The sequence below is a fragment of the Muntiacus reevesi genome, chromosome 10, assembly GCF_963930625.1.
Source record: "Muntiacus reevesi chromosome 10, mMunRee1.1, whole genome shotgun sequence".
In the NCBI taxonomy this organism is placed as follows: domain Eukaryota; kingdom Metazoa; phylum Chordata; class Mammalia; order Artiodactyla; family Cervidae; genus Muntiacus; species Muntiacus reevesi.
Window position 1 is genome coordinate 27,647,386 of NC_089258.1, and position 288,358 is coordinate 27,935,743.

General features: G+C 42.6%; 1 protein-coding gene across 7 annotated transcripts; it reads left to right on the top strand.

Annotated features, from left to right (window-relative positions):
* The first annotated feature begins 70,350 nt into the window (after positions 1-70,350).
* Positions 70,351-221,408, top strand: ZNF462 (zinc finger protein 462). Of its 7 annotated transcripts, none has more exons than XM_065946671.1 (13): positions 70,351-70,801; positions 125,483-125,732; positions 126,929-132,540; positions 133,299-133,463; positions 135,048-135,334; positions 139,023-139,141; positions 144,353-144,544; positions 178,849-179,116; positions 180,990-181,126; positions 190,777-191,000; positions 212,662-212,794; positions 217,046-217,169; positions 218,583-221,408. In XM_065946671.1, exons 2-13 carry the CDS (start codon positions 125,510-125,512, stop codon positions 218,788-218,790), a joined length of 7,692 nt encoding a protein of 2,563 aa, XP_065802743.1. In that variant the 5' UTR covers positions 70,351-70,801; positions 125,483-125,509; the 3' UTR covers positions 218,791-221,408. The 7 variants fall into 7 exon arrangements, with proteins under 7 accessions (XP_065802743.1, XP_065802749.1, XP_065802750.1 ...); XM_065946677.1 differs by having other exon boundaries at positions 135,051-135,334; XM_065946678.1 differs by having other exon boundaries at positions 135,231-135,334.
* Positions 221,409-288,358: the final 66,950 nt, after the last annotated feature.

Below are 288,358 nucleotides of genomic sequence, written 5' to 3' on the forward strand. Positions count from 1 at the left end.
CACTTCCCAGGTGAAAAGGGATGATGCGGCATCTCATGGTTATGTCATGAAATTAAAAGAACTACCACAGTGACAAAACTTCTCACCAAAACCAAGACCTTCAGACGTCTCCCCCCACCAAGCCCTAGACAAGAGGACAGGGGATAATGTTGACACCGTTTATTTTTGACTCTTGGGAATAAATATTCAACTGCTATAAACTTCTCTCTTAAAAACAAAACCCCGCCTTCTACTATTCGGTCCATGTAAGGCTACAACACAGACCTTTCAAAGGGACCCGGGCTTTGTTGGACAGCGCTTCTAACTGCATTTACATGAACTTAAAGCTCACAATCACCCTGTCTCATAGCTGTTATCACTCCCATTGTGTTAGCAAGAAAACAAGCCTCAGAAAGGTTTGTTTTTCCAAACCACTCAGCTTATAAGTAGCGGCATCATAACTTCCATCCAAATGTCCCACCCATTCTGTGTCTAGAGTCATTTGTGCCATTCTGTCCTACCTGCTTGCAAACAAGAGAAGAACAGCAGAAGGTTCCTGGTGTCCATTTGTATGTGACTGTACTCCCTGGGTTATCCCAAACCTCCGCTGAAGTCTTATTTGTGAATCATCCTCCTCTCAGCTGGTTGAATCACCACGACAACAAATTTAAGTTACATTTGTTGAGTCCCCCCCTGTTCTCCACAAGAGCTTTATGAAGTACTGTTTGTATTAGTCTGCTTGAGCTACCGTCACAAAATACCACAGACTGGGTGGCTTCAACAACAGACACTTATTGGTCCACACTTCTAGAGACCAGAAGTCCATGATCAAGGCTTAGGTAGATTCAGTTTCTGATGAAGGTTCTCTTCCTGACTTACAGACCACTGCCTTTTCACATGTCCTCACGTGGTCCCCCCTCTGTGCCTATGCAGAGGGGGACCTTTAATTCCTATTAAATTAAGGCCCTGTACTTATGACTTCATTTAACCCTAATTACATCCCTAAAGTGGGGCTTCCCAGGTGGCTCAGTGGGAAAGAATCTGCCTGCCAACGCAGGAGACACAGGTTCAGTCCCTGGGTTGGGGAGATCCCCTGGTGAAGGAAGTGGCAACCCACTCCAGTATTCTTGCCGATAGAATCCCCACGGACAGAAGAGCCTGACGGGCTATAGTCCACGGGGACACAAAAGAGTCGGACATAACTTAGCAACTGAACAGCAACATCCCTAAAGGCTTCTCCAAATATAGTTAGGGTGAGAACTTCAACATAGGAATTTAGGAGAGACACAATTCAGTTCATCACACTATTATTTTCCCTATTTTGCACTGGAGAACGTTGAGGCTTACAGGAAGAAAGTAGCTCTGTCAGAGTCAAAAAGCCAAGTCCTGAACCCAAGATATTCAATGGAAGAAACACACCTTTACCCCCTTCATCTATCCCACTGTAGTGAATTAATGTGTGTGGACACTTAATTAATTAGTGTGTGGACACTTTGGCCAGCATATGTCTGTGGGAGCAGGCTGGGTGGTGGCAGAAAAATTTACAGGAGAAGGGAAATCTTATGGAGAATGGACGAATTTATGGCAAGCAGGTTCTGACCACTCTCCCCAGCAGGGCTTCACCCTCCATTGCCAAACGTGGAGGTTCTAGGTCTGAGTTTTAATACAAGATGACAATTTCACCTACATACTTCCAGTAAAGAAGAAATATTATAGTCTAGACTCTGGAGTCACTAAGTTTGGCATTTCTAGTGGCAAAGCGGGGAGCCTGTGGTCCAAAATCATCGTTTCTTTCAACACAGAGAAATATCAAATAAGCTATGGAATCACAAAGAGACCCAGCCATCCTGGGTGACCCCGTGCTCCCAACCTTTCCTTTTTTCTCCTGACATCTCAATGTATTTGTCTGGCATCCACTTCCCTCTACCTGGTATGCTATGGGGAAATAATTTTTTAAATGCCCAGTGGTCATAATGGCTAAAATGTCTTCTATTTGTGTTTCACTGATTCATTCAACAGATGTTTGTTGCCTCCCTATCACAGATCAGATAATACCCTAGGCATCAGAATTATAAGATAGAATAAGACAGAAAAGATCCTTGTCCTCAAAGCACACACGTTCTAGTAGGGAACTTATCCTATGATGAGGTTCTTAACCTTTATCTTAAGGAGCACTGCTAAGCCAGTCACGATCAGTGTGAAAAAAATCAAACATGATTTGCAGTCATGATTAGAAGACCTGGTTTCAAGCCCTAGCTTCATGTCTTTTATTTATTCATGTAACATCCACTATGTACCAGGAATTATGCTTGGTGCTAACGATATAGAAATGACCAGGGGGGAGAGACAGACCATTACAATGCAATGTGCTAAGTGCTATAAAAGAATCACCGTCAAAGTGCTTTGGAATTATAGAGGCGGGAGCAGTGTGATCTCAGAGTAAAATATAGACCACTTCACAGAAGAAATTAAATATTTGAGCTAAGTAATTAAGGAGCAAGAATCTTCTAGGTAAAGAAAGTGAGGTGGGTCTATTTTTCAAGGTGCATAAAAGTACACAGCACTTGGGGGAAATTGGGCAAAAAATCAGCATAGCTGACGATGATTTTACGCAGGTGGGACAAAGTATCAAGAACACAAATTAGCCAGAGATTTGTCTCCATTTCTGTGATTATTTTAGAAACCCAACTCTAACAGTTCCCACATCCTCATATTTTAGTGGCACAATAGGAGAACACCACATAAAATCTACCTCTATAAATGCTTCTATTCTCAGAGTGTATGTGCAGGCAGACATATATACTGATAAATATTATATTCATATATTTATATATATATTTATTTATATATTAATATATATTTATATATGTTTTTAAGTATATAATATAGTTAATATTATATATATAATGTATATATTTATATATACATTTATATATATATAAGCCAGAGAAGGCAATGGCATCCCACTCCAGTACTCTTACCTGCAAAATCCCATGGATGGAGGAGCCTGGTAGGCTGCGGTCCATGGGGTCGCTAAGACTCAGACACGACTGAGCGACTTCACTTTCACTTTTCACTTTCACACATTGGAGAAGGAAATGGCAACCCACTCCAGTGTTCTTGCCCAGAGAATCCCAGGGACGGGGGAGCCTGGTGGGCTGCCATCTATGGGATCACACAGAATCGGACACGACTGAAATGACTTAGTATATATTAGCCTGTAAATATGTCACAATGAGATATAACAGTACTGAGATGCCTCATACTCAACATTTGGATGATATGATGTTACCAATAACTATTCAAACTTGACTTGGAATATAAAGTATCTTTACCACCTATCGAGGCAGAAGAATTAGCCTCCAATGCCATAAAATTGGGGATATCAGAACTTACATCAGGAAATCCTGTATGTGCACTGTCAAAATCTTTGACTCAACTAAGTGATGTTTAAAATCTACTGCTTCAAAATCATTACGATAGATTAAAAGCAATCCTCTGCCATTAGCCAGAGGGTAATGGACTCTGAGAGGGAACAGTTCTGTAAGGAAACTTCCTGCCACTCACTCAGAAAACTGCTGCCCAACAGCACTATGACCCAGCCTTCATGAAGATATTGTAGAAACAGTAAAGCATAAACATATTGTTGTGTCAGCCTTAAGGCTATTTGTTACATAATTTAAACTTTCTACTTTCCAGGCATGGGAATGTTACATTTTCTTCATGAGTTTACTGTATTCCTTAAAAAACTAAAAACAGAGCTACCTTATGACACTGCAATCCCATTCCTGGGCGTCTATCTGGAGAGGACCATACTTTGAAAAGATACGTGTACCCCACTGTTCACTGTAGCACTGTTTCAGCTCAGTTCAGTTGCTCAGTCATGTCCGACTCTTTGCGACCCCATGAACCGCAGCACGCCAGGCCTCCCGGTCCGTCACCAACTCCCAGAGTTCACCCAAACCCATGTCCATTGAGTCGGTGATGCCATCCAACCATCTCATCCTCTGTCATCTCCTTCTCCTCCTGCCTTCAATCTTCCCTAGTATCAGGGTCTTTTCAAATGAGTCAGCTCTTCGCATCAGGTGGCCAAAATATTGGAGTTTCAGCTTCTACATCAGTCCTTCCAATGAACACCCAGGACTGATCACCTTTAGGATGGACTGGCTAGATCTCCATGCAGTCCAAGGGACTCTCAAGAGTCCTCTCCAATACCACAGTTCAAAAGCATCAATTCTTCGGTGCTCAGCTTTCTTTATAGTCCAACTCTCACATCCATACATGACCATTGGAAAAACCATAGCCTTGACTAGACAGACCTTCACTGACAAAGTAATGTCTTTGTTTTTTGATATGCTGTCTAGGTTGGTCATAACTTTCCTTCCAAGGAGTAAGCATCTTTAATTTCATGGCTGCAATCACCATCTGCAGTGATTTTGGAGTCTAGAAAAATAAAGTCAGCCACTGTTTCCACTGTTTTCCCATCTGTTTGCCATGAAATAATGGGACCAGATGCCATGATCTCAGTTTTCTGAATGTTGAGCTTTAAGCCAACTTTTTCACTCTCCTCTTTCACTTTCATCAAGAGGTTCTTCAGTTCTTCTTCACTTTCTGCCATAAGGGTGGTGTCATCTGCACATCTAAGGTTATTGATATTTCTCCCGGCAATCTTGATTCCAGCTTGTGTTTCTTCCAGCCCAGCATTTCTCATGATGTACTCTGTATATAAGTAAATAAGCAGGGTGACAGTATACAGCCTTGACGTACTCCTTTTCCTATTTGTAACCAGTCCATTGTTCCATGTCCAGTTCTAACTGTTGCTTCCTGACCTGCATACAGGTTTCTCAAGAGGCAGGTCATTTGCTCTGGTATTCCCATCTCTTTCAGAATTTTCCACAGTTTATTGTTTACAATAGTCAAAACATGGAAGCAAATTAAATATCCATGAACAGAAGAATAGATTAAAAAAAAGATATAGTACATGTATAGACAATGGAATATTACTCAGCCATAAAAAAGAATGAAATAATACCACTTAGAGCATCATGGATAGAACTAGAGATTATCATACTTAGTGAGGTAAATCAGAAAGAGAAAAGCAAATATTATGTCATCACATTTTGTTTATACATGGAATATTAAAAAAAAAAAAAAAAAGATCCAAGTGAACTTATTTACAAAACAGAAACAGACTCATAGACTTAGAGAGTGAATTTAAGGTTACCAGAGGAGAGAGGTTGGGAAGAAGGATATATCACAAGTTTGGGATTAACATACACACGGTGTTGTTGTTGTTGCTCAGTAGCTAAGTCACGTCTGATTCTTTTGGCACCCCGTGAACTGAAGCTCACAAGGCTTCTCTGTCCATGGAATTTCCCAGGGAAGAATTCTGGAGTCGATTGCCATTTCCTTCTCCAGTGGATGTTCCCAACCCAGGGATCGAACCCACGTCTCCTACACAAGAGGCATCTCCTGCATTGCAAGCGTGTTCTTATTGCTGAGAAACTGGGGAAGCCTGACATATATACACTACTATATATATATAAATAGATAACCAACAAGGACTCACTGCATAGCACAGAGAACTCTACTCAACACGCTATAACAACCTAAATGTGAAAAGAATCTGAAGACAATAGATACAAGTATAACTGAATCACTGTGTTGTACACCTGAACTAACACAACATTGTAAATCAACTATTCTCCAACATAAAATTTAATTTTTTTTCCAAAAAAGAGCTTATTGTAGATTTTCCAAATCTTTTTTTCCTTTCTCATGATGGCCAATGATCATAACTGTTTCATCAGCCTGGTTCTGGAATGGAATATCCAGAAGCAGATCTTGAACCACTTTGTGACATATGTACACAGCAAGTGAGAAATAAACTTCACGGTTCAAAACCAATAAAAATTGGGGACTGTTTGTTACTAGGTATAATCTAGCCTTGTCTATCTTTAACCTAGGTGGATGTCTTTTGTAAATGATGAAATTGAGGCTCCAAACAGTAAGTCACAGAGTCACAATACAAACTCTGTCCTCCTATTCCAAGTTTGACCTCCCTTTCACTATACTTCAGGCTTCCCTGGTGGCTCAGACGGTAATGACCAGGGATCAGGAAGATCCCAAGAGAAGGGACCCAAGACTCCAGGTATCAGGAAGATGCCCTAGAGAAGGGAATGGCTACCCACTCTAGTATTCTTGCTTGGAGAACCCCATGGACAGAGGGGCCTGATGGTCTCCTCTGGCGTCGAAAAGAGTTGGACACAACTGAACAACTAACACTTTCACTATCACCTCTATTATTTATTTCTAGGGCAAGATGTTTTCCTGCCAAGTGTAACTCAACCTGAGGCTTGGACCTCAAGATCTAGATGCTTGACTTGAATCCCATTTCAATGCTTTATAGAAAGTCAAATCCTTCTCTGAGAGTTTTACAAATTCTCAGAGGTACTCTGAGCCCAAACCTGGCTCAGCTTCCTACAATCCTGACTCCTTATTCCACACTTACAAAATGTGAAACCAAGCCCCTTTGCCAATTTCTAAAAAGAAAAAATCTACCAACAACACACACATTCTCACACACACACACACACACACACACAGACTGGGTAAAGAGGCCTGACAGCATACTCAGATCAGACAATTGAATATCTCATATTAGATGCTTCTGGTCTTTAAGAGTCCTTTCAAGCCACCACACCTCCAGGAGAGTTCCTTTTGTGGCCTGTAGCCCCACCTGCTCCTGGCTCCTTTTTCCTCCCCCTCCTCCCACCTTCCCCTCCCTCTGCCCTTCAGAAGAAGTCAGCTTCCCCTTGTTTTCATTTCCCAACTTGGATGGTCAAAATCAGCAAGACTTTCAAGATTCCATTTGACAGAAGCTCCCCTCTCCAACAGTCCACTGTGGCTATTTTTAAAAGTACTTTTTCTATTATACAAACTTTAAAAGTCCTTGTTTTCTGTCTTTCTTGATGTTATGGATAGCCCTTTCAGATACCAATGTAGAACAGCTTTAAGGCAATGCTATTCAATTCCCTCACTCAACACCATCCACCAGCAGACATGTCTTGAGATCTATCCCAGGGAAGGTAAGACGTGAAAAACACCCAGCCCCTGACTTCAAGATGTGTACTTTCAAGTTGAAGATCTATGGTAATTATCACACAGAACATCTTAAAAACCTCCCATGTTGTTACTGGAAAGGTAGCATTTCTGAAGGTCAGGCGAGTTCAATGAGGAGCTGATATGATTGGGACTTGAGGAAGGACTCAGTGGATGTACAAGGGTTGAAAGATACACAAGATGGAAGCTTCCATCAGGCAGTGGGGAGCATGTAGGTGACAGAGCATCTAAGTCAAGACAAGCTGCTGGAAGAAATATTGCTTCACACTGGTGACACTTCACCTCATTCTCCAACGTCTTTCTGGTGCCCCATGCTGAGAACCCTAGAAAATCTCAGAAAACATGGATCGGACCCCATGTTTCTATCTCAAGCTCAAGAGTCTTTATCATGCCTCAGTAATTCTCGAATGGTGATCCCACAAAATGATATTCTATCATGAGTGGAACTAATGAGTTCTGCATCTAAAGCCTGGTCTTTTTCTAATTGTTGAGGAAAAATATTAATGAATAAACTTTCTTTCCATTTTGAGTTTTTCTTCTCTACGTTTTAGTCCTTTTACTCAAGTATCCACTCAAATATTAACAACAAAATTATAAGTTGCAGGTAAATGTTAATAGAGAAAGTAAGCAATAGCCTGCACTTAGCTTTTCTTTGTTTGCATTTGTTCTTTCATGAACAAGTAGTCATGGAGGTAGGAATTCAGGCTTTGGAGCCATTTTGCTTGGGTTCACACTTCTGCTTCACCACTCATAAACTGTGTTCTTCCTTGGGAAAGTTATTTAACCTCTCAGCACCTGAGTTTTCCCACCTGTAAAACTGGGATGCTTATAACACGATTTCACAGGGTTGGATTTGAGAATTAAATGAATACATATACACACACAAATAAATGTATTATAGAAGTATTAGGAATAGCTCTACCATCAGGAACATTTATGACAATGAAATAATACTAATACTAATAATAGCTAACATGCTTCCCTAGTAGCTCAGACAGTAAAAGAATCTGCCTGCAGTGCAGGAGACCCAGGTTCAATCCCTTGGTTGGGAAGATCCCTTGGAGAAGGGAATGGCTACCCACTGCAGTATTCATGCCTGGAGAATTCCACTGACAGAGGAGCTTGGCGGGCTACAGTCCATGGGGGTCAAAGAGCTGGACACGATTGAGCGACTAACGCTTTCCTTCACTTCTACTTTTAGTATATATCAGGCATTGTTGTTGTTGTTGCTTAGTCACGACATCTCATCCAACTCTTGTAACTCCATGGACGATAGCCCACCAGAATCCTCTGTCCACAGGATTTCCCAGGCAGGAGGACAAGAGTAGGTTGCCATTTTCTTCTCCAGGGCATCCTCCCAACCCAGGGATCAAATCCACGTCTCCAGCAGTTTCTTTATCACTGAGCCATGAGGGAAGTCCACATCAGGCATTGTCAGGCACTAACTAATTTATTAATAAATGTTAGCTATTATTATTATTGGGCTTCCCTGGTAACTCAGTGAAAAAGAATCCACTCACAATGCAGAAGACTTGGGTTCAATCCCTGGGTCGCAAAGATCTCCTGGAGCAGGAAATGGCAACCCACTCCAATATTCTTGCCTGAAAAAAATTCCATGGATAGAAGAACCTGGCTGGCTACAGTCCATAGGTTTGCAAAGAGCTGGACACAAATTAGCGACTAAACAACAATAACAATGACTATTATCATCATCATTAGTGGTGTTGTTGTTTTATTATAGAGTTGTTCCTAATGCGTATAATGGAAAGAAAGGCAGCATTATTCTATAGTGTTCTGAAACAATCTCCATAACTGTCATGTTCTCTGCCACCTTAGAAACATTCAGAAGCCTTGCATTGCTCATCAAGGAGGCTGATGTCATTCTTCCTTTCCGTACACTTCTTTCATACCAGCAACTTCTCATCCACATTTCAAAATAGAACATTTGCTTCTAGTTGGATGAAAATCCCTGTTTTGAAGCCAGCAAGGCATCCAGAACTCATGGACTGTTCCAGTGTATGCTAGATAAGGAGGAGAAACCTTAGAGGAAAATGCTGAAGATTTTCTACTATTGCTGCTATTTGGGGGCCCTTTATGCATTTGTTTCAGACAAGGGTGCAATTATGTATAGTTATGTAGTTCTCCAAAGTAATATATTTTAATGTTGGAATCATGGTCAGAGCTTCTTTCTATGGCTTTGAATCTTGTCACTCCTCATGAGTTCTTATTAAAATGGAGAAAATGGAACAAGATGCATTGCAATTCCATTTAAAGATTCTCTCAGTAAGCAAATTAATCCTGACATCACTCTGAAACTGAGTACATTCTGTGCTTAAATGATTACTCTGGACGATACTTAAAAATCCTTAACCATCATGCTTCTTTGGAGAACTCATGTGCTAGGAGGTTTTCAGTCAATCCCCCACCAACCAGATGGTAAGGATTCTCACAGATTCTCTTTTACCTAAGGCAAGGTTATGAAATTAAATGGCCAAATTATTAAAGCAGCACTTACCTTCGGATTTTGAGTCCTTGTTTAGAGACTGACATATTGCAAATCCAGTCAATACCCTGCTGAGGGCATAGCTATTTGCATTGCAGAGGTGTATCTCTTTTGCCTCATGACTGCAGATTTGGGGATTTACTGATGTATATATTTTGGGCTTCTGTGGTGGCACTAGTGGTAAAGAACCTGCCTATCAATGCAAGAGACACAAGAGACATTGGTTTGATCCCTGGGTCAGGAAGATCCTCTGGAAGAGGGAATGGCAACCCACTCCAGTATTCTTGCCTGGAGAATCCCATGGACAGAGGAGCCTGGCAGGCTAAGGTCTATAGGGTCTCAAAGAGTCGGACACGAATGAAGCAACTTAGCACACACATGATGTTTACATTTCAAGATTCTCCTGTTGCAAAAGATTGCAGTGAATCAACTTCTGTAAGGTCTCACTGAATTGAAACAGTGGGGTCATTTTTGATGGCCCAAGGAAAAAAATCTCTACATCATCAATATGGCTGCATAATTAAGTATCCCAGAAAACAAGGGCATAGCCTTCACAAGCAGTACTTCCTACAATGCACAGACAAAAACTTTTAAATAACTGACTTACCAGATTAAGAAAAGTACTGGGATGAGGATCTCCATAATTAATTTCAGATATAGCAAACCCAAGCAAACTGCAGAGACTCACATTAAAACTGTGCTCACAAATCTAGCAACGTGAAGTGCAAGTTCTCCAAAAGAAAGGACATTATTAGCCAAGTATGCTTTTCAGAATCCATTAGACTGGAATCCAGTGCCCATAACCTGTCATCAAGAGTTCTTGATTATCAGAAACAGTGAATGTGTGAGGTTGGAAGATACTCAGGGAATATAGGTCAAGTTGCTTTCGATAAATACTTTAAAATAGTGGTTACTAATTCTAAAGGCTTCATATCAGGCATTTTTAAAAACAGATATTATATCCAACCTCATGATAACTTTGCAAAGTGAGTGCTATTATCCCCAAGTGGAACAAGTAAAGGTTAGGGGTATTGGGTCATTCTCTGAAGGTCTAAGATATAGCAACTGGCAGAACCAGGAAAACTCAGGTGAGTTCCATGCCAAACTGGGCTTACTTTTCAACCTATTGAACTGCTTCCCCAATGCTTGCATGGTGTTTGTCTGCATAGTAATCGCCTCCTTGACTTCAGTCAACAGTTCTTTGATATAAATACTAATGTCTTTGCTTCAAAGAGAAGGAAGCTAAGATTCAAGAAGATGAAGGACAGCTAAATGTCACACAGATAGTAAGTGGCAATTCTCTTGCAATGGTACCACAGTGTTCCTGTGCTAGAACTACCATCAAAACTCCATCACCAACCAGGAGAGTAAGATTCAAATAGAACTGAGTTGTGGTAGATCCTTAATCAGACACATTCCATTTAACTTTTTTCAAAGTCTGTTGCCATGGTTGTTAAGACCAGCATGCATTCCTTGAGATTACAACAATCTCACAGCTGACGATGCTAGAAATTGCATTGTGAGGTGTCATTACACGGGGAGTGAAACCAAAAAAAAAAAAGAAAAAGAAAATTTAGTTTACAGCAATAAGCTTTAGCACCCAAGGCCACTGTTCCATTTGGAATTGTATTTAAATGTTTTTACCTTTTATAATAACCTATATGGGAAAAGAATTTGAAAAAGATGATATAAATAAAGACAGATACACATATATATATATGCATAACTGAATCACTTTACTATACACCTTAAACTAACACAGCATTGTATTATATTATAATAAATAAGCTGTACATCAATAAAAATAAATTTAAAAAACAAATATTTTTACCAACCTTTACTATTATTATTTTAAAAGTACATGGTCTTTATACAAATATTAAATATAAAAGAGTAGAAAAAATGCAGGAAGCTCATAGTTCCAGCATCCCAAGTCAACTATAATATCACTTTAGGGTTGGGTTTCCTTTTTTCATGCTCTTTTTAATATGTATATATAGTTTTATATATCTTATAAACTTGTGATTATACTGGACTTATAACTTGACATCTTACATTATAACATGGGCATAAATAATGCCAGGTTAATGGGTGCTTAATTATCCATTGACCATGGTTACCATGATTTGTGTAATATTTTTCAACAGAATAGTCTTTCAGCTTTTACCAACTGATCTCTGTTATAAAGAACATTTTGGACAACTCCTATTGCTGCCATTAGCTATGACTCTGGAGTGGTTTTAAAATATATCACAGCTTAATCAAACTTACAAGTTTTGCACAGCAAAGGAAACCATAATCAAAATGAAATGACAACCTCTAGAACAGGAGAAAATTTTTGCAAGCAATTCCACTGACAAGGGCTTAATCTCCAAAATATACAAATAGCTTATACAAACTCAACAACAAAAAACAAAGCACTCAGTCAAACACTAGGCAGAAGACCTAAGTAGACGTTTCTCCAAAGAAGAAATACAAATGGCCAATAGGCACATGAAAAGATGCTCAACAGTGCTAATTTTTAGAGAAATGCAAATCAAAACTACACGGAGGTACCACCTCACACTGGTCAGAATGTCCATCATTAAAAACTACAAATAACAAATGCTGTAGCGAGTATGGAGAAAAGGGAACCCTCCTGTCCTGTTTATGGGAATTTAAGTAGGTGCAATCACTGTGGAAAGCTACATGGAGTTTCCTCAGAAAACTAAAAACAGAATTACCATATGATATGGCAAGCCCGCTCCTGGACATGTATCCAGACAAATGTGTGTGTGTGTGTGTGTGTGTGTGTGTGTGTGTGTGTGTTAGTCGCTCAGTCATGTCCAACTTTTTACAACCCCACGGACTGTAGCCCACCAGGCTTCTTTGTCCATGGAATTCTCCAGGCAAAAATACTGGAGTGGATTGCCATTCCCTTCTCTAATCCAGATAAAACTGTAATTCAAAAAGATACATGTATCCCTCTGTTCTAGCAGTACTACCCAAAATAACAAAGACATGGAAATAACATAAATGTCCATCAACAGATGAATGGATAAGAAAGATGTGGTACACATATACAATGAAATTCTACTCAGCCATAAAAAAGAACAGAACAATGCCATTGGCAGCAAAATGGATGCAGCTAGAGATTATCATACTAAGGGAAGTAAGTCCGAAAAATAAATACTATATATAAGTTATATGTGGAATCTAAAAAGTGACACAAATGAATCTATGAAACGGAAACAAAATCATGAACTCAGAGGACAAGTGACTGGTGCCTGCCAAAGGGAAGGAGCTTGGCGGGGGGGACATTAAGTGGAAGGCTGAGGTTAACAGGTGTAAGCTTTTATATACAGAATGAATAAACTACAAGGTTCCACTGTAAAGCACAGAGAACTATATTCAATATCCTGTGATAAAACTTAATAGAAAAGAATATTTAAAAGAATGCAGATAAGTACATATATGTATAAATGAATCACTTTGCTGTACAGTATAAATTAACAAAACATTGTAAATCAACTATTCTTCAATAAAAATATTAAAACTGAAAAATAAAAAAAGGACATTGCAATGGGCATCTTTATGCACAGAGTTTTATTTTTTCAATATTTAGGCGTATTTCATTGCAAACTCAGAAAAATGGAATTAACGATCAGTTTTAAGACTCTTAGTAGACACTGTCAAATCATTTCTCTAAATGAACACTTTGTATGATTTCAGAACCTTTAGACCAGGAAATGTTTACACCTGGTCTTATGCCCGTGGATATGTTTCCTAGTTTATAGTTTATGGGAACTTGAATAGAATTTGTATCCTACTGGTGTGTGAAAATTGCATAAATCTTAATTATGTTGAATCAGTTCATAGAACTTTTCAAGTCTACCATATCCTTCTACTTCTCTGTGTATTCATTCTATTAATTTTCGAGGGTTTGATGTTGAAACTCCAACTAAAAATCTTAATTTATCTACTTAGAAAATAAGTATAATATATAATAGAACAATATGTAACTTTGTTCTGTATTTTCCAAGCCTCCCATTAATGTATTATCATATTTTTATAATTTAAAAAAGAAAAAAGAAAAAAAAATTATTTCTCTAAATGTATTTCCCATTTGCAATATACCAATTTAAACAGGTTGGCAGAAAATTTCCCAATATATTCTCTGCAAAACTATGAGCTTATCTCACTCATTATGAATTTAGCCATTGTACCAATTAATTCTTATACTAGAAATCATCTATGGCCCCAAAGAAAAAAACTGAAGACTTTCCAACAGATAATGTGTCCTCAAATCAGTGCTACCCTTTTGACCATGCCCTTCCCTTCATTATTGCCCAAGAGTTGGGCACTGTGGAGAATGCAGCTATATCCACAAACTCTTAAGCAGAAACCCAGATATAATATTTTTTGACACTCTGGTTCTGGATGTTCTTGCTGGTGGTGGGGACATTGCAAAGCCTTGCCTTGTCCAAGTGGGTCAACACATGATCTTCCATGAAGCACCTGTCGCTCAGGAAAGGTCATTTCAGGTTACAAGCCTTCACTTTGGAAATTCTTTTTCCCATAAAATTTTCCAATGTCAGGATATCTTGGAAGAATTAAACCTTAAAAGAAATAAGTCAGGGCTTCAGTGAGTCTTCAAAAAGGAGGACTGATCTCTAAAAGGATAGAGAACTTTATTCGCCAGAATCCTGCTCTGGGCTGGGGAGTTGGAGGAATAACCCCAGGACAGAGAAAGAGGAATGGAAAAATGAAGGGGTAAGGAATATAGAGTGAGGGTCAGAGACTGAGAATCATAGATTGAATTGGAAATGGAAAGAAGGGAAACTTTTTATATTATTGGATGATGAATGAAGAAAAAAATAACATATTTTGCTAAATGATACATAGTGCAAACCCCTGGGGTAGTCCTTCAAGAAAAGATATTAAAGATCCACATCACTTTCCAGTCTTTAGAGTTAAATTGATAGTGGTTTGGGGTGGTGAAAAAGAAATGCAAAAAGACAAAATGGTTGTCTGAGGAGGCCTTACAAATAGCTGTGAAAAGAAGAGACGGGAAAGGCAAAGGAGAAAAGGAAAGATATACCCATTTGAAAGCAGAGTTCCAAAGAATAGCAAGGAGAGATAAGAAAGCATTCCTCAGTGATCAGTGCAAAGAAATAGAGGAAAACAACAGAAGGGAAAAGACTAGAGATCTCTTCAAGAAAATTAGAGATAACAGAACTTCTCATGCAAAGATGGGCACAATAAAGTACAGAAATGGTATGGGCTTAACAGAAGCAGAAGATATTAAGAAGAGGTGGCAAGAATACACAGGAGAACTATACAAAGAAGATCTTCACGACCCAGATAATCATGATGGTGTGATCCCTAGAGTGAGTGATCACACCCTGGAATGCGAAGTCAAGTGGTCCTTAGGAAGCATCACTACAAACAAAGCTAGTGGAGGTGATAGAATTCCAGTTGAGCTGTTCCAAATCCTAAAAGATGATGCTATGAAACTGCTGCACTCCATATGCCATCAAATTTGGAAAACTCAGCAGTGGCCACAGGACTGGAAAAGGTCAGTTTTCATTCCAATCCCTAAGAAAGGCAATTCCAAAGAATGCTCAAACTATTGCAAATTGTACACATCTCACATACTAGCAAAGTAATGCTCAAAATTCTGCAAGCCAGGCTTCAACAGTACATGAACCGTGAACTAAAGATTTAGAAAAGGCAGAGGAGCCAGAGATCAAATTACCAACATCCACTAGATCATCGAAAAAGCAAGAGAGTTCCAGAAAAACATCTACTTCTGCTTTATTGACTATGCCAAAGCCTTTGACTGTGTGAATCACAATAAACTGTGGAAAATTCTGAAAGAGATGGGAATACCAGAGCACCTGACCTGCCTCTTGAGAAACCTGTATGCAGGTCAGGAAGCAACAGTTAGAACTGGACACGGAACAACAGACTAGTTCCAAATAGGGAAAGGAGTATGTCAAGGCTGTATGTTGTCACCCTGCTTATCTAACTTATATGCAGAGTAGTACATCATGAGAAATGCTGGACTGGATGAAGCATAGACTAGAATCAAGATTGCTGGCAGATGACACCACCCTTATGGCAGAAAGTGAAGAACTAAAGAGTCTCTTGATGAAAGTGAAAGAGAAGAGTGAAAAAGTTGACTTAAAACTCAACATTCAGAAAACTGAGATCATAGCAACTGGTCCCATTACTTCATGGCAAATAGATGGGGAAACAGTGGAAACAGTGACAATTTATTTTGGGGGGCTCCAAAATCACTGCAGATGGTGACTGCAGCCATGAAATTAAAAGATGCTTGCTCCTTGGAAGGAAAGTTATGACCAACCTAGACAGCATATTAAAAAGCAGAGACATTACTCTGCCAACAAAGGTCTGTCTAGTCAAGATTATGGTTTTTCCAGTAGTCAGGCATGGATGTTAGAGTTGGACTATAAAGAAAGCTGAGCACAGAAGAATTGATGCTTTTGAACTGTGGTGTTGGAGAAGACTCTTGAGAGTCCCTTGGACTGCAGGGAGATTCAACCAGTCCATCCTAAAGGAGATCAGTCCTGGGTGTTCATTGGGAGGACTGATGTTGAAGCTGAAACTCCAATACTTTGGTCACCTGATGCGAAAAACTGACTTTTCTGAAAAGACCCTGAAGCTTGGAAAGACTGAAGTTGGGAGAAAGGGGCAACAAAGGATGAGATGGTTGGATGGCATTACTGACTCAATGGACATGAGTTTGAGTAAACTCCGGGAGTTGGTGATGGACAGGAGGCCTGGAGTGCTGCAGTCCATGGGGTCACAAAGAGTCAAACATGACTGAGTGACTGAACTGAACTGAACTTGGGTTTTGGCAGTGAGTTGAATTTATTGGGCTGTTTTTATGTGTTACCTGGCAAGAGCAGGTCTCCTGGTGACTCACCTGTATTTAAGTTAAATGGCTGTTTCTCAAGAAAACCACTCTGTATGAGCTAGGCCTTCACCAAAGTTCACATGTTAATACTTTATAAGCTGATTTACTCCTGTCAACACACACCTCTCTCTTCCCATCATTAACCCCAAGGTTATGAATTTCACTTGTGAAACTTATCATCTCTCTTTCACTCTCCTGCTGTTGATTTCAGCCTTGACCACAGCTCCCAACTTTCACTCCCATTTTCATGTTTCTTCCTAGTATGAGCTTTACTATCCTATCTACCCTACACGCATTCCCATGGCATTTCCCCCCTAGCCTGATTGCTAGTATTTAACTCCATAGTTTCCCTTGACCTAGGCAGCTATCAATAGCCTACACAGCAAGAATAGCTGACCAACCAAACAAACAAGGGAAGATAAATTCATGAAAAGACTTCTGGTTGTCATATATCATTTTGACAAATTACACATCAGAGGCAGAAATCTAGAAGTCAAGTTGGAACCTCAATATCATCTTAAGTTTTACATTAATATTATACCTACCACTCAATAGGAGTAAAGTCACATCTTATTTGAGGGTTAGGTTCTAATGTTCATTTTAGGTAAAAATTCAATATAGAAAAAAGTAAATACTACTCTTGAAAATTCCTTAAATCATCTGTTAAGGTTTTTTTTTCCATTGTTTCATATAATTCTTCCTAGTATGGGCTTTATTGTAGAAGCCAATTGTAGAAGCCAAAAATATTCACTTTTTGTTCTAGGATAAGAATGGATCACGGATGTTTCAGTTGAGCCCCAAAGAAAATTGTTAGCATGTGTTTAGAGGCCAGCTTACAGAAAAACCATAAACTATGTCTTAAATTCTAGACATACAATCAGCACGGCAAGATGCTCGCACCAGAAGAAGCACATGACAACTTAGAGAGACACTTAGGAACACCAGAATTATAGCTTCCAATTCACAGTCATTCTGAGATATAAGATCACTGAGTGGAAATATAAACAGAAATGTCTATGCATCAGAGTGGTTATATCTACTCCTAGACTTAGGTATAAGTCTTCAGTGTTAAGTCCTAAAATATTCATTCATTCATTTATTCCTGAAACATACCATATGCCTACTCTGTACCAATTATCATGTTGGGTACCAAAGCAGTTAACAGAGGAAAGACACATTTTTTTTCTTGATTCTCTAGGAGCTCATTGTCTGTTGAGAGACAGACACTTGAGCTGATATTGATAACTGATCAGTTTTTATCAAAACTGACCATTTACCACTTCTGATAATAAAACAGCAGTATGAATTTATGGGAGTGTAGTGGGAAGCCTTAGGAACTTTGCCTGGAATGAGTTATGATATCATAGGAGCTTCAGAAAAGAGGTTCATTGATGATAAATTAACAATTCTCAATGCAAAAAGTGGGGTTTGTAACTCCTACTCTAAAGATAAAAGAATATATTACTAATGCCATGTTTTCTCCCAAAACAAAGTTTGCAATCTCCCTACTATTAGTTCATCCGTTCATATATTTAATCACTTAAATTTTCAAGCACATTGCTGCAGAAATTAGAAGGCCGGTTTTGAAGTCTCTCAGCCTGGATATTATGTACAGATTTGGCAATTACCCAAGTTCTCTAAGTCTCATTACCTCCTCTTTAAAATGTGAATAGTCCCCACATCTTGGGATCTTTTCTTAAAAGTTAATTGAGATGATACATGAAAAGTCCTTAACATAGGCCCTAGATCAGAATATATGGTCCATAAATATGCCTGTTATCAGTGACTGTGCTGTTTTTAAAGATGACTAGGGGCTCTCTGGGAAAAAGTAGAGGGGATTTGAAGCCAAAGGAAAAACTTATGCAAACAAACACAATGAAGAAAGCATACCATGTGTTAAGGGAACAAGACAGTTCAGTTTGGTGATTATGAAGCGGGTGTGATTGAGGGGAGTGTCAAGTGATGAGATTGGAAAGATAAGTTGGGTCCAGATTGTGAAAGACCTTGTAAACCATATGAACGAGTTTGAACTTTATCCTGCTGCCAAGGAGAAGACAGTGGAGAGCTTTAAGCAAGGAAGCAACATGATGGCATTTTTTTTTTTTTTAAGGATGAAAACTGGCAGCAAAGCATGTAAGAGATTGGAAAGAGGAGAGATGGAGGCAGGGATATGGGTAGGAAATGTCTGTAATAATCCTGGCAAGAAAAATTCAGGATGGTGGGATTGAATGGTAAATGAAGTAGAATTGAATTTGAGGGCTATTATTAATGTAGGATTAACATAACATAGTGATTCATCAAATGTGGGGAACAAGAGAAAGGAAAAAGTCTATGATGACTCTTGCTAGAATTAAGAAAGACAAGAAGACAGAGGCACAGTGATTGTGTTGGTCAGAGAAATTAATATGTGTATGCAAGATGTGCTAGTAGAGTGCTGAACAGGCAGCTGAAAACTGGATCTGGAGTTCATTGCAGAGACTTGAGCTAAAGATATAAATTTGGGAATCATCAGAAAATAGTAAGCAGTGAAAGCTCTGGGAATGATTCCAGGAAGAGGAGTTCAACATGCTATCTTCTTAGTCTATTGTGTTACCTTCCCTGGTATTCACTCTTCTGAAATGAAGTGAAGCATAATCTAGGCCACATGGTCTCCAAAAGCAAGGTCTTCAAGCCATCCTAGAGCTATTCAACTTTTACCACATTTTTATTCCCAAAATGCAACCATGGTAAGAACACCTCCTTTCTAATGCAGAGGACGTGTCGGATGACACTGAATTAACCAAAAAATCACACATCTTGGATTTTTGAGGCTTTCTTACCTCTTGATGATGGACAGAAACTGGCTTCTCACCATGAATAATTCACCTCAACTTTGTTCAGCTATAAAATGTCAGGAAAAGTAAACTGCTCATTTTTTTTTAACAAGGCAAGAAAAAACTAATCTTCAGAAATTAACAGAATACACATTGACCAGAAAGCTCATCTTTTTATTACAGAAATCAAGGTTACCACCCCTTTACCTTCGTCTTCTTCTAAAGGCTTTGGGGGAGATTCTTCTCTAAGGATAAGTCTAAATTCTTTGTTGTGTTCTAGTCCCATATGACTTTGTATGACTCCTCTAAGACAAGAAATTTTGATTATAGATGTCTCTAAATGGCTTACGAACTGGAGTGGTGCCTAGTTCCACCTCAGGCAACAGCCCCAGGCCAGTTATTTGAAGCAAATCAATGACCAAACACTATCATTTTGTAAAATAGTTCACCATTAACCTTGGTTGAGGGTAGAGAATTTATGGGTAGGAGAATTATTAGAGAACCATCATGCCTCATCACCCTCAAGCTAAATGTTGGGCAAAAAACAGGGTGCAGACTGCCAAGGATACCTGCAAGCTGACTGATGGGTAAGATCAACCAGAATGGCTTGGTGGTTTCCTCATTGCTCAATAGACCATATCTTGTAAGCAATAAGAGGCTGTTATACCAAATCGCCAATAAAGAACATAGAATTAAAATTTAGAAATGATGGATTCACATCCCAACTCCCATCTCAAACAAATCAATTAAATTTTCTAGCAGGTCAGTGTTGCTATTTGGAAAACAAATGAACCATCTTTGGAGTATTTTTTAAGCATAATAATAAGTATTTTTAAAAAACCAGGGACTTCCCTGGTGGTGGACCAGTGATTAAGAATTCACCTTCAATGTGGGGATGATAGAGATTTGATCCCCAGTCAGGAAACTGAAGGTCCCACATGCTATGGAGCAACTAAGCTTGCATGCCACAGCTAAGACCTGATTCAGCCAAAAAATAAATAAATATTAAAAAAAAAAAAAAAACCAGCATGGTGTCAAACTTGCCCCAAATATCAATACTGGATCTAGATAAGAGGCTTGGGGTCTAAATAAGATTATGGTCTGCTTCTATCAAGCATTGAATCTCTGCTTCAGTGACTCAGTGGGGTGGAACTATTGAAGTCACAGATCTTGGATAACATTAGATGGAGGGTGTAGATGACCCATCTTTATATTAACCATCAGCAAATTTATACCGATCAAATTTATGACAAAAAGATTTAAGACTCTCAAGTAGTTTCTCTGACTGATCTTTCGGGTACTCCACAAGAAAACCTATCTTTCTCACAACACACACACACACAGAAGCTATAATCAACTGGTCACACAACTACTGAAGTGGAGAAAAACTTTTTTCTCTGCTTATAGAGCTTGAAACAGAAAAGGCAGAGCATACCCCAGATTCAGTAAAGTTTCAGATAGCTAGCTGCCTCTGAGACTCCAAAGTAGAGTTGTCTTAATATGTTTTAAAATATGGCATGCATAACTAGTATCTTGCATAAGTTGAAAATTTGTGTCTGTTCCCTAGGGAAGTAGACTATCTGTATTTCCCTCTCTTATGTAAATTTTTGTTGGAGGAAAATTCCAAAGAAGTTCTACTGACTCCAAAGAAATGAAGACAGCAAACTTGACAAATAAACCAGCTTGTAAAAGGTGAAAGGACATTTAAGGAAAGTTGCCAAGATAAACAACATGGGCTCAAAGAAAACAAAGCACTTAAAATGAATTAGTATTTTAGAGCTCAATCTCAAAGCCCAGTATTTGTCACTCTCCTTATATATTATAATGAAAATCAGCATATATTTAGCAGATACTCATCAACAGGAAATTGACTTCTGGAACCCACCTGCCATTCACCCCATAGCTTGCTGCTGATACAAAGGAAGATTTATGTTTTTGTTCATACAGGGCCAGTGGAGGAGGTTTGAAGTTGCATCTTATTCATGACCAAATTCTCTCCAGCCAACCATGCAACTTCCTGGAACTATCTTTGAGAAGCTGTGGACTTTGTCATCCTGGGCCATTTATCCAGGCATGATGTTTAATTAAAGCACTCAAAGTTGATGTAAAAGGCTTGGCAGCTCATCCCCTCACCCCTGTTGCCTTCATTGCCTCATTAGAAAAGCCCTAGATGGCTGACCAGTCAGACAAAACTAACAAGCACATTTTGCTAACCATCCACAGTAGCAGTAACTAGCATTTCCATAAAGATTCATGGTTTACAAAATGCTTTTATGTATGCAGTGTTCTCTGTGGCAATAGAGCTGACAGAGCACCAGGCCTTGGATTTGGAAGCCCAAAGTCTAAACTACAATTCGACCACGAGGTGACATTGGGAGAAGCTTTCTGTCTTCTCTGTGTTTGTTTCCTCTACTATGAAATGCCTCGTGGTGGGAAGTTGTTTGCATTAACATGTGAAAGTAAATATGCCTTTGCAGGTCCTCAGTGATTATCATTTTAACCCAATCTACTGCCTTCCAGCTCTCCATCCATTTAGCTTAAATGGTCCACAGTGCCTCTGAAGAGATGGACCCCAGACAGACATCTGTGTAGATTTGACAGCCAATGACTATAGACGTTAACTGAAAAGTCTGTAGTAGGAGATTCAGGCGGGGAAAGTGGAGTGAAAGAGTGTTAGGTAGCTTTGAGTGTCTTCAGATACGATCTCATTGGCAACTGAGACCTCCGAGAAATTATTTTCTAGCTAAACAAGATTCTGGTTGGTTGGAAAACAACATGGTTAGGCTTTGTCCATGTGGCCAAAAGAAACACTCAGGACAAAACACAGAAGACTGTTCAAGCCTGACTCTGGAGAACTTTCCTTGAGCCATGTTCTGTTTCCAGACTCCACCACTGAGTTCTGAGCCCCCTCAAGAAAAGGGGGACGGCACTCCTCCAGGAATGGCATTTGAAGGAAAGCAGTGATTACCTCTCCTATCTTTCACAGCCAAATAAATATTTACTAAGTAAGGACACACAGCATACATTAAAATTAATGCTTCGCACAGCTTTGGAAATGTCTGTCATATCTGTCAATGTTTCAATAGCGCCATGGCTGTGGATGGCTCTGCTGTCTCTCCGTGGGAGCTGCCGTTTTACTGACGATGCTCAGCAGGAAAACGGGGCTGATGACACAATTGGAGCCGGAGGACGAGCAGCTAAGCAGGGAAAATCTCAAGAGAGAGAGGACGAGCTTATAAAGTTTATGTTCAGTGAGGTCTGTGGCTGTGCTACAGTATTTTTGGAGAGTAATTTAACGGCGATTTCAAATAAAGAAAAGGAGCTGTACCTAATAGGAGCATCCCTGTTTACAGACTATTAACAAAAGAAGGCTGGAGAAAACTGACAGTCATCTTTCCCTGGGTAAATAGCCTATGCAGAGTGACACATCCTGTATGTCAAGTTGTCACCAGCCCAAGGGTTTAAGGAGGGCAGTTTGCACTTAAAAGATACTGATGCGCATGTTTCTCCAAGTGTCATTCACCCAACGCCCGTGCAGTGCGGAGGCATTTGGACTCGGGGAATTTCATTTTAGCGCTTTCCCCTCCTAGGAACAGTGTCAACTCCTGACACCAATCTGCCTGCTGAAGTGATGGCTTCCAGTTTCATTAATGGTATATTTATGATCCCTTTAAAATCCCAGTGATCTACTCTTCTTGGAAATATACACACAAGCACTAAGACAGCCAGAGTTTTCAGCCACATTATTCTTTCCATAGGCACCTGGGGTCCTACGGTGGCAACTCACCAGATGATGGAAGGAAAACTGACCAGCTATGTGGGCACAGTGAGTGAAACAGACCTGGGAAGCTGTAGAAAAGGAGACACGAAGAGGTGCAGTGGGGAACAGCAAACAGAAAGGTATGTGTTACACAGCAGACTACATTTCTCACCGCCCCCTCACCACTCTCCCCCCACAACATTCAGCAATGAATTAGTGACATTTTTGAATGTGCTGGTAGCCTTGCTTCATTCCAGCTGTGTTTTCTCTGTGACTCATACAATAGGGTCTCATCTCTCCCTCTCTAATACGTGAGTGGTCCAATTAACGTCAGTGCTGGCTTCCTGGTTATTTTTTCTTCTTAGAAACGCATTATCTATGAGGAAGAAAGTCAATCCTCTTTAGCAATAAGTTTATCAATGGCCCTGCTTCCCTGTGAAAGGTATTTTACATCATAAAAATTATATTGGAAATTATTACATGGAGTCTATCTCAAATATTCCTTGAAGTTACTGGAGTGTTTGAAATGTGTTTAGCATTTTGGGATCAGTTGCAGAGAAACTTGCATGCAGAATCCCAACATTCAAAAATCAGCATAGGTCTTAGTTTGAGGTTCTCCAAAGCGAAAACCTGAGACGAGGATTCTTGCAAGGGAGGCTTATTAAAGACGTGAGCTCAGGGGAAACTGGGAAGGACAGGGAAATCAGGACAATACAGGGAAAGAAGCCAGGCGTGGTGTGGGCTCCAGTGAAGTTCCAGCGTTGATCTGAACCTACAGGGAGCTCTGGAGGATAAGTAATGCTACAGAGGTTTTTCCACTTTGAAGCAAGGCAACTGGAATTTCAGACTCCTGAGCCAGTAAACCATTAGCTCCAGGATGCCCCTGAGGAATGTAAACTGCCAAGCACTTATGGATTTCAGGAGGTCAGAGCACACAGTGTCCAATGGCCCAAGGCTAGTCTGCTCAAGGAGGTTGATGGTGTGGAACTGGAAGGAGCAAAACATACAGTAGCTCAAGGATGGTATCCAAGGGCACCATTTATTTATTCTCAAAGCAATCACTGAGTGCCCTCAGCGTGCTAGGTACTAGACTTAGAAACATAAAGAAGAAGTGATCTCCTGAGAAAGTTCAACAGCTAGAGGAATGGGCAGAGGAAGAGGTCACAAAGTATCATGTACTTGGGGCTTTCAAGGATAAAAGTGCTATGAGATCACAATCAGTGACTAACAGCCAAGGGGGATCTCACTGCAAAAGTTCAGGGAGGATGTAATTTTAAACATTTCAAACAAGTAGAAGACCTTGAGGACCTCCCTGGTGACCCAGTGGATAAGAATCCACCTGCCACCACAGGAGATATGGGTTCAATTCCTGGTCTGGGAAGATCTCACACGCCAAGAAGCAACTAAGCCCATGAACCACAACTACTGAACCCGCGCTCTTGGGTCTACGTGTCGCAACTAATGAGGCCATGTGCTGCAACCGCTGAAGCCCTCTAGGGCCTGTGAGCCGCAGCTGCTGAGCCTGGGCGCCACATACCTAGAACCTGTGCTCTGCGACAAGAGAAGGCTCTGCAACGAGAAGGCCACGGCCCACAGCAAAGAGCAGCTCCTACTCGCCGCAACTTGAAAAAGCCCACACAGAGCAACAAAGACCCAGGGCGGCCAAAAATAAAGAAATAAAACGGAAAAACACAAACAAGAGAAAATTTTTAAAAAGTAAAAGAGCTTGAAATCATTGCAAAAGGATGAAGTTCTGCACACTCAGCTTAGCTGTGCTCTGCTCACACCCTGCATTATTGTTGTTGATTTTTTTTTTTTTGAGACATTCATTAAATATTCACTCAGAAAACACTTACTGAGAACTTGATATGTTCCAGAAACAACAGGCACTGGAGACTCAAAAGGAACAGCCCAAACCCCTAAAGGAGCTCACACCTTGAGTTCATCATTTCCTATCATGGTTATTCAGATTTCCCATCTGAAAAAGAAGGTTTATAAACCCTTGATACCTACCTATGCCCAAAAAGATGCATGAAAGTATGAGTTCAGTAGAAGGGCTTCAAATAGTTAAGATCTCCAAAACCCCCAGAAAAGAAAAAAAAAAAAAACAACCAATTTTTCTTTTTCTCATCTTGGTGGAAGATGGAGGCACAGTCACCACAGACTAACTCTTAGCTGTTAAATGAGTGACTATTATCCCCTGTGAAATATCTAAACTGTCTTAATACATGGCCCACAAGTAAGAATGAAAAGTAAATGAATTTTAAGCTCCCTGGGATAGTCGCTCCCACAGGCCGTCAGAGGAAGCCACATAAAAGAAAGCATCAGAACGAAGGATGGTGACACCAAGTGCCCAGATGTGGACATGGATGTCAACAGAAAATGAAGAAGGAAAGCAAATGAGGTAGAGGACATTGAAGTCCTTAGTGATTCTCACCCCACGTCATCTGCCCTAGTCCACCAACTGTGATGTCATCCTTTGGCCAATCCAAATCTTGCCCAGACTTCCTTGGACAGCTAGGTTCTACCTCTTTAATAAAATGATCTAAGCTTAATTAATAAAATGATCTAAGCTTAATTCTAACAGCTCTTGGGTCTACACCATTCATGAGCTCTGCTAGTCATCTGCTCTAATTCCTTGTCTCATTCTCAGCAAGCATGTGCACTCCTTGAAGCTAAACAATTCTTACTCTTCTTTTCAGTATCTCCAAGCTGAGTGCAAGGCAAATAGAAGTCAAAACTCATGCTTGTTAGTGAAGAACTACGTAGAGTGTCCTCAGGCTTCAAGTGTGCCCTCAAATTTTAAAGGGCAAGGCAAAATCTGGGTGCAGGGAGATTACATATGGGCAACAGTGCAGATGGGTCATCAAACTTAGCAAGATTAGCAAAAAAAAAAAAAAGAAAGAAAGAAAGAGAATAGGCTGAGATCAGAATCTGACTCCAGTGAAAAAGATAACCCTAATCAAAAGACTGATAAAAAGCAAAGGGCAAGGGGCTTCCCTGGTGGTCCAGTGATCAAGAATTTGTCTTCTAATGTAAGGGATGCAAGTTTGATAGCTAGTGGAGGAACTAAGATCCCACATGTCTCATGGCAAAAAGAAAAAAAAAAAAAAAAGTATTTCTTTTGCTTCAAATGAGTGTCTTTGACTGTTTTGTAGGAATTAGGGTACAAATTGGTAGAAATTAGCCAAAAGTAGGGGGGAAGAGCACTAAAGGAAGTAGAAAGATTGAAAGCCTAGATCAGTACTATCTACAGATCTTCCATGAGGATGGAAATCTTCTGTATCCGCACTGTCCAATTAAAATGGTGGCCACAAGTCACACCTGGTTACTATGGACTTGCAATGTGGCTAATGTAACTGAAGAGAAACTGAATTTTTAAAATTTTCTTTAACTCTAACTAACTTAAATTAAAATAGATACATGTGACTAAAGGCTCCCACAGTGGACAGCGTTAATCTAGATCATCATCTTAGAAGGATTAAGAGAAAGCAATAAAAGAATGAGGTGGGAAAAAAAGAAGAGAAAGATAATGATGAAGGTTGAGAAAGTGATGTGAATGAATAACAACATTGGTCAACAGAAAGAAAGAGTGAATGAGACCATCTGGGAGATCTGTTTTTATTTAGGAGAAGATGTGTTGCTAGGAGATATATCGGCCTAAGACCAGAGTTAAAATAGCTTAGCTAGGAGAGGTTAGATTGGCAAAAGGCCTTGTCAGGAAATATCAACTAGTTTCTACAATCTGGAAGAGTGTTGAGCTAAGATCTTCTTCCATGTCCAACTTCCAGGCTCCTAAATAAAGCCATGTGCCGTGTCTGCTTCAGTTTAGATTAGGCCAAGGAATATCCCTAAAAGTCACTTTATTTGATACTACTTCCCAAGAAATGATAGCTTTCATTATCTGAAGGAAAACTCTGATGAATTCAATCTTAAACACTAGAAAAGAACACGTCAGAAGATGACACTTATCCTTAGTGTATTTCACTGATTTACCAAATACATAAATGTTTGTAGCACTTTGTCCATCAATCTAGAAAAGCAGATGACTTTGCTTCTCATTGGTGAGATGAGGAACTCCCCATCTAGACTATAGGTTCAAACTGAGAGGAAACAAACCAGCCCACCTTGTTCCGGTTCTGTCATAGACATTTTCTGAACACTGGGAGAGTCTCCCCATAGATTCTATGGAGGTCACTAAAAATATCAAGGGTGGGGAAGTTCCTGCAGAAGAACAAGAAGAAACATGTTTTCTTTTTTTCTTTAAACATAGGAAGCTGCTCCCAGATCAAGTCATTTGCATTGTTTGCTTTCTACCTTCCCCTTGAGGAGGCTATCCCCATTGACTATTACAGTTATGTTTTCCACAAAAAAGTTACCAAGTGGAGGAAAAATAACTAATATCTTCATAGAGTAAATTTATTTAGGAAAGCTTTCTAAACCTCTATTTCCTTAATCACTGCTGCTGCTGCTAAGTTGCTTCAGTCGTGTCTGACTCTGTGCAACCCCATAGACGGCAGCCCACCAGGCTCCCCCTTCCCCGGGACTCTCTAGGCAAGAACACTGGAGTGGGTTGCCATTTCCTTCTCCAGTGCATGAAAGTGAAAAGTGAAAGTGAAGTCGCTCAGTCCTGTCCGACTGTTAGCCACTCCATGGACTGCAGCCTACCAGACTCCTCTGTCCATGGGATTTTCCAGGCAACAGTACTGGAGTGAGTTGCCATTGCCTTCTCTGCCTTAATCACTAGATCATCCTCATTTTGCAGATGAGACAACTGAGATTCACAACAGAGGGTGGTCTGCACAAGGTTATTCAGCTTGTGAGTAGAAGAGAAAGAGTAGCCCAGGTTTCCTTCAGCCATATCCTATATGAAAGCACCTACCCCAGGGTCTGACTCTTGGTCTCAGGAACTGCATCCTGCCTTCCTTGAAAACACATACACACAAGAAAATCCAAACTCATCAAGCCAAAAGAGAATTTTCAGATTCCAATATCTAACTGGCAGGTGAGCAAAGAAGCACCAAGATATTAAGATACTCACTGTTGAGTCCATTGTATGTGGGACACATCCCTGGCAAATTTTGATGAGTGTTAAGGAGAGAGATTTAGGCAAAAAAAAAAAAAAGACTTTTAAGTAATAGGAAGAATAAAAGGGCAAGAAATGTTGTTACAAATCTAAAATTTGAGTGAATCATTTTAGGTCTGAATTTGTGGCTGGTTGGTAAGTAGTGCTACCCTATTACCATAATCCAAACAATGAGCTAAGAATTTTGCAAACAGCTTGCTTTTTTAAAAAAAGTCCATTTTGTAGTGACTGCAATTGACTCTCCAGTAATATTTGTCCTGAGATGATTGGTCTGTGCCAGTCATGATAATTCCATCCTTGCTACCAGTCATTACTTTGGGAATAAATTGCTAACACAGTCATCTTCAGATAAAATTCCCCTTGCTCTTAAGCCACAGACATTGGAATATGTAGCCTCTAGTTCTTCTCAGAAGGCAGTGCACTTGAAAATGATGATGTTGAAAGATGGAAGAACGTTACTGAGTCACTGAACCTCACAATGGAATCCACTGTGCCTTTGAACTTCTGGAAAAGTGAAATAGTCAATTATCATACTATTAAAATGTCTATTACTTGTAGCCAAAATTATCCCAACTAATGTAATCTATTAGCCTCGTTTAAAAGCAAGAAGACTGGGGCTTGGAGATGTTAAGCAATGAAATCACACAGATAATAAGTAGCAAACTTGGTCTGATGTCAAAGCTCAAGACCTTAACCACAAAACAAACTGGACTCATTTGCTGAAGTGACTTGGGCACTGACAATCACTTTACCAAAAATCTCTTTACTTCACATTAGAAAAGTGACTTACCTAAGAGTTATCAGTAAATTACTCGACCAAGTTCTTTTTTAGAACTTCCGGTTCTGTTTCTTATTATTACTCTTATTTTTTTTTTCATTCAAATACAGATTCACATCCTCAAGGAACTCAATATTGAGTTGAATGGTGCCCGAGTCTTTTTGTATTTGTAAGCCACATTGCATGGCTTATGGGATCTTAGTTCCCCAGCCAGTGATTGAACCTGGAGCCCGTAGCACTGGAACCATGAGGTCCTAACCACTAGCCCACCAGGGAATTCTCTGTAATACACTTTTAAATACTAGAATTTGGGTGTGAATTTGAAGGGTTTAACTTTCCCTCATCAATTACAAAGCACTGTTTCATGGTTGGAGTAGAACTATGGACTGGCTTCATATAAATCTGTGATCTCTATTCATTCCTGGCCTTCCATGGACAATTCTTACCTTTCCCTGCAGCAAACAACACCCTGTTTTATACCACACTGCACAGCTTGCTCAGCTCATCCTACTTTCTGACAAAAGTTGCTATAATAAATGTGTGTACTCAGTTGTAGCAAAATTAGCCTCACGCTTGTACCCAATGTTAGTAGCACATCAGGGGAAGATTCAGGATCTAGCTGTCAATCTTAACACAACAGCCAAGAATCACTGACCTGTTTCAAGAGACAGATTTGTAAACAACTAATTACAACATAGTCTAAGGAATTCCAGAAAGAGAGGTCAATGCAGAGGATGGAACAATTCAGTCTTCTTAAGGGGTTACCAGAGAAGGCTTCACAGAGATGTGAAATTTTCAGCTGGACCTTGAAAGATGGGTAGAGTTATGCCTACCTGAGAAGGCGAGTTTGGAGGAATGTGGAGCAGAAGGGAAGGGAAGGGAATGAACTGGGCAGTCGTGGTGGCATGACATTTCCTCTTGCAGTCATAGAAGCGGGTACAGACCTGTGAACGTGAGCACTGCTTGTACTAAGAGGTAGTGTCAGCCAGACCATGCCCAACAAGGGGAAGAGAGCCTTGCAAGATTATCTGTGAACTTTAAGATAGAAATAATAATAATTATCCTGAGATACATAATACATGCCATACTTCAAAAGAAACTTTGCATATATTATCTAAGTTGGCATTTACAATGACTCATTATTTATTCTATACTTCAGAAAGGTTGGATGTCTTGCTGATAACCACACAGCAAATACTCAGCTTAAACTTTACACAATATGCTCTTTCCATCTCTCCTTTAGCAAAAGCAGAACATCTCCCCTTGCTGCTGCTGCAGCTAAGTCACTTCAGTCGTGTCCAACTGTGCGACCCCATACACGGGGGCCCACCAGGCTCCCCCGTCCCTGGGATTCTCCAGGCAAGAGCACTGGAGTGGGTTGCCATTTCCTTCTCCAGTGCGTGGAAGTGAAAAGTGAAAGTGAAGTCGCTCAGTCATGTCTGACTCTTAGCGACCCCATGGACTGCAGCCTACCAGGTTCCTTCATTCATGGGATTTTTCAGGCAAGAATACTGGAGTGGGGTGCCATTGCCTTCTCCGATGACCCCTTGAGCATCTCATAAACTAACCATCATGGGGAAATTAACATGCATGTTTATGCTGATGCCAATGAAAAAAAGACAATTACTGAGTAAATCAAGAAATTGGGACAATATAATTTTTTCTTTTTTCTAGCTTATATTCTCCAAAATTACACTTTTCCAAGAAAAAAAATAGAAACATTGTGAGTACACCTTAAATGGAAATGATAACATTTCTCTAAATTTCAAATTGCTCATTTTATATTTAGGAGTATTGTTTTCTTGACTACAAAGTAATTTATATTCATTTTATAAAATCTGAGGAAGAATATCTCACTTTAATCAAATCATCTGTTAATATTTTGAAGCATTTTTTGTTTCTATGTATTGATGTTTGCTCATGGGCCACCAGTTTATTTCTCAGATTGCTCATCCATAGAGGTGGAAGAGAAGACAAGCAGACTATCTGAATTATGTAAAACACTTCTTGCTGAACAAGTCCCAAAATAGGATTGCCAGGATTTCTCTCTAAGTCTCACTATTGGAGCAAATACAAGAATATAGCAAGAAAGTATTGACCTAGTTCAACAGAAGATATCTGAACCTTGAGAACATAATTATACTGTTCAAACCCAGAAATCCCAATTGGACATACTAGAGTGAATAGAAAGGATGTCACTTTGAGATATGTTCTAATAGGAAATCACAGCTCTGTGGGTCCAGAAAGGATGGACTTACTTCATGAATCTAAGACTCAAAAGGCATTGCTACTACTTGCTGGTCCCCATGTCCTAATCTGAATGCTAACCTACACTGCCAAAAACATAGGGTCAAAACATGTTAAGGTACAAACGTGAACAATGAGCTCTAGAACTGTGAAGCTGGTTCACAGCCCTAAGATAGTGGCAAATAGGGAAGTCAGAAACCAGAAGAACATTCTTAGGATCAGAAAAGAGAAAAGCTAACTTGCCTCCTCATCCATGCTTCCTGTAAAAGACAAAACTTTAAGCAAGGATCACCCAAAATAACGTTCTGAAAAGAACATGATTACCACTTGAAATAAACAAGTTAACCATGAATCATCTCAGCCACCCCAGCTGGAAATACAATGCCCCCCATTATGCCAGGATGGAAAGGATTATTACACATGCCCCATCTCTGTACTTTCGCTACCACTAGGCATCACTTTTGCAGTTAATGAAGCTTTCAGCTCCAGGATCTTGTTCCCATTCATAATGAGTAAAGGATTCAATCTCTACACTTCACCGCTAAACTTCTCTCTCACCAGTGGTTATAAAATCAAAAAACTATTTTTCATGGGATTTTTCTGTGTTGGGAAGTGTTCATCTTTTGTAGATGTCAGCTTTGGAAACCTCTGAGGATTGTCATTTATCCCTGCGTGGTATTTTCAATTACTTAAGGAATATGCAGAAATGTACCAATCCCATAGATCATGTGAAGTGCTAGGAGGAACAACAAACTTAAAGTTTATTCTTTCTGCTCTCGACAAGCTTGCAGCCTGTTAAGACAGATATAAATAACACAAGAGCCAGATATATGTCAGAGGAATATACAACTAAACACTGTGTGGTGAGGTGGTTGCATTGATGTACTAGAGGAAGATAAGGCCCTGAGGGCTATAGGCAGAGCCATCTAATGGAAAACATACTGAAGTCAGAACCTAAGTTCAAGTCCTGGCAGCTCTTCTTTCTAGTTGAGTGACCTTGGGCAACCTGGCTGAGCTTTTGAACTAGATGGCTTTGTCCTTTTCCTGCCATAAAACTCTATAACTCTCCATGACTCATCTTGAGTTACAATGAAGGTGAAATAAACATTGTATAAGTAGAGAGGAACAAAAGGGCATTCAGGATGGGAACAATGTAATCCAAGGGACGGATGGATTCTGTACAGCAGGGAAGATCCTACGGCAATGACAGTGGTGCCTTCTGAATTGAGAGCAAACAAAAATAGACTATTGTCAGGCCAGGCCTCCCGTTTGCTCTCCTCTCCCAAGCCAGTGTGTTAGCCTCTCAGGCAGGTCCAACTCTTTGTGACCCTGTGGACTGTAGCCCGCCAGGCTCCTCTGTCCATGGGATTCTCCAGGCAAGGATACTGGAGTGGGTAACCATTCCCTCCTCCTGGGGTTTCTTCCTGAGCCAGGGATCGAACCTAAGTCTCCTGCACTGCACGCAGATTCTTTACCGTCTGAGCCACCGGGAAGCCCCTTAATACTAGCAGACCTAGAAATAAGAACCCAGCCTTACCTAGACAGCCATCTAGACAGGCAAAAGGTAGAGTTCAGAAGGGCTCTGTTCTGAGGACTTTAGCTTTGCTGGAACCATTCTGTTGCTTATGATAGAAACTAGTTCAAACTAGTTTAAGTAGAGAAGGATTTATTGAAATAATAGAGAACAATGCTATGGGATCTAACTGTCTTAATAATCAGGTGTTACATGATCTAGAATGTCGTCAGGCATCTGCTTATTCCTTCTCACTCTCTGAGACATATGGTTTCCTTCTCTGCTGTGCATCAACTTCACTCTCCTCTTTCTGCACACCACCTTGGTCATTCTTGTCCCATTCACCCCAGGACTGTAGCATGGGCTGTCTCTAACTGATCAGTGTAGCGTCTCAGTGTCCAACACTTAGGATACAGCTTTGAAGACTCATTTCAAATTTTAAGGAGAGCCTCTGATTGACCACTAGCCAGCTGATCAATTCGTAAGTTCTCCTCTAATTATCGGAGGTCAATAAAACATGGAATATCCAATTCTGGCTCTTCCATGGCTATGAGTGGGATAAGTTAAGCCAGAAGAAAAATTTAGCTATGACAAGAAAATCAATTACTATCTTTGCTACCAGCTCTTACTATAACTTAGACATCTTATGGGCTAAAGAAGATTATGTGGACTAACCTAATTACTTATCATCTATAACATAAAGTTTTAAAGAAAATATGCTCAAGTTCCAAATTGCAACAGTGTTTTGGGGAAATATATTTTTAATTTGGGGGCCATTTCTATACAATGTCATGGCATATGAAATGAAGGCATTGGTCAGACTGTGCTTCAACTTGATTCAACAAAGACATTCCTTCATACCACAAAATCTTTAACACTCTGGAGCAGAAACCTCTGCCTTTATGTGGAGAACGAAAACTAATCACTTAGAAAAGAATTTACTTAAAAAAAAAGAAAGAAATTACTTTTGGATAGTAGATGAGTGCTGAGAAGGTAAGATGGCCATGCTTCCTCCAAGACATTAGTGAGAACTTTAAAAGAAGGAAACTAACCTTTGTTTGCTGTTAATCATATGCCAGGAACTGTACCAAGGGCTGGACAGGCATTTTCTTATTTAATCACAAAAAATCCTAAGAGGAGGGTATTATTAACCCCACTATCCAGACAAAGGAACTGAGACTCAGAGAGGACAACCAAATCACAGGAAGTCCAAAAGCTTTGGAGAGCCAATACTCAAATCGGGATCCATCTGACTTCAAAGGACATGCTCATTCATTTCCCTCCCTCACTTGAATCATCATAGTGGTAATGGACATGAACTCTGAAACTAAACTGCTGAATTCCTACCCACCTCCATCCATCCTTGGTGGGTCCCATGATGGAGGCAAGTGAACCTGTGCTTCAGATTCCTCAGTAAAATGAGTTATTTAGAACCTATTCCAAAGGCTGTTAAAAGGATTCTGTCATTGTTGTTCAGTGGCTAAGTCATGCCCAAATCTTTGAGACCCCATGGACTGCAGCATGCCAGGCTTCCCCATCCTTTACTATCTCCCAGCATTTGCTCAAATTCATCCACTGAGACAGTGATGCTATCTAACTATCTCTAAAGAGTTAGAAGGATTAAGTGAGTTTAAATATGTAAAGTGCTTAGAAAAATCCATAATACAACTTAAATGCTGCACCATTGTCTTGGTATATTCCATTGGGATTCCTAGGTTTGAGAAGTACTAGCAACTTAGAAAGCTCTCAAGGTCCAGATATCTTCAGTTGAACTGAATCAAGGACTCCTTGCAAACCCTATTTGCTCCAAAAATGAGATTTGGAGTGATTCTATTTTGTGGTTCATTCAGCCTGCAGAGTTTTACATAACTCAGATGATCTGCTTGTCTTTTCTTCAGCCTCTATTGATAAGCAATCTGAGAAAGAAATTGGTAACCAATGAGGTACATACACACATATATGCATAGAAGTAAAAAATGCATCACAACTATTATTATTATTATCGCCACATGGCTTTGGAGGCTATGATCCGTGAGCAGATGATTGATGCTCTGAAAAGGGAAAAAGCATTTGCTTAGATCCGGTTATCAGCACACAAGAGTATTTGCAAACTAGAAAATGTGTTCTAAATGTTGAAGAAATGTAAGGGAAGCCAAGAGAATATACTTACCCAAGGAAACAAACTGAATGTCTCTTAATACAGACATTAGAGAAAGAGAATGGACCAAACACTAAAGAAGGAGAAGCAAAAATAAAATATGCAATCAAAGTCATCTTTGGCACTGGCCCTGGGAGGATAAACTAAGTAACCTATTAGGAGTTTTCCATCTTTGAATTCAGTGACTAGAATAGCAATGAAGGTGTTAGCACAAAATTGGAATGCTATAGCCAACTCAGGTCTGCAGAAAGAAACTTTTATATTACCAACCCACACCATGTCTGGCTTTAACTAGTGCTGACTGATAGCTATTTTCATAAGTGCTCACCCACCATAACCATGTTTTCACACGCTGTGTGCAATCCTCATGCACACATGCATACAATTATAGCTTTGGACACATGAGCATTTGTGTACAGATAGATTTTGAAAGGTAATGTTCATCCCTGATGCCTTGCTTCTCTGTTTTTATATTCAATATATACAGAATGAAAGCATATTTCTTTTAGAACGGAAATAAAAAAAAAGGTAGCTGATGTAGTTCAGAATTTATGGGTCAAATATTAATTCCCTGAATATTTCAGTAAATGAGTATTATACTTGTAATGTGCAATGTTTATTAGTGTCTGTTGGGGAAAAGAGGCCAGCAGGAAGAGAAAGTCGTAACTTTCTTGAGATTTTATTATCAACATCACTTGGCCTACCTATTAAAATTATGATGATTATGTCTTTTAAAGGTAAAAGTAGGCTTATACTGATCACATTAATTTTCTTATGGTGGTAATCAGTTTGAATGACAAGGTAAAAATACTGAAACTAAATAACCACTAATACTCTTGCAAGGTTATTAAGAATAGAAGATTTCTCCAGATGGTCTAGAAATTATGCCTGTTAAATCAAAGTTAAATAACATATGGGTCAAATTCCATGATCTTAAATTCAGTAAAAGTGTATTTTTTGTTATGCCATTTATTTTATTACATGAATAGATTAAATATACTATTAAATGAACAGATTTTATGATATAAAATGAATAGATTATTACCTGAGGCTTTATCTTCTGCAAACAGGTATTTGTTGAAATGGAATGTGACCCACATGAACAAACTTATCTTTATGGATGTGAATCTGATATGGCAGAAACCTTTTCAGAGTTCCATGTCACATGTTCTTTCCATTGTTAGGGACTTTTAAGGATATATTCTAAGTGCATGTAAAAGTTATTTCCATTAAATAAAGCATTAAATACTATATGGATCTCAAAAGGTGATAAATCATAAAATACTAACTCAAACTATTATGCTTATAGACTGTCATTATGAAATACATGGGTGCGTGGAAAAATCCCTGAATGACTATTTCTGCATTTCACGCAAATTAAGCTTAGAATCCTTCAGTTGTATTGCCTATTTGGTTGTTTTGTTTTTCCTTCTCCCTTTGTAGTCCAGGGACATAAAAAATAGTTTTCTTGCTTAAAGTCTCCCACCTTGGATTTTTCCCCCTAGGTTCTTGCATTTACAAAGAGAAAGTCCTAGGGTCCTATGACATAGAGACTCTCATCGTACAGTTTATAAACAGAGAGCATCCTTTTCTGTAAGGTACCAGTCAGATGCCGTGTTCAGAGCTTGTGCAACCCTCATTCATTCACATATTCTCTTTTCAGCTAATAGGTATTCATTGTGCCAGACACTGTTCTGAGTGTTTCATGTGGCTAAAGAGAGAATAACAGTCAAGTAAGGAACACAGAAGAAATCCTTCATTCTCGAAGCAAGGCACTGATTATACAGTACCTCCTTTGTTAACAATAATTGCTTGTTACCTTACAACGCTATCCTTTAATTAGAAATGCCAATACAGGAAAATGTTAACTAGGTCTCGCACCTATTATCAAATGTAAGATATGTCAAAATCACAAGTAGTTGTAGAAATGCACACTCCTAATAATAATGATAGGAATAATATGATAATAAAAGTAACATCTACCACTTATTAGTGCTTCACACGTGCTTGACACCATGACAAACACTTTACGTTTAACCACTAGACAGTCAGTTCTCTCAGGGCAGGAAATATGTGTTTTGTTCATGGCTACATCTCCACTGTCAGGCAAATTGTAAATATTCAAAAAGTACTTTTGTCAAAAGAGTGAATAGATGAATGAATGAATCTATTACTTCATCAAACGCCTGAGCGATAGGTATTATTACCTATCTTTACAGATGAGTAAACTTAGGTACACATGACAGAGATGAAGTATGCATGGCAAAATTAGAATTTAACTCCAGTTGCTCGGGTGTTTTGTTTTGGCAGTGACATGCAGCATGTGGGATCTTGGTTCCCTGCCCAGGGATCGAACCCGTGCCCCCTGAATTGAAAGCCCAGAGTCTTAACCACTGGACTGTCAGGGAAATCCCTTAAGTCCACTTCTGAGGGACTCCAAGGTCTATGATCATAACTACTATGCAGAATGTCTCCTGGTATTATGGATCCTAACTCTCACTTTTTCATTGAATTAAACATTTTGTTATTGTTCAGTCACTAAGTTCTGTATGACTCTTTGTGACCCTATGGACTATAAAACTCCAGGTTTTCCTGTCCTTACTATCTCCCAGAGTTTGCTCAAATTCTTGTCCATTGAGTCTGTGGTGCTGTCTAACCACCTCATCCCCTGTCACCCCCTTCTCCTTTTGCCTTCAGTCTTTCCCAGCATCAGGGTCTTTTCCAATGAGCTGGCCTTTTGCATCAATTGGCCAAAGTACTGGAGCTTCAGCATTAGTGCTTCCAGTGAATATTCAGGATTGATTTCCTTTAGGATTAACTGGTTTGATCTCCTTGCAGTTCAAGGGACTCTCAAGAGTCTTCTCCAGCACCACAATTCTGAAGCATCAATTCTTCAATGTTCAACCTTATTTATGGTCCAACTCTCACATCCATACATGACTACTAGAAAAAACCATAGTTTTGACTATGTGGACCTTTGTCAGCAAAGTGATGTCTCTGCTTTTTAATATGCTGTCTAGGTTTGTCATAGTTTTCCTTCCAAGGAAATTTAAACATACTCTTGATTAAAATAAGCATACAATTCTCTTTCATTTGATAAATCGATTTGATTACCTACTATGGTTCTCACTTTTTTCATCCCATCCCTCTATAAACACTAATTCAGACTTTATTCAGAGCACCTATAATTTCAAAACAAATGTGTCTTAAAACAAGTCTTCTCCCTTCCACCCCCAAATTCAACATTTGCATCCCCCAAAAGCAGAGAGCCCCACAGGGATGCACATATGTTTTCAGTAACTCAAATCACTCCTCTGTGTATTGAAATCTGATGTAGTAAAAGTAACTCAAGCACCCAGTAAGACCAATCTGGGCTCAAGTCCTCCTCACCCCTTTACTTTACCAGCTGCGTGACCTTCTTAGTTTGACTTTGCAAGGCTCAACTCTTCAAACCTAAAATGGGAACAATTAGAGGAAATAGTGATAGAGTATCTGCCAAGTTCCTAGTACAGTATGACATATGAGACACTCAATAAATATCAGATTCCTTCAGGGAACACGTTAAAAGGATACAAACTACTGGAACAACCAGGAGCAGACAGAAAACACTGGTGTGTAGTGGTTACGCCCCTTCTGGAGAACAACACCGAGGAGGCAGGCAGGAGAGTTAGCCTGGGCAACTCTGTTGCAGGCCCTGGTTTACTGAGAGTCAAATGAAAAGACCCTGATGCTGGGAAAGACTGAGGGCAGGAGGAGAAGGGGGTGACAGAGGATGAGATGGTTGGATGGCGCCACTTACTCAATGGACATGAGTCTGAGCAAACTCCAGGAGATAGTGAAGGACAGGGAAGCCTGGCGTGCTGCAGCCCATGGGGTCTCAGAGTCAGACATGACTGAATGACTGAACAATAACCACGAATGTATACTCTTCTCCAGGAAAGATGCTCAGAGGGATGGTCCTTCAGTATAAAGTGTGGAAAGGGAGAATTGCCCCCTGACACAGAGCCTGAGGCCTGTGGTCAGTGGTCAGTGTCATCTCTGGTAGGGGAAGTCCTTGGAGCAGAAGCTGGTAGAGGGTACCATGGGACTGGTCAGCTTTGAGGTTCAATCCCGTAGTTACATATTCTAACTTCTGACCAATTTGCAAAAGTAATTTAAGTGATCTCAAATGGAATAAGTGTATCAAGGCAGAACACCCTGGTGTTGAGGGAATAAGACAGAAAGAGAAAATTTACATCACCCAGAATGCAGAAGCTCTAAAGCTGATTAAGTTCTTTTAAATGGAACTAGGAAACACAGCCAAACCAACTTCAGAAAGGGCACTGTGCTCTCCCTCTCCCCAGCACCCCAAGAAGGCTTTCTGGGCTCACTGAGTGTCCCTAAATACATGTGAGTACAGCCTCAGATAGACTAAAAGCATACAGGAAAAATAATCTATCAAATTTCACATCGAAAAGAGAAAACTCTGCTCTCTAGCCTGGCAAAGAACATTAGCAGCGTACTGAATATGTGATCTGTGTCTTTTACTAGAGAGATACGAAAACAAATAAGAAAAGGTTTCTACCCCCAAATATTTTGTAACCAAGTGGAGGAAGATAGCAACCAACATGGCAGAGTAAACTGATCACTAAACAGAGGTACAAATAGCGTGCTGTGGGAAAACGAATATCCAAACTAAGAAACTAGAAGACAGTTCCATGGAGAAAGTGAGTTTTAAGTTTTGAAGAATAAGCAGGATTTATAATAAGGAAGAAAAACACAAAAATAACCTCGCTAATTAAAAAAAAAAAAAGGACAAAGGCCAGGGACAATCAATTTTCTACAAAATGCAATGTAAATGACCAATAGACATGAAAAAAAAAAAAAACTAATCTCACTTATGCTCAAAAATGCACAGGAAAATAATGCCAAATTATTTTTCATCTATCAAATTGGTAAACATTTCATAAATGATAATAGTATTGGCACAAATAGGGATATGATGTGTGTAATTTTTATGAGACATCAAGCAATATATATCAAAGTCTTAAATGTATAAATACAATTTAACCCAGTAAATCCAAATCTAATATTCAGAGGGGCAAAAGAAATCAGTGAGACACGTAAAGACATGTATCAAGGCATTATTTATAAAAAGGAAATATTAGAAAACACTTAAATGTTCAATAACATTTGTATAATATGATGCATCCATTAAGTATATTTTAGAAGTACATTTAATGACATTAGAAACTTTTCCATATACAGTAAGTTAAAAAGACGAGTTCTAAATAAATATGTATATATAAATAAAATATATGTATGCTTTTAACTAAAGACTAGAAGGTATATACAAAGATATAATTCTACCTCTGGATTATGAAATTATGTGATTTGATTTTATACTTAGTAACTTCCATAATAATCCAAAGTTTTAATCAGAAAAATAACGCTATTTAAAAATAGACCAAAAAGGAATATAGCAGTAAAGTGACACTGGAAAAACAGTCGGAATTGGATTCCTAAGACCTTGACTGCTGTGCTCATGACTTAGGCCTATATGTAGTGAAGATACTTAAACAGAGCGATTGTGTGATCATGTTAGTTTGTAGGGAGGTTATTTAAGTGATAAATTGGGGGATACAGGATGGATCAATGGGGGAAAACTAGAGTCAGGGAGATTGTTTCTATTCTAACCTAGCAGTGGCTTCCACACTTTTTAGACCATAACCCACACAGTAAGCATTATATTTCATCCTGAGACCAGTACATTCATACACACACACACACAAAATTATCCTTAAATATGACTAAAACAGAAATTTCATGAAAAAGTCATACCCTTATCTTGTGAAATCTATTCTACTGCTTTCTCTTCTGTTGTGCATTATTCCTTTCTACTCTATACCACTGCATTTTATTTTTTTTTAAATGCTGGTCGTAACACCCAAAAATGATTTCATGACTTATAGTGTGACAATGCTACTCTGGGAGAAATCCAAGTCCCCCTTCCTTCTCCCCAGTTCCACTGCTGGGGAGCAGAGCAAGCTCCAATCATGGGTTAAGACCAAGAACCCACTGTCGGGCCGTGATACAGGAGCTGGATCTTTCCCGAGAAAGATCCAAGGAAGAAACAGTTTTTGACCCCATGTTGAGAAATACTCAAAGGGATCTTGCTCTTTGGCCTCCCCTTCTTCTTTGAAATGCTGCTCTGGTCTATAAATCATTTCCCCTATAGCCAGTGAGATTAAGAAGACTTGGTCGTTGTCTTCACCCTCTGCCAACCTACTCCAACCACAGAAGTCCATCAGCAAACTCAGCTTAGCCCAGAAGAAAGGAGCCTGGCAAATGAGCATCGAACACAGACACAAGCAAGCCTTCCAGCTGGCCTGTCATCCAACCCAATTTCTAACATAGGAATTTGGAACAAAAGCCCAAGCCGCCAGAAAAATACGGCAAAGCCGGTAGGCTGCTGTTGGTATCACTTTCCTTTGGACGCAAGTTCATAGGCAGTGACTATGGATAGAAGTTGTGTGTTCATCTGTCCTCACAGAGGATTCAATTGTCTTAGTGGAAGGTGATTCAGGCCTTACCCAGGAACAGAGTTTGTGGGAATGGCAAGTAGAAGGAAAATCAAAACTCTGTAAAAGAATCGGCTAGATTGCAAGGCCAGTTGGATCGAGGGAGGGGAAATGACAGAAGAGAGGGAAGAGAAAGTGGTGGTGAGGGGATAGACTTGGCAGGGATTAGCTCCAAGGTTTTCAGTTTGGGAGACTGGGATGGAAACTGGGTGTATTCTAACATTAACAAGGATAGAAATATGGGAAGAGGAGGAGGATTTATGGAGAAAGTAATAAGTTGTTTTTGGTAGAGTTTCATGTCAAGGAAAATTCAAAGCAAAGGGACAAAGGTATTATGTTCTCTCTTGAAGTATCCCTATTTTTTATGGAAGGAGGCAGATAACAAATCAATTTATTATTATTACACATTTCTGGACTTAGAGTAAGCTAAGCTATCACCTACTGCACATGTCAGATGCAAACAGCAATACTTTGACACTTAACCAAGTTTTCTTCTTATCTGTTCACTTACAAAGCTCCCAACACTGGGAAATTCAGGGGTTATTACTTGCAATTTGTAGATGAAAAGCCTAGACACAAAGATTTTAAGAGGCTTGCCTGAAATCACCTTTAGTTCTGGCACTTTTTACCACTGCCTGTTCTATCCTGCAGTCCCCTCTTATTAAACAGGGAGTATGTAAATTTGACCATGAGAAGAGAGGGAGAGTACCAGCTGAAGAGGTCCAAGTGCAAAAGTCATCTCTAAAAGGAATTTGGAATATTCCAGAAGTCAGGATTAAAAGACACGCCTTACTCAGATTGAAAGATAGAATAAAATTGTTGAACATAAAATTTAGGCCATTAGAAAACATCTTCATAATTTGATGCTAGTTATGTTATGAAATTCAGACCCAATGAAATCCACCTTACAGCTTTACAATCACTCAGAAAAATCATTTCATAAAGAGACTAGAAAGGGAATTTTTTTTTTTTTTTTTTTTTTTTGCCTTGAATACTCTTGTATTTTCTTAGGCAGAAAAAAGTTTTCAACAATTTTGGAAGCATGCTAATTGATCTAAGCCATATATGTTTTAGCCATTTCAGAAAGGTTAATATGTATGAATGATGTTTTTATTAACTATTTGCTTAATCCTTTTGATGTAAAAACAGCTGAGTCAGACTTTCCTGGTAACCAGTGCTGTGGAGAAAGAAGAACTTTGGATTCAGGGAAGCTAGGATTTTAATTCTGGTTCTACCACCTACTAGCTTGCTGACTGCAGTTGGACAAGTTGTAGCAGAATTTATCTGGGCCTCAGTTTCATCATCTGGTAAATAAAAATAACAATACCCACTTAACATATGGATGTAAGGATTAAGAGTGATATACATGTATATAAAGCCCTGAGTCCAATGCCTGACATACCAGAAGCTCAAGGAACAGTTACTATGATGATGAAAAAGAATGAAGAAAAAAACAACCATATACACCAGCTTTAAAAAAAAAAAGTAGTAATTTTTAGGTCACTACAACAAAATTCTTGCTAGAAGTTTCGATCTTTTAATAAAACACAGCCAATACTTGTGAATATATGTTTGGTTCTAACACTCATATTTTGGGTAAGCACGAAAAAGACACCTTGTCTTCTTTGGCTGATTTTGCAAAACACCAGGATAAAACCACTTACTTCTGACCTTTCCAGAAACATAGTGAATATTTGCTTTTGAAAGATCAGACAGGGTTAGAAGTTCCCTCTAGCAGGAGTCAGTCCAGCTCTTGTGTTCAGAGAAACACATTCGCATTCATCATCAGGTATACAAAACGAAACCATTACAGACAGATAAGCCTTGTCTAGGTTTTCAGAAGGGAAACATGGCTATTATTTCCTTCCTAGGGAACCCATTAAGATATTTATCAATTTACACTATTGGGAAATTTTTCCTTGAAAATGAACAAAACGTCTATGTCTCAAATGTATTTCATAAGGTTCAAGCCTTAGCAGACTTCATGTACAGTTGGTTGCCACCTTCTCAAGAATCTCTCTTTAAATATTGGAGGATTTATAATAGCTTCCTCTCACTCTTCTCCAGGACGAGTCATCTGAGTGTGTTTAACCTCTGCAGTGCTTGCTGGAATGCCCTGTTTCTATTCAAGTGCGTGGCACCCCATGAACCTTAATAAAATCACTCTGGACAAACTGGCTAACAGGTTGACTTTTGCCATAGATCTTATTTCCCAAACTTCTAAACATGCCTGTAGCTTTCCTGTCCAAGTTCAAATATAGTATAACACATCACAAGTGCTGAGAAGCAGGAAGCCCATCACTGGATCTGGCACTGTAGTCCTGAGTGGAAAATACCATTTGTTTCCTTGAAAATCTATCCTTGGTAACTGGCCAATTGGGGACCAAAGGGTTAACGCTGCCATTGGAAGAGTCTCTCCAGCCTACTGGCTCTCAGAGGGCAGGGAAGGGTGGTAGGGACTGGAATTCCTGGGGCTATTGAACAGGAAGTTGGAGAAAAGGTCTAAGGGTCTAATGGCCTCCTAATTAAGGACTTCTAGTCCACAACAAGTTTATAATCAGGAATTGTCCCACAGGAAGAAAAGGAAAGGACAACAGCACAGGGGAAAGTCACTTTTGCATTGAGAACTGGCCAGCCTGGAGGATGGAAGGCAGAAGACCTTTCCAACATGTGAAGAGCCAAAAGAGTACCTTTTAGTGTTTGTTTTGATTATATTTGCCTGTAACCCGGCAACTGGACCCAGATGCCAGGAGCCCAAAGAGAACACTGCTGGTGACTGGTGTATGGAAAGAAAAAGAATTACTTTTGTTTCCTTACTTTTATGGTTCTTCTCAAGGTGAGTGAAAAGGGCTACCCAGGACCTTTTGAAACTGTTGAGAACCCTTACTCATTTTTCTAACAACAGCCAGGATGATTTATAACACCACATGTTCTCATTGGTGGTTTCCTCTTTTTTATTTTTGAAGACAAGACACAAGTGGGAAATGTGAATCTTGAGCCAGAGTAAAGCTGATCTTTTAAAGCAACCGAGTGAATTTTCCAGTTACTATCTGCCCCACCTCCCAATCTGGAGGCTTTCTTCCCTGAATTAGAGTTCTCCCCCTTACAAGGGTGATCATGGCTCAGAATCACTGGAAACTTTTGGATTTCTTGAGCTCCATGTTGCTCAAGATTCTAAGTTGCTTCTGCTTAATATTTTCCCTTTATCTTACTAAAAAAACAAAAGTAGTATAATCAGTGTAGAAAACTCATTAGAGCGTTTCTAAAATCACACTAAAATGATTTGAGAGACAAAAAAAAACACATTATTTCAATGATATATAGAAAAAAAGAATACAAAACTAGGTCATTCTTGATAATCTTTGCAACGAGGTAAGTCTTCTTTCCTGAAGCTAAATCCTTCTTCTTTGGGACTTTAAATTCTCTTGTTCTTAACTCAGTGGAAATAGGGAAGAGAGAGAGAGAAAGGACATGTGTGCACATGTGCAGAGGTGTGTGTGTGTGTGTGGCAGTTTTATTTTAACCATCACCACTCAGGCATTTGAAGACAACTATTCATACAACCCTTAACCTCTTCTTTTCTGCATAGGGGTGTGTGTGTGGGGGGGGGGGCGGTTTTATTTTAGCCATCATCATTCAGGCATTTGAAGACACCTATTCATACAATCTTTAACTTCTTCTTTTCTAGATGATTTACTCCAAATTCTGATAACTTCACCCTCCCCCCTATCTTGCTTGATATGTTAGGAAATAACTTTGAACTAAAATATTTTATTACTTCTTAGTTAATTCAAAGACTCCCAGAATTTCCCATGATATGCTGGTTTAAATAGAAAAATGACAAGTAAATTTAATTTGGTGGACTAATTTTGTGAATGGGTTTTTTTGATTAATCAAATATTCTCCATATATCAATATTCAAAAATGTTGAAATATACCTAATATTAAAATTATGTGCAACAGAATTTAACCACTTTGATGATTCAGTTGGCACTTACAAATTCTAAATTACTTCAAAAACAGTTTTTGAGAGCCCATTATGTAACTTTATGTTTGTAACCTGAAATCAATCTTGATGGGAGTATTTACATCACAGTAAGCAGTAAATTCTATAGAAAGACCCAGTTGTTAAATATTTAGTAGTGTACCATTTGGCTTCTCAGTCACTGTAACAAATATAATGACCACATACTTATAAAACTCTAATTCAAAAATCTATACCTTCAACTGTGCTGCAAAAAATCAGAATAAATAGAGACTAAATAAATAACCAAAGTCTGCAAGTTTTGCTCATGCTGAAAGTTGCAAAAAGGTAGCTTGATTTTAATTATCATTGCATGCTCATTCAGTCTTGTCTGACTCTGCAGCCCCCCTGGACAACAATCTGCCAAGCTCCCCTGTCCATGAAATTTTCCAGGCAACAGTACTGGAGTAGGTTGCCATTTCCTTCTCCACGGGATCTTCCTGACCTAGGGATCAAACCTGAGTCTCCTTCTTTTCCTGCATCAGCAGGTGGATTCTTTACCACTGAGCCGCCTGGGTAGCCCCATTAATTATCATTAATAACCATTTTCTAAAATTTGAAAACAAAAAAGTTTTCTCACTAAATGTGAGCAAAACAATTCTGCATGCTGAAAGGACAATGTTTAAATGCTATTGAAAAGATTAAAGTTGGTACTTGGCTGCTGGTCCAATGGCTAAAACTCCACACTCCCAGTGCAGGGGCCTGGGTTCCACCTCTTGTGAGGAAACAGAGATCTCCCATGACTCAGCTCTAAGAGTTCCCATGCTGCAGCTAAAGATCCCACGTGCAGCAACAAAGACCTCTCATGTTGCAAACTAAGACCAAGTGCAACCAACCAAGTAAATTGTTTTTAAATTCTAATTTTAAAAGTTTAAAGGAGATTTACAATGTAAAGAATCCTTGAAAATCAGTAAGAAAACTTCACAAAGTAATACAAACAGATACTAATTTTGAAAAAAAATGTACATATCATGATAGGCAAATATTTTAAAAACTAAGATTTCTTTTATCTATAAGATTGGCAAAGCTTAACTGCTTAATAAAAACATCCAATGTTGGTGCAAGTACAGAGAAACAAACATTCCCACACTGCTAGTGAGAACTTAAAATTTTCTGGAGAAATTAGCAGTGTATCGAAACCCTCAGAAATTGTCTCTCCAGTACTTTATCCTAAGAGAATAACCAGAGTTTTGAAAAAAACTAATTATTCAACAGTATTAGATTGCTAAAGTAAATTAGATGATTAATTTTCTGTTAAAGCAGCTACGTTGCATTGGGCGTTTCATACAGCATTTCACATTTAACCAAGCAAGGTAAAGGTCAAGTAATAAGTCTGATGGCAAGACTTTTAGGGAGCAAAGTTAGGGGCACGGCTGAAATCCTCATACAGCTAAAAATTAATATTATGCATCTTAACTGTCATTGGGCTGCACCCCGAAAGCCTACAAGGCCTGTTCTTGCCCAGTTTGAAAACCAAAGAAAGAGCTCAGAGTCAGCAAAAGAGACATCAGGGGTTTGGGGGTGCTTACAGGTCTGAAGCAATGTCCTAGAGCAACACTCCAGGGTCAGCGGCAGGCAGGGCAGAATATGGCGCCGGCTATTCTTCCCTGGGGGGTGTGGGGGGAGGGGTCGCCAGTTGTAGGGTAATTAATATTAGGTGGACTCAGTTACCAGGGAAACCAGCTGAGGGGCATGCCCCTCACAGCCCCACTTGAAAAGGACAATCATTGACAGGTCTGTGAAGTGAGTAGGATGTAGGTGGAGCAGACACTGGTCTGGCAGGGGATGTTGTTGTTGTTGGTTTTAAGTATTTATTTATTTGGCTGCGTTGGATCTTAGTTGCCATTGGAGAGCTCTTTCCTTGCAGCGCAGGGCTCTGGGGCTCGGGATCAGTCACTCCCGTTCAGTCGTAGCGGTGCTCTGGCTTAGTTGCTCTGTGGCAGGTGGGATCTTGGTTTCCCAACGAAGGATCAAACCTGCATCCCCTGCATTGCAAGGCAGATTCTTAACCATTGGACCGCCACGGAAGTCCCCAAGAACAATTGTCTTGAGTGGCATGACCATAGAACTAACAGCCTTCATTATCAAAACCAAAGCAAGTTATAATAATGTTGCTCTGTTTACTAAGGCCCCAAATCATGCTCTTTGGTTCTGAATTCTATTTCTTCACACCATATATACAGTCTTTCCTTCTACATTTCCAATAAAAAGTTCATCACCCTTTTAATGTTTTTTTTGTTGGAAGTTTCTATAGATATTGCTATAACTCCAGATTGTGCTATTTTATCTCTTGTTCATCACTTCAGTAGCCTTCTACTTGTTCTGTTTCCCTTGCCCCTCCACGGTGCAGCACCGGACACTCAGCACTCTTAAATACTCAGCCCTTAATACAACTTCCATGTTCAAGTGTACAAGGTTGGTTGCTCAACACCTCTGTGAGTTTGCCCATCTCTAGCTCCAGTCTGGCAGCTTCTCCAGCTCACGTGGCACATGCTGTTTCCAGAAGCTGCTCCCAGCACAGTGAATGGACTTCTCACTGTTCTCCCCACCCACCATCATCTCCCTCCTCCTTACATTTTTTTTAATCTTTCATTTCAAATCTCACTTCGCTGTTGTTTTCTCCTCAAAGAAACCTTCCATGACAGCTCCAAATATTTCAGGCTCTCCTAAGCTTTCTGTCAGGGCCCCTGCTGTCCCACCTTTGTGGGAATTCAGAAATTTGTTCCTCTTCCAGATGACAGCTGGAAATAGCAGAGAGCTCTGGCTGACATTCAGGCATCACCCACCCATTGGTCTGCAGCTTCCAGGTGAGGCCCAACCTGAACAGCTGTGGCAGTTCTGTCCTCCTTTAACAAGTATCACAGTTTTCATTTTTACTAGCCCAGTAAAAGTCACTCTTCCTTGTACTGGCCCAGCCTCTCCTAGTCTACTCACTAGAATCTGTAAGTTCCAGAAAGTCAGTGACCTTGTCTGGATTTGCTTACCATTGTATTCCCACTGTCTCACACAGTGCATAGCCCAGAACAACCACTCAATAGGTATTTACAAATCAATGAAGGAATCTAATCTTCCTTTTTGTCATTGTTATTATTCTCTCACCCTTCCCACTGGGGATAGTCCACACACAAAGATCACTTAAACCTACCAAGAAGGCTCCAAAAGTGACTTTTTACACCAAAATTACACTGGGAATAGAAATCACTTAAGATCCTCAACACACACACACACACACACACACACACACAACGAAGGAAACCACCATTTCCACAAGAGATTCAGCACATGCATTATCATTATTCAGCGTTTCATCACTTTTAACACATATTTAATTTGCATTGTTGTTTTTGTTCAGTTGCTCAGTAGGGTCCAACTCTCTGTGACCCCATGGACTGCATCATGCCAGGCTTACCTGTCCTTCACCTATCTGCATTTTAAATGGTCAACAGAGGGAGAAATATTTAGAAAATGTAAGGATGAATTTCCCTGGTGGTCCAGTGGTTAGGATTCCACACTTCCACTACAGGGGCATGGGTTCAACCCCTGGGTGGGGAACTAAGATCCCTCATGCCCCGATGCATGGCCAAAAAAAAAAAAAGATGAAGTTTTCAGTCTAGTTTGGCAAATAATTTTAAAGCATTTCTGAACTAACAAAAAAGGGATGAGGAAGATTTACAAGAGAAATGACTAGGTCAAAATCACACTGAGGGAGGGAAGAACCTAAAAAGTAAGATTTACCAGTCACCAGTTTGTACTCAAGATTGACTAGGGTTTGTAGAAGGCTCAAATCCAGTCCCCCTACCCCCTTTTTTTTGGCCTCAAAACATGCAGGATCTTAGTTCCCTGACCAGGGATCAAACCCGTGTCCCCTGCACAAACTCCTAAAACTGGACTGCTAGGAAATTCCCTGAAATCCAGTCTTAATCCTGGCAGATTGAGAAGAAATATCAGATTTCACTGATTTGATAAATATGCAAAAAACAACAACTGGATTTCAGCTTTAGGCAAAGAATTAAAAGACGACAACTACATGTCTATAATCTTTAGATAGATGTTCTGTAATTTTCTAAACAGTTTCTCAGAAATTATGCAATTATTAGTTAAAATAGGTGGTGAAAATACAAGGCAATGAACACATATCAATTTAGATAGAAAAAAAGATTCCATGTCTTGGACTAATTGTATAAATGCAAAATTTGGTATTATTGTCCTTTCTTCTTTTTCTCTTGATTTTCTAAACATAGCATATGGGTGAGTGAATGTGTTTAGGAAGAGGGCCAGTTCACGATTGGAAGGAGAATTCTTAGTCCTTTTTGCTTTGAGATCCAAATCCTATTGGAAATACAATACTCCTGGGGGAAATTGGGATGCTTATAGAAAATATAATAAAAGTGGGAAGGAAAAAACCCCACTGTGTTGGCCTAAAGTCCTTTTAGATAGGTATATATTGGGACTTCCCTGGTGGTCCAGTGGCTAAGAATCCAAGTTCCCAACGCATGGGGCCCAGGTTTAATCCCTGGTCAGTGAACTAGATCCCATAAGCCAAAACTAAGACTGAGAAGCGCCAAATAAATAAATATTTTTTTGAAAAGATACATATATAAACTTATAAAATCAACTTCATTTAAATATTCTACATTCCCCAATGAATGGAAAAATGTAACAGGCAACTTTTAGAGATTAATAATGAGAATGAAAACCAAGTCTTTTGACTGATTAAATAAGTTATAGCACATATTCTATACTTCATCGTCAGCTAAGATCATGCAGTATTTGACTGACAGGGAGACAGGAGATCTTGTAGATTAAATTCCCTGATTTCTAGCTGGTCTGTTAAATCATTCACAGTGCATGGTTTGGGTGCCTAGTTTGTGCCCCCAAAACTGTGGTGGGTGCTGGGGATTCAACAGGGAGCAAATCGGAATCCCTGATCTCAAAGAACTCATGTTCTAGTTGGGAGAGGAGGGTAATGTACAAATAAAGAGATGTGTAATAGGTCAGACAGCACCAATGGAGGTGGACAGTGTGTGTGTGTGTGTGTGTGTGTGTGTGTGTGTGTGTGTGTGTGTGATTGAGGTGTGTATTTGTGTGTGACGTAGATGTGATAGTGAGGTAACAGAAAGCATCTCAATAAGGGGACATTTCACTAGAGGTTCTGGTGAAGAGAGTGTCCCTGAGGATACATGATTGCAGAAAATTCCAGGGAGAGGCAATAGCAAGTACCAAGAATCAAGTAAGAGAAAGTAGGCCAGTGTGGCTGAAGCAGCCTGAGCAAGAAAGAGGGTAGTAAAAATACAGCTGAGAGGGTAGTGGAGACAGGGTCGGGTCAGACCCTAGAGTCCAAGATAATCCAATGCACTTTGGATTTTATTTTGTATGAGCTGGGATTCCTTAGCTTATCAGTCACTAGATCTGACAATGTTTTAAAAGAGCCACTCAAGGGAATTCTCTGGTCGTCCTGTGACTCCATGCTTTCACTGCAGGGAGCAGAGATTCCAGCCCTTGTCACTGAGTTAAGATCCCACAAATATACACTGAGTGGGAAATTATTCTTCAACAAAATGTAACACATCTTTTGAGTAATAAAATATGGCTTGATTAATATGAGAAGGTATAACACTCTGCTCACATTTTTGTATATAGAAATATCTGGAAAATCTTCAGGTTTCTGCTGTGTAGAAAATGACAGAAAATTGCTAAAATATAAATACTATAAATAGCATTCTTTTCTTCTTTTCATTTTAAAATTTATTATTTCATTCCACCTAGTACCAAAAAAGATTTCATCCAGCTAAAATAAATGTTGTTGTTCAGTCGCTCAGTTGTGTCCAACTCTTTGCAACCCCATGGACTACAGTATGCCAGACTTCCCTGGGCTTCACCATCTCCCTGAGTTTGCTCAAATTCATGTGCATTGAGTTGGTGATGCTATCTAACCATCTCATTCTCTGCTGTCCCCTTCTCCTTTCGCCTTCAGTCTTTCCTAGCATCAGGGTCTTTTTCAATGAATTGGCTCTTTGCATGAGGTGGCCAAACCATTGGCGCTTCAGCTTCAGCATCAGTCCTTCCAATGACTATTCAGGGTTGATTTCCTTTAGGGTTGACTGGTTTGATCTTCTTGCATTCCAAGGGACTCTCAAGAGTCTTCTCCACCACCACAATTTGAAAGCATCAGTTCTTCGGTGCTCAGCCTTCTCTATGGTCCAATTAAAAAATATTAATACTTTTTAATGTTTTTATGGTGCACATGTCTATGTGAGTGTCACTAAAGTGAAATTATTCATATGTTTGTCCAGTGAATTACTACCATTATCTCAAGGAGCTATCTTTCCCCCCTGATAACCAATGTGTCTTTATTAAATATGTGCTAGATACAAGTCTTAGTAATGTTTCTTTACTTTCTACAGGGAGCTGATCCCCACAGATATTCCTGTAGTTGGCAACACAGACCATCTAAAGTTCAGGTTCTCATTCAAGAGCTCAGCTATTCCAGACAAACAAAAAGCATGGTGGCAGAATTCCCTGCCAGTCCAGTGATTAGGACTTGGAGTCCTCAGTACTGTAGCCCCGGGTTCAATCCTTGGTTGGGGAACTAAGAGCCCACAAACCGAAAGGCACAGCCAAAAAAAAAAAAAAAAAAAAATCCCATAGTGGCAAGCAATGATATTAGTAAGGGATTAACTGAAACACAAGCAGTATATCCTGTTCTCTGGGTCGTCCTGAAGGAGGTCAAATAGTGAGAAACGTATCCACATAGGGGACATTACTTTTGCTTTTCTAGAACTACTGTCAACTAATCTAGATTTGGCATTGTCCCACCAGCCTATTCAGAGGCTGCAGATGAATCCACAGATGTAATGGTTCACTTAAGTGGTTGAAAATAAAAACAAACAAAAGCTTGTTTTACCTTTATCTGCTGAACACCATGTCACTAATCATGTATCTTACCAGTATGGACCTTTCCCCAACGTAGGAGCCTATACCAGGCATGTCTGTATGCTATCTGAGCATATATAACCGTCTGTTTTTCCTACTATGTAGGTCAAATACTAACTTAGCTACGTGACTGCATCTCTGATTGAAAATAGTAACAAAGGAGGATTGATTAATGAATCTATTCCAATGTGGAACAGGTCACTGATAGCACAGTTCAAAACTCCTTTGCCTTGGTCTTTTGAAGAGTCACAAAAGCATTGGGCTTTGTGGATTGAGGACTCTGTAAAGCTGGAAGAGATACTTAATAAAATGGGAAACAATATCAAGACTGATAAAATGATGGGCAGTCTGAAATGCTAAGCCAATTTCAAAGATTGTATTTAATAAAGATAATAATATAGCCTCAATTTAAGAGTTAAAAACTTGGTCTCCCAAGTAAAGTGAAGGAGAAAATCAAGACATATGAAATAGACTAATATTTGTTAAAAAAAAAAAAGAAAGAAAGAAAGATAAAGCAAGGGGGGACTCCCTGATGGTCCAGTGGTTAGGACACCATGCTTCAACTGCAGGGGGTATGGGATGGATTCCTGGTTGGGGAACTGAAAAAAAAATGAGGCGGCTCTGAGTGGTATTATGTTGGCTTAATATAAGTAAATAACATGACTGCAATCAAAAGCTAGAGCCACTAATGCAAACATTAATTGAAACTGACATTTAAATGAAAGTCAGTTAAACCTCTCCTGTACTACTATATCATTAACTTCATTGTTTTAGTTCAAAACCCTGTCTTTTAAGGACAGTATCAGGTACACATCTGGAAAAAGAAAACTGAGGTTGTGGACCTCTGGAAATATAGCACTAGACGAAAGAACTGAGGATAGCCAATGTGAAACAACAAAAATTTCAGCCAGAGTTGGAGGGTTTTTTGAAAAGAGTGGAGGATAGGTTTTTTTTTTTTTCTCTTCAGATTATTGGAGAGATCTCTGGTAGAAAAGCAGGTGACATTCCTCACCCCTCCAAAGAGAAAAAGCAAGAGTATAAACTATTTGAGAGTAGAAACCATGTCTTCAACATTGTTGTATTCGTGGTAAGAACAGTTACCTTGGAGGTGTTTTCTGATGCTCACTGAGGTGTGGAACTGGTGCTCCAAAAAGACAGATGCCTGCACTGTATAGGAAACACCCGTGTAAGACGTGAAGCAACAGTCTTTCAATATATTGATTTTCACATCGTCAGAAAGGTGAGTTCAAGTTAAGAACATAGGCTCTGGGATGAGGCCGAAGTGAGTTTGAATTTTAGCCCTGTGAATTAGTTGTGTGACCTCAGACAAATTACTTAACCTCTCAGAGTCTTGGTTTCTGCCCATAAATCATAAATAGGGGTAACTAGCTTTCAGTTTTGTGGTGATGCTTAAGTTGAGAAAATCTATGTGAAAAGTCAGGCAGTGTCAGCAACAGTAGTAAACATTTAATAAATCATAATTATTATGCTGGCAGAAACTATTTTATAGTCTTCCAAGAATGTTGTGGAAGGGATTCTTGCATTGGATGGGAAGTTGAATAAATAACGTCTTGATCTTGCTCAATTCAGAGATTTTCTAGTTCTGTAATTTCTCAGCACTATTCTTCTTCTTTTAATATTTATTTATTTGGCTGTTCCAGGTCTTAGTTACAGCACTCAGGATGTGGGATTTTTAGTTGCAGCATGTGAACACTTAGCTGTGGCATATGGGAACTAGTTCTCTGACCAAGGATCGATCTTGAGCCCCCTGCTTTGGGAGCGCAGAGTCTTAGCGACTGAACTGCCAGGGAAATCCCACTATTCTTTATTACATCCTTAGCATTTTACAAATGTCTCTAGACTTGCACTCATCTCACTAAACTGAAAGCACTAAATTAAAGCTAACCTCAAGCTCCTCAATAGAAAAGGCTCTCTCTTGTTCATCTTCATCCAACCATCTTATCCTCTGTCATCCCCTTCTCCTGCCTTCAATCTTTCTCAGCATCAGGGACTTTTCCAACTCTAACCTCAGCCATTTAAGAAACCAACACATACTTGTTGAGCACCCACTACGAACCAGATGTTTTTCATATGTAGTCTCATTTGATCTGTTCATGCAGTTATGAAGGGAATATTATTTTACCTAATTTGTAGATAAAGAAGGTGAGTCTCTGAGAACTTAAAAATATTCAAGTCACACAACTATGAGTGAAAAATATGGGATTTGAACCGCAGTCTGTTTAATCCAAATAATTAGCTGTCCCTTTTTAAATACTTTTAATTGCAAAGGCAACATGATACATGCTTATTTTGAAAAATTGGAGCAGTTAGAAATACACAGACTACAATATTAAAGCCCCCTTATAGATAATTTTCCCCAACCCTATGCATTAGTATTAATATCCTCCAATCTATAAGAAATCATTTGTGAAGTCATCCTATTAGATGATATTGTATGCATTTGAATACTTATATGATATAATACATAAACATAAAATTTGTAAGATAAACCTAATATTAAATTTATAATATAATAATAAGTATAGTATAATATAATATTAAAATGTAGCTTTAAAAAATATATGGCAATTTTTTTCATTTCATGCTATATCTTGAAGATCTTGCCATGTCAATACAAATAGATCCATCTAAATTGTAATGGAAACATAAAAATTTGTTAATAGCATAAATTTACCTGCTATAATTTATGAAATAGTTCTACTATTGTTGGGTATTTAAGTTGCTTCAGATTTTCTTCTACTAGAAACAATACTACAATAAATAATTTTGTGCACAAATGTAAATATTTCTATAAGTTGGATTCTGAGAAGTATAGTTTTTGGGTCAGAAAGCAATGATTATTTTAAATTTTTAAAAGTATTTTTTAACTTGCTTATTAGTCATGCAACAAGCACGATTCTAGTTCCCTAACCAAAGATCATAACCCTGTGGAGTCCCGACCACCAGACCATCAGGGAAGTCCCTGAATATTTTTAATTTTGATAGATGCCATCCTATCGTCCACCAAACCACTACACAGGTTTACATTTCCACAAACCTAAAACTCGTATATCCGCATCAACACTAAATAGTATCAATTCTCAAAAAATATTGATGATCTGATGAATGATTTTATTCACTTTATATTATTTCATTATATTTTATTTATATTATTTTATCATCATATTTTACCATTATTATAACTTTCACTTCCACAATTATTATAGATAAGATTTCTTCCTAATACATATTTTGCCCTCCTGGGCATAGGAAGGCCTCCTGGGCTTGATGATACCCTATGTTCATTTAAAAATTGTAGATTGTCTTTTTCTTATTGAATAAGAATAATAATATTTACCCTTTGTTATATGTGTGGTAAATATCTTCTCCAGGTCTATCATCTGGCTTTTAACTTTCTTCACCTATAAAATTTATTATGTAGATTAATCTATGTCATTTTCGAAAATCTTTTCACACCCATTATAAAAATATTTCTCAATGACTCCAGTATGCTACAGTTTTGTTTTTCTGTTCTTATAATTTTAATCCATCTGGAATTTATTTTTGTACATGGTGTGAGAAAGGAATATAATTATTTCTTCCCAAGTGGAGACATTTTTCCAAAATTAAATCTAAAATAATCAATTATTTCCAACTGATTTGAAATACTAAATTCATTACACACTAATCCTCGTATGTACATAGGTGGTTTTGAGTTTGCATTCTTCATTGTGCTCCATTCTTACTCTGCTATTTATATTCTATTCTTGTGCCAGGACCACACTGTATTTGTCACTGTATCTGTATAATTGTTTTGATATATGATGAGGAGTTAGGCTTCATGCTATTCTTATTTTGAAAAAGTTTCCTCCTATAAATAAACTGTAGAATCAGTTATCCAGTTAAAAAAGAAAAGGCCATTTTGATTTGGACCACTATTAATTTGTATATTATTATATAGAGAATAAAATTTTACCATATTGAGGATTTTCGTATGAAAATGAGATGTGTCTCCATTTTTTCCAAGTCTTATAAAGTATTTCAGTAAAATTTCTTTATATCATCACATAGGCTTTACATATTTCATTGCTTATTTATTCTACAAATGTTATGAATTTTAAAACTTTATTGAAGTACTGTTGCTTTATAATTTTTGTGTTAATTTCTACTATGCAGCAAAATGAGTCAGTTATACATATATATATATGTTCTTTTCTCATACTCTTTTTTATTATGCTCTATCACAGGATATTGAATATTTTCCCCTATGCTATACAGTAGGACCCATACCCTTGTCTGGAAAATCCCATGGACAGAGGAGCCTGGTGGGCTGCAGTCCACGGGGTCGCTAAGATTCCGACAAGACTGAGTGACTTCATTTTCACTTTTCACTTCCATGCATTGGAGAAGGAAATGGCAACCCCCTCCAGTGTTCTTGCCTGGAGAATCCCAGGGACGGGGGAGCCTGGTGGGCTGCCGTCTATGGGGTCGCACAGGGTCAGACACAGCTGAAGCGACTTAGCAGCAGCAGCAGCTCTGGTGTGGGGTTTGGGGATTTATTTATGTTTTCTCTTTTCCTTTAGTAATTGATTCATTTTTCTTCTTCCTCTTGAGTCAATTTTCATTATTTTGTAAGTATTTGGGAAATTATCCTTTCACTTGAGAATTCTAATTTTATTGATACAATATTCTTATAGCTTTAAAATCTCCTCTATATCAGAAGTTATGTCTGCTTACTTCTCTTAATATTATATATTTGTGTTTTCTTTTTTTGACTTATCTGATTTTTGTTGATAGTTTAATTGAGGGTTACTTGTTAATTTTCATAGAATTCTGCTTTAACATCAAAGTTTTCTACTTATCAAAATTATTTTTAACTCCTTCACTTGAAAGGGGTATATTTTAAATATTTTGCTTTCCAACTAACACAGTTAATGATGTTAACTTTTATTTGACTACAACTAGGTAGTATCACTGGAGAAGGAAATGGCAACCCCGCTCCAGCGTTCTTGCCTGGAGAATCCCAGGGACGGCGGAGCCTGATGGGCTGCCGTCTATGGGGTCGCACAGAGTCAGACACGACTGATGCGACTTAGCAGCAGCAGGTGGTATCACATAAGCTTCAATATTTAGTATTCTCTCTATTTTTCATATTCAAATAGTTTATGTTTCAGTTTGGTTTTCTCTTTGACTCAAGGTTATTATGAAAGTTTCCTACTATATAGTTTGTGTATGTTATGTTTCCAACCTTTGGCAGTTGTTTATAGTTTTATTGCACTCTGATGTGTATTCTTCTTTCAATAGTTTTTTTTTGGCTACACCACTCAGCTTGTGAGATTTTAGTTCCCCAACCAAGGATGGAACCCAGGCCTCTGGCACTAGAAATGTAGAGTCCTAACCACTGGGAAACCAGGCAATTCCTGATTTCAATATTTATTGAGTTTTTAGAGCTTTTATTTTTGTGGCTGAATGAATAGCCAATTTTTGTAAAGGTTCCATGAGTATTAGAAAAAGTATCAGGCACATTGTTCTATACATATATCTGTAATGAATTTTAATGATTTTGTTATTCAATTCTTCTATATCTTTTCATATTTGGGAGCTACTTGTTGAGGCATGTCAAAGATCCACAATTATTGTTATAGTTTTGTAAACTTTTTGGTGGACATAACAGACTGCAAATATTTTAAAGTTATATTATTAGATACAAAAATGGTAATTATTCCTTTTATCAACTAAAATGTTTTTTTAGTCTGATGTTTTTGGTTTTGAATTTTGTCTGTTATCATATTTTCTCCTGCTTTCTTTATGGTAATACTTACCTGATTTCTCATTACTACCTTTTATCTTCAAAAATTTCTGGTTATTTACTTTTATTTATGACCTATTTAAATAGCTGTTTACCCTTTCTATTTCTAGGACTATCATGTTGTTTAACATCTTCTAGAAACTGACAGATTATGTGAACTTCAGATTTAAAAAAGGATATAGAAAAATTATACAACCCATTTAATAAATTAGATTAAAGTTCATGGCTATTTTGATTTATTGGTATGAGAGTTTCTATATCTTAATATAGAAATTTCATCCATTAAGATTTATTCTGAAAATTGACATGAGCATATTAACCAATCAGTCTTATTTCTGACATCTTATTCTTATTCTGACATTGTATTTGTGTTTTCTCTTTTAATTTCCTCGTTTGTTTACATATTTTTTCTTTTACTGCTTTGATTGAATTTTCTTATTCCTTTTTCCTTTATGAATTTTTATTCTCTATTACTTTAACTGACTTAGTATTGAGATGAAATAAAGTTGAACAGTGAAGGGCAGTGTAAGGTATTAGATTCAGAATCCTGAACCTAACTATATTAAGAAAAAAGCTGAAAATTCTCTGGTGGTCCAGTAGTTGGGACTCTGCGATTTTTAACTGCAACAAGCACAGGTTCGATTCCTGGTTGGGAAACTAAGATTCCACATGCTTCGGGACACAGCCAAAAAAAAGAAAAAGAAAGAAAAAAATACTGATGTAAAGTTTGAAAGAATTTTTAATCCACTAATGTGCTTATAATTTTGTGAAATGATAAAGCCACCATTTAGGGGCATGAGCTAAACAATAACCTATGTTCTTCTTGAGGGAATTCGGACTGAGTTATACAGAGGGAAATTTTGCTCAAAGAATTAATAATATTTAAAGAATACTGTGATCTTTTTCAGCTTAAAGGGATAAATCTGATAATAAAAGAGTAAATAAAAGCCAAGAGTAAAACTGACACACATCTCCTAAAATAGATGGATAAATGGAAACAGATGCATAATCTAAAACCTAATGTCACTACCTACAAAATTATAGTGTGCATGCAACAAAGGTGACCTTCCAATTAATTGGGTAAAGAAAGAATGTTTTTTGAAATAATTCTGAGACAATTTAGTTAATGACTTGTAAAACAATTATATTTAATATCTACCTCATATAACATAATAAAAATTAAATTCTATATCAATTGTAGAATTAAATGGGAAAATTAAAATCTTGGAATTAATGAAAACACAACAAATCATGTAAATGAATTGTTGTCCTATTATGGGGAGTGAAAGCCTTTCTTATACTATACCAACAAGAAACAGCATAAAGAAAGTGATCAATAAATTTAAACACACAGTTTTAAACTTTTAGGTATCTAAAAGCATCATTAAAGTTAAAAGTAAATAAAAACTAAGAAAAATATTTTACTACATATTAGAACAAGTTAGCATTCTTAATCTATAAAGTGAACATCACAAGTCAATGAAAGATACATACACAAAATATATGTAAACAAAAAAAATACACATTAAAAAAAACCAAGAACAGAAACTACCTAATAGCAATGGGAGAAATATAGATGAGAAATATTATAATATTTCATATCAGAAAATAATAATAATTCTCTCTAGATTTTGGAACTAGATTTTAAATTTTTTTCTGCTTCCTACATTTGCTAAAATACATGTTACTTTTATAGTCAGGAAATACATTTATAAATAGATAGAAAAAAATATTACTATGTCAAGTTGGGAGTTTAACACTTGACAGTGTGGAAAGATGATGCTATCTGGAATCAGAAGTTCTGAGTTCAAGTCCAAGAGTTCGTTGAATGAGCTTGGGCAAAGTCACTGGACTGATTTGAGCCTTGGTTTCTGCAAACAGAAAATAGAAGAAATAATCTTCATGTCATGAATTGTTGTGAAGAATAGATTTTTAAAATGTATGTGGGGAATGCTTTGTGAGATCATTTAGAGATGTCAGTGATTTCTATTTCTGATCTAGTGCATTGGGGCTTTTCCCAGCTTTGGGCAAAATCTGTGCATCTTCTCACAAATACCATGTCCCTTTGCTGGATGAGGGTTTATGTTCCTGAGTTGTTCAGGTAACAGTTCACCTGAGATGTCTTGGATTCTGTGGTCATCTCAGTGGATGGGACAGGAGCATCCCCTAGATCTTCACTACAGTCAAATGAAGCTGCAATAACAATCACTGTTGCTTTTCTTCTTCCATGTTATATGCTTTACCATTCAGTTCTAGTTTCCACAGAATTAATCTGACAACCAAGCTGATACTATAATTCCAAGTTCATGACCTTTAAAAAGTCCATACTAATTTCAAATTCAGGGCACTGTTGTAAGTCAAATGAGACCACCGGCCGATCTCCTTTTCCAATGGTAGAAATAATTCCTTTGTGAATGCTGCATGATATCGAGTGAGCACAAAACGGCCAGAACAATCAACTTTTCTTCTTTCACATGATCCCCGATAAGCAGAATAGCGCTATGTTTCTACGTTTATACCTCTACGAGAAATAAAAGCAGAATTATAACTGTCCTGGTGAAAAACCTTACACCCCCTTTGTCTTTTTTTTTCCCTCTTGGTCCGAAGCTTATTAAGCACCCTTTTAGAGTGAAAGATGAAAAGAAAAAGGTGAAGGGAAATCCCTAAACATCCCCAAGGAACAGCAGACGTGGATCTATGGAGAACACAATGAGCTGTTCTGCTAATCCTGTGAGGTTAGAAAAAAAGGATGAAATGAATTGAAAGTCATCAAAATAATTTAGAGAAAGTATAACAATTATTTATTGGTTGACTAAGCTGTTAATTACTGCTGGTTATGTAAAGTACAGTTTCTCATGTCTTGGAAACCCTAGAAAGAAAGAGAAAGAAGGAGGAGGGTGAGAAGGAGGGATGGAAAAGTTCAATACCAACTCAAGGAAGTCTCTTTTGCTAGAAGAGATAAATTAGATGTGATGGAAATTGCCATAAAGAGGATCTGGGTAGGTCTGGATCTTTAATAACTTGGTCTGTAATCATGGGCAAATCACTTTTCCTTGAGACCATTTTCTCATCTGCAATAGATCAGTGGTTTTCAAATTGTGCTCCCACAGAACAGTGCTGATCCAGAAGCTAGACTAATGAACGATGATGATCTCTATACAACTTACAGAAAAATGAAGTAAAAGAACATACTCCCCATCTGCTATAGTTTACTTATTTACATTTATTATAACAATTCCTGCATTGTGTGGACTTTTCTGAGCATACACAACCATTTCTTGGATTTGAGATATCAATAAAAAATATTTTTCTTGATTTTAAGATTTTTCTTTTTCACTTTCAGAAAACCTGTGGTCCTACTGCCACATGTCTGGTGGCTGAGCTTTAGCAAATGACAAAGTAACAAAGAGAAATAAATAGTAATAGAAGAACTTAGATACAATGAATCATACTTAAGCTTTTTATTTCAAATGATTGCTGTTGATTTTTAAGATTTATTTACATAGTAATGAATTGCTTTTATTATGTGTGCATATTCTGCTTTTGATTTCCTGGGCTAGATACCTAACTCTTGACTCCAAATTTAAGGCTCTTTACCTATGCCATCTCTCATTAAAACTTTGAGAACACAGTTCCTATTAGCTTGCAGTTACAGATAGATCTTCATATTCTTTACATGCATTAAAAAAAAATCCTCATAACTACGACATTGTAAATCAACTACACGCCAATGAAAATTAATTTTAAAAAATCCTCATAGCAATTCTATAAGTATTTAATTAGACTTCTTTTACAGATGTGGAAACTGACACACAGAGCCCAGGGTTATTGCTTGTAAGAGCAGAAATTGGAAACTAGTGAGTAGATATTCATTGTTAGAGCTGGATCTGTCTTTAGTATAAACATTAAATCAATAAACACTCACTTAAAATCTGCACCTTGAAAAATGTCAGAAAGATACTAAAAAATAAAGTTGTTCTGCATTCCAGACACTTAAAAGAACATATATCCAATGACTAACTTTTGTGAAATACTGATTTTAGTGCTTGCTGGGAAATTAAACCTCAACATAGTAGACAGGAGAGAATATGTGTAGATTCCATTTTATGCTGAAACAGCAACACGTATGAAATCGACAAGGGTCAGTCACCAGGTGGTGGGTGGTCGATGCAAGGTCAAGTTACCTTGGTGCTGACAGTTATTACCCAAAATCTGTTCTAAAGCATCGAACTCTGGGTAAAGGCTGTTTGGGAAGCTAAATAAATGGATGCAAAATTTTCTAGGTGTGTGCATTTTAATTACTGATTAATAAAATAATATATATGCATATTTACGAATTAGACAAACATTTGGTTTTATCAGTCTTTATGATAGAAGAGAAATCTTGTGGGACTTCCCTGGTGATCCAGTAGCTAAGACTGCGCTCCCAGTGCAGATTCTGCGCTCCCAGTGCAGGGGGCTCAGGTATAATCCCTGGTTGGGGAATTAGATCTCACATATGAAAACTAGAGATACCAAGTGCTGCAACTAAGACCTGACTCAGCCAAATAAATAAATATTTTAAAAAAAGAGAGAGAGGGAGAGAAATCTTGTGCTAGCAAACTTTATCTGGAAGTTCTAAAGTTTTATCTTTCTAATTGAAAAGAGATTCATTGTACAAATGTTTAAAAATCTAAGAAACCACAGCAGAAAATGATATATAATGTACCCATAATTATATCACCTGGAAAAAATTACATCACCTAGAAACAATTACATCACCTGGAAAAAGCTAGTTAGCATTTTGGTTACACTTTTCTAATAATTCTTCAATGCCTAGATTTACACACATATTTACAAATATGGGACAGTGTTATTATATTATTTCAAAATCTATTTTTCTCCTTATCAAAAATCATGTAACTATTTCACTATCATTTAATTTTTCTTACAGAATTTATAGATATATAACTTCTTACTGGGACTTCCCTGGCAGTCCAGTGGTTGGGACTCAGCACTTCTGATGCAGGGGTCACAGGTTAGATCCCTAAACAGGGAACTAAGATCCCACATGCTTTGGGGTACAGCCAATAAATAAATAAATAGTCCTGTTACATAGATGAACAGAATTTAACAATCACTTGTCATTGGGTATTAATGCCATAATTAACTCCTTTGTATAAAAAATTTTGACGATAGTTATGAGTTTTCCTAGGTCAATTTTTAAAAGTTAAATTCCTGGGTTAAAGACCTCTAATACATTGAGAAAGATTGAAATTTTTCATATTCCCACTAACAGAGAACTAGAGGATCTATTTTTCCATATCTTCAAGAACTGGGAATTATATATATGCTTAACAAATGGAAAATGTAAATATACATATATATATATATACACACATATATATTTATACAGTATATATTCTAATTTTAGGTATAAAGGAGCATCAGAGCTTTCATTCACACAACTGATAAAAGTAACCTTTTTTCATATAGGTCGTTAGAAAATTTCCTTTGATAATATTTGGTAATGTTTTTGAGATTATATGGAAGTCTAGATTTCAAAATATAAGAGTAGAAATTGGGAGAACTGGATTTTAGTCTTCTTTACATTATTAGGGTTGGAAGATCTTAAGTTAAATCACTGGTCCTAAATTTCCTTTTATATATAAAATGTATTCATAATACTCACTCAAATATTCCTATTGTCCCTGTAAAAAGCAAATTAAATTATCTCTGTGAAAACCAGATATGGTGACACTGTTCTATTAGCAGTATTAATAAGACACATTAATAATTACTAGATACAAGAAACTGGGTTCCACCACTTAACTTTAAAATGTTTTGAAATACTTGAACAGATAATTGACAATTCAGTTTGAACAAAGCAGTTAATACCATAGTATGTACATGTATATATACACATACATATGTATATATGGTTTGTATATTTATAGAACTTATAGAGATAATTTAGAAGTTCTACATTTTCTAAAATTTTTAAAAGTCAATTTACTATTGACATCATTTCAAGGTGATTTCTGAGTGTATGCCTTATGAAAAAATATTCAGTGATCTTAATTTTATATCTAGGTTTTTAACATAGTATGAGGCCATTTTTCTGTTTAATTACAAAATCTTCATAAGTAATTTTAAGCCGCTTAATATGTCATAGTGAGGATTTATTGACTAACGATTCCTCTTCTCTTAATCACAAGTTATTCTCAATTGTTTATTTTATCTCTATCTTTTTTTAATATAAATCTTCTCTACATTTTTGACTGTTTCCTTAGGGTAGATTCTAAGAGGTGGAATTAAGGGAACAAAAAGTGTGAACATTTTAAGACTTTAAATATGTATTGTTAAATTGCAGTAAAAAGCCTTGTGCTAATGTTTAACTCCTCTGAGAATGTATAATGTAAAGGCTTACTTTGGGGTTATACTAGCGACCACTAGACCATACAACATTTTTCTTATTTTTTAAATTATAAAAATGATTCCTGTTTGTACACCAAAAAGTAATTCAAACACTTTTTTTTTACACCTTTCTCACTCCTCATCATTAACAGTTTGGCAGGTATACTTTCAGACTAATTTTTTAATCCAAAATCTTTTTTTCTTTAGTTTTAATAATAAATTTCTTTTGGTGTGTGTTGAAAATTTATATATAAATAGCCCACCATATCTGTGATTTCATGAGTATTATTATTTTTGATGGAGATACATTTTTTTTTAAGTTTATTTAAAAATAATATATGTTAAGTAAATAAAAGTACAAGTAGTATGGAAGCATGTCAAACCAAAAGAAAGAAAGAAATCAGAATAACTTTTAGGAAGCTGTGTTCCTGACCAGGTTACATCCCTTCTCTGAGCTTCAGTTTGAGTGTGAGTGGTAGGAATCTGGAAATACTGGTGTGTCTGTTGAATGGGATGCCTCAAAAAATGTCCAGTCTTTCAACTGTGTCTTTTTCTTATGAATTTTGGTTAACATAGATGGTCTAACACAGCTCCTTCTTCCTAAAAAGATCTTCTCTAGTTAGAATTTCATGTTAAACTATAAGTTAAGGCAAGACATTGGCTTTAAAATAAAATCCCAGAATTTTAACAGAATATTACTGCCTAATAACTCTATAGTATAAACAAAAATGTTTAAATTAATATTTCCTTATTGGCTGATGTCCTGTATTGTTTTCGAGTGAGTAAAAAATCTAAAGTTCTATATAAGTCCATATAATGGGATTTTAAAGCCAATGGTTTCTGAAGAGCATCATGCATTTAGACTTTGACTTATTGTCTCTTATTCATCTTTGTACCACTAGTATTCAGCTGAGTATGGCATATCATAGATGCTTCACAAATATTTAATTGTTGATGGGTATTCCACTGAACGTTCCATACTACAGAACCTAGTTTGGTAGAACCGTAAATTTAACTTCTACCATTTGGGGAAAAGACTTAAAGAAAAAAGAAAAATTAGAACATTGGTATTGAAACATCTTTTTTATTCACAGGTATATATGCAAAGATTCATGTAGGGTAAGTTTAATATTAGTTATTGCAATTTCTCTTCCTTTGAGAGATATTCAGAATCATGAATTATCTGTGTTTGTCTTCTTCCAGTCACTTCTTGCTGGGCATGGACACCAGTCAACTAGTTACATGTGTTTAGATTTGGGTTTATGAGAAAATACTGATTCTTCTGTAAGGGATCAGAAAAATGTGTTAGTGACTTCACTTATTTGATATCTGAAGTCCATAGTTATCCAATCTGACGTCTTAAAAAAAACTTTTTAAAGACTAATTTTCAACAAGAGTAAAAAGATCTTGAAAATTCAAAATAAATAGCCCATTGAAAATAATAAATGCAAATAGTAAAATGACTATATTGAATTGAATGGAAAAGTAGTTTTATATAGGGCAGGAAGGAAAATACCTCCAAGTTCAAGAGGTGTGTGGTCAAACGTTTAAAGATGAAATATTGTTTTGCTAAAATCATCAGCTTGAACTGTTTTCCAGCTGAAATTTAGAAAGTGGGATTTATAAACTGGAATTTTTTTTTGCATAGTTTTCAGGAAGCAGGACTTTTTTTTTTTACATGATATAATGTCAGTATTGAACCAATGACATTAAAACATTTATTCACTCTTGTTTCGGTGGAAATTCTATCTTTTTAATGGAGCTTCTGGACCAACTCTTCCTTCTTTCCATGATTCCCTTCTACAGGGGATAGACATCCTTTTCCCTTCATAAACACTTTTCTTTGATAGGTTTGGGTGCTTTCCTTTTCTAACCTTTAAAAACCAAAATGATTTATAGATTATCCCTATCCTGCTAGGGTTGGGCAAGTAAGTGGATCATATTTGCATGGGTCACTCTGATTATAGGACTCCACTATTTTCTGAACTAAAATTGCAAGATTTATTATTCTATTAATGCTCATAAAGGCACTCTTCTGATGAGCCATAATTTCCCTTTATGAGGAGTGTGTATGCTAGTCACCCACGATAAGGGAGAAGAAGGTCCGGGCTTCCCACATATTCCTATTTCCTGGAACATAAACAGAGTCCTGAAGTACCATATGACTCCAGGGGAATAATGGCATAGGGTACATTAACAAAAGGCAAATTTCACGGAGTCAACATGTCCTCAGGAGACTTGCTTCACATTGTTGCCTGTGTACAAAATCTAAGCTTTTCCATTTTAATTAAGAATTTTAGAAATTAACCCTCCTGGTGGAGGAGAGAACCCACCAATGAGGCTTGTATTATCTTTGTGAATATTCTTAGGGAATGAAATAGCAGGAGGTGTGAACTTTCTCCTGTTTATCTTAATGGTCCGCTAATGGCAAAGCATAATTACAGTTACTTAAGCGCCAAGTCTGTCAAGGTTTTCACTAAAACCTTCAGCTTCAACACTTTACTTGAGTGACCTAGCTTTTATTTATCCAAATAACTTTCTTATCATTTGAAAGAAAACCATCCCCAATAAAAGCAAGCAAGCAACAAAAAGCACATTCCCCCACCATGTTTATTTCTTTCATGTTAATTTCTGTCGATTATTTTTAGATGGATAGTTCAGGCACTCGTGACTTCAAAAAATGTCGAAAAATTTGTGTATGGTGTCATGAATTGAATTTTTAGCCTTCTCACATTCAAAACCCAGGGCTATGCGGGACTTTTCCAGTAGCTTGCTTCACGGCTTTGGGAAGTCAATTTGCTTCTAAACCAGAAGATGGTCTTCTCAAGAGGATCCTGTATTTGGAATGGAAACTGAGCCATTGTCCCTTCCGCCCAAAGCGCCCATTTGAGAAGCCCGAAAGCCACCTATCTCCCCATCGGTCTCTGGATCTCCTCGCTGCCTTTGTCCCTTCTAGACGTGGAGGCTTGGAGAGGAGGTTTAGTTTCCAAGGATTGGAGCGTTTGAAGGGCGGGGCCATCTCCAAGTCCATCTCCCCTTTTTGTCCTCTTCTCCTGGGACGGGAGGGAGGAGCCAGGTCCCCCCGCGGCCGGTTCGGGAGCTATCTCGGTCGCTCGAGGTGAGTCTGAAAGGGCGGCAGCCCGTTTAATTGCAGCGCAGGTTAATTTCTTGAGTTCACCGCAGTCGGTCCGCCAGCCGCTTGCCCGGTCTTTGCCAAGTGGGTTTATGAGGTCTGAGGCGTGTTGGGGCGCGCTCACGTTCTCGCGAAAGGCTCCTCCCCAGGGCTCATTCCCCGACTGCGGGAAGCCCTTTGGTGCCCCGGGAGCCCTGCGTTTCCTCTGACCTCGGCGCTTCCTCCGCTCTCCGCACCGCCGGGCTCCCCGCGCCCCTGCCCCCTGCCCCCAGGGAAGGGCGGTCCCCATCTTAGGACTTCCGACCCAAGCCATCCCAGAAGGTACCTTCACGTCGATGAAGATTTTATCACAGCCTCCAAAACCCGACAGTGATAGGAGCTTTCAACCTGCAATACGAGTGTTATTTTCCCGGTGCAGAGCTTGACAGAAAAAGTCAGCTTTTTATTAAAGACAAAGAGGTAAATTAGCAGCCGGGGCAGTGGAGGGACGATGGAGACCTGGCGCGCTTCCTCTCGGTGCCACGAGGAATTTATGGGGGAGCGGCGGCCAGCGCTCAGACATCCCTGGGGTCCTGTGGGGGAGGAGCTCGGGGCAGAAGGACTTTCCCAGGTCCCTCCAGGCAGCTGGAAGGGGGAGTCCTCCCAAGTCTGTACAAAGCCAGGGTCATTTCAGTCCTGCCGAGTCTTACCGTCCTCCTCTCTCCTTTCTTCTTTCTCGGATTCCCGTTTCCCCTTCGCCTGAGAGCTTTCTCCTCCAGGTTTTCCTCTGCCTACTTTTTCTCTCCCCTCTCCCTCCCACCTCCTTTCTTCTCCACCGCACGCGTAGAGTGTCATTTATTTATTTATTTATCACCCCCGCCATCAACACCCTTTTAGGGCTCCCAAGCTTTTCAATGTGAGTGGGAGGAGAAAAGGGCAGGAAGTGTTGACTGGAAGGGGTTGAAGTCGTGCCTCTGGGTGAGACATTCTGCCCCGGAATAAACGATTGGGGAAAAGCTGGGAAAAAGGAGTCCGATCTGTTTATAAAACCCCGCTATCTGGTGGGAACCAACTCCGCGCGCGTCTCCTCCTCCCCTTTATTGTATGGGCTTATGGGGATGTCTGCCCGGACTGTTGTTGGGGGTGGGTGGGGTGGGGGGAGGCAGTGAATATTAGAGGACAATCTTGCCTTGCATCCTCTACACCGCGCCTTCTCCGCCGGATGCGCGCTCCCCAATGCAAAGGAATCCAGCAACATCCCCCAATTCAGACGCGGACAAAAGAAACTTTAATTAAGGTCTCTGCCCCGCGCGCTGCGTGTTTCTCTCTCTCTCTCGAGACTGTTGATGTCCAACTCGAGGATGCGAGAAATAGAAATGGTCCAAGCAGCCCATGCCCTTGAACTTCAATTGCTTCTGACTTGCTGTATTGATTTTTTTATACTGTAGGCACCACCTCTCGCCCCCTCCCCCATCAAATTAAAGCCTTAGGAGACATTGGACTTAGAGAGGAGGGTAAACGCACTCCTTTGCAAAATAAGTAGTTCAGAGCGATTTGTGGGAAATTACACCAAATAAAAATTCAAGGTGTGAAAGCTTCATCTTGGTTCTCTTGTCTTCAACACCATGACACCTTATCATTAGGAGCTCTGATTGTTACTTTCTGAGCCTTTAGATGATCAGCCAGAAAGTGCAAACAACGCCGGGCTGGAGGGTGTAAAGTTATTTAAGTAGGCTTTTTCCCCCCTTTTGGTGCGCCGTCAAAACACTTCACAAGTTAGGAAAAGAAAGTGGTGGTTCCGAGGCTCAGAATGATGGGTTCTTTCGCTCCCCCAGCCCCCCCTCCCATATCAGAAAAGAAATAAAATGCACAATGAGCCTTTATTTCGGAGGAGAAGACTTCAAAATACGTGCCAGTAATGGACAATTTGAGCTTTTCGCTGGAGATACTCACACCGCAAGCTGGAAAGGGATTAAAAAGCCCCACGTGGTTGATCTGGGTTTAGACTTGCAACCGCTAGTTCCCCATGTATGTTCTTTTGCAAAGATTGGCCTCTAGATGGATGCGTGTGAGGGACTCTGGGGCCAAGGCTCGGCGCCTCGGGCAGGGCTGATGGTGGGAGCGCTATGAGCGGCCGGGCAGGGTTCTCACTGGGGGCTTCCTCTGCCGGCCGGGGCGGCCGGGTGCCTCCGGGACGCGAGCGCGCACGCCTCAGTCCGGCCGCCGCGCTCTCGCACAGCCTTCTCCGCAGGTCTTTATTCATCTCATCTGCCTCTTCCCCTTCTCCTCCTCCTCTGCCTCCTTCTCCTCCTCTTCCTCCTCCTCCTCCACCACCTCCTCCTCCGCCGCCGCCACCGCCTCCTCTTACATCTCACTGGCCTGGCTCTGTGTTGCTCGGAGTGACAAAGACAATGTCCCAGCCTTAACTTTGCAACCACCTTGCCTCCTTCTGGGGTTCAGCGAGGGGGAGGGGGGACAGCAGCCGCAGCCTCAGCATCTCCTCCACCTTCTCCTGCTCTTCTCCAGCTCTTGGATAATTCTTCCCGTCCCCCCCCACCTCCAGCCCTTTCCTCATTTCTTTCTTTCTTTCTTTTTTTTTTTTTCTTCTTCTCTCCCGCACGTTGTTGTTGTTATTAGAAAGGCTTCGCGCACCCCCTGGTGCTCCGGCGTTTTGTGTGGCAGAAGATTGTCTGCCTTCTCTCTTTCTGTCTTGCTTTCTCTCTCCCTCTGGTTGCTCATTATTCAGAGAGAGACACAGAGGGAGGGAGAGAGAGAGAGAGAGCGCGCGAGGGAAAGGGAGAGGAGAGAGAGAGAGGGAGAGAGTGAGAGGGAGAGGGAGGGAGGGAGAGAGAGGGAGAGAGAGAGACGGATATCTCAGGTCATCTGCAGCTGCAGCGAGTCTGAGGAGCCGAGGAAGGCAGGGAAGATGGCGATCCTCCATTGCTGAGACCCGGCAGAAGCACATGAGACTCCCAAACAACTTCCACAACAATAACCCGAGCAGGAAGAGGAGAAAGAGAAAGAGGATAAGGAGGCGGTGGGGCTGGAGAACCCGAAACACCTCCCGGCGCCGGGACGCTTCTTCTGTAAGTTACTGCAATTAACCAGCACCTCGGGGTGGTCCGAGTGCTGCGGGGAGGAGAGCGCGGGGTGGTGGAGGCACAAACGCGCTCATTCATTCGGCCGAGGAGGGTTGGTGGAGCCGGGAGGAGAGGAAGTCCCCTGCATGGACTGGCTGTTGGAAGAGGAGAAGAAGCGAGAGAGAAGGGGGGGGGGGGGGGGAGGAGGAGGAGGGAGAGCGAGCTGGAGGGGGAGGAGGAAGAGGAGGAGGAGGAGAAGCGAGGGAGGAAGAGGAGGAGAAGGTGGTGGAGGTGGCTGTGCTTTTCCTGCTGGCTGCTCCTTCTGCTGGGGGGCGGGGGGAGCGGAGCGCTGTGGCTTAATTAATTTCGTGTAGTTCTAGGGAGAGAAGAGAAAATGAAAGATGAGTGAGAAGAGAGCCGGAGGCTTAGGACGGATGCTCCGGGTGTGGGGACAGGAGTAGGGACATAGAGGGGGGCGGAGGGCGGGAGTCGAGGAGACCTGAGCCGAGAGAGAGCCGGAGGGAGCAAGCGAGGGGCAGAGGAGGGAGCGCTCCCGGCCGCCTCGACCTGAGCGGGTTGACCTCTTTCTTTCTGTCCCTCTCCTTCTTTCCCCTTCTCTGTCTGCCTGTCCCCAGCCCGATGGCAAAGCCGTGCGGATTGGCACCCCCCTCTTCCTCAGGTATTTGGCTCTCTCTCTCCCTCTCTCTCTCTCTCTCTCTCTCTCTCTCCCCGAAGTTGGGATGCGGGGTCGGGATGTGTCGGGGGGTGGCGGCGGCGGCGGTGAGCAGAGAGGCGAGGAGCGGGGGGCGCCGGCCGGGTGGCGGGGCGGTGGGAGTTGGCGGGGGGGCGCAGGTTCAGGAGCCGCTGAGGAGCTGTCTCCAGGCTGGGGGTTCAGAAGCGTCTGGTGGAGGAGACAACGGTTTCTGGAGAGGAGAAGCCATTACACACGCTTGGCTGTCCTCTGAGGAAGGGAGAAAGGACCCCCAGGCAGAGGCCCGGGGGTCGCCTGAGTCCTGGTGGAGTTCCTAGGGGTCTGCCCTCCTAACAGGCGCGAGGGGAAGCCGCAGCCGCCCCCCATTGGAGCAGCCCCTCTCTTTCCCTTTATCTCCCTGTCCTCCATTTGCAAGCTGTCTGCTTTGGTTCCAGTCCAGACTCCAAAACACAAAGCTTCTTCTCACGTTCATTCTCCAGGCTTTTCACCATTCCTGGAGGAACCCTCATTTTCTTTTCATTGTAGCTTCTAACCTACAGAGAGGGAGGGAGGTTGCCTGGAGTTCCTTTTATATTCCTCCCCTACTTAAAAAAAAAAAAAAGTTTCATTTTTAAGCACGCGTCTGGGATGGGAAAAGACCAACCAGTTGGGGCTTTCTCCCAGGGCTCCCGGGAGCTGTGTCTGAGTCTCTGTGTTGGCTGTTTGGTTTGCTTTGGTTTTGTTTCTGGAGGTGGCTGGCAGGATTTTTGAGGAAGTAACTAGTTTGGTTGAGAGCTGGGAACTGAGTCAGGTAAGCCCATGTCATGTTGTAACTCCACCAGAAAATGGAGGAGAGCGGGTTTCCAGGAGACAAAGCTGAGAAGTGTTTATAAAATTATGGATGTCTCCATTTTGAAGCTCTGTTGGTGATGGCTGGAAGAGGAGGCTTGCCTGCCTTCTCCTTCTCCCTTTCTAGGGGGCGAATCTTGTGGTGGTTCCTCACTATCTGTTCATTATGCAAAGAAATGAGGGGCTTGGAAGGGCTTCTCAGATATTTCTCCCACCCAAGGAGTACTTTCACAAGTTATGGAGGCATTTGTTCCATTTTAAAGTAAACTTTTGGAATTTTTTTCTCTCCTTTTGAGTGGACCTGTAGGGTTTTGACCTCCTTTGGGAAAGGCAAGGCAAAACCTTAAACATTTTTCCACTGAGGTCCTTCACAGAACTTTTAAGCTGCTCCAGGTCTCCTGCAAGTCACCAGGAAATGTGATTTCCTCATTGTGAAGATGGTGGTGGCCCTGAGCTGAGATTTTTGGAGTTCTGGGGCTTGGTTATCATCATGTTTTGATGCACTGCAAGACTTTATTGTCTGGTTGTGGTTGATTTCTGCAAAACAGCAGCAACATAAATCTGGCAAGATCTCAGAGGAACTCTTTAAGACTGGCTGACACCAGTTTCTGGAAGGTCTACATTTCTTTTCAGGATGCTTCATTTGTGTATTAGGCCTTCTTTTAGTTCCTTTGTTTTCCCTTTTCCCTTCCATTCTGCTGTGTTTTTTTTTTTTTTTCCTTTTCTGTGTTCTCAAGTACTGTAAGTCTTCAGGAATATCAGATGTCTTCTTAACAATGTCACTATGGAAACAAAATTTTAAAATATTATGTCAGTTGAGAAAACCTTCTGTCCAGGTAGCTTCACCTTTCTAATTGGGAGGAATTTATTAGTCTTAGAGGAAGACATTTTGTGAGGATGATTTGAAGAAAGGACCCAAATCTACCCAGTCCACACACATACTGATTGGAGTTCTTCACGGATTAGTTCTAGAGAATGTATGTAATCAATCCCAGTAAAGAACTAAAGCCTGAAATGCTTGAGGAATTTATAAAAGCCAACCATGAAGATGTTGCTTTTCCATTAGATAAGGTAGCCATCTTGAGGATGAGGGAAGATGTTGGAAGAATATTAGATGGACTCTTGAAGATAGGTGAGGAATGCTCCACAGTGGAATGGAGGAGATTCAGAACCAGTTAATTTATTGTAAGGAGGCTGATTGGACCTTGTTTTCAACTAAGGAGGGATATAGAAAGGTACCAGCTTCAACAGAAATAAGGAAAACATTGGTGAGCGACTTATACCAGCTTTTTTCTGGCTTTGCTTTCTCATTATATGTCAGATTTGTGTGTGTATAAAGTTCTTTATGTCTACAGTATTTTTGCACAGATCGAGGTGGTTTTAGATTCCAGATGTAATTATATTCTGTTGAGTAACTGGGAGCAGTGTCATTCAGTAAATGCACCGTGCTGTATATGACAACATCACATTTTTCGAACCAAACTGTTGTGTCATTAATTGAGGGTTATTGTTCTTCTGAGAGGTGTGAAAGGAGAGGAGAAATACATGGTTCTTTAGCTGATAATTGTCCATGGTCAATGAAGTAAAACCCTGCTTTTGTAGACATAGATGTATGGTTTTCAGAATTCTCAGTTGATGTGTATACTCATTTAAAAATACTTCTCTTCAGAGCTCTGCTTCTTTATTAATAACCTAGGGCTCTCCAAGAGCACTTAAAAAAAATCTTACTTGCAATCATACCTCTAATTACTCATTTTTGAATGTTATTTTTGATATCATAACTTTTGCTCTTAAGTAGAATGTCATCAATGTTATATTTAAATTTGCTAATGTATATATGTATATATATGCATGCTACATGTTCAAACTCAGAAGTTCAAATGCAATAGGATAAAAAGAGTTATTTGGGGAAGTAATTACCAGATAATTTTGCACCTAATTAACCATATATGTTTATGTAAACATAAATAAATTATTTGTTGATCTTAAAGCAAACTTCTATGATATCTTTGTTGTCATTGTTGATACCAGGACAACTGGTTAATTACTTCTCTCAGTGGGGGGAAGAATCTGCCAAACTGGTTGCCAGTCTAGCAGTTTGACTCATATTTTTTTACTTTTGGTGTTTTTGTATGTAGACAGCCTCAGAGCTGAGCTTTTCTGGAGGGAAAAAATTTAGGTATCTAACAGGCATTTTGGAGTTTGCGAATGTGTTCCAACCTGAGACTCATCCATCTCGGGTGTTCATCACCAAGAGAAGCATCATTATATTCAAGACATAGTTTCTTGCTTTTTTCTAGATATGTGCATTTGAAATGGGACAGTTACTTTGGATAAACCACCATGAGAGAAATTAAAAAAGTGTCTAATGGAATCTTCTTATTTGATTTCAAAACTCAGAGATCCTTTTTGTTTTTGAGACACCAAGTTGATGAGGCTTGGTAGGCAAGCTTTTACCTAATTTGCTCTGATATAATCACAGAGAGAAATCATTCTGGAGACTATGTGAATTTTGATGTACCCTGCCATAAAAAATATTCTTGCTGGGTCTTCGATTTCCATAATCTTTCCCATATTCAATTTATGTCCACCTAATTCATTGATCACATTCTCCGAGGACTTGGTTTATAACTTTTAGATGAAAATATTATATACATATATATGTGTATATATATTCTTTTTTTCTAGTGAGTCTTCTGGAAGACAATAGGGGAAAAAGAAATCCAACTCTACTAGTGGACTTTAAAGTACTTGTGGTAGTTTTCCTGAAAGGAAAGAATGGTAAAGTTGCCTTGGGAAAGAATCCCCTTTTCTGTGTGATGGAGTTTAATAAGGTCTAGTCTGTCTTGGATTCCTTCCTAGTGTTGAGATTTCTTGGTTAAGGTAACCTTACTTATCTTCTTTGGTATGTTCCTTTATCAGTCTTCTAGTTCACTGCCTCTTGGGACAGAACATTGACAAAGCCGCATTGAGTGTTTCGAGTTAATGACTAGGAAACAAGCTATTTCTCAATGCCATACTCATAAGTTAGGAAATAATAATAAACTCAGATTGCAAAGGATCTGACATGGGTGGATGATTGGATGGTTGGTATATGGAAACTAAGGAAATCCAGAGGAAGTAGGGGGAAATATTTCCAGTGTCTATTACTAAAATCTAGTCAACTGAAAAAAAAAGTCATTATCCATGAGTGTGTGAGTGTGAAAGCAAGTATCTTGTGAAGGTCACATACTTAGGAAGTTGGTGGCTTTGAGAGAAACATTAGGTGGGTGTTGGTGACCTGTTAATTGATTATGAGAAAACAGAGAGGAAAGTAGATAATGTTAGAAGAAAATTCCTCTTTTTGTGTGATATGCCAAGACATCTGGCAGATGTTATGTTGGACCCTAAGGAACGGACAGTTTAATTTTAGCGCTAGCAAGGAAATGGGAAGTTCTAAGCTCTTTTAATAGCACAAGTCTTAGTTTGGGGAAGGTTGCTTAAAAAAAGAAAGGAAAAGAGGCATTTATTGTAAGATAAAAGAAGGCTGGGGAACATGGGGATTAAACTGAGATTTTGGGGGTGGTGGACAAATGCATTATTTCCCAAGTAGTTTTAACACTTATTTCCCAAGTAGTTTTTAACACTAAAAATCATGTCAAAGCTGACTGCTTGATAACACCCTAAACAATGAATATGAAGTCAGAACGTCTCATTGAGTTGCTTTGTGCCTTAAAGAGATCTTCTTCTTCACCTCTGCCCCTCCCCCTGCATTGCAAGTAGGAGGAAACTGGAGCAGAGGCCTTGCACAGGTCAGAAAGTTCATCTGTAACAAAGCCAGGCCTAGAACTCAGGTCTGCTGACTCCCACCCCAGTGCCCTTTCTACTGCCTGTGAGTGTAGCAGTTTGTGAAACACCAGCTCTCCTCTCCAGAGTGCAAGGCTGTCTCCGAAACCCTGAAACCATACGCTAGTGGGCATGAGTATTGATTTTTTTTTTTTAAGTTGCTCTAGCATGTTGGGGAGCCTGGGGCCAAGTGTGGTCATTCACAGAAGTAACAGGCTCCAGAGGCCTGTTTTGTTCGTGGGACTTGTAGCTCTTGGGTTTGAAGCTGTGCTTTTCTTCTGATTGTCCTCCCCCCAGCACTTCTGTCATCCAGGGATGGGGAGTCCTTTCAAATGCCCTTCTTTGGAAGTTTGTCTGGGTCTATTGCAGCTTCCCGAAGCGCCCACAATTAGACTCTGAGGATCTGTTTTGCAACCTGGTAGAGATTTCAACTGGCTTCTGGCAGAGATGCCATTTTGTAATATTGATGAATGGCCAAGAGAGTGAAATCCGGTCTTTAGCGATGACTGGTGGCTTCCCAGTGTTCCAGGCTCATCTAAAAATGTGTCCTCCATGTATCTTGTTGAGACCCAGTTATCTCCTGCAGACCTGTGACTAGCTATTTCCCGTGCCCCAGTAGACACGCTGTCTTCCTTAAAATGCTATTTGAAAGGCACGTGCCACATTTAACCACGAGAGAGGGATGGGATAGTACTTGAAGGGTGACCCTGGGTTTCCATTCCCCATTCCACTTGGACAAGTGAGAGTAACTTTGTAAAGAAGAAGAGGGATGTTTGGAAGTTTCCACGTTTTCTAAGCTTCTTCCAAACGAAAGCATAAATTCTTAATCCAGGAGGCAGTCTGGAGAAGGTAGGGCTGTATGTGGACTTCTGGCAGAAACACAGTTAACGCTATAAACAGTTGGACCTCACTGTGGCACTCCTCCAGATGAGTTGACTGTCGAAAATAAAATGTTCCAGAAGAACTGGGAGAACAGGAAAGAAGTTAAAACAGCATGGTTTGCATGCCAGTACTGAAGGAAGAAAAAAAGTGTGGGGTTGGGTTGGGGAGGGGGTGGATTGGAGAGTAGATAATTCTAAGTGGAACTGTCTCTGGGATTTATAAAAGGATGAGAAGTTTCCAAGTGAGGGGAAAAGGCATTTTTATGAATTTAGGTTGCATTGACAGTTTATTAGGAAGCTCTTTGGAATCTTTTGTCCCCTTGAACTTTGTATCAGGAGAACTGCACACACTGGGAATCTGGATTTACGTTTTCTGCTCTGAAATGCTGTTGTCAAATGTATCTGCTTTCTATCCTTATCAATTGACCCACGCCTAGGATTTGTAGCCTTGGGATGTGTGGCTCCAACACCAGGTTGGATTTTTCAGGGCTTGGAAGGATAAGAGGTAGAGTAGTTTGGGGTGAGAGGTTCCCCGTATGGTTCACCTGCAAAAAGCATTGTGTTTTTTAATTCTGGTGAGCAGATGACTTGATGTCTTCAAAGCATTCTTGCCTAATTCCTAGCTGGAGACAGTTCTTTTCTTCTTGGGTTATTCTTGGAGGGAAGGTTTCTTTTTGTGCCAGGTCATGGGTATTTTGGTATTGATTTCCTTGCTTTCATGTATTTGCTTGTGTGGTTCACTGCATGTTGCTTCTGAATATTAACAAAGCACTTCTGTCGGGTCTGACCACAACTTAACCCCCCAACTTAACCCCCCAACTTCATTCAGAGAGCAGAGCCTGCTCCAGAGGGTAACAGGAAGATGGGGGGAGGGAGGGTACTTATTTGTCAAAAAAAAAAAAAAAAAAAAAAAAAAAAATCCTTGAAGGCTTCTTAGGTAGGTTTTTCACCAAGACCGTGCAAGGAAAGATGAGGAACATTCCACTAGCAAACCCATGGGTCCTGATGAAAATGTTGTAGGATCACTTAGTGGGAAATGAAGCATTTGTCTAAGATGAGGAGGCCAAGACTTAACTTTGGATTGAGATTGGTTTGAACACAAAAGGAGCTGGAAGCCCAGGCGAGACAACTGTGTCAGAAGTAATTAAGCCCAGGATCTGTGGAGAGGCTTAGCTGCCACAGAGCCCCGCTGGGGAAGGCCAAACTCGCTCCCTAAGCCCTCGTCTGGCCAGTTGAACCAGAACACGAGCTAAAGCCTTCGTATTTTGGAATTCTTCTCTTCCCCGTTCAGATTTAAGACTGGGAAAGTCTTCAGTTTTGCTCCCCGTCAGCTGAGTGCTTTTCTCTTGAACGGGGAAATACCAGAGGCTGGGAGGGGGAAGGGGTGGTGGCGATCTTCTCTGAGGGAACATTCTCCCTTTTTAACGTGACAAATGTGCCTCTAACGTTGTACTTATTAGTCAGACGATAATTGTGCGGTGGCACAATGTGGGATACTTGAAAGATGTTTGCTGCACAAAGGTTCCCATACTCACCTGCAGATTAAGAAACCATCTCATTTCTCTTGCTAATGAAAAGCTTTGGAAAGCACCTGTGAATCAGAACTCCAGCTGCTTTCATGGTAGGGGAAGTTAGGCCTTGAAAGGATACACGGATTAGCCCGTCAGAAAAGCAAACAGTGGCATCAGCACAAGTAGAAAATAGACAGGGTTGTTAAGCTAACAGAAAAGTAGGCTAAAGCATTGCCATAATTACTGGTGGAAATTTGCTGGGGAGGAGAGACTGCTTGGATGAGAGGAGGGGAAGAAGGAGAAGAGGGGTGGGAGAATGATTGACAAGTCAGAGGAGAGAGGGCTGTCCACGGGGAAGAGCTTCCAGGAAGAAAGGCATTGCTTTTAAGAACACAATAAAGCAAGTGGAAAAAGACCTTGTAATTTGGTACTTACTGCACGTGAAATATGAAGACCAGGGCTCAGATCCACATTCTTTGGTCAGTCCTTATTGTTAAGTAGAATTGGTCTTGGGAGACAATTTATGTGACTTCTGGGTTAAAAATACGGTGTTTGCTGGTAAAGGACAGATAGAAGGTTGATGAAGCTGATTAAGTAGATCTTGGTGGAGATTTTCCTGGAAAAGGAGCGAAGTAAAGAATAGAGCTCAGCAGAAAGTAGCTGCATTATTAATGGGCAGAACATGTGATAGTCCTCGCTAAGGTTATCCATAGAGCTTCTCTACCTGCATTCTGGGTGTTAGAAGAAGTGAGGAACAAAGAAGTGCTTATTTCAGAGGGGAAAGGCATGGAGCATGATGACTACCTGTGTCCAGCTTGGGATTAAGCTGTTTGCTGGAGCCAGGCATCACAGGCTGGTCTGTCAATCCAATCCTGGTATTTTAACGTCCAAAATAAGGCCACCATGGTCCAGAATGTTCAGCTATTCTAATCCTTAATTACATCATCCTCTGTGTCGTGACCAGTAAGTCTGCAGCCAAGCATCAGATCACCCAACCCAGGCTGTACCCTATCTGGGGGTCCTACCTGGGGGGTAAAAATTGAACACTGAGTTATAGGCTGAAGATGGCCAAAATGTAGATACCAGCTAGAGATTATGTAAAGATTTCTATAATAAAGTACTTATCACTCAGAAATTTTGCTCTTCAATGGTTTCTATCTTAAATGGTCTTCTTTGAAGACTATTTAGTATTACATAATGATAACTGGGGAAGGAGTCTGGATGGAAGAGACCATTTTTATTTTAATGTCAGAGTTCAGCTACAAGAACTTCTGGGGCGGCCGGTGGGCAGAGGTGGACAGGCAGTCGGGTTAGCAGATGCAAACTATTCTATTTAGAATGGATAAACAACAAGGTCCTACTGTATAGCATGGGGAACTATACCCAATCTCCTGGGATAAACCATAATGGGAAAGAATATAAAAAAAGAAAGCAAATGTGTGTATACCTGAGTCACTTTGCTCTAAAGCAGAAATTAATACAATACTATACTTCCATTGGGGGGGAAAAAATTTCTCCCCTTCTGCTGTCGACTGAGTATTGTTCCTTCTGATGTTGGGCAAGAAGACCTTCCAAAAGGAGATTAAATATGATTGCTTCATCAAAAATTTCTGCCAACTTCTCTGTAGAGTGGGAATATCACATACACCGTTAACAAAATGCTCACAGTTAATATTTAATACGAGGTAACATTTGTGTAACATTGAATATGAACCAGGGGCTGTTTGAATGTTAGAGAAGGCTGAGATTGGGGGAAGTAAAGTAATTTACGCAAGTTTCATGGAGATGTTTGATGGGGAGCCAGGATGCACACTTAGGGGGACCACCTCCTGACTCTCAGCTGCTGGGAACTGGCCTTGGTTATTACTTAGCATGCTAATAGCTTATGTTCCTGATGGTTTATCTCTTCCAGTTGCTTATGCCAGGAGTATATCCTGGTGTTCTGGAAGGAAATCTGAGCTTAATGGAAAATTAATTGTAATATATTAGTTGATATGAGAGATATAACTTATTGTAATAGTTTGACAAAGTGTGTTTAACTGGAGTGCCCTCTCTTTGTTCTTCTGAGTTACAGAGGAGATGGTGAAAAAAAACCCAAGAGACCATGTGGGTGGAAATTTAGAGAATAAATATTTTAAAATTGTACTGTATTGAACTCAGTATTATAACATAATTATACACCTGGCTGTTTAAAAGGTGTCCCTCCCTGTTATAAGCAGAAAGATAATGCTGTGTGACTTTTTTTTTGTTTTTTTTTTTTAGGAAGAGATGATGGTTATTTTCCTTGTGAGGGCCCCTTTTGACAGTCTCAGTGCCCTATGTTGGCTCTGGTTACTGGAAGCACAAGAAATGTTTTTCAAAAGCCACACAGACATATTTGAAAATTAGTTCCACTGTCTAAGAGTGATTTTTTTGAAAATAGTGCCAATACTCTTCAAAGCATGGGTGCTAGTATCCTCCAAGCCTTTAGTGATCACCATGTGCTCTATTTAGATCCGGGAGACATGATGGATGTTTTGGTTTTATTTGCCTCTCCCTGAAACATCACAGTACAGTAAGGAAGCTGTTGTTCAGGGATGACCACAAACGCCCTTAATAGAGTAACAAGCTGTACCAAGGGGCATGGAGCAGGTCCAAAAATCCCTGAGATATCTAGGACAGTAGCTTTTCTGTAGGACAGACAGTTGGGCGTTAATTGCTGAGTAGACTCTTTAACCTCCAGGCAACTCGTGGTGGTTTTCTAAAACCTTTTTAACTTTGCCATGGATCTTTTCAGGTGATCGTCTGTCCTTAGACAGACTCCGACGCAAAACCTGGCTAAGAGGATAAGTATGTGTCCTGTTTATAAAGTGTCCTAGAGGAGTCACAGAGCCACTCCGGGACTGTAACCTGTCATCTCTACCATTATCTACCAAACTTATCAGTACCACTGTTTTCTTAGATGAAAGCTTGCAATGGGAAAAAGGCTCAAAAACAACAACAACATAAAACCCCAAACAAAAACCCAACAGATTACATAGTTGAGGAGAGTAAAATTGACCTGTACCAAAGCATGGGGTTCTTTGGGTGGAATTTCTAACGTTAAGAACCACAGACTCTCCAGCCTTCACCATAGTGCCTAGACATCTAAGATGCTCCCTCACACCAGCCTGTCTCAAGGACCAGACCTTCAAATATTTCTTCAATCTTCTTCTTAATTCTTTGAAGAGTCATCTCCCTAGGCTACCCTCAGGAGCATTGCAGAAAGTATAGGTAAATTGAGTCAAGGTCTCTTTATGGGTGCAGTGACATCTACTTGGGAACAGGACATTGAATTTGAGAATACCCAAGAGCTAGGGAGGAGAGGGAGCTTTAGAGTGTGTTTGAGGAGGTAAATGTATAAAGTATATATGTATCTAGGGCTGGTGGAGAAATCTTCCATTATCCTGAAAAAAAAAAGACAAAAATCACTCATCTCAAGACAGATTGCATTATAACGTGAAAACCACGTTGTATAGATCACATAAAATAGCACGTGCTTAAGAGAACAGACCTGTATCCTTCCACTGGTGTGAAGTTCCCGTCATTTTTTCCATCTTCTCCCGTGGTCTTGCCTCTCATTGGTAATTTTGGGTGTGCTGAGCAGCGAGGTGGAATTGAAGAACAGATTTCAGCTGTCCCTGAATTTCGCCCCCACCTCTTGGTAGCGTCTCATGTTTGAATCCCTCATCCAGTCTCTCTGACCAGTGGCTGTTGCTTGTTAATAGTGAATGAACATAACCCATAGGTCCTAAAATGAGCAAGTGTTAAATGTTATGTGATTATTAGGGGAAAAACAAGATAATCTAGTCGTGGGCTTAATTAGGTTGTGATTGCCCAATTGCTGCTTCACGTTAATTATATTCATAACCCTGTTTCTAGACGTCAATTACAATTATCAAAATTGACCCCAGCTCAGGTAAGTGTTAGCAGTCTTCTCTGAAGCAGCCTCTGAAGGGTGAATTTCAGATGTTTCCAGTATTTTCCTCCTGGTCCTTTTCTCCTTCTTGCCAACTTCCCATCATCTTTTCCTCTACTTTAGTAAAGAAGTTGGTGGCAACATCATCTTGTCTGTGTGCCCACGCATATATTATATGGCTTGAACTGATGTCTACAGAAAAATACATTCTTCAGTTTTTAAGAGTCAAATATGGCTGAGAAACATTAATAAATCAGCGCATGGGAATCTTGAAGCATAAAAAAAATAAAAAACTGGCTAGATTTTTCCCTCAGGCCATGATACCTTTACAGTAGATTTAAAGTGATTCATTTGAATAGATCTTTTATTTAATAGGGCATAGTCTTAAAGTGAAAAAGAGAGTTATCTGTGTTTAAGTTGCTGCCTTATCCACATGATCATGAAGGTCTGAGGAGTATAGAGCAAGGGCTTTTAACTTTACAGGATCCTCCGCCTCCTTTTTTGCAAATTCATGCCATTCGCTGCCAGTATATTCCAGGAGAAAAAGAATATGTCATTGCTAGGGGACATTCTTTACTGTTACCTCTTATATGAGGTCAATGATTTCTAGGAAATACAAACAACAACCTGTATCTGAAGTGGGTATGTCAGTGTGACACTCTGAATCACTGGGCCAGATTGTCACTTGGCAGCCTTCACTTTCTGACATGCAGTTTTATGGGGAAGTCATGCAATTAAAATTTGCACACTATGGCTGAACTTCATTGCATTGAACTGTGTGAAGAACAACTAGGAACTTGGCTACCATGTCTATGGGTATATGGGGTGTGTGTGTATTAATATATAAATATGTGTAAGTATGTAAATATATTTTACATAGATAGGATATTCTTTTTGGGATAAAGTGCTTATTTTTTGCTGAAGCATCAGGAATGCAAATTTCTCAGGTTTTCTGTGTGAACATGCAGTTCTTGGTGCTGGCATCTTTCGTTATGAAAAGTGGTGTGTAGCGGGTGGAGCATACTCATTGAATCTTGCACAATCGCAGGATAAAATTTGTCTATGTTCCTTCCTAGCTGTGTGACCTTGAATAATCAGTTAACCTCTCTGTTCCCACGATTGCCTGTCCAATAAAATGGAGATAATATTATGAATCTGTAGAACTGACATAAGGGCTAAAAAGTATTCTGTGTGTAAGGATTTGGGTTTATAACGGGCCCTAGGAAAATGATAGTGTCTTCCTCATGGATAGAGAAACTGAGGTAGAGGTTTGCTCTCAGGGATTTTTCAGGTGTGAATTGTTTTGTCCTCAGTCTTAGACTCCATGTTTGGATTAATTTTGCACCATTTCTGTCTTATGTGATGAGTGCTCCTTGTTGCCATGGTCCATTCGCAGGTAGACTTTTCCAGATTGTGAACCTCTGGTCTGACTGGCTGTGGACCCCGCCACACGCCATATGTACCCGTGTACTCAGTAGGAATTTTGTAAACCACCCGAGGATGATGCCACATCCTCTTGGAAAAGTGTACTTACTGTCTCACCTTACAGAAATATTCCCTGCAGTGTTGTGGGAACAATTTTTAATCAATGTGGACTTCGAGCCTTTTAGGAGAAAGGTGTCATTATTGTTGCTCTTGTTGGGCATCATTCTGGCAAAAATGATATAAGAATACCATATTTGTTCAGTGAGAATACTGGGCTGTGCCTTCTGTTCAGAGTTGTGGGAACAATTTTTAATCAGTGTGAACTTCTTCGAGCTTTTTAGGAGAAAGGTGTCATTATTGTTGTTCTTGCTTGGCATCATTCTGGCAAAAATGATCTAAGAATACTGTATGTGTTCAGTGAGAATACTGGGCTGTGCCGTCTTTTATAAATGTTGATTGCTTCTATATGGCTTCACTCAGGTTGGTAGCTCTGAGCCCGCTGGAGGGCTGTCCTGTGGCCTTGCTTTGAATTGCTTTGATCCTGTCTGTGCAAATGTTTATTTTAGTAGTCCATGTCCACTTACTTATGTCCTGTAATATCAGATGCTTAGAGATCTCAGGGGTAAGGAGGCTAATTTTAGAATGCCTTCAGGGTAGATGATATTTCAAAATGTGGAAGGGTGTTGGTAGGGCCTAACAAGAGTTGCCTAACCTGGTCCGCTCCAAGTCACAAGAACATTCAATGGTGGCTCCTTGGTGGCAGCGTGGTGGTGATGGTGGCAGAGATGGAGAACATGTGAGTGCTTCTTGGGTAGGTCAGTTGTGATTCTTCACCTTTCAAAGTGGACATTTGAACAAATTTGAATAAATTTGAACATTTACAGAGACATAAAGAAATGTTTAATTCTTTAAAAAAAATGACAGTTGCTGCTTTAAAATTGTGTGCAGAGACTTTTGAGGAGGAGGGAAAAAAAAGTAACCATTCATTACTTTATTTACTAGTGTTCAGATCTTTAGGATGATCTCAAATGAGAACTTTTTGGTCTCAAAGGGTGGACCCCAAATTAAAGAAGTAGCGGTGACTCTCTGGGTGTAATCTTTGGTTGTAATAATGTGGAATGCCCTCAGGAAAGTAAGAAATGTGGGGAGACACAGGAGGGGTTGTAACTAGGCCTTCCTGGGCTGGCAGAAAAGTTCTGGGACTGGAAAGATCTTTCCATTTTCCTGGAGACTTCAGGCAGGGATAGTTTGGAGGGGTGATGGGGGCGGGGGGGGGGGGTTGCGGTTTGCCACCATCATCTGTGTCCAGTTCTTTCCAAGTTGTAAGATCCTTACTCATCTGTGACAACCAAGTTGTAGAAAAGTGATTGACTTCACTTGGGTCAGATTCCTCATTCGCTCCCAGCCTCTAGTTTATCTTTAGAGTGGAATTCCCTCTCTGGTGAAGGCTCAGAGGCATTATGTATGTAAAATACCCAGCACCCTGCCAGGTACTCAACGGACGGCCAGCCACCTCTGCAGTTCATTTGCAGTGATCAATTACTGGCCATCTACTGCCTCTGGCACAGATGGCTTGCTTCTTGCCATTTATCCGCTGCCTGGCTTTGCACTCCTAGTTAGTAGTTGTGGGATGATGATAGAGCTGGAAAGAATTTAGTGTCTTCACTCTCATAAAATGTGTTTTATTGATGCTGTTATATTTAAGAACTATGTGCCCATTCATCTCTATTCATTCATCAACCATTTACTGAGGGCCCTGGGAGTAGCTGGCTCGCCTGCAAGAGTGCCTAGGTGGTCAAACCCAGGGGAGGTGGGATCTCTTTACCAGTTGTGTTAGCTTCTTTGTTTTGGTAATTGGAGTGATTATGGTGGAGATGGCTGTCCTTAACCACATTTAACTGCGCCAGAGGGTGGTGAACCTTGGGCTGGAAGCTGGATTCCTATTTAGATGTGTGTATTTCTAAATCTTTGTGTGTATGTATTTACAATATAATTTGCTAACCTTGTCATTAATGCTGCTGGGGTGCGGAATCTGGCAGATCATTTAAATATTTACTCCAAAATATCTTGTTCTCTGTTGGTGTGAAGTCGAGTTTCCAGTTATTTTTAGGTCATTTTCATCTTAGCAACCCTGTTGGAGATGAACCAGACACACTGCTGTAAACTGTCCCCACATTTTGGTCGAATTTAATAAAGTAAAGTTGAATGGTTTGGTCCCAAGAGGCAAACAGACCATCTGGTTAGCAGAAGGGTTAGGTTGAGTATTGCATGGCTGCTGAGAGGACCACAAAGCAGCCCTGACTGACGCTCTGGTAATATGTCCAGTTGCTGAACGCATAAAGCATTGAAATGGCGCTTTCAAGTCTGCCGAGCCAGCAGTTCTGTTACCACCGCTGTGACGCAGGAGATAATTCAGCTGGGCAAGCGGCAGCATGGGGGTGGATCTACAGTACAGGATGTGTAATGTCAACATGAAGGATTGGAGCTGGCAGAAGGAAGGGAAGCACTCATTTCATGCCAGTGCAGGAAGCCTAGAGAGATGCTTCCCCCCCGCCACCTCCCCTTTGCATCTTGTCCTCTTCTGGAGCTTTCCTATGATGTGTTAAATGACTACCTTGTGTATGGTCCATGGCACAAGTTCAGCTGATTTTCTGCCTCTTTTGGAATCTGTCAGCATAAATGGAGTGAAGCACATTCCACACACATGTAGGGCGGGCAGAGGCAGGAGTTCACCACACAGCCCGGGAGAAGGAGAAAGGACTTCATGAGGCCGGAGCATCTTTGCGCTTGAGATGGAATCCCATTGTACATTCCTTTGTGTTCAGCTTTGAGACCTGCCATCCATTCAAAGGCTGCAGTCATCTCGGAGCATCGTGCTGCAGCTGTAGTCAGAAGAAGGCTGCAGAATGGTTCCAGAATGATTCTGCAGAAGCTCGGCAATTACATAATTGCTATGTAACTGGAGAGAGCCATCAGGGTTGTCTAGTTCTTCTGGAAAAGAAAGCTTCTACAGTTCAAGGGGGAGATTGTTTTCCCTTGTGAAACCTGAAAGCTGATGAGCAAGTTCAGCAAGCCACCAGGCTGGAATGGGGTCCTCTCATGGGCATGAGAGGGCACGGAATGCACAAGTACACTTGGCTGCACACTCGGTGGACTTCGCAGCTGTGTTAAGGGGGAGCGAGAGGGGGTGAAGTCACTGACGCTTCGAAAAGTGGATTCTTGTATCAGCTGAACTCGCTTCTCATACCTGGGACTCCCTTCTGTATGCATTTGAAGTATAGAGTATTCCAAGCTCCCGTTCCTAGGAATGGGACCAGCGGGGTTGCACTTGATCACCAAGAGCCCTCTCAATTTCTGCTGCCTGCTCTTTGGAAGGATCTCACAGCCTCTCTTGAATGAATATTCCCAGATGCAGATCAGCAGAAGCCCTGTGAGACCTGCCTCTCATCAGCTGTTCCTAAATACTGCAGCCCTCTTGGGTGTCAACTCCTGGGACAGCGCTCAGCAGCCCCGGGGGCTGGAGCAGACCCGACAGTTTGCCTGGGAAGACCTCACAGTCAGAAATGAATTCCTTCTTTCAGCCACCTTACCACTTGTTTTCCCCTGTGGAGAAAATACTGAGGTGGAGTTGCTTAGATGTAGGCTTGAGGGTTGCATTAAACCAGTCAGAAGCTCAGGCTCCAGATTTCATCAGATACATGGAGCAGTCACCTAAAATTAGCCACACCTCCTAACCCAAGTGTGGGTTTCATGTTTATTTATGTTAAGTAGCTCTAAATTTCACCAAACCCGCCTTTCTGGGGTCGGTTTTGTGGGGCTGGTAGAGTAGAAAGAGTGGTTGTTGGGGCACATTTTTATTAATGGCAGAAGCTAGGCCTTTCATAACTATGATACTCATATATAGTGTTCTATTTCAGTGTGTTTATAGTTAGAACTTCAGTGTAAGGGAAAATTGTACATTGCGACTCCTTTGTGAATTAAGGAAGAATAGCCAGCAAGCACTATAAGGACTTGGACTTCCAACATGGTTTAGGTCCATAGATTCCTAGACCTTTTACCTTTAGACTGCTGCTTGACTCTGTACCCCCTGGGTTGAATGCTGAGGTTGACGGATGCAAAGAGTTTCTCTCAGAGGTTTGAACCCTGTGAAACGGTGCTGGTGGGTTTTCAAGGAGCCAGCACTGAGCTTTTATTTTGTAGCAGTCTGGAAGGGTATAGGATCACCCATGGTGACCCTCGTCTGCGTCATTCCAGGCAGGCCTTGGCATGCTCCGGCAGATGAGTAAGGACGAGGGCAATTGGCAAGAGGACCTGCTGAGTTCATCTTGCTTCATATCTCAGGAACTGGCCTGACCTTGCTCCATCATCAGTGTTTGGGCACTTTGAGAAACACTGGAGCCTCTTTGAAGGGTTCTGAAGATTGTGTTGGGAGCAGTGTGCCCTCATGCTGGGAAGGAACATCTGACTCTAATGCAGAGATCCAGCAGAAGGGAAGCCTTTGCTATCAGTGTTTGGAGGCCCCTGAAGACCTTGGCAGTGAGGGCCAAGATATGTAGTGGGAAGAACTTAGGCCACAGAGCCAGTGAGTAGCTCTGTGACCTTGAGTGAGTGATTTAATCTCTGATCCTCAGCTTCCTGATCTGGAAAGAAAAACTCACTTTGTAAGCTTTTTGTGGGGAATAAATAAGATCGTAAATGTCAGCCTCTGGTGCACAGCCTGATACATTGTGGGCACATGAAAAATACGAATTCCCTCTTCTCTTACCCTTAAGTTTTTATAGAACACTCATCGTAGGTAGGGCACTGTTAAACAGTGACTATTTGATTAGGAGTCAGAACACACTTGAATCCACATGAGATTCCTGTGAAGGGGCTCCTTGAAGCTTGTCCTGGTGGGACTGATACACATTTAGCTTCTTGGCTTTAGGAGCTGAGCAGTATCTTTTATGACATCGTGACTTTTAAGAGCCAGTGTGCTCCTCAGTGAAACAGGACTCCAAAATCTGGTAAAAGGCAAGAAAAGTAGCCTTAACCTCTGTTTGCACTTGAGCATTCTATGTAATAGATTATTTATTAAATTCCTTCGATGAGGTTCTGGTGTTTTCGTTTTGACTAACTTCCTGAAAAGAGAAACCTGATGTTTTCTAAGAAGAGCACTGATGGAAGGGATTTGGGTATCCAGAATTCAAAAGATGGCCCAACACGGGTGACTCTTACGGGCTTCTTTTCTTTGATCTGCAGCCTAGAGTGTCATTCCTTAGGTTGGTGCTCAAGGAAGCCTTGTTGACTGTTTCCCAGGGAAAAGACCTTACTTAGTTAAAATTTAGCCGTATCAACTCAGAAGGCCAACCACTGGTTTGTCTCATGGTCAGTTACTGAATGGAACCAGCTAGAAGCTGCAGAAGGGCAGGTGCAGGCCTTTCAGAGTGCCTGGGCAGATGTATGTAATCAGTAAGTATGGGTTGAGTTTGTTAACCAAGTCTAGCACTTTTCAAAAGGTTGTATTGCTCCTAAATATCTTGTTCCCCAAACACATCTAGCTTTCTGAAAATAATCATTTTCTCTTAGTTGCTTTTAAGCTGTGGTGGCTACTGAAAATCTCCTAGACATCCAGCATTCAATTTTAGTAAGTGGAGTTTTTTTAAATGGAGATTTGGCACTGACATTTTAATTGAAAAGTGAGAATTAATATAAATGCTTAATCAAGGGAAACTGCCCAACTGCTATGATCTATATTAAATATGTTTTGGAAGTAAGAATGTGTAGATTGCAGTCTAGGTCAAAGAAGCCAAAGAGAGTTTGATTGTTGGTAGTTTCTGAAGGCTATTAATTCGAGCATGACGGTTTACTGGTAGGATCCTAAATGACTCTTCAGGCCGTTGTAAAGTTAGATTTCATAGAATTGAGTCTGACATTGGAGAGGAACCGTTCAAACTTGGGAGTACTCAACGATTCAAGGCCGATGGTTCTAGAGGAAATTCATTTGTAGTTTCATGTGCAAAAAGAAGACAGATATTTTCCCAAGACTTTATTTGGCTTATCAAGCCTAAGTGGATCGCAGCATGTATTTCATGGAAGCTCAGGGAATATAGAAAAGTTATAGAGAGAAAAGATGAGTATGCAGTGTTTCCTATTGTTTAACAGAATTGGAAGAATGAAGCAGGGGAACCAGGATAGTAGTCATGCCCTTTGAAGATGGTCAAGTAGCTTCAGAAAACATGTTTCCTCACCTTGGTCTTTGGTCCCTGAATATTTAAACCACTGAAAGTCTAGGGTGTGCAGAAGCCTTCTAGGTATGAGGTGACCTTGCACCATTAGAGAAACCCATGAATCCTGTTAGTTCCAACCTCACTGAAGGACATATTCTGAAGAGCCAGCTCATTAAGCAAGCTTTTGAAGGGTGTGCGCTGCAGAGCAGTTTCCTGTTATTTGGTTAATGGTTGACCTAGTTCTATTGCCATATGCTTCCTGGAACGCATTCTAATATAAAGTATGTGTTAAAGCAAGACTAGGATAATAGCAGGAAAGTCAAAGCCTTTCTGAAGCAGATACCATGTGAATGTTGGCCCAGTGAAGGCAGAAGAGTGTATGAACAGAAAATGAAAAGACTTCTCTTCATGGTCTTATTTTCTGGTTCTGATTTCAATCCTCCTATTGCATCCCGGTCTATTCTCAGGAGTTGCATTTTCCCAGGGTACCTCATACAGAAGCCCTGCATCTGTGTCCTTAGTTATTTCCCATGCACGCGAGGCTAAGTTTGACATTGAAGTACCCTGAGAAAAGTTGTTACTTCAAGGGAAGATGTGATTTGATGTGGCTAAGGACAGTTGATTTTATTCTTGTATTCTTATTTCTGTTTCTGTATGGCCAGCAAGGGATTAATCCATCTTTTGGTCTGAAATTTGGTTGAAATCCAGTCTAACTCTGAGACTCCTTTGATTTTTTTTTTTCATTTTACCTGGACTCAGCAGCCTTAGTTGGTTCATTTAGATGGATAAGGGAGCCCACACAACCCCCGGGGGCTGCTGAGCAAACTTTGCACCAGACACAGTGTTTGTTTTAACAGCTTCAGAATGTGAAGAATCTGTGGGTCTCATGTGCTGAGTGCTGGATATTTGGGTGGTGGTGGAGGCGACTGCTGTTCTTCGTTGCTCAGAAAGCAAATGTTTGAGGAACCACAAACGTGGGGAATCAGGTGGGAGGGGGTGCACAGGTCCTTTTAAATTTGTTTTTTGGTTTTTGAATCACCATTAATTGTATAGAGCGGTGATTCCTAAAAACTGGGCTGATCTTCAGAATCATTTGGAGAACTTGGAAACAAAAAAGAAGATTATTAAAAATAGGTTTTCAGTTTCTACCATCGGAGAGGGATTTAGTAGGTCCGGGGTGGGACCCCAGAATGTGTGATCTTTGAAGTCAGGTTTAGGAACCACTGGTGTCGGAAATTCAGTATCATTAGGTTGGCACAGAGGAGAAGCAGCCGCTGGTGCTTTACTGTCTCACATGCAGGAGGTAGGAAAAGGAAAAGAGATGCTGTCAGAACTTGGTATTTGTAGCTGCTGGTAATTTGAGCTATGGAATAGGCTTTCGTCTTTCCTTCCCCAGGATTTCAGTACCTCCAGGGCACCTTAAGGGTACAGTATACCAAGTGCTTTAAGTTTGGGGAAATGTCATCTTAGTGGCAGGCTACTTACTATGCTTCACCACCACTATATCCCCCATCCCCCTTCCCCTCCCTCCTGCCATGGAGGCCATGTTAGCAGAGTATCTGTCATTCATCAGTTAAATTGGATGCAGTTTTTTTTTCATATCAGTGCCTTTAGCAGAAACAAATGGAAGTTACATTGTGCTGATTTCTGTATACAAAGAGATTGCTGCTGAGCCATCTAATTAGCTATGTGTGCATGTTTTCTCTTAACAATGAAGAGATGCACCTGTTGGCCAGGGATTTGCTCCATATGACTGTCTGCCTGTCCTGTTCCCTCTGATATTGGGCCACAGCTCACTGACCCATTTGTGAATCAGAATGACCTTGACTACAGGATCACCCTGATCTGGGGTCTAGTAATGTGCCTGATAAGTGATAGATCTTCAGTGCTTGGTTGGTGGATGAATGAATGAATGAACCAGTTAAGTAAACATTGTCCCAGACAGAGAAGAGGTAGGTTGGAGAGAAGATTCTGCTTCAAAGCAATGTGTTTGGTCAACATAACCTTTTCAGACTGTTTCTGCATTAATCTCAACAAAAAGGAAGATGCTCCTGTTGCAGAATTTGACCAATCGGACACTTTGGCTTCCTGAGAAAAAGCAAGGCAATTATTTTTCTTTCTCAAAATTTTATTGGAGAGTAGTTGATTTACAATGTTGTCTTAATTTCTGCTGTACAGCAAAGTGATTAAATTATACATATATGCATATTCTTTTTCATCATGGTTTAGAACAAGCTATTGAATATAGTTCACTGTGCTAAATAGTAGGACCTTTATTGTTCAGGAAAATTATTTGTTTTCTTTATGGTGTTTGTCTCCAAAATAACCATCACCACTATGGCAGAAAAGCCCCTCACACATAGAAGAGTGACTACAGAACAAATATTTTAAAGATGTTTGATGTTCTTCATTCTTCCTCTGCACTTTGAAGGTCTTCTCATGGGGAGTGAGAAGCAGGTTGTTTTATTTTATTTCTTCCCCAATTATTTGTATTAGCTGGAGGCTAATTACTTTACAATACTGTAGTGGTTTTTGCCATACATTGACATGAATCAGCCATGGATTTACGTGTTTTCCCCATCCTGAACCCCCCTCCCACCTCCCTCTCCATCCCATCCCTCTGGGTCTTCCCAGTGCACCAGCCCCGAGCACTTGTCTCATGCATCCAACCTGGACTGGCGATCTGTTTCACACTTGAAGCAGGTTGTTTTAGAAGTAGCAGAGAAGAAACAGTTGAGTAGAAAGAAGAAAGTTGAATGTCTCTTCTTGACGGTCATTTGTTAGGAACCGAGAACAGTGGTCATGGCCTCAGAACTCATGGTCATGTCCTTGGCATGCTTAGAAGCTCCAAGAATGGAAGAGAGTCTCTTCAAAGTTATTTTGAGGAGTTGGACACTACCTACCCGGCTTCTAACGCTTACCCAAGTTAAGAGGTTGAAGTGCCTCCAAGGCTTTAAGTAGCAGCTGAACATGTGATCTTGTTAACCCCGAGATGTTGCTGAGCAGTGACTCAGATCACTGTGGCAAGCGATCCTGGCCCATTCCAGCTGCTCCAGCAGAACTCAGCATGAGGTCACCCTTCAGGCATATGGTACAGAGCTCATGCCCCCATCAGGACTTTAGAACCAGGACAACCTGATTTGGCTCTTCTGCATGAGGGACTGCTATTGAGGACCGCTTCGTGCTTGGGACCCATCTGATTCCTCGGTGGTTCCAGTTCCTTCCTGCATCCTTGGCCCCCTCTGAAGACACACCTGAAGACACAGAGAAGATGCCAGACAGAGTCAGGAGTCCTCACAGCGCTTTGCTTTTTGGATGTCTTCTCATCTAGATAGATGGAAGCTTGTGTTTGCCCCTGGAGAAGGTAAAGTATGTTCAAGGTCGCCTGACAAATGTGCAATGCCTGTTTGGAATCAGATAACAGCCTTGAACCATTTGGCTTTTACTAAATACTAATCAACTCATACCCAAGGCGCTGGCGTGTTGGTCTTCTCAGGAGAGATGACTCATGGAACATCTTCGATTTTGTACAAAAGACAGAATGGGGGGTGGGGTGGCAAGAAGGTAGCTGAGTTGGTTTTCTCACCAGACCACCCTTGAAACTTTCTCTGCCTTTTCATGACTCCAGTATGTTTGTGTAAATCTGAAATTATTTTGAAGCTTGAAACATCTTTCTGTTGAGCCGAGTAAATGTGTGCCTGTTTCGAAAGTTGATAATGACTCAAGGGTTTCCAGCTCTCAGGATTCAAGCCACTGCATGTTGGCAGTGACACTGGATCCCAGTTTTATAAATAAAATGCTGGGGTGCCGCCTGCAGGATCCAGACATAGTCTGTGAGCACATTCTAAATCTTGACCCATGGGTACACAGCAGGTGTCAACTACAAAAAACAGGAGATGATAGGGTCCAAAAGGAAAAAGGAGTTCCTGTCTTTCTGCCTTGAATGTCAAGTCACTGGTTATATTCAAAGGGACAACATCTCAGGCTAGAAGGGGCCTATGAAATCATCGTGGCCAACCCCTTTATTGTGCATTTCTGGAAAGGCTATGGTGATTTGTCCAAAGTCCATGATGTAAGGAGTTAGCTAAGAAGCCTGAGATGGAACTTCAGTTTGCTGTCTAGATCATCTATGCATATTCCCCTACCATAGTGCTGGCAAAGAGCGTCTAGTTCTTGTGCCAATTTTGATTGATTGGTGGAGACTGCCTGGAGCCCCACTTGGAGGAGTCTGTGCCTTGTCTGGGCTTGTTGGGAAAGAGTGTGGAGATGAAGCCAAGAAGGAGAAGCCTGCAGGAGAGGGGAACTCCTTGATGGGGCACTTCGTCATAGTTGCAAGTATGTGTTTTAAAGTCACAGACTCACTCCCTCCCAAACGCCTACTATCTCAATTCATCCTACCCTCCCCTTTCCCCACTGTGTCCACAAGTCCTTTCTCTGTGTCTGCATCCCTGGTCCTGCCCCAGCAAATAGGTTCATCAGTCCCATTTTTCTAGATTCCATATCATACTTGTGTTCAGTCTTGTCCGAGTCTTTGTGACCCCATGAACTGTAGCCCGCCAGGCTCCTCTGTCCATGGAATTTTCCAGGCAGGAATATTAGAATGGGTTGCCATTTCCTACTGCAGGGGATCTTCCAACCCAGGGGTGAAACTTGAGTCTCTTGTATCTGTTGAATTGGCGGGTGAATTCTTTACCATCACGCCACCAGAAAAGCCCCAGATTCCATATATCTGTGCATCAATGCTGTCTTCTTCTTTTTTCTTACATGTTGTCCACAGTTTACCTTTCATTGCCAACCTGCTGGAAGGGACCCCCCAGAATATCTACATTAAATCCCCTTCCCTCTGTAGATGGTTCAGAAAGGTTGTTAACTTGTCCAGGGTCAAACAGTTAAGTTGCAGAAGACAGCCAAGCTAAGATCCCTGGGTCCTGACCATTATGGTTCCAAGATATTACCTGATAGTCTTCCTACCTGTTACTTGAGATTTTGAAAGTAGATGGAACCATAGAGATAATTTATTTAATCTCATTTTATGCCAGAGAAATGGAATCCAAGATCGAGCACTTGTCCAATGTAACTAAGTTGTTAAGAAGCACAAAAACCCTCTAGATCTTGAGGAACAAAGACAAATCCACAGTGTACATTCTGTTTCTCTCTCTTTCCTTTATTTTAATGAGAAAAATTAACTGTTTATCACAGAATCCACCGGGGGCGTGATTGCCTTGCCTCATATTGGAACCTGTAGATGTTATACTGTTAGAATGACCAAACTGTGGTTAAAGAGGACTTTGGAAGTTATTCTTTAGTAGTTGACGTAGTAAATTTGGAAGGAAATCTTTGGTCATAAATCTTGTGATGTGACCGACCCCTCACGAGGTTTTAAATATAAGTTTAGAACCCCTTCTGCTGCCAAAGATTAGCTGTCATTAGGACCAGTGGTAGGTATAAATGTGCCTAGGAATTTCAAGAGCATTGTGAGTTTGTGGCTTTCAAGCACAACTCTAGGCAGGCAGGGGAGTGGTGGTGTATAGATGCAGCTTTGTTTATCTGCAGGGTGTGGATCATCGACCACCAGAACTCTGCCATCGTTTTCCTGTGTATGAACAAAGTGTGATAATACTTTGCCCAGAACCAGGTCAGCATTTGGCGGGGAGGGAGCTCTGTTTCACAGGCAGTGCAATCTGTTAACATGTAATTTGAGATCACCGCTATTGATAACAGAATAGCAAGGGCTCTGTGATTTCTCATGCAGGTGCCTCCATTGGCCCCTCTTGGCTGGTCTGGAAAACAGCATCCAGGCTTTCCTATATTTTAGCATCTTCAGCGGCCGGTAGCTCCTCTTAAGCAATGCTGCAGCCGGCTGTTCCCACTGGCCATCTCACATCTATCCCTGTTCCTACTGTGTTAGCCAGTGAATAGGGAAAGTCATCCAGATCTTGGTATTCAAAAGAATGTTGACTCTCAGACCTCTTGGCAAGTAGGTGAGGTGGCCCACCTTGGTGCTTTTGCCCTCTGCTAGAACATTTCCTTTAGAAGCATTGCCGCTTTTAGAATCATCAATAAAAAAACGTTTCTTTAGCTCCTTCTGGAACAGCCATCTAACCTTGAGTCTTTGTTTTGGAAGATAATGGTCTAATTTCTGCACAAACCCGGGAAACAAACCACTCTTAATTTCTTTCCCTCCCAGTCAGTTGTTTCAGCAAAATGATCCCCTTTCACTTTAACAAAAAGATTCCCTTTCTAGCTTAAAATATTCCGGATATGCTTTAACTTGCCTTGGGGTCATAGCACATGTCTTCCAGGACTGATGAGTCTTGTCAGTTGCCCCAGGGTGAGAACTTTAATAAGCAAATTGCACACACCTGGTTTTGCAAAATATTGGCCTAATGGGGCACCTAGGTGGAAGTCAGTTCTTCCTCTCCCTCCACACACACCCTTCCTCTGCACCCCCTTTAAAAGAGAGGGCTCAGAAATTGAGCCTCCCTGCCATTTGTCTTTTAAAACTTGCCTGTCTCTTTGCTCCCCTGTTCGGATTGTTAACAGGCTCAGGTTGTTGCTATCTCTGCTGCTGTCTTTTGGATTTGAAAGCCATGCCCATGATGGGATATGGTATATGGAGCGGACAGTCTGGTTAAAAGGGAACAGGGCTGGCGAGCTCTTCTTTGTCAGGCTGTCAGCCCCTGCTCCGCTCTTTGGTTTGGGGTTGGCCCTTGGTGCTAGCATAGTATTTCCTGGCTCAGACTCTTGGTTCGTTGAAGAAAGAGAGCCTGGTAACCCGACTTTGAAGGCTAGACACCAGACTGACTTGTATGTTACTCATTCATTTTGTCATTGTTTCAAGCGTTTACTGAACGTTTGTGCTAAATGCTGGAGATGGACAGAAAGACCAGCTCCTGTCTCCCAGAAGCTCATAATCTAGTGCTTCTATCTCCCATAGTCAGCAGATGTAACGCATCGCCACACCTCGTAGGGTGCGCTGTCATGAATTTTCTTTGACTTCTGTGCTCTCTCTCCTTGCTGAAGATAAGCCCCTTCAATAAAGAGATTGGATGTCTTTCTTGTGATCTATTCTTTCAGACATGTCAGGATAGCCAGGTGATCATAATGCAGGATCACTTTCTTAAGAAGCTGCATGTGGCATTGATGTAGAGGTATATTCATACCAGTGAATGGACATCACCCTCTCCTTGAATGCTTTATGCTCTAGACTGGCTTCTGCATTGACTGTGTTCCTTCTGCCCTCCTTCTAATATGCCTATAGCATTCTTTGCTGTTGTTAAGTTGCTGAGTCGTGTCTGAATCTTTTGCCACCCATGGATTTGTAGCCCACCAGTAATCTTAGGCTAGGCTAGGGCAATCTATGTACATGTCATTGCTTGACATTCTGCTAAAAGTTGATAAAAATCTGGTGACGGCATGCAGTTCTTTGGGCAATTAAAACCATATATAAGGCTTCCCTGGCTCTGAGTTGGCTGTGGATGACCTACTTCAAGTTTGTTGTCAGTCTGTATTCCACCCTTATTTGCACATATGTACCTCAGAAATTCCAGTCATCACCCCAGCAACCCCTGAAGTACCTCTTTCAAGAACAGTGGAGATCTGGTTTCTTGGTTTGGAAGAGTTTCCCAAACATCTTTAGGAAAATTTGTTCATCTACTTCTAGAGTCCCTTTTCAGGCATGTAAAAAGCTGCTGCTGCTAAGTCACGTCAGTCGTGTCCGACTCTGTGCGACCCCATGGATGCCAGCCCGCCAGGCTCCCGTCCCTGGGATTCTCCAGGCAAGAACACTGGAGTGGGTTGCCATTTCCTTCTGCAACGCGTGAAAGTGAAAGTGAAGTCGCTCAGTTGTGTCTGACTCTTAGCGACCCCATGGACTGCAGCCTACCAGGCTCCTCCGTCCATGGGATTTTCCAGGCAAGAGCACTGGAGTGGGTGCCATTGCCTTCTCCGATATAAAAGCTAGCACACTAGCACATGAAACAGTTCAGTTAAATATCGTATCTATATTCCACAGTTGTCTGTGTCCACAACCACAGTGGGTATGCATTGTTTTATTATGTGATGAGGCTAAATGCTGTTTGTGATGAGAAATAGTCAAGACTTGGGGCTACATTTTGGCTTACCGTCATTGTATGGGTGAGTGTCTCAGGCTGGCCCAATGTGTCCAGGTCAGAGGGCATGTGCTTTGCTATGGAATTCCAGAGGTCACTCTGCCTTTGTCCTCGACACCAAAGCTCATGTCACTTGCATCATGCTGTGACATGAAACAATATTGCGTCGTAGGGAGTGCATAATGGGGCTGTGTTGTCCAATTATCATGAGATTACCAAATACTTTTGCCTGGAAACTTGCCAGCAAGAGTGAACAGAGAGATGCCCCAAGCCACTTTCTCATCTTTATTCCTGAAGACTAAATGGCATTCCTAATATCCTCTGTACCTTTCTAGTTAAGTAAAAGGATGAGGCCTTTTTTTGTTTTGGACAAAGAATGTGGCTAGTGCAGGAAATCCAGAATTTTTTTAAGCTAATTTGATGAGAATTAGTTTAAAAAGTAAAAAAGGTGGGACAGAGAATAAACTGGCTCGAAAAGGAGATGATGGATTTCTAGGAAATGGGAGATGGAGATAATTATCGTATTGAAGAAAAGTTCTTGCTGGAATAAGAGTACTGAAGTAACAAAAAGAGGCAAAAGAAAGCATGTTTTTTCTAGCACACAAACTATGAAGCCCATCCTTTTTGGTACTGGAAATTCTGACATTTCTTGACTTCTCTCACTTTCTTGATTTTTTAATTCCAACATTGAATTCCCAAATCATCTTTCTTCATCTCTGTGTTTTCATTCTCCCTGAGTTATCTGTGTCCTTGGAAAGTTTAAAAACAAGTGGTATTTTTTTTTTTTTCTTTCTCTTCTCTCTTGGCGGAGACACACAATGGGCTGCCTTTCCCCTTCTCTGTGGAAAGAATGGAAACAGAGTCAGCCGCCAGCGGAGCTCCATACGGATTGACATTCCTTGCTTCTGCTTTTGAAGTTAAGATGGTCACGAGAGAGAAAAATATTTTCGGTTCCAAGCCTAAGAAAAGGACATTCCTTTCCATCTTGGCACTCTTGTTTTCATGGTGTTGATTTCTCTGCGAATCATCTTTGGTCCCGTTAATACATCACATCTGAAAATGAAATCACTTGTGTAAGTTCTTTTCCTCACCACACCCTTGATTATAGACAAGGTGATGTTTTCTTAGATTTATCTGAAGTTGCTTAAGATATATTTTCCTGGCTTTTTTTTTTTTAAACCCTGGATCAGTTCCCATTGTTGATCAAGCACATTCAGAGTTTTCCAGAGCCCTGTGAGACCCATCCGTGAATTTTGTTCTGTTAAACAAGGAAGAAAAAGGGGGGAAAAAGTTTCATTTTCACCTTGCTGTAGAGAAGGGAATCTCAGAGGAATCATTTTCCTTTCAGGAAGATTGGGGTTTGTAGGTTAAATTCCACATTACACAAATTCCCTGATGACAAAGAAGCCATGGGATCAACAGTCTTTCTTCAAAATGCATTTCTCTGTTGAAAGAGGAGGGGATTCCATTTGAGGCTGTTGATTAAGACATGAAGATAAGGTCTGAAATTGGTGGTGGCCCAAGGTCATTGGTAGAACGAATGGGCCATTTGAAAATTATTAGCAGCTGGTTTGATAGAGTTGTAATAACTACAGCTGTGTGAGAAAATCCACGCACAAGATATTTGGAATGTCCCCTTTGAGGTCCTTTCCTATTGTTCTAGAATGATCCTGGCATCCATTTAACAAAAGCGCAGCTTCAATAGAAGATTAAGTAGCTTTATGCATGAGCATGTAATACAGGCTTTATTTGCTTTGGATTTTGGACCATCTTTGTATTTTTAAAATTTTAACTTAAAAAAAAAAATTTCTGGCATTATTAAGCCTCTCACACAACCCCATATATCCCTGTGTCCCACACATGAAACCATGACTTCAGAGGCTCACAACATTTAAGAATTTTAATGGCTTGCTAAAGGAGTTCTCTTTCTACCTAACATTTTTTATTAAGAATATTTAATTTGTATCAAAGAATTTATGGCGTTTAATTTGCCAAGCTCCGAGGCAGTGAAGAAGACACCTGAAGAGATGATGCTATACTTTCTACAACCCTTTTCTTAAAACACAGTGTTGATTTCTGGTTTTATACAACCTGATAGATCTTGACCTTCGTAGCTGGATGCAGGTGCACACACATGCATTCATGTATGTGTGCCTATATAAAAATTTTGGTCTGCAGAGAAATAACGCCTGTTTCCTCCCTGTGTCATCTGTACCTTGCTAACCCAGAGACTTGACAGGGAAGAGAAATACAGAGCATTCCACCCGCTTAGGAATTCCACAGCCGTGAGTCACCCTGGCCCTAGGGTTCTTGCCTCTTTGCCTCATCCTATTCCTGCTTTCAGAGTCAGAGGTCTGGATCTCCAGTTCTTAACTCTGGAACTGGGAAAAGAGGCAGAAGGTGATACAGCTGACATAGTCTATTCCTTATCTTAGAACAAATTTCCAAAATACGCTACCAAGGCAGTAAAGTATGGAAGTCAAGTACATGTTGCCTTGTGTGTTGATTTGCTGAACTCTTCATAAGTGAGACTGAGGGCTTTCAGCACACACTATGTAGCATTTGTTCTCCACCACAACGCTATGAAGCATATGTGCTCTCTTACCCACAAAGGTCAAGTGACTTCCCCAAAGTCACAGTTGGTGGAAAGCCAGGACAAAGTCCTAAACCTTGCCTTCTGACCAGTCCTTTCCAGGACACCATGGATGACTCAGCCTTGAATGACAAATGCTTTGTAGGCTTTTAAAGGAAGTTGAGGATATTCAGGAGACATCCTCTAACCTTGTGAGAATGTATCATTGTGGAAGGAAATTGCCATGTTCTTCATAGAATAGTCCACCTTGGAGACAGTGACCCTGATGGCTTGCTGTGGCTTATATGGAATGGATTTTGGTGATGATTAAAGACACGGTAAAGATTTGATAAGACAGCAGATGCCTACTGAAATAGTAAACAGTCCTGTCATAATGGTTTCTCTTTGCCTTCACTCAGAAGAGATGCACCCCAATTCATTCCCAAACTAATGTGTTTTGTTAGTTAGGCTCTGATGGAGAAGTGGAAGGGAAATGTATGTGGTACTCAAGAGAGGGCAGGCCCTATAGTTTCTAAGGGCCAGATGACCCACCCTGTTGTCTAATCTTCACCATTATTATTCAGTGGATCCTATTTAGCAGATGAGAAAACGGAGGCTCAGACAGGTTAAGTAATTGTCACGTGGTCACATCTGTGTTAGGTGTCAATGCAGGGATGTGAACGCAGGTCAACTTTGCTCTTTCCCTTGGGCAGTGCTGGTTCAGACTTCTCTGAGATGGTTGAAAAACATGGTTCTGGTGTTTCTGGAGGACCAAGAAGTCCTTGAAAACAATGGCTAAGAATTACTGGTGACAGACCACATGTCCAAGTAGTTTTTATGTATTACTTCACTGATCCTCATTTAATATTATAATTCTACAAATAGTACTATCTTTTTTCTTTTTTTTTTTATTTTTTTTTCTTTTTTATTTTTCAGTGGGTTTTGTCATACATTGATATGAATCAGCCATAGAGTTACACGTATTCCCCATCCCGGTCGGAGGCATAGAGAGGTTATACAATTTACATTAAGACCAAACAATAACTAAGTGGGTACAAACTCAGGCAAGTGTGCTCTGAGCCCATGCTGGATGCTGCTAGACAGACCAATTGCCAGGTTCAAAATAGCCCTTGTTGGCCCAAGGTATTCTAGCTCTGGGGTTGGTGCATTACAAGGCCAGCTTGACAATATATAGGTAGGGAGAGTGTGCTTTAAGGCATATCTTTGTATCTCTATTCTTATAGACGATATCAAGATGTTATTTCGGTAATCCATAAAACTTCATGTGACAGACTCTCCTTGAATGGAAGAGATCCCTAACTGGTTAGTCTTAAGGAGAATGTAAAGATATGTAGAGCTGTAAGTCAAGGAAGTGATGTGATTAGATTAGCATTTAAAAATCTTTTAGTCCAGATGTTCAGCTGCAGTAGAGGCTTCCTCAAGGTGAGTTACAGTGAAAACTCAATTGAATAAGTGCTTTGTGTTCAGACCCTCCTTGAAGGTTGTCTAAGTTTACATTGTCCAATACAGTAGCCCTGAGCTATTCTGAGCATTTGAAATGTGCCTCGTCTGAATGGAGATGTTGCTGTAAGTCTCAAATAGACTAAATTTTTGAGACTTAATGGAAAAAAAATGTAAAATACCTCATGAAAGTGTTTTTGTTATATGTTGAAATAATACTTTTGGATATATTAGGCTAAATAGACTATATTACTGAAACTAATGACACCTGTTCCTGGCTGCCAAAAAATTTAAAATTTCTATATTCGTGGCTTGCATTTCTTTCTTTTTGACAGTGCTAGTCTAGGTAATTTCCTTGCTATCTTGGAAAATACATGAAAATGCCATTATCCTATGTTGATGGAAGTATTATAGCTTGATGGAGTATCTCTGAGTACCATCCAGTTAAGTGTTCCACCATAAAGACTGTTGCTTCTTAAAGTTCTTGGGTGATAGTCTACACCTTCATTGGCACTGTTCTTTTTAAAAATGCAATTAAAAAATACAAATTTTCTTCAATCATTGAAGAACTAACTCTTCTTGACAGTGTTCAATAAAAATAAACTTGGACCACACCTCGATAGTTACTCCAGCTGGGTCAGAAAGTGTTGACCAGGTGGTTAGATCAGCCCTCGGAGCGTTAGCTTTTGTCATCTCTTCCTTCTAAATACTGTGTAGGTTTGACCACCTTCTCCTCACCTCCAGTACATCTTCCTGGCCAGTCCTATTTTGTCTCATCCCTGGACCATCTCAGCAGCTGTCTTAGCAGCGTGTGTCTCACCATCCTCTCTTCCTCCCCTCCTCCCTCCCCCAGAAGTCCTTCCTAGTGCTGCCAAAATAATCTTGAGAGGATGTAGCTTTCATTATATCACATTTCCCTGATTAAGGATGGTAAGAGTTCCCTGATGCTCTCTCACTGAAGGGAGGGAGAGAGGAAGGGGCCTGACATTTGAGACTCCATCGATATTCTCTTATTTGATCCCTATGAGATGGATATTTTTAGTCCCATTATACAGGCGAGGAAGCAGTTGACTATCTTGCCTGAGGTCAGGTGGTAGGCGATAAAGCTAGATCCTAACTTCTAGGGTGAGATCCTTTTATCTCTCTTTGCTCATACCTGGGTGAGTTCTACTGACCCAGCTGGCTGCTTAGCTTTCAAGAACATTCATTATCAAACCCGTGGGCCCACTGTGTCCTTTGCTTTCCCAGCTGTTCTCATCATCTTTGTACTTGGAAACTGTACCATATCAGTCCACGCTTCATTATCAAGTGTTTAGAATTCTGTATTCTCTAATTTCTTTTCTGTTAGTCTTGTCCCAACTATATTTTAACTTCCACGAGGGGCATGGCTTACACCTACCTTTTGTCTCCCCATATACCACCTTTTGTACACACCCTGCCCATGTTTCTTTCTTTTTTTTCCCCCAGGTCTAGAACCATACTAGCTATCTAGTAGGCACTCAAGTGTTCAATAAACGCTTGGTGTTGACCAGGCACATGGTCGCTGGTCAATAAATGTGTTTTGGACTCAGTTGAAAATGATTTTTCTTTTAAATGAGGGCAGAGAGCTCCAGGTCAATGATTCCCTTTTCACCCGCCTAGAGGTGTGATGTAATGGTCTTGGCAATGAGAAGATACTTCGAAGCCAGACTTTACCTCATTGAGTTCAGATTTCTCACCTTATCTCAGTTGTGGGATAAAGTGGTCATGACTGGTGTCCCATGTGTCTCCAGGGGGCTAATGGATTATGTTGCCTCTGATATTTCCTGGAGGGATATTTAAGATGTACCTGTTTTGAGGTATAAGATAAAGGGTGCAGTCCCTGGTGAACAGTCTTTGTCTTTCTTGGGCCTCATGGAACAAAACTGAACATTAGATGGAACGGTTTGTTAACTGGGTTCGCTGACTGACTGATTAAAGTTTGTGTTCCAGCTGAACCTTACTTTCTCAATTATTATGGGATGCACCTGCTCCTGTGTGAAGTTCCTGTAGAGAGCTAGCAAAGCATTGCCATTGGGCCTATTTGCTAATAGGCAGTTAGTGTTCTGTGGTCAGTCTTGGCTCTGCTGCTTTTGTTAACGTGCCCACATTATTATGTGGACACATATTAAGTATTTACACACTAAAGTGATCACACACCCACATGTTCCCTAATATGTGGGCTGACTTGTTGGACCTGGGGATTTTTTTCTTTTTTTTTTAAGGGGGACTGTTTTGCTTGTTTATTTCTCTGAAAACACTCAGACTTTTAAAAATCATCTGCAGCTTGTAAAACCGACATACTAATAACAAATATACAAACATTCTAGAAGCTGGAATTCAGGGAAAGTGAAAGTCCTTTTTAACTCCACTCCCAGAGAGAACTTCACTGTGGAGTGTTTGGGGAATATATTTTCTCATTGTTTTCCTGTGTTTATATACTAACATCATTGTTATTACCGTCATTACTTAACTAGCAGGAGACAATGCATTATGTTGTGCAGCTAATTTTTTCACTGATTTATACCTGTGAAAATTCCTTAGAATTTTCCCCTAAGAATTCCTTAAGGAGAAGCACAGGCTTTGTAATGCAGGCCAAGGAGCTGGATGCCTGGGGTGCTTAGCTTTGGAGACAAGAGAGCTTTGCCTAGCTGTACTGAACCTTGACCATCAGTGACCTCATTTCTGTTTAATATGTGGGTCTTCAAAGACATTTTTTTTTTTTTTTTTCAGAAATTCCATAGAAATAAACTGTTTGGAGACCAGTTCGTTCTTTTCAATCCTGACATTTCCCATCCCTCCAATACATCAGCTTCCTGGAATACAGCAGTGTTTCATGAGTGAAAACGGTATTTTGTAAGGACACTCTTCTTTGTCTGAAATTTCATTGCCAGAGGCAGGGACAGTTTAAGGAACGTAATGAGCACAAGGATGTGAAGGGAGGAGGATGAAGGTAGAAACATATCATTAAGTTTCAAAATTTCCAAATCAGCCAGGAAGTCATAAGACAAGGACAGCGTTAAGGTTAGGAAGGAGATGACTTAAACTTGAGAATCCAGAGGGAAACCAGCAGAAGGGTCCTGCTGATCTCCTGGTAGAACAGGCCCCTAATTCCTGTCCATGGAGGACTGGGGCTAAAGCCCATCTCTCACTCGGATGCTCAGCTCATGCATTAACATTCCCCCTGCCCCCGCCGGACACATGCCGTTCTGCAGTCCAGCCTAATTCCTTATTTTTCTAGCTACTGAGACACTTGCTGCCACATTTTGTACAAAAAGGATGCGTGTTATAATCCAAGCTTACATTTTGTGCATGGGGTTTTCTAACCTTGAAAATCTGTATTAAAGTGTTGGGGTGTTGTTTAGTCACTAAGTCATGTCCAGTTCTTTTGTGACCCCAGGGGCTGTAGCCTGCCAGGCTCCTCTGTCCATGGAATTCTCCAGGCAAAAACACTGGAGTGGGTTGCTGTTTCCTTCTCCAGGGGATCTTTCCAACCCAGGGTTCAAACCCATGTCTTCTGTGTTAATAGGCAGATTCTTCACCACTGAGCCACCAGGGAAGCCTATTAGAGTGTGTCTTATAATAAATTTGTTTTCAGCGAGAGGAAGAAGAGTATGTGGGTTCCAGAAACTGGCACGGGCTGAGGTTGAACCAAACAGTCCCGGTTGCCAAAGAATTTACACTGCAGTGTGAGGAGACAGGCAAGTAGGCAGACATGCTGTGTGGGAAATGCTTGGGAGGGTTAGGAACACCTAGGAGGGGTCTCAGCTCAGCCCTGCAGTGCTGGACAGGGCTTTCTGGAGAGAGTGGTTCTCGTTGGGGATGATTTCCCCCAAGTGTCTCCAGTGAGACCAGCAGAAACACTTTGGTTGTCAGTACTGGGGTGAGTGGGGCAAGGGAGGGAGATGCTACTGGAATCTATTGGGTGCAGACCAGGGGTGATGCCAGGCATCCTTCAGTGCCCAGGACAGCCCTCCAACAACAAAATCTGGCCCCCGATGTCAGTGATGCTGAGGTTGAGAGACCCTGGTCCCAAGTGAGACTGAAAGATGAATGCAGTTCTGCGGGAGACAGGTAGTTCTGAGGGAGACGGTTCTTCTGTATCCAGGGGAAAGAGTTATTTTAAAGGAGAAAGCGGGTTATGGTGGAGAATGGTGCAGAAGTCGTGGTTAAGTTACATAAGGAGTAGAAGTATTCTTTCATTGGTCCGAAGAAGGTCATTCCTGACCATGGTGCGTTTGTTTCTGCAGAATGGTAGTTACAAATGCCAGATGGAGAGGACCGAGGGAGAAGTAAGGAGCATGAAAGCAGCTTGTCTGTGAAAAGGGGGAATTCTTGGTAATTACGGCAATTATAGTTACATCTTCCTATATGCCAGCTACTATGCCAAATTCTTTGCAGTCATTATCCAGATTAGTCCCCATGAAATGTGGATTTCTGTGTGTGGCTGAGGAAATAAAGGTTTGTAGAATTTATACATTTGTCAAGAATTCATATAACTTATAAGGCATAGAGTTGAGATTCAACTCTAGGTGGTTTTGACTGTACTTGTATTGTTTTCCCAGGGGAGAATATAGGTCAGAGGGATGTGGGGTGAGTGTGAGTGTGTTTGTGTGTGTTTTGAGGAGGGGTGAGTTCCTCCTGGATAGGAGACTTTAAGATGGGAATGACTTAGCTGTAGTCAGAGAGAAATTGAAATTGCAGACCAGGTGGGCTTCCAGGTGAGGCAGGAAAGGGCTGGTCAGAGCCCAGGTCTTAGAAAGGAGTGGAGCCTGCCTTCCACTGGGGCAAGAGAGGAGGGAGAGGATAGGTACCCATGGACGAGAGAAAGGGAAACAGAGACAGAAGCTGGAAACCTCTTCCACTTCTCAGACTGCAGACTATGGGTAAGTTTGAAACCATGAATTTGCAGGGATACCACTGCAGAGTAGGGAGACAACAGTGATTAAGACATATCCAAGGCTGGGATTCTTCTAGATGGTTATGAGGGAGGGACGTTGGTTTGGGCCTGTTAATGTGATTTCAGGAGGTCATTCTCATAGTTTGCCACCCACTTGCTTAAAATTCCTTTAAGGAGGAGATAGAGTATAGCATCAATACATGGGTGGAGCAACCTGTTGCTTCAGACTTGATTATATGCAGATATAATTGATGAAAAATTATCTTCCTGACCTTAAGACTGGAGTTCCTGAAATTACTGCATAGGGATCATCTGAGATTATTGACTTAAAGAGTCATTAAAGAGTCAAACTGGGTAGAAAATGGAATGCCAGGGTTGGCAGAAGAGTCAATATTCTTGGTGAACTGAGGTACAAACCACTGATAACTAACAATACCTTGCCAGCTCACTCTTGTGCTTGACATTTCATGGTGGGTTTTTAAATGTTAAAGTAATAATGTCTTGTTGGAAAAAAAAAAAGTTAAATTATTAAGTAGAAAGTGTTGTTCACCTGGGCCCACACTCAGGTGAATTATCTGGTAAATATTAGAGACTTTCTTTCATCTTTTCCAATTGTTATGTCTATTTTCTTGCACAAGTGCATTGGCTAGGATTTCCACAATGCTAAGTAATAGTGATGATCCTTGTCTGATTTTTTATTTGAATTTTTATAATGTATTATTATTAAGCATGCTGCTGAGTTTTATGTGTGTGTGTATATATATATATATATATATATATACATTAAAGTGTTTATCATTAAAATGTTTTAATAAGATATATATAAATAGTTCTGGAATTTCATCAAATGCTGTCCAGTCTTTCTATGTTGATGAAATCATTTTTTTCTTCTTTGACTTCCTAATATGGTAGAATATAGGTTTTCTTTTTTGGCTGTGCGTGGCTTCTGGATCTTATTTCCCCAACCAGGGGTTGAACTGGGCCCTCAGCAATGACAGTCCTAACCACTGGACCACCAGAGTTCCCTAGATTTTCTTGTACCAAAATACTGCCTTCCTGCAGTGAACCCCACTTGATCATGGAGTGATATTCCTCTAATGTGCACCTGGATTTTATTGTGAATTTTTCCCCTGATGTTTATAAGTGCATTGGTCTACTTTTATTATTTTTATATTGCTGTTTATTGTTTTGACAGTGAGCTTTGATATTTATGCTACACTGTAGTGTGTTTAGAAATAAATTGGTGACACTCTTATTTTTTATGCTTTAGACTTTGGACCAGTTTAAAAATCATTTGATATACTGAATTTTTGAAAACCCTTCTCTGATTGGGTTTCTTTTCTTGGATTTATTTTGGTAGTGCATATGTTTCTAAACAATCCTCTCCGACACTTAGGTTTACAAATATTATTATGAGTTGTACGTAGTAATTTTTAAACTATATTTTATTTTCATTTACATTCATGGATGTTTTCTGCTTATTATTAATTTTTTATATTTGTGTTTTGCCTTCCCTTCTCTTATTAGGCTAGATAGTGGTTTTTATTTAATTTTGCACAGAATTGCATTTTTAAAAAATAAGTGATTACTGTCAGTTCTATTGTTTTTTTTTTTTGACTCCTGATTTTTTATCTTTATCTTAATTAAATTCTTTCTTGCTCTTTTTCTCGAGTTAAATGTTTAATTCATTTAGTCTTATTTCTTGACTTACAAGAAGTATTATTATTTCTTCATAATTTTCATAGAGCTATGAAATTTCCTCCAAGTACAGCTTTTTTAAATTCCACATTTTACATAATAAGATTTTTAAAGTCACATTCTGTAGTTGAGTTTTTGTTTCTGGTTATCGTGATTGTTTAAAAGAATGTTAAAGATTTTTTTTCCAAGTGTTTGGAATTTCTAGTTTTCATTTTTCCCCAGGTGTTGCTGCAGTGTAAAAAGAAATGATAGACTACTTTTTTTCTATTTGTAATTTATTATCTCTTAATTGTGGCATTATCGACACTTGTAAGCCTCCATGAGCATTTGAAAACATTTGTAAATGTGTCACACTTGCTTGAAATGAAGACGTGCTTCCTGTTTACACGATACAGAATTTGAAATGTATCTCAATTCAATTTTATTAATTCTGTTAATTCTATCCTTAGTTTTCTTTCTCCATTTAACATATTAAGAACTTATATCTGTTTCTTCTTGTATCACCTTTTTTTTCTTTTTCCAGTTGGTGCTATTGGAGGCATAAATATTCATGATCAATCTTCATTGTGAGGTTTTTTACGTAATTTTTTACACTATTAAATCTTCATGTTTGGGTTTCTTTTTTGTGGCCACGCCATGTGGCATGTTGGATCTTAGTTCCCTGACCAGGGATCGAACTTGTACCCCCTATAGTGAAAGGGTGAAGTCCTAACCACGGGACCGCCAGGGAATTCCCTAAATGTTCACTTTTAAACTTTTAGAAATAGAATTTATTTTCCTGTTGTTATTTTCTCTTTCTACTTTTACAAAAATTTGAAGCTAAGCTTATAGGCTTTTTTTTAATCTTAAATATGATTTAATTTAAAGCATGATTTAATTTTAATTGATTTAAATTTAATTTAAACTTGATTAATATTTATCAATATCCCTACTTTTCTTTTCTTGATATACTTTTACCATAATTTTAAAGCATTTGTGTCATTTTGCTGTATGTGTGTCTCTTGTAGACAAAATACATTTGGAGTTTGCTTTTGAATCTAGTCTTGGAATATTTTCCATAGTAGCTGTCCAGTTCACATTTATGGTTTATCTTCTATACTTGATTCTAATTAATTTTTGCACGTACTTGTGTATTTCTATGCACTTTCCTTTGTTCTGTTTTTTACTCCACGGGCTGTGTTTTCTTTGATCAAAAAGAAATTAAAAGCTATGTAGTCAGTGTTTATTTTTATTATTAATTAAATTTTTAACTTTAATGGCTCTGTTTATAAACTCTAGAAAGAATACTATCACATATATATATCCTTCTGTGAGACTTGAGAATATTCTCCCACTTCTGTTTATCTTCTAATGCCACTTCACCCCTACATCTTTATTTTTGTTGTTATGCTTGAGGATTCCCAATTCTTTATAATTTTATTGTTATATTATATGGAATAATTTATTGTTTTTATAATTGTTTCCCTGAAGGGATTGTGGTTTTGTTTTGTAATTATAAATGGATCAGTCTTTGTTCTAAATGTAAGTGGATTCATCCCCGTTCTTGAGATCTTAATTTTGAACTTTCTGTTGGATATATTACATCATTGAACAGACTCTGAAGAAAACTCACTAAGTGCTGCATTCTCTTACCATGTTGATTGGAAAATGTGTTTTTTTTTAAAATTATTATTACTTTTATACATGGTTGCGAATTCAGCTGGGAAATGATTCTCTGATCATTCATTCTCTTTCTTTGTAGACATCCACTCACTTCTTTCCATCATTGAAAGTTACTGTGAAGAACTCTGTGGCTGTCTTGACTTTTCTCCCTGCAATTGACTAAAAATCTTGACTTTATGGAAATCAGTGTTTATCCTAGAAAACTGTAACTTTACCAGAATGTCTCAATTTTGATGATTCTCTGTTATTTTCTTTGGAGCATCAGATATTCCTTTATTTCAAGGAAGTTAGCTTCCATCATGGATTTGAGCATATTTTGTTTTGCTGTCTACTTCGAGAATACCTTTTATCTGTATGTTGGATCTCTGTTTTCAAGCCCTCTTATCTGTCATCTTCTCTGTTTGCTTTCATCTACTTGTCCTTTTCCTCTGCATTTTGTGCAGTGTTTTGAAGACTGTTTTCCATATCATCAACTCTGTTTTTGGTTTGTGGATCTTGCCTCTTATTACTTTAATGTATTTATTGGTTCTGCAGTGATATTATTTTTGTTGTCAGTTTCTTTCTTCAACTGCCAGCTTCTCTTTTATCTCATTCTGATGTTTTATCACCTTATCTTTGATATCTTCTTTTATATTATCTGTTGTTTTATATAATATTCTTCTGTGCCCTGTTCTTTCAAAATAGATTGTTCATTGGTCTTTTCCCTGCCATGTTTCTTTCACTTTTCTTGACCTCCGTTCATTTTTCCCTAACTTATCTTTAATTAGGATATACCTCTGAGAACTTTCTTTTGCCTTGCAAGTAAGGAGGGTAATACCTTAAATTTCCTCCTTAAGTCCTGTTTAATTCTGCTTTCACAACCTGAATCTGGGTGTTGATGGACCGTCTTTCTTCTGTAGCCTTCAGCAATCTACAAAGGTCCTGGTTAGATGCGCTGGTATGACACAGTTGATGAACTCTCTGATTCAATTTTAAATACTGCTTTTGAGTTGAGGGTCCCATAGATCTACTGGTTTGGGGTGGGCAGGTTTTTTGTTGTTGTTGTTTATATTTTCTTCTTTCTTTTCCTTTACTTGAGTCTTTGTTCGTAATTTGAGACATTTAGCCACCATTTTTTTTCTGAAGTCCCTTGGTCAGCTGAAAGCACATACCCTTCTTTTGAGGGATTTTCAAACACATTTATGTTTTCAAATGTTGATTCTTACAACGGATTTAACTCAGAACTGCAGCTTTAGTGTGATAATCAAATAACCACTCCAAGTTTGAAAGTGTTTTCTAATAAGATTTTGTTTACTAACAAAGCTTCCTGTCATGGAAGAGTCTAGGGTCCTCAGGATTTACCCAACTCTTTGTATTTTTTGGATGAAACATTCCAATTCTTTCCTTTGTGGATTGCCACATTCCACTTTAGAAATATCAAGGACACTGTGTCATGAATGATTTGAAATTATTAAGTGAGATGAATATCAGTATCAGCATGTATTGGCCACAGTGTTCATTCTTTCAGAGATATTAGCTCTGTCTTTGGTGGGTGCACTCTTACTAACTTCTGATGCTAGATTCTGCAACTTAGTATTTTCCCAGTAATTGCTAAATAAGAAGTGAAATATTTGCAAACATTAGTCCTCTTCTAGGCTCTTTAAAGACTGCATAGCTATTATCATATTCATTCAATCAACAGCCCTTCTAAGTAGGATTCCCAGTGCGAAGAGAAGGAAACTCAGCATTTTAGCTGGTGGTCTCAGGGAGTGGAAGGAAGAGTTGAGCTTGATCTTAAAACTGGAGTGAACATCAAAATCACCCTGAGGGCTTGTTAAAAATATAGATTGTGGGGCCCTACCCCAGAGTTTCTGATTCAGAGTCTGGAGTGGAACATGAGAAATTCCCTTCTTAATGAATTCTTTGCTGATGATGATATTGCTGGTCTAGGGACCTCTCTTTGAGAATCATTTACTTAAAAGATGAAAATTACGTGGATCTTCAAAATGTCAGTGCAAGTATTCTATGGGAAGAAAAACTTGGACAAACATGGAGATCTCAGCATCTTCCTGATTTCTAAGTCCTTCTTTTCATTATGATAAGGGACCCTTTCCTAAGAGATTTTACAGGGAATATTTGAAAAGTTATAGATTATTTCTGGCCTTTTGGATACATTTAGCTTTTGTAAAAAAGCTAAATAAATAAAAATTTTTAAAATGTATTTACTTTTGGCTGTTCTGAGTCTTCGTTGCTGCACATGGACTTTCTCTATTTGTGGCGAATGCAGGCCACTCTCTAGCTGCAGTGTGCGGACTTCTAATTGCAGTGGCTCTAGAGAGCATGGGCTTCTGTAGTTGTGGCTTCTGGGCTTAGTTGTTCAGTGGCATGTGGGATCTTACTGAATCAGAGATCGAATCTGTGTCTCCTGCATTGGCAGGCAGATTCTTTACCACTGAGCCAGCAGGGAAGTCCACATTTAGGTTTTCATATCCAACAAATGGATAGAGAGATCTGTTAGGAATACAGAAAAATATATATGTACTTAATATATGTAGTATAGTAAACATGGTGAAATATTCTAAGTTGTGGTTGGTTCTAGGACATGATACGTAATTTGAAGTAATGGCTTCACCAATATTCTGGAATTACTGGTCTGAGCCACTTACTAGTTGTGCCACAAGGAGAAAGCTTTCCTGCCAGGCATTTGGAGGACTGACTACTCTTCCCCTTTGTTTAAATGAACTGGCCCTGATATTTCCAGATACCCCTAAGGCTCATTCAGCCAGCCTCTTCAGCGGCTTTGTTGGCAGAGCACATTTTCCATAAGAAATAAGACGATGTTCCTCATGGGGTAGATTTGGCGGGCATAAAGCTACTACATAACCTTGTTCTGATTCCACGAGGTTGGATTCTGAGGGAAGATAATTCAGTGTTATAGCTCTCGTCCTTCTGTGTATACCTTTGTCAGCAACTTTCAGTCTTCCAAATGTGTTTCCAAAGCAGGGGCACACTGCTTGCATGCCTAAGAAGATCTTTGAACAGTCAAACTGCAGACGATGGATTTTGCACCTTTTCAGTTAAGCTCCTGAGTACAGAATTCAGAGTGGAGGAGACACTGGGGGTTATGCTGGAATCTGCCTCCTCAGTGAAGAAACACTCCTGTTAGTGAGAATATATGGAGCATGGACTTCAAGTGTGAATAGCTATTAATGAACTGAATAACATTTATAGAGCGTTTTCACTGCTGATTTCCTTTCCCAAATTATGGAATTCAACAGATTTTTTGTCCCCCTGCTCCAGAGAATATGTTCCAGAAACATTGGGCAGACTAATTTTCCTGAGACCTTCAGTTTCACAGTCTGAAAAATGAAAATATTGGGCCATGTTGGACTAAATGGTTTTTGAGATCTCCTCTCATAATTTATTGTTTCAACATTTTTACAGAAGCCAAGGAGAGAAAACTTTAAAGTGTTAGTCCACTCAGTCATGTCTAGCTCTTTGGGACCCCATGGACTATAGCCCACCAGGCTCCTCTGTTCATGAAATTATCCAGGCAAGAATACTGGAGTGGGTTGCCATTTCCTTCCTCCCAGGGGATCTTCCTGAACCAGGGATCAAACCTGGGTCTCCTGCATTGCAGGCAGATTCTTTACCCTCTGAGCCACCAGGGAAGAGCTTGAGAAAACTCTGCTTCTGTCTAATGTTGTTATATTGTATTGGCCAAAAACTTCATTTGGATTTTTCTGTTCCACCTTACAGAAAAATCCTGAATGACTGTTTGGACCAACATGATAGTTCCTTCTACTGAAAAGGTTTATACAGTTTTGAGCTACAGGGGAGAGTCGTTCCTCCGGGTTTCCAGAATCTTTGCAAACAAGAATTGAAAGGCTTTTTTTGGTGGAGTGTAGGCAACCAGACAGTCTAGTGAAGGCCCAGGTGATGACTCCAAGTGTCACATCAGTTCAGGGGAGCTGAGCAGTGTTAGAAATATGTGGTGGAATGGTGTCACCAGAGCATCTTCTCCCTTTCGATCCTTTTTATTTCCTTATTTGGCTGCACTGGGTCTTCGTTGCTGCATGCGGGCTTTCTCTAGTTGCGGTGAGAGGGGGCTGCTCTCTAGTTGTGGCGGGCAGGCTTCTCGTTGCAGTGGCCTCTCTTGTTGCAGAGCACAGGCTCTAGAGCGTGAGCACATGGGCTTAGCTGCCCTAAGGCAGGTGGAATCTTTCCAAACCAGGGATAGAACCTGTGTCCCCTGCATTGGTAGGTAGATTCTTAACCCCTGACAACCAGGGGAGTCCCTTTCCCCTCGGATAGTGAGGAAGAGTAAGATGGCCACTTCACATATCACGGGCAAGTGGGAACTCAGAATCCTTACTAGCTCAGTAGTCAGCCAAGCCCTGTGATGTGGCTTCATGAACTTTATTAGTTGACTAGGGGCAGGATCATATGGTGCTAAGTTTTATTTTGCTTTGCCGGTCATGGAACCTTTCTGGAATTGCTTAGGTTCCTAAATGTTTAGTTTCTGTTGGTACCACTGGTTTAATTTCCTCCTGGAATGCAGGCGTGCGTACACTCATTCATCCCACAGGTCTTGTCAGGGACGGCCAGATCTATGCTGGACCCTGAGGATATAAGAACCAGAAGGAACACAGTGCTCATCCTTTGAAGAGTGATTTTGATTAGCCTGGGGCCCCATCACTTTGAGAGAAGATATTTTTTTATGTTGGAGAAGAGAAAGTGTGCATGATATTTTTCATAGAAATTTTAGTTGGAGGCCATGTGCTAACTGTAGGACTTGGCAATTTTTAATAATGTTAAGCCCTTGCCCACAAAGCCCATAGGGTCATCAGCAGTGCAAGGGGCTTATCACTAGAAGAAGATGGACCAGTAACATGCCTTAATGTTGGATTTTTCTTGAAACACTTATGGTAAAATGCCCAAATCAGAAAAATAAAACTAAAAATCTCATGATATCATAGGACAGGAAGGCTTTTAAGATCATTTTGAATCATACAATCATAGAATCTTTGAGCTTGCTGATCATCTAGTCCAGAGTTTCCTCGGCCAGGACCACATGAAAGGCTTATGAAGCCAGGTGGCTTCTATTCAGAAACTGAAAATACCTCGAGACCACTCGTGACAGGGTTTCCAGCCTCCCCCTTCTTGTCATTTTGGACCTGATCATTCTTTCTTATGGGGTTTGTCCTGCACATTGTAGGATGTTAAGCAACATCCCTGGCTTTTCCCCGTTAGATGCCAGTAACACTACCTCCTCAACCAGTTGTGAGAACCAAAAATGTCTTGAAATATTCTGGGCTGGAGTCTGTGGGGGCAAGATTGACCCTTCTTGGGACCACTGCTCTATGACAGCATAGGATAGTAGAGGAATCTAACTCTCATGACCAATCTTTTTACGTTCAGTTGGAATCCAGTCATTCATAAGGTCTGATTCATTCATTCATTTGTTCATTCATTCAACACATTTGCTGAGTACCCCTGGTGTGAATTGTCTCCAGTGCTGAAAATACCCATGTAAATAGACAGGTGTGGGCCTGGTCTCAGGATGCCTCTTTTCTTGAAAAGGGAGACCCCACGGGTGTCATAGCAACAGTGAAGCAACTTACAAGGCGGCATACCATGGTAGAGAGGATGTGAGTACGGTCAGAGTTGTGGATGGGGACTCAATTTCATGGGAGTAGGGAGAGCAGGCTAGTTAGATCGAGTTGTGAGGAAGTTCCTTGAACGATAGAAACTTTGAGCCCAGAACTGCATGAGGAGTCAGCCATATAAAACAGGGCATTTATTTGTCTCTGAGCATAATAAAAAGTGAAGGATGAGTTAAATCAGGAAAAAAAATCTTTCAAACTGTGAGAAGAAAATTTTATAAAACCCTCCCATTGTACTTAAAGGTTGACTATCATAATCTAATCTCTTCATTCAGAGAAACAGTCCAGGTAAAGGCTTCCAAAGACTTGTTCAAGGTGAAGGTGGCAAGAGAGGTTGTCACACCTGCTGAGAACAAATTCTTTTACTTGTTGGAGAGGCATTTCTGTATCCTTGTCATTTTTTTTTTTTTTTTTTTTTTGAGCAACTCAGTAGTGAATAAGCTGAAAAGTTTGTTGGGCAGAGTGAGATTATCATTAAGGATTTATGGAATGTGGGGCTTGGTCAACTACCTGAGCCACTTACTATTTTCACATCATGATAAAAAAGAAAATCCTGTTGTGTTGGCAGACAAATGTCTTAACTTTCTGCTTAGAACTTCTTGAGGTGCTGAGAGTTGACTGAAGATTGCAAGAGAAAAGAAATTCCATCAGTTCAGTTCAGTTCAGTTGCTTAGTCGTGTCCGACTCTGCAACCCCATGGACTGCAGCACACCAGGCTTCCCTGTCCATCACCAACTCCTGGAGCCTACTCAAACTCATGCCCATTGAGTTGGTGATGCCATCCAACCATCTCATCCTCTGTTGTCCGCTTCTCCTCCCACCTTCAGTCTTTCCTAGCATCAGGGTATTTTCAAATGAGTCAGTTCTTCACATCAGGTGGCCAAAGAATTAGAGTTTCAGGTTCAGCATCAATGAATATTCAAGACTGATTTCCTTTAGGATGGACTGGTTGGATCTCCTTTCAGTTCAAGGCACTCTCAAGAGTTTTTTGCAACACCACAGTTCAAAAGCATCAATTCTTTGGTGCTCAGCTTTCTTTATAGTCCAACTCTGACATCCACACATGACTACGGGGAAAACCATAGCCTTGAGTAGACAGACCTTTGTTGGTAAAGTAATGTCTCTGCTTTTTAATATGCTGTCTAGGTTGATCATAGCTTTCCTTCCATGGAGTAAGTGTCTTTTAATTTCATGGCTACAGTCACCATCTGCAGTGATTTTGGAGCCCAAAAATATAAAGTGTCTCACTGTTTCCATTGTTTCCCCATCTATTTAAATCCCTTAGCTATCATTAAAAAAAATAATATTACTAATTCTTGGGTATCTGCCAATTCCATACATAAACACATAGTGTGTTTTTCCTATTTTCCTGGAATAGGGATGGGAGAACCAGTGGATCTGAATGGGCTAGTTGGTTAGTTTAATAAGAGGGAAGACAACCTTCTAATGACTTCTGATTGAGGTGGAGACCAAAAGGAGAAAAAAAAAGTCACAATCTTCATGAATAGGAGGACTTCAGAGTGTTCACAATTCACGATTCACACAAGCCCAGCCACTGTTTACCTTTCTAGAAAGCAATCTGCTTAGGGCTTTCATTCTGACAGGGTAGTTAGATCAGGAACTATGGTGTGATTATATTTTGTCAAATATAAGAAAGAATGGAAAGGTCATTGCATTGCCTGAGTCAGGGCTTTGTGTACCACAGATAGAGGCAGACTTGGGGCAATTCTCATTTAAAGGAAGTGACTTCTCTGAATTTTCTGAGCGAACCATGAGCACAAAGTCATGAACAAGTCTTGCAGGGATTAAACTGCGATTTTTGTGGGCTTTTCCTCAAATACAAGGGGTTCTTCCTTATACTTCCTTGTACTTTCAAAAGCCATATATCCTTTCGTTTTGTTTTGGTTTTCTCCAAAGGTAATAGGGAGCAAGGTAAGTTGTTCAAATGGTTTCTGGATTCTTTGACTCTGTGTGCTCACCTCTCAGTCCTGTCTGGCTCTTTGTGACCCCATGGACTGTAACCCGCCAGACTCCTCTGTCCATGGAATTTTCCCAGCAAGAATACTGGAATGGGTTGCCATTTCCTTCTCCATTTCACTCACTGAAACTGTAGAATTTAGACTTGGTGGAGTTGGCCAGACTTCCTGGGCCAGGCACAGATCTGGCCCTGAAGACAAGCCCAAGGCCTGCGGTCACGGAGACCTTCAAACCCACAGAGGAGCTGCTCAGAGCGTGGTTTGGTCTCTCATGCTGTGGAAGATGTCTTTGACTGCGGCTTGTGCTTACTCTGCGTCTTAATCAGTTCTGTAATGAAGACCCAGCAGCGTATCTGCAACTTCCCTTTAATTTTACAATTTTTATAATGAGAGTCCTTGTAGTGTGCAAAATGCCTATGGAAATGCAGCCAGCATGCTGAAGAGTCTATGAAGGAACACCACGATTCTGTCTTCGCCATTGGGGCGAGGTTTGGCTCTAAAGTAGAGAAATCGGGTCTCTCTTGGTCTCCAGGCTCAGAAAAGAATGGCTTCTGAGTTTCCAAGGAACTTCCAGATGGACCCATGACATTTCAGAGAATTCATTCAATCCAGAGAATAGCTTTCTGTCATTTGGAGGAACAAAATGAGCTGGGATCTCATTTGTCATGGTTGCCTTTTGAGAATTTTAGCATGTGGAGGCGTCTTCATTTGTTTTGTTTCTCAAGGAGAATATTGTTGAGACGCTTCTCAGAACAGGATTTATCTGGCGAACTGCAGGTTCCCCTTCACAGACAATGAAGTCTAAAGCTCCTGAGATACCACCCTGCTTCCTCCCTTTCTTTTCTAGTCCCTTCTCTCCTCTTTTATCTCCTTGTTCAAATCACACGCTTCCTCTTTTAAGGACAGGAGGGCTGGCAGGCTGCCTATTGGCCTGTTGGCCTCAATTAGCCTTATATCATTGCAAAGGAATGCATGAATTCTCCAGAAGGTATGTACTATCTCTTTCCGTATTAGACACTCACTACCTGCTTTCATAACAGATCACTCAGAATGGCTTCTTGTTTACATATCTGATACTTTTGGGGGGGTCACTTGGATTAAATCATCTCATTTGAATAATGATCTCCAAGGTATCTGTTACGAAATATTACTCCAACATGCTCTGTAAAATTTGAAAACTTGATTCAGGAGAACAAAGCTAAAATAAGAGAGAACCTGAAGACTAGCATCCTTGGTGGGAAGGGGGCTGGGGTTATTAACCTGCAGACTGTCTGCTTCAGACTCTGTGCTGGAGATGTACCAGCCCAACCACCTAAAGCAGAGGCCATCCATGGGCATTGGCAGCACTCAGGGTCGCCTAGTATTTCTTGCTGCTATTTAAATTCTGTCTCATCTTGAGGGTTACATATGTGATTGCAAATTAATCCTTTCTCTTCTGAAAATTTGGTTTTGAGGAACAGCTGTGTCTCCCTTCTGAATTCCTTAATTATTTATCCTTCCTGATATGTTAAACCTTTCATTAGTGTGGTGAATTGCCAAGAGTACACAGAACTGCTTAGATCATGTAGCAAGCAGTATAAACATTGGATAGGACATTTGAAGACACCACATGCTGAGCCAGGATCTATAGTTGTACCAAATGTGGGATTGATGGAGGTAGCTTGTTGAAAGTTCTTTGTTGGTTTATTTTGCTGGCTTATTATTTTTTTAAATCACTGTACCATAGGAAGAATATGTATATCATTGGTAATTATTCAGAAGTGTTTTAACAGAACTCCTGTTAAATTTGGAGGGCACATGCCCATGTCTGAGTTCAATTAAATCAATAAAATATATATACATGTGTATATATGTATGTGTAGAGAACAAGCACCCTATGATACATGTGTGTGTACATGGGCACGCATGGGCACTGGTGTGTGTGTGTGTGTGTGTGTGTGTATATACATATTCTATATTTGCATTTGTAAGTATAATTCTATAACTACTGTTCCTTTTCCTGAAAGGAGATTTTACCTCCATTTCTTAGAACAGTCCTGGTTGGAAAGATGCTTTACATGATTTTTAAATTATTAGCACTGCCACTTGGACTATGACAAGAGTAAATGATAAGTAGTGATACACAACACACCTTGTTGCTGAAAGTAGCAACCCACACACACAAGTGGGTTACTGATTTTTTTCCCCCTCACTCTTCAGCTTAAGCATGAAAATTCTTCTTTCTTCCCAAACCACGTTCCTGGGGCTTGAAATGAAAGGTGTTAACCTCCCAAAACATCCCGCAGCTCTTTGACCTCATCATAGCAACAGTTTCTGATCTCAAATACATTTGCATAGTAGAACGATCTTTTAAGTTTCTGATTTTTCTGTCTTTCCAGCTGAACAGTTCCAAAGTTTATGCAGTCCACTACCTGACCTTGGGTGATTGGTTTTTCCATTCACAGGAAAAGAGGAAGTAAAAGCACAGACAACAGGAGCTCACTAAAGCCTTTTCTTAGAGTTTTGATTCAGGAGAACTGGGAAGTTCAGTGTCTTTATAAATGAAACTGGGTTTCTGGAGTGGACAGAGGAAAGGCATCTTACGGTGTTTCTGGTTCTATTTCTCAAAGGCTTTGAAGCATATAATTAGTTGCTCCTGAATCCCTGTGGCTGTAGTGCTTCATGGTTTTATTTCTGGTCTGCAGTCCTTCAGTCAGGGAACAGTGTAGGTCCAGACAAGGCCTGCATGTTTTCACATGGACACTTCCTGGAGACAGCTGGGATTTTGACTTGAAAATACTCATGCTCCACGCAAGCTTGGAGAACAGTGCTCCCCAGACTGACCCGGGTGCAGGTTGGTGGTGGCAGGATTGTGGAAGCACCCTCCAAGTAAGCCAGGGTGCCTCCCTTCTGTTGGGTCTGGGCAGTGAGTGGGGAGGACACAGGATGAACCCCTGGAATGTAACCTTTCACTTTCACAGGAGGAAAACAGAGGCATAATGGGCCCCTGGGAATTCTAAACACAGAACGTGGTGGGCAGATGGTAGAAATTAAAATTAGTGATTTTTAAAAATTGAAGTATAGTTGATTTACAATGTTGTGTTACTTTCTGATATACAGAAAGTGATTCAGTTATACATACATATATAATATATTCCTTTTCAGATTCTTTTCTGTTAGAGTTTATTATAAGGTATTGGACATATTTCCCTGTGTTTGTAATTTCATATATAGTAATCTGCTCATCTCAAACTCGTAATTTATCCTTCCCCCCACTCTCCTTTCCCTTTTGGTAACCATAAGTTTATTTACTATGTCTTTGAGTCAGTTTGTTTTGTAAATAAGTTGACAGTTGCTGTTTTTAAGATTGAGAAAGAGCAGCCAGTGACCATTCTTTCCACTTCCCTGTTCTCAAGTGTATATTCCCAACCTTTCACAAGATATCTGGATTTTCTTTAAAAATGTCTTCAAGAGTTTGTCCAACATGAAAGTTGAGTTTTGGGTTTTCCAACAAAACCCCACCTCTTGAAACACCCTGCCTATAAATGTAAAGTGAACAGACCAACCAGTGGTAATAAGTAGTACTGCAGAGTCATGGAAAATTGGAATAGTCTAGAGGTTTCACATTAGGAGGACTAATCACATTAGGTGTTAGCTTATTTGGGAACAAACCCATATTCATCTGCCTGCCAAGGCATCATCATGGATGGTGTTGAGAGTCTAGTCTTCCGATGCCTGTTTGACCTTGAATGGTCTCGAGATACTGCATTGGGAGTAGGAGATGGGGGCGGGGGGTGCTTGTTTGATTTGTAGATTGATCTCATAATCTTTTGAAATAGCAGTTCTTTCTAGTTAGTTCAGAAGCTTTCTCTTCTGCTTTTGATTTTGCTGATTTGGTCAGTGGGAAAAAAAAATATTGCTAATAATCTCATTATCGCAGCAGTATTTTTAAATAAAGTAAGTAGATAGGAGACCAAGGCTGTTAACTTTAAATCATCATTTGGTAGCTATCAGTGTCTGGTTTAGCCTTTTAGGGTGGCTGTTCTTTCTCGGTTGATGAAACAGTCAAATATGCAAGAGCGTATTTCTCATCTTTGTTCCCATCTTTGTTGTTGGTTTCTCAGAGGATTACCATCTGCTGCAAAAACATCCTTGGGTTGATGAATGGGTCATCCTCAGGTCCAGCTTTCTTTGTCTCTCTCCTCCCCTCTTCCGTCTCCTTCTCCTCTCGCCCATGTGTCCGTCTTCAGTCTCATAAAAACATCAAGTCTCTGAGTCTTTGATTGTTGAGGCCATGCTGGCAATTTCTGTTTTCTTCTTCTGTCAGCGTCTCCAGGAGCAATGTGTGCACAAAGACAAAATGCCTTTCAGAGGAGGCTACATCCTCATTTCAGGACATCAAATTGAAGGCCGTTCGGTCGTACCTGACGCTGGTTCTCTCGGCAGCCTGGAGATTAACCTCTTCTAAGGCTCTGCGCTATTTTTGAGGTAGAGTCTGCAACAACATTAAAGCTAGAACCCATTAGGAAATCACTTTCATCATCTCTTCTTTTTCCAAATCAGGGCCTTTTTTTTTTTTTTCCTGATCTCCTAACCCTTTAATCTCCTTTGTAGCAGAACAAGAAGGCTGTTGGTTTGCGTTTGCATCCAGTGACGTCTGAATCCTTGATAACAGCTTTGGAAGACACCAAGATATTAGAGACCCGTGTGGAGAGATGAATATCATCTCGGGCTGGATGACTTAATGCCAAAGGTGTCCTGCTTTCCTTGGGCAGAACTGTCATTTTTTGGGTGGATATAGTGAGAATGAGGCTCAAACTTTCCAGAAGACACACAGCAGAAAGCCTTCTGTTACATTATTTCTAAAGGCTTGAAGTTTTGAAGGGAAGAGATTTTGTTTTCCTCTGGGCTACACAATGGAGCTTTCAGAGAACCTCTTTTAAAAGGAATAGCTACAGCCTTTGTGTTGAAGGGTGTGCCTGTTGGCAGGCTCTGCTGAGGCAGACAGACTGGCTGGTGATTAACAAAGGTCATTAGACTTTGGAATCCGGCAAGCAGAGTCGGATGGTATGTCTTCTGTGTGTGGAAGGACGACTCCCAAGAAGCCAAGGCATTCTGGAGTTTCCCCCCCCACCTCCAGCACACCCCCAAAGGCTGCTGGAGAACAGGGTCATGTCCAGGAACGTCCTGCAGGAACCAGGGCTGAGCTGGGATGAACGTCCCAGCCCATCAATCATGGGATAAAAGAACCTTCGGGAGATCCTTGGTGAATGACATGTGAGGAGGAGAAAGGTGCTGCTTTTTCGGGAAGGAGTGAAAACAGTTCCTTCTTTGTTGAGAGGAGGAGGGCAGAGGAGGGGCCCAGACTGCTCCTCTCCTGTTTCCTCTGCCTGTCAGCCTGGCAGCATCCATCCCAGAGAAGCCATGTTGTGCGCGGAGGGGAGTCTCTGAGCTAAAATGGCCGCTCCTAAAGCTCAGAGGACTAGGGCAGCTTAGTGAGACTTAGAGCTTCAGTGACGCAGGAGCTCCTATCTCTTGGAAGTGTGATAAACACGTTCAGCAGAGCTGTGGCTTGTTTGGCTGAGATGAAAGGGCTGAGCTGGGGGATGGGGAGCGCACCCTGGATGATCCGCCTTTTTGCTGTGAAGTGTTCTAAATGCAGGAGTCGTCTGCACTATGGAAAAATTTGTTTTCAGGTCTAATGGGCTGCGCGAAAAGAAGTGGGGTGGGGCGTCCGTGTCGGCTGTAATTTGATCCAGAGCTGATAGCAACCTCTTCCACACAATTTGGGTTGGTGCTGAGATAGAAAAAAGCTGGTGTGGCCCGGAACATGGAGGCTGAGTTAGCTGAAAAGAAGTCTAGTGCACAGTTCAGGGTTTATTGAAAAAGGAGAAACTGCTGGGTGAAAGGAGAGAAGGTAAATAAGTGCCTGTCGCCCTGCGAGCTCAGGCTGTCCAGAGCTGGACTTGCCAGGAGTTATTTTCACAGGCTATCAGCAGGAGTATTCTTTCAGAGAAAATCCTCCTGTCATAGCTCCTTTCACTACATTGACAGATTCCTCGACTTTATTCCCCCTGCAGGAATAATTGATCTTTTACAATAAAAGTATAGGAAGGTGCTAAATGCGATCACAGTAGTGAAAGGTTTGGCTTGTGGCTTTTGTGCTTGGACATCTGGTTCTAGATTACAGTGGCTTCGTAGAGTCTGCCACGAGCTCAGTGAAGCTACTCCATCATTAGGATAATAACTGGGTATCTCAATTCAGGATATACATGAAGATAGGAAGGGCTTGCCTTCTAATATATTTTTAACTTCTTAATGGTGAGTGTCTCCATTGAGTTTATGGGAAGCTATGTGTATCTTTCAGTCACACAGTAAATAGCAGGGCAAAGGTGGCCAGGGCAAGTTTGGCCTGATTTGAAGTTAGCTTCCCAGCTTTTTATGCCCAAGTACGCACTTCACATTCGTAAAGGGGAAAAGTGGAAAAAGAGAAGGTCCTGCATTAGAAGCCCTTCTTCCAAACCACATGTGTTTCTGTTGCCTTAGTGTGAATCGAGGCACCAAGGTGCAACTTGAAACTAGAAACTGGATTGTCATCTAGAGTCGGTTGTTGAGAATCTCATGAGAAATATTTTATGACCTAATTAGATTGGAGAAGCTGTTAGGTTATAATTGGTAGGTAGTAAAAAGCAAATAACCATTTAGCTCATGAAAGAAAAAAAATACACTGTGTAAGAAAGGGTAGGAAGAAGGAGGTGTATCTTAATATCAGTTAAGATAGTAGAAGAATAAAAAGTGCAGTAAAAGCTTTTTCCACTGCTACTCTGAGGTTCCACACTGTTTCACCGTTTGGTGATAAAACATTGATGTTCTCATATGAAAACAGCTAATGAAGATTGAAGTTTACTCTTTCTTCTGTATGGGCAGTCTCTTTACTTCTGAGAAGATTCCAGTTCAAAAAAAAAAATAGGTCTCAGCCAGAATCAAAGTCAGTATTAACTTACCAAGAAATCTGAAATCAGTCAAGACACTCAGAAACTACGAAAACTTTTGAAGTATTAAGGGTTTTCTTGACAAATGGCATTTGAAGATATATCAAGCTAGAAAAAGTTTATCTTTTTTTTCCCCTCCTTTCTTTGAAGTTATGATGTCAAGGACACCATTCCTATTATGTCTGATTTCCTTTCTTTGACCACTGTTCCAACTGTTCCAATTTCCAGTGAGAGAAATTGGCTGATATTGGAGTTCTTCCATTAGTGGACTCATAGCCCCACCAGCTTGGGGGGTATGCAATGAGTACAGGCCATAAGACGTTTTGTTCTTCCTTCTGCCCCTAGGTTCCTAATGTGAGAGAGTAGACCCAGATGATGGAGGTGCTTCAGTGTGATGGCTGTGACTTCAGAGCCCCGTCTTATGAAGATCTCAAGGCGCACATCCAGGATGTTCACACGGCATTTCTGCAGCCGACGGACGTTGCTGAAGACAATGCGAATGAGTCACGATCTGGGTCCATGAATGCCAGTAACCAGACAGAGGTGGAGTTTTCATCTATAAAGGATGAATTTGCGATTGCAGAGGACTTAACAGGTATATCTTAACTAGGATCAACTTAACTAAGATCGACACGTCTGGTGTATTTCACTATGCTCATCTATTTTGAGCCTATAGCTGTAGTTCTTTTTGTAAATTTTTTGACAGGAAAGTAGGATTTACTGGTGGGCATGAGTAAGGAGGTGACAGCACCAAGACTCTAGTGAATGCAGAGCCCACCATTTGTCCAGAGGGCCACGATAAGGGGTGTATTTGACCCCACAGCCATCTGGGATGAGCCACTTTTCTGCTCCATGTTTCCAGATTCACCTGCAGGAAGCTTAGTACATCCCCATTTCCTGGAGGAGTGGCACTTCTAGTGGCCTGGGAACTTGAACTTGGCCCTGTGGAGGGCCTCAGTCACACACTCCTTGTTCTACAACTTGGTATGGATGGATATTATGACGTGGCCAATGTGAACCCTGGCCACTATGTCCTGGGGCTTTCTAAAGTCACAGCACATACCCTGTCTGGAGCCTGGATTGGGGATGGCATGCCAGTCAGGAGTGTCCCCTGGAGGGGACTGTCTTCAAGTTGCTTGGAGCAGCCTGTGCAGGTAAAGGCTGTGGACCCTACTGAGGCAGCTGTGGCCATGGTTCTCGACATGCACAGCTCCTACAGAGCTGCTTGCTCTCTGTGAGCCCTTTTTCTTTTTTATTTGTCTGCACCATGCAACTTGAGGGATCTTGGTTCCCTGACCAGAGATTGAACCTGGGCCACGGCAGGGAGAGCGCAGAGTCCTAACCCCTGTCCTGGAATTCCCCTTTGTGAGCCATTTTTGTGATTTGGGTGTCACGTTTCTCTTGCTGAGTAGCCCAGGTGATAGTCCTTTCAGCCTCCTCATGTCTCTTAGCTTCCTTTCAGTTTGGAGCATGAGGTAGTATCTTGGAAAGTTCTAGAATGAATATCGCCGTTTATGAAACTTGCACAGCTCTGTGGCACATAGATGGAGATGAGGGGAGTCTTGCGCCTAAAGCCAAGCACTGCCTTCCATCCATGAGAGGCAACATGTGTGTGTTCATTAACGCTTCGTTAATACTCTTCAGGGCCTCATCTTGAGGTGCTAGGCCTTTTGAATGTGATGTTTATTAATGAGGAATAATTGAAAAGCAAACTGGATTTGCATGATTGAGTTTCTTGATTTGCATTTGCTTCGCTCTTCTCTTCCCACTTACCTTATGCTTTCTCTTTAGGTCAAAATGCAGCCGCCTTGGGGACTGGAAGTTACTATGGCCATAGTCCAGGATATTACAGTCAGCATATTGCCCCTAATCCCAAACCAACAAACAAGTTCTTTCAATGCAAGTTCTGTGTGCGCTACTTCAGGTCAAAAAACCTCCTCATTGAACACACTAGAAAGGTCCACGGAGCTCAAGCTGAAGGGAGTTCAGCCGGACCCCCTGTTCCAGGATCCTTAAATTATAATATCATGATGCACGAGGGATTTGGAAAGGTCTTCTCTTGCCAGTTTTGCACGTACAAGTCACCAAGGAGGGCAAGAATAATTAAGCATCAGAAGATGTATCACAAAAACAATTTGAAGGAGACCACTGCTCCCCCCCCTGCCCCTGCTCCAATGCCAGACCCGGTGGTCCCACCCATGTCCCTGCAGGACCCCTGCAAGGAACTGCCAGCGGAGGTCGTGGAGCGCAGCATCTTAGAATCCATGGTCAAGCCGCTGACCAAGTCTCGAGGCAACTTTTGCTGTGAGTGGTGCAGTTATCAGACCCCCCGCCGAGAACGCTGGTGTGACCACATGATGAAGAAGCACCGCAGCATGGTCAAGATCCTGTCCAGTCTCAGGCAGCAGCAAGAAGGGACGAATGTGCCTGAGGCGCAGAACAAGAACGATCTCAGCCCCACTTCTAACTCCACCTATCTGTCCATGAATGCTGCCAGCCGGGAGTTACCCAGCACTAACGTCTCCAACTTCAGGGGCTCCATCGGCAACTCCATCATGAGACCCAATTCTTCTTCCACTTCCAAGTTTTCGCCCATGTCTTACCCTCAGATGAAGCCGAAGTCACCTCACAATTCTGGCCTTGTTAACTTGGCAGAGAGATCCCGTTACGGAATGCCCGAGATGACCAATTCTTCTGCTGACCTGGAAACTAATAGCATGCTGAATGACTCCAGTTCCGATGAAGAGTTAAATGAAATAGACAGTGAAAATGGCTTGAATGCTATGGATCACCAGACAGCAGGCATGTCTGCAGAGCAGCTGATGGGCTCAGATGGCAACAAATTATTGGAGACCAAGGGGATCCCGTTTAGAAGATTCATGAACAGGTTCCAGTGCCCCTTTTGCCCTTTCCTCACCATGCATCGACGTAGTATTTCCCGTCACATAGAAAACATCCACTTATCTGGAAAGACAGCCGTCTACAAATGTGATGAATGTCCGTTTACTTGCAAGAGCTCGTTAAAACTTGGGGCTCACAAACAGTGTCACACGGGTACCACGTCAGATTGGGATGCTGTGAATTCCCAGAGTGAAGGCATCTCCTCCTCACTGAATGAAGGTGTCATGTCTTACGAGAGCTCAAGCATCAATGGCAGGAAGTCGGGGGTCCTGTTGGATCCCTTGCAGCAGCAACAGCCGCCTCCGCCGCCGCCCCCCCCTCCACCACCTCCTCCATCACAGCCTCAGCCGCCACAGCTACAGTCGCCCCATCAGGTGCCACCCCAGCCCCAGCTGCCCCCACCGCCTCCCCCGCCGCCCGCACAAGCCCCACCCCTGCACCCCTACAAATGCACCATGTGTAATTACTCCACCACGACTCTGAAAGGGCTGCGAGTTCATCAGCAGCACAAACACTCTTTCTGCGACAACTTGCCAAAATTCGAGGGGCAGCCCTCAAGCCTGCCGTTGGACAGCGAGACAGACAGCCACCCCTCTTCCAGCAACACTGTGAAGAAAAGTCAGACCTCAATTCTTGGGTTGTCCTCCAAGAACAATTTTGTCGCCAAGGCCTCTAGGAAGCTTGCTAACGACTTTCCGCTCGACTTATCGCCCGTGAAGAAGAGGACCAGGATTGACGAGATAGCAAGCAACCTGCAGAGCAAAATTAACCAAACAAAACAGCAGGAAGATGCGGTGATCAACGTGGAGGATGACGAGGAGGAAGAAGAGGACAATGAAGTGGAGATCGAGGTGGAGCTGGACAGGGAGGAAGAGCCGCCGGAGCCCGTCCTGGAGGTGCCCACGCCCTTCTCTGCCCAGCAGATCTGGGCGAGAGAGGCCCCTGAGCCCCCGAAGGAGCCCAACTTCAGAACTGTCGCCCATGATTACAATGCCACCAATGGGGCTGAAATAGAGCTCACCCTTTCTGAAGATGAAGAGGATTATTACGGCTCCTCCACCAACATGAAAGATCACCAGGTTTCCAATACTACTCTGCTCAACACCCAGACTCCCATCTACGCAACTGAGCACAATAATGAAAATACCGACTTTAGTGACTCGGGAAGGCTTTATTATTGCAAACACTGTGACTTTAATAACAAATCTGCCCGGAGCGTCAGCACCCACTACCAGCGCATGCACCCATACATTAAGTTCAGCTTCAGGTACATCTTGGACCCCAACGATCACAGTGCAGTGTACCGGTGCCTGGAATGCTACATCGATTACACCAACTTCGAAGACCTGCAGCAGCATTACGGCGAACACCACCCAGAAGCCATGAATGTCCTCAACTTTGACCATTCGGACCTGATCTACCGGTGTCGGTTTTGTTCCTACACGAGCCCGAACGTCCGAAGCCTGATGCCACATTACCAAAGAATGCATCCCACCGTGAAGATTAACAATGCCATGATCTTTTCGAGCTACGTGGTGGAGCAGCAGGAGGGGCTAGGCACGGAATCCCAGACGCTGCGGGAGATCCTGAATTCGGCTCCGAAGAACATGGCCACGTCCACTCCCGTGGCCCGGGGTGGGGGTATGCCAGCTCCGTTCCCCAAAAACACCCCTTCTAAGACCTTTCCTCCAGAATGTGAAAATCAGAAGGACCCTTCGGTCAACACCGTGGTCGTGTACGACTGTGACGTTTGCTCCTTCGCGAGTCCGAACATGCACTCTGTGTTGGTTCATTATCAGAAGAAACACCCAGAAGAAAAGGCTTCCTACTTTAGGATCCAGAAAACCATGCGAATGGTGTCTGTGGACAGGGGCTCTGCCCTTTCTCAGTTATCATTTGAGGTGGGTGCTCCAATGTCTCCCAAAATGTCCACCATGGGTTCCCCACCCCCCCCACAACCCCCGCCACCAGACCTCAGTACTGAGCTTTACTACTGCAAACACTGTTCCTACAGCAATCGGTCAGTTGTGGGAGTCCTTGTCCACTACCAGAAAAGACACCCAGAAATAAAGGTTACTGCCAAATATATCAGACAGGCTCCTCCCACAGCTGCAATGATGAGAGGGCCGGAGGGGCCCCATGGCTCCCCCCGGTCATCCGCCCCTATGCAACAGCTCAGCCGGAGCAGCTCCGAGAGAGATGGCCCTCCCGTGGAGAATGAGATGTTTTTTTGCCAGCACTGTGATTACGGGAACCGGACGGTCAAAGGTGTCCTCATTCATTATCAGAAGAAGCACCGAGACTTCAAGGCCAACGCGGACGTGATCCGGCAGCACACGGCCACCATCCGAAGCCTCTGCGACCGCAACCAGAAGAAGCCTGCCAGCTGCGTGCTGGTCTCCCCCTCGGGTGTGGAGCGGGACAAAACAAAATTGCGAGCGCTCAAGTGTAGGCAGTGCTCGTACACCTCCCCCTACTTTTATGCCCTGAGGAAGCACATCAAGAAAGACCACCCAGCCCTGAAGGCCACGGTCACGTCCATCATGCGATGGGCATTTCTAGATGGCTTGATAGAAGCTGGCTACCACTGCGAGTGGTGCATCTATTCCCACACAGAGCCAAGTGGTTTGCTCCTACATTACCAAAGGAGGCACCCCGAGCATTACGTGGATTATACCTACATGGCCACCAAGCTCTGGGCGGGGCCAGACCCGTCCCCTCCCTCTCTCACTATGCCAGCTGAAGCCAAAACGTACAGGTGCAGAGACTGTGTTTTCGAAGCCCTCTCCATCTGGGACATCACCAATCACTACCAAGCATTCCACCCTTGGGCCATGAACGGGGACGAGTCGGTGCTGCTGGATATCATCAAGGAGAAAGATGCCGTGGAGAATCCCATGCCTTCCTCTGAAGACCTGGTGGGCCCTGTGAGTTGTGAAAACAGTCTGCCCGGCCCGCTCCCTGAGCAGGAAGCCGAATGCCCCGAGGATGCCAGGCTTTCCCCTGAAAAGACCATCCAGCTTGCCTCAGTTAACCCCGCCATCTCCTCGACCCCATACCAGTGTACCGTGTGTCAGTCTGAATATAACAACCTGCATGGCCTTCTGACCCACTATGGGAAGAAGCACCCAGGCATGAAGGTGAAGGCTGCCGACTTTGCCCAGGACATCGATATCAACCCCGGCGCCGTCTACAAATGCAGGCACTGCCCTTATATCAACACCCGCATCCACGGGGTCCTGACCCACTACCAGAAGCGACATCCGTCCATCAAGGTGACCGCCGAGGACTTCGTGCATGACGTGGAGCAGTCCACCGACATAGCCCAGAACGACGTAGAGGAAACGAGCAGGATCTTCAAGCAAGGGTACGGCGCCTACCGCTGCAAACTGTGTCCCTACACACACGGCACTTTGGAGAAACTCAAGATCCACTATGAGAAGTACCACAACCAGCCGGAATTTGATGTCTTTTCCCAGTCGCCCCCGAAGCTGCCCATGTCCCTCGAGCCGGAGATAACCACTGAAGTGAGCCCCTCCCAGGTCTCGCTGACCGAGGACGAGGTGGGAGAGGAGCCCGTGTCCACGTCTCACTTCGCTGCCTCGCACCTCGTGTCGCACACTGTGTTCCGGTGCCAGCTCTGCAAGTATTTCTGCTCCACGCGGAAGGGCATCGCCCGGCACTACCGCATCAAACACAACAACGTGCGCGCCCAGCCCGAGGGCAAGAACAACCTCTTCAAGTGTGCCCTCTGTGCCTACACCAACCCCATCCGCAAAGGGCTGGCTGCCCACTACCAGAAGCGCCACGACATCGACGCCTACTACACCCACTGCCTGGCGGCCTCCAGAACCATCAGCGACAAGCCCAACAAGGTGATCATCCCGTCACCGCCCAAGGATGACTCCCCACCACTCAGCGAAGAGCTGCGGCGCGCCGTGGAGAAGAAGAAGTGCTCTCTCTGCGCCTTCCAGTCCTTCAGCAAGAAGGGCATCGTGTCCCATTACATGAAGCGCCACCCGGGGGTCTTCCCCAAGAAGCAGCACGCCAGCAAGCTGGGGGGCTACTTCACCGCGGTCTACGCCGACGAGCACGAGAAGCCAATGCTGATGGAAGACTCGGAAGAGAGAGGCGCCTTCGAGAAAGCCGAGGTGGAAGGAAACGAAGGGCAGGACATCGAGTGGCTCCCGTTCCGCTGCATCAAGTGCTTCAAGCTGTCCTTCAGCACGGCCGAGCTGCTGAGCATGCACTACACGGACCACCATAGTCGGGACCTCAAGAGGGACTTCGTCATCCTGGGCGGCGGCCCCCGGCTGCCGGGCTCCGCTTACCAATGCAAGCATTGTGAGAGCAAACTGCAGAGCACCGCGGAGCTGACCTCGCACTTGAACATTCACAATGAGGAATTCCAGAAGCGTGCCAAACGTCAGGAGAGGAGGAAACAGCTTTTGAGCAAGCAGAAATATGCAGATGGTGCTTTTGCAGATTTCAAACAAGAGAGGGTAAGGATATGTTTTGATTTCCCTTCCCCCAGGAGGCCTCTCATCACTGGTGCCCACATGCACTTCTTCGCTGCCAGCCAAACCGCTCCGGGCTTCCTAGTGACTTAGCTTGCCAGAGAGCTCAATAAGTCAATTAAACATTTCGAGCTTGATTATCTGCCCCATTCTCTGCTCACCCTTCTCCACCGCCCCGGTCCCCCTCCCTGTGGTCCCTCCCAAGGCTCCCCAGGGGAGGGCCGGGTGGTTTTCCTGTATTATCTGAGGCCTAGTTCACGACAACCGCTCGCTCTCTTAACCAAGGCAGTTGTGGGCCATCTCTCCTGTCCTTAGTGCTTCTCAGCCATGCCTTGGTTTGCAGTGTCGGCTCCACGAACCAGACATCTCCAGGAGTAGATTTTTGTTTTTCTTTTCTTTTTGGTCAAGAAGTTCACTCATGGCATAGCTCATGCAACGTTTCACCTGCGTAGTTGAACGATGGGTTTGGAAGCCAGATAACTGGGTGGCAGTGATGATGAGGCTTCTACAACCAAGAACTTCTCTCCTCACAAGTCGTCACCTATTGGGGTTCCGGAGACTTTGCGTAGTCGGCAGCGTGCCTCGCCTCTGATGAATTCATTATGTAAAAATGCTCGCATATATCTCCCTTGGTTCTTAACCTGCTAATCTGCTGTAACGTAAAATCTAGTAAGCTGCAAGAATAAATACCGGCCATTGAGGGAGGGCTTGGAGTACTGATGGCTACCACTGTATTTTACCAGCCTTTTGGTCACTTAGAAGAGGTGCCAAAGATCAAGGAGAGGAAGGTGGTGGGCTACAAGTGTAAATTCTGTGTGGAAGTGCATCCGACGCTCCGAGCCATCTGCAACCACCTCCGCAAGCACGTCCAGTACGGCAGCGTCCCCTCCGTGTCCGCCGCCGTGAAGGTGAGCACTGGGAAGGTCTGGATGAGAAGTCTTGTGTGTGAGCTTTTCGCGTTCCTAATCCACGCCGCTGCTCAGAGCCACTCAGGATAGGGTGTCCCAGACGTGGGCATTCCTGAGTTACACTGGGATCGGTCTGGCTTGTTTTGATTTCTTTACAGGTTGGATCCTCCTCATCTTCCGTGTCTCCACCTGGTTGCGTTTCGATCTGGTTCCCTTCCACGCGGATAGTTCGGTGGAAACAGAAGATCCGGGCCTCTGGATACAGGAGGCCTTGGGTCACCTCCCTGTGCTGTGTTTGCGCTTCCAAGTGTTTCGAGCTCTTGAGAGGAGCCCTGTGGCTTCTCTCCCCATCCTCTTCTGCTCCTCCCACTGCCTGACTTCTTGTCTGTCTTTCTCATCTGGTAATGGTGCAGAGAGCCCGGGAGAATCTGTCTTTTAACTTCTTATTCTGGGTCCTCGGAGGAGCATTAAGAAATGTTAAATCTAAAACTGAAAGCCTTGAAGTCGCAGTTGGCCCTATGAATCCTTTGACCTGATTTGTCTCCCCCATCCCCTTTCCCTATATGTTGCTGATAAGCACCTCCCCTCTGCCTCCGACGTGTTATCAGGTCACCTGTTTTGAGCATCACAATCTTAAATATTAGTCACTGTTTTAATAACCAAGCCGCCATCCCTGCTTCCTAGGATATTATTAGCCACTGATCAGTTTTGAGCAGAGAAGTTAGTTCAGGGCTCTGCCCTATCTCTTTGGATACATGAATGTGTTTTTGTCATGGACCCTTCTCGATCTTGCGTCCTGTTTTGCCATCGTGGCCTGGAGGTAAAGCTTCTGCTTTTCCCATTGAAGACTGGAGCCTTCTTGCTGGCGACACAGCCGTCAGTGGTGCTGGGACAGCAGCAGCCAGGTCCTTGCCTGCCATCGTGGTGTGTCCCAGCCTTGCGTCCCTGAATCGCTCGAGGGAGACAGAGCAACTCTTTCTGTGTAATCGGTAATCCAAGGAACCACCTCGAAACACAAGCAACTTAAACCCAGGCCTCTCCTTAATTTTTTGTGTTGACTATATAGCAGCCTTCGGTCAAGGGGTGACGTCACCATCTGTGGGCTGGAGATGAGCATGGTGGCAAACAGCTGGATCTTTCAGTTTCCTTCCTCTCCTGAGGGTGTTCCAAGGCTCCTAAATGCCCAAACCATTCTGTTTTTCCTTCTTCCTGCCTTTCTTCCTTTCTCAGAGCCATAACCCTAATCTGCTTTGTACCAGTTTCAGTAGGGTCCCAATTAGAATTTTCTCTGTAAGATGAGAGATAAGGGAGTGAACTATCTTCAAAAGTGGAAGAGCCCGTCCCTCACATTTCTCAGACAGTAGCAGCCTATGCCCAGATGGTGCCCTCCTATCACCACCACTGCATGAGGATGGCATTTGGGTGTGCCCTTCCTCTAGGGGGAGCCAGAGAGGCAGGGGAGGACGCCTTAACAGGAAATGCTGATGAGTTTGGGAGAATGAAGGGAGAGGAGGAGAGCTGGGGGCAATGATGATGGATATTTATTTTGTTGGTGGGGCATGTGTGTGTGTGTGGTTCTCTTAGCAGGAGGCTGAAGACCCTTCCCACTTGTTCCTGGATGGACTGGAAGCAGCCAAAGATGCCCCTGGCGCCCTGGTGGACCGGGTGGATGGTGAACACTGCTTGCTTGATGGAATGTTGGAGGATGAGACCCGGCCGGGGGGATACCATTGTAGTCAATGTGACAGAGTCCTGATGTCCATGCAGGGGCTGCGTTCTCACGAGAGGAGCCATCTGGCCCTGGCCATGTTTACCCGCGAGGACAAGTACAGCTGCCAGTATTGCTCCTTTGTTTCCGCTTTCAGGCACAAGTAAGTGCTCATCGACGGCCCCCGAGGTACCTGGGGAGGGCCGTGGCGGGCCCGAGCGGCTGCAGGAGTCTCAAGACCCCTCTCCTGGCTCACGCCCGCTGTTGAGCTGGCTGTGTTACCTTGGGCCTCAGTCACCCCATCTGTCAAATGGGGCTGAGAACAGGAGACTGGTCGCTTGATACCAGACTTGGCAAAATCAAGCGTTTTTTAAAAAACTAGAGTATAGTTAATTTACAAGTTTGTGTTAGTTTCAAGTATATAGCAAAATGATTCAGTTACACACACACACACACACACACACACACACACACACACACACACAAATATGTACACATTCTTTTTCAGATTCTTTTCCAGGTTAGGTTATTATTAATATAAGATATTGAGTATAGTTCCTTGTGCTATACAATAGGCCCTTGTTTACATATTTTATATATAATAGTGTGTACTTGTTAATCTCTCTTTCCCCCCCCCCCCCCACCTATCCCCTTTGGTAACCATGTGTTTGCTTTCTGTGCCCATGAATCTATTTCTGTTTTGTAAGTACATTCATTTATATCTTTTTTTTAATACTCCACATATGAGTAATATCATATGATGTTTTTGTCTGACTTACTTCACTTAGTATGATCATCTCTAGTTGCATCCATGGTGCTGCCAATGTCTCTTTTATGACTGAGTAACAGTCCATTGTATGCATATGCCACATTTTCTTTATTCATTTATCTAACAATGGAAATCTAGGTTGCTTCCGTGTCTTGGCTGTTGTGAATAGTGCTGTTGTGATCATTGAGGTGCATGTATCTTTTCTAATCGGAGTTTTCTAAATTGGGCATTTTAAAAAAATGACGGTTTTGGAGGAATTGCTATGATCTACACCAGGAAAGATCAGAGAGTACATGAGTTTACTGGTACATCTGTCAAACATTCATCCAGAGCCTAGTCATCATATGAGGAAGTAAGTTTCCATTTGGGAAATTTAAGTGGCTAAGGAGGTGAAATTAGGACTGTTAACCCATGTGACCAAAGAGTCATTGCTTGGCATTTAAAAAAAAAAAGACCTAGAACGGTAAAAAAGTTTATCTTTGCTGGAGAGATGTTTGGAATGTAGGGGGGTTGGCAGAGGGAACTTTCCACTACTTGGCACAGCTTTGAAATTGCACATTGGGTTTTTGTGTGAAGCCGTTCAGAGTGATGGGAAGAGGGATGGTTCTGAGATGCAAGAACTTTTTGTTGCCTTTCTCTCACAACTGTATGAGCGAGAAATAGTCAATAACATGTTCTACAGTCTTGGATGAAGGTGGCTGATTGTGAGGCTGACATGCTGTTTATTTTTATCGTAATTGAAAATAAATGATGGGCTGTTTGCTTCTTCAAAAAGATAAAGTGCTAGTTAGTGGTTGTTGAAAGGCAAGAAGAGGCGATGCTTCTACCGAGGTTAGGGAGGGTTGCAATGGCTTTTATGATTATACAGGACCTAGTATCTAATCTTCGTCATCAGATTCATGCTTTGGCCTCAAGCTAGTGTAGTTCTCACCTGTTCAATAAATGTTTGTTGGACAGCGACTCTTTTCTGACACACAGAACCTCAGTAAGTTGTGAATAAATGAATATGCTCTGTTGTAAATGCTTTGGGGGGAATATAAACATGAATAGGACATGGTTGGTGGTCTAAAGGAACTCAGGGTCTAGTTGAGTTATAAGTAAAGGAAGCATACAAATGACTTGGCAAAATAATGCACATGTCTTTAAAAAATGTATCAATAAAATGCTACAAAGTTTCAAAGAAGAGAGATGGTACATCCACTTTTGAAGAATCAGGATTTTATGGAACCAGGGAGTTTTTGAGTCAAGTCTTCAAGTAGGAAGGTAGGACTTGAAGAGTTTGGAAAGAACATATAGTGTGAAAGAAAGATGAGAGACGAGGGTCCTGAGGAAGAAGGTGATGCTCAGAGGCACTCAGCTGGTGGTCCTATTGGACTTTTTGGGGTGGCGGGGCACAAGATATGTGGGATCTTAGTTCTCTGGCCAGGGATCAAACCCATGCCTCCTGCAGTGGAAGCATGGAGTCTTAACCACTGGATTGCCAGGGAAGTCCTTGGTTGGACTAATTTTTAAGTGCTATAGTAGAAGGTAAAGTCTGAATACTTGAGACCCTATTTGGGGTCTTTGAATGGGGAATGCATGCTTTGTAATTTATGTTACTGGTGAAAGGAAGACTGTAATGAGTAGACATCTTAATCACTGACATTTGTCAAGCCTCACTGTGTGCCAGGCATTGTGCTACGTACCTTCAAGCATTATCTCTTTATTCTCAGAACAGCCCTATGAAGTATGGTCCCATTATTATCTCCATTTATGGATAAAGAGAAGTCAGGCCTTTTAACGTAGAGAAGTTGTGTAACTTGCCCAAGGCCACTCGGCTTATGAGTAATAGCTGGTGTTTGATCCCAGGCAGTCTGACTGCATCGCTTGAGCTTTTGAGTTGGGGGGAAAAAATGGGGGAGACCAAGTAGGAGCCTCATGATAGATAGCTGAGCCAACGGGTTAGAATGGAACTTTGGAAACAGTTAAGGGAAGGACGATCTTCATGGCTTGGAAAAATTGACTTCTTGGAGGGGAGACTGGACAGAGTACAGTGCAAATGACATGGAGGTTTCCAGTCTAGTTGACTGGCAGCATGGAAGTGCTCTTTCTAAAAACAAGGAAATGGAGAGAATTTGTTTTGGATTAAAAAAAAAACAAAAAACTGACTCTTTTGTTTCGGGTTGGTTGAGTTTAAGATAGCTGAAGGACGTCCAGAAGGAGGTGTCCTAAGGCAATGGAAAGTGCTGCTTGGGAGCTTGGGAGAACATTATATATTTAAATACTAAGAAGTACCATTCCCATATGAGTCATTTAGAATGGAATCTAGTTCTCTGGGGCATTGATACAAATTAGAACATCTTCCCACACCTTGTTTGGTAGATTTATTATTTTTTTAACAGTAGTAATTATTATGAAATACTGGGAGTTCATTATAATAATTTCTGTATAAGTTGCTTCTGAAAGACTGGTATACAGCAAACATGGTTTTATCAGAAGGCAAGGCCAGCCTTTGGATCATACAGCTTCCCGTAAACATGCCTGCTCTGGGCCTCCATATTTATAAAGACTGTGGAAACAGACAGCCCACCGCAGATAGTTCAGCCACTTTGAAAGCTCCCTGCCCTACACAGGTGTTCATGGTGGAATTAAGATTTAAGAAGAAAGTCAGCCCTTTTTACATACAAAGTTTCTCTAAATCTCATTTTGTGGGGGAAGATGGGGAATAAGTTCAAGACCTCTTTGATAGACACTCCTCACTGACTTTGCAGAAAACTTTAATTTGTCCGTATTTTACCTTTTGTTTTTGGATGTCCTCTTCTACTTTGCAATGCTTTAGAGAAGGGAAAATAAGTCTACCAAGACCTGTTTCCATTGCCATGTCTCTCAATCCAAAAACATTTTTGATTTCTTCCTTCCTTTAGCTTCCCCAGTTCTTGCCAATCTTTTTTTTCCGGTTAAGTGCCATCCATCCTTGGAAAGTAACAAAATTATTTTGAACAGCTTAGAAATGGGATTTCTGGAAAATGGCAATGAGACAATGTTGGATGCTGTTTTTAATCCTGTCATTTCCTTTTTTTTTTTTTTTCTCTTCTACATCCAGTTTGGATCGCCATATGCAAACCCACCACGGACACCATAAACCATTCCGATGCAAACTCTGCTCCTTCAAGTCCTCCTACAACAGCCGGCTGAAGACACACATCCTCAAAGCTCATGCTGGTGAGTTGTTGTTCTTTGTACACTAGTTGTCTGAATTTGAAATCCAGTGGTCTTTACTGAGTGAAATTTTAAGTCTCTTGCTCCATACACATGAGAAAAAGTTTTCTTTGAAATCGTCATGAATTCAGTTTTATCTCAATCTAATAAAGAAAAATTAAAGAATGGCCCCAAAGGCAAAATAATACCAAGCTCCATGTCACCCATGTCATAGTTGGTTCATTCAAATAATATGTATCCACTAACAGATTTTTGCTACTCATGGGTTCTGTTTTTTTAAGAGAAATATCTAAATTACATAGACTTTCTAATGGAAGTGCAAGAATTGGTACATCTACTAAAAGTAATTTCCTACTAAAATAAAGTTATAATCTTAGAAATGTTGAAAGGGGCAGAGAGAAATCAGGATATCTGAGATTTCTCCTGAGATGCCCTTAGATGCATTTCCAAGTCCCAGATAAGAAGAGACCTTGGTCCTGAGTGTCCAGGAGCTGTGCTGATCTCTGTTACCCTGTCTTCTCATCAGGCTGGTCTCATGAACATCCCTTAACGACTAGGCTCTTCCCTAAGAAGATGTGATAGTCATCATCTCATTTAATCCTCAAAACAGCCCTAAAGGGTGGATGCTGTTGTCACTCTTCACTCTTCAGGTGAAGCTACAGAGATTTAAAATTAAGTGTCCTGCTCATGGCCACCCTTGTGACTCAGATGGTAAAGAATCCACCTGCAATGCAGGAGCCCTGGGTTTGATCCCTGGGTCAGGAAGATTCCCTGGAGAAGGGAATGGTTAGCCACTCCAGTATTCTTGCCTGGAGAATTCCACAGACAGAGGAACCTGGCGGGCTATACAGTCCATGGGGTCACAAGAGTTGGACACGACTGAGCGACTGACACGCAACACTTTCTCAGCCACAGAGCCCATTCACTGAGAATCTGACTCCAGAACAAAACCCAAACATCCTTGCACTCACATGTTGCTACCTCTCTCTGTTTTGCTCTTCTCTACTTGGTGTATGATGGAGATGCCTACAGATAGCTAATCAGAACTCGGCCGAGAGAGGAAAGAGGCCTGAGTAGGAAAGGCAGTTTCGGGGGAGCCTGGGGGCATTTCCCATGATTCCTCAGTCCTCTGAGAAGCCCAGCTGCACCGCCGCCTCTGGTGCCCTCTCAGAGGTGTCCACAGCCCTTGAGGAACTTGCTTCAAACGCAGAGGGAAGTTGGGGAAACAGACAACTTTAGAATAGCTACTGATACTATCAGAGATTCTTCTAGAGATCAAGTCTCCTCCAGGAGTTTCCTCAGCTAAGGTATTTAGAATACTAGTTGAATTCTGGTTTATTTTTTACTTTTTTATTGGTGTATAATTGCATTATAGTGTTGCGTTAGTTTCTGCTATACAATGAAGTGAATCAGCCCCATATAAACATTGTATCTCTTCCCTTTTGAACCTCCCTTCCACCCCTCCCCACCATGAATTCTAGCTTTAAATTTTTCAATCAGCTAGAACTTTTCTGCCTCCTTTATTAACTTCCATTGTATGGTTATGAAAACTGCCCAGAACACAAGACCTTCACTTTGGTCATCTCTTCATCCCCTGTGGTGGAGAAGGCAATGGCACCCCACTCCAGTCCTCTTGCCTGGAAAATCCCATGGACAGAGGAGCCTGGTGGGCTGCAGTCCATGGGGTCGCTAAGAATCGGACACGACTGAGTGAGTTCACTTTTACTTTTCACTTTCACGCATTGGAGAAGGAAATGGCAACCCACTCCAGTGTTCTTGCCTGGAGAATTCCAGGGACGGGGGAGCCTGGCGGGCTGCCGTCTCTGGGGTCGCACAGTCGGAGACGACTGAAGGGACTTAGCAGCAGCAGCAGCATCCCTTGTGGAAATAAGACCATCTCTTTGTTATTTCCTGAATGTTGAGTTCTGTTGAACTGTCTTAATGGAGTAAAACTACTGAAGCTTTAAGTTCACAGCAGGTGGCGGGGTGCGGGGTGGGGGGGGTGGTCGGCAGATTAGCTGTATAGGCTCTTTTCTGTTAGTATTTTTAAATCTCCCAGAACATTTTACTAAAGTCCAAGGAGTAAGAGGTTTTGGGGATCAAGCCACTCTTTTCTAACTGGTGTATATTGTAAATCATTCAGCTGGGACACCATCCTCAGAAGTTTTTCCTATAGATCTCAGCCTGGTCAAAAACACTTTACCAGTGGGAGTTGGGTAAGTGATTTGGCCTGTGGGAAGGACTTTAAAATAAAGTGCCACAAGCTGCACACTGACTCTAGGGCATTGAGCTGAAGCATATATTCTTGGAGCTGACCAAGCAGCCTGGCCTTCTGTGCTCACTGGTTGGCAAGAAGAAAGTGTCCAGAGAGAGTGGAAGCAATGTTATCTAGTCCTCTGCACACCTTGGACGTCTTGGTATCTTGCAATCTTGGTATCTATGACATGGCTTAAGTCAAATCATTTTCCAAAAAGACTCTTGACTTGTCTTGTTCTGCTCAATAGAGTATTTTATTTTAAAGGGCAAAAAGTAGTATGTACTAACCATTAACTAACCTGGTTTGGAATTCTCTCTCAAGTTATGCCACTTATGACCACCCACCAGGGTTCACGTAGCCATCTTTGCACTGAAAAATCAAGAAGTGAAATAAGAAGAGCAGTAGTATATAAAATGACATATATGCGTATTATTTAATTGTTTATTAAAGTGTTTATTTATTTGGCGGTACCTGGTCTTAGTTGCAGCATGAGGGATCTTTAGTTGCAGCATGTGGGATCTAGTTCTCTGACCAGTGATCAAACTTGGGCCCCACCAGGGAGGTCCCTGTATTTATTATGTTAGTAAATATCATTGTTCATGCCCAGCATTATCCTGTAGCTCCCAGGTCATGGTTTGAGGAGCGTGGAATTGACTGATTTCTTGTTTGGGTCCTCTGACTTCTTTGAGCTTCCCTTCTGCTCTGGGCAGAATGCATGTTGCATCATTCAAGGATTTGTGTGGGTCTCTTCAAGGCTTTCTTGGAAATGCACGCTGTGGGGGTCATCAGTTGTAAAAAGGAGGCTGAATGCAGGACTTTGGATGCTGGCCTTGCCTCACATGAAACCACTTAGTAATTTTCCACTTAGTAATTAGGTGGCAGGAAGGTAACCATCACAACAGGGTAAAAGCAAGGATGGAGGTTTACTTGCTCTTCCTTGCTTTGCTATGGTGAGCATTTGTCTGTAGCACATCATTAACATCGTCCTCAGTTCACATTCACTGGTCCTCTCCTCTGGATTTTACATTTTACCTAAAAATAAATTTAAAAAATACATGTTCGTTAGAGAAAATTTCAAAATTAAAGAAGAAATGCAGTAGCCATTCACAACCTTATTATCTAAAGACCACTGTTATTAATATTTGATAATATTTCCTTTCAACCATTTCCTCTGTAATATTTTCTCCTAGTTGTGATTATAATTTAATGTATTATGCCTTTCTATTTATTTTTCTGAGTATCAGAAGTTTATTTTCCTATGTATGACCAACTCTTTAAGAATTTATTTTAATGAATAGTAATTTATCAAGAAGATATACCCACATTTACTTAATCATTTCCCTGGGGTTGGAGACTTAGATTATTTCATCCCTTTTTTAATCATAAATAATATATATTTCTAAATAGAGATTTCTAAGTACTAAAGGATATTTCCTTAATATAAACTCTCAGAAGTGGAATTACTGAATTTCGGGCCTGAGCTTTCTAAACTTACTGTTGTTAAAAGCAAAATTGCTTTCTGAGTTGATTGTACCAGTGTTTGTCTGTCCAATGAGGTATGCATGCCCATTTTACACCCTGCAGTTCATTTAAAAGCTGGCTTAGGGCAAAAGTAAATCATACTCTCATTTAACTTGATCATAGTGATCTGTGCTATATTTCAGTGGTATAAAAACAGTTAAAAGGAAAGTACTTTTAGAAAGCAAACTTATGGTTACCAAGGAAAGAGGGGGGATAAATTGGAGATTGGGATTGACATATATATGCTACATATAAGAACCTCCTGGTGTTTATCACAGGGAACTCTACTCAGTACTCTGTAATGACCTTTGTGGGAAAAGAATCTATCAAAGAGTAGATATATGTATAACTGATTCACTTTGCTGTACAACAGAAATGCAACATTGTAAATTAACTATATTCCAATTAAAATTATTTTGAATAAAACAAAAATACTTATTTCTACTTAGGGAAGTGAAAGTTGCTCAGTTGTGTCTGACTCTTTGCAACCCCAAGGACTGTACAGTCCATGGAATTCTCTAGGCCAGAATACTGGAGTGGGTAGCATTTCCTTTCTCCAGGGGATCTTCCCAACCCAGGGATCGAACCCAGATTTCCCTTATTACAGGTAGATTCTTGACCAGTTGAGCCACAAGGGAAGCCCAAGAATATTGAAGTGGGTAGCCTATCCCTTTTCTAGTGGGTCTTCCTGACCCAGGAATCAAACCGGGGTCTCCTGCATGGCAGGTGGATTCTTCACCAACTGAGCTATTTCTATTTAAATGCCCTTTATATTGAAAATATAAAATATTTATTTTATAAAAATATAAAATTTAGAATTTAAAAATATGTGAGCTACACACACATGCACACATTTTTATATATGTATACACTTCTGTCATTTAAGAAATCACTTTGACCCATTTCTGTACTGTTGATCAGATAGGGAAATAGAGTTTTGTTCTCAAGTTTGTGAACAGGTCCAAAGAAAACCCCACATATAGAGTCATCAAGGAAGTGAGTTACGAGGATGGCACAATAGTTTGCACCGAGTGACTTGGTGCTGGGAAAGCCACCCATCAACCCTTGGAATGAGAATGAAGTGTATTATTTTCTGTGGATGATGCAGAGACTGAAATGAAAACAGACACAGTCATTTCTGTTATACAGACAGAGGGAGAGAGATGGGAAGACTTTCTGAGGGAGCTAGCTAGACATGTGATTTCAGGCCCTGCTGGGGAATCCGTTGTAGGCTCCTTCCCGTAAACTGAGCATGGGGTGAAGAGGGACCAGGTCACTTGATGCTGGAGGGGTGGGGGGACGGTGTTGCCGAGGGGCTGGTCTGAGGGTGTTCTCAGAGCAGGCAGCTTGAGGCGCGCTCTCTGAGTGAACTAACCGTTATTTCCTCCCATCTCCCCCCCCCCTCCTCCTCCGGCGCCCCCACTGTCTTCCCCCAGGCGAGCACGCCTACAAGTGTTCGTGGTGCTCCTTTTCCACCATGACAATCAGCCAGCTGAAGGAACACTCCCTCAAGGGCCACGGAAAAGCCCTGACCCTCCCCAGGCCGCGGATTGTCAGCCTGCTCTCCTCGCACGCCCACCACGCCTCCCCCAAAGCCACCCCGGCCGAAGAAGTGGAAGATTCCAATGGTAACACCGGGCTCCGACGCGGGCAGCCACCGTTGGGGCGGGGTGGGCGGCGGTTAACAGCCAGGCCTTCTTTTTAGAAGAAAATCGTATGTGAAAACCTGATGGTTCAGGTGAAGGAAGAAACGTGAAAAGGTTGGAACAGTGTAGACCGAGGTGGAGGGCGAAGTGAATTCGGTGAGCATCTCTGGTTCCGAGACAAGACGTGTCTGCACGGATGTGTGTGCCGCTTGCGGAAAGCGCGCGTGTGCGCTGGGCTCGTGTTGAGCTCCTCCGCGGTGGCTGAGCGCAGGACCGTGAGGAATACAGTCGTGTTCCTTCGTTTACTTATTGGTGTGTGTGCTGTGAAGTGTTTGGGGGTACCAGATGTATATGTTAACACAATTCAGAGCGGGAATGGAAAGGGTGAATGGTGGGGATGTGTCATTTGGGAGTCACCTTGTGATTTTTCTTTTAATTTTTTATGGCTGAAGACTGATGAGGAAGCATCAGTTGAAGGGAGGGAGTAACTGCCACTTCCGGAGCTTCAGGCTACATCCGGGAAGCCCTGGAGGGAGTCTCCTCATTGGTGGTGTAATCAAAGATGTACGCCAGAGAGAATGAGAGCGAGATGGCCCGTGTGGCAGAGCCCAGCAAAGCATGGTTGGTTTTGATCAGCCCAAGAAACGCAGTGGTGTTAATTGCCCACCTCAGATGACTGCAGAGCCACATGCTTAGGAGAGGAAGAAGTCTGTAGATTCTTGTAGAGGTAGGAAAGCTAGGAGCTGCTCTCTCCCCTGACCTGGTGTTGAATGCCTTCTTCAGCATCTCTGGTAACCGGTTATCTACCGCCAGCCTGAAACCTTCCCAGGTCAGGGAACGGACTGTTTCCCAAGCAAGGTCTGTCGTTACGTCCTTGGTAGGAGCTTAGTGGGCTGGCAAGAAAGTTCATGGGCTCTTCGGAACAAAGGCTTGGCTTTGAGTCTTACTTCTCTCAATGCCTGTTGTGTTTTCCTGGGCAATCTTAGCTTCCTACACTCAAAGGTCAAATTGGATGATGATACCTACCCCTTGATGGCCTTGAGAGATTAATGAGAAAAGATATACATTTAATAAATGGTCATTTTATGCAGCAGTTTACATCCTTGGATTGCAGGCCGAAGCATGAATTTGGGGTTATGTTTAATGTAAGGGTTTAAAAAGATAGACTTCTTAGGTTACCTGAAGATCTGACAGCCCCAGCATGTCCACGTGGTCTGACTATCTGATTAGCAAAAGAGTAAGTGATGAACCTTCATTCACAAGGTCTGAGCAGAGAAAGCTGGGAGGAAAAGGAAAGGTAAGTTCTGGGACTAAAAGTTCCCTTTGTTGAGTTGCAGAATTTAGTGGCCTTTTCTTTGCCAATCAGTAAACACCAGGTTAAACATAGTAGCTCCTTGCTGGTATTCCTGTCTTGAAGGACTTCTGTTTAACAGTGAAGGCTTGTTATTACGATGGTGGCTCGTAATGAAGTGAGCACACATCTCTTCTGCTGATGTGTGGCAGTTAAGCCTGTGTTGTTTGTTGTTGTTTTCCAGGAAAACTTGGAGTCTCAAAGCTAAGGGCGGCGGGGTTGGGAGACAGGGGCAGGGAACACATGTGAAACACTACAGAAAATGTCCCCTTTGCACCTTGAGCTTCTGTTCCTTGGAAGATATTGGTATATTGCAACAAAGGGAAAAACAGAGTTAAAACTCTGTTAAAAAAAAGTTTTTAACTCTGTTAAAAACTCTGTACATTGTAAGGTCTTCACATGATAACAAGCATTCACATGATTGTTAATGAGTTGCTTTTATCTGGAATGGAAGCTATGTTTATGGAGCCATTTGGGTGAAATGGGGCTTCCCTGGTGACTCAGGTGGTAAAGAATCTGTCTGTAATGTGGGAGATCTGGGTTCAATCCCTGGGTTGAGAAGATGCCCTGAAAAAAGGAAAAGCTATCCACTCCAGTATTCTTGCCTGGAGAATTCCATGGACTTTGGAGCCTGACAAAGAGTCAGACATGACTAAGCAACTAACACTTTCACACTTGGGTCAAATAGATCTATCCAAGCACCATTCCTAGCAAAGGCTTTTCCTGGCACATTTGTCTCCATGTTTTACCTTCTTTTCCCTTTGTCCTCCTCCCTTGGAAGGTGGGTCTTAGTCCCCAGCACATGGACGTCCTGCAGACCACTCAGTGCATGGCTCACCTTCCTCTGTGAGCGTGCTGGCTAAGTCACTTCAGTCGTGTCTGACTCTTTGTGACCCCATGGACTGTAGCCCACCAGGCTCCTTTGTCCATTGGATTCTTCAGGCAAGAGTACTGGAATGGGTTGCCATGCCTCCTCAGGGGATCTTCCCAACTCAGGGATCAAACCCGTGTCTCATTATGTTTCCTGCATTGGCAGGCAGGTTCTTTATCACTAGTGCCACCTGGGAAGCCCTACCTTCCTCTACACAGGCTAAAAAAGAGTCAAGTTCAGTCAACTTCTGAGCCTGTACTCTCTGCCAGGAGCTGTGTGATGCACAGAAGAATCATAAATTAATACGGTGCCATTCTGACTGCCCAGTTCAGAATCAAATGTTTAGAAGATGTTATCAGCATGGTGTTGAACTAACCGCAGCTCTTAGCCTGAAGTCTCACCTTTTTCAGGGGTGATTTCTGATTCTTGGAAGTCAGACAAGGTTAGGACCTTGGGAGAAGGGTGGTTGCAGAAACATGATGAAATTATATTGACTAACTCTCTGTGTAACACAGGTAGTCTATTAGCCACAGGGAGATAAGTTGCAGTATTTAAAAGTGTTTTTCTCTTTCTATAGAAGAAAGGGTAATGAATGTGAACACTCTGGGTGGCCACTCTAGTGAGGCTTACCCAGAACTCATTGGATCTGTGCTGATTTCAATGTATGTAAATAATCTGGATCAGTGGGTCAGGAGTGATTGTTTAAGTGGGATGAACCTAAAGGTTTAAGGTGGGGTAAACAGAAAAAAAGGTTTCAAATGGGCTCTTCTCATGAATAGATAATATGGAAAGAAAAATTAGCAGTTTGTCCATTCAATCAGTATTTTCTTGAATCCTTTCTGTGTAGGTGTTATGTGATTCAAAATGCCCAAGAATGATAGAAGAGGTTGAAAATGGACAGGCTATTTGCTGGGGAACCAATTGATGGATTCCTAGAAATGGTTACATCTGGGGGACGAAAAACAGCTGTGGGGCTAGACAGTAGCCTGTAAATCACGCCTTGAATGGTGTTTGAAACTCGCATGTGAAATTCAATTGCACATTTTAATAGGGAGAAGCTGCGGGGCCGCTGGCTCTCAGTTAAGGTTTCCCACACTGCAGATGCCAGGTCGCTCTGAACACAAGAACCAAAAATGTGTTGCAGGCCTGGGGGGAGTAGAGATCCATAAAACCAGGGAAATCACCAGTGTGTCCTTGGCTTTCTGATCCTCTAGTGAGACATGTGAATAAAATGACTTGACATGCTCGCTGCTGTTTGCAGTGGTCAAATGTTTGCCATCTTGAGAATGAGCCAGTCTTTTCCAGCAGAAGGAAACTGGCTGAACACGAAGGTTCTTCCTAAGTTGCTTTGCCTCCCAATTCAGAGGGGAGCCCTACAAGGGAGAGAAGGGAGCCCTCCAAGAGAGCGAGGGAAGCCAAGAAGGCAGATGGGAGAAGGTGGGGTATGGGGGAGGGGGGCTGATTTCATTCCCACTGCCTGGCCGCACACTTGCTCTGGACATAAACAGAACTCTTAGACTCTGGGATGTCAGTCTTGACATGTCTCACCAGCATGTGGTCTCTGTGTATTCTCCATGATCTGTGGTTGGAAAGAAAAGCAGTGCTGATTCTGTGTGTAAGATAATGGGAAATGACACATAATTGCTATTCTAAACAATGCATTAAGTTGAAATCATAAGGTTGTCAACAAGAGGAAGTGTTCTGCTGTGTTTGTGTTTACTGGGTTCCTTCTGCCATATAAAATAGAGGACTGGGTTGTATTAGGCTTTTTCTTAGACTGCTTTCAGTATAGAAAAACACACATACCCGTATACATATGAAACAAGAGAGAAACTTAGAACAGTGTAGTTTCATGACGAGATTTGTTTAGGTCTGAGGAGTTCCCCGGGGTCTGGGTGGTGGATACATACTTTGAAATTCAGCTCTATCCTTTGTAAGAGGTCAGGCCAATGGTGACATTTCATCGTTTTCTTCCATTCAGTTTCTTCGCTCTGTCCAGTTATGCTGCACAGAATGGCCTGCTTTAGGAAGCAGCTACTGTGGTGCGCTTAAAACAAAAATCAGACCCTAAGACCATGTGCAAAATACATAAGGTATATGTGAATTAAGATAGTTTTTTAACCTGTGCCCTAATGGAAACTTAGGGAAAACACCCAGAACTTTTGGCCATGAAAACCTTCTCCTTGTAAGACAGATCTCCATATAGCCCACCCAACAAGAGACATCTTGGCTAGTATGAATTGGTAGCAAACCATAAGAAGCTTCGTGATTTATTTATTTATTTTTTTGTATAAAGTGAAGGGTTTTCTGTTACAACTTTTCAGTTGGCATTTCGGTTGTAAACTCTAGAATGATATTTGATCAGCAGCATTTTTTATCAGGGCATCTCTCCTCAAAAAACCACAGGCACTTCTCATGTCATATCAAAGTCCAAGTTGTCTGCATCGCATAACAAAGTTTACCACTTGGCCACACGTTCTCCATCCTGCGTGTTCTCGCCAACAAATGCTTATGTTTGCAACCATCTCTGTACTAACTGCCCCCAGCACCTGAGGTTGTCATTTCCATTTCTGTGCATTCGAAGCAGCTCTGCTGGGAGCTTGGAAGAATTTCCTGTGTGCTTCCGTCTGCCAGTCTCTGACTTGAATTTCTGCTAAAGACTGACATTTACCAGCCATTGGATACTCTGATTACTCACCCACTGATGATCTTCCAGGTGTTCATTTGTACCTGTGGATATGCTTTTGGTTCTGTCTGCTAATTTTCCAGTGGAAATAGTTAGGTAGGTGATTATACTGACTTCAACTGGCCAACGATTTCTTGGAGGCATCACAGTTTGCAATTCAGTTAGTTGTACTGGGTCTCCTAACATGTCTGACATGACAAACTCCACAGAACCAAGCTGTACAAGGGTAAGTTTATTTCATTTGCATTTAAGAGGCAAGTTCAAAAGATAAATGATCCAAAGATGTAACCGTAGGGATTGCTCTGACAGAAACTTTGACGCATCAGTCTGCCAAGAGGAAACAATCTTCCTTGACAAAGAGTATTTTCGACTTTGTTGTTGTTCACTGAATAACAAGACCTTCTGTAGAACTGGGAAACTGCAGGCTGAGACAAGTTGTAAGCCTTTCCAGTCCTCAGGAGGAGACAGAAAGAGTGGTGTTGCTGGGGACGTGGGTATTACCAGTGTAGTCCCCTGGAAGTAGAGCCCCTTAGAGCAAGTACGCATAATCATTTGACCCTGGAATGGAGTGGCTTTTTTCCTGTGTCTTTGTCCAAAAGTGTACAGTGGTTGCAGTTAAATCCAATTCAGAGAAGCTATAGAGTGAATCTAACCAACAAAACTCATAGATTAGTGAAAAATTTTTATTCTCCTTAAAAATTTTGCCTGCCAGTCTTTTAACATAACATATGAGTTAGAGGAGACTTGTTTTGCTTGATTTCTACAAGCTATAAATCAAGGATTTGGCAGACTTTTTCTGTAAAGGGCCAGGTAGAAAATACTTTCAAGTTTGTGGGCCACAGAGTCTCTGTTAAAACCACTCAACAGTGCCATTATAATGGAAAAGCAGCCATAGATAATATGTAAACAAATGGACATGGCTGTGTTCCAATAAAACTTTATATGCAAAGGCATGAGCATGGACATGGATTTGCCCTGTGTGCAGTTTGTCACTCACCCCTACAATGGTGAGTGGAAAAAATTATAGCAGAACCCATGAAATTAATCCCATCTTTAATAAATGCCATCATAGACCTTTATATTTAACATATAGGCTATTCCTAGAGGTCACTTAAAATATAACTTGACCTAAATACATTCTTTGTTTCATATATGATATGTAAGACGTTAAGTAGAGCTTTAAAATATTAGTGTGTGAGTTACACTTAAGCTTAAAAGAAAATCTTCTCTAAGAATTGTATTGAGTCTAGTGCCAAACCATCAATTCATTTAACCTTGACTGCAGCAATACTTGACACTTAAAAATTAAGATCTGAGATGCCTGCTTTTTGAAGAGAAGCTTTTCAGATTTCTAAACAGGTAAGACATAAAATTCAACCTTTAAGAAGATCCAGTTAGTTGCTAGGGCATCAGAACCTTCCACACAGGTTCCAGTTGCAATCAGATTTCTCTTGGAGTGAAAGAAGGAAGAGGTGGTTTCTTTAAAAATGACAATAATGGAACGGAGACTCTCCAGTGAATAATTGTGAAGTGCTAAGATTTACATCGTTTTTAGCACATGGGATACGAGACATAATTTTAATGGCTTGGCCATAATTTTTAATAGGTTCTGCTGGTCTCAAAATTATCTGGCCAGAGAACACTAACCTTCCATTTTTGACATCTGAATTTCTACATTAAAATGTGATCTCGAGTTTTATGCTTATGAAGAGTGGCATTTCTCCTATAAAGACCTAAGACATCTGTAAGTCCAGGGGTGCAGAGCGGTATAGGTGATTTGGCATCTTCTGTTTCGCATCCAAAAGTCTTTGGTGGTTAAATTATTAGACCTTGCCCCAGTCAGCAAATAGAAAGCCTCCAAAATTATCACTGCCCTAAAGTTGAATATCATGTGATAGGCCCTTCCCAAGAAACCCACCTGCCTGAGATTTCTGTGACTTTTTGAATTAGCCACAGTTTCACGTGCCAAGGATGGAAAAAACATTTCAAATGAAAGCTTTCCATGTCCTGGGAACTCAGTCAACTTGCCCATCTCCCTCTTCCCATGCCAAGAAAAACATTTGTTCATCAGAAATACAAGCATATACTACCCAACTCATTCAGAGCTAGTTCCCAGCATCTCTAGAATTTGCTGCATAATTCCACAGCTTACTGTTGGTTGGAGATTACCTTAAGGTCCTCCAGAACCTCAGTGCGGGAAATATCTAAAAGGAAGAAAAATTTATTCTTTGGCAGAAAATACATTCAGTTGTTAGTCAAATCATCTTAAATTATTAATCTCAGTTCTTTTTTTAAAGGAAGAATTTTTCTTTGTCTTATCATTGCCCACTTCGATTTTTTTTCCCCCTGGAACCAGAGCTAAATGTTTTAGTGCAATTATATTGAATGTAAAATCCCTCAAACTCTTTTGAGACTTCTTGTGATTCATAGATCCTCTTCTCTCTTCCAAATTCTGTTCTGCGCTAGAGCATTTTACACAAGTATTGGATCTGGGAGGACGAGTATGTGTGAGCCATGATTCAAGCAGTAGAAATCCTGGGACAGCTTTGCTGGAACAGAGGGTATGTCCTGACCAAGATGGGCATGTGAAAAAGAATTGTTTCTCAGAGCTGAGATGAGAAGATGCCAGAAATAACCTTTTCCAAACAACTATTATTTATCTTCTAAACTATGTGAGTTTTGATTATATGGCCCAGCATGTCCAAATGATGCACATGTTTTTTCATTCATTCATAATCCTAAATAATAATATCCGATAGAAAAATCCCAGTGATGGTACTTAGAAATAGTGAGATAAAGAATGACTAAAATGATGGGAGAGGTTCAGGTGTGAACAATTCTGCTTGCCTTTTACTGAAGTCAGTCCCTTGCTGTTTTTGCCCAGGAAGGGCCATGTTCCTGCCAGAGGGCTCTTCTACTTTGTAAGTAGTTTCAGAGTCATCAGGCTCAACCCAAAGCAGGTGTTTGGCTAAGAGGGCAGGGCCCAGCTAAGGTATTATTTACCTGTTCACTGCTCTTGGAGAAGTCATTCCAGGGCGAGGCTCTCCAGCTCCTTAGGAACAAAGAATATTCTTACATGCCTTGTGTAAGCCACCCTCCTTATGTCATCTTTTATGTTCGTGTTCTGTGAGTCCTCCAGCAAAGCTCCGTGATCACCACAATGAGCAAGGCAGGACCTTCCTTCTAAACCTTCTCTGTAGCCCTTGATTTTTAGCACTGCTGGTTTTCCACTTCCGCGCCCCCCCCCCCAACTAGTTTTAAAGTCAACCCTTCTGGTTTTTTATAAGGTTTCTGCCTGTCACTTTGTTTTGAAGTGATAAAATTATTACAATTTTTATTCTGCTGATTGCCTTAAATTTGCCATCAGATTTAATATGTCTAATGAGTCAGAGGTACAAATTATTAGCCTTATTTTATAGAGATGGAAACTGAGACCTTGAGGGCTGAAATGATGAGTCCCAAAGTCACAAAACCCATATGTGGTGGACCTTGTCTGAATCCAAAGCTCATGCCCTTAACCTTTGTGCCACTTCATCAAAGACTTGCAGCAGAAACACGTAGCCGTAAATGAGCCAGAGTGATGAAGACACAACCTCTTCTTATGTGTCTGGGGGGGCTGGAAGTTTCCAAAGGAAGGTGAGGCCAAATTTTATTGTTAGAGCCTAAGTTAATAGACACACAAAGGTAAGTTAAAAGAGCAGAATATAATGAATAAGATATTCTGCTTGCAGATTTTATTGACTGTAGCCACGGAGAAGAGGAGGAATTGATAAGTCCTAGAGACCCTCTTGACAGATGTGGGGGCTCAGGCTGGGCCTTGAAGGGCGAGCAGGAATTTTACAGCCGAATGGAAGTCTGTTCTGGTAGGAGGAGTGTCAGAAAGCAAGCAAACTTACAGAAGAAGGGATCCTGGGACAGCCAGGAGTTCAGTCTGGCTTGAGTAGAGGCTTGTAGGGAAGTTGTTGGGTGGATAATTGGCAAGGTGATGAGAGGTAGAGCCAAGCTGTAAGGGTAATTAACACTAGGAAGAGGCCTTTGAATTGTTAAGGCTAACCAAGGAAGACCAGCATCAAGGTCCCTGTCCCCTTCAAAAGTGGAAGGTACTTTTAAACTATGGGTGTGTCATGCTGATATCTGTAGGTGTCTTCAAAAATGAGTGTGCATTAAAACTAGGCAGTTTTTCCCTTTGCAAGTCAAGTTATCCCTTTTTAAGATGCCTACATAGATTTTCTCCTTCTGATTACAAGAGTAATCCCTACTAGATTAAAGAACAGCCTTATGGCAGTGTATAACATGAGACATGAGGGTCACCAATAATGCTAGACTCTGCACCCGAAAGAGTCTAATAACAGTCTGCTGTAGAATCACTTAGACATTGGTTCTTTGCATATACAAACAGGCTCTGTTTTGTTATTTTAATTCTTTTCAAAACTGATACCATAGTATACAAACTACTTTTATTTATGTCTTTGTCTTTACTTGAAAAATTCACAATTTGACTCACTATAGTTTTAAAATGTGAGCAGCCATATCTCAAAACAAACCAACAAAAATGATTCCCCTTCAGATAATAAATACTGAGTACCTAAAGGCTTCAAGTATTTTCCCATGTATGTGATATATGTGTTTAAGATGGGAGTCTCAGAATTACATAAAGCCTCTGAGGTTTAGCCAATCAGAACTTCATTCATCTAGTTTAAGTTTCACTCATCTTCTAAAAAATTATTTAAGTCTCTTTTCCTACTGCTTAAGACTTAATACATTTGAAATATTGGCAAATGATCCATAAGTTAAATGACAATATCAAGATTACAGACTGTCTAGACTGTTCAGAGTAATGAGCTGAAAATGAGATTGTTAGGATATAAATATAAAACATGTTGGGTAGCTTCTGACCTTTGTATTCAGTTCCATTACTAGACTTGCCAGATATTCTTATAATTGTCAGTTATCATATCTGTCTCCCCAGCTAAGCTGTGTGCTCTCTGAGGTCAAGGACTATTTCAGAGTCTTAGCACTTGGCAGGCCATTTAATAAGAATTTCTTGATTTGAATTGGTGCAGCAAAAGGAGAATGGACGAAACAAGAGTTTATGTGTGAAAAAGCCTGGGAATTTCAGTGACTTAGAGCTCACCTGCGTCACATGATATTTGGAAAAATCCAGTGGTATTGGACTGCGTGAGTATCGTGATGCTGCATCACACTTGGTTTCCTTGGGCACACTCCTCTCCTCTGGTTAACTAGCTTTGTGCCCACCCCCCATAACGGCAGCCTCATCTGCCTTTCAGTTCTCTGCGGCCAAAGTCACTAATCCCTTTCCTCCCAGCAGCCAAGAGGGAGAGTGAGTGCAATCCTTACTCTCTGCTACCTGTTCAGAACATTTTTACTTCCTTCACTTTTCAAATGTCTGCTCTCGCCGTATTTCCTTCTTATCTTCTGGAATGTTCCTTCATCTTCCTCAGTGAACTCAGCTCCAGGATCACAACCTGCCTTTATATCCTAGCTTTGACCATCGTGCTTTGGAATTTCAATATAATAGACTCAAAGATATGGCCCAGTGAATATTTGGCCTCTTCAGATAGGGAGATTCACCTCCTTCCCGCCTGTATTCCACCACCCTTCATCTGTGGCTGGACTCACCATGAACACTCTGCCTCCAGCATCCCAGACTCTTAGATTCTCTCTGACCGCTACCCATCCCTTGTCTGCCCAACCCAGACCCTAGGCTTAGCCATTTCAAAAGGACTTTGCCCTGTATCCTTGTGGCTCGACCTCCTTTGTTCTTGTCTGGCTTCCAACCTGTCAGATCCCAACCCTGAATAACCCTCTCACTCCTGTTCTTCCTCTGATTTCTGCCAGTCCTCATGGTTCTCATCTCACACTTTCCAAATCAGTTTTCAGGGTTATCTTTGTTAACCACAAATCTGGCTTACCTTTTTTTAAATTGAAGTATAGCTGATTTGCAATGTTGTGTTCATTTCTGCTGTATAGCAAATTGACTCACATACACATATATATACATTCTTTTTTAATGTTCTTTTTATTATGGTTTATCACAAGATAGTGCATCTAGTTCCCTGCACTATGCAATATGACCTTGTTTATTCACCCTGTGTATCATAGTTTACACCCACTAACCCCAGCCTCCCACTGCATCCCTCCCCCAGCCCTCCTCCCCTTGGCAACCACAGGTTTGTTCTCTGTGTTTGTGAGTGTGTTTTGTAAATAAGTTCATTTGTGTCCTATCTTAGATTTCACATATAAGTGATATCATACAGTGTTTGCTTTTCTCTTTCTGACTTAGTATGGTAGTTTACAGTTGCATCCATGTTGCTGCAAATGGCATTTTCCATTCTTCTTTATGACTGGTAATCCGTTCAGTTCAGTTCAGGCGCTCAGCCGTGTCCGACTCTTTTGCAACCCCATGGATTGCAGCATGCCAGGCCTCCCTGTCCATCACCAACTCCCAGAGTATACCCGAACTTATGTCCATTGAGTCAGCAATGCCATCCAACCATCTCATCCTCTGTCATCCCCTTCTCCCACCTTCAATCTTTCCCAGCATCAGGGTCTTTTCAAATGAGTCAGTTCTTTGCATCAGGTGGCCAAAGTATTGGAGTTTCAGCTTCAACATAAGTCCTTCCAGTGAACACTCAGGACTAATCTTTAGGATGGACTGGTTGGATCTCCTTGCTGTCCAAGGGACTCTTAAGAGTCTTCTCCAACACCACAGTTCAAAAGCATCAGTTCTTTGGCGCTCAACTTTCTTTATAGTCCAACACTCACATCCATACATGACTACTGGAAAAACCATAGCCTTGACTAGATGGACCTTTGTTGGCAAAGTAATGTTTCTGCTTTTTAATATGCTGTCTAAGTTGGTCATAACTTCCAAGGGGTAAGGGTCTTTTAATTTCATGGCTGCAGTCACCATCTGCAGTGATTTTGGAACCCCCCAAAATAAAATCAGCCCCTGCTTCCACTGTTTCCCCATCTATTTGCCACGAAGTGATGGGACTGGATGCCACGATCTTAGTTTTCTGAATGTTGAGCTTGAAGTCAACTTTTTCACTCTCCTCTTTCACTTTCATCAAGAGGCTCTTTAGTTCTTCACTTTCTGCCATAAGGGTGGTGTCATCTGCATATCTGAGGTTATTGATATTTCTCCCAGCAATCTTGATTCCAGCTTGTGCTTCATACAGCACAGCGTTTCTCATGATGTACTCTGCATATAAATTAAATAAGCAGGATGGCAATATGCAGCCTTGACGTACTCCTTTTCCTATTTGGAACCAGTCTATTCCACTCTTGTATGTACCGTGTCCTTTATTCATCTGTTGATGGACATTTAGGTTGCTTCCATGTCTTGGCTGTTGTAAATAGAGCTGCTTTGAATGAAGAGGTGCATGTATCTTTTTGAGTTACTGTTTTACTTTTAAAAATGTTTGAGATTTATTCCTGTATAACATCAGTTTACTTTTAAGTTTTTCAAAGTACTTTACTTGAATGAAAGAGACAGGCAGGTGGTCACAACCAAGGTGATAGAAGTTGCAAGTAGCTACACTATTTACCTTGCCTGCCCCAAAGTGAACAGGAATAAATGGAGTGAGCAGCTAGAGAGTTAGTAGCTGTGGTATCACAAATTTTTACATTGTGCTTGTGAGTTGTGATTTTCCTGTTACTCTGATCTAATGGTATTTTTAAATGTTGCCCATGGCTACATTTTTAATTAGGAATACAGAGAAAGAAAGATGGAGAAATCCACATCTAACTTGCATGCAAGCAAAAATAATGCTACCAACATGTCTATTAGAAGGAACAGTTGCGATAACTCAATTAAAGGCACATAGTGAAGTGTAAGTAAGCTTCCAAACTGAGGCTTCCCAGGTGGCTCAGTGGTAGAGAATCCGCCTGCCAATGCAGGAGACACAGGTTCGATCCCTGGGTTGGGAAGATCCCCCGGAGGAGGAAATAGCAGCCTGCACCAGTGTTTTTGTCTGGAGAATCCCAAGGATAGAGAAGCCTGGCGGGCTGCAGTCCATGGGGACACAGAGTCAGACACAGGTTAGTGCTTGGCATGCACACAAGCTTCCCAACTAATACATTAAAATCAGTAAGTTCTGTATATTGTTAACAATGAAGTAAGGCCAGTTTTGCTAATATATCTATAGTATACGCTTGCTTCTTGGTTATGTTATCTACACAATGAAAGACTGGGGGGAAACTCCCTAAAAAATTAAGTTCCGTGTTAAAATACAAAATGGAGGGACTTCTTGGCAGACCAGTGGGTTAGACTCCATGCTTCCACTGCAGGGGGAACAGGTCCTGTCTTTTGATGCAGAACTGTGATCCTGCATGCTGTGTGGTGTGGCCAAACATAAATAAATAAAATGTAGGCTTGAGAGATTTATTTTTTCCAGGTTTGTTTTTTCCCCCAGTGGTTTCACTCTTATGTGCCTCTATCCCTGTAGCTTAACAAGTAGGTTTATAGTCCTTTTCACTACATTTCTCCCTCTTCTAACTTTCTGGGATGTTATCTAAGTCACAGTATCCCTTGGGAAGAATGTTGGGTACATAGATATCCACCTATTGTATGTGGCCAGGGTAGAAAGGAGTGTTTGAGAACTACAGGAGGAAGGGATGGTGGCTCTGTGTTAAGTCAAAGGCAGGTTTAATATTTTATTTACTTATTTACCATTTTCTAAATGGAGAGAAGGCAACAACAGTGTGTGAGAAAGCAGCTTTCCTAATATACTGAATAAATTGGTGGTTTTTATACTAATCATCATCACTCAGTAAGGGGAGTGATGGTGACATAAAGCCATGGAAAGTTAAGCGATGCTGAGGCCAGCTCCATCCACAGCTCCAACTCTCCGTGTGGACCAGGTGGAGCATCTCTCGTCTGGCCTCTGGGCTTCCTATATCTGGAAGGGGTAGAAGGTGATTGACAGCAACATGTCAGCAGCATGTGAGACGGGAGAGATCCTACTCTGGGGAGTCTGGTAGCCGTGGCCCCCGCCTTGGGCACCCCCACTCAGGGGAAGCATCCATGGGTGCCACAGAACCTCTTCCTCAACTCGGAATGAGTTTTTGTCCGGGGTAATTTTGGAGTCACGCTGCAGTGCTGGTGTGGGGCACGACTCATCCCCTGTGTCGCTAAGTGCACTTTGACTGAGCCGATGCCAGGAGGACCTATTTTGACCCAACTGGAGCTCTTGAAAATGAGGGGCAAATGGTGTTTTCAAAGCCAGTTCTCCATATAGATCATCTCTCTATAATAACCTATGCGGGGTTGTTAGACCCCTGAGTTTAAAGTCCAAATCCAGAAAGTACCACTGGAGTTAGAGGGAGGGATCACCCAGCATGTGCAGCCTGGGGCAGAGGGCCTGACTGCCTCTGTCTCACGTGTGTGGCTGAGATAAATCATTGACCTTCTCTTATTTCTTATGCCTAAGATAATGATGCCTATTTGATGGGGTTATTTTGTGGCTCAAATGAGATAACATATGAAAATGCTTTCACATTCTAAATTACCATAGAAATCTTAGACACTATTAAAGTAGCATAGTAGAAGTAAATTCCTTGTCAATTTATGATCATTTGTCAGCAACCAGGGATTAATGAGGGTTTTTTGTTTTTTTTTTAATAGCAAAGGAGAAAAAGCTTTCACATCTTGCCTTGGAAGCTGAATGACATCTCTTAGCATCCTGAACTGTTTCTTGGGAGTTTAAAATAATTCAGAGTTTGGAAAGTGGTGCTTAAATGAGAGTCCTGTTGATTTGAAGTTTTTGAACTTTGGGGTTTAACTGAAACCAGCCACACAAGAACCTCTTTAGCACTTGATGTCCTAATAGGGAGATGTAATGCATTGAGAAGACCCTAAGTTAGACATTATTATTATTATTGGCATTAATATATATATTTTTAAGTTAATGATGACTATCTTTTATTACATGTCTATTAAATACTTTATGAACATTGGTTTAATCCACACAGCATTTCCATTAAACAGGAACTTCCATAACCACCTCTTTGCTGTTTTTGGGAGGAGGAAAATCATCTTAAGCATGGTCTCAGTTTCTGCCTGGCAGGGTTGGGGTAAGGGTTGGGGTCAGCCTGACTCCACAGCGCTCCCTAACCTCAGTTCTCAGATGTGTTATTTTTCCCTGGGAGACTAAAAAGAGGAGCCCCTTGAGCCCCAGGAAAAGTGCTGGGGCTGTTTTACATACTAAAACCATTCTTGGATGAGACCTTCTGCAGTTTTATTCCCGCAGTTGCAATCTTAGCCTCCAAATCTCTTGAAAGAACCAATTACTCCCAACTTACTCTTCCTCTCCATGCCTTCTTTTCTCCAACGACTAGAATCATGCCTTCAGCACTTTATTGAAGCCACTCATGAAGTGACCTCCTGCTGGCTGGCTCCCGAGACGGGCCCTCTGGGAAAGAGTCATTCTTCCCTTGTTTACACGCGCTAACCACCCCCCCCATCCTCCCCTGGCCTCTCCGGAATCCCTTGCCATGTGACTTTGCCCCTAAGTCGTTAATGAAATGGCTTTTACAAGGATGGGCAGCGACTTCAAACAAACAAGTCCCCAGCATCTGCCCCTGCCTCATCCTTCTTTTTTTGTCCATGGCATTTAGAACTGCTGACCTTCCTCCCCAGGAGACTCCTCCCAGGGTTTGGGTCCTCCTGTATGTTTCAGGCTCTCCACTGGACTCTCTGATGATGCTGTCTCTTTCCCCTGTTTACGTCGACAGCTGCCACCACGTGGACCCCGGTCTGGTCCTCAGCCCTTTCGACTGCTCTCTCCCTCTTCACAGACACTTGTGATCGACTCTCACTTCTCTGAGGATGCCACTAAAATCTCTGCATCCAGCCATCATCAGGTTAAGCCCCAGACTGTCTTTTTCTATCCACTCCTCACTTTATCCACTTGGATGTCTCACTCAACCTCTGGGAACTCATGAGCTTCCTCCCAAACCTGTCCCTCTGCCGGGGCCCTTGGCACCCAGCGGGAATCTGCTGCATCACCTTGGACCCACCCTCCGTCTGTTGGCTAGTCAGTCCTGTGGTTCCATCTCCTTACCTCCGCTCACACCCACCCCCTCCCTCCTGTCCCCATCTCTTTCCTAAGCCATTAGCGTAGCAACCTAACCAACAGACACCTCTCTTCAATCTCCTCTTAGCAAGGGTCAGATCAATCGTATCATTCTCCTATGCAAGATTCTCCAACAGCTCTACCTGGCCTATCAAAAAAAAAATTCCCCATTCAACATTCTCCATGCTCATCTCCCAGCTGCCCTGCCCTTCGCTTCCACAAGTCCAGACCCTGCTTGTCCTTCAAAGCCAGGTGTGTGTACCTTTCACGGTGTTTCCTACGATGCCTGACATGAGTCTGCTCTCCCTCCTGTGAAAGCCCTCGGGGCTGTGGCCACCCTCTCGTGCAGACAGGTGGTCCGTTCTGCCACCTCCGTGACAGGACAGGAAAGGGAGCTCGTCAGGAGCACCATTTGTGTCCTACCCATTTTTCTATTCGAAACATGCAACATTTTCTAAACCTCTCTTTCTAGAGTAGAGGTCCTATACTCACAAGGTGAGAGTTAGTTGTGTCCTATAAATAGTCATGACAGTAGTTTAAAGTGGCAAATCAATATCTGGATTTTTTTTCTGACACCTGAGACACATGGTCTTCTGGCCTCTCCGCTCACAATAGATAGCAATGCCCATGGGTGTTGGCCCTGTTCTTTGAGTACGCACTCATTTTCATGTGTTTCAGTAATCTTCCCTGACAACTGGAGGGCTCTTGAAATGTGAGCTCTGAGGGTCTTGGTATCTGTCAAATACCTAACATATAGTAGATACAATATTTGTTGTGATGAAACAGACCATTTATAAAATGCTAATGAACCCAGAAGAATATTAAATCACTTTGTGTACTGTGTGCTAAGTCGATCAGTCCTGTCCGACTCTTTGCGACTCTGTGGACTGTGGCCCACCAGGCTCCTCTGTCCATGGCATTCTCCAGGCAAGAATATTGGAGTGGGGTGGGATGTATGAGTCAAGTGCTCGGGCCTGGTGCACTGGGAGGACCCTGAGGAGTAGGGTGGAGAGGGAGGTGGGAGGGGGGATCGGGATGGGGAATACGTGTAACTCTATGGCTGATTCATGTCAATGTATGACAAAACCCATTAAAATGTTGTGAAGTGATTGGCCTCCAACTAATAAAATGATATTTAAAAAAAAAAAAAAGAATATTGGAGTGGGTTGCCATGCCCTTCTCCAGGGGATCTTCCTGACCCAGGGATTGAACCTGAGTCTCTTACGTCTCCTTCACTGGCAGGCCTGCTCTTTACCACTAGCACCTGGGAAGCCCATTGAAACACTTTACAAAATAGTATTTTGTCCATTGAGTTGGGTCTGAATGAGTCCTTGGGTTGACAGCTGGGTGCTAAAATTAAGGAGCAAAATACAGATATAGAAACATTTTGGATGTTCCTGAGGCACTGTATTTGAAAAACAGACCACAAGTGGATCTTGGCTGATGTTTACACATTTTTGATGTTTGCCAACATGTGGACACACCGCTTGGTTTCCTGTGCTTCCTTATTATTTTCTTACAGGTGAAGGGTTGTTAGAGAGCAGAAAAGGTAGCCTACTCGGTTTCCAGTTTTCCTTCCCATAGGTAGGGCCATAATCTATTCCAGATGTAAATGTAATGTGTTCAGTAGAAACAGTAGGAACTGAATTTCAAATGAACAATTCCAAGCTGCTAGTAAAATCCAGAGGGGAAAAGTTACCACATTGGTATTTTCTACTTGAGTTTTCTTCTTGAAAACACCATGGAGTTATAGGCAGCTTCATCAATAAGGAACATGCTGTGGGTTGGTTTTCCCTCCCAGTGGGAATGCATTTATGCCTAGCTGCTTTCCCCATCTGAGAGAATGGGGCAGGACTCTGGGTGCAATTTATAGACACAGAAAAGGTAAAAAAAACCAAAGCCTTTATCTCACCTGGTTCCTGCTTCAAACCCTCCAGTGGCTGGCTGCTCTGCCTTCAGAACAGATTCCGAGCTCGGCATGGAAAGCCAATATTTGGATCCCGTCTCTCTCAGAGTCGCTCTCATCCCTTCTCTCTGCTGTGTCCCTCGCTGCAGCCGTTCTGAATGCCTTGTCTGCATGGGGTCCTGTTCTCACGCTCCAGGCCTTGCTAGCCCTTCCTGGAATGTCCTTCTCCACTTACTTTCTCTTGACCTCCTCTTTGTTTCATTCACTTGGCTAATTCCCACTCATCCTTGAAAACTTGAATCTTGTCTTCTCCAGAAGCCTTCCTAACCCTTCCTATATGACTGAGGACCTCCTCGCTGCTCACGTCTTTGAACGCTCTTTAGTGTCAGAGCTGATCATACTCTTGTTGTGTTAATAAATGTCTGACTTTCCACCGCCTTAGACCATCCACGTGTTTTTCCCAATTTATTTTATTGAAGTCCAGTTGATTTGCAGTGTTATATTAATTTCTGCTGTACAGTAAAGTGATCCAGGTATACATATATGTACATTCTTTCTCATATTCTTTTCCATTATAGTTTATCACAAGATAAGTATAATTCCCTGTGCCATACAGTAGGACCTTGTTGTTTCCCCATTCTATATGTAATAGTTTGCATTTGCTAATCCCACACCCTGACTGCATCACTCTCCCCGCGTCCTCGGCAACCACAACTCCATTCTCTATTTCATGGATAAGTTCATTTGTATTGTATTTTAGATTCCACTTATAAGGACTACCTTATAAGTGCTTCTTGAAGGCAGAGGCCATCATTTTATTTTGAGTTCCCAGAGGGTGGCAGATTGCCTTGCACGTGTAGGCAGGGAAGGAAATGAGCTGTTTAAATGAATGACTGTAGTCTTGAGCGTTGATGTCCATGGTGCCGCACACTGGCCACGACCCTCTGGAGGCTGAGGCACGCAGTGGTGCGATGGTAGGGTTGCCTCTTGGTACAGACCCTTGCGTTTCTCATATTGGGTCTTGGGCAGATACTCTGTGCCCAGCTGAGCCAGCAGTTCCCAAGGAAGATCAGATGCCCTCCTGGGGAATGAAATAAAATCCAAAAGTCCATGCAGGTGAAGAAGTTTGAGACAAAACCCCTCAAGAGATAGTGGGGTAAGCCAACCAATCAACCAATACATATGTACTGTTGATCAGATGGAAGAAAGTGCCATCAAGAGAAAGAAAACCCCATAACAGGCAGAAAAGGACAGAAGAAGCAGTGTCAGGGAGAGATGTGCATGAGAACGTCACTGATGGTGGGGATGATCACCACCCCTACCAGATACCCAAGGACCTTGCTCAGAGCTGGAGGTGAGCGACTTCACTGGTGGTCCATTGGCTAAGGCGCCACACTCCCAATGTGGGGAACCTGGATTCAATCCCTGATCAGGGAACTAGATTCCACATGCCACAACTCAAGATCCTGCATGCTTCAGCTAAGACCTGGTGCAATCAAATAAATAAATAATAAATATTAAAAAAAAAAAAAAAGAAAGAAAGCTGGAGGTGATGTTAGGATGAAATAGACCCTAGAATGGTTACCAGGAAAGCCTGTAAAGTTTGGGAATTAAATTTACTCTGATGTGCCTCTTCATAGCACTTGTGACCAAACTGTGTGCTGAGCTGTCTTACAAAATGGGGGTGACTTGGGGTGTTATTCGGGTTGAGCCCTGCCTCTGGGCTGGATCCAGGCTCCTTGGTCAGTTCCCTAACAGTGGCAGCCATCCTCACCTACAGAATAAAGCTCTTAGTGCAGGAGGGGCAGTGCAGTTGGCTTTGCCCAGAATCAGTCAGTCAGAAACTAGCAGCTGAACACCTGCCATGTGTCCAGAGCTGGGATGAATGTCAGTTACATCTGTGTAGAGCCGTGTAAGAGATGCCCGTTCCATTCCATCCCACAGTCCAGATAAGGAGATCAAATTCTTTCATCTACCGAAAGCTCTCCATAAACACCGAGAGGCAATTAATCATTTAGTGCAAAATATACCACGTCAGCTTTAATTGCTGTGGGACTGAGGCCCTTAAAGAACCCCCACTTCACCCATGCCAGGCATTATACTTCACACACTGCTATCCTCTGCCCATGGCACCCTATGCAGCTGTCGGTGTCGCCGGCTCCAGTTTGCAAATGAGGAACCAGAAGTCTGCTTAATGGAGAGTCCCCAGGGTTATGAGGAGGTGTGCATGCCCCAGGGAGCTGAGAAGTGGCCTGTTCCCAGGTGCTCCCTTGGCTTTCCCATCTGTAAAGTGGGAAGTAACAGCACGGCTTATGTTACAAGGTCATGGTGAAGAACAAGGAGAGACTTTGCGAAGAAGCACCTGGCAGAATTGCTGACTTAGAGGCGCTAGGTCAGTAAAAGATGAGTCTGGATCTCATTGCCTGGTCCCTCTGCTTCTGGGAGACTCATGCACTCCACTTGAGCCCAGCATCACTAGCACTTGTCCTGAGAGGGAGTTCGGAGTGGAGAAGTGTGTGTCCTAATAGAGGAACTTATTGCTTTAATGATGATTAAAATATATAACTTTATCTAGAGCCAGGATTTTCTTCCCCTGCTTGGGAATAAGTGAAAAGAAAAGAAGAAAAGGGTAAGAAACCCACTGGGTGTGTTGGTTCAGAGATGCCCGCTGCTGGGAGACAATTTTAGAATAACTGCGCTTTAAAGTGTGGCTGCTTCCTCTTGTTCTTGATCCGCTGTGGTTGTTCTCACCTGATTTCCATACCATCGCTTAGAACTCGACACGTATCTAAATATATACACGGCTCCTCAGATGTGTTCTTTCCTCTTGATTTTGCTGAGCTTTTGAGAAGTCTCTGCCTTGTTCCCTGGGCGGGCTCTCCGTGGCCTGATCGTTGCAAGCCGTATGCTGTGACCGCCTCCTTGAAGTCAGTGGGTGTCTCCCCTCCAGTTGAACCTTGAGGTGGAAGCATGGTGGCCTTGCCCACGGCCTGTGAGCTCTAAATCCGTCTGAAGTTGCTAGCAAGCTCTGGACGGTGGCGGCCAAGTCACTGATAAAAAGAGGCTTTTGTCCTCCACGTTGTTCATTGGATTTTCTGTGTGGTAAAGACATCTATACGATCTAAACGAACAGCAGGAAGCATTACTTCCTCATCACACAATTCCAAAGAGTCACAGGTGAATTATGCATTCGATATTGTGAGAGCATCTCAGTGAACAATGGCAGATGCCACCCAGAGCTTCCTCCCGAAAAATAGGAGAAAGAGGCTCCTTCGCCACACGTTCATTTGCTTCCTGACAGATTTCCAGCCAGTTTCAAGGCGGGTTTCTCAAGAACACACACTTTGAGTTACAAATATCATTTAGTACAGAAGGAATACCTGCAATGTTTGCTAATGGATGTGGCAGAAAAGAACATGTTTTCGAAACTGGGGCATGCAGGAGCCCCAGGTTATGTTCCTGTCTCTCTGTTTACTGACTGGGTGACATGAAACCGTCTCTGCTTTTCTGAGCCACCGGAAGTCCTTCCGCAAAATGAATAACCTTACCCCACGTATCTGGGAGGAGAGTGCATCTATGGTGGAGGAGAATTGGTAAAATATTTCATGCAATGAGGATGCACTGCTGAATGTCATCCATGAACACATCCTGGCTTGCAGAGGCATCTGTTGTCATGGCCTTAGGAACTGACGGTGGTAGCAAAGTCATGGTACATTTAAATACATGGTACGTCTTACACCTGCACATTTCACGAACATCTGTACCTACCACAGATCTGTGCCTGCCAGTGGGTACAAAAAAAAAGAGAGAGCTGCATACTGATTCATCTGAAGTGGCTCCCACATGTCCTGATACCATCTATTTCAGAGTTTAGACTCACTGCTGACTTAGGGTGAAAACCAGAAATTATGCCTGTGACTTCTTGGGATGGTCATGGATCATGAATTTCCTACCATTCAAATTTTAAATGTTCCAGAAGTCATTCTTCAGGTAATTAAAAAAAAGACCCAGATTTATTTCAATAAAAGTGGATCACTGTTTCAGTGGGCTGGCTCTATTAATGTCAGTGTTCAAAGAGAGAGTGACATTTGGTTAATTGGATTTTCCTGTTAAATCTTGGTTTTCCAGAGCAGTTTTCCCAGTTTGAACTCCTTCTGGATCTTTATACTATGTTTATTGAGCACCTCTTTTGGCTCAGGCCCTGAACTAAGTTCTGGGAGTTAATGAACTTTAAAAAAATGTGATGGATGGATGGATGAATGTGTGCATGCACAGATATCCTATTTGCTAGATCATAGTCTGCTGGAGGCAAAAATAAATTAACCTGCATGCCGCATGAGTAGTAGCAGGAGAATGTGAAGGCGGAGTTGAATAAGTGTATCTAGAAAGATCAAGGAAGATCTTCATAGTGATGGTAAATTTGAACTGAATTCAGTCTTGAAAGATGAATTTGCCAGGCTGAGAAGTGGAATAAGGATATATTCAAGGAATATTGCAGGATATATGAAGGATATATGCAGGAATATTCAAGGAAACGGTGAAAAAGAGCACAGAGAGTGAATGTTAGAAACCTTCCACGTGGCTGAGAGTAGCGCTGAGTGGGAGCAGGGTGGGTGTGGACTGAGGTAGGTCTGGGAAGATGAAGGTAGACTAGGACACTGATGTTCAGAGGTGGACATTTTCTTTGTAAGAAGGCATGAATACTTTGATCATACTTACTTTTGGAAAACGAAGGATCTTAGGGGGAGAAGGCTCTTGAAGATAGAAAGCCAATTAGGAACATCCTGCAATGCAGCAGAAGCAGGAGCTGTGCATCCGTGAGTGGGTCTCAGATACGGGCTTTACAGGAGGTTGAACCAATAGGGCTTTCTCACTCCTTCAATGGAAGAGAAATGAATCAAGGATTCGTTTTGATTTGATTCACTGGGCGATGCCACAATGGTGATGCCACTGGGTGATCTCACTGGGGAAAAATGATACAGAGACAGTTGTCCCCCACGATAAGACCTAGTGACTTGCAAGTCCAGGAATCTTCTGTTTTAGATCAGACTTGCCTGAGTTCCCTGCCAAAATATAGAGAAAATGAGAACATGAAGCTTCTTGCCAATAAGGCCTTTGAGAGAGCCTTTCAGTGACCTTACGGATTATGAGATACTAAATCTCAAAAACGGGCAGTGGTTTTTTTTTTTTTTTGCTGTTTTTGTCATTTTGAAGACTTAACTTTTTGTTTTGTTTTTCCCTGATCATATTTCAAGGTTTTGTTTTTACTCATCAGAATGACAGGAAGTTTTCAGTGTGTGTTTCCTTCAAGTTTGGCCTCAACCTTATTTTCAGGATTAGGCATTTGTTTTTCCGTTTGCCTCCATGACAACCAAGCCCAGCATTCCTATATATAGTCATCCAGCGCCCATTGTCCTCCTGGCCATTGTATCATAATCTTGTGCACCCAAGCCAGAGAACTCTCCTGATGACAGAAGACAAGGAGGTGCCAGAGTCCTTGGCCTGGAGATTTTCAAGGCGTAATCAAAAGAAGGAAATAAAGTCACATGGCTGCCTCTAGAGATTTATGTTCCCCTTTAGATACTATCCAGGAGGAGCTGAAATGGCTTGTGTTCCAAAGCTTAGTTTCTAATAGTTTTCCTTCAGAATGGCCCAGTCTTCTGTCTGGAGAGCCTTTTTGAGAATCTTCCAAGGAAACACTTGAAAAGTTGCATTGATGATTTGTAGTTGGTCGTGTTGTGGGTACCACATTCTGCTCCCTGTTAACATGAAGTGAACAGCAGGTATCTTGAGAAAGAAATTGAGTTTCAAACGAATTCAGATAGAACCTAAGAAATCTAAAATAAATCTTTTGAATCTGTGAATCATCTTGACAGCTCTATGCGACATACAGTTTTTTGTAACTTAGATAGATAGAGGTATAGGGTAGAATTTAAGAAAATTGCTCATAAATTCAATCCAACAAACATTTTCTTAAGTATATTTTTTTAATGAAAGGACTATCAGTCTCTGGCTATAAAAGCACATAAGATACTATTCCTGTCCATCTAAAATTTAAGTCCAATGGGGGCAAGGATCCTTGCTGGTTTTTTTTCACTGAAAGGTACCCCAAGTGCCTTAGAAGCGCCTGGTACATAAAAGCCTCTCAATAAGTATTTTCTGAATTAATATAAAATAGAGTCAAACACTGGAGAAGGAAACAGCAACCCACTCCAGTATTCTTGCTGAAAAATCCCAGGGACCGAGGAGGCTAGTGGGCTACAGTCCATGGGGTTGCAAAGAGTTGGATACTACTGAGCAAATAAGCATTGGGTCAAACATATGGATAGATACAGCTGAAACTTACTTGATATAATCAGACCTTGTTTCCCAGTAATATTTGAAAATTTCTTAATGCAGGGAATCTTTTTGAAAATGCCTTATGTGTTTTATTTTCATTCAAAAGTGCATTCATTCAGGGTCTTCTTTGGCAGTCCAGTGGTTAAGACTCCACACTTTCACTGCAGGGGGCATGGGTTCAATCTCTGTTTGGGAACGAAGATCCCACATGTGGCTCAGCCAAAAAATAAAAAAATTCGTTCATCAGGATTGTGTTGTAGGATCAAACTTATGTCTGGGTCTTTTGATTGAATTCCCCATTTTTCTCTCTTTCATAAACCACAGTCACCTACACTACTTCTGGTTTCAGGTTTCTTTGAAGTGGAATGATAATTTAGACATTTATGGAACAGTCTTAGAGCAGAGTCCTTCTAGATTTTTATGTTCTCTTTAATCTTTTATCTTGCCAAAATGTAATTTGACAATAATTTTTTTTAGCAACTTTCTCAAATCTTTTCAAACATTTAACATAGCTTTCATAGAAATGGCAATTTTTATACCTATCTTTCATTCTTTTTGGTAATATTAATTAAATTGAATAAGCTCAGTAACAAATATAAATATAATAAGTATAAAAAAATTTAAGAGAAAATAAGACTGATTTTTGTTAGCATTAACACAACTGCTGAAAGCAAAAATGGGTATGCCTGCTAGACAAAGTCCCAACAACCAGCCCAATTCCTATTGCACTGGGATGCTTTGAGGTCAAGGCATTGATATGCCCTAGTTTGTTGGTGGAGGTTGCTTAAGAGAACTTACAAGTGTAAGTTGACTTCTAATAAGATCCAGATGAGAGTTACTGTGTGTTGGCAAAGCACAGAGGAGAAAGGATTTCTGTCTGGGTTTGGGAGGGAAGACCTTGGGCTGGGCTTTGAAGGATGGGTAGGGGTTTGCTGGGCATAAAGAAGAGGAAGAGCCTCAGATAGCCCTTGATCAAGGATTCCCGATGATGATATATGTAGAAAGTGCGGGGAATTGGAAATTAGCTAAAAGTGAGGCTGGAAGCACAGGGTGGGACTAGACTGTCGAGCTGTGTGTACCAAGGAGTAGACTTTATCCTTGAGCCGTGGGGCATAATTACCATATTCCTGTAAAAAGTGATTTACATTATATGTCTGTGACATGTACACTTGCCAAAGTAGAATAGATCTATAAGGAAGGAAGACCAGCTCATAGGGTGTTAGAGATGCCCGTATGGGTTCTGTGGACCTGAATGAACAGTGAGAAAGGAAGGCAGGGGCCTGGAGAGGAAGGTGATTGGAAGTGAGAAGTGATCTGTGTCTCTGGGAAATGTGCTACCACAGGAAATGCTTGATGGTTGGAAGGAGGAGTCCCACACTTTGGGCTTGAATGAGGTGTTAACTCACTGATGCACATTCAGAGAGCCAGAGGAGATGTGTGAGCAAAGATGGGGGCTGTGTGCAGCAATCTGAGTTTAAGGCGTCTGCCAGACACCATTTTTCAGCTTTAGATGAAGACTCAGGTCATGTCTAAGTTCACCAATAAGTAGGAGGATTCTCTTATCTCATTACTAGCAGATACCTGGGTTGCTGTCATGTGCATGGAAATACTTGGACTCTTTTGTCCTTTGCCTGAGTTTCTTAGCTGTTGTATGATGGGAGCTGATGCTGTTCCAAAAGCTTCCTGGCTATTACCTGAATCTGCCTGCAATGAAGGGGACTTGGGTTCAATCCCTGAGTTGGGAAGATCCCCTGGAGAAGGAAATGGTAACTCACTCCAGTATTCTTGCCTAGAGAATTCCATGGACAGAGAAGCCGGGAGGACTGTAGTCCACGGGGTCACAAAGAGTCAGGCATGACTGAGCAACTGACACTTGCCCACTTTCCAACCACCTAACTTTGGGCATTTACAAAATTTGTTGTTAAATTATAACAGGTAATATTCTGTTTCCGTTTTCTTACACTGCCAACCTTTAGTTGCCAAATCACCTGTTTTTCTGAAGAAAATCATAATCCGTTCATCGTTTTGAACACTATGCTATTTTAGGATCTGGAGATTTTTAATCTTCCCCTCAGCAATCTCTTTCAGCCTCCAGTGTACATAATTTCCCACTCAGACTCATCCTCTGATCTTTATTTCTTTTCTCTGTAGGAATTAAGTCACTTTTTTCCCTGTTGTGATAAGAATGTGGTTGTTTAGTTTCTATTTATGACTAAAGATGGAGGTGTGGTGAACTGAACATTTAGGTAGCTCCATGTTTGGTGTTGCTTTCATTAATTGAACATGCTGCTGCTGCTAAGTCGCTTCCGACTCTGTGTGACCCCATAGACAGCAGCCCACCAGGCTCCCCCATCCCTGGGATTCTCCAGGCAAGAACACTGGAGTGGATTGCCATTTCCTTCTCCAATGCATGAAAGTGAAAAGTGAAAAGTGAAAGTGAAGTTGCTCAGTCGTGTCCGACTCTTCACTACCCCATGGACCGCAGTCTACCAGGCTCCTCCGTCCATGGGATTCTCCAGGCAAGAGTACTGGAGTGGGTTGTCATTGCCTTCTCCGATTGACACACTAGCTGATACTAATTCCATTTATTAGTGGAAATCAAGGTTATCTTGCCATCCTCCCTCTGTCTCTCTCACTCCCATTTCCGTCAGTCACCGTGTATGGCTGATTTTGTCTTCTCCACTAGGACCATGAAGATAGATGCTCCATTGAGACTTTTCTGGGGGTGCTGTGTGTTACCATCAGTTATTTACACATCTGCCCGAGATGGTGAGTTGGCTTGAGGGCAGGGACCACATCCACCTGTTCCAGAACAGGGTCTTACATGGACTTAGGTACTCAGTAAATGCTTACTGAATGAATGGGTGTCATTGAACCACCCCCCTACCCCACATCCACATCTAAAATTTGCTTGCCTGAAATCTTCTTGTCTTTTATTTCCTCCTGGTACTCAATCCCTGATGAAAGAGCCTCTCTTCTAAGTCTGCATGAAAATCTAGCTCAAATAAAATGTGGTTGCTGGCACCAATGTACTTCTGCCACTTTTTCACCTTCACTCACACCTTCTCTGCGGAGCTGTAGAAAATTGAAAATTGATCCTCGTGTACAGCCTCCTTTTTAGGTCACTCAGCGAGTAAGGGGGCTGTCCTCTGCGGCTCCCACAATTTACTGCTCAATTGACTCTTAACTCTTCCCTGTGTCTTCCTTAATGTTGCAATAGCTAAACTCCCCTGTTACTGATCATTTGTTCTCTGCTTCTTTTACTCCTTCAATCAGTGGAGGAAGGGTGTTAGATGTGGATCAGGCATGTATCTTCATGACAGCCAGCTCCTCTGTGTCTCTAGATTTGGGCTTGTGGAATGCACCTTTAGTGCCTTTTTTTTTTTCTTTTTGGCTGTGTCACGTAACTGGTGGGATCCCCTGACTGGGGATCAAACCTCTACCCCCTGTGCCTTGATTTTTTTTGACCACGTGGTTTGTGGGGTCCCCTGACCAGGGATCGAACCCAGGACTCCAGAAGTAAAAGCGTTGGAGTCCTAACCCCTGTACCTCCAGGGAAGTCCCACCTCACACCTTCTTTGACTTTGAGTCCCTAGAGCCTCCTCATGGCCTGGCACGAAGAGAGTGTCCAAGTGTTTGTAGAATCAGAATATTTAAGCAAGCTTCATTCTGTCAGGGTTTATTGTTGTTCCAGAGTTCAGTAGATTTCCAGTGGTTGTTTCTGTGCTGGTGCGTTTTTGGAGAAAAAAGAAAAAGGAACTCTTTGAATGGATACTTAACCTGGGTTTGGCCAGAATTCTGGGGAGCTGCAATGAGAGTCAGAACTTTCCCATTTCTCCAGGAACCTGACTGAATGAGAGGGCCAGGAGGTCTCATCTGCAACTCAGCCCTTTCTCTGGTTTGAAGTCCTGAGCTGTCCAGGAGCCACCGGAAAGCACCCGTCTCCCATTGGTATTCGGATACCTTTCTTTCCCAGCCACGTTCCCCCTCAGGCATGTTAGAGCGTTATCATTTGAGGGCGGTTTATCCAGCATCTAATCGAAGCATGACCTGTGGGCCGGCACATCTCCAGTTCTGGGTGCTTGGCGGTGCTTACCTGCTCAGCCCATGTATGCAAATGCCTGCTGAGTGATCCCTTTTTGTGTGTTTTTATAAAGCATTTTGAAATGTTGGATATTCTTTTTCTTTCCCAGGAATTTTACCTTGTTGATTCTTTTCTTCCCCATGTGCTCTGAAATGCTCATTTTTAGTGTTTTCTTGGTATTCAGTTGAATGTTATTTTCTAATTTCTCTCCATTCGGATGTTACTTTCTGTCTTTCTGCCACCTTCTCTTTCTCCTCTCTGCTGTGAGTGTGTTGCTAATGGAACACTCAGGTGTTCTTTGGTGTTCTTCTGACTTGCTTTGTGGGACCCCAGAGGTTAACCTGTTGAGTACAGATGCGTAGTAGACAAGACTCATATTTTAAAGTCAGACAGATCTTTGTTCAAATCCTAACTCTTGCCTCTCAGTAGCTGTGTAACCATTCTCAGCCCCAGCAACCTCATTGGTAAAACTGGGATGAGAACCTATGCCATACGCATATGGGGTTCTCATATGGTGATCCAGTGCTGGTTGTTTGGTAACTTCCAAACCCACACCTAGAAACGCTGTAGCTGTCCATGCTCAAGTTCTAGTGTGAACCTACTTTTACAGAATCATTTTCCTATTACAGACAGCTTACAAAATGAATAGCTCCATATAACTTAGTTAAATTTATTTTATAACTGCAATTATAAACCATAGTTTAATTTCCTAAACTCTGTGTATCAGTTCAGTTCAGTTACTCAGTTGTGTCCGACTCTTTGCGACCCCATGGACTGCAGCACACCAGGCTTCTCTGTCCATCACCGACTCCCAGAACTTGCTCAAACTCACGTCCATCGAGTCAGTGATGCCATCCAACCATCTCATCCTCTGTCGTTCCCTTTTTCTCCTGCCTTCAACCTCTCCCACCATCATGGTCTTTTCTAATGGGTCAGTTCTTTGCATCAGGTGACCTAAATATTGGAGCTTCAGCTTCAGCATCAGTCCTTCCAATGAATATTCAGGACTGATTTCCTTTAGGATTCATTGGTTTGATCTCTTTGCAGTCCAACGGACTTTCAAGAGTCTTCTCCAACACTGTAGTTCAAAAGCATCAATTCTTCGGCACTCAGCTTTCTTTATAGTCCAACTCTTACATCCATACATGACTACTGGAAAAACCATAGCTTTGACTAGATGGACCTTTGTTGGCAAAGTAATGTGTCTGATTTTTAATATGCTGTCTAGGTTGGTCATAGCTTTTCTTCTAAGGAGCAAGCGTCTTTTAATTTCGTGGCTACAGTCACCATCTGCAATGATTTTGGAGCCCCCAAAAATAAAGTCTCTCACTGTTTCCATTATTTCCCCATCTATTTGCCATGAAGTGTTGGGACCAGATACCATGATCTTAGTTTTTTAAATGTTGAGTTTTAAGCCAGCTTGTTCACTCTTCTATTTGACTTTCATCAAGAGGCTCTTTAGTTCTTCTTCTCTTTCTGCCATAAGGGTTGTGTTATCTGCATATCTGAGGTTATTGATATTTCTCCCGGCAGTCTTGATTCCAGCTTGTACTTCATCCAGCCCAGCATTTCGCATGATGTACTCTGCATATAAGTTAAATAAGCAGGGTGATAATATACAGCCTTGACGTACTCCTTTTCCAATTTGGAACCAATCTGTTTTTCCATGTCCAGTTCAAACTGTTGCTTCCTGACCTGCATACAGATTTCTCAGGAGGCAGATAAGGTGGTTCATATTCCCATCTCTTTCAGAATTTTCTACAGTTTGTTGTGATCTACACAGTCAAAGTCTTTGGCATAATTAATGAAGCAGAAGTATATGTTTTTCTTGAACTTTCTTGCTTTTTCTGTGATCCAGTGGATGTTGGTAATTTGATCTTTGGTTCCTCTTATAAATCCAGCTTGAAAATCTGGAAGTTCTCTGTTCACATATTAATGATGCCTGGCTTGGAGAATTTTGAGCGTTACTTCGCTGGCTTGTGAGATGAGTACAATTGTGTGTTAGTTTGAACATTCTTTGTCATTGTCTTTCTTTGGGATTAGAATGAAAAATGACCTATTCCTGTCCTGTGGCCACTGCTGAGTTTTCCAAATTTGCTGGCATATTGAGTGTAGCACTTTCACAACATCATCTTTTAGGATTTGAAATAGCTCAACTGGAATTCCATCATCTGCACTGGCTTTGTTCATAGTGATGCTTCCTAAGGCCCACTTGACTTCGCATTCCAGGATGTCTGGCTCTAGGTGAGTGATCACACCATTGTGGTTATCTGGGTCATGAAGATCTTTTTTGTATAGTTCTTCTGTGTATTCTTGCCACTTCTTAATATTTTCTGCTTCTGTTAGGTCCATACCATTCCTGTCCTTAATTGTGCCCAGCTTTGCATGAAATGTTCCCTTGGTATCTCTGATTTTTTTGAAGAGATCTCTAGTCTTTCCCATTCTATTGTTTTCCTCTATTTCTTTGCATTGATCACATTAGGCAGGCATTCTTATCTCTCCTTGCTATTCTTTGGAGCTCTGCGTTCAAATAGATATATCTTTCCTTTTCTTCTTTGCCTTTTGCTGCTTTTCTTTTCTCAGCTATTTGTAAGACCTCAAAAAGACAAAATTGTCATCTGAGGAGGTGTTACAAACTCTGTGTATAAATAGTCACACAAGTCAGAGACCAACATTCTTTGCTGAACTGCACATCTCAGGGTTGGATTAAGAATGGATGGACTGACACCCTCTTGGATGTTGGTTCCATTGTAGATATTTCTGGCCATGCCAAGGGTAAAGACGGAACTTGTGTGGCCTGCAGTTGAGTACAGAGCTTTTCTCTGAATTCACTCTCCTGTTCTTCACCTGCTATATGTTCCCATGACCACAAGTCGGGCCCTCCAAGCAAGCACAGGGTTTCTTTTTTTACTTTCCTTTCTTAAGTTTGGAATGAAAGAAAATAGTCTTAATGATGATTTTTAACATATGTGACATACCCTTCACTGCTAACAATCTGTTTATCTTTCTAACTGGGCACAAAACCACCCTCTTCTGGCCAGGCCTCGCGAACAAACTGTGATTTTATGTAACTCAGCAGGTAGACTTTTTTGGGATAAGTAACATCAGACCTACTCACATCTTCATCGCTTTAGTGCCTGAAGTGTTAAAGTTTGTATTATTCACAAACTCCAAGTGAGAGAAAGGAAGAGTGTGTCTTGGCACAAGAGAGGACAGTAAAGCTCTCAGGAGACCCCAAAATTGTCACCTTGGCATTCTTTCAAATGAATCCCAAGTGGTGGGATCTGCTTATTTTTGTAAGTAAACCTGTCCACCTGATTCTAACCAGGAAAGAAGGAACTGTATGACGCAGGTGCGTAGAGTTGTTCTTTTCACACTGCCATCTGAGGCAGGTGATGAATTTCCTCTCTTGGAATGCTCTCTCCACAACTTCTTGCATTTTTATTTCTTCAAGTTTCATATCACAGAAGTACCAGTGTGGAAGTCGAAGAATTTGGTTTTTTGCGATGGAGTAATTAATATGCCTTAGACCCTAGAAATGAGAAAAAATGTATTGTCAAATGCCTTCCCCCTTGGGGAAAGTTTACCCAAGAGGGTTGTTCATGTGTTAGACTAGGGGTGGTGGAAGGTAGGGGAGACAGATTGACCTGGCTGATCATCACATTAGGAGCCACTTTGTGATTTTGTGATAAAGGGATTGAAGCTGTGCAGTGTCTTGTGTCCGAGGTGAATGCCAGCAGGCGTGCTAACTTGTGGACCTTGCTGAGGTGGGTGCTGAATCTTGGAGGCAGTTGTTGTTTAGACGATCAGTTGTATCCAACTCTTTGCATCCCCATGAACTCACCAGGCTCCTCTGTCTATGGGATTCTCCAGGAATACTGGAGTGGGTTGCCATTTCCTTCTCCAGTGGATCTTCCCCACCCAGGGATAGAGCCCAAGTCTCCTGCATCTCCCGCATTGGTAGGCAGAATTTTTACCACTGAGCCACCTGGGAAGCCCACGATGGAGGCAGTGGTGGCTTCTTACTGGGAAACGGACTGTTCTTTGATTTGGTGTCTGGGTAGATTTGTGAGTGGTCGACAACTCAGGGCAGTTGGACCTGACTGTGGCCTTGTCAGTTGCAGAATTTCTTTCCTACAGGACGGAAGGCAAGCCAAAAGCAGTGCTGCCCAGAGGTTAGGGCTGCCCAGGGTCCTGGGGTGGTGGTACTCACCCAGGAGCTTACGTTCCTGTTAACAAGAGAGGCGGGCAGAGAGTGCCTTTTGCTTCATTGTGCATGTGTCTTAAACAGAAACTAGTGTTGAGAGCTTAAATAGAAAACATCTCAAACAATCCATGAAATGGTAAACAAACCTGCTATTGAGGGAAAGAAAGAGAAGTTGACAATTGCATTATTCTGATCCTGAGTGGGTTCATCAGCTAAGGTCAAGGAATAAAGAAAAAGGAGATAAAAAGAATCGGGTGAAATGAATTCAGTTGTGTCATTTCTTTCTTCCTTTGTCTTCGGTTTACACCTGGTAATGAACCCATGGAGGCTTGGAGATATTGTTCAAGTTTCCTTTTGTTTTATTTGTGTGTGTGTATGGCAGGTTTGTTTACAATTTCCAAAGGGTTTTTTTTTTTTAATTTTCCTCAACCCTGAGGAATACAAATTGAGGAGGGGGAGGAGAAAACAAGATGGGAAGGTATTTTAGTATTTTGAAGACAGGAGGTGGCCCCACAATACAGGAAGCCGCTGTTTTTGTTTTTCTTTTCAAAGAGGCCGACGGGATGGATGGTACCAGTTTCATCAAATGTGAGTTTTTACAGAGCCCTCGTGTGTCCCACCTGGGGGAGTCACACTTTGGAAAATTAAGTGTCCATCAAATCAGGAGGAGGCTGGTACAGTTTCTGTCCTGTTTTACCCCTGCTTTTTTGAAAAGCGTAAGAAAAGAGCCCTTTGTTTTTTTTTCAAGGAAAGTTCCACTGAAATTCATCTGTATGGGATTCACAGAGTCCATTTGTGTCTTTCATGGGTAGCCATAGGTTATACGGGACAATATTGATGACAGTGCTGGTGAATTCCTGACCTCAACATTCAGATCAGTGTGTTGGGAAAAGGTTGAAGACCTTCCCATCCCCCACTTTCTCTCTTTTTTTTAAACTTAAAAAGAAAATTGTTTAAAGGGGAAACTGAGATTTTTCTCACCTATCTTTTATATCAGCTTTCCCCACCGCATGCCAGTCGAGCTTCACAGGCTTAAGATTTGTGCCTGTCACTTCCGACATTTTCCTCCGAATTGCAAAACTTTCAAATACCTTTCAGGGAGACTTGTTTGGAATTTCATTTTAATGGGATTTATGAATAAATCTCCATCTTAATGCTGACTAAGCTTTAAACATCCATTCCTGGAGAACACTATTGGATTTTTATATTTTAAAATTTAAATCACTTGACAGTGAAGGCATAAAACATTTTTATATTTGTGAGTGCCATGTGCTTGAGCATTTCTGTTGAAGACCCTTTTTTTTTTTTTTCTTTTTTTCCGGTTGGCTTGAATAATTCTGTTCTGCAAAGTTGGAGATACTGCGTCTTCTACTTTCCTTTCTCGTGCGGATGCCTGTGTACATTATGTGGGCTCATTTATCTCACCTACAGGGATGGGTATTCTGTGGCAGCCTGTTGCCACACTGCAATTTCCTTTAAAAGACAGTTTACTTTCTTCCTTCACTTTGAAACCTTTAACCTCAGAATTTTATTTTTAAATGCCACGAACCCTCAAAGTCAGATTAAAAGAGGCGACGCTTCCTGCCTTCCCCCAGAGATGCGTTGTAGGATGTAAATGAAGATGAAAGCTGGGATCACAGTCGGCCCCCTTAAAAAAAAGTACTAGAAACTTCTTTCAGGGGTTTTCAAGTGTCAAACCTGTGTTCTCTGTGTCTGCTGTAATTCTCCGCTGTCTGTCCACAGACTCATCCTACTCTGAGCCTCCAGATGTTCAGCAGCAGTTGAACCACTATCAGTCCGCTGCTCTGGCAAGAAACAACAGCCGTGTGAGCCCCGTGCCTCTTTCTGGGGCCACGGGGGGCGCTGAGCAGAAAACGGAAGCCATTCTTCACTGCGAATTCTGTGAATTCTCCTCTGGCTATATCCAGAGCATCAGGCGCCATTACAGGGACAAGCACGGAGGGAAGAAGCTCTTCAAGTGCAAAGACTGCTCCTTTTACACAGGCTTTAAGTAAGTGATGTAAAGAACAGCCTTGAGGAACAAGGTGGCTGCGCCTGCTCCGCCCCTCACTACACTCTTCCCTTACACTCCTTTATCTGAAGCTCAAGGCAGGCCCTGCCCAAGGGATGATGAACAGGTGGGGTCCAGTCTTCACAAAAGGAGGCTAGTTCCAGAGACTGCATTTGGGTTTGGGGAAGGGATGAAGAGCTATATGAGAACCAATGAGTTTAAAGATCAGAGCAAATGGGTGCCCGAGGAGTGTGAATGATTTCCCTGACCCAGTGCATGAAGCAGTGAGTGATTTCCCTTTTGGAAAACTATGCCCTCCACCTCCCCACGTTTTATTTTGTCTCTGGGAAAAATAGTCTTCTCAGAAGCAAAGTCAAAGTCAAGAGAGAATATCCAGCGATAGTGACACTCTGCTACCCTTGTAAAGTATTCTTATTTCTTAAGATCATATGAAAGAGAACCAAGACTTCACACTGGGAAGACTAAACTTGAACAATCACAGAAAGATTGTTCCCACATAGAGAAAGATAATCCACAGTCTGTTTTGCTCCTTAGTATAACAAAGATTGGAGTGCTTCCTCTCATTTAATCTAAGCTCCTGTGATTTCATCTTGTCCTGGGAGGTTCCACTTAGAGTCATAGTTAGAAGTGTAGAATATGGCGCCTGACTGCCTGGGTTTGAACCCCAACTTTGCCATTTACTGTCGGTGTGACTTTGGACAAATTACTAAACCTGTCTGTGTCTCTGGTTCCATATCTGTAAAATAAAGATAATAATAGTACCTACCTCATAGGGCTCTTGTGAGGAGTAAGAAAATAATAAATGAAGCCATAAAGTGCTTAGCATAGTGCTTGGCACAAAGGAAACACAAAGGAAATGCAAAATGTTTTTGTATCATAGAAAGCTATTACAATGAGATTAGATGCTATAGTACAGATATGAAGCTATTATTATCTGCTCCTTTTGCAGTCAGGGCCTTGGCTTTAGGTCACTCCAGTATTTCAATACATACTCCACATGGAGAGGCTGGCGAGGATGGGCTTCATAAGCCCTCCAAACTTGAATTGATAGAAAAACAAGTCTCTATTCCAGCAACATCTTAGTCACTGGGATTTGATGGAAAACGTGTAACATCTGTGACTGTTAATGTGGTTCAGTTGTTTTATAGATAAATATGCATGTGACCTTAGAACTGAGAGAAGTCGAGAAGGTCTCAGATAACAAGGGCCCATTGACAGGCGTACGTGTTTCCCCAGAGAGAGGCACTCAGGTTAATAAGAAGAGGACCTTGCCCATTAAACTTTGGGTTTCATCCATTTTTATGAGACATTTAAGGCTTTGTAAAATTTGAAGTTTTGAAACGGATGGCGTAAGGGAGGCACTGGTATCCTCCATGTTCAAGCTGGTAGAACAGCTCTGAGCGTCTTTACGTGGTCATCAACCATCCTGCTTTCCTAACCAACCAGCCCTCCTTCCTTCCCTGGGAAGAGTCACCGAGGCAGCTGATGAATCATCCCAGCTTCTCCTTCCAAGCGTGATGAGAAATCCATTCTCGTAGGGATTTTGTTTTATATTTTTAACAGGCAACTGCTCATTTTCAAAAGTAAAATGGGGAGTCTATTTCTTTTTTTTCAAACTTGCCCTGAGCCCAGCCAAGTAGCAAAATTTCCCCCAAAGAAGTTACCACTGCAGAAGAGTGCTCGGTCATTGCCCGAATGACTGAGGAACTTGTTGTTCAGCAAGCACGATGAACCACTATAATTCTGGGTAACCCACCCCCGCAGCAGGGTGTCTCCAGAGGACTGCTGGCAAGGGGTGTGAGTGTGATGCATCTGGGTTCCACTCATCGCCTCTCTCCCCACTCCCTCCCAGATCTGCTTTTACTATGCACGTGGAAGCCGGGCATTCGGCGGTCCCCGAGGAGGGCCCCAAAGATCTCCGCTGTCCTCTCTGCCTCTATCACACCAAATACAAACGCAACATGATCGACCATATTGTGCTGCACCGAGGTAACCTTCTGGGCTTGGTCTTCTTGGGATGCCAGGGGTGGGAGGAGGCTGGCTCGGGTGGCATTAGACCGAAGCTGTCTCAAGGTGGCAGCAACACCTTTGCCCCGGTCCCTTGTTCCCCCCCTTATCTCCCCAAAAGAAATCACAGCGGTCACCCCAGTGACAGCCAAGAGGGTAAGAGCATCTTCTTGCTGAGAGGATTTCCTCCACCTGGAGGGAGGCAAAGGTGATGGAGTCTGCAGTGAACACTTCTGCGGGGCTTCCCCCTGAGAGAGAGATTTTACATCCCAAGTCTTCTGCTCTCACGACCTTGCTAAGGAGGGAGTGAATGAGAAGCAGAGTGGGTGGGTGAACTCATGGTAAAAGGTGAAGAGCCCTGTGGCTGTAAGCAGTTCTTTGAAGGAAGACCAAAATGATGATCTCCAAAGCAGAATGTGGGATTTCCCTTGAAGTGTATAGAGAAAATTCCTAAAACTAAAAGTAGCCTGAAATATATTATTTTTTTAATATTTTGTGTCACACAGCCTGTGGCATCTTAGTTTCCCATCCAGGGGCTAAACCCACATCCCCTGCATTGGAAGGGCAGAGTCTTAACCATTGGACTGCCAGGAAATCCCAGCCTGATACATATTAAATGCCATAGACTGTGGGTTTAAATTCTGGCTTTAAAGCCTCTTTTGTTTTACCTCTTCTCCATAAAGAGATGATGATTATGCCTCTGAGGTAGCATGTTGAGTGTCTAGTGTGTTCCGTGTGAATGCATCTTGGGTGTTTGTAAACGCTGGTTCCTTTGATATATTGGGATACTTCATTTAGGTTTTTCCTTTGAACTGAGTTTACTGCTGGCCAATTAAAAACCATTAAACAGCATGTGCCCTCTGCATTGGAAGGAAAAATATGTAACAACTATACTTTGTCCGGAAGAGATTCCAGCCAGTGGTGGATGGAAAAAGATGACTAGAGTACCCGTTACTATTTCCACCTGCTGACCTTTCTGTCTCTCCTTCCTTCCTCCCTCCCTCCTTTTCTTCCTCTTCCTGCTTATCTTGCTTCCTTTGCCTCTAACCTGGGAAAGCTTTTCAGTATTTGCCACCTGTGACTCAAATGCATTAAGTGTCTTCTGCTGCCCTGCGGAGATGTTGCTCTGAAATACTGGGTATTCGGGGGGCATTTCCAGTGTTTCCAGCATTTCCCCAGAGCCACTGCCTTTGGCTGGCGACTTTTGTGACATGTCACCCACGTCTGCTGCAGACCCCAGGGAAGATCAGCCTTCAGCACCCTCAGGTCTCCCTTCTCCCCAGGCAGCCTCGAGGCGTGAGATGCCTGCTGGCGAGGACATCCGCCTGCAAGCCGTGCAGGGATGTTTAGGCAGGAACTTCTGGGATCTCTTGTGGTGTGCTGCCTCAGTCACATGGATTCTGGTCCCTGGGCCCATGTGTCTGTCAAGGGCTCCATGTCGTCCACTGCTTGGAAGGAGGCCATGAGTCATGCTGCTGTGGAGCAGACAGGAGCTGTAAGACCCCACCTGAGCAGTGGAGTCTATCTCGTTTTCATTTGCTGCCTGCTGGGATCAAGCTTCCCAGGTGGCGCTAGTGGTAAAGAACCCGTCAGTCAGTACAGGAGATGCAGGAGACTCAAGTTTGATTCCTGGGTCGGAAAGATCCCCTGGAGGAGGGCATGGCAACCCACTCCAGTATTCTTGCCTGGAGAATCCCATGGACGGAGAAGCCTGGTGGGCTACAGTCTGTGGGGTCACAAGGAATTGGACGTGACTGCAGACACTTAAACGCACACGTGCCTGCTGGGATCAGAGTCTTGATGCCTAATGCAAGCTCGCTGACCTTCCTTCCCTGAGCTGAGAGTCCAGGAAATGAGAAGACAGAGAGAAACACTTAATGCCTGGAGCACGCCACACCTGACCCAGTACTTCTCACACACGGCCGCTTCATCATCCACCTGTGGTCCTGTTTTATGTGTGTGAAGCTTGAAGCTGGTAAAAACTATTTTTTCTTTGTTTTAGTGTAGTGTTTTAGGGTCATTTCACAAAGAATTGAAGATATGCTAAAGATAGTTGTGCAGAACTGTAGGATTGAAAACGAAAGAGGAGATTGGGGCAATTGCAGAATAAGGAAAAAGTAGTTGAAAGTTCATGTCAAAGTAGGAGAACAGTCACCTAGAGTTTTGGTGTCTGCCACAAAATACTGCATGCTCGTTAGCAGCAGGTTATCGTCTCAGCCCTGGGACTCCGGCCCACTGTGGGGGAGATAACAACGGAATCAATTGGATTTGGGGTGTTCATTAGATTTTTGAATGTTCAAGAAGCTGAGGTGCTGGAACCTGAAAGGGGTTTCTCCGGGGGGTTTTCCTGAGGGGGGCTGTGTATGAAGGGGGGCTGTGCATGCTGTCCCCAGCCTGAAAACAGTGGTGAACTTGCTGGACCTGTGAGGATACAAGTAGTTCAACCAGAGTCACCCGACCGGTGAGCAGGGAAGCTGTGTGTCAACCCCAGGTTTCTGATCCCATGATCCTTGCATCGTATTGCCTGTCACTGGTTCCTTATAGTCTCTTCTGTTGATTTATAGAGATAATTTATATTAGAAGAAGCATCAGCATGTGTAGAGTTTGTCCTCATGGGGGTCAGAAAGTGCACAATCTGGAATGAACATGAGTATTTGAGGACTGTTGTAACAGCGACAACACCCGCAGCAACAGCGATGGTTACTATCACTGAGGACTTTGTAGGTAGCAGGTGATGGGCTGAGTGCTTTCCAGTGAATCATTTCATGGAATTTTCACAAAACCCTAAGTGGTAGGTGTTAACCATTATCCTTGATAACAAGGGAGAAAACAGGTTCAGAAAGATTGAGCATCTTACCCAAGGTCAAATGACTAATAAACGACCCAACTGGGATCTGATCCCAGGCCTGCCCCACCCCTGGTCCACGCCTTTACCCACCAGGCATCACTGTCTCACCCTGGGGAAGGTGGTTGGTGTCACTCCGTCGAGCATTCCAGCGGCTGCGGTATCTGGGTCTGGGGATAGAGTCGTCTGAAGCTTGGGGGTCAGAGATGGGGAACCCTGAGCCACAGGGAGTCAGGGCACTTTGGGATAGCATGTCTGCCATCCGCATCCTGGCTTTGGGGTCCATCTTGGTCAAGATGGCGGCTCAGTGGGGAGCTAGTCTTGACAAAGTAGACAGGGTTGGGTGGGTGTCTGCCTGGCAGTTTTGAGTTGGGGCTGAACTCAGAGTAACAAGACGTGGCTGAATCTGCACCTGTGCTCTCCTTACTCTGAATGAATAAACATCTTTGGTCTCTGGGGCCTGCAGTAAGAGATCTTTCTGAGACTTTGGTTAATTAAAATACTTGGAATGAATGGCAAGAAAAACAACTTCTGAACTGGCCCTGAGAATAAGCTGCTGCTTGCAGGAATAGAGTCTCCTTAGCTTTTTGTCCAGACAAATTGCTGTATTTAAATAGGCAAGAAGGAAAAAGGAATTCATTCCACTCCTGGGTGATCTGAATGAGAAATAACCGTGGAATCACATTGGCTGCTACAAAAGAGAGCATTCTGTTGGTCCTTGCATTCAGAAGACATGTATTATTTGCTTGTTCCTTGCCATACCATGCTGGGTTCTTTAAGCCAGTCTGCCCTCCTCAAGAAGATGAAGTGTGTGCGTAAGTATGTTTAAGATAGTGAGTGATAAGTATCTAGGAGATTGACAGTGGCAGATGTATTTCTGTTTGCAGTAGAGAAAGGTGGTGGAGGGGGGTGGCTTTTAAACTGATCCATGATAACATTTCAGCAGTCAGAGAAAACTTGAGGTGGGTGTATTCGTTATGTAGGGGACTTAACAGAAATGGATTCTTTTTCCGTTTTGGAGCCCAGAAGTCTGAAATGCAGTTGTTCATAGGACTGTGTTCCCCCTGAAGACTCTAGGGGGAGAATCCTTCCTAGATTCTTCCCAACTTCTCCTGGCTCCTGACTTTGCTTGGCATCCCTTGCCTTGTAGCCATATCACTCCAGTCTCTCCCTCCCTCTGGACATGGCCTTCTTCTCTGTATGTGTGTGTGTGTGTGTCTGTCTGTGTGTGTTCTCTCTTCTTCTTACCCTGACTTTAGGGCGCACCCTAATCCCATACGACATTATCTTGACTAACACGTGAAGACCTCAGGTCTCAATAAGGTTACATTCTGAGGGGCCAGGTGGACATTAATTTCTGGGGACTCCATTTGACTCATTACAGAGTGTAAGAAAAATTTTAACAAACCACCCAGGTGAGTAGAGGGAAGATGGATTTACAGCGTGAAGTTAGAAGGTACTAGGAGGCAAGGCTAGAAAGGTATATTCTGGTCAAATGAAAGAGGGCTTGGATCCCATCGCAGGAGTAGAATGCTACTCTGTAGACAGATGGGAAGCCAAGGTACTGACGAGACACCTGGTGAGTTCTAATTTAGCAGATACTAAGGCCAAGGATTATAGACCCATCTCTTTGAGGAACCGTGAACTTAAGTCAGATCAACATTTCATGAGGTTCACCATGATGGGATCAGTGTAACCAGGGAAAAATTAAGCCTTGAGACTTCTGGTTCAAGGAGAAAGTGGTATGATGTTGGAAGGGTTTTCATTCATATTACAAATGTTGAACATGCTAGCATTACTTTAAGCTCTAGGGATACTGCCAGAAGAGTCAGGCAAGGTTTGGGCACCAAAGGAGCGTGAACTTCAGTAGGAAGAGAGACAGTGAACAAGGGAAGAAATAGTTTCAGAGTACGTGAATGTTTTTGGTTGCTCAGTCATGTCCAACTCTTTGCAGCCCCATGGACTCTAGCCCACCAGGCTCCTCTGTCCGTGTGATTCTCCAGGAAAGAATACTCTAGGAGATCTTCGCGACCCAGGGATCAAACCCAGGCTTCCTGCATTATAGGCAGATTCTTTATCGTCTGAGCCACCAGGGAAGCCAGAGTACATTTCTACGAGTTCTTATAACCATTGGGAGCACAATGAATGCCTCATGTGTTGCTTGGTGGATGTCCCTTATATACCTATAGCAAACCTGAGAAATTGGGCAAAAATTGAATTATAGGCATGAAACAGTTTCATCAAATATTTATAATTATGGAGCTGTGTAATCACTGAGATTGGTCTCCAGTTGGCTTATAAACTTAAAATTTCTGTTTCTTAGCCTATAACCTCAATACACACATAAATGCTAAATATAACTGAACCCTGCAGGTGGGTTATCTTTTTGGAACAGAACTAATCTCCCCTCATATATCTGATCAGTATCATTTTTTCTTGAGAAAAAAAAATACTACAGTGAGATTGACAGTCTTTCATCTTATTCAGTGAAATTACATGTTCCCTTCATCCCCATCACATACTTCTTCCTGTTAAAGGTACAGTTCCCAGCTCTTGTCTGGCTTGAGGAGGGCAGCTTGGCTAATGTCAAAACTTAACTTTTTATAGGAACTGCCGTGCTTACGTTTACATGTGCCTGTTAATGGTTATACTTGGGGATGGTGGCTTTCTGGTCCTCAGCATTTGTCACTGGTTTGTGAGTTAGAGTAACGGATAGATCTTTGGTTTGGCCCAGCGAGGGTCTCAGCCCTCTACCACAGCAGTCTGCATTCAGAGTGGGTTGCAATGAGTGACTTCCAAATCCCCACCCCCAGCCCCCCACCCACCCCACCCCAGCCCCCCAGCCTCCCCACCACTGCCCCAGGCCTGGCACATGGTGGGGAGGAAACCCACATGTGTTGCGGGCTGCCTTTCAGGAGGAATTGTTACTTGGTGATTCTGGGCTCCACAGTGATGTGGGTTTTTTTCACTGTTTTGAGTAGAAATGACCCCCTCTCCCCCAACCCCCCTTAGTAGCGATTTTATAGATTATTTTCCCACCCAGCACATACTTCTGGGCTCTTGATGAACCTTAGCACCCACGTGCTTTAAGGTGGCGCTGCTCCAGGCTGGAACCTCCTGAGTTTTGTGTCCAGCTGCAGCACTTTTTAAGTATCTTTTAAGTATGAGTAGATGAGAGACACGATCTATCTTGTAGTCAAAACTGGTGAAGTCATAATATTTTTGCAGCCAGTGCTGGAAGCTGAGTCACAATGCGTGTGATTCAGGCCTTGATTTCTTACCCAAGGTAATTTTGAGAGGTGTGAAGTCAAGAAAAGACCCACAGTTGTTGCTGCCCCCTGTAGGAAAAGCCCCAAGTGGCTGAGCTTCCATAGCCAAGACAGGGCTCAGGCCCTACCTGGAAACAGTCCAGTCTCCCGGCTTCTGTCCTTCACTGGCCTCCACCATGAATAACCTCATTCAGAAAACGCTGTCGGTCCTTCGCCCGCCTTTCACAGTCAGTCTTGTTTTTTTTTTATCTTGGTCCTGTTAGCCATGTTTGTAGAAAGCGGGGGGAAAAGGTAACTTTCTTTTCTAAAATTAACACCCATAACCCATATAACTAAGAGACTTGGGAGTTATTGTACTTAATGTCTTAGTTTGGAAATGAGGAAGTCTTACCTTTCAGAATGAGTCATCAGGGAAATGACCTTTTATGAAATCCAGGAGATACTTGAAAGAAATTCAGATAAAAATGGTTGCCTTAGACACTGAGAGCTTTTGCGATTTTGAACTATTAGGAATAAAAGGCTGAGAAGTGGCCGGCATACAGATTGGATGTAACTGGAGAGTTCTTTATAGGAGAGACGAGGAGGGTGCATGCAGGCGAAGGTCAGCGGACCCGGGCTCCCAGGCCACAACTTCGTGCTGAAGTAGAGGGCTGACTTTGAGGAAGTAGCTGAACTGAGCCGTTTTCAGTTTCCACTGAAGACTCTCAAAACTGACTTTGCAGGGTGTTGTGAGAATAAAAAGTAGCCCAGAGAGTCCAACACATTAACCATGCTTGGAACGTAGTGAGCTCTTAATAAGTGGGAGTGGCCGTTTCCATTCAGTGTTACAGTTTCACCTCCAAGGTATTATTCTGAATGCTCCCGACTTGGTGCAAAATGCACTGAGACACACATAGTGAAACTGGAAACTGCAAAGAAAACTAACCAAAGGAATTGAAAAGGAGACCTATAAGAAAAAACAAGTTTGAAAGAAGCGATTATTTACAGCAGAGAAGGGAAGGCTGGAGAGCAACTGAATGACTGTCTTCAAGATGTTGGAGGCATCGTTATGTGGAAACTTATAGCTAGCTGTTTTCCGTCTCCACCAAGATGGACAGAAGCAGGGCAGGCGGGACAGGCCAGAGCCAGAGAAAGAGCAGGGAAGGAGTTGAAGTGGCAAAATTTTATAAATCAGAAGCAAACACAGAGAGCAAGGGAGGGGGGTGCAAGTCTCAAAGAAGGTGCCAGAAAAGTTCACATCAACACTTCCCCATGACTGCCTGAGGTGTAGGGTGTGGGGGCCAGTCTCCTGGCTTCAGCCTGGACCCCCATCTCTTGCCGTGGGCGCCAGCTTGCTGATGTCTACACATCCAGGGCGGTTGGACTGAATACTTGGCACTTGACTTGGAGCAGTGTCTGAACCAGGGTCCATCGTGCCTTCTCATGATGCAGCTGTCTGGAGGCATTTTCTGTTGTCACGATGGGGCAGAGGGGCCACTGCTGGCATTGGTGGGCAGGGGCCTGGGGTGCTGGTATACATCCTACAATGCATAGGAAACCTCCCAGAGGAAAGGATTATCTGGCATCAAAACATCAGTAGCACTGCTATTGAGAAGTCCTGAATTAGAAGCATAGAGCGACCATCATAGCCCTGGCTTCCTTCAGGCTCATTAGTTTACACCAAAGCATTTTTTTTTTCCCTCCCATTTACACCAAACCGTGGAACTAACTGAATGGTTAGAAGACTGTTACAACATTTGCTATTCTAAGAAAATGTGTGGATTCCATTATAATCATGTGTTTCTTAGCTGTCTGCGCGACTTTGGTTTAAAAATATTTATATTTCTAAATAAGTGACTGACTCTTTGTATAGGGAAAATAACATATGCATTAGAGCTCCCGGGAGTATGGTGCAGACACCAACCTTCCACGCTTCCTCTGCCCACATTCTCGCTGGCCAATTAATCGCTGCATTCAGGGACGCCGAAGGCAGGGACTGCCCTGCAGTGAGCATGTGCTGGTTGAGAGGCAGGCAGGCCTTCGGGTGGGAGAAACTCCCCAAGGGCCAGACACAGGCCAGCCCCAGAGGGACGGCTCCCAGAGCGAGCGACTTCAGCACACAGCATCCTGATGCTCTGTGAATGTTGTTCCTGGTGACCGAGGATATAGCGCGCCTTCCTGACTTAATAATACATTGCTGTTTCTAAATAATATAAGTGTATGTTGTGTGCGTCCATTTGTAAACTTTGAGAGTCTTCTGAAATCCAGACACAGCATGAAAACACATGCTATATTTGATCCTTGCATAAATAGCACAGATTTTAATTTTATCCCAGTTATGGATATCTGGCGCGTGTGCCGATACTCTGGGCAGACTGGTGTGAAATTTAATTTGAGCAGTTAAACACAAGGGTGAGAGAGTACAAAATAAACAAGAACACACACTCTTCCAGCCCTACAGCATTTGGTATGTCAACGGGAAAAGCACCCAAATCCTCTCTCTTTTATTTTCTCCCTTGGTGACAATCACATTACAGATTTGTCTGAAAAGGCACAAATCCTCCACATCTCCCGTGCCACCGCCACCCCACCTCTCCCAGAAGATTGCCTACAGACATTTCATCTGCAGGAGCTCTTCCCGAGGTGGGGTTGGAGTTTCAGTGAATGAAAGTGTCTGGGATTCTTTGTTTTCAGATTTGATCTTAGAGATTCTTTTGGTTTCAAGAACAGGCAAACAGTCTCCTTGAGAACGTCTTGGAAGGGGAAACAGGAATGGAATTGGAAATGATGGGAGAGAACCGATTTGCGGCTTGGTAGACAGACATGGGTGGGGTCCCAGTTTAGGCAGTTACAGAGTCTGTAACCTTTGGAGAGGGACTTGAAAGCTCAGTTCCTGTTTTACTACTTTGTAGACATGGGACTAACTTCGGCCTAACAGAGCTGCCAGGGAGGTATACAGTGGTGCCACATAGGTGCTCCAAGAATGTCGCTTTCCTTCCCCCTTACGGACATCTTATTGTTGTTGTTGCTGTTCAGTTGCTAAGTCATGTCCAACTCTTTTATGACCCCACGGACTGTATTTAACCCTCCAGGCTCCTCTGGCCATGGCATTTCCCAGGCAGGAACACTGGAGTGGTTAAGGACGTCTATGTGAGCCTAAATGCCACTTGCCGGGGAAGTAAGATGCGCTGGTGGTTGCTGCTGGTAATCATTCATGTTGGTGAAACTTCTATTCTTGTCTCCTCCTTTAATCACCTCCATTCAGAAATCCGCCAGCGCCTTTCATCCTGCCCTCTCCTATTTATAGGTCATTCTGGGTATCAAGTGCACGGAGCTGTTGGCCTTAGAAGCACCCACGTGTCCCAGTGGACTGACTCGGGGGGTGGGAGGGTGGGAGGGGGTCTGTGTGCAGTTCACAGACCGGCAGCCTTGAGAAGTTCCAACAGTGGATGGGGGAATTTTTCCTTATACCTCCAAGAAAGACCATCTGCTTTCCATCAGTAAAAGTTCCCATCTTTGTATTCAATTTGTTTCCACAGAAGAGCGGGTTGTCCCCATTGAAGTGTGCCGGTCCAAACTGTCCAAATACTTGCAGGGAGTAGTTTTCCGCTGTGATAAGTGTACCTTCACCTGCTCCAGTGACGAGAGCCTCCAGCAGCACATAGAAAAGCACAATGAACTGAAACCTTACAAATGCCAGCTCTGCTACTATGAGACCAAGCATACGGACGAACTGGACAGCCACCTTCGGGATGAGCATAAGGTAGGGGCCTGGCCTCCCCGCTCCCACCCCGGCACGGCGTCGGGAGGGCCCGGGCCGGATCCAGCTACGCCGCTCTGTGCAGGACGGATGCACGTGCTGAAATCAGGTTTAAAGCGAGGTTCAGTCTATTCTATTGTCAATGAACTGTAAGGTCATTTTAGAAAATGGGAGCACAGATGAGGGAAAGAAAACCATCCATGATGCCACCCCCCACTTCTCACTGCTTAATGTTTTTGGGTCTCTTCTGTGCCCACTTTCCTTGGTTTTATTTCATTCTGAGTATATGTGACCCTTTATATGAAAGAGTGGATCTTCTCTTTCTTGTTTTCATCTTACCCTAACTGGGGTACTTCACCATATTATTTTAAATGTATTGTCAAAAAGATTGATAAATTTTTTCTGTGAAGGGCTAGGTAGTAAATATTTTAGGCTTTGCAGGCCAGATGGTCTCAGTGGCAACAATCCAGCTCTGCCCTTGTAGCAAGAAAGGAGCCCTAGAGAAGACATTAATGAATGGGCATGGTATGTTTCAATAAAACTTTATTTACAAAATTAGGCAGCAGGCTGTAGACCTAAAGTTACTGGCCCCTTCTTCTCTGATGGCTCTGCCAGCAAGTACCTCAATCATGTAGGTTGTTTCCAGTATATTGCTGACTACAGAAACTTTCCAAGTCATTGCTGTTCATGTCTAAGCATTATAAGGACTGTAAGATGTGTGTCATATTTGCAGGAGGGAACAGATTGGTACAGGACATAAAATATGGGGTTTATGAAAAAAATTATCTTCCGAAAGTCTGCTGATCAGAGGGTAAGATCATCCCAGGCAGCTTCCTCACTTCTCAGAGGATAACATAGCAGGGATTAAGACCATTGTTTCTGGTTTTGTATATTGTCCAGGGTTTGGGGAGTGTGTGTGGCCGGAGTGGGGGGGGGGGGGGGCGGCAGGGAGTATGATTAGTATAGTATTTGTTTCATGAAAAGAGCCTATTCAAATGTTTTGTAATTAACGAACAAATCCCAAACATCTAGTGAGTATTTACTTAAGGTACAATGAGAAGCACTTTTGATATTGTTTCCTTTTTCTTGCTGTATACTGTCAGTGGAAATATAGTTCCTCTTTTCTGGATTTACAAACCCAAGTTAGAAAGATTCCTGTCTGAGTCATGTACACCCAAGGGTTAGAATTTTTCTCTAGGGTGTTGCGAGAAGGCTGAGCTTTATCACCTACCTACAATTTAATAGCATTTTTGCTAATTTCTCTGCTTTGGAATGCATTCATTTTCTAATGTGTCTCCCCAAAATGAAAGCAGAGAAAAGCCTGAATTACCTCACTTAAAAGCTTTTAATACCCCAAAAATACCCCCAAATTTTAATGCCCTTTCATATTCAAACTTCCTTGGCATTTCTGCCCCCACACTGAAAGGAAAGTCACTCATCTATGTCAAGCTAAGCTGTTTACATTTATGTGCATGTGTCTTATTTATGTTACCACCTCAAGTCTTTTTATTATAGTATTGAAGCCATCAGACTGGTATTTTGGGACAGAGCAAACCTGGAAGGTAGATTCTTCCCCATTGGTTACATAGTAGCTGTGAGTCACTGGGGAACTCCAGAGAAGACTAGAAACCATACCAGATATGGAAGCAGGCGGGAATGTGAGGGCTTTAGAATAAGCATCAGGCAAATGGGTTACTCAGGAGGCTAAGAGTCCAGTTAAGAACTTCTGGAGCCACACAGACCTAGGATTGAATTCTGTCTTCACTGCTTACTGTAGCTGCTTCAGCAAGTTACTTCAGTTTCTGTATCTGTTTTCTGATCTGTAAATGGGAATTGCATATCCTTGCATACCTTACTCAGAAATTTTGGAAGATTAAACGAAGTCCTGGTATCTCCCACACTTTGAGAACCATGTCTCCGTCTGTCTGTGAGTTGAACTGTGCTCAGGTTTAACAACCACCCATCAGAAAGGCAGTTATGGTTCCTATCGACCTAAAATAGACTATAAAATCACCGACTATACTTTGCATTTTAGACATGGGCTTTGATGTGTTGTATTTTCACTATGCTGTGCTTGGTTCTTTAATCTTACTCTCTCATGGTTGACCAGCTTATTAAGTCCAATGAGCACCTAATTGAGGCTAAAGAATCACCACTCTCAGCGTGCCTAATGATCTTCATCTTTGTCTCAATTGTTGTTAAGTGTATGAGACTTGTGCTTATTAATGATCCCTTCTTTTCTAAGTGATGAATACAAAATGCATTTTGGATTTTTTAAATAGTTATCCAAACACTGTTTTATAAACAAAGACAGCTGCTGAAAGTGAATTTTTGACTGATAGACAGTGACATTATGCATTAATTAAAAATGGTCATTCCCTCGCATAAAAGATATACAGAAGTCTGATTTCAGCATTCCTGAAAAGGCTGTAAGTGTCAATATACAGTGTACTAAAGAGAAGTTTGCTAATGATTGAGATACAAAAGTCAAGAACCATAAGGTAAGAATTAGAAATTAAAGCCAAAGAATTGGAAAGGAAGAAATAAAACTGTTTTTGTTCACAGACAGTGTGATCTTTGTAGTTAGAAAATCCTAAATAATCCATTTAAAAAGCTACTGGAATATTCATGAGTTTATCAGAATTGCAGGATATATGATCAGTAATAAATTTCTATACACTAGTAATGGACAATCTGAAAATGAAATTTTAAGAAGATCAATTTCATTTATAATGTCAAAAAGAATAAAATGCTTAAGAATAAACAAAACTGTAAAAGCTATATGCTGAAAACTACAAATGCTATTGAGAAACAAAAGAACTAAATTAATGTAATATATACCATACTCATGGATTAGAAGACTCAGTATTGGTAATGCTTCCCAAACTGATCTGCAGATTCAGTGTAATCGATCAGAATCTCAGTAGGCTTTTTTCTTTGGTAGAAATTGATAAACTCACACTGAAATGTATATAGAAATGCAAAGGACCTAGAATAGCATAAGCAGTATGAAAAAAGAGCAAAATTAAAAGACTCATCCTTCCTGATTGCAACTTTTACTGTAAAACTACAGTGATCCAGAAAGTATGGTATTGATATAAGGACAGATATATGATCAGTAGTGCAGAAGAAAAAGTTCAGAAATAAATCCTGATATATGTGGTCAGTTGATGTTTATCAGAGGTGCCAGGTAATCAGGAAACGATAGTTTTTCAACAAGTGGTGTTGTTTCAGTTGGATTTCCATGTGGAAAATAGAGATTGTTGACCCTTACGTCACTCGGTGGACATGAATTTGAGCAAACTTCAGGAGATAATGAAGGACAGGGAAGCTTGGTATGCTGCAGTCCATGGGGTCACAAAGAGTCATACACCACTTAGTGACTGAACAAGAAACACAACGTCACTCAAATTTCTCTTGGGGAAAAATTCTTAGATATGATACAATAGCTGTGATCACTTAAAACATCAATAAATCAGGTGTCATTAAAATTAAATTGTTGCTCTTCAGAAGACACCATTAAGCAAATGAAAAGGCAAGCAACAGATTGGAGGCAAATATTTGCAAAATAAATAACAAAAGACTTCAACCAAAATATATAAAGAACTTTTGCAACTCAGTAATAAAATTAACAGTTCAATTAAAAATGAGAAAAAGTTCTGAATAGGCACTTTATGCAGGAGGATATGCAAATGAGCTCATGAAAAGATGCTTAATAAGACTCACCATTAATAAGACCCATCCACTAGAATGGCTAAAACTAAGAAGACCGACAGCATCAAGTGTTGACGAGGATGTGAAGAAACTGGAAATCTCACACATGGCTGAATGGAATGTTATCTGGCACATCTGCTTTGGAGCATTTTGTCAATTTGTTTAAAAGTGAAACCCACACTTTACCATCTGGTCCAGCAAGTCTACTGTCACATAAAGTGGCTGCATAAACAAAATGTGCTATACCCAGACAGTGGAATACTACTGATCAATAAAAGAAATGAGTGACTGATACATTTAACAGTGTGGCTAAATCTCAGAATCATCATGTTAAATGGACAAAGTGAAAGTCCTTCAGTCATGTCTGACTCTTTGCAACCCTCATGAACTGTAGCCTGCCAGGCTCCTCTGTCCATGGGATTCTCCAGGCCAGAATACTGGAGTGGGTAGCCATTCCCTTCTCCAGGGGATCTTCCCAACCCAGGGAAGGAACCCGGGTCTCCCGCATTGCAGGCAGATTCTTTACCATCTGAGCCACCAGGGAAGCCCAAAGCCCAACACAAAATACTAGATGTGCAATTTCTATAAAAGGCAGAATTAAGAAGACAAAGCAGATCAGAAGCTGTTTGGGACTGGAGGCTTGGAGCAGAGATTGATGGCAGATGGTATGAGGGTGCTTCTTAGAGTAATAGAAGATAGTGGAGAGTTGTACCAATGCATACGTTTACTAAAACTCATTGAAATGTTTATTTCAAATAGGTTAATTTTATGGTAATTATACCTCAGTACCTAAAATATGCAAGTTCCCCATGAGCTGACACATGGTCAGCCTTCAATACATGTTCATTATCTGCAGTCTTCTTACAAGGTGGATCTTGAGAACAGATAGAGCTATAAAGATGCAGAGATTCAGTTGAATGTGTATACTGTCAAAAATAAAACGTGCAAAAGACATAGCAGTTGGTTCTAAACTGAGGTGTACTTGCCTTTCTAGTAAAATGATGTGTTGAGTGTTTTGCTCATTACATTCTTCCACAAGTAGCTTTAGGTGATTTTGTGTGGTGGAGAGAATATATGCAAGAAACTAAAAGACACTATGGGATGTATTTTCAGTCACAGGAGTTCTTTAAACAGAACTGGACATTCAAAACTGGACTCCTGAATTCTGCCTGCAAAGTTTATAAACCTCAGGAATGTCTCTGAAGATGTCAGACTATATCATTTCATGGACTGGACAGAATACCAGTTCAGCAGAAAGGATCCCTGAAATCAAATAAACCATTCCATTGAAGAACCAAACTCTCAAGTGCCCTGGATTTACACTGCTATGTTTATCTTCAGAATGCAAAGGTGAAATAGAAAAGGAGTGACAATCAGTACTTTCATTTTTTTTCTTTTTATTTGTTTTAGCACCTTCATTTTTTAGGTGACACAGAATCTTGTCTTCCTCTGTCTTTATCTTTGCACCAGTGAATCTTACTTGTAATCTCTTAGAATCTAAAGTAAATAGTACAGGCTATTTGGAATTTTAGTTTTTCATCCTTCAACTCCCCCCCCTTTTTTTTCTATCTCACAAGTTCTTCTCAAAGTGGACTGTTCTATCCTTTCGATCTCTCTTTATGTTCCTCCCTCTCACACACACACACTCACACACAGAATGAAATTGTATGTCAGTAGTGCCATTTATTAGCAATGCTGGTGCAAGATGAAGATGTAACATTTCTAGGAACCTTGAAGTCATGAAAAAAGCCAAACCTCACACTTCTCACATTTGGAAAACCACACATATATTTTTCTTTGAAGAAAGTTTAAGTATCTGCAATACCTTGTTAGTGTTCTTTATGGTTCTGAAGTCTCTTTGCTAGTTTAAGGAACATAAAAATATATTATCTCTAACTTGGTTTGCTCGTAAAATTGTCATGTTCGCTATATTAAATTTAGAAGGATAGTCTATTCAGGCAATACACATTCACTAATTGAATTTACTTTGAAATGTTTTTAATTTTTTATACAAATGGAGCCTCAGGCTGCTGAACTCTAAGGAACTCGTATCTCTTACTTTTTGTCATTTTGAAGGAAGCAGCAGAACATTCAGCTTAGGAGGAATCGCCAATGTTTTACTTATTCCAGTAAAACTGTTCCGTTCTCTGGACCAGTGAAATCCATGATGGCAAAAAAGTCACATCAAATATTTGTTTCCTTCCAGGAAAGGAAATGAGGAGAAATAAAAGAAGAACCTTCGCCAGCTCCAAATCATAAAATACACTTATGCCATGCTTTTTTGAACTGGGTTTACTTTCTGAACTAAGTACTAGCATTCTAGCTTTATCATCTCCATGGGTTCCTGCAAGCTGAAGTCTTTCCAAAGATTGTCATTTCATCTCTGCTGTCCCTCGTGTTAGTTGCTTCTGAATTTGTCAACTGTAGACCTGCTTCTTTCATTTATTTTGAAAGACAAAAAAAATCAGAGCTAGATGAGCAGAAGGTATGGTAATTTTTCAGAGGGATGTGCCTGGCAGAACCATAGATGGTATTTCTCTCAAGTAGGTATTTGAAGATGTTCTTAGCCTGTAACCTTTGGAAGAATCCACTAAAGTCTCCAGCCAGTGGGACTTCCCTAATGGTCCAGTGATTAAGACTTGACCTTCCAATGCAGGGGATGAGGGTTTGATCCTTGAGCTAAGATACCACATGCCTTATGACCAAAAAAGCAGAATATAAACAAACCATACTGTAACAAATTCAAGAAAGACTTTAAAAATGGGGCATATAAAAAAAAAGTCTTAAAAATGCATACATTTGTTGTCTCCCAGTTGTGTCTGATTCTTTGCGACCCCATGGACTGCAGCACACCAGACCTCCCTGTCCCTCACCATCTCCCAAAGTTTGCCCAAGTTCTTGTCCTTTGCCTCGGTGATGCCATCCAGCCATCTCATCCTCTGACGCCCTCTTCTCCTTCTGCCCTCAATCTTTCCCAGCATCAGGGACTTTTCCAACAAGTCAGCTGTTCTCATCAGATGACCAAAATATTGGAGCTTCAGCTTCAGCTTCAGTCCTCCCAATGAGTATTCAGGGTTCATTTCCTTTAATATTGACTGGTTTGATCTCCTTGCTGTCCAAGGGACTCTGAGGAGTCTTTCCCAGGACCACAGTTCAAAGGAATGGCAAACTACCCCAGTATACTTGCCATGAGAACCTCATTAACTGTATAAAACACAAAAAGATATGCACCGAAAGATGAGTTTCCCAGGTTGGATTGTGTCCAATATACTATTGGGGATGAGCGGAGGACAACATACTTACGTGCATACATAAAAAATAAAGTATCCAGCCAAAGTGAATAGCCTCTGCTTCCAAACTTGCGTAGAACTTTCCTTTTTCTCCTATTCAGGCACGTGTTCATGCAGCCTCAGCTTGTACTTAACTCTTAACAAGGTTCTGTCTTGCCACATTCTTAAAATGGAAGCCACAATATTTAACCTCTCTTTCCTTCTCAAATCTCACCATGGTGCCTTGCATGTAATTAAGTCTCAACTAGCTAGTTGCTAAATAAATCAATAAGTGAAATCACTTTTCAGATGAGGAATTTTAAGTATCCTGTTTGTCCAAATAAGCAGAACATGGCAGCAGCAGCATCTTGGCCTCTGGATTTTGAGTTCTGGAGACTGGCAGCAGCTCAGTTGGCCGACAACAAAGTTCTTTGACTTTAACGATGCCTTTCACTTGGCTTTCTTGAGTGCTTGTGACTGGGGTTGTGCTGAGATTCTCAAAATGATTGATTTCGTCTGGACTTTTGCTAAGTTGGGTCTGGCAGCAGCGTGTTTTCTGTTCTAACTCGGTGATCGCAAAAGAAAGTAGGTACTCTCCTTGACTCCTGTGCCCCATCCCCTTCCAGTCCTTTACCAGCCTTTATTCTTACTGTCCTTAGAATGGTTTTTACTTTTGAAGGAAATATTCTCAAAAGATTCTTCCTGCTTCATCCCATCAAACTTTGGAATGAACATTGTTGTCACAGTACTTTTTTCTCCCTTATTCTTCTGTTCAGCCAGTGTCCCATGGATAATTTTCACATGTTTTGTAAGCAGTTTTGCATTTCAGCAGATGATCTGCATTTGAATGGGGAAAGATGGAGCTGTGTCACCTGAAGGTGTGAGTTCTAACCTGGCCTATCACTTAACTTGTTTTATGTTCTGTTTTCCTCATCTACAAACATGGAAGATGACACATACCTTGCAGAATGATCATAAGGGTTAAGTGATATATGTAAAAATGACTGGATTAATTTCTAGCATATAATTATTTGGTAAGCATTAGAACAAAATCTTTTAGGGAAATGTCCAGTTTTATTAGCAAGCAAATTTATACCTTGGCATACAATATTATGAAGTCCTTTATACTTTATGATTGCCTATGGGTTTTTATGCTTCTGGTAAATTCAGATAACGTGTGTTATGTGTCAACTAGATGACTGGCCTTATACTCTGCACTGAGCCTATAAAAGTAAATAAGAAATGGTTGCTACCCTGGAAGAGTTTATAAGCAAACAGGCGAGGTGAGCTTAAACAAAGAGTCACAACCAGCATGGTAAGTAATGGATAAAGCTATCTTTCAAATGGGAGGGGGCGGCATAGTTGCACAGCAGGCGTGGTGTCATGGCTTATCTTTCATAGAACCGTAATACGCTGGGCTGCATGTCTTCCCTAGAAGCTTTTCCAAGAGCTCTGATTGAAATGCTCATTGAGAATTCCTGACTTTTACCTGCGTCTTTGACCATCTCCCTGTAAAATTCATAGAGGCAACACTTTGCTGAACCTTTCTCCCACTGGTTCCTTTCCCTCATTCCCATTCCGACTTTCAGAGACAGGCAAAGAAGACCTGCTGGGGAAACCGACTAAGAGCATAAGTCAGGGGTGGGCAAACACTGCCCGTGGACCAGATCGGACCCACTGCCTATTTATATGGTCTGACAGCCAGGAACGGTTTTGACATGTTTTAATAGGTTGACAAAAATCAAAAGAGTAATATTTCGTGACATGTGAAATTATATGAAATTCAAATTTCAGTGTCCCTAAATATAGTTTCCTTGGAACACAGTCACGTGCATCCGTTTCCATATTGTCTGTGACTGCTTTCAAGATAGAGGATAATTGAGTAGTTGTGACAGACCTCGTGGTCCAGAAAACCTAAGAAAACTTGCTCAACTGGCCTTTCACAGAAAAAGTTTGCTGGCCTGGGCCATAAGTCCTTTAAAATCTTTATAGCTACATATTCTCAGTTTGTGACTGAGATGGGCATTTCTGATGTAAGAGGCAGTTTTTCCATGTTCTCTGCTGTCACTTCTTCTAGAAGTAAAAAGTTCACCCGGCCTTTCTCCTTAACATGAGCATGCGCTCTTAGGTGATGTGCACCTCCTGATCAGGTGTCTCTTTTGGAGTTTACAAGTGTTAAGTCACTAGGAGGGGGACTCTGGAAAGGTTAAGTAGGTTTTTCTTCATCATCATCTCCTCCACTTGATGTCTGCTAGGTCACCTGAAGAGGAGAGCGCCCAGTTTCATTCTTCCCTTTACAGGCAAGTTTATGTCAGTCTTTCCTGTAAAACTGGTTTGTCCCCCAGGACAGTATGAAAATGCATATGCAATTTGGTTATATTTGTAAATCACATAACACTCCTCTCCTCTTAGAAGTAAGAATGCTAATTCTTAGAAGAATTCTTAGAAGTAAGATTTAGTATGGAAATTCTTTCCTCTGCTAAGGACAGATCAAAACCGTTTTGCTGACTGGCTAAAGAGCAACTAACAAAAGGACGGACGTAGTGTTGCAGCTTGAGCATTCACCATGAGCGTGGAAGGGTGTGTAGTGTCCCCACTTCAGTGTGAAGGGGTACAGGTTTTGCTGCTCATTGGCACTTCATCTCACTTCCTTACACAGTTTTTACTGTGTTTTTACACAGTTCTGAGTGAGTAGTGTTCACAGGTGACTTTCGGTTCATGGACATTCACAAATAACTTTCATAGGATATGAGGATCTACATATAATTTTACTGTCTGAGTGATGATGTATCTGAACAGTCTACCCTTTAAAAGCGTGGATGGCTTCTTCTGCCTTCAGAAGGCTCCAAAGAGCCAGGTTCTAGAACACACACTCAGCCTCGCTGTCTTTCTCCCTCTGTTGTGGCCCTTTTGGGAAACAAGGTGATAAATTGCTTCTCATCTCCAGAGAAAAAACGTGAATGTCCCTCCATAGGTCTTCTGGCCCATTAAGAAGTTGGTCAGATACCCACCAATTTCTGGGTACAGAAACTAATGATCATGTACCAGTATGAACATTTTAGAAGCCAACTTAGAAATATATTGGAACTGTAATATAAGATCTATATATCATTTGACTTTGACCCTTAATTTCATGTCTGAGAATTTAGCTTATAAAATCTAAACATGAAAAAGGTTTGTATACTGTAAGTCTTATTACTATGTTTTTTTTAATTAATTTTTTTTCTAAAAATTTATATTGGAGTATAGTTGAATTACAATGTTGTATTAATTTCAGGTGTACCGCAAAGTAGCTCAGTTATATATATATATATATATATATATATATATCTCCTTTATTTTTCAGATTATTTGCCCATATAGGTTACTATAGAATATTACAGAATATCCCCTGTGATATACAGTAGGTCCTTATTAGTTATCTGTTTTATATATAGTAGTATGTATATGTCAATCCCAATCTCCCCTTTATCCCAACCCCTCTTCCTCCCCATAGCTTTAAGTTTGTCTTATACTTTATACATCTGTAACCCTGTTTCTGTTTTGTAAATACGTTCGTTTGTACCATTTTTTTTTTAGATTCCATATATAAGCGATACCGTATGATAAATGTCTTTGTCTGACTTACTTCACTGAGTGTGGTAATTTGTGGGTCCATCCATGTTGTTACAAATGTCATTTTCATTCATTTTTTTATGGCTAAGTAGTACATGGTGGTTTAGTTGCTAAGTCGTGTCTGACTCTTGCGACCCCATGGACTGTAGCCTGCCAGGCTCCTCTGTCCATGGGATTCTCCAGGCAAGAATACTAGAGTGGGTTGCTATTTCCTTCTCCAGGGGATCTTCCCAACCCAGGAATCGAACCTGGGTATCCATTACTGCAGGCAAATACTTTACCGACTGAGCTATGAGGGAAGCCCAAGTAGTATATGTGTACCACATATTCTGTATTCATTTCTCTGTCGATGGACATTGAGCCTGCTTCCATTTCTTGTTTATTGTGAACAGTGCTGCACTCAAAGTTGAGGTACATGTATCTTTTCAAATTATGATTTTCTTCAGATTTATGCCCAGGAGTGGGGTTGCTGAATCATATTTAGTTTTAAGGAACCTCTATACTGTTCTCTTCTGTTACGTCCATATCATTTAAAAGTATGAACATAACAGAAGCAGAAGATATTAAGAAATACACAGAAGAACTATACAAAAAGATCTTCATGACTCAGATAACCATGATGGTGTAATCACTTTCCTAGAACTAGACATCCTGGAATGCAAAGTCAAGTGGACCTCAGGAAGCATCACTATGAACAAAGCTAGTGGAGGTGGTGGAATTCCAGTTGGGCTATTTCAAATCCTAAAAGATGATGCTGTGAAAGTGCTGCACTCAATATGTCAGGAAATTTGGAAAACTCAGCAGTGGCCACAGGACTGGAAAAGGTCAGTTTTCATTCCAATCCCAAAGAAGGGCAGTGACAAAGAATGTTCAAACTATCATACAACAATTGCACTCTCACATGCTAGCAAAGTAACGCTCAAAATTCTCCAAGCCAGGCTTCAACAGTGCATGAACTATGAACTTCCAGGAGTTCAAGCTGGATATAGAAAAGACAGGGGAACCAGAGATCAAATTGCCAACATCCGTTGGATCATAGAAAAAGCAAGAGAGTTCCAGAAAAACATCTATTTCTGCTTTATTGACTATGCCAAAGCCTGTGACTGTGTAGATCACAACAAACTCTGGAAAATTCTTAAAGAGATGGGAATACTAGACCACCTTACCTGCCTCCTGAGAAATCTGTTTGCGGGTCAAGAAGCAATAGTTAGAACTGGACATGGAACAACAGACTGGTTCCAAATCGGGAAAGGAGTATCACCCTGCTTGTTTAACTTATATGCAGAGTGCATCATGTGAAATGCTGGGCTGGATGCCGTCTGGAATCAAGATTGCTGAGAGAAACATCAATAACCTCAGATATGCAGATGACACCACCCTTATGGCAGAAAGTGAAGAGGAACTGGAGAGTCTCTTGATGAAAGTAAAAGAGGAGAGTGAAAAAGCTGGCTTAAAACTCAGCATTCAAAAACTAAGATCATGGCATCTGGTCTCATCACTTCATGGCAAATAGATGGAGAAACACTGGAAATAGTGACAGACTTTATTTCCTTGGGCTCCAAAATCACTGCAGATAGTGAGTGCAGCCCTGAGATTAAAAGACACTTGCTCCTTGGAAGGAAAGCTATGATCAATCTAGACAGCATATTAAAAAGCAGAGACACTACTTTGCTGACAAAGGTCCATCTAGTCAAAGCTGTGGTTTTTCCAATAGTCATGTATGGATGTGAGAGTTGGACTATAAGAAAGCTGAACAGTGAAGAATTGATGCTTTTGAACTGTGGTGTTGGAGAAGACTCTTGAGTCCCTTGAACTACAAGGAGATCCAGCCAGTCCATCTGAAAGGAAATCAGTTCTGAATATTCATTGGAAAGACTGATGCTGAAGCTGAAGCTCCAATACTTTGACCACCTGATGCAAAGAACTGACTCATTGGCAAAGACCCTGATGCTGGGAAAGATAGACGGCAGGAGGAGAAGAGGACCACAGATGATGAGATGGGCATCGCTGACTCAATGAACATGAGTTTGAGCAAGCTCCAGGATTTGGTGATGGACAGGAGAGCCTAGTGTGCTGCAGTCCATGGGGTGGCAAAGAGTTGAACACGACTGAGCGACTGAACTGAACTGACTGATACTGTTCTCTATAATGGTTGTACCAATTTACATTCTCACCAACAGCGTAGGAAGTTTCCCTTTTCTCCACTCCTTCTCCAGCCTGTGTTGTTTATAGACAATTTTTGTGGGAGCCCACACCATGCAGCATGTGGGATCTTAGTTTCCCAACTAGAGATCGAACCTGTGCCCCCTACTGTGGAAACTTGGAGTCTTAACCACAGGACTGCCAGGGAAGTCCCAACTTAACCACAGGACTGCCAGGGAAGTCCCAACTTGTAGACTTTTTAATGATGACCTTTCTGACCAGTATGAAGTGATACACAACTGTTGTTACAATTTGCATTTCTCTAATAATTAGCAATGTTGAGCATCTTCTAATATATTTATTGGCCATCTGTCCTCCTTGGAGAAATGTCTATTTAGATCTTCTGTCCGTTAGGGTTTTTTGGTTTTTGATATTGAGCTGTATGAGCTGTTTATTTATCTATTTTAGGCATTAATCCCTCCTTGGTCACAACATTTTCAAATATTTTCTCCCATTCTGTGGGTTGTCTTTTTATTTCACTGATGTTTCCTTTGCTGTACAAAACATTTTGAGTTTCATTAGGTCCCATTTCTTTATTTTTTTTTTTTAATTTCCCTTACTCTAGGAAATGGATATAAAGATACTGCTGTGATTTATGTCAAAGAGTATTTTGCCTATTCTTTCCTCTTAGAGTTTTATAGTATCCAGTCTTATATTTAGGTTTTTAATCCATTTTGAGTTTATTTTTGTGTATCATGTTAGGGAATGTTCTAATTTCATTCTTTTCCCTGTAGCTGTCGTTTTCCCAATACTACTTATTGAGTCAGTTCAGTTCAGTCTCTCAGTCGTGTCCAACTCTTTACTATCCCATTGACTGCAAGCATACCAGGCTTCCTTGTCCATCACCAGCTGCCAGAGCTTGCTCAAACTCGAGTCCACTGAGTCGGTGACGCCATCCAACCATCTCATCCTCTGTCATCCCGTTCTGCTCCTGGCTTCTATCTTTCCCAGCAGCAGGGTCTTTCCTAGTGAGTCAGTTTTTCACATCAGGTGGCCAAAGTATTGGAGTTTCAGCTTCAGCATCAGTCCTTGCAATGAGTATTCTGGACTGATTTTCTATTTATTGCATTGACTGGTTTGATCTCCTTGCAGTCCAAGGGACTCTTCAAGAGTCTTCTCCAACACCACAGTTCAAAAGCATCAATTCTTCACCGTTCAGCTTTCTTTATAGTCCAGCTCTCACATCCATACATGACTATTGGAAAAACCATAGCTTTGACTAAATGGACGTTTGTCAACAAAGTAATGTCTCTTATTTTTAATACAGTGTCTTGGTTGGTCATAGCTTTACTTCCAAAGAGCTAGCATCTTTTAATTTTATGGTTGCACTCACCATCGGCAGTGATTTTGGAGCTCCCACCCCAAATAAAGTCTCTTACTGTTTCCGTTATTTCCCCATCTATTTGCCATGAAGTGATGGTACCAGATGCCATGAACTTAGTTTTCTGAATGTTGAGCTTTAAGTCAACTTTTTCACTCTCTTCTTTCACTTTCATCAAGAGGCTCTTCATTTCCTCTTCACTTTCTGTCCCAAGGGTGGTATTGTCTGCGTATCTGAGGTTATTGATATTTCTCCTGGCAGTCTTGATTCCAGCTTCTGCTTCATCCAGCCCAGCATTTCTCATGATATACTCTGCATATAAGTTAAATAATCAGGGTGATAATACATAACCTTGACGTACTCCTTTCCCTATTTGGAACCAGTCTGTTGTTCCATGTACTGTTCTTACTGTTGCTTCTTGACCTTCATACAGATTTCTCAGGAGGCAGGTAAATTTTCCAGTTTGTTGTGATCTACACAGTCAAAGGCTTTAGTGTAGTGAATAAAGCAGAAGTTCTTGCTTTTTCTTGTGGAACTCTCTTCCTTTTTCGATCATCCACCGGATGTGGGCAATTTGATCTCTGGTTCCTCTGCCTTTTCTAAATCCAGCTTGATTATGTGGAAGTTCACAGTTCATGTACTGTTGAAGCCTGGAGAATTTTGAGCGTTACTTTGCTAGCATGTGAGATGAGTGCAGTTGCTGTGTGATAGTTTGAACATCATTGCCTTTCTTTGGGATTGGAATAAAAACTGACCTTTTCCAGTCCTGTGACCACTGCTGAGTTTTCCAAATTTGCTGGCATATTGAGTGCAACACTTTCACAGCATCATCTTTTAGGATTTGAAATAGCTCAACTGGAATTCCATCACCTCCACAAGCTTTGTTCGTAATGATGCTTCCTAAGGCCCACCTGACTTCAGATTCCAGGATGTCCATTTCTAGGGAAGTGATCAAACCATCGTGGTTATCCGGGTCATGAAGATTTTTGTATAGTTCTTCTGTGTATTCTTGACACCTCTTCTTAATGTTGTTTGCTTCTGTTAGGTTCTTACCATTTCTGTCCTTTATTGTGCCCATCTTCGCGTGAAAAGTTCTCTTGGTATCACTGATTTTCTTAAAGAGATTTCTAGTCTTTCCCATTCTATTGTTCTCCTCTATTTCTTTGCATTGATCCCAAGGAAGGCTTTCTTATTTCTCCTTGCTATTCTTTGGAACTCTGCATTCAGATGGGTATATCTTTCCTTTCCTCCTTTGCCTTTCACTTCTCTTCTCAGCCATTTGTAAGGCCTCCTCAGACAGCCATTGTGCCTTTTTGCATTTCTTTTTCTTGGGAATGGTCTTGATCACTGTCCCCTGTACAGTGTTGCAAACCTCTGTCCATAGTTCTTCAGGCACTCTATCAGATCTAATCCTTTGAATCTATTTTTCACTTCCATTGTATAATTGTAAGGGATTTGATTTAGGTCATACCTGAATGCGCTAATGGTTTCCCTACTTTCTTCAATTTAAGTCTGAATTTGGCAATAAGGAGTTCATGATCTGAGCCACAGTAAGCTCCAGTCTTGTTTTTGCTGACTGTCTAGAGCTTCTCCATCTTTGGCTGCAAAGAATATAATCAGTCTGATTTCAGTATTGACCATCTGGTGATGTCCATGTGTAGAGTCTTCTCTTGTGTTGTTGGAAGAGGGTGTTTGCTGTGACCAGTGCATTCTCTTGGCAAAACTCTGTTAGCCTTTGCCCTGCTTCATTTGTATTCCAAGGCCAAATTTCCCTATTAATTCAAGTATCTCTTGACTTGCTACTTTTGCATTCCAGTCCCCTATAAAGAAAAGGACATCTTTTGGGGGGTGTTAGTTCTTGAAGGTCTTATAGGTCTTCATAGAACCATTCAACTTCAGCTTCTTCAGCATTACTGGTCGGGACATAGGCCTGGATTGCCGTGATATTGAATGGTTTTCCTTGGAAACAAACAGAGACCATTCTGTTGTTTTTGAGACTGCATACATGTACTGCATTTCAGACTCTTTTGTTGACTATGATGGCTACTCCATTTCTTCTAAGGGATTCCTGCCCACAGTAGTAGATATAATGGTCATCTGAGTTAAATCTGCCCATTCCAGTCCATTTTGGTTCACTGGTTCCTAAAATGCCAATGTCCACTCTTGCCATCTCCGGTTTGACCACTTCCAGTTTTCCTCGATTCATGGACCTAACATTCCAGGTTCCTGTACAATACTGTTCTTTACCGCATCAGACTTTACTTCCATCACCAGCCGCATCCACAACTGGGCACTGTTTTCACTTGGCTCTGTCGCTTCATTCTTTCTGGTGTTATTTCTCCACTCTTTTCCGGTAACACATTGGGCACCTACCAACCTGGGGAGTTCATCTTTCAGCGTCATATCTTTTTGCCTTTTCATACTTTTCTCAAGGCAAGAGTAGTGAATTGGTTTGCCATTGACCTCTACCAGTGGACCACATTTTGTCAGAACTCTCCACCGTGGTTTGTCCAAAGAAACTGTCTTTTCTCCGTTGTATGTTCTTGCCTCATTTATCATAGATTAATTGGCTGTAGGTACAAGAATTATTTCTGAGCTTTCTATCCTGTTCCCTTGATCTGTATTTCTATTTTTGTGCCACTGCCATACTGCTTTGACGTCTAACTTTGTAGTATAATTTGAAGTTAGGGAGCCTGACTCCTTCAGCTCCATTTTTCTTTCTCAGCATTGCTTAAGCTATTCAGGGTCTTTTGTGTTTCCATACAAGTTTTAACATTCTTTATTACAGTTCTGTGAAAAAAAATGCCATTGGTGATTTGCTAGGGATTGCACTTAATGTGTAGAATGCTTTGGGTGGTATAGTCGTTTTGACAATATTGATTCTTCCTATTCAAGAACATGGTATATCTTTCCATCTGTTTGTCTCATCTTCAGTTTCTTTCATTAGCATCTTATAATTTTCAGAGTACAGGTCTGTTGTCTCCTTAGGTAGGTTTATTCCTAGGTATCTTATTCTTTCTGATTTGATAATAAATGGAACTGTTTCCTTCATTTCTCCTCCTGATCTTCAACTGTTAGTATAAAACAGATTTCTGTGTATTAATTTTGTATTCTGCAATCTTACTGAAGTCATTGATGAACTCTAGTAGTTCTCTGGTGGCATCTTTAAGATATTCCATGTATTGTTATCATGTCAGCTACAAACAGTGACAGTTTTACTTCTTTTCTAATTTTGATTCCTTTTCCTTTTCTTTTCTGATTGCCATGGCTAAAACTAAACATGAAAGCATTTTAGGAAGGCTTATTACTGCACTTTTAATAGTGAAAAGCCAGAAATAACCAAAGATAAACTCACATGGGAAGAGTCAAGTAAACTATAATATATTCACTTGACAAAGTATTATATGGTGATTGGATGTATACATATATTAAATGTATACATATATTAAATAGATATATACAGAGATTGATATTTATGTCATACCAGGCATAAAAAAAGCAGTACTGTACATCATCTGTGAATAGAGAACAGAGATACAGAAATATAACAACTGCTTCACAGGTACTATGTATAGGTTGTTGGATTTTAAATGAGTTTTTTTTCTGTTGGATAATTTTTCATTGTATATTTTTATGGGAAAGAAAAATGTATTAAATGAAAACGCAGACACCTGGTAATTAGGAGGTGAGAACCGTCCCCACTTCAATCTGGACGCTGCTCTGGCCAGTGCAGATCTGGCTGCAGGGTGTCTGTCTTCATGGAGTTTGTTCTGTTGGGGAGGCGGCCCAGAAGATGTTAATTACTGAGTTTAGTTTTAATTGAAATATGGTTAATTTACAACACTGTGTTAGTTTCAGATGTACAGCAGCGTGATTCAGTTGCACATATATATATTCTTTTCTATCATAGGTTATTACAGGATACTGACTGCAGTTCCCTGGGCTGTGTAAAAGGGGAGGGCAGGGGAGGCTGCTGTGGAAGCCTCAAGCAAGGATATTTAACCAAGGAGAAATTGAGGGAAAGAACCCCAGATGCGGTGACACTGGAGCGAGACTGGTATGGTAGGCTGAGGAGCAGCCACCTGAGGGAGGCAGGCTGGACAGAGTTTCACACGGAGGTCACGGCCTGTGCAGAAAGAGGCCCGAAGTCAAGAGATTGGCCTGTTCCAGGAACCTCAATAAGTTCAGGATTGTGGGAGCAAAGGGGAGTCAGCTTAAGGGAGGGGGTGGGCCAGAATGTAAGAAGATAATCAGACACGTAAACCACGGGAAGAAATTGGGGTTTTATCCTCAGGGCAAGCAGAGACTGACAGGAGCAGATTTAATTTAAAAAAAAAAAACCCTCCATTCAGCCACACTGGACAGATAGATATAAGAGGTGGTGAGAACACACACAGGGAATCTGGCAGGAGGGAGGGAAGGGACAGAGGCTCAGAAATGCAGCCGGAAGGCTTCCTTTTGTATGAAGATGAATCCTGGATTGCTAGTTTGGAGATTAAAGGTATAGTAAGAACTCAACCATGTAAAGATGTTTTAATTTAAAATCTTCTAATTACATAGCAAAAAAAATTCATTTTTATTTTTAAACAAAGATTTTAGAAATCTTCAGGACAAATACGTCCTGGGTGAGCCCCTTGGGTGAATGTTAAACCATGAAAATGTCATGCACTCCTAAAATTGTGCAGAATCCAAAATGCTAACAGTTTTCCTGTAAGAGGAGAAGAAAGAGGAAGGCGGAAAAGAAAAAATAACATTTGGTTTGGTGACAGATCTCCTTCTGTCACTCCGAGTTCCTTGATCAGCACAGGGCCTGGCACACGGCAGGGCTGCTGGGAGTCCTGAATGAATGAATCAGTGAATGAATGAGCGCAAACTGCTGGATTAAAGAAGGCATTTGAGGATTGTTTTTTGACCTTTCTCAGTCTCATTATTTTTGTTTCCTGGCAATGCCCACCTCTCCTGCCCATTCCACATGCCTGTAGCTGACCTGGCTGAAGGTGGGGATAAAGTGATAGGGAAAGGCTGCCCCTTTAAGTACCGATCATTTCAAAATATTTTTTCTTTGCATAATTCAAAATTAGGCCAGTTGGAATCTTGCCTCCTTTTCCTGAAAAAAAAGAAAAAAGAAAACCTGGCAACCCAGAAAACTTTTATTCAGATATTTGTCATAAATGCTATTTGATTAAAATGTAGACGTTGTGGTGAAACATAACTTCATAAATATGCATTTATGATGCTTCTTATACACACTTCCAAAAGCCAAAATTGGAAAAGGCCACATTCCCAGAAAGGGAAAGGGAAACCACAATTTGGTGGGCTGTTGTGTTCTGGGTACTGTGCTGACCCCCTTTATCGATCAGACAAGGACACTGAGGCCGTGTGTGTTCAGAGTCCTTTGGTTCATGGCAAACCCTAAACTTGAACTCGGATCTGTCTGACTTCAAAGCTCCTGCTCCTTGTGCCCTCCCTTTTTGCTTCTTTGTTATAAAAATAAGTATTTTAAAAATCTATGTAAATCTGTAGGCATGAGGACAGTAGATAAAACCCTAATTAGGAAGGTAGGTTTAAGCAAAAATCCTTTGCTTGACTGGTACCGTGAACTCTTAGAGGGAAGGAAGAGAAAGAAAGATTCTAACTGGGCTTCCTCCTCTTCACCTTAGTCTCTTGTTCATGCGCTCAGTCGTGTCCGACTCTTTGCGACCCCATGAACTGCAGCATGCCAGGTTTCCCTGCCCTTTACCATCTCCTGGAGTCTGCTCAAACTCATGTCCGTTGAGTCAGTGATGCCGTCCAATCCTAATCTAATCATTTTTTAAACTTTTTTTCATGAGCAGACAGGAATTTGCCTTCGCTCGGGGTTTTGTGCTGTGATCATTGAAGACCTCTTTTCCACCTTCATGCTGAGCTGTTTTCCAAGTCAACTGATTTCATTCTTAACAGTTGTATCAATGGATTGTTTCGCTTTTTCTAAGAGAGCTTTTATCTTGAGTTTTCTTCCTTGTTTTCAATGCTGCCGACCCCCACCCCCCACCCCACGCGCACACACATGGTGCTGTGGGGACAAGTATTACACTTTCTCACAGGACAGTCTGCTGGCCCTGATACTCTGAGGCTCTCTGTCGCGCATTTGTCACAGTTGATGATGATGTTTCCATCTGCCAGGCATATGGAATTGGTGGTGCTCAGCACATCTTTGTTCCAGGCTGGTCCCAGGGAATATTTTGGAGTCGTCTTGTAAATTCTCCTTATCATTTCCTGCACCCTCATTATGCGCTATCTCTACTGTAGCAGCTATGGAAATCTGCCTTGGAGTCTAATTAATGAAGTCTGTCTTCCCTCTTCAACTCAAAACTCTGTACCTCTGGAGGCCAGAACTGGGTCTCGTTTATCTTCATGGTCCCCTCCCTTGGCCCCCACCAGGGAAAGCATGGAACCCGTCACCGTGCTGGTTTGAGTCATTTTGTTGGCTTGGCTCCTGTGCTGTCATTCTTGATCATTCTGTGCATGCAACTGAAGAAGTTCGGAAAACAGATTAATTGAAGAGGGGGCATTGTGTGCTCCCATTGTTATGAGAACCCCAAATAGAATATCCTCACGGAGTTTTTCTCTTGGATGATATTTTTGAAGCCAGTTTAGAGTCCCACATTATTCTAACCACGTTTTATATAAACACAAATCAGCCGCAGTTAACACTTTCAAAGGGTGTTTAGGGATTTGTCATCTAGATTTTTCTCAGATGATCCCAGCTGTGATGAACAGGCTGTGGTCAGCTTCAGAAACAGTAGTAACACTAAACAGTAACACAACTGTCTGACACCTAAACTGGAGTTAGGAATTGAGCAACTGTCATTGGTCAAAGCTGGGACAGCCCCACCGCCCTCCAGGGTATATAGGCTGTGGTGGAAATGTGACTCTTCTAGTTTTCAAGATTTTTAGAGCCACTTTCCCTCCAGATATATTTGAAATGTGGACTTCCCTAGTGGCTCAGATGGTAAAGAATCTGCCTGCCAGTGCAGGAGACACAGGTTCAATTCCTGGGTCAGGAAGATCTCCTGGGGGAGAAGATGGCAACCCACTCCAGTATTTTGACCTGGAGAATTCCATGGACAGAGGAGCCTGGCAGGCTACAGTTCATGGGGTCACAAAGAGTCGGACACGACTGAGTGACTAACACACACACACACACACACATATGAAAGGTATACCTTTGAATTTAACTCGAAAAATGTTTATTGGACATCTACTCTACACCCCTGGCCTCATGAGACTTGATTTTCTGCTAACTACAGCTCACATTTCTAACTAAATTTGGTAAGGAAGGTCCAATATTGAGAGTTCCAGTGAAAATGAATGTGGGAGCAGAAGACAGATGCGCCTATAAGAGGGTCAAAATGAAGAAAAGGACCACTTAGGCACTGGTGTAATTTGGTCCTGGTTCTAAAAACACACCCATAGGAAAATGACATTGGACGGCTCTGTCATCCAGGGAGAATGGCGTTCAGTTGTGGTTTGTGATTCCAGTGTTTGTTTGGGTCTTTTTCAGGTAAGCCGAAATTTTGAGCTGGTTGGACGGGTTAACTTGGATCAGCTGGAACAGATGAAGGAGAAGATGGAGAGTTCCAGCAGTGATGATGAAGACAAGGAAGAAGAAATGAACAGCAAGGCTGATGACAGAGGTTGGTCCCGTCCCTGCCCCCTGAGCCCCAGATGGCATCCAGCCTGGCCGTAGGGAGACAGAAGGGAGGCAGAAGGTTGTTGGAGGAGGAACAGAAGGAATGATCCTTCTTCGTTAAGTAGCAGAACAGACTGGCTGCAACACGTCAGGGGCCATGTCTTTGTAAACTATTACCAGCTAGAGAAACTCCAAGGAAAACAGACGTTTTCTCTTTAACTGTAGATATACATTTGTTAAAAAATACATGGCGATGATTTGTTTTTATTCAGGAAAACTGTTATCTGGGGAATCTGCAGAGTAAGGACAGACAGCAAGATGGATGGCCCTGTAAAAGCTATCGAGGAATGTAAATGAATTTCCAGTTGAATGCTTATTTAAAATTGCTGCTGCTGGGGTGTATTTTGCTGGGGATGGGGGGAGGGAACCGCAGAGGGCTTAAGCCTGAGGTCCAAACCCCTTCATGTGTCCTTCTGCATGACCCTCCTCTTAAACCCCTGGCTTACTGCTTTTGCTTTGTAAAGAGAGAGGGGAGACCAGTGGCATTTGACTCTCTTTACAGGGGATAGTAGGCAAAGTTTTGAGGGACATTTGTACTATTTTTCAACTTTCTGTGATTCCAAAATTATTTTCAAAATGAAGTTTTTTGAAGTATATTTAGTTGTAGACCTACATTTACATGATCCAGAGCTGGTATTCTGTATTGTTCGACATAGAATATTGTGGAAAACCCAACATTCTATGTAAAGAATATAGGTTGGGATATCTTACTGTAGTTATTGGCAGACTTATCAAAAGCACATGGATAACCTAAACCTGAGAAATAAGTATGATGCCATCCCATTGGTGAGGAGAATGGTGTTAGTTGCCACTGGGGAACATCATTATGGGCCAAGCCCAGTGTCAACTGGTTTCTATTTAATCTTATATACTGTTAGAGGGCTTTGCAGTTGGTCTCTATGGATTTGGCTCCCAGTTCTGCTGCTTTTTAGTTATATGGCTTTGGGTAAATTATTTTATCTCCTGCGCATTCATCATTCTAATAATAACAACTTCCTAGGGTCACTTCCTTAGGGTCGCGTAAATCTTAAATGAGATAGCACACAAACATTATTAGTCCAGTTCCTGGAACACAGTAACCACTTAATAATAATGATAAAACCTGCAGTGTAGATGTCATTATTGGCATTTTACAAGTAGGGAAATAAAAGCCCAGAATATTTAAGAGCATGTTCAAAGTTAAAACGAAAACACTGGAGGTTGGGTTTAAGTCTTCTGGCTCCAAAGGCAAAACATCTTTACATACTGTACCACTTCCCCTACCCTTTGTGGATGTTCTTCGTTGATGGGAACCTGGCCCTGAATTCTGTCAATTCAGTAGTCTTTGGGGCCTCATTGTAAGGCATCCTTTTGTGGAATTTCTTGGTTTTTCTTGCTTAATCAGTCTGCCAGCCCAGAAAGCCAACTTGGTGGTCATTTTCTTTCAAGATTCTCCCTCTTTTTCTTGATTTTTCCTGACTTCCACCCCATCCTTCTGTTTTTTATCTCTACTATAGCAGGAGACCACAGCTAAGTGATGATCCAGTATGGCTTCTGAACCCCCGTGCCTGTGGTCAGTGGATAAATAGAGCATCCGCACCATGTAGACTGATCACCCTTGTAAAGTTACGACTTTTATTAGTAGGGGGCATAGTGATCTATTTCTTACAATGGCTGTGATTCAAGAAGCATGGGTTTTAAATTTTCTCTTCCTTCTTTCTTAAAAAGCATTTCACAACTGTGTCCTTAGCGATGAATTCTTTAACGTCGTCTGTGCACTGTTACCAGAGTTCTCTCAGAGAGGATGCATGTGGGCTCACAGTCTCCTGTCTTCACGGTGCTCTGTGCCCTACCATTCCTCCCCCAGGAAATGAATTATTCCTCATTGGAGACCATGACTTTTTAATCTCTAGAACCAAGCATACTTGCTTTTACAGGTTATAAGCATTGCAGAGGCAGGAAACCCTGTTAGTCCTCCCCTCCCCTGTGCTACCTCCACAATAATAGCATAGACGATGAGAAGGAAGGGAGGGCAGATAGATGTGCAAGGCGCCAGCCACGTTTCCTTGACTGCCCAGCCCAGCCACCCCCTCGAATGGGCACTGTGGCATCAGGCCAGCTCACTTTGCCTGAGAAGAACTTCACGGTGTCTGATCGCTTCTCCCTAGAAAGCGCAGCCTCCACATTCATGAGCCTTAACCGCATGGAGAGAAAAGACTTGGGGGTGGAGAAGCCTGTGTTCCTCTCTCAGAGGGCGGGGGATTTACTTGAGTAACTTCCAGTCATGTTAATGGGGAAAACCTTCCCGTCCCCCTCGTCGATTCTTGAAAGAACAGCCTCCTTTGTCTCATCGCCTTGGAATCAATTTTCCACCATCTAGGTGTATTCTTGCCAACAAGAAGAAACGGCACACAGTAGCCTTGGGGTGTTTTTGCCAGACGTTCTGTCTTCCAGGAGTAGAGAGAGCGGGAGGTGGCGTTAGCACAGCTCTGGGGCTAATGGAAGCCATTTGATGTGTGACAGGTAATGATTGGCCTCCTCCTTTGAGGATGAAACAGCATGAGCCGTTGGAAAGAATAGATGGTTGGTTTCATGTTTCCTCAGGGTAAGCGAGTGAGTGTGCCAGGAGCAGGCCCCCTTGTTGGCAGCAGAGACCCTCGTCAGGCGCTCCGTTCAGGGGGCTCACATCCTTGGAGCTATCCCGGTCCCAACGTGCCTTCCCAACGTGAGAAGCTGGGAGACGCCTGACCATGGGCACCCGGCAGGTCCCGCCTCAGAAGGCAGCCCGGAGGGACTTTGAAAGGGAGGAATCCAGGCATGAAGAAATCAAAATGCGCCCAAGCAGTGTCCTCCCCACCCCCTCTCATTATGCAGTTGGGAGGAGTCAGGAAGGCATTCTGTTGATTTCTTGCCCAAGATAATCCCTGCTAAGGAATTAATGCGCAGAGCAGATGGTGCTGTCTCATTTCCAATGAAAAGAATCAAGGAAGATAGTCTGTGCAATTATTTTTAATGGCTTGTGTGGTGATCTTCTTAATTTGTGAGAAAATGTTTCATCTTTTGTTAGAACTGGCCCCGTTCACAGTGCTTTTTGTGCTACGGATGAAGGCAGCTCAGAGACACCTAGCCTGTTAACATCATCCTGAGCATTTTTTTTTTTAAATCAGATGTAGTATTTCAACCAGGAGACATCTTCCTGTAACATCTCGTGAGTCCAGGCACACGGTGATCAGAGGGGCAGAGATGATCAGCGTTTGTCTGTGGGCTGTCCTCACTCTCCAGCGTGGCTGCAGAGCCGTCTAGGTCCTGCTGTTTATTACCCACGTGAAGATCTGGCCCTCTGTGCTATAATGAAAGACATATGGGCTTGGGACCCAGGATGACACAAAGGCCATATAAGCTCTCGTCTTTGAGTTTGCCAGGAGGCGTGGCCTCCGAACAATTAGCCAGTCAGTCCCCATTTAGCAGGCCCTTCACATGCTCCCAGGGCCATGGAGGAAGTAAAGCGATAGTCAGCACTTGATTACAACAGACCTGTCCAGAAAGGCGTCTGCACATCCCCACGTTCAAGAATACACCGATGGAGGGCAGCCAGCCAGAACCCCAGACTAGCCGAGGACATGCTTTCACGTTCCCGTCTCCCCGTCGTCCGGGATTCGCGTTCCTGCTCGGTTCTCTGCTTTTTGGGTCTCATTCCGTGCTCGCAGCCACCCTGGGAGGTGTCAATTAAGATATCCATGGCAGAGGACCACAGGTTTTAGCCCTCAGCTTTCCCTGGAACATGTGGAAACCTTGAGGTCTTCCTATAACATAACCTGGCCTTGGTGCTTTCAGAAGCCTGTGTTCTTGTTAGTGAGTGGAGAAAAACTGTTAAATAGGAAATGAAGAGGTGCTAAACTATGAGGCACCGATAGAGAGGAACACCACAGGAGGGAGAGATTTGATAGAAAAAAATGCTCAGACGCCTTTGTAATGAACAGAAAGGGTTCTTAAGACAAACTCGGGTTATTTGTGACAGAAACAGTTGGGAGGTGAAGAGAAGTGGGGATGCCTAGGGCCTGGGAACAGTTCTCCAGAGTTTCAAGAAACAATCCTTTGGTGAAGGCCAGCGGGAGAAAGAGTAAGGAATCTGGAAATGGGAGGAGGCTCCTAATGAATATTGACTTCTCTTCTGCCCCTCCAGCTCACAGGTAACACGCCTGCTTTCTCCTCACAGATCTCTTGCGATTTTCTGACCGTGGGGCTGCTATCAACACTGAGAAGCGTTTTCCGTGTGAATTTTGCGGACGGGCGTTTTCCCAGGGCTCTGAGTGGGAAAGGCACGTGCTGAGACACGGCATGTAAGTCCCGTGAAGGCCTTCGCTCATCGTGCGAGGTGGCGGTGGCTCCTGACAATACGTAGACCCCTCTGTGTCACACTCCCGGGCCCGGGAGGAGAGGCAGTTTGTCACGAACTGGGTTTCTCCCTTTCCGCTGGTTTTTAAAATGGTCACCCAGACACGAGTCACAGGAGGAGAGATCGTCTTTACGAATGACAGATCCCGCTCAAGCCCTCGTGTAGAAGTAGAGCACTCTCTCCAGCCCGTGTCCCTTCAGCTTTCGTTAGCATGACGTTCTCTGTAGAGCGTGGACCGGGGTCCAGAGATCTGGCTTCTGTTCCTGCCTCTGTGATGACTCACTCCCCGAGTGGCCTTGAACCTTCCCACGCACCTCTTGGTGCCTTCAATGCTCTGCCTCGGGGACAGAGCCCGCTTCTGCCTGCCTCCCAGGTAGGTAGGAGCACGCCTGCAGAACACTCCTACGACCCTTGAACACAAGTGTCCCCTAGACAAGGAACTTACAGCCCGGCAGACGCTGGGATAGCCTAGGAGCTGGTCCCTTAAGCAGAAAATGCCCAGAAAATAGGTAGTATCTAAACCTCAGAGAATGTAACTCAGCTTCCCAGAATATAACTAGGATGAGACATGGGTCTCATCTTCAGGTTCTTGCTTTTTGTAATGTAACTCAGCTTCCCAGAATATAACTAGGATGAGACATGGGTCTCATCTTCAGGTTCTTGCTTTTTGTTCGTTTCTATGATTTGTCTGTGGGTTTCTCTGTTAACTCTTTAATACCCAAGTTGCACTTTTAGTCCTGATAGGTATAGCAAATCTGTATTTTCTAGGTTCCTCTGATGGATCTGAGGATAAGACATTTCTTACTATAACCACTTATGACTGTATTGTTCCCAGTAGAAGAGGGAATGTAAGATCATTATGTTGCTCTAGAAACAAAGAATGATGTATTCAAAACATAGTATAATAATGGATAGGGCTTCCCTGCTGGCTCAGATGTGAAAGAATCCTCCGTCTGCAATGCAGGAGACCCAGGTTTGATCCCTGGGTTGAGAACATCCCCTGGAGAAAGAAATGGCTCCCCAGTCCAATATTCTTGCCTGGAGAATGCCATGGACAGAGGAGCCTGGCAAGCTACAGTCCACGAGGTCACAGAGAGTCAGACACGACTAAGCGACCAACGTTTTCACTTTCTTTTCATTTTTATAGGTTCAGATTTTTAATAAGATATCAGAAATATATGAGCTAAGTATAACAGGTAGCAAGGATAAATCACTCACAGTCCAGTCAGTAATTTGTCTGTGGCACTTATAAGACCCCCAAGACCTTTTTAGGATCAGAGACATAAGGAGGTGAATTTTTTTTTAACTAGAGAAAAATACATATACTCACCTGTCACTCCCATGAATGTGTTCCCAGGGCATTGAATGACACCAAGCAGGTGAGCCGAGAAGAAATCCACCTGAAGGGTAACATGGAGGACAGTATTAAGATGCCCTCTATAGAGGAAAAGGAAGATGATGAAGCAATCGGGATAGACTTTTCCCTAAAGAACGAACCAGTAGCCATCTGTGTCGTAGCTGCTGACAAATCTCTCCTGGAGAATGCGGAGGCCAAAAAAGAATAAGCGTTTGGTGAAATTCTTAATCACCCCTTACTTGAACCGTGATAAAAAAGAAAAGTGGGAGGGCCAGCTTGGGCTGAGAAGGGGGGGACAGAAAAAAGAAGACAGAACAAAGCTGCTTTTTAGGACTGAACAATCTATTTTCAAAGCACTGGTACCTGTGTGAGTGAGTATGTAAATTAAAGTTATTTAAATGGTTGGATTATGTGGCTCCTTTTCCATCACTACGTCTTTCCTTCCGGATCTTCATCGTGGAAGTTTCGTTTGTTGCGGAAGCAACGGAAGCACCTCCCTTGCACACCTGTGCACTATGGTGGTCTTGGACCGTATGTGGAAAGAGAAGCTCCGTGACAGTAGAAGACTTCTCTTAGGGGAACAACTTTTTGACGCACAACTTTTGGTGCGTTTTTCTAGTTTTAATACCTTAAGCTTTTTCAAGACCTAACTGCAGCCGCTTTGGGAAAAAACAAACAGAAAAAAAAAAAAACAAAAAAACAAACAAAAAAACCCAGAAAACAAAAAAAAAACTGCTTTGCATAAAACAGTCACCTGTTTCCTAGTACCTCAAACTTAACCAAGGGAATTCTCTGCATTTGTCAGTACTACCTGTCGTCATTGTGGTTAAATGTAGAGAGAACTGCTGGGCAAGATGGTGAATGGAGAAAAAAAAAAAAGAGTTTTAAAGAAAGGAACACAAATTGTGCTTAAAATCCCCACGTGGGTTTTATTTCTTAAAATACTGTGATTTTTTTAATTATTTTAGTAAAAAACAAGACAAAAAAAAAGAAACAGACTTTAATTATTAGATAAATGTTTGTGAATTGTCATCCTTTATTCCAGGTAAGCTGTTTATTAGTGTTCAACTATAATTTAGAATTTGGTAGATTTCATGTGAGCTAATTTTAAGGTGACTTTGGAGTTTTGTTTGCCACATGTTTATTTTCTATCAGTTTGAGTGTTACAAACACAGCACAATTCAGTTTTTCATATAAATTGTTTTTTGTGTGTGTGTTGTTATTGTTGTTTTGATTTGGGGGCAAGGGAGATTTAGTTTTTTGTGAATAGGAATGTTTTTATTTTAAACATGGAAATAACAAAGAAGTTAACTTTTTTTTTTTAATTTAACTAAAGAACCAAACTTTTCGGCACCTCTATGCAGCTTGTGGGCCAGACGAGGAAGTCCTCTTCACCCTTTTGTTGCTGTCAAATTTACACATTATCCGTCTCACACAAATAATCTCTGTTAGGATGGGCTGGCTTTTGTGTGTGATTTCTAAATCTGTGTTCTGATTTTGTTTGCATTGTGGGGTTTTTTTTTTGAGGGAGGGGGGAGGATTCTCATTTATTTTTCGGGACAAGGGGATGTGCTCAAATCCCATCCCTTTGGTGAGAGTGTTCAAGAAATACTTATATCCTACAAGGAGCCTGGAGAACTACTTTTTTTTTTTTTTTAATCTAGCTGCCAGCTGCTCTGTTTCCCCATATTAGCTTTTTCAGGAGGGAGCAGCTTAGACGAAATCTAAGTCTACATTTATAATACGTTCTGATTGTGAACAAAGGGTTTCGTTCCAAAAAAGTAGAACTTTCCTTGAATCCTAGGTTTTAGAAGCCTGTGTGTGAGAGAGCTTGGATGTGTGTGTGGATGTGTGTGTGTGTGCGCGCGCGCGAGTCCTTTGGTTTTCATGTTTTGTTTTTTTTTGTTTTTGTTTTTTTTTTTAACTTGGAAGGGTTGGGGGAGGGGGGAGAAAGGGAAGGGAATTGCTGAGATGACAGTGTCCCACACAGCTTCAAATAAAATCCATGGAAAGATATTGCATTTGTGGAATAAGTGCTTACTTGAAAAGCATGTTGTTCTTTTATTTTCTTGCTGTTAAGAATTTTTATTTGTGGGTGTTTGTTTTAAGTTTTTTTTTTTTTAGGGATGGGGGCCATCATGTGGAAACTAGAATATGGGGAAAGTGTGAACTATCTAGACAAAGATTCATTTTGTGTCCATATTTGTTTTTAATTGGCCTCATTTCAAATGTGCTAAACAGTTCCATACCTGGATTGGGTGTTTGTAATGATTACCAAAAAAGAAAAGAAAAAAAAAAAGAAGAAAAAAGGAAAGAAAAAAGGAAAAAAAGAAAATAATTGTGACATGCTTTTATCACTACTTTATTTTTCAAATAACATGTAAATATTGTAATCCATTGGATTTTGTTTTGCTAACCTGTTAATAAAAATATGGGACCATTATCCTTTTAACAAGGCTAGAATGTCATTTTTTTTTCTTTTTTCAAACATATACCTGATATTTTGTGGCCGCACATTTTGGATGCATTATTATAATTCTGTTGACTGTAATGACATAGAATTTACAACTTTTTTTTGTTTAATTTATACAGAGGACATTTTTTTTTCAGAGCTTGAGAGAAGAAAATAAATAGGAAAATGATAACCTGTTGACTCCAATAATCAGTGTTTCCCAAAACTTGATAAAAGATAGGGAGATCCTGAGTTCTTGAAGCCAAGGGTTTAAAAAAAACAACAGAAAACACACAAGTAGGTTATTCAAGTTGTTTGCAACATACATTTTGTAATGAAATGTGAGAAATTAATAAAGAATTTTTTTCACATGTGTCTATGTGCATCTGTTGTAAATCATTTACAGATATGACTACACATATGAAATGTAGAAATTATATAGCGTTGCCTTTTCAATACATGTGCCTGAAAGCTGTTTCAAACCATTGAATCTAAACCATTGTGAAAAGCAAAGGTGACTTTAAGGTGAGGTATGAGCTGGGGTTTTTCAATGTTAACATTTCTGCATCAGGTATTTATAACCAACTGGGGGAATTTTATGAAGGGAATGTTTTCTGTCAAAAATGGGAATCCGGGACTTCCCTGGCAGTCCAGTGATAGACTCCAAGCTCCCAATGCAGGGGGTGTGGGCGCATGAGTTTAATCCCTGATTGGGGAGCTAAGAGCCCACAGACTGCACGGTATGGCCAAAAAAAAAAAAAAAAAATGTGTGAATCAAAGTGGTGTATGAACCTTCAGAAAGACGAAATGCCAGTGACTGAACATCATCTGGGGACCCTGAACCTGTGAGCACAGTTGTTTTCATCTAACTGCAAGTCACAACCATTGCCACGAACTATCTTACTATGCATCCCGCACCAGTAATTATCATCATTAACTTATTCTTTGAGCTACCCTGTTATAAATCAAAGGGAAAATTAATAGTCATGAAACCTAGAAGAGTAAATTAAAATCAACAGCACTGATTTCTAATCGCAAAGCTGTTGTGCACGGTCTGCCTTCATCAGTGTTAAGAATGGCTTGCATCCAGAGCCCATTGTAAACATTTGATTTTCACCCTTCCTTCTTTATCATCTTCACAAAGGAAAGATTTTAGGATACTTACAAGAGTGCATAAAACCCAATTAGAGAAAACAAAGTTAGGTAAATCAAGATCCACAGGGGAAATGACTGAATAGCAAAACCATAGTAGAGAATTGGCAAAATGCACTCCATGAAACCATACATATGCTACGTACTTGGCTGTAGGCTTCCTGGGAGGCATGGCATAAAAGGCTAATCCAGAAGTACTGTTTTAGTAACTTATTTTGAATGTTCAAGAAACTTTCAACCTTTTCTAGGATTTCAGGTAAAGAAGTTTCTTCTGTGTGTTTTCCTACAGGAGAGAAAGTGATGTAATGGACTTGTTCATTGTAAAACATAGCTATTCCTTTAGTGAAAGTGAAAGTTGCATTGGACTCTTTGTGACCCCACAGACTGTATAGTCCATGGAATTCTCCAGGCCAGAATACTGAAGTGGGTAGCCTTTCCCTTCTCCAGGGGATCTTCCCAACCCAGGGATCAAACCCAGGCTCCCACATTGCAGGCGGATTCTTTACCAGCTGAGCCACAAGGGAAGCTCAAGAAGACTGGAGTGGGTAGCCTATCCCTTCTCCAGGGGATCTTCCTGACCTAGGAATCAACCCGGGGTCGCCTGCATTGCAGGCAGATTCTTTACCATCTGAGCTATGAGGGAAGCCCATTCGTGGCCTCCATCAAATATTTAATGAACATTGTTTTTATTAAGTTCATGCCTAATCCATACTCCCACTCAGTTTTATGTAGAGGAAGTGGAATATACTGATAAATTAATCATGATAGGGCTTGTAACAAGACAACTGCTTAGCTCTATAGAGCTAGTCAGTTAGTTAAGTTAGTTCTTAACACAAATTTCCAGTGAGGGTCAGTGGGAATGTCTTTCCATCTAGTGGCTCAGGAATCCTAGCTCTTCCATCTGATGTTGCTGCCATCTCAACCCATGAATCCTGGAGTCATTGCTAAGAGCTTGGATGTGGTCTACCCACTCAAATGTCTCATCCAGGCAGTAGCACACACTTCCAGTCTTGCTTCCTGGGCTAGACCTGGTCATACAACAAACCCCACCTACCCAAAGGGGCTAGAAAGTGTGTGGTTTGTCTACCAACGTGCCCAGGAAAGACTCAAGCTGACAACCTCTCCAGTAATCAGGAACTTAACAGAAGTGTTCCTTTGGAAACAGAAGGGAAGATAGACACCTATCTATTTATTGAATAGGAAGCACAGAATGGGGACTTCCCTGGTTGTCCAGTGGCCAAGACTCCATGCTCCCAAGGCAGGGGGCCCCGGGTTTGCTCCCTGGTCAGGGAACTAGATCCCACATGCTGCTAAAGTTTCTGTGCCATAACTAAGACCAACGGTGGTCAAATATTTTTAAAAAAAAGGAAAGCATGGAATGTTGGTCCCATGCGCTTCAATATTTTTGAGCACATGTTTGGTGCTAGCCACTGGGTAACAACAAACAAAACAGACGTGGCACTTGGCTTCCAAGAGCTCACAAACGGTGAGGACAGAGATGCAATGTGAGAGAAGTGCCTACCCCTGAAGGTGTTAGGACTTGCAAGACTGTCAGGCTCCTGTTGGGAAGGCTTTGCACCCAGCTCTGTGGCTGCTGGCAACTTAAGGGAAAGATAACCTTGACTGAATACGTTGTCTATATTCAAAAGCACACAATTTGGTTTAGGGAGGCATATGAGGAATTGGTTACTCACTTGGCTCAGACAGTAAAGAATCTGCCTGAAATTCAGCAGACCCGGGTTCAAACCCGGGAAAGATCCCCTGGAGAAGGGAATGGCAACCCACTCCAGTATTCTTGCCTGGAGAACCATGGAGTGGAGCCTGGTGGACTACAGTCCATGGGGTTGCAGAGTCAGATATGACTAAGCTCACATCCATTTGGTGAGTCTTCATCCCTAGGCATAACAAAGATTACTCAGGATATGCTGTTTCTTTGTAACTATCCAAATTTCAAGGTCAAAAGGTCTGATAGGGGACAATACTAAGATGCTTCAAAGTACTGTGCTCATCATTTCCTGGAAGGGTCAGTTTTTTTCTCCAAATATCCTGCCCAGCACATAGCCTTCTCTCTGCCTTCAGTATTGAACTTTTATTTACTGGAAATTACCTATCCCTTTATGACTCAGCCTAAGTGTAAATTCTGATGTGTAGCCTTCCCTGAATTCCTACAGGTCATAGACGATCACCCTACTCATCACCTGTCCCCTGTCTTAATAAACATTTATTGAAGAGTCTTCGCCTTTCTTCCCCACCCCCAACTCTGACAAAAGTCTCAGAGACACATTGCTGTCAGATGCAGCTAGCCTTTTTAAATTCAAATATATTCCTGTTGATACCAAGTGTTATTTCTCATCTGATTTGGCATCAATGTTACATTTTCCTTCAGAGCCTGAGATTGCTTTTTTAAATATCTAAGTAAAAATATGCGGCTTGGTAGATGAAAAATGTCTTTGTCTGAAACTCTAGGCTCTCTCGGAGAAAGCGTCAGAGAACCAACCCCAGCCCTCCCGCTCCTTAAGAGCTCACTTTGACCATCTTCCTCCTCTCTTGTCCAGAGCTGAATAGAAAATGGATGGGGAGGTCTACTGGGTCTGAAGGTTCGACAGCCGTGGTGGCCAGCTGGGGAATGGGGGGGCAGAAGCCAGAAGAATTGGCAGAGGTTGGGGCAGCTGCGGTGGGGACGTGTGGCTGTGGCAAGCGAGGTAGATGACTGTGTTGAGATGTGTATGGGCGGAAGCAAGCAGGCAAGGGTAGGGATGGGAGCTGTCGAGGGAGGTTTGAGGGAAGACTTCTTTTTGGAATTCAAGTGATTGGGACGTGTTCATTACACTGAGCTATGAGCTGTAGGGGAACTATGAAGCAAGCTCATGGTGAGATCCAGGACACAGTGGAGGAAATGACTTGGCAAAGAGGGGCTCTTTCTGTCCTGGGAGGAGAAGGAAAAGGAAAGGGAATGTGCCATCTAGGCACACGCAGATGGGAGGTTCCAGGGCCACTGAGTTCATAACCTAGAACCTAGGCTCAGAGGGGGAATACCGGGGGGCGGGTCCACAGAGTGGTTATGATTTGGAGCTGTTCTGGAGGGCCGGATAAAACAGAACTGAGCGGAGGGAAGCTGAACAGGACTGGAAACAGTTCTTATGTTCTCTGTATGATAGTTTTAAAAAAGCTTTCTCAGTGGATCCAGGGCCCTTACTCAGGGAATCCATAGACCTTCTACAAGAACCTCCCTGAATACCCACCCTCCGGTCCCCAAGTTGTTGCTGTTTACTCGCTCAGCCATGTCCAGCTCTTTGCGACCCCATGGACGGTAGCCCACCAGGCTCCTCTGTCCATGGGATTCTTCAGGCAAGAATACTGAAGTGGGTTGCCATTTCCTTCTCCAGGGGATCTTCCTGACCTGGAGATGGAACCTGCATCTCCTGCATTGGCAGGTGGATTCTTTACAGCTGAGCCAACAGGGAGGCCCCCTGCCCCCAGCACACACACACAACCACCACCGCTACCCAATAAAGGAAAAGGAGAGAGAGAGTCAGCTCTTGGAATCAGAAGGGACACTGCCTTTCTCCGCCCACTTAATTATCTGGCTTTTTGAATTAGAGGTGGAAGGCAAACTTGCCTTGTTTCTATTCACAATTTCTCTCTTGAGTTTGCTCCCATTAATGAAGCAGCTTAGTTTGGTTTAGCTAACTGCATGCATGACTTCCAAAAACCACATCACAATGCAGGAGGAATGCAGCCTCTAGCTACACTACAGCGGCTTCACCACATTGTTTAAAGAGCGGAGCAGAGGCCGAGCCAGTGCCTCTGAAATCCATTTAAGACGTGTGAAAACATGAGATCGAAATGCTGACCTCTCCTTGAAGCTGAAAGAACCTACTCCAGGGGGCTCTTTGGAACACTGCAGCTGCAGGCCTGGGCCCATCCGAGACTCGGCAGGCCTGTGGCTCTCGGGGGCCCATGTAGCCAGGAAGCCCTACTTCTGCGTTCTGTCCCCTGCAGGACATCAGCCTGAAGGCTGCGGGGCACCTTGCAAGGGGAGATGCTGCTTAAGGAACGGTTGCGGAGGCCGGAAGAGGAAAGGGGTCATCAAAGAGCAAAGAGAAGAGGGAAACCGAATCTAAACCGCGTGGGTCCAGGTCTGTGCCCATCTACTGCCTTTTCAGATGCAGGTCAGGGAAGGGACTGTACCCAGATGGGCTTTCGGAGCTAATCCAGGTGCCCGAATGTTTGAGGCATCCTGGGGCAGGAGGTTGGCCATAGAACTTGGAACTTGATTAACATGACTGAATTTTCATTCTGTGACATGAAAATTCACAGAATTTTGTCATGGAAAATACTGGATAAATAGAGCACCGCTGGTTATGATTGGAGTCTCCTCCTCCTTTTCTCACCCCCATCCCCACTTCTTAGGCTGTCTACTGGTCCTCAAGCCCACCTGCCAATTTTGCCAGCAGGTCGGGTGTCGTCTCTGTTTCACATACAAGGATATCAAGACCTCTACTGGGTTGGCCAAAAAATTCATTGAGGTTTCTCCATAAGATGGTACAGAAAAACCAGAATGAACTTTCTGGCCAAGCCATGTTACCCTGAGTCCCCGGCTGATTTTTGTTCCATTGATTCAACTCTTATGCTAATCATCATAAAGGTCACAACCTAAAGAGAACTTTTTCCGTGTAATTGTCATCACATCACCAAGTCCTCCTACTTGATGCCCGAGGCTTAACTCTTAAGCTCTGTCAAGACCTGAACCCAGCCCCTCTAATGCCTGACCCCCCTCACCCCCAGGGTCCCTTGTTCACTCCTGTGTGGAGGCTACTGAACAAGTTTACTCCAGAAGACCGACTTCAAGGATGAGCCCCTGATCAATCCCAATGCAGAATGGTTCATTGAGGGAAGCAGTTTCTTACAAGAAGGGGTAAGAAAGACCAGCTATGCCATAGTCAGCTTGCAGACACTTGTTGAGTCTGGAGTTCTACCCTCTCACATTTCTGCCCCAAAGACCGAACTGATCACCTTGATCTGAGCACTCAAGTTAGGAAAGAGATTATGAATCAATATATACACTGATTCCAAGAATGGATTCCTGGTGCTTCATGCCCATGCTGCCATATGAAAAGGAAGGGGATTACTAATAGCCAGAGGGCCCCCTATGAGACACTAGGCGGAAATTCTAGAACTCTTAGAAGTGGTTCAGCTTCCAAAGGAGGTTGCAGTCATTCACTGCAGGGGTCACCAAAGGGGCCACACATCCCTTACAAGAGGAAAAACCCTGGTCAACAAGGCTGCTGAGACAACAGCCCTAGAACAGCCAGGCTGGGACTTCCCTTAGGACTTGGCCCAGTGGCTAAGACTCCATGCTCCCAATGCAGGGGGCCCAGGTTCGATGCTTGGTCAGGGAACTAGATCCCACATGCTGCAACTAAGAGCTCACATGCAGTTAAAGACTCCATATACAACCACTAAAGAAAAAAAAAAGAATCCTATATGCTGAAAATAAGACCCAGCGCTGTCAAATAAAAGAACAAAAACCAGCAAGCTTTACAAGCTGCAGCTCTCAGACTCAACAGCCTACCCTCCCGAGTGATGCCATCTTACACCCTGAAGAACTCAAGTGGTCTAACCATGGGGATTGGAAGAGGCCTCTCGGGGTGGCTGATAAAAACAAGCTTCTCACTCCCCAGGCCAAGTAATGGAAAACGATTAAGCACTTCCACGAATCCTCCCACTTAGGGCCAGACTCTCCCTACTCAAACTGGTTTCCTCAGGTGTTCTGTGTAAGGGATTGTCCCAAACTTACAAGTGTCACCGGGGCTTACGGGCTTTGTGCCTGCAGAGACTCAGGGAACCACCCCATTCCTCCGCCCCTAACTCAGCCCACACAAGACTGGGGAACCCATCCAGGGGAAGACGGGCAGACGGACTTGATACAAACACCCCCGTGTAGCAGAGGGAAATGCCCACCGGCAACACCTACTAAACGGACCTGAGTTTGAGCAAACTCTGGGAGACAGTGAAGGACAGGGAAGCCTGGTGTGCTGCAGATCCACGGGGTCGCAGAGTCAGACACGACTGAGCACTGAACAACAACAAATTCAGAGACACCTTTACAGGGTGAAGAGAAGCTTTCCTTACTGGGAATGAAAAGGCAATAGAAGCACCCAAATTTCTGCTTAAAGAGATAATTCTTTAATTTATTTTAATTGGAGGCTAATTACTTTACAATATTGTTGTGGTTTTTGCCATCCATTGACGTGAATCAGCCATGGTTGTACATGTGTCCCCCATCCCGAACCCCTCTCCCACCTCCCTCCCCATCCCATCCCTCTGGATCATCCCAGTGTACCAGCTTTGAATGCTCTGTTTATGGGACTGGTCATCTATTTCATATATGGTAATATATATGTTTCAAAGCTATTCTCTCAAAGCCTCCCACCCTCACCTTCTCCCACAGAGTCCAAAAGTCTGTTCTTTATATCTGTATCTCTTTTGCTGTCTCACATATAGGGTTGTCATTACCATCTTTCTAAATTCCAATACATATGAGTTAATATTCTGTATTGGTATTTTTCTTTCTGACTTACTTCACTCTGTATAATAGGTTCCACTTTCATCTACCTCATTAGAACTGATTCAAATGCATCCTTTTTAATAGATGAGTGATATTCCATTGTGTGTATGTACCACAATTTTCTTATCCGTTTGTCTGCCGATGGACATCTAGGTTGCTTCCATGTCCTGGCTATTGTAAACAGTGCTGCGATGAACATCAGTGTACATATGTCTCTTTCAATTCTGGTTTCCTCGGTGTGTATGCCCAGCAGTGGGATTACTGGGTCATATGGCAGTTCTATTTCCAGTTTTTTAAGGAATCTCCACACTGTTCTGCCATGAAATTAAAAGATGCTTACTCCTTGGAAGGAAAGTTATGACCAACCTAGACAGCATATTAAAAAGCAGAGACATTACTTTGCCAACAAGGTCTGTCTAGTCAAAGTGATGGTTTTTCCACTAGTCATGTATGGATGTGAGAGTTAGACTAGAAAGAAAGCTGAGCACCAAAGAATTGATGCTTTTAAACTGTGGTGTCATAGAAGACTCTTGAGAGTCCCTTGGACTGCAGTGAGATCCAACCAGTCCATCCTAAAGGAAATCAGTCCTGAATATTCATTGGAAGGACTGATGTTGAAGCTGAAACTCTAATACTTTGGCCACCTGATGCAAAGAGCTGACTCATCAGAAAAGACCCTGATACTGAGATAAATTGAAGGCGGGAGGAGAAGGGGATAACAGAGGATGAGATGGTTGGATGGCATCACCAACTCAAAGGGCATGAGTCCAAGTAAACTCCGGGAGCTGGTGATGGACAGGGAGGCCTGGTGTGCTGCAGTCCATGGGGTCACAAAGAGTCAGACACGACTGAGTGACTGAACTGAGCTGATACTGTTCTCCATAGTGGCTGTACTAGTTTGCATTCCCACCAGCAGTGTAAGAGGGTTCCCTTTTCTTCACACCCTCTCTAGCATTTATTGTTTGTAGACTTTTCGATTGCAGCCTTTCTGACCAGCTTGAGATGCTACCTCATTGTGGTTTTGATTTGCATTTCTCTGATAATGAGTGATGTTGAACATTTAAAGAGATCATTCTGAGATGTGGATTACCAAATAACTTTCAGGGTGATGATGGACCTTCCCTCACAGCCAAGCTCACCCAAGAGCTCTCCCCAGCTCTGGGTATTAACTACTGCCTCCACCCTTCCTGGAGGACCCGGTCCCCAGGCAAGGTAAAAGCAGCAAATCATGCTCTGAAAAGCATGGTTGTGCCCAGAGACTTCAGAAAGCTGGGTCTCCCTCCTTCCTGTAGCCCTTCTAAGGACCAGGATGACCCTAAAGGGGATTTTAAACTTAACCCAGCTGAAATGGCTAGAGGAGGTTCTTCTTGACTTCACATCCCTGATGAGGAAACCCATGAAGTGGCCTCCCACATTGCTAGCCTGAGCCAAGTTCAAAGGGCCCTCGAAGAATATGGAAACAAAGTACTGCCCACCCCTAGGAAAGAAAAGGTCAAGGTCTCCATCCAGTCAGGGGACTCCGTCCTACTAAAAGCTCGGAAGAACACGGCCCCTGAGGACCAGCTACAACCAGAATGGAAAGGACATATCAAGTGTTACCAAGTACCCAACTGCTGTTCATCTGTAGGGAATTACTAGTTGAGTGAGTGTGTGCACACGCACAAAATCACTTCAATCGTGCCTGAATCTTTGCGACCCCATGGACTGTAGCCCACCAGGCTCCTCTGTCCACGGGATTCTCCGGGCAAGAGTACTGGAATGGATTGCCATGTCCTCCTCCAGGGGATCTTCCCAACCCAGGGATTGAACCTGCATCTCCTGTGTCTCCTGCATTGCAGTCAGATTCTTTACCCACTGAACCAGCTGGGAAGCCCATCTGTCTAGACTAAAACCTGTATCTTATAAGACCCAACAAGAACAAGGAGAGACCTACAGAGGCAGAAGCCCTCAGGTATCTGTTCAGGGCCATAGATAAGTGACTTCATGTGGCTATGATGGGTTGGTCTAGTCACCCTTGTGTTTCTGACTATCATGCTTTTATTCTGCCACTTTTCAGAACCCCTCCTCCTGGTAAAAATCTTCTTTGTCCGGGGTCAGTCTAACAGAAAAAAAATACAGTAATATGATATCCAAAGTCATGATCCTTCTAGTTGGACTTCCAACAGTGGTCACAGCTCAAGGAGAATGGGAAAATAATGCTTCAGTAAACATAACTAAAATAGTCACCTGGGGAGAAAAACTAGTTATTTGTTGGGTCTGCCACAAAAACCCTGGCTTACAACAATCATTACAGGTACTAATAGGTATACACAGAACCTCCTCCTCACCATACAATCATGAGGTACAACACCCCTATTAGGCCCAATGTCTTGCCTAGGTTTAATTCTTTTTTAAAATGTGACTTATACCTTTTCCATTAATAAAGGCTAATTTTGTCATAGGGATTCCCTGGTGGTTCACAGTAAAGAGTCTGCCTGCAATGCAGGAGACCTGAGTTCCATCCCTTGGTTGGGAAGATCCCCTGGAGAAAGAAATGGCAACCCACTCCAGTATTCTTGCCTGGAAAATTCCAAGAATGGAGGAGCCTGGCGGGCTACAGCCCAGACGACTTTTGTCATCCAGAAAACCAGTCATGCTTCCAATGCCACTGTAGCTCTAATGTTCTCTTGGCTACTGTGAGCCTCTTTGGAATAATCCCTGGCCACCTGATGGTAATATCACCATAGTATTTTGGAATCTGGCGTTCCCATCATGATCTCCATTCTGTGTGTGTAGAATGAAATCCAGGTTGAGGGTGCCTACAGGACAGGGATGGAATGCACTAAAAATTGGGCTAAAAATTGTTGGGCCCTATGGAAACAGAGGATGAGATAGTTGGATAGCATCATGTCCAACTCAGTGGACATGAGTTTGAGCAAACGCCAAGAGATGATGAAGGACAGGGAAGCCTGGCGTGCTGCAGTCTATGGGGTTGCAAAGAGTTGGACACAACTTAGCAACTGAACAGCAACATGAAAATGTGGGTAAAACCCTCTGAATTCACCACTTCATCTAAGCTGAGGGCATGGAATACTCCTGGACTTAAACTATTTTGCATATGTTAATAGGCTCCTGTCCCCACATTGCATTCTTAATTTGTTCCTTTCATGTGTCTGGACGGTTGCTTCCTTGTTAAATTCTTCTGTTCCCAGATCTCTTACTGTATCCTCAGAATGTGTCTAGGTATGTGGCACTGCCTAGAACAATGGTCCAAAGACAAGTGCACCCCAGGGTCATATAGCCCCTATATAAATGCTTATCCTTCTGTGGATAATGTGTGGCCGGAGAGAGCCTGTTCATTAGAACATTTGGTACCATTCATATTCACAGTACATAATAATGCTCAGTATCATCCCAGGAAGGCCATCGGATTAATGGCAGGAGTAGGACTGGCAGGGGGGTTGGCAGCTCCATGGGGAGACTTGGCCTACCACGACATATCCCTAGAAAATCTAACCAACACTTTAGAGAGCCTAGCCCTGACCACTGGAAATACCCTAGACAAACTTTCCACCTCTTTAATCTCACTGGCCAATGTGATCACGGGCAATAGATTGGCCTTGGATTACTTGCTGGCCTAGCAAAGTGGTATTTGTGCAGTCAAACAAAACCTGATATACTATACCTATGTGAATAATTCGGGCCAAACTGAGAGGGACATCAAAAAGACTTATGAGTAGGCACGCGTGGTTACACCCTACAAGCAGGGTTCAGATCCTAATGCCATCTGGTCCTTAATGAGCACCTCCCTGGCCTTCCTTAGCTCCTTCCCTCCTCAGCCTAGACATGGTCACGCTTCTCCTCCTCTTAGGAGTTAGACATGACCTCTAACTTCTTAGGCTTATAACTTCCAGGTTACAACAGTTCCATGTCAAAACGATAGCTATGTGAGGATTCTAGCCCATACCACCCTCCACTCAAAACAAGAAGCTGTCCTGCCCCTGGGACCCCTAGACCAGGCATCCAGAGATTTTTATTCCCTGATAGGCAATGTCCACAACCCTGCCCATCCCTGAAGCAGCTACAGAAGATTAACCATTGTCCTTCTGCTTCTCATGAGAACATAGGAGTGAAATCTCTGAGGAAGGATGAGACAGGAGGAAAGGGACAAAATACAACTGCAAGATCAGTGAAGAGGGGGCACCGCTGTTGGGCTGTGGTAAAAACTGCCTGGAATTGGCTGAAACCAAGGTGGTTTTGAGGATAGTCTCGTCACTGACCTTTAGCTCATTATGCCTTGATTATAATACACCATTTCACTCCCCCTTAGGCCATAGCAGTTCTGGGGTGGAGCATAAAAGACCAGTGGGCAGTGGCCCAATTCCTGGGAAATCCCCACCCTTCTCCTAAATTCTCCTAAATAGAATATTCCTCCCACTTGTTAGTCTATGAAATTACTCAACCCATCAAAACCAACAACCCTACGCCCTGGGGCCGTCACTTTCTGAGCCCGTCTGCATCCTGCCTGTGAAGCGTGTCTCTCTCTAAATAGACTCGCTTTCCCTTTCCTTTCTGCTCTTGAATTCTTTCCTGCATAAAGCCAAGGACTTCACCTGGCACTTAGTCCTAAGGACTCTCTGGGTCCCAGGACATGACATTCCCTTCCCTACAACCACCATATGCTTGGTATAAGGGTTAAATATACAAAGCACTTAGCACAGTGCCTCTCCACGATCTGTGCCCAACTCAAGTAATCCTTCCTTATCCTCATCACGGTGGTTCACTAATTGCTCAGGACCTTCATTTTCCTATCTGCAGAGAAGAGACAACATCTTGTTGCTCTTAGAATGGCCTCTGCTAAAAGCAGGTAAGAGAATGGGATGTGTTTGGCCCCTGGTAGGTCCTTCATAGATGGTCACTGAATATCTACATCTACTGATCTTCTTCTTGCTGGGCCCTGCAAAAAGAGAAAGGACTTAGCTTCTTCAAGTATACTGTGTAGTCACAGAAAAGATTTAGCTTCCAGTATGAGCTCTGGGGTCAAATAAATTTGGGTTTGAGTGCCAGGTCCTCTTCTTTGCCTCACAAGCTTAGACAGCTTTTTAGCCTTTCAATTCTTCATAAGGTGGAGAATAGTATCTACTGTGAAAATGCAGTGAGATACGGCAGGTTGTGGACCAGAGGAGGCCCAGAGTGTGAGATGCATGCTTCCTGGGGGAGGTGCTCTTTGGTTTCCTATGATGTTCGTATGCCTATGACCACACCTGCCCACCATGCGTGGGTATGTGCTAAGACGCTTCAGTTGTGTCTGACTCTTTGTGACCCTGTGGACTGTAGCCTGCCAGACTCCTCTGTCCCTGGGGTTCTCCAGGTAAGAATACTGGAGTGGGTTGCAATACCGTTCTCCAGGGGGTCTTCCTGACCCAGGGATTGAACCCACGTCTTTTACGTCTCCTACATTGGCAGGCGGGTTCTTTACCACTAGCACCACTTGGGAAGCCTGCTCATCATAAAAATGTTCAGTAAGTATCTGCCACCCGATTGCCTGATGCATGAGGCAGGAGAACTTCAGTATCAACTTCTGAGAGGAGGTGTGGTCCAAAGGGACCTCATGTTTTCACCAGCAGCTCAGCTGGGTCAAGCTGATGCTCATGTCCTCAAAGCCTTCATATCAGAGGAGCCGGTGTCACCCTTGTAGATACCTTTTAATATAATACCTTTAATATTATACCTTCTTAGCATAATTCTTCTTGAGTCTTCTAAAAACAGAAGTACTGCTCTGCAAAATGCTTCTATGCAGGTGTTCAGAGGGCACTTTTAAAGTTTTACCCATTCACCCCCCTGCACACCCCTCACCACAGCCAGAAAAAAAGCACCTTCCCCAGAACTCACACAATAGCTCGTCATGCTTTGGTGGAAGCGGTGTGAAGAGATGTCTGGTTTCTATTCATTATCCTAAATCAATTATTCAGTCTGGCCCAGAGACAGAAGTATAGTCACTGTCCTGGTTTAAACATAAGCAGTGCAGGACTCTGGCTTATGGACCTGGTGAAGATGCTGGAAGATCCTGACTGGCTTCTACAGCGCACATGCAGAGCCCTTGGAAACAAAGGTTCCAGGTCATTAAAGAATTGAAAGCAACAGCAGTGATGATGATAATGATGTTAGTATCAATTGAGCACAGACTACAGGAGAGGCACTGGGTTAAACATTTCCCATGGATAATTGTATTTAATCCTCATAACGTGTATACAATTAGAGAAAGGGCTTCTTTCTCCTCACAGTTTACTAACCAAGTACACACTCAGCTGTCTGGTCCTTAGTCTTTAGGGAACCAATAAGCATCAGCATTTGAGGGCAAAACATTTTCTACTCCATAGCCTGCTGGCTGGAACTTTTTGAAATTTAATTTTATTTTATTTTACTCTTTGAAATCTTAATCTGAGCACATCTCAGGTTCACTGTACATCTCCTTTTTCTAGCAAATCCCCACTCATCCTTCAGATCTGGGCCAATGTGCTATCTCCTTGGGAAGCGCACTCCAGTCCCCAAGGTCAGGTGAGGTCCTCCACAGCCTTCAGAACTCACTGAGCCCGCTGCACTAAGGACTCAGAATGGAAAAGTCTGCTCTCTGTGACCCTCTCCCCCTCACCGACTGGCTGCATCCCCAGTGCTTGGCATCATGTCTGGAACAAAGGAGCTTGATTCAGTCAAGATGTTTTGTGCTGCAAGTAATAGCAAATCCCAGTGCAAACTCCAATGGGTGTAAAGTAAAACATTGAGGAAATGTATCATTTCCCAAAATCAGAAGTCCAGACACACGGTGGGAAACAGGTGCAGTTAGGATCAACGGCTCAATGACGTCATCCAGCTCCGATTCTTTTCTCTGACCACCGTTCATATCAGCTCCACCTGAGAGCTGGTTCCCCTTGAGTCACAGCGCGGCTTTCAGTGCCACCGACTTCATTGTTCGCATGTAGAAGGGAAGCCTCTTCCCAAGCATGGTCTATAAGTTTCTCGTAATCTGATTGAGTCAGTGTAACTTGGCTCACACATACAGTCCTGGACCCCCGCCAGGTCACCACCATCATCTGATTGTCTTAGGTTAATCATGATTTTCATCTGGAGCAGGGGTGGGGTGGGGGAAAAATCCGGGCTCAGTTAGGAAGGAGGAAAGGGAAGCTAGATGTTGGCTCTGCAACCAGCAGTACCCCTTCCACGAAAAAGTGAAAGCATTAGTCACTCAGTCACGTCCGATCTTTGCGACCGCATGGACTGTAGCCCACCAGGCTCCTCCGTCCATGGGATTTTCCAGGCAAGAATACTGGAGTGGGTTGCCATTTCCTTCTCCAGGAGATCTTCCCGACCCAGGGATCGAACCCTGGTCTCCTGCACTGCAGGTAAATTCTTTACCGTCTGAGCCACCAGGTGCTAAATAATAATTTGGTGGATGATATAATAAAAATGAGAGCATGGCCTGATGCTCCTGGGAGTTGTTCCAATTCAGAGCAAAGTCGAGCGGCTGAGGCACCGGAATGTCCTTGGTTTGGGGAACCTTTTGCTGATCTAGGAACACCTGACCCCTGGCTCCTTTGCAGCCTGGTGCTTCTACTCCTCAGCCATCCTCTTGCTCAGAGAGAATACTGGTAAACTTTCCAGCTGCACAAAAGCATTAAGAATTTAGCAGGCAGTATCCGTATCTCCCCATCTTAGACTGTTTCCTTAACTCTGGCGAGGTGCTTAGCAGACCTGCGGCTCTTATGATCCAACCTCTTCAGGCCTCATCAGTTTTCAAGAACCAGAAGTCTCTCTTTGGAGACAAAGAGTTACAGTCTTTCTTCCCCAGCCTGTATCCTATAATCTACCCAATCCACTTCTCAGGAGAAGGTGGGGGCAGCTGGTAAAAAGGGCCTTTGGGATCTGATGGGTCTGTCTTGAAACACCACCTCCACCACCGACCCAGAAGGGGATGACTGGAAGATGACTTAACCCTCTCTGAGCCCTTTTTCCCTTTCCCGTGTAATAGTCTTTATAAATAAAGCACTATCTCCCCTATCTTAAAGAATGAGCTTCTGCAAACTGCCAGAGTAGGAGAGTTTGTCTTTTTTTTGTTTTGTTTTGGGGGTCATGCCATGTGGCATGTGGCATCTTATTCCCCGGCCAGGGATTGACCCCATGCCCCCTGCACTGGGAACATGGAACCTTAACCACTGGACTACCAGGGAAGTCCCCAGAGTAGCAGAATCTGGGTTTGAGGAAATTAAGACCTTATAGAGAATTGAGGGAAAGGAGCAGGCAACATCAGCAATAAGTCTATAAAAGGTCTCATGAATATATATTTAAAAGTTTTCCTAAAATAGTTTGTAAGAAGGACAAAATGGCAGTGACATTTAACACATATTAAAACATGAATAACAAGTGCTATCCAATTAACTTCTATTTACCATCCCTTGCTTGTAAGAACATTTTCAACATCTCCCCCTGCCCCGTCACCTTATGTTTACAGGAAAGTGCTGGAACATCAGACTGTAGGTAAGCAGATTAAGAGGAGGTTGTTGGTTGGCTTGTTCTCACTTTCAGGGCTCCATCCATATACTCATCGTCTTTCTGTTGGTTTCCTCGGGTATTGTTTTCTCCCATTCCCCAGAGACCCAGGTTCCAGGCACTGCAGAGAACAAACCCTATGCACCATCTGTCTACACTGGGCCTGCTCCTCCCCTGGGGCTCCCAGTCTCAGGGAAACACACCCACGTCCCCAGCCACCCAAGGAGAAATCTGGCCACTGGCCCTGACTGCCCACTCACATGAGCTCCTCAGGGCGGGTCCATCCACAGCACAGCACCCCTGAGTCCATCAGCCTCTGACCACACTCATTCCAGGTGCTATAGCTTAGCTTTCATTATTTATCATTTCTTAACCACTGCAATCACTATCTATCTGGCTTCCCCCAGGCCAACCTGGCTATGCAAGGCAACCAGTATGGAGACAGATCGGATTTTGTCACCCTCTTTCTTCCAGCCTCCCAGGCCCCGGCCCCATAGACAGCAGTCAATAAAGAACACCTTGCAGTCCCCTAATTATTCCTCACACCCTGTGGATGCCCCATGCTTTTCTACATGTGGATCCAATTGCTCAAAACATTTCCCTCTACCCCAACCCATCTAACCTGTCTTTGCCCTTAAATACTCAGCTCAGATGGAACCACTCTGCCTCAGTTTTATAAAATGAGCATAATAACCTACCTCATAGGTGGTTGGAAGGAATCAATGAGTTCACCCATATAAATCAATAAAAATTGTGCCTGGCAGTTGGATAAATGTTAGTTACTATTATCCTCTCCAGGTAGATTTGACCCTGGACCATACTCCCCAGATGAGGTGCTTCTTCTGCCCCACACTTCCCTCATCACAACCCTTCCCATACTGGATTCAGGTGGAATCACTAGACTGCATTCCTTGAGAGCCTGTGCATGCGTGCTAAGTCACTTCAGTCATGTCTGACTCTCTGTGACCCTATGGACTGCAGCCCACAAGACTCCTCTGTCCATGGGATTCTCGAGACAAGAATACTGGAGTGGGTTGCCGAACCCTCGACTCTTAGGTCTCCTGCATTGGCAGGTGGGTTCTTTACCACTAGAGCTACCTGGGAAGTCCGCTCGAGAGCCTAGCCAGGTCGTATTTATCTCTGTGCTTGGAGTAGGGCCGGGAGCACTGAAGGGCTACAGTGAATGCTAGTTAAATGAATAAAGATTCAAGAAGCCCTTTGCCACCACCTGGGAGTCATCCCGGGTGAGTCACAGAAACTTCCTCTTCTGGGACTTCCTTGACCATCCAGTGGTTAGGACTCCACACTTGTGCTGCAAGGGGCACGGGTTTGATCCCTGGTTGGGGAACCAAGATCTCACATCTCCACAGGCTTCTGAAAAAACATCCTAAAATGTCTAGGCTTCTGCCCCAGCACTCCCTGACCAGAGACAACCCTGTCAACTCAGGATATTTGTAGCACGACAGGGTGACTCCTTTGCTTAAGAAAGGGGACTTCCCTGGTGGTCCAGTGGTCAAGAATCCGCCTTCCAATGCAGGAGACTTGGGTTTGATCCCTGGTTGGGGAACTAAGACCCCATATGCCTCGGAAAGACTAAACCCATATGCCGCAACTAAGACCCAACACCGCCAAATAAATATTTTTTAAAAATTAAAAAAGAAAAACCATGAAGAGGGAAATGATATAGTCGTCACTGTCAACCTTGGCAAATAAACTCTGCTATTACACACTCCAGAACTCGAGCAGCGACACGTAATTAGGCACAGTTTCAATCAGCAGCACGATGCAGTTAGGTGGGAGCGCCAGGGTATGAGTGGCTCATTTGCACTCGGAAGAGATGAGGATGTTGATTTTCATGCAAACACTGTCTCTAAGATTCCCAATTAAACACACACATTAATGTGTTTAAGGCCCTACCTGGGCGAAATACTTTTTCTGAGAAAAGGAGCCGGGAGGTGGTATGACTATGTTTTTGAGTGGCAACAGCAGGTTTATTAGGACTTGTTTTCTGATTATAAAGGTAATATATTTTCATTGTAAACACCTTGGAAAGTATATAGAACAATAAGGAAGAAAATAAAAATCTATAATAATCTTATCACACACTTGATCCTATCACCCATTTGATTCACTCTATCTACAGTCAGTAACTCACTCAGTAAATGCTTGCTTCTAGTTCCAGGGCTTTAAAAATGTTGTCTTGGGGAGGAGCCAAGATGGCGGAGGAGTAGGACGGAGAGACCACTTTCTCTCCTAGAAATTCATCAAAAAAATAACAGAACGCAGAGCAAACTTCACAAAACAACTTCTGATCGCTAGCTGAGGTCATCAGGCACCCAGAAAAGCAGCCCATTGTCTTCGAAAGGAGGTAGGACAAAATATAAAAGATAAAAAGCGAAACAAAAGAGCTAAGGACGGAGATCCGTCCCGGGAAGGGACTTAATAGAGGACGTTCCCAGACACCGGGAAACCCTCGCACTGGCGGGCCTGGGGGAAGTGTTGGAATCTCAAGAGTTTGAATCTGACTGGGAGGGATACAATAAATAAAACCCACAGATTACGAGCCTAAAAGCAACTCCCAGCAGAAAAGTACCCCAGACGCCCGCATCCGCCACCAGCAAGTGGGGGCGGAACGGAGAGGAGCGGGCGGCATTACTTGGGGCAGGGTCTGGGCCTGAGCGCCCTGAGGACAATCAGAGGGAGCTTTTGTGAGTTCCCAGCTTGAACTGTGGGACAGCAAAAGAGAGAGAAAATTAACCGGCCGGAACACACTGCCGGCCGTTCGCAGAACAAAGGGACCGAGATTCTGGGCGGCCGAAGTCCGCCGGGAGGGTCGCGGCGAGACGGAGGGCGGGGGCGCCCGACCGTCGCGGGCAGGAACTGGGGCTGGGGACGCGGAGGGCAGAGGGCGCGCGCGCCCGACTGGCGCCGGCGGGGACTGAGACTCGGACCCCGCAGGGCAGAAGTCGCGCCACACCCAGGGAGAGAGCGCCTGTCAAGCTCCTGGCTGCCTGGGCCGCTCGGGCGGCGTGGGGCCGGAGCGCGGGCCCAGCTTTGTGTGCCGCGCTTTTGTGAATCGCCCGAGGGCTGGAGCCGCGCGCAGCGTGGCGCGCGCTTCAGACAGAACAGCCCGGAGCCTGAGCAGCGCAGACCGAGAAAAGAGCGCAAGCCTCTCCCGAGAGCGCCGGCCCCTCCCCGCACGGCCCCTCCCCGCACAGCCCCTCCCCGCAGCGCGAGGGAACTAGCTACCTGAATAAGAATCCACCTCCGCCCCCTGTGTCAGGGCGGAAATTAGGCGCGGAAGAGACCGGCAACAGAACCCAAATAAACAAAGGGAACCGCTTCAGAAGGGACCGGTGCAACAGATTAAAATCCCTGAAGAAACCACCGACTGACTACACCGGAAGGGCCTGTAGATATCGAGAAGTGTAAGCTGGAACGGGGAGCTATCTGAAGCTGAGCCGAACCCACACTGACCGCAACAGCTCCAGAGAAATTCTTAGATATATTTTTTCTTTTTCTTTTCTTTTTTTTCTTTTTTTTTTTTTTTAAGTAAGGAAAAAAAAAAAAAATTTTTTTTTCTTTTTTCTTGGTTCTCTTTTATTTTCCTTTAAAAATTCCTTATTACTCCCCCATTACTCCTTAACTTTCATAGATTTTTACGATTTTTTTTAATTAGGCAAAACAATTTTTTTTCTCTTTCTTTTTTCTTTTTTTTCTTTTTCTTCTTTTTCTTCTTTTTTTTCTGTTCTTTTTTCTTCTTCTCTTCTATTTTCTTTTTCTTTTTCTCTTATTTCTTTTAAAGCCCTCTAGCACTCCTTTTACTACGCCTTAATTTTCATTTTCAATCCACTATAACCTTACAGAAGAAAGGGGAAAAAAAAAAAAAAAAGAAGAAGAGAAGCCCTATTTTTATACCAAACTTCATATATATTTCTAAAATTTCTTTTGTGTATTTTGGTTTTTGTTTTTAATATAGTATTTTTAAGAGTCTAACCTCTACTCTAGATTTTTAATTTTTGTTTTTCAGTATATGATATAAATTGTGAACATTTAAGAATCCAATATTCAGCTCCCATTTTTATTCACGAGTGTGTTGATTATTCTCTCCCAATCTTGACTCTGTTTTCTACCTCAGAACACCTCTATTTCCTCCTTTCCCCTTCTCTTCCCAATCCAATTCTGTGAATCTTTGTGGGTGTCTGGGCTACGGAGAACACTCTGGGATCAGACAACTTCGTAGATCTGTCTCTCTCCTCTTGAGTCCCCCTCTTTCTCCTCCTGCCCATCTCTATCTCCCTCCTCCCTCTCCTCTTCTCCATGTAACTCGGTGAACCTCTCTGGGTATCCCTAACGGGGGAGAAACTTTCCACCATTAACATAGAAGTTTTATTATCAGTGCTGTATAGTTGGAGAAGTCCTGAGACTACAGGAAGAATAAAACTGAAATCCAGAAGCAGGAGACTTAAGCCCAAAACCTGAGAACACCAGAAAACTCCTGACTACATGGATCTTTAAGTAATAAGTGACTGTACAAAAGCCTCCATACCTGCACCGAAACCAACCACCACCCAAGAGCCAATAAGTTTTAGAGCACGACATACCACGCAAATTCTCCAGCAACGCAGGAACATTGCCCTGAACATCAACATACAGACAGCCCAAGGTCACACCTAACACATAGACCCATCTCAAAACTCATTACTGGGCACTCCATTGCTATCCAAAGAGAAGAAATCAAGATCCGCACACCAAAACACTGACGCAAGCTTCGCTAATCAGGAAACCTTGACAAGCCAATCGTCTAACCCCACCCACTGGGTAAAACCTCCACAATAAAAAGGAACCACAGACCTGCAGAATACAGAAAGCCCACTCCAGACACAGCAATCTAAACAAGATGAAAAGGCAGAGAAATACCCAACAGGTAAAGGAACATGAAAAAAGCCCACCAAGTCAAACAAAAGAGGAGGAGATAGGAAATCTACCTGAAAAAGAATTTAGAATAATGATAATAAAAATGATCCAAAATCTTGAAAGCAAAATGGAGGTACAGATAAATAGCCTGGAGACAAAGATTGAAAAGATGCAAGAAATGTTTAATAAAGATCTAGAAGAAATAAAAAAGAGTCAATTAAAAATGAATAATGCAATGAATGAGATCAAAAACACTCTGGAGGGAACCAAGAGTAGAATAACGGAGACAGAAGATAGGATAAGTGAGGTAGAAGATAAAATGGTGGAAATAAATGAAGCAGAGAGGAAAAAAGAAAAAAGGATCAAAAGAAATGAGGACAACCTCAGGGACCTCTGGGACAATGTGAAACGCCCCAACATTCGAATCATAGGAGTCCCAGAAGAAGAAGAAAAAAAGAAAGGCCATGAGAAAATACTCGAGGAGATAATAGCTGAGAACTTCCCTAAAATGGGGAAGGAAATAGCCACCCAAGTCCAAGAAACCCAGAGAGTCCCAAACAGGATAAACCCAAGGCGAAACACCCCAAGACACATATTAATCAAATTAACAAAGATCAAACACAAAGAACAAATACTAAAAGCAGCAAGGGAGAAACAACAAATAACACACAAAGGGATTCCTATAAGGATAACAGCTGATCTATCAATAGAAACCCTCCAGGCCAGAAGGGAATGGCAGGACATACTGAAAGTAATGAAAGAGAATAACCTACAACCTAGATTACTGTACCCAGCAAGGATCTCATTCAGATATGAAGGAGAATTCAAAAGCTTTACAGACAAGCAAAAGCTGAGAGAATTCAGCACCACCAAACCAGCTCTTCAACAAATGCTAAAGGATCTTCTCTAGACAGGAAATGCAGAAAGGTTGTATAAACGTGAACCCAAAACAACAAAGTAAATGACAACGGGACCACACCTATCAATAATTACCTTAAATGTAAATGGGTTGAATGCCCCAACCAAAAGACAAAGATTGGCTGAATGGATACAAAAACAAGACCCCTATATATGCTGTCTACAAGAGACCCACCTCAAAACAAGGGACACATACAGACTGAAAGTGAAGGGCTGGAAAAAAATATTTCATGCAAACGGAGACCAAAAGAAAGCAGGAGTCGCAATACTCATATCAGATAAAATAGACTTCCAAATAAAGGATGTGAAAAGAGACAAAGAAGGACACTACATAATGATCAAAGGATCAATCCAAGAAGAAGATATAACAATTATAAATATATATGCACCCAACATAGGAGCACCGCAATATGTACGGCAAACACTAACGGGTATGAAAGAGGAAATTAATAGTAACACAATAATAGTGGGAGACTTTAATACCCCACTCACAACCATGGATAGATCAACTAAACAGAAAATCAACAAGGAAACACAAACCTTAAATGATACAATGGACCAGCTAGACCTAATTGATATCTATAGGACATTTCACCCCAAAACAATCAACTTCACCTTTTTCTCAAGTGCACACGGAACCTTCTCCAGAATAGATCACATCCTGGGCCATAAATCTGGTCTTGGAAAATTCAAAAAAATTGACATCATTCCAGTCATCTTTTCTGACCACAGTGCAGTAAGATTAGATCTCAATTACAGGAAAAAAATTGTTAAAAATTCCAACATATGGAGGCTAAATAACACGCTTCTGAATAACCAACAAATCATAGAAGAAATCAAAAAAGAAATCAAAGTATGTATAGAAATGAATGAAAATGAAAACACAACAACCCAAATCCTATGGGACACTGTAAAAGCAGTGCTAAGGGGAAGGTTCATAGCATTACAGGCACACATCAAGAAACAAGAAAAAAGCCAAATAAATAACCTAACTCTACACCTAAAGCAATTAGAGAAGGAAGAAATGAAGAACCCCAGGGTTAGCAGAAGGAAAGAAATCTTAAAAATTAGGGCAGAAATAAATGCGAAAGAAACTAAAGAGACCATAGCAAAAATCAACAAAGCTAAAAGCTGGTTTTTTGAAAAAATAAACAAAATTGACAAACCATTAGCAAGACTCATTAAGAAACAAAGAGAGAAGAACCAAATTAACAAAATAAGAAATGAAAAGGGTGAGATCACAACAGACAACACTGAAATCCAAAGGATCATAAGAGACTACTACCAGCAGCTCTATGCCAATAAAATGGACAACTTGGATGAAATGGACAAATTCTTAGAAAAGTATAACTTTCCAAAACTGAACCAGGAAGAAATAGAAGATCTTAACAGAGTCATCACAAGCAAGGAAATCGAAACTGTAATCAGAAATCTTCCAGCAAACAAAAGCCCAGGACCAGATGGCTTCACAGCTGAATTCTACCAAAAATTTAGAGAAGAGCTAACACCTATCTTACTCAAACTCTTCCAGAAAATTGCAGAAGAAGGTAAACTTCCAAACTCATTCTATGAGGCCACCATCACCCTAATTCCAAAACCAGACAAAGATGCCACAAAAAAAGAAAACTACAGGCCAATATCACTGATGAACATAGATGCAAAAATCCTTAACAAAATTCTAGCAAACAGAATCCAACAACATATTAAAAAAATCATACACCATGACCAAGTGGGCTTTATCCCAGGAATGCAAGGATTCTTTAATATCCGCAAATCAATCAACGTAATACACCACATTAACAAATTGAAAGATAAAAACCATATGATTATCTCAATAGATGCAGAGAAAGCCTTTGACAAAATTCAACACTCATTTATGATTAAAACTCTCCAGAAAGCAGGAATAGAAGGAACATACCTCAACATAATAAAAACTATATATGACAAACCCACAGCAAGCATCACCCTCAATGGTGAAAAATTGAAAGCATTTCCTCTGAAATCAGGAACAAGACAAGGATGCCCACTCTCACCACTACTATTCAACATAGTGTTGGAAGTTTTGGCCACAGCAATCAGAGCAGAAAAAGACATAAAAGGAATCCAGATAGGAAAAGAAGAAGTGAAACTCTCGCTGTTTGCAGATGACATGATCCTCTACATAGAAAACCCTAAAGACTCTTCCAGAAAATTACTAGAGCTAATCAATGAATATAGTAAAGTTGCAGGATATAAAATTAACACACAGAAATCCCTTGCATTCCTATACACTAACAATGAAAAAACAGAAAGAGGAATTAAGGAAACAATACCATTCACCATTGCAACAAAAAGAATAAAATACTTAGGAGTATATCTACCCAAAGAAACAAAAGACCTATACATAGAAAACTATAAAACACTGATGAAAGAAATCAAAGAGGACACAAACAGATGGAGAAACATACCGTGCTCATGGATTGGAAGAATCAATATTATCAAAATGGCTATTCTACCCAAAGCAATCTATAGATTCAATGCAATCCCTATCAAGTTACCAACGGTATTTTTCACAGAACTAGAACAAATAATTTCACAATTTGTATGGAAATACAAAAAACCTCGAATAGCCAAAGTAATCTTGAGAAAGAAGAATGGAACTGGAGGAATCAACCTGCCTGACTTCAGACTCTACTACAAAGCCACAGTCATCAAGACAGTATGGTACTGGCACAAAGACAGAAATATAGATCAATGGAATAGAATAGAAAGCCCAGAGATAAATCCACGAACCTAGGGACACCTCATCTTTGACAAAGGAGGCAAGGATATACAATGGAAAAAAGACAATCTCTTTAACAAGTGGTGCTGGGAAAACTGGTCAACCACTTGTAAAAGAATGAAACTAGAACACTTTCTAACATCATACACAAAAATAAACTCAAAATGGATTAAAGATCTAAATGTAAGACCAGAAACTATAAAACTCCTAGAGGAGAACATAGGCAAAACACTCTCCGACATAAATCACAGCAAGATCTTCTATGACCCACCTCCCAGAATATTGGAAATAAAAGCAAAAATAAACAAATGGGACCTAATGAAAATTAAAAGCTTTTGCACAACAAAGGAAACTATAAGTAAGGTGAAAAGACAGCCCTCAGATTGGGAGAAAATAATAACAAATGAGGAAACAGACAAAGGATTAATCTCAAAAATATACAAGCAACTCCTGAAGCTCAATTCCAGAAAAATAAACGACCCAATCAAAAAATGGGCCAAAGAACTAAACAGACATTTCTCCAAAGAAGACATACAGATGGCTAACAAACACATGAAAAGATGCTCAACATCACTCATCATCAGAGAAATGCAAATCAAAACCACAATGAGGTACCATTACACGCCAGTCAGGATGGCTGCTATCCAAAAGTCTACAAGCAATAAATGCTGAAGAGGGTGTGGAGAAAAGGGAACCCTCTTACACTGTTGGTGGGAATGCAAACTAGTACAGCCACTATGGAAAACAGTGTGGAGATTTCTTAAAAAACTGGAAATAGAACTGCCATATGACCCAGCAATACCACTTCTAGGCATACACACTGAGGAATCCAGATCTGAAAGAGACACGTGCACCCCAATGTTCATTGCAGCACTGTTTATAATAGCCAGGACATGGAAGCAACCCAGATGCCCATCAGCAGATGAATGGATAAGGAAGCTGTGGTACATATACACCATGGAATATTACTCAGCCATTAAAAAGAATTCATTTGAATCAGTTCTAATGAGATGGATGAAACTGGAGCCCATTATACAGAGTGAAGTAAGCCAGAAAGATAAAGAACATTACAGTATACTAACACATATATACGGAATTTAGATAGATGGTGGCGATAACCCTATATGCAAAACAGAAAAAGAGACACAGAAGTACAGAACAGACTTTTGAACTCTGGGGGAGAACGTGAGGGTGGGATGTTTTGAAAGAACAGCATGTATATTATCTATGGTGAAACGGACCACCAGCCCAGGTGGGATACATGAGTCAGGTGCTCGGGCCTGGTGCACTGGGAGGACCCTGAGGAGTCGGGTGCGGAGGGAGGTGGGAGGGGGGATCGGGATGGGGAATACGTGTAACTATATGGCTGATTCATGTCAATGTATGACAAAACCCACTGAAATGTTGTAAAGTGATTGGCCTCCAACTAATAAAATAATATTTAAAAAAAAATAAATAAATAAAAATGTTGTCTTTATGCACATGATTCTGAAATTAATATCTCCAACCTCCTCCTCTCCACCAAGCTCCAGACTAGATGTCAAGGGATAAAGCCCTGTGGGTATTTAATAGCATCTAAGACTCAGTGTGGCCACAGTAAACTACTTGCTTTCTACCCTCTTCTCGAAGAACTGTTTCCCCCTTGGATCTTCCCCAATAAACACCACTGTTAGTCACCCAGTTGCTAAACCCAAAATTAGAAGACAACATGACCTAACCTTCCCACACGCTATCCATCAGCAAGTCTGAACTTTACCTCCAAAACAATTCCAGTTTCCTATACATCCTCTATCTTTACTACCATAACCCAAGTGCAAGAAGCCAATACTTGTTGCCTGGAATTTTTAAAAATAATTTTATTTATTTTTGGCTGTGCTAGGTCTTCATTGCTGCGTGGGGTTTTCTCTAGTTGTGGCATTTGGGGGCTTCTCGGTGGAGTGACTTCTCTTGTTATGGAGCATGGGCACTAGGACATGTGAGCTCAGTCGTTGCAGTTCCTGGGCTTTACAGCACAGGCTCAAAGCTGTGATGCAAGAGCTCAGTTGCTCCCTGGCACGTGGGACCTTCCCGGCCCAGGGATCGAACCTGTGTCTCCCGCATTGGCAAGTGGATTCTTTACCACTGAGCCACCGGGGAAGCCCTGTTGTCTGGAATTTCATAAGACCATTTCCTAACCCATTTCCTGGCTTTCTCTCTGACAGCAGTCAGAATGATAGCTGGCTATTTTCTTAAGCCAGATACCCAAAAGTAGATTTGCAAAACACAAATACTTTTAAGTCTTGATTATATATGTACATGTATCCAAGTCGATTTCCAGAAATCATCTCCTAATAGCCCATCCCGGCTGTATCTGAACATCTAGTTCTGAGACAGCATCCCCAGTTGCACCACACACTTGGCCAAGAGCAACCCTGGATCTTTTCATCATTGGCTTACATTCCTATCTCTGCAATTGACTGAAACAATGATTCCTTCTTTGATCTTTTCATATCTATATACCAGCATGAATTTTCAGTCTTTGGTACAAATGAATAAAAAATTTAATTAACAATATTTTCATATAATTGAACTTAGTATCTATCTGGAACCCCCATGTTGTCTAATGGTAGTGGTTTAATCACTGAAGTGTCTGACTCTTGTGACCCCATAGACTGTAGCCTGCCAGGCTCCTTGGCCTGGACTTTTCCAGGCAAGCATATTGAACTTGCCATTCCTTTCTCCAGGGAATCTTCCCAACCCAGGGATTGAACCTGAGCCTCCGACACTGCAGGCATATTCTTTACCAACTGAGCCACCAGGGAAGCCCTGAACTCAAACCTATTTAATTGTAAATACACTCAATCACTTAGGGGTTTTCTACACCACTTCTAGTTTAAACTCAGTCAATTTGGACTTTGCCTAGCCCTTCCTTCAGCTCATGACCTGAGATTTATCTAAGCTGATAGATATAGCATGATAGAAGGGACTTTATAGAATCATGGCTCCAGCCAGAAAAGGGGGAGTGGGATATGGTTTATAGCTGTCATCTGTTCTGGCTGGAATCTACTAAGGAGAACTTTGTTTTTTATAATCTTTTTCAGCTGAGATGTCCCCTACACACCATAAACGCCAGATGTCAGTGGATCCAAGCAGCCCATGTCTGACCCTCAGTAGAGGGTCAGCCATCGCTGGGGATCCTTAGGGATGCAGGAACTTGCAGACAGTTCTCCATGGCAGCGGACAGGTCTCTGTGTCCTGCTGACATTCCACTTCCGCTCCAGTCCCCCCACTGCCTCTCTGGGCTTGCGTTTGGGGAGTTCTGACCAGGCCCTTACTGCAGGCTTTCAAAAACGATCCAAGCATTTGATCAGCTCCTGGCCTGGGATTAAGCTCAGAGAGGAGAGGATTAGCGTGGTAAACGTGCAGACACGCTGCAGCCCAGATCCCTTGTCATGGAAGGACTTGCAGCCCAGCTGCAGGGAGTGAGTGAGTCAGCAGATGGCCTCCAGCTGTCAGCTCCTCTGAGATGCAAGCAGCCACCTCTCCCAAGGTCATGCCCTTCCCAGAGCATCTCGTGCTGAAGACTAAGGTGGAGATATAAAGGTTCAGCCATTTCACCGAACCCAAAGTCCGTGGGTAAGCGATACTTGTTCCACGGCTCGGTCAGGCTTGGTCCCAGTATACTTCCCCTTTGGCCCGGTGCTGCTTTCTTATCGTTTATTTCTTCGATGCTAATTCTGTGTCAGCATTTTGCACTTCTAACTTCACCTGAGTTTGCCTGCAGAGAACCGATCTGGGAACATTGCTGAGCTGAGCCACGTTTAGGGGTCCCTCTCAGAAATACTCAGCTTACTCTACCCCTCTCAGAAATACTGCTACTCTGCTGCTTCTCCTGGACCCCTTGGTCTCCATTCATGTAACCTGTGAAATCTCTATAGACTCTATACAACTAGACCATTAACTTTTAAAAATATTTTAACATTTATTTTATATATTTTTTATTTTTTATCTATCATCACATAGTCTCCCCAAATCTATTATAAACATCATAGCATATGGCTCTTGGCACAAGAAAAGCCAAGTTTTTGAAACTCAGAAACCTTTTCTATCAACCTGTTTTCTTTGCCAGGACTTTGAAAAGGCTCTTTGAAACTCAATATTGAGAACTGATGCCTTTGTTCTCTCTGTATGACTGTAGCCTCCCTTCCTTGAGGCGATGAGCTTAGACTGCCCTAGCGGCTGTCTGGAATGATAGAAAGTTCCCATGGTATATTAGAAATGTGGAGGTGGGTGTGTGTGGAATATGGAAAATACTTCAGCTAACTCAAAATCTTACACTAGCTTATTTGCTAAACACCCATAGCCTTTTAAATGCCACTGAAAACAGTTCAAGCTCCAGTCTGTGCTGGTTCTGAAATCCAGACATGGGAGGTGAAGCTATTGAGGTGAGAGTTCCCTAAAATCATAATTGCACTACTTAAAAGCTAAATGATGTTCTGTTGAGGACTTGGAAATAACTTTTCTCCTCAAAAAAAGATGTGAAGTCATCTGAAAGAGAGTAGCACATAAACAGTAGGGCTCTCTTACAGCTCAGTAGATACATCCTTCAGAAGATGGACTTAGAAATGTTCAAGCTATATCAAAATAAAGAGTTCCAATAATTTTTTTTTTTTTTTTTTTAAAGGGACTTCCCTGGTGATCCAGTGGCTAAGACTCTGCTTTCCCAATGCAGGAAGAACTAGATCCTGCATGCTGCAACTAAAGATCCTGCATGCTGCAAATAAGACCCAGCACAGCCAAATAAATAAATAAAAACAAACATTAAAAAAAGAAGAGAGTCCCAGAAGCTGATGGAGACAGTCCTACTGGAAAGTCCTTACCTTTGTGTAGGTTGAGGAATGCAAAATGTTTATTCCGTTTCAGTGGTGACTCACAGTGAGTCACAATCTGTTCAGTCCCTCCCTTAGAATCCAGACTGGTCCTCTGACACACATTAGCCAGCAGACTGCAGAGGAAGCGATGCTGTGTGGTATGGGGGCATAAGGCTTAAGAAGACCTATCTGCTTCCACCTTTATGCTCTTGGGAGCTCTGAGCCCCCATGCTAGAAGACTGCCAACACTGCTGAAGAGTCTGTACAGAAAAGCCATGGAGAGAGAGGGCCTGAGATTATATGGAGAGGGAGGAGGCCCAGTCATCCCAGCATTCCAGCTGAGCTGAGCCCTTACTGACCTGCCAACTGAAAAGGGAGACCTCCAGTCAGGCTGGTAGAACAACTGTCCTGCTGAGCCCAGTTCATTTTGAAGATGTATGAGAAACAACATAACATATAACAACCTTCTGTTTTAAGTCGCTAAGTTCTGTGGTTGGTATTACCTATTCAATTCACCTTACTCCCTCTGTGCTAATTCCTGGATCACCCAACAACTTTCCAACCCATCCCTGACCCTGAGCACCTGCCCAGCCATGCAGTTCCGGCTTCAGGGAAAGGAGGAACTAGTGAAAGACTGGTGAGAACTTTCTTCCCGGCTTGCAGAGGGCTGACTTCTCACTATGTCCTCCCAAGACCTTTCCTCAATGTGTGCGTGCAGAGAGAGTGCATGCTCTCTGATGTTCTTCTCATAAGGACACTAATCCTATCGGATCAGGGCCCTGCCTTACAATCTCCTCAACCGTCTGCTTATAGACCCTGTCTCCAGATATACTGACACTGGGGGCTCTGGCTTCTCCACATACAACTTTTGGGGAGACAGAAACATTCAGTCCATAACAATGGGTAAAGATACAGATCAGTTAGAAAGCAACAGGGAAGGGAGTGGAGGAAGTGCCTGCCTAGTGAAGTGAAGTGGCTCAGCGTGTCCTACTCTTTGCGACCCCATGGACTGTAGCCTACCAGGATCCTCAGTCCATGGGATTTTCCAGGCAAGAAAACTGGAGTGGGTTGCCATTTCCTTCTCCAGGAGATCTTTCCGACCCAGGGATCAAACACGGGTCTCCTGCATTGTAGGCAGACGCTTTACCGTCTGAGCTACCAGGGAAGCCAAGCTCTGTTGGTAAAGGAGACCCCAGTTCGATTTCCTGGGTCAGGAAGATCCCCTGGAGAAGGGACAGGCTACCCACTCCAGTATTCTTGGGCTTTGCTTGTGGCTCAGCTGGTAAAGAACCTGCCTGCAATGTGGGAGACCTGGGTTCGATCTCTGGGTTGGGAAGATGTCCTGGAGAAGGGAAAGAATACTCCAGTATTCTGACCTGGAGAATTCCATGGACTAACAGTCAGACACGACTGAGCCTGCCTAGTGGCTGTTTATTTTCTGTGACCTAGGATACAAGATCATCTGTTGATGATGAGTGGGATATGGAGATAGTGGAGACCAGAGGAAAAGCACAGAGCTTTAGAAAAGAGTGAAGGAAGGAGACAGGACAGTGGAAACCTTGGCATGGAGGATTCAAAGCCCTAAGACAGGTGAAGGCATGGATGGGAAAGGAAACTAACCCAGAGCCTGGTGAAGCACTTTAATTTGGGAGCCATCAGGTGTTCAGGAACAGAAACACAGGGGGGAAGAAGCAGTGGATTTATCCCAGGTAGGAGAAAAGGAAGGAGGGGAGGGGAGAGGAGAGGAGGAGTGTGGGTCAGTATGTGGTTGTGGGTCTGTGGATGGGTGCCTGGAGCTGGGGATGGAGTGAGGGGGTTGAATGTTCATGGGCTCCAGGCTAGGTTAGGAAAGGAGCAAAAATGAGATGGAATCAGAAACTTTGGGATAAAAGTAAAGAGAGGACTTAGGAGTATCTGAAACATAGCCTCTCATTTCCCAAGGACTCATGAAAGTTAATGGTTCTTTTTGCATCTAAACCTGACAAAGCTGGGTTTGGTAGCAGTTTGGTTCTTTCCAGACTTGGTACCTTTCTTTCCTAGGATGGACTACCTAGCTCGCACACTCATCTGCTGGATCATTTTTATTACAAAGCCACAGAGATGATGGGAAATTTGTATGAAACTGTATTTATAAAGACAGGCTCCTCAAGAAAGATTAGTTGAGAATTTCACCAAGTGAAAAAGACACATTTCCTTAGAAGAGAGAGATGATTACTTGAGGTATCTGTGATATGACTCTCATACGTCAGTGGTGGGAGAATTCTCCCAGATGGTCCCCAGTCATGTCCATAGCCCTGGCATAGCTTTGGGGTCACCAGCTCAGCCCGTCCTAGCTATGTGACCTAAGGCATTTACATCAACTTTTCTGAGCCTATTTCCTAACCTTGAAAATGACTTCCCTTCCAGGGCTGTCGTGTGGGCAGAATGAGACAACGGATATGAAATCCTGCAAGGGTTAGTCACTAATTACTTGGTGGAAGTAAGTGTCCCACCATTCCAGATTACTTGAAGGCTGATTTTTTTTTAAAGAGCAGACTTTCCTGGAGGATGATCTGGGAGAGGCTTACTCACTGCTTTAAAGGAAGTTCCTTCAGGTTCCATCCAGCTCTACTGAGGAAAACTGAAGTACGGTGGAGTCCACGAAGCTTGCTGCCCATGTCAGAAGCAGCTCCTGGGTTGGCAGCCATGGTTCTCAAGGATTACCATGCTTCACAGGCACCTGGAAGGCTTGTTAAGCAATAGATGGCCACGTTCCTCCTCCAGGATTTCTCAATCAGCACCCAGGGTGGGGCTTGAGAATTTCCACATATAGCAAGTAGCCAGGTGCTGCTGCTTTGGTTCAGGAGCCCACACTTTGAGAATCATCCCTGATCAAAAACAACCACAGCCCTGATCCCAGGTATGGATCCCCACGTGGCCTCTCTTGCAGAGACACCAGCTCTGCTCCCTGTTTGCAGAGGAAGACCTCCTGCATTTCACAGATTAGTAAGGACCCTTTGCCCTTCTTTCCCAATCAGTGGTCAGAAGTGAAAGTCACTGGCTCTTAGTGATTCAGCTGGAGAGCTGGCTTGGCCAGTGGTCCAGGGAAGAGGGTTTAACCACACACCTAAATGAATGGGCTTGATCAATAATTAAATGAGCTGTTCCTGGCATGATTGTGATGGTGAAGCCGTGGTCACGCCGCCCGGTGAGGGAGGCAGTTAGGAGCGGTTTTGCTTGTTCATGCTGGGTTCAAAAGGGCTTCAGGGAGTTAGAAGCTGAGCCAGACAGAATAAAAATAATTTTTAAAGAAGGAAACCAGCCCTACTGAGAGGTGATGGTGAAGGGACTATAAAGTGTTGTTAAGGGTTGGTTTCTAAACCTCCTTCTCATACTTGGGAGTTGCCAAACTTATAAACTTGAGTCCAGCTCCCACAAAAGAGACGGAAACTGCCAGGCACTTGCCTCCTGGCGCTTCCTGGCATTTATGGGACCTGATGGAGACTCTGTCCTTGAGTCCACTAACTTCAGACTCCACCAGAAGTTAAGGACCCAAGAAGCAGGCATCACCAAGAATCCACCTGCCAATAGGCAGGACAGCAACACTGAGTTTCTAGAAGCATCTGGGGCAGCAGTCCGAGAAACCTCACAAGCTCACAGGTGGTTTCAGGTATGTGAACCATGGTACCCAATGCCCAGGGAGGGCTGCACTGGTGCCTCCACCAGGCCAGTGCTCTGCCTGCTGGCTGCAGCCTGGTGCCAGAGGGATGGGGTGTGGGGGCACTTTTTGTCTGTTTTTATTTTATAAATTTTTCTCCCAGTTAAGAACCCTCTGCAACTCAGGGTATGTTCCAAATAAACTCTTAAATAAAAAAAAACAAAACTAACTTTGAGTTCTGCTCTTTCATTTTTTAGTCACTTTGAACAAATCTTTTAGCCTCTCCAAGCCATAATTGCTTAAACTGAAAATGCTGTTTAGTGGATAAATCATGTCTTTTGAGACCCCATGGACTGTAGCCCGCCAGGCTCCTTTGTCCACGGAATTTTCATGGCAAGAATACTGGAGTGAGTTGTCATTTCCTTCTCCGGGACATCTTCCTGACCTAGGGATCGAAACTGAGTCTCTTGCATTGGCAGACAGATTCTTTACCACTGAGCCACCAGGGAAGTCCAAGCTGAAAACAGAGAAGAGTAATTTCTACATAAAGAAAGAAGGGCAGTAAAATGAAATAAATATGTGAAAATGCTTTGAAAACCATATCGTGTTATAAAAATGTGAATTACTGCATGTATATAAATACGGGCTAACACCCATGCCCTCTCGATGACAAAGGCTATATTTTGGCCCGTCTTCCAAATTAGTGAGCCTTTTCCTTCTCTGTGTTCATCAGTAACTCAAAGCATATCTGCTTAAAGCATTTTCACAATACATTTTAATTAGCTGTTGGCTAATCTATCCCATTGGACTATGAGTTCCTCAAGGGTAGAATAATTAGATCTTTTATTTTCCTCTGATGTTTACTGGTACATAGTAGGTTCATAGTCATTGTCAGTTGCCTGAAAAAAAAAATTAAAATTTGCTGGGGCCTCCATGAGTATACCAGGAAGTTTACAGCTCAGATGTAACTCACGCTTTCTTCCTTTGCAGCACTTCTTGAATCTGTAGCAAAACACCCCAATGGACAAAGGGAGCAACTGGATGGAATACGCTCCTGGCGAAGCTCCTGCAGGTACAAGTGATGGACACAGAGGAGGAAATGCGTCTTAATTGGTAGCGTGAAAAACATTTCCCAGGTGCTCGACTGGGTTGTAAGTGCCATCTGTCCTGCCACAGAGGATTAGAGGGAAGAACAACACCTTGCTCTGGGTTCTGGGGATGGTGTAGGCATCGAGGTGAGTGTTGATATTAACTTGTCTGTGCTCTGCCTGGATAATTGCAGGCAAGGGAATCTGCCTAGGGTTTCTTATCTTGAAATCAAATGGATGATGCAGTGGCAGGTTTCCTATTCCCAGATGTTCGACTGCATTCTGGGAAGAATTAGAATTCAACAATTTCGGGCCTATCCTGAAAGGTTCTGGGTCAATATGTATGCTCAGTCACTCAGTTGTGTCCAAATTTTTGTGACCCCCCCATGGCCCACCAGGCTTCTTGGTTCATGGGATGCCCCAAGCAAGACTACTAGTCGCCTCTTCCTTCTCCAGGGGATCTTCCTGACCCAGGGATAGAACATGAATCTCTTTCCTCTCCTGCACTGGCAGTGGATTTCCCACCACTGCACTACCTGGGAAGCCCTCTGGGTCAATATACTCCAAGTTACTTGATGCCTGATCTTTCAAGGGAATGAGAAATAAAATTTACTTCTTCATTCTGGCCCTGCCTTCTCTTAGACATCCTCTTTTACTTATTTATTAACTCCAGAATTACTGAGTTCCCATGAAGGGGCCAAGCTCTGTGTTGGGTCCTGGGGACACTAAGGAAGAGATGACATTTTTTTCTGAACTCAGGAAGTTCACTCTCTTGGATGGGAGGTGGGGAGGGCATCAGACATGTAAACAAAATACAACACAATGTAATAAGTGGATATAACAGATACACAAAGAATCCTGGGGAGAGAGAGGGATATATACATACATTCATATATGATATCTGATTGCATTATTAGCTAAAAGATTCCTGGAACTTTCAGCTACTCTGTCCAATAAATCTTTTTGTGTAAGCTAGTTTGCTGTCAGTTTCAGGCATTTCCAATAATACGGGAATCATAGGAGGGCTGGGTGCACCAGAGAATATGTTGCATGCAATGCCACGAAAGAACAAGGCCTGTCTTTGGAATGTTGAGATAACTGATACAACTGCATTTTCATCATGTGGTCCAGATGATTCTAAACATGCATAAGAACCCCTGCTTTGAAGAGTACCCATCTATTGGTATCTGACAAATCCCAATTTTGATCCTTCATTAAAGCAGATTTTTTCAAAAACTTTATACAGTTACTCATCACACTCACCCTATGGAAACAAGCTTAAGAAATTTTAATCCTATATCCTTGGCTTTCAACACCAATATACGCTTCTTGAAAGGAGGCCTAAACAATTTACCTAAGTATTCTTTCTAAAATAAGGGAATTCCTTTCCTTAGACATATGATGGCACCTGGGTTGGGATAACATTTCTCCTTGGCACCCACAAATGAAGAATCAATGGGTAAGGAATACATATATATATATATCAATATTAGTGTTTGGAGTATTTTGGGGAGGGCAGCATTATATACATTGATGAATATTAAGACGCTAATGCCCCTTTGCCTAATTCATGTGTAAACCTGATGTCTTGTACTGTGTAAAGTAATACTTGGGACTCCCCTGGTGGTCCAGCGGTTAAGACTCTGCACTCCCAATACAGGAGGCATGGGTTTGATCCCTGCTTGGGGAACTAAGATCCCACATGACGAACAGTGCAGCCTAAAAATAAAATCGTTTTTTTTTTTTTTTTTTAAAGTAAAACTCAGTGAGGAACAGCAGCAGTAAAACAGTAATAAAAGAATGACATTCACTTACTGCATAACTTCTCTGTGTCCAGTTCTACTCTGTGTGTTTATATGCTGGACCCAATTCTGTTGCTGAAACAACCCTGTGGTAATTATGGTCATCCCATTCTAGAGATGAAAAAACTGAGGCCCCAGGGTATTTAAATAATTTGCCTACAGCTAGTGGAAGTCAGGATGGGAATCCAGGTGTTACCTTTCCAACACACACACCTCTCTGCCTCTCCAATTCCCTTACTAGTAGTTTCAAATCCGCCCTCAGTGTCTGCTTCTGGGCAAGTGAGCTTCTGGCTCTTTCAGTGTCTACAGTGGAAGGTGACCTTTTGGCAAAGAAGTCTGAACGAAGAGAGGGCGTAGCCGTTTGGAAGGTTGCCCCGGTGAGCCACATGGGACAAGGCTGAAGATACTGGAAGCATTTACTCCTGAGGGGAGAAAGGGCATGATGACTCTTCCCCAAACATCCCAAGTCCCTCACTTGAGTACTTTAGAACAATGGTCCCCAACCTCTTTGGCGCCAGGGACCAGTTTTGTGGAAGAAAATTTTTCCACAGACCAGGGGGTGAGGGGTGGCTGCAGGATGATTCCAGGGTGGGACATTTGTTGTGCATTTTGTTTCTGTTATTATTACATCAGTTCCACCTCAGGTCACCAGGCTTCAGATCCTGGAGGCTGGGGACCCCTGCTTTAGGAGGTAAACTTAGGACAGCGGTGGAGAGTTCAGTAAGAATCTTCTAAGACCAGTGATCAAGAGAATGGGCTGAATAGCAAGGAGGTGACCTAAGGAGTTCAGATCCAGGGGGCAGTTCGTGGGAAAGAAGAAGTGTTCTGGTTTCAGACAGACCAGGGTTGGTCCAACTCTGCCCACATCTGAGCTCTGCAACCTAGGACAGATGATTTACACTCCCTGTCTCCTTCCTCATTATATATTAATATCTTAATAATACCTATTCTGCAGGCTTGTGAGAATTAGAGGTAATACATATTCAGAGCTGCCACAGAACAATGGAAATAATACTATGATAATGGTTGCCATAGATTGGACATCTCTCTTAGCTGTTTTAGATTCAAGAATCCAACAGCAAGAGTGGAGCCCTAAAATATATTACCTGCAGAGATCCCTCCAGGGTAAAGAGAGCTTTTGTAATCATCACTTCCCAAAACGTGGAGAGAGAGCAGCACTGATGGGAGGACAGGGGCAGTATTCCACAGGAAGTTTTCTTCTTGCTGCATGCTGTGTTGTGGGAGGGGCCGGAGAGGTTCCCCTATTATGTATATTTCATCTCCAATAAGAGATCAGTTTGCTCTGACGTAACCGCAGGGAGCCCGTTATTTACCCTCGATCCCTGTAAAATTCTCACTACTGAGTTTACAGTTGATTGATTGTTCATTCCACATACTATAATTGCTTCATTAGAGGCTTCAGATGGTTCATTGTGTTGGCAACTTCCTGTAAAGCTGTCTGCACAATCAGGGCCAGACACATGCCACTTGAGTCATCAGGAACTGAAGCGTTTGTTTGTTTGTTTGTGTGTATGTGTGTGTGTTTGCAAAAGGCAGCATATTACAGGGAGCTTAATCCTGAGGCTGTGGGGGCCTCACAGGGGCAAACAGATCTACATGATCTCAGTCACTGCAGGGCCAAAATTCCCATCCTTTTATTTATTTTGATGGTACCACACGGCATCTGGGACCTTACTTCCCTGGCCAGGAATGGAACCCATGTCCCCTGCATTGGAAGTGTGGAGTCTTATCCAGTAGACTGCTAGGGAAGAACCAGCATCCATTTATTAATGACTCCATGGTTTATAGCTCCAGTCCCATATGTCTCGGGAACTTCGGAATGAGATAGCCAAACACCACAAGATAGCCGCCATCCTTGCTTGGATTGCTCCATGGGCATCTCCAACCAACGTCCCTGATGCTGAACTTCCAATCCCTACTGCATCCACACCCCCGACCCTGTCCTCTCCTATCCCCTTCTCAGTAGACACCGCCATCCATACAGACACACAGAATCGCTGGTCATCGTCCATGTGTCCTCCAATTCCCCCATGCTTACACCCAATCACTAAGCTCAATCAATTCCTCTTTCTGCTCCTTTTTTTTTTTGGTCAGTGGGGCGCTCCCTCATTTCCATGGTCACTTCGTGGTCTAAACTTCCATTATTTCTTCCACGGACACATCAATAGCCTCTTCTATTTGAGCTCCCTCCAGCCCACAGGAGCAGAGCCATCTATTAAAAACTCAAGCCTGAGAACATTACCACCATATTGAAAACCCTGCAGAAACTTTCCAGGAGGCTTCCCTGGTGGCTCAGTGGCAAAGACTCTGCCTGCTAATTCAGGAGACACGGGTACGATCGCTGGTCCCAGAAGATCCCACATGCCCAGGAGCATCGAAGCCCGTGTCTCACAACTACTTGGACCTGTGCTCTAGAGCCTCGGAGCCACAACTACTGAAGCCCTCACGTCCTAGAGCCTGTGCTCTGCAACAAGAGATGCCCCCGCAGTGAGAAGCCCTCACACTGCAACTAGAGAGTGGCCTCTGCTCGCCGCAGCTAGAGAAAAAGCCCATGCAGCGACAAAGAACCCCGCTCAGTCCAAAATAAATAAAGAAAACTTTCCAGCGTCCTCAGGGGAAAATTCTTAGCTGATCATGTTACACCTGGTTATACCTTTTTCTTAGCACCTTGTATTCCTTCTTCTTCTTCTTCTTCAAAAAATTCTTTATTTCTTCAGAACCCTCCTTACTCCCTGATGTCAGGAGCTGTGTCTTTCTTGTTCACCACCGATTAACCCCAGGATTAGCAGGCTGCCAACAACACAGAGATAGACATGACTAGCAACTGAGCAACAAGCACAACCACGGAGAAGGAGCTGAGGAACTATCCACTGACCTGAGAAGCCAAAGAACAAGAAGGTGTCCCTGTTAGCTGGCTTTTCACCCCTTTCCCCTTCCACCCCTTGAGGGATGGAGAGAGGAACACTTCAAAAGCCAAATGGCAAAACTTAACAGATCCAATCACCCTGAGGATGGGACAGAGGGCCCCACACAATTGCGCTTCTCCAGCCTCAGCTCCCGCAAATCCTACACTCTCTGCCCACATCCACCACAGGTCTGTGCTCAGTGCCAGGAATTTTCCTTGTTCCCCAAACACCCCATCTTGTTCAAGACCACCACTGCTTTTCATATTACATTCCTCTGCCAAGAAGGTCTTTCCCCCCCTTCCTTTCCTGGGGAAATCTGTTTCCCCCTTGAGAAGTCATATGGTCGGTGACCACATCTCTGGCTTCCCAGGTGAAGACAGCTGTTCCTCTCTTGTGTTAGTCTGCTTGGGCCGCCATAAGACAATGCAATAGACTGGGAGGCCTGAGCAGCAGAGCGTTAATTCTTACAGTTTGTGAGGCTGGGAAGTCAAAGATCAAGGTGTCTGCGTGGCCAGGCTCTGGTGAGAACCCTCTCCCTAGCTTGCCTTTTTGCTGTATCCAAACATGGTGACGAGAGAGCAAGCTCTCTTCTTCAGTTCAGTTCAGTCAGTTCAGTTGCTCAGTCGTGTCTGACTCTTTGCGACCCCATGAATCGAAGCACGCCAGGCCTCCCTGTCCATCACCAACTCCCAGAGTTTACTCAAACTCATGTCCATCGAGTCGGTGATGTCATCCAGCCATCTCATCCTCTGTCGTCCCCTTCTCCTCCTGCCCCCAGTCCCCCCCCAGCTTCAGGGTCTTTTCCAATGAGTCAACTCTTTGCATGAGGTGGCCAAAGGATTGGAATTTCAGCTTCAGCATCAGTCCTTCCAATGAACACCCAGGACTGATCTCCTTTAGGATGGACTGGTTGGATCTCCTTGCAGTCCAAGGGGCTCTCAAGAGTCTTCTCCAACACCGTAGTTCAAAAGCATCAATTTTTTAGCACTCAGCTTTCTTCACAGTCCAACTCTCACATCCATACATGACCACTGGAAAAACCATAGCCTTGACCAGACGGACCTCTGTTGGCCAAGTAAAGTCTGACACTGTTTCCACTGTTTCCCCATCTATTTGCCATGAAGTGATGGGACCAGATACCATGATCTTAGTTTTCTGAATGTTAAGCTTTAAGCCAATTTTTTCACTCTCCTCTTTCACTTTCATCAAGAGGCTTTTTAGTTCCTCTTCACTTTCTGCCATAAGGGTGGTGTCATCTGCATATCTGAGGTTACTGATATTTCTCCCAGCAATCTTGATTCCAGCGTGTGCTTCTTCCAGTCCAGCGTTTCTCATGATGTACTCTGCATATATGTTAAATAAGCAGGGTGACAATATGCAGCCTTGACGTACTCCTTTTCCTATTTGGAACCAGTCTGTTGTTCAATGTCCAGTTCTAACTGTTGCTTCCTGACCTGCATATAGGTTTCTCAAGAGGCAAGTCAGGTGCTCAGATGCTGGTATTCCCCTCTCCTTCAGAATTTTCCTCAGTTTATTGTGATCCACACAGTCAAAGGCTTTGGCACAGTCAATAAAGCAGAAATAGATGTTTTTCTGGAACTCTCTTGCTTTTTCAATGATCCAGCAGATATTAGCAATTTGATCTCTGGTTCCTCTGCCTTTTCTAAAACCAGCTTGAACATCTGGAAGTTCTCAGTTCACGTATTGCTGAAGCCTGGCTTGGAGAATTTTGAGCATTACTTTACTAGCGTGTGAGAGGAGTGCAATTGTGCAGTAGTTTGAACATTCTTTGGCATTGCCTTTCTTAGGGATTGTAATGAAAACTGACCTTTTCCAGTCCTGTGGCCACTGCTGAGTTTTCCAAATTTGCTGGCATGTTGAATGCAGCATTTTCACAGCATCATCTTTCAGGATTTGAACTAGCTCAACTGGAATTCCATCACATCCACTAGCTTAGAAGGGAGCTAATCCCACCATGAGGGCCCCACCCCCCCTACCCTACCTGCACATTTTACTATGTAATCATTATAATGACTATGAATATCTTGCACTTGCTATAGACGTCATATTCTTTATTTCATTTAATTCTTGCACTATACCAAGAGGGTGGTACGTTTGTCCCCATTTTAGGAATGAAAAAAAAAAAAGATTCCAAGTCCCCAAAACTATCCAATCACCAAGTGGTGACCTCAAGCCTGGAATTGGGGCTGCTGACCCCACAGCTAGGATTTAACCACTCTCCCATACTGCCTAGACCACTGCCTGGTGAATGTTTCTGTATAGGGACAGATAGACAGTATTTTAAACTTCCTGGGCCATACATGCTCTGTCATAACTATTTAGCCCTGCCACTGTATGCAAAAGCAAGCAGCCACAGACAGTATGTACATGAATAGATATGGCTGTGTGCCAATACAACTTGATTTATGGACTCCAGAATCTGAATTTCATATAGTTTTCAACGTGTCACAAAATGTTCTCCTCTTGATTTTTCTTTCCAAACCACTTAAAAATGTAAAAACCATTCCCAGCTCACAGCCTACACAAAGACACCTCATTTGCTGATCCCTGGCCTAAACAACTGCAACTTCAATAGTAAATATTTGTTTGAGATATCTCACTTCTCCAATACCTCCTGTCCCATAATTGTCGTTCCGTGTCTCCAACAGCCTTCTTAGCATTTCCCACTGCAGAGTGTTTTAACCCGTTATTCCCTCGGCCTGGAACGTATGTCCCGCATAGAGCAACAGGGCTTCTTCCTCAGGTCCCTTCCCAAACAAGGCTTTGTCAGCGAGGTCATCTCTGGCTGCCCTATGTAAAGCTGTCACAGCCCTCATCACTCCTTCCCTCCTTCATCCTGCTTTATCTTCCTCCTTAGCACTCACTACCCTCTTTCCAACCACATACCTCCCCCACTTATCCTGTTTGTTATCTTACCTCCGCTAGAATATGAGCTACAAGCAGACAGGGCCTTCTGTTTTGTTCACAAATGGAAACCCAGAACCTAGAAGGATATGTAACCTAGTAAGAGCTAAATAAATATTTTATCAATCTATTCATGCACCGTCATCCATGAACATCTAGCACAGAGGAGAGTCTTAAAAATAAAAGCCTAGGGACTTCCTTGGATGCCCAGTGATTAAGACCCTGTGCCTCCAATGCAAGCGGCACAGTTTGATCCCTGGTCGGGGAATTAAGGTCCCACACGACCCATAGCAGAGCCACAAAAAAAAAGCTTGGACAAATAGAGAAGGTATGTATCCAGTTTCTCCTGAGATCTTCCATTTTAGGGTTTGTGGAAAAGTCTCGTTTCCCATGGAGTTTGCACAGGATGAAAACATGCCCTTGCTTTTCCCTCTGGCCTCCCTGTGAGGCACTGATCTGTGATGAGATTTCTTTGAGGCGTGAACTCCTGACCTTGTTCCTTCTGGAATGCCGAGCTGGAGGCTCTTGGGGAGGAGGCAGGACGTGACTGGGGCCTGGGCATCAGCCCCAGACGGGAGCAGCAGATGGAGCCTGGGACAGCTCAGTGAGGAAGGCAGAGAATCCTGGCAGAGGAGGGGCAAGGTGAGTGCCAGAGCTCCTGGGCGGGCTGGCAGAGGAGCACGGGCTTCTTGTTAAGTTAATTGAGGTAATTTTTGCTGCCACCTTTTGGATAGTGACAAAATTCTCCTTCTTCCAGTCGTTGGTCGCATCTCTGACTCCTGCCTCGTTCCATTGTACAGAGATAGTGGTCTAAATTTAGCTCCATTTATTTAGCTATTCCTTAAAACTTTGTCACTTAAAAAATAATTATAGGATTTCTCTGACAGACTCTGTAATACATGGAGTGCACCAAATTACAGGTATAATTTGGAGATCCAACTGGGATCGCCAAATAAAATTGATAGCAGTGGCCTAATTCCAGAGTCATCCTTGTGGCCACTGGAGAGACTGTGTTCCTTAGACTCCTCTGTTTAAACTGTGTATTAAGCTGAGAGGGTGAAGGAATGAAAAGAAATGAAAAGAAGTGGTCTCTAGCCTCAGGTATGGATCCTGGGGAAAGTCCAGTCTTCCTTCTGCTTGGCAGAGCTGGGAAGACCACCCAGGCTCCCAGAAAGTTAGACACGCTCCCCACAAGTGCAGAGGAAGCCAGGCTGAGCCCTGCTTTGTCTATCCACCCAGAGAAGAGCCTGACATCAGTGACCTCTAGGAGAGGGCTTTTATTCTTCTCTTAAAAAAAAATAAAAAATAAAAAAATTCTTTTGGATTTTCTGTGATTATAAACTGCAGAATCCAAAGTCAGTCTCCCAAGGGAAAAATGATGCCCAGGAGGAAAAGAATGGGTCCCTCTGGGGAGTGAACACCCCACTCAGTGGAGTCCTGGTGGACATAAAAGCCATGGGGAGACGAGTAACTCTGTTTTTGATTCATTCCACAAATGGTACTGCGTTCCCACTTTGGTACCGTCCCTGGGGACCTGTGGCAAAACAGTGGAACAAGCGTGATCTATTCAGCCTAAAACCTTACAGAAGAGCCCAGGAGGGGCAAAGAGGGCCCAGGGAGTAACGTTGGAGTAGTGATTGGGCCTAGAGGATGGCACTGCCTGCTGGTGAGCAGTGATGTCTGTGGATTTTAATCCCACTTTTCACAGGTGGTTCATCTGGACTTTCCAGGGTGGTGTAAAGGGCTCTCTGATCATACATCTTTTCCTAGGGTACTGGATGGAGGCGAGGGTCCAGGGCTGTAACGAACCCTTCCAAGGTTCACCCTGGCACACCTGTGGGCTCAGAGCACTTCCAGCCCTAAGACCCAGCTGGTCCACTTGGAAGGGATTGTCTTGGCTCTTCACTCCAAGCTCTCTATTTGTCAGAGTCACTGACTCGAGCCCAGAGCAAGGTAAGTGACGTGTCTCAGACCACAGAGCAAAGCTGAGGCCACGCTGTGAAAAGGAACCAGGTCTCCATGTCTAAGTTCAGGGCTGCCACGTGTCAAGCAACCCCTGGGCCAGTGGGAAGAGCACTGGCTTTGGAGCCAGCTGTTCTTAGACCGGACTCCAGACCCTGCCACAGAGGCATGGGTAGGCCTCTCACTGCCTCTGTTTGCCCATCTGTAAAGTGGGGATGCTCATCGCTGGGCTGCCTGCCTTATGAGGTTATCAGAACCAAATGCTCCAACCCCAGGGAAAGTGTGCTGTAAGCGGTAAAGTGCTGGGTTAGTACTGCTCACTGTCACAGTTTCTCATCCATGATTCTCATCCCAAAGGGGCTCATCCCACCAGCTTCAGCGCCCAACAGAGCAACGTGTATGGACAGGAATGGTGAGCGGGGAGGGTGGAGGTCCAAGTGCCTCTTTAAAAAAAAAAATTTTTTTTTATTTATTAAAAAAATTTTTTGACGTGTACACACTGCTGTATTTATTTATTTATGGTGCTGGCTCTTTGTTGTTGCACACAGGCTTTCTCTAGTTCCAGCGCACAGGGCTTCTTGTTGCAGTGGCTCCTTTTGCTGCGGAGCATGGCCTCTAGGCTCGCGGGCTTCCGTAGTTAGGGCACAGGGGGTTAAGAGTCAGGGCACACAGGCTTAGCTGCTCCGAGGCGTGTGGAATTTTCCCAGGCCAGGGATCAAGCCCATGGCCCCCGTACTGACATGTGGATTTTTATCCACCGCGTCACCAGTGCATGCCTGCTAAGTTGCTTCAGTCATGTCTGACTCTTCATGACCCCGCGGACTGTAGCCTGCCAGGCTCTTCTGTCCGTGGGATTCTCCAGGCAAGAATACTGGAGTGCGTTGCCATGCCCTTCTCCAGGGGATCTTCCCGGCCCAGGGATCGAACCCACATCTCTTATGTCTCCCGCATTGGCAGGCAGGTTCTTTACCATTAGGGCCAGGGAAGTCCTCAAATGCCTCTTGATCACGTCCACCTGACTGTGCCGTCTCAAATATGGCAGCAGGTCCATCATCTCGGGGAAGGATCATTCATGGGTCACTGAAGGCATGAAGCTGGTGGTGTGTGGGGTGGGGCTACATTCCCCAGCTCCTCCTGAGCCCTGCTATTTCCAGGCTGTAGAGATTCTAGCTTCTGAATCTCCAAGAAGCACCCAGCTCTCCCTCTGCTTGGCCCCACGTCCCAGTCCTCCCTCCCTCAGGGCTGTGTCTTAGATTACTATGTCTTCCTGCCCAGGTTCTCATCCACCCAACCCACCCTCCGCCCTGAGCCATGCAATCAGGGGCCATGCCACTTCCCTACTAAAAACCCATTAAGTATTTCCCTCTGACCTTCAGCACAAAATCCCAGCCTTTTATCTCCCTCCCAGAGCACTTCCTGAGGGGCCAGACTTGCTTTCCAGCCCCCTCTCCTGCAGCTTCCCGCCCAGCAGCCCTATCTATGCTCCAGGCACTTAGGTCTGCGCTCAGTTCTGGGAAACCTTCTGGCTGTTTTCATGTCTTTGCCCTGCTCTTCCCTCTGGCAGGGAGACTATCTCCTCTACATTTATCCTTTAAGTGCCTCCCTTGGGAGGCACTTCCCCCAGAAGCCCTGTCCGCCCAACTGGCTTCAGGTAGGTACCCCCCTCTCCTGCCATGGCAGCTCGTGCCCACCTCTTTCCCAGCACTGACCACCAATCCTGGACCATTACTGCCTGGTTTCCTCTCCTGCCAGAATACAAGCTGCGTCGCGTCGCCTTCAAATTCCACTCTCCAGGGCCCAGAACAGTGCCCATGGTCCTTAATCAGTGTCTGTGGACTGATATGGTAAAAGTAATAACACCCACCAAACATTTACTGAGGACTTAGACAGCCAGGCACCGTGCTAGGGATGCACATTATATCATTTAATCCATACAACAACCCTAGATGGTAACTAATTCATATTCCCATTGTACAGGTAAGGAAACTGAGGCATGGGAATTCGAAGGGTCAAATGTTTCGTCAGTGGAGAAAAGAGCCCACAGTTAGTTCATGAATGAGGCAATGAATGAGGAAACTGTGAATCCAAGAGGCAGAATGACTCAAGCTTCTGCCCAGAATTATGATGGGACTACATCCCAGTGGCATCAGGGACCATGTGATCCTGAGTAAAAGTCACAGGAAATGAACTCTGAATTCACCCCGGGAATTGGAAGACCACCAGGGCTCATTACAAGTAAAGAATCTGCCTGTAATGCAGGAGATCCACGTTTAATCCCTGGGTCGGGAAGATTCCCCTGGAGGAGGAAATGGCAACCCACTCCAGTATTTCTGCCTGGAGAATTCCATGGACAAGAGGAGCCTGGTGGGCTACAGTCCATGGGGTTGCAAAGAGTCAGACACAGCTAACACTTTCATTTCACAACTCTTTGAAACTAACCAGTCATCCCACAACTCTGGAGGTCTGAAGTCACCATATTCCTAATGAAAATGAGGGGAGAGAGGTCTTATTCATTCATTTTCCTTTCTGCCAGCCCCGTTCCATCCTCTTCAGCCCTCCCTCACCCCCCCACCTCTAGTTCCCTGAGTGATTCCCAGCAGCACGAGCCTCCCTGGCAGCCGGAAGAACCACAAACCCCACCCCTCCCTTCAATTACCCCCCGATCCCAGGCTATGCCAAGCACGCATGAGGGCAGAAAATGCTTTGAAATCTGTATGCGGCAGAGGTTGGGAAGGTTGGAGAGAGCAATTTTTGTTTCACATCATTCCTTTGTATAATGTTGTATCCTTCTGACAAGTCCGCATAATACAGCTGAACTTCACCAATTGCTGCCTTAAGAGAAAACAGTGAAGACCTATCTTTAATGTCAAATGAACAATGGGCAACCTTCCAGAGGAGGAAAATGACTTGCTTTGAAAGAGTTGGAGAAGAAAAGTGCAAAATGTTCCCAGCTTAACGGGAGGGGGGAAGAAAGTCAGCAGCTGTGTGTTGGCACATTGGCTCCCCGGCTGCAAGCCCAGGGCGGCCTCCGCCAGCCTCGCCTGGCAGGCGGGCCCACAGGCTGAGCAAGGAAGCCTCTGAGCTGGGGTGGGGACAGACAGTGGCTGTTTGTTCCTGGGGAACACTGAGCCAGCTGCCTTCAGCCCAGGTGTGCCTGTGGGTACTTACACACTTGGATGTAGAGCTCTCCCTTCGCAGACAAGGGACCCCTGAAAGTGTGTGTGGAACCCCCTTGGAACCTCAGCCACTGATTCTCCATCTTCTGCTGGAGCTTTCTGTTCGGACCTCATGGTTTCCCAAGTGGTGCTACTGGTAAAGAACCCACCTGCCAATGCAGGAGACCTAAGAGACGCGGGTTCTATCCCTGGATGGGGAAGATCCCCTGGAGGAGGAGATGGCAACCCACTCCAGTGTTCTTACCTGGAGAATCCCATGGACAGAGGAGCCTGGCAGACTGCAGTCCATGGGGTTGCAAAGAGTCGGACACGACAGAAGTGACTTAACACACTCTGTGAGTAGCCACGTTCACTGGGCACTGAGATTTTGACCGAAATTGCCACCAGGCTTGGCACGCTGAACACTCTCTCTTTCTTTCTGCTAATATGTTTCTGATTGATTTTTAAAATTTGTTTACATTTATTTTTAATTGGAGGATAACTGCTTTATAATGCTGTGCTGGTTTCTGCTGTACCACAAAGTGAATCATTTCCCTGTAGGATATTACCCTGTAGGAAATTTATCAATTTATATGATTTTCCCTCTATTAGGTGATGCTTCTCTCAGGGGCAGGGACTTGGTCTTGTTCATGTATACATGCACATAGATATATACACATATACATGTGAATTGATATGAACATGGACCTGGTTCGGGGACTGGCGTATACTAAGTGTTCAATAAATGCTTGTAGATTACAGGCTCTAAAACTCAACTTCTCAGTCCTGAGAAATTCTAGCAAACTAGAATTACCCAAGGAATTAAAAACAAAATAAGACAAAACAGTGACATCATTCACATCACCTTGGAACTCCAGACCAACTGAGTCAGAAACTCTGGGAGGTGGGGTTCAGCCACTGGGGCTTTTATGAGCCCTCTAGGTCAGGGGTCTCCAACCTCCTGGTGGAGGCCCCTCATCACTAAGCATCACTATCTGAACAGTCCCCCACACCACTTGAATTACTGCCTGAACTACTCTCCACTCCTCCACCCCCACCCACCCTCCTGGAAAAACTGTCTTCCATGAAGCTGGTCTCTGGTCCTAAAAAAGGTTGGGGACTGCTGCCCTGTGCTGTGCTCTGCTTATTCGCTCAGCCATGTCCAGCGCTTTGTGACCCCATGGGCTGTAGCCCACCAGACTCCTCTGTCCATGGGGATTCTCCAGGCAAGAGTACTGAAGTGGGTTATCATGCCCTCCTCCAAGGGATCTTTCCAACCTAGGGATCAAACCCAGGTCTCCCACATTGCAGGAAGATTCTTTGCCGTCTGAGCCACCAGGGAAGCCCATGAAAACTGGAATGGGTAGCCTATCCTTTCTCCAGGGGGTCTTCCTGACCCAAGAATCAAACCGGGGTCTCCTGCATTGCAGGCAGATTCTTTACCAGCTGAGCTACAAGGGAAGCACACGGCTGCCCTCGGTAGTACCATTATAAGTTGTTTCCTTTGTCTAGAAACTCAAGGCTTAAATGACATATTAAATCCCCCCCAGCAACACCTCATACATGGTGGTGAAGAAAGAACAAGAGAGCTGCAATGAAGAGCTCCCTCTTAGAAAAACAGAGAGTGGGGAGCAGTATCTTCTGATCACAAGGTGGAGTGTTTACACTAACACATGTATGGATGGGGATAACAGACAGTGGGCAGAGATAACCGGGACACTTCCGCCCTGTGATGGAGGCCAGCCAGCCTGGCCTCCCCTGGTTCTCCCCAAACAGACTTGTCTGTTGACCCTGCAGCCATTGCTAAGAGGACCACTGGGTGGTTTTCCTTTCTCGGGGCTGTTCATTTCTTCTTTGAGTTCATGGGGCTGGATATGCCCTCAATCACTTTGTTGCAGATAATCATTTGTCAGGCTTTGTGTTTTTCAGGCATTACAATTTTCTAAAACCTTAATAAGCTCTTGGTTGATTTGCAGCCAGTCAAATTCAAAGTCGGAATTATGGGTTCTTGAATCTAGACCACTGTCTGAAGGCTCCAGTCCCTTACTATCAGGCCTTCCAATTCTATCCATCTTCCTAATGACACACTGGGGTGGATGTGGGGAGGGGCAAGGTTAAAATTCCTTTTGTTTCCTGGCTGCCTCCCAGAGGATAACTTTCTAGGCTGTGGAAGAAAGAAGATGCTGTAAAGTGTGTGAATATCATTCTACCTTTAGGTTCCAGTCTTTTCTCTCTCTCTGTCTTGAGCTTCCCTCACCTCACTTCTGCTAAGTTTAGCTTGGAATAGAGAGTTCAGCTTTGCCAAACCACCACACTCCTCTCTGTCCTCCTGGTCAGCTGGCCCAGACAGGGTGGGCGCTGTCTCCTTCCCACTTGGCTTGCTTCATCCTTACAGGATGTTACTTAAGGTCTTACGAAGCAGCCAATCCTCTCCAATATAATTCCTTTTTCTATCTCTAAAACACAGTTCGAGTCTCAAGATAGTACATGTGACAGCTCAACCCAGCTGCTACGTGAGACATCACTGGGATTTCCAACTTCCCAGCCAAGAAGAGAGGAATTCTTGGTGCTCTGCATGCCACTATGATTCAGCCAGTTCTAGTTTTTAGGATGTCACTTATAAAGCCCCACTTCCAAAAGCTGCAGTAACTATCATTTAAGACCTACTCCATGGCAAGTGAAAGAAACCCACCTTAAGAGGGCTTAAGCAAACAGGGGGAATACACTGGCTCACCCAGATGGGTAGTTCATGGTTTCTCCTCTCTTTAGATGTGCTTGTATCTAAGGTGTGAAATTACACCATCAGCCTACTCTCTCTTGCTCTCTCAAAATCTCAGCTCTGTCTTCCTTTGTGTTGATCTCACTATCAGGAGCCCCAGCAAAAAGAAAGGACCACTTTTCTAACAGTTCCGGAGTCCCACCGCTGACTCTCATTAGCCCAAAGTGGGTCACAGTCCCATCCCTAAGCCAATCACCATGGCTAGAGAGGATGCAATGCAATGATTGAACACGTGCCCACACTTAGAGCCAACAAGTGAAAGTTAAACCCAAACCACACAATCTGAGCCTCAGAAAGATGTTTTTCCCAAGAGAAAAGACTGATTCTGTTAGCAGAAGAGATGGTAGCTGGGCAAACCATAGAAGTTCACTCTGACAATCATGACTGTTTGTGCTGAATGGTGTGGCCCCAGAGCTAAGTCCAATGCCTGCCGCATAGGGCATGCTCTATCAGTGTGTTGAATGAGTGAGTAAATAAGTGAATGAACTGAGACTATCTATTCCAATCACTCTATGGGGAAGCTCAATGGAAAGATGAGCTCTTCAAAGGCTTCCCTAAGGGGCTTCCCTGGTGGCCCAGTGGTTAAGAATCCCCTTTGCAGTGCAAGGGATGTAGGTTTGATCCCTGGTTGGGGAAGCCCATGTGCTTTGGAGCCTGTGCACTACAACTAGAGTTCATGCTCCACAACAAAAGGTCCCGTATGAAGCAACAAAGATCCCAAGTGCTGCAACTAAGACCTAATGCAGCCAAACACACACACACACACACACACACACACACACACACCTTTCCTGAGTTTTTATTTTACAGCCTAATTTTAATGACCCCTGGATTTGCCTAATTGGAGATACAATCCTCTTCTCCTCACAGGGATCCTTCTTCCCAACATTATCACCAGAAGGGAAATCTGGCAATATTTTTCCAAATGAAAACACAACACATTTCTCTGAAGCAGCAAAGCTATATATTCGTTCTTTCTTTAAGTCATTCATTCTACAAACATGTCTCAAGCACCTTTTCCACATCAGATACTATGCTATGTGCTAGGAAATAGGTATAACAGATCATAATCTCTTACTTTAAGATGATCAAGCCTATGGAGAGATCAACATGTGATTAAAAAAAAAAATGGAGGCAGCTTATGGAGTAACAGATCACGGGCTTTGAAGTCTGACCTGGCGCCAGCACTGAATTCTGGTTCCACCTCTTAATTACCGTACAAACATCAAGAGTGTTATTAATCTTCTCAGGCCTCTTTTTTCCTTATCAGTAAAATTAGTTATAATAATATCACCAACCTCATAGAGAGGTTGGGTGAATTAAATGATAATATATATGAACAGCACATAGCTGCAGCCTGGCACAAATGGTAGCAGTTCTGTTTGAGATTGTCAAAGATCAGAGGAAAAAACCAATTCATCATCTAGAAGTCAAAAAAGTTCTGATGGAAGAGATGAGGATGGAGCCGGTTCTTAGGGATGAGCAGATCACAGTGTAGACGGTCTAAGAGGCGTGCATTCTGACAAAGGGAACAGTTTATTCAAAGCTTTGAAAACCCAGGGAAAACTGGTACACTTACAGAGCAGCACATATGTCTAGATGCCTGGCATGTGGGTGGAATAATGATGGGAGAAGAAAGGTATGAAATGCCAACATTCGGGGAAAGAACAAGGATCCTAGAACTTCTCTGTCCGATGGGAGTACAGGGCAACTGGGAACCGCCGCCCGGTAACCATAAATCACCGGCGCCCCAGGTAAGTGGGTGTCAGAAGAGCTATTATCTCTCCCGTACACACGTTAAGATGGTGTCTTTCAGATGGACCCGAGAGGTTGAGGGTCCGCTTACAGTTCCTTTCAAATGACTCTCAATAAATCACAGCATTTATTATTCACAATCTGGTTTGAATGGAGCAGAGATGTTGAGTCGGGGGTGGGGGGTGAAGGGAGGGTCTGGACTCTTGAGGGGAAAGGTTGGGGGATTTAATGAGATAATATCCATAAAGCACTTTGATCTCCCAGAGGTGATACGCTGCAGCTCCTGCTCAGGGACTGGGAGATCCGGGAGATAATGTTTCTAAGTAGAGATGCTAGACTGAGGAATGCTAGACACAATAGAGGGGGAAAGACTTGCTCCTTAAGTAATTTCTTTAGCATCACAGCCAGAACCATCCTTTAGAGCAGGAACAAAGAAACTCCGGTTAGGGGAGTGAGGTCCAGACACTCAGGTTTCCACGGCACCAGGGAAGAACCCACTGTTCCCACGGTGACCCACAACACACTGCCCGGGTTCTGGATCCTCTGCACAGCCTTGGTCCTGAACCTTTCTCTCTCACTCAGCTACTGCCCAATTTTCCAACCTCAGTTAGGTTGCCAGTTGTGACAGAGGCAAAGAGGATCAGGATCCAGAGTTCCAAATTCCTGAGTAGCTGCTTATAGGCCCCTCATGGGCGCACGCCACAGAAAGATTATCCATCCTTTGCTAGCAACGGGATGGGCTTCCCTGGTAGCTCAGCTGGTAAAGAATCTGCCTACAATGCAGCGAGATCCTGGTTTGATTCCTGGGTCAGGAAGATCCCCTGGAGAAGGGATAGGCCACCCATTCCAGTATTCTTGGGCTTCCCTGGTGGCACAGATGGTAAAGAATCTTCCCACAATGCGAGAGACCTGGGTTCAATCCCTAGGTTGGGAAGATCCCCTGGAGGAGGGCATGGCAACTTCAGTATTCTTGCCTGGAGAATCCCCATGGAGGCTGGTGGGCTACAGTCCATGGGGTCACAAAGAGTTGGACAAAGCTGAGTGACTAAGGACAGCCCCAACAGGGTGGTGTGGGGGGAAGACTGGGCTACATGTGTGAGAAGTGAGTGCATTATTCACTCCTCTCACCCTGCTCAGCGCCTCTGCTTCCCTGGATCACTCTCTTATTCCTAGCCTGCAATACACACAGACACAGGAGAAGCTCCGATCATGAATGAAGCATTCTGGAGGGCGTCCAAAAGGATGAAACAGTAACGGAAAGTATGCCAAAAGAAGAGACAACTTTAATTCTCCTTATCCCCTCCACCAAAGCCTGCCCGTTTCCCAGTGACCCACTTTTATGTCCCTGATGACTATTTGAACATAATCCATTTTAGAATTCCTTCTCCTTACACACATAGTTAGGATGAAACTAACAGCTGTAACAGAAGAACTCCAAAATTTCAGAGGCTCAACTTTGTAAAAAGATGATTTTTAAAAGTTGTGATCAATGTGTATGTTTTTCTTCAGTCATGGGGAGTGGGGCAGGGGATGTAGAGAGAGTGTTATGGACTCAATGTTTGTGTCCTCCGCCTCTAGATTCATATGCTGAAGCTCTAATCTCCAGAGTGATGTATTGGGAGGTGGACTCTGGGGAGGCAGTTAGGTCATGAGGGTGGAGCCCTCAAGAATCAGATTAGTGCCTTTAGAAAAGAAGTGGTAAAGAACTCACCTGCATTGCAGGAGATATAAGATACACGGGTTTAATCCCTGGGTCGGGAAGATCCCCTGGAGGAGGGCATGGCGACCCACCCCAGTATTGTTGCCTGGAGAATCCCCTGGACAGAGGAGCCTGCTGGGCTACATACAGTCCATGGGGTCACAAAGAGTTGGACATGACTGAAGTGATGGGCTCATTAGAAAAGAGATGGTCTCTCTCTTCATCACTTGAAGACACAGCAATGGAGGCATCAGTCTGCAAACCAGGAAGAAGGCCCTCATCAGGAACTGAACTGGCCAGCACCTTCATCTTGGACTTCCCAGAACCACAAGTAGTGAATCTCTGTTGTGTAAGTCACCTGGTCTACGGTATCTGTGTTACAGCTGCCCCAGCTAAGATAAAGCAGCTTGTGTTCCCTCCAGGAATTCAAGGCGACAGGCTCTGCCATCTTCATCAGGAGGCTTTCAGCCTCACCCTGGGGTTCAGCATGTCCAGTCTGCAAAGCGGGGAAGAACATGAGGGATCAAGTGTGAGAGACTGCTGTGGATCAGGCCCTGAAGGAAATGCCTCGCACTCCCTGATGAGAACCCGTCCCGTGGGCCCAGGTAAAAGCGAGGAAGGTAGGAATGTAGAGCTTCAGCAGCAGGCATAGGAGTCACTAGATTTGCTGAGCAGCTCTCCAGTTGCCACGATATGGGTCTTCGAGGTCCAGATCATGGAAGGTTCTGTGAGAGGCAGAAGGGAGGCGTTGGAGGAGGGCAGCAGCACCTGCAGACTCCAGTGAAACCAGTGGAAAACCCCCTGGTGAGGGAGACTGACGCTCTGGCTCTGGAAACGCTGCTGGCAGGACCCGAACGAGCTGGTGAGCTGGACGCAGGGCTGAGGCCACAGAGGCCCAGGGCAACGGTGGCAGCTCTGGGTTGACATGGCCATCGGGAAGACCAACCACACAGACAGTGGGACAAGCTTTGAGATAAAGACAGGAATTTATTTAGCTCCTTTTTGCCTATTTCTAAGTCTTTGAGGAAGACAACAGACATATGTTAGGAGAAGAGGTCTGTGAATCTCTGTGAGTGAGAGGAAGTGGCATGGAGGCTGGTAAGTACCATCACAGCGGGTGGGAAAAGAGCAGTGGGATTGCCTTGAGGAAGGAGGAGATGCAGAAGGAAAGAGAGAAAGATGATTTTCTGGACAGGTGAGTGGGAGGCAGGAGGGGCCGTCCCCCATGGCTGGGCCTGGGGTGGAGGCTGTGAGAGAGGGCCCTGAAGGACACAGAGGGTTGGTGCAACCCGACCCCAGCTCAGGCGAAGTGGCAGAGGGTGCGCAACAGGAAAGCCTGGAGGATGGAAAGGAGTCTTATAGATAGATGCCCAGGGCAGGGGGGCGCCAGGGCCGACCTGGGTGGGGCTTTGAGAAAATGGGAGAGGGCAGCTGATCAGAGGGACTGTGGCCTTGGGGAGGGGGGAAGAGAACCCCCTGTTATGATCAGTGCATTTCACAGTATGTAAATCATACCTAAATTTATTAAAAAATGGAATGAACCCCATAAGGGCAATGGGGTTTCAAATGATGTAAATTACACATAAAAATATCAACCGTCTCAGGCAAGGGAAGTGACTTGTGTCACATATACATTTTTTAAGGCATGGAGTGCGAAGAAGATAAAACTGCTTTTTAAAATGGACATATGGGGACTTCCCTGGTGGTCCTGTGGTTAAGACTTGGAACTCCCAATGCAGGAGGCCTGGGTTGTATCCCTGGTCAGGGAAGTGGATCCCACACACCATAACTAAGACCTGGCCCAGCCAAATAAATAAATACATTTTAAAAATGTTTAAAAAAATTGGACATAAATGGCTAAGACGTGAGCAATAATGACTATTTAAGAAAGACCCAAACTCAAAGGAACAGGTGATCCTACTGTTGTTTCACTCACATTAGGCTTATCTGAGCTGGCGAGTGTTTGTTTCAGCTCAGGTTGGAAACGCCTGACAGAGAAGTAGAAAGTTCATTTCATTGGGAAAGGAAAAGGATGGATTCCACTTTAAAGGTTAAATTTCAATCTGGGAGCTGTAACAGCACTGTCAAATAATGATTATTGTTATTTTTACAAATCTATTTCACTTTAAAACAAGTTGGGAAATTTCTGACTTCGTTTAAATGAGACCTCCATTCTCCCAGGCCTGATCAGCCACCTGAGGCAGAGTCTCCTGCTGAAAAAGTGCTGTGCTGAGTCATTCAAATGGCAGCTCCCACTGAGAGAAATAACGGAGCCAGATTCTCACAGCAGAGCTGCTCCACAGTCGCGGGAGGGAGGTGAGGAGGAAAGCTAATTTTTCCAGGCAGATCTGAATGCTTCTTTTTCACAGGCACTCTTAGTCAATATTTATCTAGCTATTCAAAGAGTTATAACTAATCATTTATCTCTTTTTCCTTTTTGTCGTATTTCTCTGCCTCTTTGGGGTACACTGAATGTGGACAGCAGAAGGAAGTCCCAGCCCCTTCATTGCAGATCTCAAGATGTCAGAAATAAAACTTCTGGCTGAAGGATGACCAAATTGTGAACCTCAGACAGTTGGTGCAAGACCTGTGAAAAATGAGGCTTATGCCCCCTTCTTCTGGGTGTTGATTTAAAGAGGAATGAGAGTTGGACCATGAAGAAGGCTGAGCGCTGAAGAATTGCTGTTTTCAAACTGTGATGCTGGAGAAGACTCTTGAGAGTTCCTTGGACAGCAAGGAGATCAAACCAGTCAATTCTAAAGGAAATCAACCCTGAATATCCGTTAGAAGGACTGATGCTGAAGCAGAAGCTCTAATACTTTGGCTACCTGAGTCGAAGAGCTGACTCACTGAAAAAGACCCTGATGCTAGAAAAGATTGAGGTCACCAGGAGAAGGGCATGACAGAGAATGAGATGGTCAGATGGCATCACCGACTCAATGGACATGAGTTTGAGCAAACTCTGAGAAAGACAAGGAGGCCTGGCATGCTGCAGTCCTGGGGTCGCAAAGAGTTGGACACAACTGAGCAACTGAACAACAGCAATGAAACTTCATGAGCTATGACTTAATCTTCTAAGAGTCTGTTTTATTTTTTCCCATGGTACTGTTTTCAATGGTTACTAACCTAGTCCTTCTCTGACCTACAACTTTCTCTGACTTTGGGCTTTAGAATAGCTTCCCTGGGGGAAAAAAATCTTGTCTGCTGTTTTGAAGTGCAGTGGGACACACAGTGAATGCTGCCTTTAGAGGAATCTGTCCCACCCTGCGTGTCTGTAATTATTGAGTAAGAGCCACGGAGAAGCCAAGCCCTTGCACTGAGCCCTCAATGGAGTTGTCATGCCATGCCTGATTGAAGTCCCTGAAGGAAAAGAAGCCAGGGGATAAGAAGTCAAAAGTCAAGTTCTCCAGGCAACATTCAGATAAGGCAGCTTGTGTGCACTCTTTGCTTGGGAAGGAAGTGAAGGAAGCAGGATTGGGTAGAAGACCACAGGGAATATGAGCTGGGATGCATTTGCCTTTGCATCCCACACTGAACAGTGATTGGAAGGAGGCTGTCCTTGGGGAGGAGCTACCTAGGGAGCTGGAGACAGCACCCCTCCCCCGATCCCGCTACACCCTCACCGCCACGCCCCCTCAGTGGAAGCATGGCATTTTAACCACTGCACTGCCAGGAAATCCCTCGACCCCATTTTATAAGTGGAGGAACTGAGGCCAAGAAAGGAGGAATAATTTACTCTAGGCAGTAAAGTACAGTCATGGCAGAGCTAGAACGGGAACCCTGGTCTTCTCACTTCCAACACCCATCTGTTTCCACTGTCTATACCTGCTGCCTCTGCCTCCACATTATTCTCACCATGGCCCTAAAGCGCAGGCAGGAAAGGTATCAGATGTGGTAAATAGATAAGGTGACAGCAAAACTCACAAAGCCAGAAAGTAGAAGTATTCCAATCCAAGTCAGCTTGAAGACAAAAAGGGTCCATGTCAATCACACCACCCTGGGGGCCTCTCCCAAGGGTCCCAGCTCTATTCATTTCAGCTCAATGATCATTTACTGAGCATCTGGACACTGTGCTAGGCCCTGGTGATACAAAGATTGGACACGATATCAACTTTCAGTGAGCTCACCCTACTTAAATAGTAAAAAAAAAACAAAACAAAACAGAAAAGTATAAATCAGTTCAGTGTCACTCTGTAAACGTTCTGATAGAACTAAACAGCGCCACTAGGGTAGGAATGAGAACCCCCAACTCAGCCTGAGGCCTTCCTGGAGGAGGCAAATGTGTTCACATTTGAACAAGAGCCCCTCATTCTCCCTGCACACCCTCACCTGATCTTCCCTAGCTGGGGGTAGGGGAGTGGCTCCATCATCCGCTTAGTGTCTGGAGCTGGGGGGCCAAGGCCAGACTTTGCTCCTTCACCCCACCTCCAACAACCCACCTGTCCCTGGGGAGTCACGAGGCTTCCTTACCTCTCTGCCAGTCCCGTCTCTGCCTTGGTTTTTATATCACGACTTATTAAGTGGATGTGTAAAACCACCTCCTGCCTGGCTCTCTGCCCCCATCTGTTCCCTGCCCTTTCTGCCTGTGCCATCTTTATATCGGGCAAATATGCCTCTGCTTTTCCCTGTTAAAAATCCTCTTGTGACTTCACTCAGCTTTTTCCTGATGTGAAGGTCTTGATACTTCTACGGCTTTAGAAGTATCTTGATACTTCTGTGGCTTTTCATGTGCCTGGAAAAGCAGGCATTAGTTGAATCCTCTTCTTTACCTTGCAAACGTCTACTCTTTCTTTAAAACTCAGCTCAGATGCCCATCTCCTCCAGGAAGCCTTCCCTGATGTCCCGCTCTGATGGACATATCCCCACTGCACGCTGTGAGCCCTCACCACCCAGTTCTGTACTCAGTGCTACAGCTGCATGTCTTTCTCACTAAGCTGTGAGCACTAGAAGGTAGGAGCCTATTTGCTCTGAATTCCAAGCACTTGGCACATGGAAGCCATCTCGTAATCGAGAGAGGCAATTTCAGGTAGCAGAAATAGGTTGAGTAACGGCATGATGGAATGCAACAATGGTGCATTGGGGGGGTTCTGAATGGCAGAAAGTATCATGACAATGTAAAGAGGGGACATCATACTTTCCCCGAAAAGGATCAGATGGTAAATATTTTAGGCTTTGCACGCCAAGAGGCAAAACTGAAGATACTGTGTTGGAACTTTTAATCTTTAATCTTTTAATATAAAACACCTGTTTAGAAATACAAAAACCATTCTTAGCTTGTGGTCTCATCTGTGAGTGGAAGATCTAGCTCATGGATTGTAGTTTTCAGCCACTGCCACAAAAGCTGAGCGGGTGAGGACCACCGTGAGTGAAAGGCTGGTGAGGCAGGCAGAGTACCTAATCATTCAGGTGGAGGATTTCCGACATGATTCTGTAATCAAAGGTGAGCCATCAAAGGGTTTTAGGCAAGGGGGTGAGATGATCTAATCTGTGTTTTATAAAGGTTAATTGGCTGCAGTGGAAGGGACTCTTTTCAACCTGGCAAACCCACTTAGCCAGTCAACACCTTCTGACTCTGACATGCAAGCATCTCAGATGAATCTCGAATACCATCTCTTTCCCCAAGTAAGGAATTCCTGGAAAGAGATGTTTCCCCTCCCCCCACCCCCAAGACTACTGTCTCTTATATCTTCCTGTATGAAGTAGGGGCCTTGAGTTAGGTGGAACATTCCCAGAGACAACTTTTCCCCTCCCTTCCAAGACAAATGAATGAGCTCATTTCGAACCAACAGGACAGGGCCCACCAAGAACATTCCCTGTGGATCTGCAGATCCATTTCTGCCTGGGTTTCTTCATGACAATGGTTATTTATCTGACCTTGACTTCCACATTGGTCCAACTCCCACACATAGTTCCAAAACAGGTCTTAAATCACTCAAGAGACAAGCCAAGCCAGGCTGAAAGAGGAAGTAACCTTGGCAGTGTCTGTGTTCCAGCACACTCTACAGACATCAAAACAAAGCGAATCACTCTCCAGCAGTGAAAGCAAGATGTTGGCATCATCCTCAGGCACTGGCCCAAACTAAGATGTAACGTCTGTGGATAAGACAGGCAACTGAGTCAGCAGGCATTCCATGGGGAGATCTTAGTAGCTAAATCAGACGATGACAATTACTGGGCATTACAAATTTATACACAAATTAAATGGGTTTAGCTTTTGAATGTCTATGTTGACTCAGGAGGCCACATTCAGAGTGATTAACTATCTTAACACAGGCCTCTAGAGCAACCACAGCCACTGTTACTGCCTATATTAACTTTCCTCTACACATTTCCCTCCCAGAAAGCAATCTTGAACCTGACTCTACCGACCAGCTGAGGTTCCTGGTAAGTATACTTCCCCATTGTCTTTCTGGTTCTACATTCTTACTCAATTTCCTTGGAGAGGAAATGTGTTTTAGTGCTGGTGTGAGATCCAAATTGTTAGCTCCAGGCTACGATGAAACCAAATTAGTCATTTAAGTGCTGAGTCTTCCAGTGCAGCAACTCTGCTCCTCCCATCTCTCTACATTTTATTCAGGTAAAGTGGCTTCCTTAGGTTCTGCAAAAATCCTCTGCAGATGCTGTTACTAAGGGAGGCCATAGGTCAGACTTCCCCGAGGTTACCTATTTACAACTTTTGATTTTATGAGTTCTATTTAGAATTAAGCTCAGATGGATCAAATAACTTGAGATTGGACAACTCCAAAAGTTTTTAAATTATCTTAGGAAAGCCATCATGAGAAGTACTTCTAATTCCCTCAAAATAACCTGCTCAGTATTCTGATCGCCTAATATTTTAGTTGAAAAATCACAAGTTGCCAGGTCCCTAAGGATCTTACAGTCGAGGCCCTCATATTTTAACATCCTAATAGCAAACTTTAAAATGGCTATCCTGGGGTGGAGAATGTGATTGAGACTTTGAATAAAATGGAATCTGTGTAAGATGCTGTGATTATAGCTAATTATCTAGCTAGTAACCCTTGGCTACTTTGTGACCTGTAGAGAATTCATTTACTTTCTGCTTTAGCAAGAATCCTTCTGTTCATCTTTGAGGAAGGGACCTTGGCTGACACGACATGTTTATTTGGGTAGTCCTCAGATTCACAAGGCTCCAGGAGTTAGAGGTATTATAGGGACATTTGTAAAGGATTATTTCTGAATTGCTAAACCACTTATTGACCTACTTTGAGGTTATCCGGTTAAGACCAGGACACTACCCGATAGAAAAAAGCTCCAGGAGTAACAGTAACCCAGACATCCCCACTAGCACCACCACCAGCCTCTCAAACCTTCTGAGAGTTGGTGAAGGCCTAGCATTTGAATTCTGCCTATTAGACCATATATTACAACCTGCCTTCACAAAATATTAGGGCTTCCCTGACAGCTCAGGTGGTGAAGAATCTGCCTGCAATGCAAGAGACCCCGGTCCGATTCCTGGGTCAGGAAGATCCACTGGAGAAGGGATAGGCTACCAACTCCAGTATTCTTTCACAAAATTCTACCAAGTCCTTATTTTATACAGAGAGGTCAGCTTTGAGGGCCTGGAATTATATTGCATTAGGGTAAAAATGAAGAGGAGAGGGAGGGGCAGGAAGGAGAAGGTGGGATGAAAGGAGAGCATAGCATGAAGGCATACACACTACCGTGTGTAAAATAGATACCCAATGGGAATTCTCTGTATGGCTCAGGGAACTCAAACTAGGGCTCTGTAACAACCTAGAGGGATGGGGTGAAACGGGAGGTGGGGAGGAGTTTCAAGAGCGAGGGGACATATGTATACCTATGGCTGATTCATGTTGATGTGTGGCAGAAAACAACACAATATTGTAAAGCAGTTATCCTCTAATTAAAAACAAATAAATTTTTTAAAAATTAAAGAGGGAAGTCTACAACTCTCACTATCAAAGGACTTCATATATGAGCGACCGGGTACCCAATTCACAAATCAGGACTCTCAGCCTTCAAATAAGCAATCATACACAAGTTTGCGGAATATGTGTAGAGTGTCACTTGTACGACCGTTTGAAGTGAGGACTGGGTTGGTCCACCTGTCTCAAGATGAACCAAGAAACTCCAGCTTGCACATTTACTGGCCACGGCAGCAAGGAGGCAACACACAGGAAATACATCAATGTTGACAATCTCTCTGCCCACTGTGCCAAGCTTAGTTTACCATCCAGAGTCACCCAGATTATAGGAGAGAGATCATTACTTGTGGCTTCTCCACCAGAAGTTGCCAAATGAAGGGGAAGTTCTGAAACGAACTTTACTGTGAAAGGCCTGAACCTAGCAGAAGTCCAGTTAAACTTCAAAGTGGAGATTGTGCATGGGCCCTTCCCGTGCCCCAAATAAGCTAAGTGGCAGATATCTCAAGTTCCTCTTGCTGAGTTCCTGGCTTCTGCGTGGCAGACTCAATTGTGTTGGGCTATCTGGGAGAAGGCGGCCCTCCTAACCAGCTCTCTGGAAAATCTACTTCACAGACTTGCCCCTCATTTCATGTACTTTGAACACATGGAAGGGTTAGGGAGTGGTCCTCCGGGGGTCAGCTCTTTTGTGCTTTCTGTCTAACCCTTAGCTCTGCAGGGCGCTAGTTCCCCTTCTGGTGGCTCTTGGTGCCTTAGCTTGGGATCATAGCCTGAATGAGGGTCCCAAGCAAGAGCTCTGCTGGACTAAGACTGATCACAGCCCACTGGCTGGCCAGGGCAGAAGAGCCCATTGTGTGAGTGGGGTCATCACTGAGCTTTGTAACTTTGCCTTCCCATTGGATAAGGGCCATCAACATCCAATCTATGATCCTAGACCTTGCATCACAAAAACCTAGTCACTCCTTGAGGGTATCTTCCAGCTATACCACCACATACTCATAAACTCCCAGAGCTTCTTGGTGTGGGAAAGAAGCTAGGTCTTGCAGTTGAATAGGTTCACTCAAGTGCCCTTGAGCTCAAGGCAGAGGGTGTTGGACTCACCTTGGATGCATTGTTAATGAAAGAGTGTAGGCAGAGAGCAGGAAGTTCTGCTGACTTAAAATAATGGCAAACGTTGGTCAAGGATTGACCACATGACAGACACTGTCTAAACACTTTGCAAGGGGGATGAAGTCATTTAAGCCTCCCAGCAATGAGACAAGCCTGTATTATTTTTGTTTTTAATAATAAAAGTGAATCACAAAGAACTGAAGGAATTTGCACGTAGTAAGTGGCCCACTTGGAGAGTCGACCCCAGGCTACTGACTCTACGCCGCTTCTTCTGGATACAGCCCCTGCTAGGACTTATTTCACATTCTCTCATCTAATGTTCCTGGATACCCTAGAGCTTTTCTAGTCCTGTTTTATAAATAAGGAGGTGACTTTCAGAGGAGAAGGCAGTGGCACCCCACTTTAGTACTCCTGCCTGGAAAATCCCATGGACAGAGGAGCCTCGTAGGCTGCAGTCCATGAAGTCGCGAAGAGTCAGACACGAGTGACTTCACTTTCACTTTTCACTTTCATGCATTGGAGAAGGAAATGGCAACCCTCTCCAGTGTTCTTGCCTGGAGAATCCCAGGGATGGGGTAGCACAGAATCGGACACGACTGAAGTGACTTAGCAGTAGCAGGTGAGTTTTAGAGAGGTTAAGTAATTTCCAAAAATCACATGGTAGCCAAATAGGCATTTCAGTCACTGCCTCTAAGGCATCCACTTCCCCCCATGCAATACACTCACTCAATTGGTTCACTTTCCCAGAAGTTTTGAAACCTATAAGGAAGAGAAAGAAAAGGAGGAGGTGGGAGAGAAACTCAGAGGCAGAAAAGAAAATGGATATTTAGGGAACAATGGAATTAACAGAATATTTATTTTCCACACGTGTTATGGCTCTGAAGATATACCATGTAGGATTCGGAACATAAAAATATAGTATGTGTTACTTGGTTTGCAAACAAAATGTCCATGCCCCATTCATTTTAATGACATGAAAGTCTAAGAAAGGACTAAAACAAACTAGGACAATTAAAAAACAAGCAAAAATAGAGCCCTTGGGGGATTAAAAAAAGAAAAGTAAGAACATGTTTTCCGTCAATTAAAAAAAAAATTGTCGTGGTTTCTCATCTTCGGTTTCATAGGACTCCACACCAGTCGCACACAATTAGCAGCTGACCATTCAGGAGAAAGTATTTTGGCGCAAGTGGGCCGCCTCTCTGCCTCACCCACAAAGCGGGGGGAGGGTGCACTCCAGAGAGCAGCTGCCATTCATCCACCAGGCTTTTAGACTGGGCTTTTAGAGCCACCCCACGGGGAAGGTCAATTGTTCCTCGTGGTCCCAAGGGAAGACATCAGTTTGGCTGTGACAGTCCCAGAATCACAGGCACAATTGTTCCAGGGGAAGTATTATAGGACCAACAAAAAGAAATCTGTGCTGTATTATTTTGTAGGTTCCAACTGGTTGGATATAAAACAAAACAAAAAAGAAATTACATACTCGATGTGAAATTAGAGCATTTAACATTTCTATTTCTTTTAGACATTTTAATCTATTCCTCCATGAGGATAGCTAATGACTGTCTAAAAAGCTTTTGCCACTTTTCTAGTGCATTTTAAGATGCCTATTTTCTTGCACTGGTCCTTCCAACAAAACCATATTCATTTTGTTCTTAGGGTTTATTTCCAAGGATACAGTTCTTAGAGTAATTTAGGAATTATCCAAAGAATTATTAAAGGATTTAAGAGTCTTAATACAGCAGTATTAGTTTATTCTAAGGGGTCCTTCAAGAAAAAATTTTGAAAGTCTGGTGGTGAGAAAAATCTTAGAAAAAAATATCGAAGCAAGGGGCTTCAAAATGATTCTTAATAAAAGAGATGGAGAGAGGTAATGAAATTGTTATAAAATAAGTTTTCTCATATATAAATGTATACAGAGGCATGTTCCATTTATATCAGGCAGATTCCCTTAATGGCGGTATGCTAATATTTTTCCTCAAATGCATTATATTTTCCCATCATCATGAAGAGGTCCATGATGTGTAAGCTAATCTGTCAGGAAGGATAATGTGTTTGTTCATGAGCACCTTTCCTATTTACAGTTCTAGTCCTAAAGCTAATGAAGTTCTCCTTTGATCTCAGGCTTAATAAGAAGAACTATTTGGGTTTCAGAAGTTATATTTAGTATCAGAAAATCAGTCCTTGACGTGTTTCCTTGTGTTAGCTACTGTGGAATGAGCCAGAAGGCCTTAATCAAACAGTCAGCCTTGAGCAGAGAAGAGAACACCAAAGCACCATCAGTGACTTTGGGGTGCTTCTTCCCACCCCCCGTTACATAACACTGTGTTTTCATCCAGAACATGTGAGGTGCATCATCTTCTTTAGTCACATATCACCCCAATGATGAGTAGAAAACAGAAATTGTCCTCCATAGAGCATTTCCATACTTTGTGCGATGTGTGGTGAAAGCTACGGATGCAAGAGGAAGAGAACAGGAGTCGTGCTCAAGTGTGAAAGGGGGTTCCTACCTGCCTCGTACGCTGGTGGGTCTGTGAACTGGCCAGCCTGTTCTTCCACTGAGCTCCAGGGTGTAATTTGGAAATAGCATCTGGTGCAGAGCTGAGCTATGGGGAAAGGGAAAGGATGGTGACCAGTCCACTGGTACAATAGGATAGAAAAGTAGGACTCCTTGTGGTTGGGCAATAGACAAGGAACCGAGGAAGAGGGAGATATGTGAACTTGGGATTCCAAGCCCAACGTTGTTTAATGTGGGGTGCAATCCCTCTTTGTTCCTTACACAATCTCCAGTCCACTTTACTCACAAATGCTATTATACAAGTTAACCCCACAGAGGGGTGCATGGAAGAGAACAAGGAAGACCTAGTGTCCTGGTTATAGTCTCAACACAAGTAGTGACACCAACCCCCAGATCCACAGGCTTACAAATGAGTGAAAAATTGTGAAGGGTGTGCTGCTTTCTACAGGTGAATGACAGGGAACTGACGCCAAATTCCTCCCTATGTAACTCAAGAGAAAGATCTATTTTACAGTGAGAGTGTTAGAAGTAAAAAATAAATAAATAAAATTATAAATTTGTGTTGGACCGTAAAGAAGGCTGAGCACCAAAGAATCAGTGCTTCCAAATTGTTGAGAGTCCCTTGGACAGCAAGGAGATTAAACCAGTCAATCCTAAAGGAAATCAACACTGACTGTTCATTGGAAGGACTGATGCTGAAGCTGAAGCTCCAATCCTTTGGCCACCTGATGCGAAGAGCCGACTCCTTGGAAAAGACCCTGATGCTGGGAAAGATTGAAGGCAGAAGAAGAGGGCAACAAAGGATGAGATGGTTGGATGGCATCATCGACTCAATGGACATGAGTTTGAGCAAACTCTGGTAGCTAATGAAGGACAGTTAAGCCTGGTGTGTTGCAGTCCATGGGGTTGCAAAGAGTTGGACATGAGTTGGTGACTGAACAAAAACAAACTATGCTTTTAAGTATGTTAAAAGGCTGTAACAGCACCAACTGAATGCCTCCCATTTCAAGAAGACAGACACATTATTATCAAGGGGTTTGGCTGTTCCTTCAAAGGAAAGAAGCAGTTTGGAGTTGTGGAAAGAATATAGTTTTGGAGTTGGATGAATGAGACTTAGTTTTAGGAGGTTTATAGCTCAAAAGGGCAATAAGATACAAATTTCCTCTTCAGTCATAAATCCATTAAAAGGAAGAATGATCCAGCATCAATCTGAGACATAGAAAATACCTCTGTGTGTGATTATAGGTCCAGAAAAGAGGGGCACTGCAATGAATTTCTGGGGCAAGGGGTGGGTGCAGAGAGATCCATTCAGCCCAGGGGCGAGGGGGAGGAAAAATCTAGGACCTGCTGAAGTCTGCGGAGGCCATTTATTCTGTGCTGACAGGAGTCATTAAAGGCTGTGCTGAAACTTCAGGTTGGATTTTCCAGGTACTGGGGAGACATCATAGGTTTCTGAGTGGAAAGCAACACAATCAGAGCTCAGCTTTAGGTAGAATATCGTGGTCGTTGTGTTTATTATGAGTTGGAAGAGGAAAAGTGTGGAAGCAGGGAGAGAAATTGGAATTGTGCTGTTAAATCAATTATGTTTTCTAAAGTGGCAACTAGAAAATTGTCATTCAATTCTTTGGAAATTTAATTACACATGAAGTTCAGAATCCATTAAGTTCACAGAGCAAGAGAGAGTCTTTAAAAATGGAATTAGAACAAAGAAGCACGTCCCTGCCAACTGCCTCCATCATCCCTCTTCCTATCACCCTAAATAATAATCAGTGGATTTCAGGGAAGCTGGTGATTCATTTTACCATTTTCCCTTAAAAAAAAAATTTACCAATGTTTTACATTGCTTTAAAGTTAACAAAATGTAGTAGGCACAAATATTTGGGAGATTAAGTTATGAATAATGCCCTGATTTCTTGCTGTAGAAAGAATAACTATAGACAGATTGAGATTAACTGTGTGCATACCACCTACAAGTTGACTTTGATAAACCTTAGTCATTTCTCTCTAAAAGAGAGATCGTCTACCCAGTATCAGCAACCCTTTTATTTTTGCATCTGGGCCACTTGAGGGAAAAAAAGTACACGTAAGTTTTTTGTAAGTCAAAATGAAAATGAAAGTTTTATCGATTTATATGGAGAAACGTATATTCTAATAATTTATCTACTTATTAAATAGAAGAATGCTAATGAAAAATTTGGCACTGCTTTTCAGTCACTAAAATGTTAATTTTTTGCATATTGGAGAAATTGCAGCAAGGAAACAGCTTCCTAGTTTTTAACTTCATGCTTAAATTAGATCAAAGATGATATTATTTATCATAAATTAACACATAAATTAGATTCTGTGTGTAACGAGGTAAGCCATGTACATTCTT

Bases quoted from the DNA above. Each gene is read 5' to 3' on its own strand.
- ZNF462 (XM_065946671.1), top strand. From the start codon at position 125,510: ATGATGGAGGTGCTTCAGTGTGATGGCTGTGACTTCAGAGCCCCGTCT. The intron at 144,545-178,848 runs GTAACACCGGGC...GTCTGTCCACAG, and splicing joins AGAAGTGGAAGATTCCAATG to ACTCATCCTACTCTGAGCCT. The intron at 181,127-190,776 runs GTAACCTTCTGG...TTGTTTCCACAG, and splicing joins CCATATTGTGCTGCACCGAG to AAGAGCGGGTTGTCCCCATT.